The 270,521-nt window shown below is 36.7% G+C and overlaps 3 protein-coding genes, 1 long non-coding RNA gene and 1 pseudogene across 6 annotated transcripts; 3 read left to right on the top strand and 2 right to left on the bottom strand.

Moving 5' to 3' along the window:
- The first annotated feature begins 130,813 nt into the window (after positions 1-130,813).
- LOC141496827 (ribosyldihydronicotinamide dehydrogenase [quinone]-like) lies at positions 130,814-152,766 on the top strand. The gene is made up of 6 exons (XM_074199416.1): positions 130,814-130,975; positions 132,206-132,370; positions 133,265-133,395; positions 138,386-138,499; positions 139,993-140,094; positions 145,151-152,766. The coding sequence occupies exons 1-6, from the start codon at positions 130,969-130,971 to the stop codon at positions 145,322-145,324; spliced, it is 693 nt and encodes a 230-aa protein (XP_074055517.1). The 5' UTR covers positions 130,814-130,968; the 3' UTR covers positions 145,325-152,766.
- An 18,581-nt stretch (positions 152,767-171,347) lies between these two features.
- LOC141496823 (ribosyldihydronicotinamide dehydrogenase [quinone]-like) lies at positions 171,348-198,273 on the top strand. Its single transcript, XM_074199412.1, has 7 exons — positions 171,348-171,939; positions 177,675-177,837; positions 182,472-182,636; positions 186,374-186,504; positions 191,818-191,931; positions 196,481-196,582; positions 197,977-198,273. Exons 2-7 carry the CDS (start codon positions 177,774-177,776, stop codon positions 198,148-198,150), a joined length of 750 nt encoding a protein of 249 aa, XP_074055513.1. The 5' UTR covers positions 171,348-171,939; positions 177,675-177,773; the 3' UTR covers positions 198,151-198,273.
- Positions 195,203-205,345, bottom strand: LOC141496824 (uncharacterized). Of its 2 annotated transcripts, XR_012471177.1 has the most exons (5): positions 205,120-205,345; positions 199,381-199,439; positions 198,521-198,564; positions 197,918-198,101; positions 195,203-195,338 (listed from the first exon to the last, which is right to left on the bottom strand). It is a non-coding gene; the product is annotated as an uncharacterized LOC141496824 (long non-coding RNA). The 2 variants fall into 2 exon arrangements; XR_012471176.1 differs by lacking the exon at positions 195,203-195,338 and having other exon boundaries at positions 197,770-198,101.
- Positions 202,826-203,961, bottom strand: LOC141502479 (NAD-dependent protein deacylase sirtuin-6-like; annotated as a pseudogene).
- Positions 205,346-207,041: 1,696 nt separating the features above from the next.
- RIPK1 (receptor interacting serine/threonine kinase 1) lies at positions 207,042-270,004 on the top strand. 2 transcript variants are annotated; one of them, XM_074199411.1, is made up of 12 exons: positions 207,042-207,209; positions 226,950-227,167; positions 234,467-234,620; positions 238,352-238,489; positions 240,210-240,471; positions 246,543-246,692; positions 249,710-249,786; positions 255,116-255,206; positions 256,957-257,511; positions 259,773-259,844; positions 261,360-261,497; positions 264,881-270,004. In XM_074199411.1, exons 2-12 carry the CDS (start codon positions 226,959-226,961, stop codon positions 265,165-265,167), a joined length of 2,133 nt encoding a protein of 710 aa, XP_074055512.1. In that variant the 5' UTR covers positions 207,042-207,209; positions 226,950-226,958; the 3' UTR covers positions 265,168-270,004. The 2 variants fall into 2 exon arrangements, with proteins under 2 accessions (XP_074055512.1, XP_074055511.1); XM_074199410.1 differs by having other exon boundaries at positions 207,043-207,209; positions 261,357-261,497; positions 264,881-270,003.
- The last annotated feature ends 517 nt before the right edge of the window (positions 270,005-270,521 follow it).

Genomic DNA, 270,521 nt, shown 5'->3' with positions numbered 1-270,521 from the left:
ATCAAAGGCTGTGAATTGACAGTTTTCAAAAGAAGAAAGGCACACTGTCAACTATATGAGGTAATGTTCCAAATCACTAATAACAGAGAAATAGAATTAAAATAATTCCGAGTTTTTGTCTACCATCAGATTAATAGAAATGGCAAAAACTTTGGAAGGAACTTAGGAAATAGAGTAATGCATTTTTGGTGAAACTCAGTTCAACTATTCTGGAAAATTTGAAATTGTACTAAAAAGGGCACTTAACTTTTATTTCCTCTATATGTTCATTTATTCAGTAATATCACCACCAAGTCTAGGTCCCCAAAAGGTCAAGGATAGATCCCTGTAAAGGAATATTGGCAGCATTTTTTATGTAATTAAAAAACTGGGGCAAATATGTGCTGCAATGGATAGAGCACCAGCCCTAGAGTCAGGAATACCTGAGTTCAAATCCAGCCTCAGACACCTGATGATTACCTAGCTGTGTGGCTTTGAGCAAGCCACTTAACCCCATTTCCCTTGGAAAAAAAACCCCTAAAATAAGCTGGAAATAAAGTGTATGTCCATTGTTTGTTGAATAATCAAACAGTGTTATGTAACTGTAATCACAGGAAAGCTAGGTGGCTCAATAGAGAGTGGATTTAAGCTCAAATTTAATCTCAGATACTTACTAGGTATAAGGCCTGTTGGGCCTCAATTTACTCATTCCCCAAATGGGAACTGAGTTGGACATGACTAATCATGACTAAATGACTTTAAAAAAAAAAAGGAAGCTTGAGTGTGCTGATAAATGTTTAATAGCTAACTCTCTAATAGGGAAAAAAGTTGGCATAATGAACTTTTAAGTAAACTCTTCATTATTAACATTTACTTTACTTTAAGTCTAGAGTTATATCTAGAAAGATGCATAAATTAATAGGCATCTTCAAAGTCAAGGTATACTCTAGGCTAGAGTCCAGAAAATCAACAAAATAATAAAGCAGGTCTTGATTTTTAGCATTTGCCGATTTCTGAGATGAAAATACTCATAGTGAAAATTTAACAGTCATCTCTCAGTCGCTAGCATGAGTTGTCTCCAGTATATATCTGAAAGTAATGAAATACTTTGATATAAGAAACAACGCATATGGGAAATCTGGGAAGATTTTATGAACTGATGCTAAGCATACTAAACAGAACCAGAATAATTGGCACAAGGTCACCAAAAAAAAAGTAAGAAAGAAAACAAAGTAGTATTGAAAGACCTCAGAGTCTTGGTCAGTGCAGTGATGTCAGTCCTAACTTCAGATGACTGACACTGACACTTCTTGGGAAAAAAAATTATAACTAGAGGTCAAAATGAGGCATATACTGTCAGATATGGTGAATATCTTGATTATTTTAAGTACTTTAAGACAGGAAGAGGAAGTAAGAGTGATAGTTAAAAGAGGATCAGTGAACATGAATTTAAGTGAAAATGATTCTGTGGTGAATATAGACATTTTATTGTCGTTGCTGCCATTTTTTTTCATCCCTACTTCAGGTCCCTGTCAGAACCAATAAATAGAAACATATTCCATTTTCTTTTCTATGTAAGTCCTTCACTTATACAAACTTAATTATAATAATAATAATTAGTGACAAGGATGATAGCTAATATTTGTATCACTCATACTATGTGCCAGATAATGGTCTGTTATTTTTGTTATTGCTGTTTTGCCTTCATTCTCAAAGAGGACCATGACATCAGGGAGGTGATGCCATGACATGCAAGTGAATAGTATTTAAGTGACAGAAGGCTGTGCAGTCTCATTTTCTCCTCTGGAGCTGAGTCCAGTAGCCAGATATCAGAATGATTGGAGATGACCCTGAATGCAGTGAAAGACTTGACCTTTTAAAACTTAGATCTTAAACAAGTCCCAGTTTGACTGAAGCAATATCTATTCATGATTAAGGTTAGGTAAAAAAAAATGAGTCAAATAATGGCCTCTTTTACCTTGTCAAAAAAAAAAACCCTAAGATCTAGGGATCTAGGAGGGGAAGAGGTTTCTGGCCAAAACAGAAACAATTGCTATTTAAATTCATTCTGAGACAATAAAAGGCAAAACAATGACCAAACTATGACCAAGTGGGGCTTTACCTGAGACCTAGATTACCTCCTGAGAGGTGGATGATATTTTTATCCCTATTTTACAGATGTGGAAACTAAGGCAAATAAAATTCCTTAAATTCTCTTTAAAATGAAAAGATTAGACTCTACTGTCTCTTCTAACATTGTAATTCAATAATAATTTTTTAATATAAGATGAACTCTTTTATTGAAGAAGATTCAGAATTCTTTTTTTGGTCCTGATCTCAAGCTCTCAAAATCTATTTAAAATCTCCAGTTCCTTTTTTGCTGCTGAATACAGAAAGGAGTGTTAGTATGGAATGGAGTTTTGAATTTTTGATTTCATTTTCCCCCCCCTGTACTGCAGTCCAAAAGTTCCACCTAATAATCCTTATGGTGCAAATACCATTTCTGCATTTCTTTGCATTTTTTGAGAGTCCCATAATGAATATATGCCTTTAAATTTGGAAATAAAGTATAGGTCTAACAATTATGGAATAGTTGAATAAAATGAAGTATATGAATTACTGGAATAATGCTACATCATAAGAAACAAAATAGAAGGAACTCAGAATAAATAGGGAAATTTTGTATGAGGTGGTACAGAGCAAAGAAAGTAGAACCTGGAAAACAGTTCATAGAAGAGTTTAATAATATAAATGAAAATAGCAAAAAGAACAAAATTCAGATTCTATGTGATGTTAAATACTCCCCCTACCCCCTCCAAAAAATTGACAGTGAAGCACTCTCTCCACACACTTGGGTAGAGAGATGTGAATAATCAAACAGTGTTATATAACTGTAATCATAGGAAAGCTAGGTGGCTCAGGATTACAGGTACAAATTATTCTATCTGGCAGCTGATTGATTTAGCTTTTTTTTTTGGAAGGGAGGGTTCTATGGTATGAGGATATTTGGGAAGTGATAATAATATAAAACATAAAAAAGGTTTCAATAATATTTTTAAAAGAGTTCACCAAAGCCTCACACCTCTCAGACTAGCCAATATGACCTGAAAGGATAATGATCATTGTTGGAAGGGTTGTGGGAAATCTGGGACACTATTACATTGTTAGTGGAGCTATGAACTCATCCAACCTTTCTGGAGAGAAATTTGGAACTATCCCAAAAGAGCACAAAAATATGCATTCCTTTTGATCCAGCAATACCACTACTGGGTCTATACCCTGAAGAGATGATGAAAAAGGGTAAAAACATCACCTGTACAAAAATATTCATAGCAGCCCTGTTTGTGGTGGCAAAGAATTGGAAATTAAGTAAATGTCCTTCAATTGGGGAATGGCTTAGCAAACTGTGGTATATGTATGTCATGGAACACTATTGTTCTTTTAGAAACCAGGAGGGATGGGAATTCAGGGAAGCCTGGAGAGATTTGCAAGAACTGATGCTGAGTGAGATGAGCAGAACTAGCAGAACCACCCTAACAGCAACATGGGAGCAATGATAAACCTTAATGGACTAGCGCATTCCATCAGTGCAACAGTCAGGGACAACTTGGAGTTGTCTGCAACTGTCTGCATCTGTATCCAGAGAAAGAACTGTGGAGTTTGAACAAAGACCAAAGACTGATATCTTATTGTCTGATCTTGCTATCTCTTATACTTTATGTTTCTTCCTTAAGGATATGATTTCTCTCTCATCTCACTCAAATTTGGAACAATGTATACCATGGAAACAATGTAAAGACTGACAGATTGCTTTCCCTGGGGGGGGGGGGGGGGAGGGAAGTAAGATTAGGGGAAAAAATTGTAAAACTCAGAAATAAATAAAATCTTTAAAAAATAAAATAAAATCTCACTTTCTACAAAAAAAAGAGTTCACCAAAGAGAATCTTGAAAGAGAAAGGAGGAAGATGAAGAAGAAGAAGAAGAAGAAGAAGAAGAAGAAGAAGAAGAAGAAGAAGAAGAAGAAGGGGCGGAGAGAGAGAAAGAAGGAAAGAGAGTAGGGAGAAAGAAAAGATAGAAGGGAGGAAAATAGAAAGGCAGAAATAAAGAAAGAAGGGAAGGAGAGATGAAAGAAGGGAGATATAAACCTTAAAAATATAGGGTTAGGGGGCAGCTAGGTGGTGCAGCAGAGAGAGCACCAGCCCTGGAGTCAGGAATACCTGAGTTCAAATTGCCTCAGACACTTAATAATTACCTAGCTGTACCTAGCTGTGTGACCTTGGGCAAGCCACTTAACCCCATTGCCTTGCAAAAACCTTAAAAAAAATACATATATACATATATATATACATATATACATATATATATATAGTTAGCATAAAATGGCAGAAAATATAGGTTAGACATGAAGTTTTATTCTCCAGGATTTACTTTAATAGGTGGAGGCTATTTGTCCAAGATGACTCCAAAACTTAAAGGCTGAAGCCATTTATGAAAATGACAAACAGAAGCAGAGAGAGTAAGATATTCAGACAATAGCAAGAGGGGGTAGAAGACTAGGATATATACAAGGGTAGACAAAACATTAAACCTCCCTGGAGGCTATTCTGTCCTTTAAACAATGCTAGCTTGTCTCAGAGAGATACATTCTTTTTTAGGTTAAAACTCCAAGAGGTCAGGATTAGTATTTCTTTCAAAATCTAAAGGAGAACACTTTCCATTCCTCACAATGGCTAATAAAAATCAACCTTTGACCAGGAATATAGTTTTGACAAAATTATAATTTTACAGAGAAAAGAAAAAAGGGGGAAGAAAGAGGAAAGAAGTTCCTGACACTGTCAAGTGGATTAAATCAGAAATGGATAATGACTTTATCAATTGAAATGACCTTTTTATCATCTGCTTTGATTGGATAGTGTAAAGCCTGGAGTTAGGAAGAACTTTGTTTAAATCCAGCCTCTGATCCTTACTAGTTAGGTTTAAGCAGGGCACAAGGAAATGGCCAAATTGGGCTTAATGGGAACAGGAAAGACTAATGGACAGAATATCATCCTAGCTCAAGGACTACCCCTAGGGCATATCTTCCTTTCTTTCTTATCACCATTTACCTGGAAGCCAGGTGCTAAACCCTTTCCAAAGCACCTCCCTTATCCAACCCACTATGGAAATGAATTTAAATAAGGTCTTCAGGAGTTGAGCTTTCTCTTTTCCTCTCCTCTTTGTAAAATGGTCGATTTCTTTCTCTAAACTAGAACTGTGGCCTCTGCTCACTAGAGTTTGGGCCCCATCAGCTCTTACGGTTATTTTTCCCCCCTTTCCCTCAGGGAAAGACCTTTGTTATTCAAACTGTCCTGAAGCAGCTTATTGTCTCTTTGGGGAAAAGTTTTAACCTGTGAATTTTGTAGGCTTATAAAATATCTATCTCCAGGGCTAGTCGTGAGTTTTTCACTTTAAAGAATACTCTTCTTTATGAAAGCACCACCAAATTCCCAGGTATCAATGTGATCTTGGGCAAGTCATTTAAGCTCTGTTTTACCTGGTTTTTGTTTTTAGGTTTTTGCAAGGCAAATGGAGTTAAGTGGCTTGCCCAAGGCCACACAGCTAGATAATTATTAAGTGTCAGAGAACAGATTTGAACCCAGGTACTCCTGACTTCCAGGGCCCATGCTTTATACACTGCACTGGGACACCTAGCCACCCCTTTACCTGTTTTCTTATCTGAATAATAACAATAGCACCTATAGGGTAATTTTGAGGATCAAATGAGATTCTGTTTGTAAAGTACTAAGCCCTAACCCCACTCAGGGCTATGCACTATTTAAATATTAGCTATTAGAACTATTAGCTTAATCACTTCAGCCTCTCTGTGCCTCAGTTTCATTATCCATAAAAGGAGTGAGTTAAAAAAAATGCATCTTTCAAACTCCAACTCATCACTGCCATTCCTATGTACAAGTTATATTTTTCATAATCACTTTCTTCTCCAGAGGCATCTGGGTCTAGTGGCCAGATATGAATCAGGACAACTGGAGATAGCCCTGGACACAAGGCAATCAGGGTTAAGTGACTTGATGAGGGTCACACAGCTCCTAAGTGTCAAGTATCTGAGGCCAAATTCGAACTCTTCACTCCAATACCAGTACTGTGCCACCCAGCTATTTAGAGCCAGAAGGCCAGTGATCATTTAGTCCCATTCTCTTAATGTGCATATAAGGAAAACAACCCAGAGAGAGTGTTGCTTATCTGATGTCAAGTTGTTTACTAGTGACAGACCCCAGAATTCAAACTAAGGTTTACTAATTCCCAATTCCACTACAACATGCAACCTCTGTGGAAGAGTATAGGAAAAGAATAATTTTCAAACAGCCCTTGCTACACTGAGTTTGAGTTTTTAAAAAAGCCCTCTTTGGGCTTAGCATTCTAGTTCACTATTTGCAGAGCCCAGGACTGGTCACTACTGTGCTGTCTTTGTTTTCCTAGAGCTTTCTTCCAAAAGCAAAGCCTTATTTTGAAAGGAAAAATCTTCACTGGGGCTTTTTACCTTATTAACAGAGTAAAACTCAGCACAAAGATAATTAAAAGAAGTTTATTCTAAATTTGGCAAGGTTGCAACACATTGACATACTGATCATTAATGATCAGCAATGGCTTCCAGGTGGAGTCAGCTCTTATAGATAACTTTAAGATAATACATATAGGTGTACATCAGTAGAAGAGGTTGAATACTTGCATCTCAATTCCTCCCTAAGGTAGAAAGAATTTGGTAGAAAGATAGGAGTACATGATAAAGAGCTGGTAATACAAAAAGCTACAGATGTGGAGTCTCCTTCCCCACCAGAACCTCACCCCAATAGTAATTGATAAAGAGGACTGGGAACAAGGTCTATATAACTTTTAATACACAACTAGCAATTTTGGCACCTGGGGCAAGTAGTAAAAAATTACTTCAAAATAACATTCTGTGAAAAATTCAGTTCGGGGTTAAAGTGGAACTTTAGCCTCTGCTAGGAGAGTTCTGGGATATTATTCCCTGTTAGGGAAGACCCTGATTTCCTCTTGTAAGGCAGCAGATGAGTAGGCCACTAAAACAAGATTGACCACTACTGAGTGGGAAGCACGGTATTTGGTAAACTAGACTCAGTTGTTTTTGTGATGCTAAAGAAATATTAGTGTTACAGGGGAGTCCTGGGGACAGAAGATTATTGTGATCTTTTTTGTTTCAGGAACTAATCATATGACTTTTTCCTGTACTGTTAAAGTACTGTCCTGTGCTATTCTGTATTGGCTTTTGTGGTAGGTAGCCACATGTCTGAACTTGGTTTCGCCCTTAGGCCAGTGACATGTACAATACCAAGAAAGGCCAAGCGGGCTCAATAGGCAACAGCCATTCTGCATGTGCACTGTTTGATACTTTATGTCTGGCATTGGCCAATCTTTGGGGACTGCCTCTTTGTGAAGTGGAAAACTATACCTATACCAGGTGTTGGGCCACTCCCTAAGCAGTTACCCTTGCTCCACCTATCATAGAAGGTGGACTTAAGGAGTCATCACTTGCTCATTGAATTCTCTTTGCTATGTAACTTCTGGCTAAGCTACTCCTCTTCCCTTTCCTCTCCCTTTCTCTAAGCTGGATCCATGTTCCAGATCTATAATGCTGGATCCATGAGGTCTCCCATAGTGATCCCTTGTATCTCTTTCTTAACTGTCTTTGCTACTATCCCCAACTCTCCTTGTTTAATTTGACTATCTCTTTAGAAGCTCATCCTTTTTAACTTGACTATCCTCTTTGCTGTTCTCCCCTGGTCCTCTTACCTCATTTAAGTGCCTAAACTTGATTCCCATAATTACTCTCCCTTACAGGGAGCAATGGTTTCCTAGCTTCACTTTAGTCCCTCAATTTCTGGTAATCAGACTGTCCTTTAAGTCAATACTTAAACTTACTATCCTGCTGCTTCTCCAAAAAACCTAACATGTTTGTAGAACCTAACATTTTGTAGAAGCTTGTAAACTTTTCTGCAACCGATGAATTAAAGTCTAAGCTTTTATTACCTCCCTGAGTCAGTTACTGATTTCATCACCCAAATAAACCACAGCTGTCCCTCTGTCCAGCAACATTAAAACTTCTAGCATACTCCAAATTCCAGTGTCACAGGCAAATTCCCAGTTGCCCCTTCCTAGTTTGTCCAAAAGTATCAACCCATGCCTTATTGCCTTTCATGAATTAGATTGCCCCTTTTCTATTTCAGTACTACTTTAGTATCATTTGAATTATAAATCTTATTTGAATAGACCTGTAATCATATTAAATCCCTCCCTCCTGGGGATGATTACCTAAGATAGCCAGCAAGGCCTCTGAGAATTCGGGATACCTATAATTCCTTCAGCTGACAAAAACTGGAAAAAAAATGGAGAGCTTCTATATTACATAACAACATCTTCATGTAGTAGAACCAACACATATATCTTGATATCTGACATAATAAGCTTTTGTAAGCAGTTGTTGCCTTTCACACACACCCCCCCCCATGGTGTGGGAAGCTGCCCTTTGCTTTCTCTCCCCAACCTAATTGGAGAGCTAAAGCTGACCTTTCAACTTCTCCAGTCCAGTGAGATTACATCATGTATTAACACACCTGTACCTCTGCACATCTGACCACTTAGAAGCCCACTTCTCCTTCTCTTTGTTGAGGGGGCCAGGGGTGCCCAGTGGAGCAGAAGTATTTGAGTGAGGGACATACATGAGGTAGGAAGGGAAAACCCCAAATCTTGAAGTGAAAACTGGCCCAACAAAGAATTCTTCCCCTGACACGTGCAGTATCTCTTCATAGTATTAAGTCAATATGTAATAAATTGAGAACCTTGCCTAATGAGATTATTTTTCTTCTAATCTTTTCATGTGAAACAAGATGAATGCTCTAAGATTAGCTTGAGTGAGGAGGAGGAAGGGAGGGATTAGGTTGGGGTGAGGGGGAAGTAGGGTGGTTTCCTTAGGCTCTAAGGTTAAGAGTTTGGAATGTCCCAGGAGAAATTTCATGAAATAATGCAAAGGGAAGTCCACTTCTTTTCCTGAGGCACTGTTATTTAATAACTCATATCAGTTTTATTTGTTAATTGTTATTTTCATCATTCTTCATTTAAACTCTATGCATTAATTTGGAAATCTCACTTTAATATTCAAAAACTTATGTAGCTAATGTAATTTCTTTGGACTGGTCCATTTAAAGAACATAGATTTAGAGCTGAGGGACTTTCCAGCTTATCTAGCTATAAGTGTCAAACATGCTTACCATATTAGAAAACATTGGTATAGATGAATGCCCTACCCTTTGAAAGGGGCCAAGGGTCAGTTGAGAGAAGAGAGCCCTTCAGTTTTCATCAAGTCAATTGGCTCTCTGAAATCATTTCTGGTGCTTCTAACTTCCAGCTTTGAGAAGAAAGATAGGTGATGCCAAGCCCATTTCAGATTGCTGAAGGAAAAGACTCGGGGAAGAAGTTAACATGAGAGGAGCTATTTGTCTCATCATGTCTCCATCATGTCCCTAGTCCCAATTTACTCGGGGTTTAGGGTACTTCCCCTTGAATGAGATCTCAGGTGAGCTGAGATATCTCACTCACAATGGGAGTGACAGTGCTGCCTTTGGTGTGGGAAGCTTCCCTTTGCTTTCTCTCCCTAACCTAATTGTAGAGCTAAATGTTGACCTTTCAACCTCTCTAGTTCCATGAGATTACATCATGTATTAACACATCTGCACCTTTGCACATCTGGCCCTAGAAGCCCTCTTCTCTGTGTTGATTGAGGGGGCCAGTTATCTTCTTTTTTTTTCAGTTATATTCTTTCAACTATATTCTCTTAATTGTACCTCCTCTATTATCTGTTTTGCTATTAATTTGGATAAATGGGTTTTCTTTTGCTAATCACTATGTGTGTTCATTGCAGACTGGTATCTGGTGAGAAAGAGGTCAAGCCTTAAGTATAAAACTTGGGGTATGTCTTCCCCTAATAATGAAATAACAAACAGAAGTTAGATCAAATCTGATCACATCCCCTAGACTGATAATTTTTTTCATATCCTTATTTTTATTTTTTGTACAAATGATGTTTTTTAATACATTGCTAAAATATTCTTGTTTAAGAGTAAATATAATACCCCTCCCCCAAAATATAGACCCTCATGAGAGAAAAAAATTTTAAATTAAAATTATTAATAATAATAATAATAATAATAATAATAATGGCAGCCAGGTGATGCAGTGGATGGAGCACCAGCCCTGGGGCCAGGAGCACCTGAGCCCAAATCCAGCCCCAGACACCCAACAATCACCCAGCTGTGTGACCCTAGGCAAGCCACCGCAACCCCATTGCCCTGCAAAATAAATGAAATAAAATAAAATAATAGTAGCAGTAGCAGTAGCAGTAGCAGTAGCAGTAGTAGTAGTAGTAGTAGTAGTAGTAGTAGTAGTAGTAGTAGTAGTAGTAGTAGTAGTAGAGTAGTAGTGGCAGCCAGGTGGTGCAGCAGACAGAGCACCAGTCCTGGAGCCAGGAGCCCCCAGGGCCAAATCTGGCCTCAGACACCCAATAATCACCCAGCTGTGTGGCCCTGGGCAAGCCTCCCAACCCCATCTGCCCTGCAACCCCTCCCCCCAAAAAATAATAGTAAATGTACTCCAGTCTGTGTTCCAGCACCACCAGCTCTGTTGCAGGTGGATCACATTCTTAAGGATAACTCCATCACAAAAGCTACTTCCATATTTTTCCACTGAGGTCCGGGACAGGCCATCCAATCCCAGCCCCTTGCAAGAAGTTAAAAAGAAAGTGTATGTTATATCTGACTACTCTCCCCCATGATCCACCCTCTCCTCCATCACTCACATTCCCTCCCCTTCCCCCTGTCCTCCTTCTCTCCTTCTTACTCTAGATTAGACTGATAATTTTTAAAGAAGCAGGTAGCTCTATTTCTGGTATTCCTCTTCTCTATGGGGAACAAAGTGATGGCCTCTGGTTCCAACTTCTGACTTCTTCTCCTGGTAGGAATTAATGTCTCCTTTGGGAAAAGAGAACGGGAAGAGTTGACTAGATCTCTAGTCTCTATCTGCCTCTCTTTAAACTTATTCTACAATGATGACAAACCTCATGCTACATATGGGGAACAAACCTGCTATATACATAGCCCCATTGTCCATATATGCCTATTGTCTTAAAACTTAAAATCAATATGCAGTCACAGGGATTCTCATCCTTATTTATATTTTTATTTCAGTTGTACACCACTAATCTAGTCCAACCTCCACATTTACATATGAGGAAACTGAGGCACAGAAATTTTAGGCACTTCCCTAAAGCCATCCAAGTTGCAAATAAAAGCTGACATTTGAAACAAAATCTAGGGTACTTTCGGCTAAGTGAAACTGCCTCACAGGTCTTTTTCTAAGGGAAAAGACAAATAAAGAAAAAAGAAGGAAAAGCAGAGAACATAAAATATTTATCTGATCCGTTTTGATCTGTGCATTTAAAAATATTTAAAGATTCATCTTTTTTAATTAAAAAAATTACAACCTCTTGTTTTAAGGACCTTGAAATCAATCACCCAGGTGAAAGTACCTGAAGGCTTCCTAAAATGTGACCATTTTAGTGAAGTCCTATGTTCACGTTTGTAGGAAGGAGACAGTGTTTGGATAGCAGGACATTCAGTGGGTTTTTGAGGTCAGCTTATGTGATCATTCCAATATCTAAGATGACCACAAAGGACTATGAGAGTAACTGGAAGTACACACTGTGACCAGGCTGATGACAAAGCAAATTTTATCAAATAGAGGCTCCAAATTCTTCCACTGCATTGTTCTGTAGTTCTCCAGAGAGAAGTGATTATTATTTTTAATTATTATTCAGAATTTCTTATTTCCAGAGTGTTTTGTGACCACTTGAAAAACTTGTATTTTCTCAATGTTTTAACTTTTGGTTACATAAATATATATCATATGCATATAATATATATTTATGTGAGTGTGTGTATATACATATATATACACATATATAATATAAATACATATTCTCATATGCAAATGATTTATGAATAAGAGTTGTGTTTCATATTTTCTCCACCCACCACTGGGATTACAAATCTAATGCTTGAATGATGGTCAAGAAGTACTTACAACTAACTACTGATGGAGACCAAAAGGATGTTTTGTTAACACCAAGCACATACAGATTTCCAGCAAAAATATGAAGGTTTATTGACCTTTCCATCCTCATGATGGAAGTATTTATTCAAGAAAAACCAGAACCATATTATCTTCATAGAAGGATACATTTTGTTATCTACCAGAACATGTCAGTAGGAATATAATTATATCTCATTTGAATATTTTCACCAGAAGGCATCTGAAAATTGCAAGGACTTGTCTAAGAGCTTTTTCTTGTAGCAAAAAGTTTAAAAAAAATAAGGAAACTAGATTTCTAGAAAAAGGAAGTGTTCACTTTATTAGATAGTTCTCTTTCCCCACCCCCACCCCTTAGAGTTAGCAACTGCTTGGGAGAGTAAGGAAGGTGCCCTGGGGAGCTTTCCAACTGAAGGGAATTCAGAGGGAGCTGAAGGGTGGGACCAGCTGCTCAAGTCCAGAAATAAAAATAGGCATGTTCCTACAGAACATGTTAATAGAAAAAAAAATGAGAGAGCTCTTTGTCAAGTGTCATGATTTGTTTCTTCCTTAGTTCAATATTAAAGTACTCTAGTCCAATATGTTTCCCTACACCCCCCCCCCCCCCCAAGTATCCACTCTCTTCAGCCTTCCCCCTACCCACCCACCCACTAGTCTCCTTGGATTGGGTTGTAATTCCTGCTTTTGGCCATGCTTACTGTTTTGGTCAAAACGGATTTTCTGTTGCTTCAGCTCCTCTGCCTGTTATACCTGATTTCTGAGATCAGTTTATCCCCTCATTGTCTCTGACTCTCTTCATATACAAGTTCCCTCCCTTTCCCAGCCCCCAAACTTGCCATGGAAACCACTGCTCATGAAATGAACTAGGCTAGCCCAGGACAGTATAGAGATAGGCATTCATTTTCCTAAATCTCATAAAATTCAAAATTCTCAAATGAACCTGTGATGCTTCTGATCAGAAGTTGTCCCCTAACAATTCCAAGTGCAAGTCTGCCCAAATGTGCCACTCTTGTCCATGTCTTCCTATGAGTTTTCCACAGGGAGTCCTCTGAACATGCAGGAAGTCTTCTTGGTTTCTGCTAACATGGCAAGATTATACTAGCGATCCACCTGCCATCTCTATGTCCATGAATTTGAAACGATTCTCAGGTTGCTCCTAAATCCCCTCATCTTTTGTCCTATTTGTCAGGTCCTATTCTTATCTGATTATCTCAGGTACAACTGAGAATAATTTTGATTTTCAATGTGAAAAGATTTCTACCCCATAGCATAGGGATGAAATAATCAGATATTTCCATTTTTGGCTTTTAAAAACCAGAACCCTACGAACATAGTCCTTTGTGTTATGTAAGAAGGTGACCTAAAGGTCAAACTGCATCTTAAGCCATGTTTTGGAATTCTTTGTTACATTGGGCAATATTTTTAAAGTGAGCTGAAACAGAAAGGATGCACACACCAGCTACTTTCTATAAATAAGAAAAGGCTGGCCAAGCCAACATACTGAAATATACTCTTGTTTCTAAGCTAAAGTTGTATATGATGATATTTCTTCCTTTTTCCCTTTTTTCCTTTTCCAAAGCAAGACATTTACAAGGTTCTTCCAAAGAAAACTTCAGAATTTCTTTTTTTTTAGTTTAAAGGACAATTTTTTTTACTTTTTTATTGATTTTATTTAATTTTCCAATTACATGATGAAAGTTTTTCAACATTCATCCACATGCATTTATATGTTACACAATTTTCTTCCACACTCTCTTCCCATCCCCCCTCCTATCAACTGTGAACAGTTCAATGAATACTGTACATGTCCATATTTGTTTAACACGTTTATATAGTTTTCATTTTCTCTATGAAGAATTAAAACTAAGAGAAAAAAATAGAAAAACCACAGGATAGGAAGGAAAAATAAAAGAGAAATTCTTTTTTAAAAAATGAACAGAGTGTTCATTCAGATTCTGTAAGTTATTTTGTTTTGTTTTCTTCCTCTTTCTGTAGATGGCATTGTTTACAAAAGGTCTCCCAGCTCCCTGGACTGCAGAGAGGAGCTGTATCCATCAGTTGATCAACTCACAATGCTGTTGTTATATTTTCTTGGTTCTTCTATCTTCCTTCAGCATCAGTTCCTGTAATTCTTTCCATACTTTTCTAGAATCCAACAAGTCATGGTTTCTTATAGAACAATAGTATTCCATAACACTCATATACCATAATTTGTTTAGTCATTCTCCAATTGATGGCATCCCCTCAATTTCCAGTTCTTTGCCACTACAAAAAGAACTTCTATGAATATTTTGGAACATGTGGGACTTTTACCTTTTTTTATGATTTCTTCTGAATATAGGTCTAGAATTGGTATTACTGGGTCAATGCTTATGAACAGTTTTATTGCTCTTTGGGCATAGTTCCATATTGCTCTTCAGAAGAGTTGTATCAGTTCACAACTCGACCAACACTGCATTAGTATCCCAACCTTCCCACAACTTCTCCAACATTGATTCTTTTCCCTTTTTGTCATCTTAGTCAATCTGATAGGTGCTAGGTGGTACCTCATAGTTGTTTTAATTTTTATTTCTCCAATCAGTAATGATTTGGAGCATTTTTTTTTTAGGTTTTTACAAGAACCCTCAGTTGTGAAAATCCCCCCCCCCCCCCCCCGTTTTCTTTCTCCTTCTAATCTTGGCAGAATTGATTTTATTAGTGCAAAAACTTTTTAATCTAATATAGTCAAAATCATCCATTTTGCAATTATTAATGTACTCTACTTTTTGTTTAGTTATAAATTTTTCCCCTTTCCATACAATTGACAGAGAGAATTTTTTTTTAGATTTTTGCAAGGCATATGGGGTTAAGTGGCTTGCCTAAGGCCACACAGCTAGGTAATTATTAAGTGTCTGAGGTCGAATTTGAACTTAGGTCCTCCTGACTCCAGGGCCAGTGCTCTATCCACTGCACTACCTAGCTACCCCTAGAGAGAGTATTTCTTGATCTGTTATTATTCCATGCTATTGCCCTTTATGTAAAAATCCTGTACTCATTTTGACCTTATTTTGGTATAGGGTATGAGATGTGGTTTTATACCTTTTTTTTCCATACTATTTTCAAGTTTTTTCAACAGTTTTTGTTAAATAGTGAGTTCTTACCTCAGAAGCTAATGTCTTTGGGTTTGTCAAGCAATAAATTACTATAATCATTTGTACCTATCCTAATCCTCTGCTCCATTACTTCATTTCTTAACCACAACCAGACAGTTTTGATGATTTTATAACATACTTTTAGAACTGCCAGCACTAGGCCTCCTTTACATTTTTTTTTATCAGTTCCCTTGACATTCTTGACCTTTTGTTACTCCAGATGAATTTTGTAACTATTTTTCCTATCCTGGTTGTTTAAGTAGTTTGATTGGTATGACACTAAATAAGTAATTTGGGTAGAACTGTCATTTTTATTATATTAGCTCAACCTAACCATGAACAATCGACATTTTTTCAGTTTTTTGATCTGATTATTTATGTGAAAAGTGGTTTATAATTGTGTTCATACAATTTCTGGGTCTGTTTTGAAGGTAGATTCCAAGTATGTTTTGTTGTCTGCAGTTATTTTATTTTATTTTTTTCAGTTTTTGCAAGGCAATGGGGTTAAGTGGCTTGACCAAGGCCATACAGCTAGGTAATTATTAAGTGTCTGAGGTCACATTTGAACTCAGGTACTCCAGACTCCAGGGCTGGTGGCTCTATCCACTGTGCCACCTAGCCTCTCCTGTCTGCAGTTATTTCAAAATAGAATTTCCCTTTCTACCTTTTATCCTTGGACTTTGTTGTTCATATCTACAAATGCTGATGATTTATGTGGGTTTATTTTATATCCTGCTACTTTGCTGAATTTGATAATTGTTTCAAGGAGTTTTTTAGATGATTTTCTAGAGTTATCTAAGCATACCATCATATCATCTGCAAAGAGTGAAGGATTTGCTTCCTCACTGCCAATTCTAATTCCTTCAATTTCTTTTTCTTCTCTTATTGCTAAAGCTAACAACATTTCTATACTATATTGACTAGTAATGTCAATAATGGGAATCCTTTCTTCACCCCTGATCTTATTGGAAATGCTCCTAGTTTGTTTCCATTACATTTAATATTTGTTGATGGTTTAGGATAGATACTGCTTATTATTTTAAGGATCACACCATTTATTCCTATATTCTCTAAATATAGAGACCTTTAACCTTTCAAAAGAAACCTGCAGGATTGGTGAGATTACAAGGAGCTAAAAAAGCCCGATTTCTTCTAGGCAGTTATGGGAATTGCTTGGCCTTATTTCCACAGCCTCCATAACTGAAAATGATACTCTTGGGACTTTAAAAGAACAATTTTCTACTTGATATATCCCAGGAAAAGCTTTGCTGTTCAATAGTATCAGACTCTTTGCGATCCCATTTGAATTTTTCTTGGCAAAGATATTTGAGTGGTGCAAACCACACAGCTAGAAAGTGTCTAAAGTTGGATTTGAACTTACAAAGATAATGTTATTCTTCATCTTTCATTCTGGAAGAAGACCAATGACATCAGCAGGATTCTGTCTTGACTTGCAAGTGATTTGGATTTAAGTGAGGCAGAGATGTGCAATCATCAGCCTCACTCTCTTCCAGAATCATCAAAGTCCACTGGCAAAAGATAGGCAGTGACCCTTAGATGCAATGGAAAAGTTTGGCCTTTTTATGCTAAAGCTTTAAGGCTAAGGTCTTTCCCAGGTCTCACATTTGGAATAAGATATTTGCTAACTATGTGACCCTGTCAAGACACTTTACCCTGTTTAACTCAGTATCCTCATTTGTAAAAATGAGTTAGAAAAGGAAAAGGCAAACTATTCCTGTATTTTAGCCAAGAAAATTCCATATGGATGCAGGAAGAGTTACATGTTACTAAAGAATGATTGAATTGTGAATTGAGTCACCATAGGAAGTTAGATGAATCTCTTCTATGCTCACTTAGGTCTCCACTTACCTGCTCCAGGAAAAACTTGCCTACATTCAATTCAATTAAATATTTATTATAGGTCACACAGTGGAGAGAATGATGGGCCTGGAGGAACTGCAATCAAATAACAGGCAACTCTGGGTAAGTCACTTAACTCTGTCTCATTTTTCTTATTTGTAATTGATCTGGAAAAGGAAATGGCAAACCATTCAGCATTTTTGCCAAACAAAACAAAACCCATGGGGTCACTAAGAGTCAGACATGACTAAAAATGACTAAACAGCACAACAACATGTTGTATGGGACTGGAAAATGAAACAATTTCTGGCCTCACTGAACTCATGTTCTGCTGAGGCATATAACATATAATCAGGTCAGGAAATGTAATACAATTTGAGGGACATACATTGGTTCAGATAATTGTTCTAGTACCTAATAAATCAACCACAGAAAATATTGTTTGAGGAAACTAGAATGTTAAAGCTGGAGAAGACCTTAAAGATGATCTTTCCACCCTCATTTTGGAAGAGAAAAACCTGTTCAAGGTGACACTTGATCATTAGTGGTAGTTAGGACTAGGAGGCAGGCCTCCCATAACAATGTTTGCTTTGGTTTTTCTTTTTGATAAAATACAGCAAATTCACAGGAAGACCAGAAAACTGACTCTGAAAACTCCATGTGAAGAATGGCCAAAATAAAAAGGAAGATGTTTAGTTTAAAGAAGAAAAAGATTTAAAGGGAAACATGATAGCAATCTTCAAATGAAGAAATGCCATGTAGAAGATGATGGAGATTTATTCAATGTGGCTTCTAAAGGGAAGCAAAAAATTAAGACTAAGATACAGTAGCTATGGAAGTTACAGGAAGACAGATTTCCAATAAATATAAGGGAGAATAATTATGACATAATTATTAAATAATTTATAATACTTGTGATTTAAAATAATTAAAACATTTATCTTTAGAATGGTCTTCCTAACCTGGTGGTTAATTCATCTAAGTATTCAATCAAAAGTTTGGATGACCATCAAAGAAACTCATAGAATTTATGTTTACATTGGGAAGCTAGCTAGACTAGATGACTTCTGAGAACCCTTCCAATTTTTCAATTCTCTTTTTCTGTACAAATTGATAGAATCTCCAGTTGTCTTAGGAAGCTTCTGAAGACACTTGGCAGCATAAAATACGAGACACTGAGGTTCTTTCTCGAATTAAACTGCCAAGCATTCAAATTCTGTTGTAGAGAGCACAAATCCAATGAATTGGTCACATTATTTGAATGTTAAATATAGACTTGCCAAAAAGATTATTTTATTTTATGGAAAATTCATACAAGGGAAGCAGTCACATGGAGATCAGAAGGATACTTTCAAGGTCTCATGGGAGACACCAGCATAGGATCATTCAACATGTTATACCTTTATCAGAGAAGGTACTGTGCTCTATGAACAAAATAAAATTGAAGTAGCCTAAAAGAAATTCAAGATGTATAAATTTAGAGAATCCTCCCCAAATGTTCACATGGACTATTTATGCTTGACTTGTGGTAGAGCATTCTGAACTCATAATGGTCTGATCAACCATAGTGGGACACATTGTAACATGACTCTAACATAGTGAGGGCATTTTGGTCCTCTTCTAGATTGAAGGACAACAACCAACCAATTATGATGGTATCTCATATTCTATACCTTTTATTTTACTTATATAAAATAATAAGTGAATTGGAGAGAGAGTAAGGCTGGATCTATTGTTTTGATTCTCTTACCCAGTAGGTAACGCAAGGATATGGACGTTATAGATAAATTATTATTTGGTTCAGACTGGAAGTGCCCCATATAGAGATTAAATTGAGAAAATTTATTTTCCTGTCAAATTTTCCATTAAATTGAACATTGCTGGGGGTGGCTAGGTGGCCTAGTGGATAGAGCACCATACCTGGAGCCAGGAGGACCTGAGTTCAAATCCAGCTTCAGAACACTTAATAAGTGCCTAGCTATGTGACCTTGGACAAGTCACTTAACCCTATTGTCTTAAATAAATAAAATTTTAAAAAATTTGAACATTGCTTCTTGGCCTTCCAACTAAGATAAAACAGCATCATCATTTCAATATCTAGTCTCTTTTACTTTGACAGTGGAATAGAATCTGGGTTTTAATAATTTTGTCTATTTTAATAAGCATCAAAATGTGAGTTTTCACAGAAGATTATGGACATTAAATAAATTATCATTCATATGTATTTGTGTCTTCACTTTGTTAGTCTTGTCTTTAAATGATCATTCAACTCTTGAAGGAGTACTCATAAAGTATTTATTTGTTGTAATTTATTTTAATTTTCATTAATTTAATTTAACTAACAGTCACAAAATATTATACTGAGGGGCTGTAAATAAGAGAGTACATAGGCAAAAGATTAGACCAAAACTAAGACAGGAAAGATCAAATAGTAAATTAATAATTTATTTGTGCTTTCATTATCAATAATGATTATTTGTTGAAATTAGAATCTTTTGTGCTGCTAATCTTCATTAATGCTAGCCAATGCTTTTAAATCTCTACACAAACAATAAAAAGATGCAGAGGTGGCACCAGTAGCAAAAATATCTGTCCTAACACAAGAAGAAACTTTGTGATAGATGGTGACTCCAAGAAGAGTAGGAAAGGCTCCAGAAAAGGTTGAGGGCCAACCTGATACAAACAACTGGACAATACAATCCACATTGATGCTTCATATTTTTGTTTTTGTCTTTCATGCTCAAAGAAGATCATGACATCAGGGAGATGACAAGCACATGAATTGGATTTGAGTAAGGGAGGTACTGCCCTATGCCACCAACCTCACTTTCTCCTCCAGAGTCATCTGGGTCCAGTAGCCAAATATGAATCGGGATAACTGGAGATGACCCTGGATGCCAGACAATCAGGGTTAAGTGACTTGCCCAGAGTCACGCAGCTAGTAAGTGTCATATAACTGAGACTGGATTTAAACTCCTGTCTTCCTGATTCCAAGGCTACACCAATGTGAAAGAGAGTCTTAAGACGTTTATCACACCACTACTTTCTACTGGTGATATATGTGTGAATAAAACATGTGAGAATCAAAAAATTGTAGAGATTTTGAAGAAGAGGGCAGCACTGGGGGACACAGATGGCATTTTCCTAACTACTTCCAACTGAAGGCATGAACTTGTGAAGAGAAAGGATAATATAGGAAATGTCTAGCAACTAGGGATCCAGTCCCAGAGAAGAAGACTTGGATTTCTAGATCACAACATAAGATATAGGAATGTGTTTGTCTCAAGGTCTGACCTAGAGGATTTTAAACTAAAAATAGACTGGGAAAGGGAGGAAAGGGTGTGGAAAGGATTAAAAATGCCTATGTATCTGCCATAGAGGAAAAAAACAAACAAAAAGCAAAACAATCCAATATATCAAGAAAAATTTGAAACATTTATACTGTGTTTCAGGTCCCTAATACCCACCTCTGCAAAGAAATCAGTCTGGTACTTCCCCATATTTCTTCTTTGGGGCCATATTTGGTCATCACAATCTTCCCAAACTCACTTTTGCCCTTTTTTTCCACAGGATCATAATTTCATCTGGCTAAAGCTGAGAGAGACCTCAGATACCCATCTAGTCCAACTCCTTATTTTACAAATGAAGAAAATGAAACCCAGAGAGGTTAAGAGGGAGGCTAGATGGAACAGTGGATAGAGCACCAGTCCTGGAGTCAGGAGTACCTGAGTTCAAATCCAGTCTCAGACACTTAATAATTACCTAGCTGTGTGGCCTTGGGCAGGCCACTTAACCCCATTGCCTTGCAAAAAAAAAGAGAGAATTGTCCAAGGATGCCCATTTAATAAATATTAGAGATGAGTGGAACTCAGAGTCTCTAATGACAGACCCAGTGATCTTCCCAGAATATCACATTCCTCCCATTTAGGTTACTTCGGTAATTATTTATATTGTATAATACTTGAAAACAGTTATTTTGACACCTCCACCCCCAGGTCTTCTCTTTTGTAAGCTAAACAATCCTGATAAAGCATGGACTATGGTCTTTTTTTTAAATTTAAGGCAATGGGGTTAAGTGACTTGCCTAAGGTCACACAGCTAGGTAATTATTAAGTGTCTGAGGCTGGATTTGAACTCAGGTCCTCTTGACTCCAGGGCCGGTGTTCTATCCACGGCACCACCTAGCCGCCCCAGACGTATGGACTTTTACCCTTCTCTGTATTTTTCATTAAATGGTGGCTTCTTGATGGATCCTTAGCCCTTGCTGATTATCCTTCTCTGGATTTTTTTTTTAATAAAACTGAATAGTATTGGGGTGGCTAGGTGGCGTAGTCGATAAAGCACCGGCTTTGGAGTCAGGAGTACCTGGGTTCAAATCCAGTCTCAGACACTTAATAATTACCTAGCTGTGTGGCCTTGGGCAAGCCACTTTAACCCCATTTGCCTTGCAAAAAAAAAAAACCTAAAAAAAAACCTGAATAGTATTTTAAATGCTATATGGACAGATCTGAGAATAAAATAGAACTAATATCATCAGTATAAACTTCCTAACAAATGTTGTTGTTCAGTCATTTCAGTCATATGCTATTCTTTGTGACTCTATTTGAGATTTTCTTGGCAAAAATATTGGAGTGATTTGGCAAAATGGCACTTAACTGCCCACTCCTAACAATTAGAGTTTTTAGAAATGGAATGGATAGCTTGGATAGATAGTGAATCCCCTATTGCTGTAGGTCTTCAAATGAAGGCCAGATCTTCTCTTGTGAATATTGTACAGAGGATACGTATTTAGATAATGGCTAGAATAGATGATGCTGAAGTCTCTATATTCTGTTCTTCAAAAAAGGAAGAGTTTCCCATGAATAGGAATCACAGTTTAGTCAGTTTCATTTCATTGATTCAAGACATTAGATCTTAGGTAATCATATTCTTAAATAGAATGTCAATTAATACATTCTAATTAATTCTTCTTCACTAATGACATTAACTTTTTTATATTATCCACAGTCATTTTTTTACCTTAATGGTATTTTTTTCCCAATTACATGTAAAGATAGTTTTCAACACTGATTTGTAAAATTTTGAGTTCAAAAGTTTTCTTCCTTTCTCCCTTCCCTCTCCCCTCCCTAAAACAGCAAGCAATCTGATATAGGTCATCCATGCACAATAATGTTAAACACATTTTCATATTAGTCATGTTTACACTAATTTTTTTAACATACTTTGTGTTCCTTTAAGTCCATTTTTTTTATATTAATCCCCTTCCTAAAATTAAATTTGTGAAAATTACTGTGAGGAGACCTGGATTCCAGGCTGAATTCTGTCACTGAATAATCTTGGGCAAATCACTTAACCATCTGGGCTTCAGTATTTTCATTTGTAAAATGATGTGCTTGAGCTAAATGACTCCTCAATTCACTTGCAGCCCTAGCATTCTGTGGTTCTAAATGGAAAGATTTCCTTAGAAAAGAGAGGTTCTTCATTTTGCATAGTAGCAAACTACCACTTGTCTCAACTGCTTCCTCACTGAGCTGTCATTGTGCTCAGAGGGAAATGAGCCAGACTTCCAGTTCATGAAACATGAAAAGTTGACTTTTTTACTATTCCTTCCTCGTTGTTTGGATGCTTTATTTGAAAATACACACCCATCCCAAGAAAATCAGTCACCATCATGTTTATCTCAAAGCATTACCTAGTGGGTTATCTGTGGGGAGAGTTCTGCCCAATTTACTCTCTGACAGTGATTTATAATGTAAAACCTTGATTTGCTTCTCTCAGTTACTCCCCCACCCCTTTTTTATCAACATAAATGGAATGCATTTTTCTCTTGTTTCATCCCATAATGATTATAGGAATGCTTTCCCATCATAATATCTATCACACTTCTTGAGGACTACATATTTGATTTATAAAGGGTATTATTTCATTAGTAGCCATTTATAGAATCACAAAATTTTCCAGCTGGAAAATCCTATTATAATTCGCTTATTTTTTCTCTGAGGAAAAAGTCAAGAGAAGATGATTGACTTGCTCAAAGTTCCAAAAGTAGCAGCAGAAATGGAATTAGAATTGGAATTCTTGCAAATGGACCTTCTTTAACCCTCATAGTTCAAGCCATAAAAATTCCTCAGTGTTAGTGTTTGATTACTACATCTCCTAAAGAGAAAAGAATTTCTTAAATAGCTGAAGAAGAAAAAGAAACATCAACATGGTCCCTGCAGTTGGTGGTAGGAAAGGGACAGGGAAGAAGCAAGAGATCTAGATCTTGTTAACTCTCCATGATAATGCTGTCAGTTATTTAAACAGTGATGTGGATAGTGAGCAGGCAATTTCATTAAGCAGTCCCAAAATGTCTTTACTTTCCAGGGAGAAAGCTAATAGGAGATTTAAGTCCTTTATTTTCCCATATTTATTCATAGGATCCTGTGAATCCTTTTAATCTATTTTTTGTGTTGGGCAAAATAAAGGTTATTCCACACGTGGAATTCATATTATACATTGAGGGCTAAGGAAGAAACTGGGAATCCTAGTATTCACATTTGAGAAAATCATTCTGAAGCTTCATTTTAGTGTAAAACTTCAGGATCATGACTAAATCAGAGAGATTAATGACCTTGAGCAGAGTCCAGTTGCTAGAACTATACTGGTTTGTTTTTTTTTAAGGAGTCAGGGGGTGAGGGGGAGGATTATTTGCAGGAGAGACTGAAATCTCATGAAAGTCTTACAAAGGTTAGAGTACAAACATGGCAGCCTTTGTCAGCAAAATCCTTGCCCTATTTATCCTAAGAGCTTCTGATCAATGTATTCTGCTACATTGCCTTACCTCTCTGTTCGATCATCTTTCACAAGTCTCAAACGACTGAAATAATCCAATGGTTAATTGTCAAAACTAGGGAAGAGGAGGGAGGGAGGGAGGGAGGGAGGGGCTGGGGGCCTGGAGGTCTAGTCTAAGGCTTTCGGACCCTGGTCGCGCCTGCGCACATGGGGGCCCTGATGGTAGCGGCTGGACTAGTGGGAAGGTTGGGGGACACAGTATGGTACCCGAGCCCAACTCCGCTGACCGGGACAGATTCCTGCTGGGTGACTAGATTCACTTCGGGATTGTCAGTGACCAAGCCTCAGGATCCGCACCCAGGCTGTGTGACAGCGCCCTGCCGGTCATCATGCCGGCCCTGCTGGAACGCCCCAAGCTCTCCAATGCCATGGCTAGGGAACTCTAAAGAGAGACAGAAATAAAGAAAATTATCAAGGAATTTTATGATAGGAGGAGAAGATGGCCTGGTAACAAGAATAAGGAATGACAAGTAGGCAGAGTTCAATACTGGCACCCTATAGTTGTTGGGAGGTAGTGAAGAACGACCCTACTATGTCCTGGATGGTGGAAGAGGATGGGAGACAGGGGAAAAGGACTTCAGGATATCTACCTATGGTAAATTTAGGAGGGAACATGAATAAGAGTCACATGGGATGAGTAGATGTGGATAGATTGTGCATTGTTAAAGAGAACAGCAATATTGATGAGATTACAGAGATATCTAAGTATTAAGTGCCAAAACATCAACTAAGAAAGTTCTTAAAATGGATTTGCAAGTCAGGATACATTTCAAACTAACCATATGGTCACACATACAAACAAATTCAGCCTCCTAGCTGTACTTCCCCAGGTACCAAAGAGGGAAGTAGAAATTGCTGATATATAGAAGGACATCTGAAGGTCCTCCAAGACAAAGATGTTAAAACTTCTTAGTTTTGACTCAACAGGTAAGTTAGAATTTCTTGATATATGAATAACATGATGAATATGGTATGGGAAATATCAAAATCCTTTTAGATATTCTTATCTAAGCATTCCTGTGGGTGGGTAGAGAATGGTAACTAGATTCAGGTTTGAATATTTTAGCAGGCTTACTTCAACTTCACCTGTCAAAATCGAGATCTCAAAGAATAATTACGTTAGCAAAATAATTACCCAGCTAAATAGACATTTCAGGAAATTTCCAACTGAAGATTATGATTTAACCAGTTGTGATAGGTACTTTATTTGTCAATGTTGGGGAGAAAATGAAAGTCACCTTAATCTTTTAATATCTGAGAACAATGCATACTGATAGACAAAGACATATTTAGGAAGGGTGCCAGCCCTGAGTAATTTAATATCACTGATAATATCTGGAGTCAAATACTATAGAAATGAAGGTGGGCTTCCTGTGTGTGGCTTACAATATCAGGGTGACACACCAAAACCTGAAAGTTTCAGTTTTGAGATTGTAGGTACTGGGTCTTTTTCAGGGTACCCCCACCCCCCCATTCCCTCCACGTTTTCTAAATTGTCAGGCAGGTGGATTTCTCAACCTTTCTGAAACAAAGTTCAAGAAGAAAGCAAAGCTAAGAAGCAAAACAAAAGCTGAGTGATAGTGATTAAGAAAGTCAGAAATTAGGGTGGTTTTGAATCAACAAAATTCTTAGGTGAACCCTTATCAAAGAATTAGTTGACTATGTGATATTTGCTAGAAAGGGGTCACAAGTTCTAAAATTCACATCTAGAGCCATGATTCTGCTAGAATGTTAACAAATGCATTAGAAGAGTAATGGAGAGGAGATTTACTTAGAAAGAGTGATCCAAAGAGACCTTTTCATGGTCAAAAAAAATAAAGGAATCTTAGAATTGGGAAGGTCATTTGAGATGACTTACTCCAATATACCCTTTTTAAAATGAGAAAACCAACATCCAGAGGTCCAGATAAGTGACTTAATTTGCCAAAGACCACAGAACTAATTTGTGACAGAGGTTCTTTTTTAACGTTGCAGTGGTGAAGGAAATAATCATGAGGCTGGCAGGGACTTCATCTTGTCCAACTCTTCATTTTACAACTAGCTGAATTTGCTAAAAAAATTATACCTTATTCTTTAAGAACTCTATTTTAACAGATGAAGTTAACATAAGTAAACCTCCTAAAATGTTCAAGTCAGTACTCCTTTTGGATGCCTTTTCTTCATATAGCATCTCCAAACTCAGTTTTGTCCAATTTGAATATGACTTTGTTAATGGATCTTCTAATCTCTCAATTTCTGGGATCTGCTTGCTATATGACTTTCATCATCAACAAACAAAAAACCCTAATTAAAAAGGAGAAAGAAGGAAGGAAGAAAAAGAAAGAAAGAGAGAGGGAGGGATGGAGGGAAGGAGAGAGAGAGAGAGGGAGGTAGGGAGAAAGGAAGGAAGAAAGGAAGAAAGAAAGGAAGAAAGAAAGAAGAGAAACTTGAGATTGACTTTCAGAGGAGAAAATGCATTTCCCTGTTTCAGAGCAGTTGAAATGAGGAAGGAAATGTAAAAGTCTGTGTTCTCAGTTCTGTTGAAATTTGAATCATCATACCTTGTTAATAGCTAACCACTAAAGGAGTTTTGGGATCTCTTCAAATGCAAGATTTTACTTACCCTTCTTACATGACCAAAGTTAAGTGGCATAGAATGGCACTGGGCCTTTTTCTCCCCCATAATATGATTGCGTGAAAGGCAGAGGAAGAAGATATTTGACAGAGGAAACCTTTTAATTGGACACCATGTCTTGTCTCTTTCCATTCTAGTTGATTCTCCATCCTTATGAAGAAGTGATTTTTTCTGTAGTGTAGAGCTGACTGTGTCACACCTTTCCTTTGCCACCCACAAATTGATCCAAGAGCCTCCAGGATCAAATATAAATTTCTGTTTCACATTTAAAGCTCTTTATGACCCTGCTCTTTACTCTCACAACATTATTTCTTCACTTTACTCTCCTCCATGCATTTTACAAACAACTCCATGGATTTTTGGCTGTTTTCCAAATTCAGCTCTATGCCTTTAGGATGGCTGCTTCCAATGCCTAGAATGCTCTGTTCCCTGACCTCCATCTTTTTAGCTTTCCATCTTTTGGTTTCCCTAATTTCTTCAAGACAACTCAAATGTAACTTTCTACAAGAGACTCCTCATTTCTCAGCTGCTAGGGTCTTCCTCTCTCAGTTTACCTTTCATATATTCTATATTTCATATGTATCTAGTTCCTTGCATGTTGTCTCATCCATTAAAATATAAACTCCTGGAGGATAGAAACTGTACCTATTCCCTTCTTTTCAACCTCAGCATTTAGTATCACATTTCAAGTATTTAATAAATATTGCAAGTATTTAATAAATATTTAACCTATTGATTTGTCAGAAGGAGTATTAGAGTGATTTTAGATATGGGAAACAGAAATCAGAGGACAACAAAACCAGAGAACAACTGAATGTGAAATATAAGTACGAAAGCCAATAAATTATTGTACTTCTGTTTTCTTACCTAGAAGATGAATCTATGTAACAAAGAAAATGGAATAATTGCTGACAATTATATAACACTTTATAGTTTACAAAGTAATTTATGTCTGTTACTTCATTTGATCCTTACAAAGACTCTAGTAGGTAGGTAGTACAGGTAAACTTATATACATTTTAATGATGAGGAAACTGAATTTCCAAGATGTTAAAAATGACTTGCCTAGGTTCTGTTCCATAACTAATCAAGTTGTTCTCACATGTTAAGGAAGTTTTTGAGAGATTCCCTATCTTCACACAAAAGCTAGCTCATCTTTTTTGTTAAGTCATGTAGATTTCTTTGTGCAAAGAAGGTAATGATGGCAATTCAGGACCAATCATTGTCACCAGAAATTACAGAACAGTTATTTTAATGGGCTTAGACTTAGTGATCAATTTAGGCTAAATAAAGAAATGGTGGAAATTCAGCAACATATCTCTGCAGGCTGTAAAAAATGAGAACTACTGACAAACTTGGTGGGTAGAACTATAAAGAAGAAATTTCTTTCATGGAATCACATGAAAATCAAATATAACTCCTCCCTATTGCCTCATACCAATATCCTGGAAACTTTATCCAATAAACTTTCCCTGAACTAGGTCATTTTCTCTGATGAAATTATTGTTCACAAATAATCTTTCCATAATATTGAATAATAAGAACTTAATTTTTTTTTCTGTCTTTGAAATGATAGCATTCTTTATCATAAGTTCATCAGAGAAATTTAAAAGATAACTCATCTTGAAGAAGAATTTAAAGGTCATTAAAGATTCTATTCAGGGTAGAATTTCACTAAAGTACCTAGAAATATGTCCATGCTGGATGGTTTATTCAAATTGCAAACATAGAATTAAGTTAAATTCAACAATTGTTTATCAAATGCCTTTGGATATGCCAGGCAAAGACCTAAGCAAAACAGTCCCTGACCCCAAGAACTTAAATTATCTTTCCGAAGAAAGAGGGTATGTATTGTACTCATATGTCTAGAACCCTGGTCAGCCATCTTGAAAATTCATGTCTTTAGTCAAAAGGGGAAGCTGGTAAAAAAGTGTGGATAACTCAGTACAACTCATTACAACTATCAGACACTTCAAATAACATGTTTTATTAATAGTGAAAAAGAATTATCATCTTTCTATGCCAATGACTATAAATTGTTGAAGTGCATAGATTTCTTGTGTAAATCTCCCCCATGCAAATATACACATGAGAGAGATACATATATGCATGCACATATATATGTGTATATACTACATTGTATATATATATATATGTATATATATATATATATATACATATACATATATATAAATACCTTCAAGTGAGTGAGTTTAGTAAAAATAAAGTTAACTGGAACACAACTAATTATAATCTTCAATTAGATTTTTTGTCTAAAATCCACTTTTAGCAAAAGGAGGTAAATCATAAGAAAACATGCCCACTATGGGGATTCCCCCCCCAAAAAAAATTTCCAAGAAAAGATTTAAGACAAATAAAACTACCAAATTAAATGGGCTTTCAGTGGGAGTTGGGAGAGATTCAAATACATGTTCAATCCAAGTGCATACACTTTCTACAATTATAATACAAATGAATGTTCAAAATGATCATCCTAAATCAGTAAACAAAAATTGAATTTAGTTCAGTACATTCCATTTACTGAGATAGAAGAATGAGCTGAATTGTTTTAGAAAGAATTTCAAGGGGTAGAACAAAAAAGTATTTTATATTTAATCCTAAATTATCATGGAAATTTCCCAAAAGCAGTTTAAAAATATATATGTGTTCATATAATATATATATATATATAACTATATATATAAAGCTTTATATCTCTATATAGATATACTTCATATAAATATACATGAATAGTTCTATTATCTCATAAATATAATCCTATGACAGAGATCACAACCTGTCCATCTTTCCTTGTCCTGTATAATGATTGTCTCCACAAAATTCTCCACAAAATAGTTCCCTAATATACTAAAAGTCTTCTTTAAGATATGTTACTATTTCTTAGGTAACTAGCACATCTCCTTTTCTAAAAACCTATTTCCCATCATGGTATGATGAAGAACTGGGTTCAACTCCTGACTCAAATTTATGACTGTGGAAAATTACATTATGTTCTTCATCTGTAAAATAAGGAGTTTGGATTAGATGGTCTCTAAGGTCCTTTGCAGTTATAAATCTACAATTTTGTGATCATATACTCAATTCTGCTCATACAAATCACCATTGATCATATGCTACGAACTACTTAAACCTAGTCTGTTTCTTTTCATTATTCCATGGGTACTTGTAATTTTATTCTTTGGAGTATTCATAGTCACTTGGCATCACTGGGAGAATACTGGTATTTAAAATTTCACTTTTTGTGTCAGAAAGTATCTTGGAATTGTTGAAAGATATGCACAACTTCACATTTGTAAACCAATCTATTCTTTTTCTCCCTTTAAATTCAGGACCCAGCTCATTATCTACCTGCTTGTAAACCAATCCAAGTTATATATAGTGATAGGTCAACTCTATGGGCTAACTATTTGTCTACATGCTATGGTTTAATAATAAACATTTGATCTTGTTCACTTGGGTTTTCTTTTACTTGCTAGATTGTTCTCTTTGCAAGGCAATCAGTGGTCATAAAATAAATCTTGTTATATGGATTAAACTAGAAATAGAATAACAAATGAAAAATGGAAGAGATTTGCCAGTTTTTCTATAGTTACAAGTTACCAGCAGTGTTCATAACTCATTTTTCTGAAACACTTTGGTACTCAGTGTATTGGAATTTCGAATTCTAAAGAGCACTTAAGAAGATGAAGTTGGCAAAAATGACTATATCATATCAAATGCACAGAAAAAACATAATAAAATTCATATCATTTGTAAAGCATTCAAGAATAGTATGTTTACACATTGCTGATGCTAATGTTCAGTTGTTTCAGTTGTATCTGACTCTTCATGACCCTATTTGGAGTTTTCTTGGCAAAGATATAGGAATTGTTTGTCATTTCCTTCTCCAGCTCATTTTTTAATAGATGAGGAAACTGAGGTAAAACATGGTTTGTCACTTGCCCAGGGATACACAGTTAGTAAGGTCAGATTTAAACTAAGCTTATTTCCAGGCTCAGTGATCCATCCACTGTACTACCTAGCTTCCCTCAAATATATACATATAGATATACACATGTGTGGTATATGTGTTTTGTGTATGTATATGGTTTGTGTATGTATATATATATATATATACATATATATATATATGTACACACACAATGTGGATAGAATATACTTATAAAGTACAGTTATAAAGTACTTTCACATTTATTATTTCAAGTGGACTTCATAATAACCTAGTATATTAGCATTGTCATTTTAAAGGGCCTTGCTGTGTCTGCTGCCAGCTGACCTTATCTTTCTACCTGGCTGCCAAATGACCATAAATGCAGCTTCCTCTATTTTTCAACCCTTTGTTGCATTTACTCTTTTCTGATCTTAGGTGAGCAAGCATTGGAGATAGACTGAACAGAATACAAATATGTGATCTTTGAAAGGTCAGAGGGACCAACCAAGGTCCCATCAGTAACCGGAGCTGGTAGCAGAAACAAGTAGCCAATTCTAATGAGGAGCCAACAGAGAAAAGCACCTGCTTGACCCAGCCTAGACATGAATAGTCCCCATAGCTGAGACACTGTGTCCTGCAAGCCTAGTAAAGGAATGACTCATCCCTTATCGATACCTCACCCAGAAGTGAACTTGATGGAAGGAGTGTTTTGTAGCAACCACTTCAAATTGGAGCCCATTTTCCCCAGGGATGGAGGATAGTATGCTTCAGGTTCAGAAAGTTGTTCTACCATGATTTTTACTGTACCTTTTCAGTAAATATTTCAGTAAATAGAAACTTATTGATGTTAATTGGTTAAGTGGTATTGAGGAAATATTATTAATTGATGTTTATTATTAAGGGAACACATTGGATGGGGGCTCATGAATGAAATTATTAGAAAGATACCCCCCAAGTTCTCAGAACTACCCCAATGTTCAAGGGGAGTAGTAGCCCCTTTCTCAGGGAACTCAACTTGGTAGTCTAAGCACAGGTTTAGCAAAGTGAACCTGGAACCTGTTTTCTACCATAACCAAAGCAGTTGATCTGCAAAGGGGCAGAAAGACAGACAGTATTGCTCATAGTCTGAAGATGCATATCATTTTTTTCCCTCTCAGAGACTGGATAGCAGCATATAAAAGCAAAGATGTATGAGGCATTTCTGTCTGGGTTCCTTACCTAGTTTATATACTGTGGTATTTGTGTGCTATGTATATTGGCTTGTATACTGTGGTTTGATTTTGCTGGAAGAATGGAGAATAAGAGAGCCTTGCAGCTCTGAGGAATTGTTACTCGAGATTTATTTAAGTGTGCTTGCTTATGCTGTGTATGTCCCTAGAGAATGTCTTAAATGCTGTAAGTTGCTAGGGCTCTCAAGCACACACACAAACAAACAACAATAAACTTTAGGGTATGATTCTGTGTCTCAAAGTTCATGATGACATAACCTTAATAATACCTCCTAGGCTTCTCCTTCTGAATTTTCTTGGAAGTACCATTAGTGCTTGTATATACACATATATATGTATCTTAATAAATATACATATATGTATATATCTTAATACACACAGATAGATACAGATAAATTGTTATGAATATATTCCATACATATGAAAGAATGAAAAATCATTACTGATCACTTACTGTGTTAAGAGATAAGGATACAACTACAAAAAAACAAAATAATTTCTTCAACAGGCTTATATTCCGACAAGAAAAAACAGTACATATGGAATAGTGGGCAAGGAGAACTATTTTAGTCAGAGAAATCAAAAGGAACAAATAGCTGTTATGTCCTTTCTCAGAACAATCATGTTGATTTGATTGTTATTTTCACGATTCTTGATGATGTTTGTTCTTTGTTCTCAAAGAAGGCCATGACATTAGGAGGTGATACCATGACAAGCACACGAACTGGATTTGAGTTGGGGGGGGGAGATGCTATGCTAAGTTACACAGTCTCATTTTCTCCTCCAGACTCATCTAGATCCAGTGACCAGATATGAATCAGGATGACTGGAGATGGTCCTAGATGGGAGGCAATCAGGGTTAAGTGACTTGCCTAGGATCTCACATCTAGTAAGTATCAAGTGTCTGAGGTTGGATTCAAAACTCCTGTCCTCCTGGCTCCAAAGTCAGTGCTCTATCTACTGTGCTATCCCTAGCTGACTGACTGCTTTCCAAGGTAAGAGATGGAAAGAAGACCATGATGATGGCTAGGGAATAGCAGTGTGATAGTTCTGGGTAGAACTAGAAATGGTGTTGGTCCCCAGGGCCCAGGGTTGGAGGCAGAATGCCTGTCTGCATATATTTATACACACAGATAAAAGAACCTACTGACTATAAAATACAAGACAATTTTAAATTAATGATCAGATGGTTGGGTGAACAGGCTTCTCTTAAATCAGGCAACATCCATCTCAATCTCATTCTGGGGGAAATTTGCTAACTGCTATTAGTTTAATGATGCACCTGTTTCCTGTGCCTAATATTTTAAATCTTTAAGGAGGTCTATGAATTGAAGGGTTAACTTTGATCTGGTACAAGTTAGAGATTTGAGGCTAGGAGAGAATGGTCTTATAATTAAGAAGCCTTTAGATTTAAAAAAAAGTCAATCTTAGTGTCTTTCAACTTAAGTTTATTTTCTAGGATTTCTGTAGGACTTTGGAAGACTTGAAGACATCAGTTTGCAGGGCAGGGTTTCAAGTTGAGCAATCTGCTCCTGGGCTGAGGCATTTATTCTGTGCTCAGTATAAGGTCTTGGTACTGTCTTTCCTCCATGCCCCTCCTTCCTTTCCACCTACCCTTCTCCCACAAGCCCCAACCAATTTTATTCCCTGAGCTATATAGTTCTCAGAACTTGTTCCAGACACAGGAGAAGTCAAGTCTGTCTCTAACTTCACCAATGAGACATGTTTTTTATCTTAGTCTCTAGAAACACTTCTCTATGTATTTAGGAATCCCCAGAATTCTAAGAAAAAGGAAAGAAAAAAAACTCCTAGCCAGATAAGTATGTCATAGAGAAGCACGAGAAGCAAGAATGTGGGAACTGGGTTAAAAGACCAAGAGAACAACTCTTAGAAATAACAAGTAATGGTTTAAAGGAGCCATTTGGAGCCTTACCAAAAAAAAATTAGTACTGTGGGATAAGAAAGAACCAAGAATAAAAGTTATGGAAATTTTAGCAGATTTATCAGAGGCAGATATAGTCAATACTCCTACGACCTCTAATTTGTATGCCAAAGATGTTCAGATGAATTGGTTCTGGTTGATGAATCACATCCAGTTCCTATTTTGGGGCAACACTTGGTCAAGAATCTTAAGAGCTTAGTTAATGTAGAAAAGAGAGCAAGTCTGTCCTTAAGGGTGGTTGTATGGCTATTCTGAATGTGTTGTCCAAAAGAGGAAAAACATTAGAAAAGCAACGATACAGTAAATAATTTAATTAAATATTCACTTCTTTCTCAATGGCCAATTCACATCCACATGCCTTAATAAGATCAGGTATGTGTTAGTAAAATCAAGTAATTTGCTTGACAACTGCTGCTTGACAACTCTAGGAAAAAAGGCAGCAACAGAACAGAGGACAGTATACAATATTTGTAAATCTGACCAACGTCTTTGATACCATCAGTCATGAAGATTTATGGAAAATTACATCAAAATTTGGTTGCCTGGAGAAGTTCATCAGTATTGTACATCAAGTTCCTGATATCATCCTTGCCCAGGTTCTGGATAATGGACAATGTTCTCGAGATTTCCCAGTCACCAAGGGAGTGAAACAAGAATGTGTCTTTGCTCCCATGCTTTTTAGCATGATGTTTTCTTTTTTCTTTTATTTTTTTAGTGTTAACTGTTTATTTTTTATTAAAGATTTTATTTATTTTGAGTTTTACAATTTTTCCTCTAATCTTACTTCCCTCCCCCTGTCCCCCACAGAAAGCAATTTGTCAGTCTTTATATTGTTTCCATGTTGTACATTGATCCAAATTGAGTGTGATGAGGGAGAAATCATATTCCCCAAGGAAGAAACATAAAGTATAAGAGATAACAAGATCAGACAATAAGATATCAGTTTTTTCCCCCTAAACTAAAGGAACTAGTCCTTGGACTCTGTTCAAACTCCACAGTTCTTTCTCAGGATACAGATGGTATTCTCCATTTCAGACAGTCCCAAATTGTGCCTGATCATTGCACTGATGGAATGAGCAAGTCCATCAAGGTTGATCATTGCCCCCATAGCATGATGTTTTCAATCGGTAAACTGCTCCTGCAACCACAGTACCCACAGTTATGAAGAGAAAGAAAGAAAGAAAGAGAGAGAGAGAGAGAGAGAGAGAGAGAGAGAGAGAGAGAGAGAGAGAGAGAAAGGAAGGAAGGAAGGAAGGAAGGAAGGAAGGAAGGAAGGAAGGAAGGAAGAGAGAAAGATAGAGAAAGGAGGAAAGAAGGAAGGGAGGAAGAAAGCTGTTGAGTTTTTTTTAGATCAAATGAGTTCAATTTAGTGAGCTCCCGGTGATTAAATTTCCTCCATCAACAGATAAGCATGTCCTGCAATTTACAGTCATAAGAGTCTCTAGGACTTCTGAGAAGCTTAATGACTTATGTAGGATCACAAAGTCAACATTTGTCAGAGGTGGGACTTGAACTTAGGTCATCCTCACTCAGACTGACTCTCTAGCCATTAGATCTCACTACTACCTGTGTTGAAAGTGCTATTTTGTTGAAATACTAAGTATAGTCTAATTACTCTACATGGAGTTACTTAAACGAACCTGAACTTTGTATAAAAGGCCATTTTATTTCAGACACCCAATGATAAGACCAGACTTTAACCCGGGGTAGGAAGATGAGGATTAGGATTCTTGCCTTAATTGATAGAAAACAGAAGTTTTCTATCCATTACATGATAATTCCATTTGACCCAGAGACTGGAGAAGACCTTCCCCATTAGTTGAAATGATGGAGAAGTATTAGGGGGAAGGAATTAGCCTCCTTATCTATGGTGGAAAGTACCATGGGATTTCTAAAGAAATAATGCCACTGATATGTTTCACCTAAACGCTAGTTGTGTAGTAGCCCAGCCCCCTCTAATGTCAAGCCAAGTTACTGGTTACGAACTGACTCAGGAAGGAAATAACCTTCAGCATGGCAAGAGACAATCTAAGGTCCCCTAGTTTAGTATCTGACCAGCTAACAGTTAAAGGAACTTGATGATAATAAACTGAATTTTCATAACACATTTCAGTCATCCTGTCAAATGTCTGATATTTATCCTTACAATGTTACTTTGTAATCAGTAGAGCAGGTATTCATTTTTTTTTTATTTGATAGCTGAGGAAACTAAAGCACAAGTGATTTTTCTGAACTACAAACCAATGTACTTATGGGGAACAGAATAAAGTGACTCCTCTGAGCTTTCATTTACTTATCTGGAAAAGGAACTATATAATCTCTTTGGTCTCTTTTAGCTTTTTGACTTAGAATTCTGCCATGAAGAACAAGATGTCAGTCTATACAATAGAAAAAGGATGGACTATCTAATAATATCAGAACTATTAAAGGGACTGACAACATGTAGGATTTTCCATTTTCTTCTATATGTCTTCTCTTAATAAATATAGCAGCATCTAATAATGCATATAATGTCTATCCCTAATTGAGAGACTATAAGGAGGAGAGTACAAAAGGATAGGTTTGAAAGGATTTTCCCCCCCCAACAGCTCATGGGATAGATAGATATAGAGATGATAGAAAGAGATAAATAGATAGATGGGTAGAAAGAAAGATAGATAGATAGATAGACAGATAGATAGATAGATAGATGATGGATGGATGAATAGATATAGAATGTTGTATACTTTAGTGAAATTTTAAAAAACTCAACTGCTTAGGGTTAAGTGACTAGTCTAGGGTCACACAACCAGGATGATCTTCTTGACTCTATAGCTCATTCTCTATCACTTAAGTCAAGATAATTCTCATTCTTGAATTATACATATAAATACATATAAATTTATATATACATATAAATATTAGTTCCTTGGTTTAACTTTAATGATGTTAAAATATGCTTCATAGCTTTTATATTACTTCATTCCTTCACACCCCACAAATCAATAACAATGATAACTTTGTTGAGTGAATGGATGAAAAAAGCACTTCCTATGTGCTAATCCCTGGGAATACAAATAGAAAAGCCAAACAGTCCCTGGTCTCAAGGAGCTCACATTCTAATAGAAAGAATAACACAAATGGAATGTTTCAGCTGCGAGTCAGATGGAAAGATCCCATGATCCTTAGGGTGTAGTAAAGGAGATGTAATGCCTCTTTTTGAATATCATGTCCTCTGATAAAATCCATTTCTGGTATGAATAATCTGATGTTGTCAAGGACTTTGGTAAAGGAATTTTACTTTATCTTCATAATTGTGGTACTGTACCTGCAGGAGTAGTTGCCAGGGTTCTATCTGGGTAGCACTTGGTAACATGACTGAAAACATCATCCTAAAAAGCATGGGGGCAAAGCCACATCCTTGCATCACTCCCTTGGTGACACATCCTTGTTTTACTCCCTTGGTGACAGGGAAATCTTTATTTTTTTACTTTTTTAAAAAATTTAATTAAAGATTTTATTTATTTTGAGTTTTACAATTTTCCCCCCAATCTTACTTCCCTCCCCTCACCCCCCCCACAGAAAGCAATTTGTCAGTCTTTACATTGTTTCCATGTAGTACATTGATCCAAATTGAGTGTGATGAGAGAGAAATCATATCCTTAAAGAAGAAACACAAAATATAAGAGATAACAAGATCAGACAATAAGATAGCAGGGGTTTTTTTAAATTAACTTTGTTCACACTCCACGGTTCTTTATCTGGATACAGATGGTATTCTCCATTGCAGACAGCCCCAAATTGTCCCTGATTGTTGCACTGATGAAATAAGCAGGTCGATCAAAGTTAATCATTGCCCCATGTTGCTGTTAGGGTGTACAGTTTTTCTAGTTCTTCTCATCTCACTCAGCATCAGTTCTTGCAAATCCCTCCAGGCTTCCCTGAATTCCTGTTAATAGAACAATAGTGTTCCATGACATACATATACCACAGTTTGCTAAGCCATTCCCCAATTGAAGGACATTTACTTGATTTCCAATTCTTTGCCACCACAAACAGGGCTTCAATGAATATTTTTGTACAAGTGATGTTTTTATCCTTTTTTATCATTTCTTCAGAGTATAGACCCAGTAGTGGTATTGCTGGATCAAAGGGTATGCACATTTTTGTTGCCCTTTGGGAGTAGTTCCAAATTTCTCTCCAGAAAGGTTGGATGAGTTCACAGCTCCACCAACAAATGTAATAGTGCCCCAGATTTCCCATAACCCTTCCAATAATGATTGTTATACTTTCTGGTCATATTGGCCAGTCTGAGAGGTGTGAGGTGGTACCTCATAGAAGCTTTAATTTGTATTTCTCTAATAAGTAATGATTTAGAGCAATTTTTCATATGACTATGGATTGCTTTGATCTCATCTGTAAATTGCCTTAGCATATCCTTTGACCATTTGTCAGCTGGGGAATGGCTTTTTTTAAAAAAATATGACTTAGTTCTCTGTATATTTTAGAAATGAGTCCTTTGTCAGAAACATTAGTTATAAAGATTGGTTCCCAGTTTACTACATTTCTTTTGATCTTGGTTACAGTGGTTTTATCTTTACAAAAGCCTTTTAATTTAATGTAATCAAAATCATCTAGTTTGTTTTTAGTGATGTTCTCCATCTCTTCCTTAGTCATAAACTGCTCCTCTTTCCATAGGTCTGACAGGTAAACTAGTCCTTGATCTTCTAATTTGCTTATAGTATTGTTTTTTATGTCTAAATCCTGTAACCATTTGGATCTTATCTTGGTAAAGGGTGTGAGGTATTGGTCTAATGTAAGTTAAGAAACATACTAACTTCCAATTTTCCCAGCAGTTTTTATCAAAGAGAGAGTTTTTATCCCAGTAGCTGGACCTTTTGGGTTTATCAAACAGCAGATTACTATAATCATTTCCTGCTATTGGCACCTAGTCTATTCCACTGGTCCACCATTCTATTTCTTAGCCAATACCAGACAACTTTGATGACTGATGCTTTATAATATAATTTCAGATCAGGTAGGGCTAAGCCTCCTTCTTTTGTACTTTTTTTTTCATTAAATCCATGTAAATTCTTGACTCTTTATTTCTCCATATGAATTTACTTAAAACTTTTTCTAATTCATTAAAGTAATTTTTTTGGAATTTTGATTGGTAGGGTACTAAACAGGTAGTTTAGTTTTGGTAGAATTGTCATTTTTATTATATTAGCTCTACTTATCCATGAGCAGTTGATGTTTTCCCAGTTAATTAAATCTGATTTAATTTGTATGAGAAGTGTTTTATAATTGTTTTCCAAAAGGTTCTGAGTCTGCCTTGGCAAACAGACTCTCAGGTATTTTATATTGTCTGAGGTTACTTTGAATGGGATTTCTCTTTCTAGCTCTTCCTCCTGTATCTTGTTAGTCATATATAGAAAAGTTGAGGATTTATGAGGGTTTATTTTATATACTGCAACTTTGCTAAAATTGCTATTTTTTTCCAGTAGTTTTTTGGGATAATTTCTTGGGATTCTCTAGGTATATTATCATGTCATATGCAAAGAGTGAGAGTTTTGTGACTGGGAAATCTTGAAAGCATTGTCCACTATCCAGATCCCAGGCAAGCATGATATCATGAAATTGATGTACAATACTGATAAACTTCTCCAGGCAACCAAATTTTGGTATAATTTTCCATTAGCGTGACTGATGGTAACAAAGACTTTAGTCAGATCTAAAAATGTTGTATACAGTCTTCTGTTCTGTTCCTGGCTTTTTTCCTGAAGTCGTTCAGCAGGAAACACCTGACTGTTCCTCGACCCTTTCTGAAGCCACACTGGTTCTCAGGGAGATGATCATCTTCCAGATGAAGGATCAATTTATTGAGAAAGACTCTGGCAAGAATCTTACCATAAATGACTAAAAGAGAAATATCCTTGTGATTGTCACAGGATAATCTGTTCCCTTTACTTTTAAAGAGATGGATGATTGAGACATCCTTGAATTCTGAGGATGAACATGGCCTCAAGGTCAGTTACTGCACTGATGGCAAATTCTTCAACTTGAAAAGGTTACAAGCCAAGACTAAAGTGAAGGGAGTGTGGTGTATGATCCTTTGTTTTCAAATGATTGTGTACTCAATGCAGCCTCTGAGACTGAGGTGCAGTAAAGTATGGCTCAATTCTCTGCTGCTTATGCTAATTTTTGTATAATGATGAACACCAAGAAAACCCAGGTGCTCCATCAGACAGCACCACACCATCCATATGTGGAACCATCAATTACAGCAAATGGAGAAGTTTTAGTACTGTGGACAAGTTCATTGGCAGTGTCCTTTCCAGGGAGGTACACATTGACAGTGAGGTTGACACCCACAATCCCAGAATTATCTCAGTATTTGTAAGGCTCTGAAAGAAAATACTATAGAAAAGAGGTATTAGATTGACTACCAAACTGAAGGTCTACAGAGCCATCTCATTGCTGTATGTCTGTGAAACCTGAACAGTCTACCAGAGCCATGTCAGGAAACTGAGTTACTTGCATTTAAATTATCTTAGGAAGATTCTGAGAATCACTTGGCAAGAGAAGATACCAGACACTGAGGTCCATTCTCAAGCTAAACTGGCCAAGATTTCCAACATTACTACGGAGAGTGCAACTACAATGGGCTGGTTCATGTTGTTAGAATAACAGACATATATTTGCTAGAAAGATTATTCTATGGAGAACTCACCCAGGGCAAGTGCTCACAAGAGGGTCAAAAGAAGTGATACTGGGACACCCTAAAGGTCTCACTGAAGAACTTTAGAATTGACTGTACAGCTTGGGAGATACTGGCACAGGACCACCTAGCATGACATGCCCTCCTCAGTGAGGGTGCTGCACTCTAGGATAAGAACAGAATTGAAGCTCTTAGGAAATGTGGCATATGTAAGTTTAGAATACCCACCCCAGGTGTTCACATGTACTATTTGTGCCTGACCTGTGACAGAGCATTCTGATCGGTCACAGTTGGACATAACTATAATTTGTCTCAAATATAATGATGTCATTTTGGTCTTCTTCAATTATGAAGGATAAGAAACAACCAACCTGGGCAGTGTGAGCCAGGCAAAACAAACTGCTACTGCCACCTAGACCACCTTTTATCCTCAGATCCCAATAGAGACAATCCAGGATCTTGAATTCAAGAGACTTGGAAATATAAGTATCTTCCAAACCACCAACCTTGCCTCCATCCTGTCCCACAACCACTACTGAGGGGTTGATTCCCAGGCTGCAGAGCTGGAATTTTGGTATTTCTACTCCCAAAATTCTTGGGTCCAGAGTCCTGGTTTGTCTCCATCAAAGTCTGTCCAAGCTCATATTATTACTTCCATTACACTATTTATCTACCTTATCATTTGCCTTCCCTTTCTTCTTTTGCCTTCAGTCTTTTCCAAGCTTAGGGTCTTTCAATGAGTCTTCTCTTCTCATTTTGTGGCTAAAGTATTTAAGCTTTAGCTTCAGTATTTGTCCTTCCAATGAGCAGTTGAATTTTTCTTTTAATTATGAACTAATTTGAGCTCTGTGGTATCCAAGGGACTTTCACATCTTCTCCAGTCCCATAATTGGAAAGCATCAATTCTGCAATGCTCAGCTTTCCTTAAGGTCTAATTCTCCAAGCCATACATTAATACTAAAATATATATATATATATATATATATATATATATATATATATATATATATATATATATTTTGACCACACAGACCTTTGTAAGTTAACTGATGCCTCTGTTTTTCAGCATGCTGTCCAAATTTTCCATAGCTTTCCTTTCAAGAAACAAGCATCTTTTAAAATCATGGCTGCAGTTACCATCTATGAGCCCAAGAATATAAACTCTGACACTGCTTCCTTTTCCTTTCCTTCTATTTGCCAGAAAATGATGGAACCTGTTGCCAAGATCTTAGTCTTCTTGTTTGGGTTTTTTAAGCTTCAAGTCAACTTTAACCCTTTCCTCTTTTACACACACATCAAAAGACTTTTTAATTCTTCAATTTCTGCCATCATAGTTGAATGGTCTACACATCTATGATTGTTGATATTTCTCCTGGCATCCTTAATTCAGTTTTTATTTTGTCCAGTATGACATTTTGCATGATGTACTCTGCATATGAGTTAAATAAACAAGATAACATTATATATTGCCTTATCATACTCCTTTCCTGATCATCAACCTATCAATTGTTCCATGTTCAATTCTTACTGTTGCTTCTTGGCCCATATGTCAGGAGACAAGAAAGATGGTCTGGTACTTCCATTTGGAGGACTTGTCACATTTTGTTTGTGATCCATACAATCAAAGATTTTAATGGAGTCAATGAATCAGAAGTAGATTTTTCTTTCTGGAATTCCTTTGTTTTCTCCATAACTTAGTGAATGTTGGTAATTTGGTCTCTCATTCCTCTTCTACTTCAAAAATCAGCCCTCACTTCTGATAATTCTCAGTGTACATATTGCTGAAGCCCAGTTTGAGAATCTTACTGGTCTATGCAATGAGTGCAGTTGTTTAGTAATTTGAACATTCCTTCACATTGGGCTTTTTTAAGGACTGGGATTAAACCAGCATATAATAAGGGCTTAATAATTGCTTACTAAGTGACTTACATATCTTAGGGAGCTTATTTAGAGAGCTCAACTTCACTATTAGATTCTATATCATGGGATAGACCCTTTTTTCCCCCTTTTTATTGAAAGAGCAATTAAAAATGAACCAGCCCCATGAATTTATTGGGTCATGGTTCAATCTTGGAAGAAAGTATTTTAACTGCCTTTGGACTCCTTTTTTGTGTATGTGTCTTTTCTCATGAGAATGTAAGCTACTTGTCAAAAATTGTCTTTCTCTTTGTTTATTTTGCATCCCCTTAATTTAGCATAGTGCCTGACCCATAGAAAGGACTTAGAAAGAATCAGACCCCCAAAGTCATCAGGATAACTCCAATGACTGTTATGATGGGCCATGTCATGAGGCACTGCAAAGATTTCACTGAAATTTGGGGTAAGGAGAGAAAAACAACAACAACAAGATTATTTAAGCATTTCTGGAAAAAATCTAGCACAAAGAGCACCAATCCTAAAGAATCAAATCTGGAAGTAACCTAGTCCAACACTCACTTGGTTGAGACTTCTTTATGATTTCCCCAGAAGGTGAGCTAACCGCCACTTGAATGTGTCAAACTAGGCAAAACCTGTCGCCTCTCTAGGCAGCTTATTCTAGTGGTGCAGTAGATAGAGAGCTGGGCCTGGAGTCCAAATCTGGTCTCAGATATTTACTGAGTGACTCTGGGCAAGTCACTTAACCCTGTTTATTTCAGTTTCCTTATCAATAAAGTTAGTCAGAGAATGGGAAACTACTGGAGTATCTTTGTCAAGAAAACCCCAAATGCGGTCACAAAGAGTCAGACATGACTAAATAACAACAATTGTTATGAAGTTCATAATGAAAAAATTTATAAATATATAAAGAAGCTGTAAATATATGATGATATACTACATAAAGGTATGTATAGATATACATATATTCAATATGTACATGAGTATGTGTATAAACAATATATGAAAAGCCTAAAGAAAACTTTTTAGAAAATGGCCCTTTTTGACATGTGATTTGAGGATCAATAGCTCTTTTCCTTTTTTTGGTCTTAATATCAGGAGACTGTCAAGTATGCTCATACTGTAGGCTAGGTCTTAAGGATCCTTATTTTCCACCCCACACCCAACACACACAAAAAACAATTCCCTCCAGTACTGTAAGTTCATTCAGGATAGGTTCAGTCCCCAGAGATTTTTCCAAACCATTAGTATTCTTGCTTTGATTCTTTTCTTCCTCCCCTGACTCTTTCCCAATTTTTCTCTTAGGATAATTTCCTGGAACAAAAAAGTTTAGCTAAAAATCAAGTCTAAGTTTCTCAAAAATTTACTATCTCAAGGCATTTTTTACTCCAAACAAACAGGGAGCAACTCAGAGATCTCTAATTCAGATAATAGCACAAAAATTAAATCTAATTAATAGCCTCTCATTCATTTCTTCTTACTGTTAAAATCCCTGTTTGAGAGGACACTAAATTCTAAGTCTACTTCTCACCCATACCCCAAGTCATACACATATATTTCTCAGAATAAGGGACAAATGCATATATAGGTCAAGTAATCTGTACTTGCTTCAAAAAACTCACTTACTTCATCATTTTCTCTGATATAATTTCATTGAAATGTCTCTTCACTGATTCATTCAATTTTCTCATGGTCTCACAATTAAAACTTTCTTAATTGCATACTTACCAAATCTCTTCATCACTTACCACTCCAATTTTTTTGAGTCACTTCTTTTCTTTTTTATTTTTTCCAATTATATGCAAAGATAGTTTTCAACATTCATCTTTTGCAAGTTTTTGAGTTCCACATTTTTATATTACATTTCCTTCCCTCCCCCCTACCCATGGCAGCATGCAATAAGATATAGTTTGTACATGTACAATAGTGTTTAACTGCATTTTCATATTAGTCATGTCCACTCCAGATTTTAAGGGCACTCTACTTAAAAATGCCAGCTCTCCATCCACATTCCTTCATTATCATAAGTCAGTTTCTTTTTTCCTTTCCTTTCCTTTCCCTTTTCCTTTTTTCGCTTTCCTGTTCCTTTCCTTTTTTCCTTTCCTTTCCTTTTCCTTTTTTCCTTTCCTTTTCCTTTCCTTTTTCCTTTCCTTTCCTTTCCTTTTTCCTTTCCTTTCCTTTTCCTTTTTCCTTTCCTTTCCTTTCCTTTTTTTCCTTTCCTTTCCTTTCCTTTCCCTTTCCCCTTTCCTTTCCTTTCCTTTCCTTTCCTTTCCTTTCCCTTTCCTTTCCTTTCCTTTCCCCTTTCCTTTCCTTTCCTTTCCTTTCCTTTCCTTTCCTTTCCTTTCCTTTCCTTTCCTTTCCTTTCCTTTCCTTTCTCTCCTCTCCCCACCCCAATGACCAAATTGAAGAAAAATAAAATCTAAAGCAAATACATTGTCATATCATATAACAAAAGAAATTCCCAAAATGCTCATATCTAAAAATATGTTTCTTACTACTACTTAAATTCATCACCTCTCCCTCAAGAGGTGAGGAGTATGTATTAATTTTATTCTTTTGGATTTCTGGTTTATCATTGTATTGATCAGAATCAAAATTTTTTCAAAGATATTTGTAATCTATAATGATGTCATAGTATAAGATTATTCTAGTTCAGGTCACTTTACATTAATTCATGGATGTCTACCTAGCTTTCTCCAAATTTGTCTATTTCTTCATTCGTTACAGCACAATAATATTCCCTAATAGTCACATACTACAATTTATTTAGCTATTTCCCAATAAAAGGCCTCCTCTTTTCTTTCCACTTTTTGACTCTCATAAAAAAGAGTTGCTGTATATATTTTTGTACATATTAATTTAGCTGAAGCATAAGCCAGGTCAATCTTTAGTCATTCCATGACCAATTATAACCATGTCTAGATGCTGTTAAATAAATCTATGTTCCTTATAATCAAATGCAGAAAGGCAGAAATAGTAAATGCATACTTCTCAGACCATGATGCAATAAAAATTACATGTAATAAAGGATCACAGGAAAATAAACCAAAAACTAATTAAAAATTAAATAACTTAATTTTTAAATAATGAGTGGATCAAACAGTAGATCACAGAAATAATCAATAATTATATCCAAGAAAATGATAATATGAAACATCATACCAAAAAAGTTTTTCTAAATTTATTTTTATTAAAGATATTATCTGAGTTTTACAGTCCCCCCCCCAATCTTGCTTCCCTCCCCCCACCCCCCATGGAAAGCACTCTGTCAGTCTTTACTTTGTTTCCATGTTGTACATTGATCCAAATTGGGTGTGATGAGAGAGAAATCATATCCTTAAAGAAGAGAAGTCTAAGAGGTAACAAGATCAGATAATAAGATATCTGTTTTTTCCCTAAATTAAAGGGAATAGTCCTTGCACTTTCTTCAAACTCCACAGCTCCTTATCTGGATACAGATGGCACTCTCTGCAGACAGCCCAAAATTGTTCCCAATTGTTGCACTGATGGAATGAGCAAGTCCTTCAGGGTTGAACATCACTCCCATGTTGCTGTTAGGGTGTACAGTGTTTTTCTGGTTCTGCTCATCTCACTCAGCATCAGTTCACGCAAATCTCTCTAGGCTTCCTTGAAATCCTGTCCCTCCTGGTTTCTAATAGAACAATAGCGTTCCATGACATACAAATACCACAGTTTGCTAAGCCATTCCCCAATTGAAGGACATTTACTTGATTTCCAATTCTTTGCCACCACAAACAAGGCTGCTATAAATATTTTTGTACAAGTAATGTTTTTACCCTTTTTCTTCATCTCTTCAGGGTATAGACCCAGTAATGGTATTGCTGGGTGAAAGGGTATGCACATTACCAAAAAAAGTTTTGAGGGGAAACTTTATTTCTCTAATGCCTATATGAATAAAATAGAGAAAGAGGAGATCAATGAATTGGGTATGCAACTAAAAAAAACTAGAAAAAAAAAAACAAATTAAAGATCCCCAACTAAACACCAAATTAGAAATTAGAAATTCTGAGAGATTAATAAAATTCAAACCAAGAAAACCATTGATCTAATAAATAAAACTGAGTGAGTTTTACAAAAAAGTCAATAAAATAGATAAACCTTTAGTTAATCTGATTTAAAAAAGAAAGAAGACAACCCAATTATCAGTATCAAAAATGAAAAGAGCGAACTAACCACCAATGAGAAGGAAATTAAAGATAAATCAGAGCTACTTTGCTGAACTGTATGCCAATAAATTTGATAACCTGAATGAAAAGGATGAATATTTACAAAAATGTAAACTGCCCAGATTAACAGAAGAGTGAAAAAAGTGCTTAAATAACTCCATTTCAGAAAAAGAAATTGAAGAAACCATCAACTAACTCCCTTTGAAAAAATTTCCAGGTCCAGATAGATTTATAAGTGAATTTTACCAAACATTTAAGGAACAATTAATTCCCATTCTATATAAACTATTTTTTAAAAATAGAAGTTCTGCCAAACTCATTTTTATGACACCACATGGTGCTAATGGCTAAACCAAGAAGAACCAAAACAGACAAAAAAAAAATGATTATCTCAAAGGATGCTGAAAAAGCCTTTGATAAAATACAACATCCATTCCTATTAAAAACACTAGAAAATTTAGGAATAAATGGAGTTTTCCTTAAAATAATAAGTAGTATCTATCTAAAACCATCAACAAATATATGTAATGGGTACAAAATTGGAACATTTCCAGTAAGATCAGGGGTGAAACAAGAATGTCCATTATCACCATTACTAGTCAATATAGTTTAGAAATGTTAGATTTAGCAATAAGAGAAGAAGAAGAAATTAAAGGAATCAGAATCGGCAACGAGGAAGCAAATCTTTCACTCTTTGCAGATGATATGATGGTATACTTAGAAAATTCTAGAAAATCATCTAAAAAACTCCTTGAAACAATTATCAAATTCAGCAAAGTAGCAGGATATAAAACAAATCCACATAAATCATCAGCATTTCTATATATGAACAAAAAAGCCCAAGAGCAAGAGATAGAAAGACAAATTCCATTTAAAGTAACTAGAGTCAACATTAAATATTACCTCCCAAGACAAATCCAGAAACTGTATGAACATAATTATAAAGCACTTCTTACCCAAATAAAGTCAGATCTAAATATTTGGAAAAATGTCAATTGTTCATGGTTATGTCAAGTTAATATAATAAAAATGACAATTTTACCTAAATTAGATTGCTTATTCAATTCTATACCAATCAAACTACCAAATAATTATTTTACCAAGGTAGAAAAAATAGTAGCAAAATTCATCTGGAGCAACAAAAGTTCAAGATTAATAAGGGAACTGATGGAAAAAAATATAAAGAAAGGTAACTTCTCTCTTCCTTATTTAAAACTATAGCTTTATGGTTTTATCTTTTCTCTTAATTCTAATTCTTCATACAGAAAATGAAAACTATGTAAACATATTAAACAAAAATGAACATGTACAATGTTCACTGAACTGTTCACAGCTGATGTCAGGGGGATGGGAAGGGAGAGTGGAAGAAAATTGTGTAACAAAAATAAATGCATGTGGATGAATGTTGAAAATTGAAATTGGAAAATGAAATAAAATATCAACAAAAAAGTAAAGAAATAATTGTCCTTTAAACTAAAAAAAAAGGAAGTCTAAAGGTTTATTTGGGAGAACTTCATAAATGTCTTGCTTTGGAAAAGGAGAAAAGGGAAAGAGGAAGAAATGCCATCATAAACAACTTTAGCTTAGAAACAAGAGTACATTTCAGAGTTTTGGCTTGGCTAGCTTTTTCTTATTTATAGAAAGTATCTGCTGTGTGCATCCTTTCTGTTTCAACTCACTTTAAAAATATTGCTCAATGTAGTGTATGGAACTATGCCCAAAGAACAATAAAACTGTTCATACCCTTTGACCTGCAATTCCAATTTTAGGTCTATATCCAGAAGAAATCATAAAAAATGGGAAAAGTCCCACATGTTCCAAAATATTCATAGCAGCTTTTTATACTGGCAAAGAATTGGAAATTGAGGGAATGCCCATCAATTGGGGAATGGTTAAACAAGTTATGGTACATGAATACTATGGGATATTATTGTTCTATAAGAAACCACAAATGGTCAGACTCTAGAGAAGTATAAAATGAATTACAGGATCTGATGCTGAGCAAAGGGAGCGGAACCAAGAGAACAATGTACACATTAACAGAAACATTGTGAAATGATCAACCCTGCTAGAAGCAGCTCCTCTCAGCAGTTCAGAGAGCTAGGACAGCTATATTAGACCAGCCATGGACAATGCTATCCTCATCTAGAGGAAGAAAAACAAAACAAAACAAAACCAAAAAATGACTTCAGAATCTGATGAACTCTACATTCATTTAAAAAAAACTCATATATTTTTCTCTTAATTCTAATTCCTTATACTGAAAATGACTAATCTGTAATCATGTTTAACAAAAATGTATATGTACAATATTAGCCTAACTGTTCACCACTGAGGGGAGGGGGTAAGAAAGGAGGGTAGAAGGAAATGTTGTAACTTAAAAATATACATATGAATGAAAAAAAGAAGACAAGTTTATAATTTTGGACAACTTTAATGTTAGAGTAGGCTCAGATTACCAGATGTGGCAGGGAATCCTGGAAACAACAACAGCAATGGTCACTTATTACTGAAGTCTTGTATTTGTATCCTTGGCACCTAGTATGATGCTATGATGGTATGTAGGCATTTAATTAATACTTGTTGATGAACTGATTGACTGAGTGACCAGTGATGTTCCTTATAGCAGGATTGTAAAGTATACTTCTGTCATTCTCGTTGCTATCCTTCATACTCAGAGAGGATCAAAATGACATCATGATGTCAGCATCAAGGTATAGTGTGTGCAACTGTGGTAGATCACACTTATAGGAGCTTAGGAGACTACTACAGGTTGAACACAAATATTCCATTTAACATTTAGGGTGAAGATGTCTCCAAATTTGCCCATCTCTCATTCCTTTTGAACAATTGCAATTCTGGTTTGCTCATATAGTACAGCCCCTTTGATGTGGGCATGCCCTGTTGGACAGTCCTGTTCCAGCTCTCATGTCTCACTATCAATACCAAAATTCTTCAGAGAGACCTTAAGAATATCCTTGTACCACTTTTTTGGTCCTCCATGTGTGATGTAAAAAATACATTGATATTATCTAGTCATCTCTAGAATCTCTAGTCATCTCTATATACTCAATCACTGAGTAGTGCAATCTAACATAATTAGATTGGCCTTAAAGAAATCTCATATAAGGTAAGAATTTAAACTAAAAATGGAAATATGCTTCTAGTATTTTGCTGGTCTTAACCTTTTTCTGGCTTATCTTTGTGTGGTAAACTGTTGTAACATACAAAAACTTAAAGGCTAATCCTAACCCCTATGATGACTGTCCTCCAGCTTTCATTTTCCTATCAGGAGTCTTAAGAGTAGAAGAAAGTGGATGGAAACTAAACTGTTATATGAAACTAACTGTTTTCCCATGGTAAGAAATCTTGCTCTAGGACCCTCACTTATGACATTATAAACCAGATCTTTGTCTTTGTGCCTACTCTCACTAATTCATAACACAAGAGATATAAAGATGGAGACCTGAGAATATAATCCTGTATATAAGAATCCTAGTAAAGTTTCTCATTCTGAGGATTTTAGATGCTGAGAAATTCAAGGTAGTGTTAAGAAGTTCTGAAGGCTAAATCTCCCTTTCTTGGTTTTGCAGCCTCATCCCCAAACTTTTCCTTCTTGATAATAGATGGATGAGGTAAGAAAATAACCTTACTAAGTGAAAAAGATTGATTACTGATGACTTCCCAAGGAATATAATATTTGGAAGCTGGGAAGGACTAGGCTAACAAGGGTGGGAGTAGAGAAAAATAAATGAATAAAAAGAAGCAAAGAAACCAGGTCCCTAGCTTTACAATCAATGGGAAACACACCCTCAGTTAAGAGGAAGTGAGAGTTAGATACTGGCCTTGACCTTTCTAAACCAACTCCCTACTTACTAGCACAAAGACTCTTTGGTCACCCTTACCCTCATTTCCATTTCACACCTGTTTTCTATCAAATAGAATTATGTGTTAATAAAGGAGTATGCTGATGGCCTATTGTGGTTATTAAACAAATACCTTAGTCCAACTTTCATAACCACCCAAAATGTCTTGAAAATTGATCTCCATTCCTGTAAACTGGACATACATTATAAGTAGTGTTCCCATTTGGTCTTGCCAAATAAAAAAATAAACATTTGTAGAGGTATGGAGTCTTGACTTTAAGTTAGAATCTAGGAAATGAAACCAAAGATGGCAATGCTTCAAAAACTAGCTAGAAGGATTTAGTTTTAGAAAATATTACCTGAAAAGCATGCTTTGAAAGGCTTCATTGGCCAAGCAGGCTGAAATGGGAGGCAGAATGACATAATGCACCTAGAAATGAGTCCCAGCTGTGTCCCTAAGAAGTCATCTCATCTTGGGTAACTCACCTCCCCTCACTGGTCCCCATTTGTCTAATCAATGACCTCTTATAGGTCTAAAATTCAGGGCTACTTTGAGTTCACACCTCCAAAAACATGGCAACTTTAAATAAGAACTTAAGAAGATGTTGATTTAGACATATCACACTGGATTTCTGGAAAAAGATGCACAGACTTAGTCAATATAAAATGAAAATGGAAGAGAAATATATCTACTGAAGTGTCTTCAAACTAGAGCATAAGTTTCCCATTTTTGTTAAAAAAATTTTTTTAAAACTGTAGCATCTTTTATAGACTAAAAACACTGTATCCCAAGGAATTTTTTTGAGGGATCAGCAATTTTCTAATTCATATGTATTTGTATGTACACACACACACACACACACACACACACACACACACACACACATATATATATATATATATATATATATATATATATACACACATATCCATCTATCTAGTCTTCTGGGCCATATTCTCTAATCTTTCTCTATCAAACTTCAAAACTGAATCAAGGATTTTGGTTCTCAGCCCCAACTAGCCAAATAACTCAAGTCTAATTCCCATTTAGAATATAATTAAATATGTCATATTTTTAAAGCATATGAATGTGTGGTCTATTGGATCTCATAGAGAAGGGGAGCCAGTTATATAATCATATAGTTCCTCCACAGCTCTCTTTTCTGCCCTGTGAAATCTTCAACCCTGAAACAAAAATAAGAGCTGGAAAGAAAACAAATCATATAATTAAATATGTCATATATTTTTAAAGTATTTGAATGTGTAGGAGAGTTACTCAACGTCATGGGGAAAGGGAGGTAGTTATATAACCATGTAGTTTCTCCATTCATCTCTGTTTTGCTCTGTGACATCTTCAGTCACCAAATGAAAATGAGAGCTGGAAAGAAAATGAGTCAGACAAAAGGAAAATAATCAAGTCACTAAAGAGAAGTTTTTCTAAAAGTTATTCCTGAAAGGCAGCATGGTATAATGAATAGATGGCCAGTTCTGGAGTCTGAAGACTTAGGTTTCAAGTTCTGCCTTGAGTCATAATGGCTATGTGACCATTCATAAATTACTTAACCTTTTAGTACTCAAGTTACTGATCTGCTTTGGTGGAGGGAGTGTCCACATTGGAGGTGTCCACAATTGTCAAATCAAGGAATCACAGATTTAGACTTAAAAAACTTTTCTTTTGATGGAGAGGGAAAACTGGATATTTGCCTTCACTTTTGAAAAGTTGACATTTTAGAAAAATGAAGTAAGATCAATATACCCTTTAACCTTATCTAAAGTCTCTGAAGACTAGGATGAATGAAATTTGTATTCAAATATATCAAACAAAACAATAGCATTGTCAATCAAAGCAATTCCTGATGAATTATTTGGGGCAATTCACTCAGTAAGATGTCAAAAGGGAGTTATAACTAAACCCACCATAAAGTAACAATCATGCATCAGAGGGTCACCTTCAGAGATGTAGGACCCAGAGAGGAGTCACAATGCAATCTTCTACTCTATGTCACCAAGACAAACTTGGATTAAAATGATCATTGGGCTATGAGTAGAGAGGAGGAGGAGGAGAGAAAGGGATATCACAAAGTGGCAATAAACAGCCTGGGAGATGTCTGGGAAAGAACAAAAAAATTATTACCAGATAGTCATTCAAAATTCATTGGTGGTGGTCAGGTTGAGGAGAGAACATGGGCTATTTGTATTTGTATTGGGCCTCCAAAAGATACAAAGATAATGACACAATATCTTTTCATTTTAGCCCATATAGGAAGGCACCACTTTCTTAATCTCTATGCTCACAGCCTCTCCAAGTCATCAATCATCCTCCTGGTCTCCACAGAGTAGAGACTTCCAAAGTACCATTAGAGTCCTAGGTAATCACCTTCATTTGTCATCTCTTAGGGCAGCCTTTATAAGGCCTTAGTAAATGACTGCTTCTGGAAACAAATACCTAAAAGGTAGAATTTCACCTCCCAAAAACATCACTGCAGAAGACATTTCCAAACAGCATAGGACAGACTGGTTAAATCCATTGATTCCTGAATAGCTATCCCAGTTCTTCCACTGTTCTACAGTTGAGGTCTTTTTCTTATTAAGTTGTTCCCTGGAGGCTTTAGATTCTTTAGTAATAAAAAAAATTATTAAAATCTCCTCCTAAGAAGGGTGTAAGAGTTTGTTTGGTTTTGTCAAACTGCATTTTTTTCTTATTTCTTTTTAGAGCTTTGTTTAAACTAATGACTTAATAGGTTGGGAAAAAGAAGTAATATATTCCAAAATGACTGTAATAGAATAACAAAAGGCATTATAAAAATTAAGAAAAGAAAATAATTTTCCCCATAGCCATAGTTGTGAAAGATACTCCCATCTCCTTTCCTCTAATTTATCATGTGATCTTTTAAATGTGATGAGTATCCATTTGAAACTTATTGTAGTTTCTAATCTAAGATGATCATTGAAACTCATGTTTTGCCAAAGCTCTTTCCATTTTCTTCTGATTTTTATATCAAATGGGAATTCTTCCCAAGTAATGTATGTTCTTTGGTCTTACAACACTGAATTATTAAGTTTAATTATTCAGTTATTTGCTCATCTAGTTTGATATTTTCCCAACATTAAATAGTTTTGATGATTATTATCTTATGGTGCAATTTGAGACCTGGAAGTGTTATTCTTTGATTCCTACCTTTTTTTTTATTTACCTTGATATTTTGGATCTTTTGTTATTATATCTACTCCCTACTCCTGTATAGTATTAAATATGTAAATTAATTTAGAATCATTATTATTGATATTATATTGACATGGCCAAAACATAAGCAATAAATATCATGTCATATAATTGTAATTTTTATTTTTTAAATGTTTTGTAATTATATTGAAAGAATGATTATCTGTGTTCCAGATATTTTATTCATTTCATAGTCATTTTAATATGCTTTATCTTACTATGATGTCTTTCCAGATTTTGTTATTGCTATATAAAAATAATGCAGATTTTTTTGTGTATTTATATTGCATCCTAAAGATGTTAATTATATCCACTTGTTTCTTTGCTGATTCTTTGAAGTATTTTAAGCAAATCATCATGTCATTTATAGATGTTGGCAATTTTCTCTATTCTCACTAAGTTTAGACCTTTAATTGCTTTCTCATTTTTTATTCCTATTGTCAGCATTTTTAGAACCATGTCAAAAAATAATGAGCAGGGATCCTAAATAATTGCTATATTTATTGGGAAAACTTCTAGTGGTTTTAGGTATATACCTTTTATCAGATTTAATGTCAATTTATTCTAAATTTATTGATATATATATTTAATCTGATTAATAATATGATTTTCTTAATACTGAAACTTTCTTTCATCTCTAGTATAATGCAGATGTATTGGAGAATAATCTGGGGGATATGTTGCCATGGTTCTTTTTGCTAGTATTTTATTTAAAATCTTTTAATCAATATGAATTAGTGACTTTGGCCCATTATTCTCTCTTTGATTTCTCTTTCCCTAATATGGGTATTAAAATTATGGTTGTCTCATAAAAAAAAGTTGATGGATTTTTTCTTTCTCAACTTTTGAGAATACTTTTTGTATGATAGGTATAAATTGTCTTTAAAACTAATTATAGGGGTGGCTAGGTTGCCCAGTGGGTAAAGCACCCGCCCTGAAGTCAGGAGTACCTGGGTTCAAATGAGGCCTCAGACACTTAATAATTACCTAGCTGTGTGGCCTTGGGCAAGCCCCTTAACCCCATTTGCCTTGCAAAAACCTAAAAAAAAACTAATTATAAATTCATTTGAATTAAGTACTATTTCTCCTTCCCTCCAAAATCAAAAGTTTGTTTTGTTATGTTTTGCTTTAATGGCCTTTTTAATTTCATTTTTTAACATCTCTAATTCAATTAATTTATTTTTTAATTAATTTATATATTTTGTTTATTTGTATATATGACCTACTTCTTTTAAATTCTCCATTTTTTTATTTAGTTTTTGAATGGGGTTAAGTGGCTTGCCCAAGGCCACACAGATAGGTAATTATTAAGTGTCTGAGGGTACATTTGAACTCAGGTACTGCTGAATCCAGGGCCAGTGATCTATCCACTGTGCCACCTAACCACCCCCAAATTCTCCATTTGTTAATGCAAGATTATGATCATCCTTTTTATTTCTATGTGATTCCTTTTTTTTTGTAATTTGATTTTGTTTCTTTTTTTTGTTTAGTTAGACTTATCAATATTATTCATCTTTTCAAAGAACCTCATCTTATTTTGGTTTATTTCTATAGGTTTTTTTTTTCTATTTCATCTGTTTCTCCTCTAATTTGGAAGTTTTTTCTTTTGACTTTATTTTGGGGTTATTTAGGTTTAAAATTGCATATTTGATTCATTAATCCTTTGTTTTCCTATATTGTCAGTGTATGTTTTCATTCATTAACAAGGTATTAACATCAAAGAGAAAAAAAAACAAAACAAAAATAAAAAAAACATCAAAGAGGCAGTGTGGTGGGTAGCTAAAACACATACTTTGGAGCAAGGAAGATATGGATTTAGATTCAAGCTCTGCCCTAGAATGACTTTGTGATTCTGGGCAAGTCATTAACTTCTTAGTGTTGTTGGCAATTCTCTAAGTGCCTATCCTTGAGTTTTCAAATATTTGGTTTTCTTTAAGGACTACTATCGCTGTATTCTAGAATTTTTTTCATTATTATCTCATTATTTTTCTCTTTCATTTAATTATTATTTCTAAGATTTTTTTTGATCCATTGGTGATCTATTTGTTCTGTATCTTTGGTTTCTGTTTCTTGAATTAATTATTCTTTTACTGCATTATGGATTTGGAAAGAATGTATTTAATATTTCTAATTTGTTATATTTCATTTTAATTTCTACATACCCTATCACATATTCTGTTTTTTGTAAAGGTATGGTGGACTGTTAAGAAATTTGATTGTAATTTAATATTTTCATTTGAAAGATGACATAAATCTTCCAGCTTTAACTTCTCTAATAATTTGATCAGTTTTATATTTTCTTCTGAGTTTATCTAACTATCTATCTATGCTATCTATTTAGATTTATCCAGTTCTGAGAAGACTTTTAACGTCTCCTAAAATGTACATTATTTTTTATGTAGTTTTGCAATTCAGTTAATTTTTCCCTTTGTAAATTTAGATGCCATACTATTTAGAATACATGTATGCAAACACATTTATTTAGCAATGACTTTGTTTTGTTACCTTTGGTATCTTTAGGCATAATATTTATATTATTTATATCTCTTATTTATATCTCTTTATATTATTTTGATACTTTTTCTTTGTTTAATATACATAATTACAACTCCTTTTGAGGAATTAATAGTAATTAATAAACTTTATCTACTGTCTCATTTTCAGTATGTACGTGTCCTTATTTTTAGCTGTTTCTCACAGACAGCAAATTGCTGGAATTTGTTTTCTTCCCATCCCACCACTTTCTTTAATTATACTGCTAAATCTATTCACTTTTAGGATATGATTATCAGGTTCATGTTTTTCTCCATTTATTTCTTTTGTACTAATCTTTATTCCTTTTCTCTGAACCTGAGATTAATTTTACTTACCCTACTTAGATGGCAGTATATTCCTTTAAACTCTCCCTTTCCCCTCCTATTTGTCTCACCTTTGCTAAGTTCTTTGAATTTATTTAAATTGTTAGAAATTTTGATTCTTTTTATTTTTTCTCTTCCTTTGTTACCCTTGTGTTTCCCTATTCAGTTAAGAATGTGATTCAAAAATCTCTATCCCAGAAACACTCCTTTTTCAAGTTTTATCTTCTTTCTGATTTCTCTCTCATTCTAGTCCTTCTTTAATTACTTTCTCTATGTTACAGACTATTTACCCTCTCACTTATTCCTTTTAATTCTCTCTGAGTCTTTGATGTGGGTAGTTTTCTGAAGTGTTAAATCTGGATCTCCTCTCTATCCTATTGTTATTACATTTGTGGATCTTACCCTTTCCTATGCTCTTTTTTTCCTTCGTATCTAAATTTTAGAAATAGCATTTCATGAAGGAAGTGATATAAAAATGGAAGCAATATTACGTGGTAGAAATTACTCTAAATCCTGAACCTATCCCCATCATGATCATTTACTTCTAAGACCAAATTATCCTAGCATTGTTTTTTGTCTGATTCTTAGTGCCTTTGGAACTCAAAATCCTCTTTCCTAGGATGTGATGTAGTCTTGAGGGATTTAGCCCCTTCTTGGAGAAGATATTTTCCTGATGTACTAATTCTCCCCAGAAAAATCCTGTCTTTTACCATGGATCTGCTTCTCCCTATAAAAGATGGGGGCTGGGGAGAGGAAAGAGACTTTTTTTTTTTAGATTTTTGCAAGACAGTGGAGTTAATTGACTTGCCCAAGGCCACACAGCTAGGTAATTATTAAGTGTCTGAGGCCGATTTGAACTCAGGTACTCCCAACTCCAGGGCCTGTGCTCTATCCACTGCTCCACCTAGCTACCCCCATGGAAAGAGACTTCTAACATTCTTTCTGGGTATTCTTTCCTTTCCCTTCCCTTCCAGAGCAAGATTTCCCTTTATTCTGTTTATCTGTCTTTTGTTTTAAATGCCTTTCTTTAATTGAAGGGTCATTTTTTTCATTCATGATTAGGCTCTGCTTTTTAGGTTGTGTTATTTTGGGTTATAGTTTAAACTCTTTTGCTCTTCAGAATATACTATCTATAAAACCAACAAGCATTTACTATTGTCTTCTGTGATTTTCTCACTTACAGAGTACTCCAGGATTACCTGAATTTCATTATTTTTTAATTACAGTTCTTTCTTCTAAGTTCTTCCAAATTTTGCTCTTAGTTGTTGAAATTGCAAAGTTTAATTATTTTATGCCTTGGAATTTAAAAATAGGGGAATTTTCCTTGGTGGTTCTCTATGATTTTGATTTATAAGTACCTTGTGTTCTATATTCAAAAGTTCTGGGCAGTTTACCTGTATTGTTTCCTTTCATATGGTATTCCAGTTTTTTGATGTATCATGTTCTTCTGAGAGACCTAAGAACCTTAAGTTATCTCTCTAGATCCTATTTTCAAGGTCTTTTATTTCGATTTTTGCAGCATGCACATGTTCTTTTAAAGTTGTATTTTTCTCTTCTAATTTTCTTCAGCTTCAATATTTCTGTATTCCACATGTATCATTCTCTCTCTCTCTCTCTCTCTCTCTCTCTTTCTCAGAACATCTACTTTTGAGGGAGATTGTCCATCATGTTTATTACTTTTTTCCTTCCCTGCTGTTGGTGTTTTTAAAATCTCCATTTAAAGTACTAATTTCTAATATAATTTCTTTCTTACTATCTTATTTTAAAAATATATTTTAAAATACATATTTCCCTGAAAATAAGATCAGGCCTTATTTTAATTTCTGTTCCAAAAGACACATAAGGGCTTATTTTCAGGGAATGATTTTAATTTTTTTCATGTACAATAATCTATATTTATTTTTTCATGCACAAAAATCTATATTGATTCAAATACAGCCAAGACATCTTCTGGAACATTGTTAAATCTCCAAATCCTGAATTCCAGTCTGAATTTCTCGCAATTTCATTTTCTGTAGAACCATTGGTCCTAATCTCTCATGTCCAGCAAATGAACTCTCTGTAAATGAGCATTTCTTGTCCATGCAGTCTGCTTGTAGTGCATTAGCAACAGCTGTCAAAGATTTTATCCCATGAATTCTTCACCCAAATCATGACTTCTTGTAGGCTAGGCTTTACAAAGTTTCCATGCTGATTTCTCTCAGTTCTATTTTCAATTTAGTCATTGATTTCCATGTGCAAATTGTCCTTGACTGACTTGTTTATTGTAATGTCCAGAGTTTGGAGATAGGCAGTCATTCCTGTGAGAATCATTATTTGATCTATTCTTCTCTCTGCAAGGAAGTGCTGTGAGAGCTTGGGAGTAGAACTCTTTGGTCACCTCAAAAAAATAAGTGGCAGCATTAAATCAACCCACTTCCTCATAACTGCTTGTAATAACCAGGCTTTTTTTGGTTTCAAGAACACAAATTCCTGAAACAAGTTCAACCTTATCCTTTTTGCCCTTAGTGTTGATTAGAGACTCCATCCAGTCTTATCAAGTGCATACATTATTCATATATTGTGTCTTTTCTCCAAGATTTACCTCTCATTCAAAGATATTTACCAATAATTATAATTTATATTATCATTTATTTTAAGTATTAATGTTAATATTTATATTAATTTCCATGTTATATTATTATTTTATAATTCAATACATCCTCCAAGTATTACAACAGATGTACTAAATATGTCCATCTGGCTGATGATCTTAATTGGGGTTTATTTCTGGGGTAGGGCTTATGTTACAAGTATCCTGAAAAAAAATCATGCTAGGGTTTGTTTTTAAGAAATGTACTAGTGATGAGGTCAATGAACTTCAATGGAGTACCTTGCCCCCTGACAAGGACTAGGCAAATCCCTGTCCCCAGGCAAAGACAAGCCCCTATCAACAAAACAATGATTCCTTCCCCAGTCTGAAGGGATTAAGTCTTTGAACTACTGGCCCCCATCTAACATATCACTCATTACCTTATCTTTGAGCTCCTAGTAACCTTACATCTAATTACTTCATCCTTCTATCCCCTTTAAAACTCATACATTACTCAGTTGAGTTGCTTCTCTTCCTCTGGACCCATTCTTGGGGAATTTCATCCCCCAAATAAATTTTCCTGGTTCCTATACCCTTCCTTATTGCTTATCCACTGATGGCAGTGGCTACTGCTGCTGCTGCTGCTGCTGCTAATCTCTTGATTAGTGGCTGCTAACCACAGCAATACCTAAATAAACCTTTTTTTGTTCCTAAATTCTTCTGGTTTAGAGTCAATCTTTTAGGGAATTCATTGGGATTTGCTTCAACCCCTGAAACCTTTAACAGATCACATTTTCTGGCAACACTAGCATGTCTTGTTATTGCTCAATTATCTCTGGGAAATTTACAGGATTCTCTTTTTTGCATCTGGAAGCTTTGTTCCTTATCTTTCATTATATATTCATGGTGACCTAGCCTCTTTCTGCATTTTCAATCATTTTTTCTCCTGTTTTTATGAACCTCTCTGTTGTTTTATTTGCTTGAAAACTAGCTTTTTACTTGGACTTTCTTCTTGACCTTATGGACTTTCAGTCTTTCTTTTATATTCCTAGTTACTTTTCTCTTGTTTCCCTCTATACTCTTTGGATTTTCATCTTCTACTTCTCTGATGTTTTTAGTGAGATTTTTATCTTATTTGATATTTTATTTCTTATATTTTGTATACAATTTACTCAACATCTGCTTTTAAAGTTGGAGTTTACTCATAACCACTCTACCATCTTGCTAATCATATGATCCCACTCCAAGGGGTAAGATTGTGTAATATACATGTATGTGCATATTTTAAAGATTTCACCCACCCATGTGTAGGTTATGTTGGTATCAAAATGAATATAATCAGCAATCTTCTCTAGTCATCCGACAATAGTCATCAGAGTGAGTGAGTGAATAAACAGCTGAGAGGTTATTTTCCAGAACACATGAGAAGCTGTTTCTCATTTGAAATCTGCTAGCAATCTCATTCAAAACTGACCCCACAAAGAGACAATAAGGTGGGAAGGAAAAAACACTTTTAACAACATTGTAAGAGTTTGCCTTGCCTTTGTGGCATATTTTAAAATTGTGTCATTGGGATGAAGTGAGTACTGAATTGGTGTCTTCAAGGTTGTTGCCATTAGGCTTCCTTCCTCTATATTGTAGATTCAAAGAATGTCCAAGCTGGAATTATTTTACAGATTCTCTAATCTGACTTCTTAACATTTCAGATGAGAAAATCAAGTCACAGAGAAATAAATGATTTACTCAAAGTCAAACAGCTATAAAAGATGGGATCAGGATTCAAAAATCAGAGGTTATGACTTCCATATTGAGAACTCTTTTCTACTATATTGTCATTTCTTAAAATAAGAATATATATATATTATAACTTATATATAATTGTCAGATGTTTGCTAATATGTCTCAAAAAATGTCTTTCTTAATGGCTAATAAGCCACACAAATAATCATTCTGTAATCATGATTTTCTATGTCATGCTCATTGTGGGTTTTTTCTTTAGACTTTTTCAGGTTATAAAGCCTTTATATTCAAAAATGAAAATTCACTTGTTCTTTTTTTCTGGTTCTTATCTGGATCAGGGTGAATCAATTGATTTATTTTTTCTACAAATGGCAACATTTGTGCTATTTGATTTCTGGATTAGTCTTGGGTTATACTTAGAAGAAAGTCATTAAAAGTAACAGGTGAAAGTATAATCTGGAAACAGAAAGGAGAGAAATCAAATTCAGAAACATAATAGTTTCACAAAGATACTCCAAATCTAGCTCTGCTTATGAAATCTGCTTTTAAAGAAAATATAGAGCAGTCTGGAAAACCTTAATTAAATAAACTTTCTTTTTTGGGATGCCCCTGAGGAAGGGTAACTAAGACAAAAGGTAGATATCAGAAATCCAAGTGATGAATTGCTAGATATTTTACATCCCTGTTTTCAATGTCTAAGGAAAAAGAGAGAGAGAGAGAGAGAGAGAGAGAGAGAGAGAGAGAGAGAGAGAGAGAGAGAGAGAGAGAGAATGTTGGAGGCTAAGATCTGGGATGTGCATTATAGACACTCTCATGCCACCTTACTAGAGGGTGGATCCAAATAAGTTTCAATGGTTTAGACAATGAAACTCACCTAAGTGTATGTGGTTTTGCTTTGTTCTTCAGGTTTAAATGTACTCCAAAGTCAAATTGAAACCCTGAGGATTGAAATTTTATAAGAGACCAACCCTTTAGCTATGTTTGCCCCAAATTCATGTGAACTGAAACCAGTGGGCTTCTCACAACCCCAAATGGACCTTATTTTTACATCTTCTATGAAAAATGGTCCCAATAGAGAATAAGACAGGTTGGTACAATAGGTTTTGGTCAATGCTGACACAGAAGAAAGGTGCCAAAGAAAAGACTAAATATTAATATTGCACTTTGTGATTTAGTCTCATTTGCTGGAAACAATTTTAATTAATTTAACATTAATCTATAACCAAGCAATTTTTCTCAGAGAGAGAAAGAGAGATCCAAACTTGCATAATCCTTTATTTCCTCTGACATGACTTGGCCCAAGATGATTTCAGGTAACATTTAAAGAAGATGCCATAGGGCATTCATTGCAATGTCCCCCTCAATAGATAGGCAGTATGGTAGGCATATGGAAAGGTCAGAAGATCTGTGTTTGCTGTCAACACCTAGGCTATCTTGGATAAGTTACTTATTCTCAGTTTCTTCATCAAGATAATAAGAGGTTTGAACTAAGATATCTTTCACTTCTAAATCCTATAACTCCATTGTGATTTCCATGTCTTCCATACTTATTGTCACTATCAGCTTAAAGCAGAATTTCCAGGGAAATGGATTAGCTAATCAGTCAATAAACATTTATTAAGTGCCTACTATGTATTCTAAGCAGTAGGAAGAGAGAAAACATGAAACAATATATCAATATATATATATATATATGCAATATAGAATAAGCAGAATTGAAGATAATTTATAGTAGGAAATAACTGTGGAAGAACTAACCACATATTGGGTAATTACGTCAAAGAAAAGATGTGAACTATGGGGGAGTGACCTGTTCAGCATGATGTCTTGGAACTGAGGATAGGAAGAGAACCTGGATGCCAGGGAAGGGTGGGGTGACTGTTTTCAATTCGCCAATGAAGCAATGATTCTTAGAAGGTGGGCAAGGCAGGTATGTCACATATGGCAAAAAGACAGGGGACTCAATATCCAAGTGTTTGGAATATGATTGTATAGCTAGAGCTAGAAAGGACCTCAGTCTATTCAGTCTAATTCCCATACTATGCATAAGGAAATAGGGCCAAGGGACATTGAGGGAATTACCCACACAGGTAATAAGCATCAGAGGTGAAATTTGAACCATGTCCTGTGACTTCAGATGCTATGCTCTTTTAGCTGTACTATGCAGCCCATTTTAGATTTGAGTTCTTATTTTTTTGTTTGAATCACAATCAAGAAACAGAAGACTATAGATCTAGAGCTGAATAGGACCTTGTAGTTCCTAGTAAGCAATTAAGAGTTAAGAAAATAGAACAAATTATTGTGTTGTAGCACAGTGGATAGAGTACTGGACTTGGAGTCAGGGAGATTGAGTTCAAATCTAGCCTCAGACCCTTACTAGTGATTTGATCTTAAGCCAATCCCTTAATCTTTATTTGCCTCAGTTTCCTCAACTGGATAAATGGATAATAAAAACACCTACTTCCCAGAGTTATTTTAAGGTTGAAATGAGTTATTATTTGTAAAACCCCTGACATGTAGCAGTGGGCACTATAATAAATGCTTATTCTCCAACACTCACCGACTTCCAATTGAATCTGGTCATTTCAGGTGTGCCCTACTCTTCATGACCCCTTTTGAGGTTTTTCTTGGCAAATATACTAGAATAGATTACCATTTCCTTCTCCATTTCACTTTATAGATGAGGAAACAGAGGTTAAAAAGGGTGAAGTGATTTCCCAGGGTTATACAACCACTAAGTGTCTGAGGCTAGATTTACACTCAGGTCTCCCTAACTCCAGATCTGACTCTTTATCCATGGTACCCCTACCTGCCCTTTCTATAAAATGATTTTGCTAAAGTAAAGAGGGAAAAGTGGGTTTTGTCATTACTCTTATATGACCTAGGTTTCAATAAATTCCTAGAGGCAGTCAATCAGGTGTTTTAGGTTAGTAATTATAATGGTTCCCAAGCAGGGTGAGATCCCAGTCAGATCTAATGGCAATAATTTTAAGTCACAAAGCCCCCAAAGAGCCATTGTGCCTTGAAGCAAATGTCCGTCTAGAACTATTAATAAATGTCTAGTACTGTTATAGTAGAAGTTCCTTGAGGTAAAGGGCAGAAATGAAGACACGGGATATTTTAGAATCACATTCTTCTCTGAACTAATCCCGTTTCTACTTATTCAACAAAACCATCCTGAAAGCTATTGGTGGAACCCACCCAGTAGCTGTTTGCCACTTTCTCGGACAAAGTGTCAATGAGGAAGTTGAACAGACACCTTAAGCTCCTTCCGTAGAAACTCAGATGGACCTTCTGCATTACTGATTCCATGGGTCTGTGTGACTCAAGCCAGAGAAATTAGTCAGTCCCCTCATCCTCAGCCTATTTTTGTGTAAAGCTCTACCAAGAAACTCAGATGGACTCAACAAAAAGCAGATGAGCTATTTCTAGAAAAGCATGCCTCCCCATGTACCATCCCTAACTAGGAACCATGATTTTTAAAGAAGCTCATGTCAAGGCTGGTAAGATCAACTAATCAGGTTTTTACACATGGTGAAGTCAAATGGTTTTTAGGAGGAGTAAGATCAATCAATCCAACAGTCTAGGAGAAATTTTTTTCTTTTAATCAATTATTAAAATATCATCATTACTAGAATGAAAGTTGGTTAAGCATGGGGAAGATTTTATTTTGTTTTGCTTTACTGTACCTGAAATTTCATCTGATGGAGGGAACTCCCCACAAGGAAACTCTCCACAATGAAGGTCAGCCCCTCCTCTGCAAGTTATAGTCTTAAATAGATGTCTAAGGCATTGAAAAGTTATGACATGTCCAGAGTCATAATGCCATTATGTATCAGATCAAGACTTAAATTTAGGTCTTCCTAACTCCAAGGTTATCTCTCTATTCATTATTCTACAGCTACCTTTTATGATTTAATCCAATGATTTCACTAAGTACAACCTATGCCTTCTGGAAAACTTTTCCAAGATAACTTTTCAGACCTATGAATACAAGTGTCAGACTCACTCATACTCATATTAAAATACCTGTGATTATCAAGTTACTCCTAAATATTTCATATTTGTTTTCCTATTAGTGTTTAAGCAAGGGAAAAGATGCCAATATTTTGTTTTGTTTTGTTTTTCCCCTTCATCTAGATCCCAAGGACTGGGGGAGTGCTCTATAAATTTGGTACTTGGTGATAGACTAGTTTGGAGCTCAAGGGCTTTGCTCTTTGTGTGTATGAGTACAGACTAGCTTCCTAGAGAAGCAGGGCTCTTCTAGTCTTTGTTTCTCTTTAGGTAGCCTTCTTCTTGGCAGTGGAATCCATCCCCATGATGCACAGTCACTATGCACCACTTATCTGGTGGCTCCATCAGGAGGGTTTCACAAACCTTAGCTTGTGGGGAGCTCCAACATAGAAAGAGACAGAAATAAATAGAAAGTGATTTACTCAAAGTCACACAGGAAGTGATTGGCTAACCCAAGGAAAGGATTAGGCCAAGACTCCCAGGTTCTTTCCTTATTGATAGAACAAAGAATCAGATTTGTAACCCCAAAGAAGACACCAATAACCCACTATACCTAAATAGATAATATACCTTTGTGGCAGAATATAAAAAGGACTAAAGACCAGAATTCTGATCCCAGCTCTGCTACTAATGACTTATATGACCTTGAGCAGCTCATTTCTCTCTAAACCTCAATTCTTTCTTTTAAAAACTGAAAGATTGGACTAGACGCCCTTTGTTTCCTTTTACTTATACTACTATGATTCCATTATCATAGTGTCAATCCATATTATCATAGTGTCAAGAGTTTCATAGGATTCCAGACTTAGAGATGAAAGTGCTTAGATAAGCACCCAAAATGAATGCTATAGGTAAATAGCATAGGAATTCAGAGTGAGGAATGACCAACATGAAAAGCTCTTTCTTTGTCCATTCATAAGAACTTATGACTTAGAGGTGGAAAAGAACCTAGAGGTTATCTAGCCCAAAGGTTCTTAGTCATTTTTATCATGGATCATTTAGCAATTTACCTATGCAGAAATAATGACATAGTTCAGACTAGAAAGTAACAAAGAAACAACTGTTTTCAACAGGACTCAAGAGTCTCACTCTAGAATCTGGTCTATTTTTGGTTCAGTAATGAGACTGTAGGTTTGGACTTGGGCTAAAATAAGAGTTTGTTCAGTTCTCAGGTCTGTTGATCTTACATTGCCTCCTTCTTGACATCTTTTTATTATCACCACCATCATTGTAATTGTTATGATACACAAGTTAATCAGAGCACAGCTCTGAAATCAAGAAGTAAAGACAGTGACTATAGAAGAAATTCTTGTTGTAAAGCTACAAAGATGTGATAGAAAGGGTATTAGTTTTATGTAAGTTGGACTGGTTTTTCTTTAAAAGGCTAAAAAACATCCAGGAGGCTATATAAGGGCTTGAACTATATATAGGGCTTGAACCACTGATATGTATTCCTTATCACTCGTGGGGAAGAAGCCTTTGTAGAATTCCAACTATCCTTCAGTAAATCCTTTTGCCTTGCTAAAACTTAGAACACTGTCAAAATACTCCACCGTATTTGGTCATTTCAAATCACCCAAATCTTTGTATATATAGATCTCAGTCTAAGACAGAGGTTCTGAAATTCTTTTGTGTCAGAGACACAATAACAGTCTGCCAAAGGCTATGGATACCTTCTCAGAATAATGTATTTAAATATACCAAATAAAATACATAGAATTGCAAAGGAAGTCCTACTGAAAACAGTTATCAAAATATTAAGCAAAAAAATTAAGAACTTAATCAAATTAAGAATTTAATTCAGATTAAGAACTCTTGTAGGGGCAGCTAGGTAGTACAGTGGATAGAGCACTGATCCTGGAGTCAGGAGGACCTGAGTTCAAATTTGACCTCAGGCACTTAATAATTGCCTATGTGACCTTGGGTAAATCACTTAACCCAAAAGCCTTAAAATACATAAAAAAAATTTTTAAAGTACTTTTGTAACATTCAGCATGCACCCAAGCTTCCCCTACAATACTTGGTTTTTCTAATAAATGAGGACTATTCTATCATCTGAAGTTAGGTTTTTTAATTTTAATAATTTTTTGTCAATATAGCTTGTTGTTTACATCATCAGAATTTCTCTAAGTATTCCTCTTCCCCAGAGAGACATTCCATATAACAAATAATATATTATATATATATATATATATATATATATATATATATATATATATGTATATATATATATATATATGATATTTTTTGCAAGGCAATGGGGTTCCCGAAGGTCACACAGCTAGGTGATTAAGTGTCTGAGGCTGGATTTGAACTCAGGTCCTCCTGACTCCAGGACCGGTGTTCTATCCATTGTGTCACCTAGTTGCCCTAACAAATAATATTTTTTAAAGAAAAAGATAAGATAGAAGAAAGAAAAAAAATCAATAAAACCAACCAAAGCTTGATAATATGTGCAATGTGCCAGCCCTATGGATCTCCTACTTTTGCAAAGTAGAAGAATAGCAATGTCTTTTCAGATTTCTTCTTTGGAGTCACTTTTACTCTTTGTAATTTTTCCAAATCACTTTTGATTGTTTTGTGGTTGTTCTTATGATTTACATTATCATCATCATTGTACATTGTTTTCCTCACTCTGCTGACTCCTATCTGCATCTAATCATGTAGTCTTCCCATGCTTCTCTTTATTCATCATATTCAACATTTCTTCCTGTCTAACTCTTTGTGACCCTATTTTGGAGTTTCCTTGGCAAAGATACTGCAGCAGTTTAACATTTCCTTCTTTAACTCATTTTACAGATGAGGAAACTGAGGGGCAAACAGGATTAAATGACTTGCCTAGGGTCACACAGCTAGTAAGTATCTGATTTGAACTTAGAAAGATGAGTCTTCCTGACTTCAGAACTGGCATTCTACCCACTATGTTGAGTCCAATAGGAGGGAACTCAGACAGACACCAATATGATGCATAAGCTGGTTCGTTTATTGATCACAGGATACATACATTTATACTCTTCATTTACGTAACCACTTACATAAGCGTTTTAGCAAGCACTTTTTTCACATGCATTTCCTTGTGTATGTCTTAAGTGAATGTTTTGAGAACCAAACAGTATTTTGAGAAACAAAGTGCAGAATGCTTTGAGAACTGTGCAGAAGGTATTTTCTCAGAATGTGCTTTCTTATCTGAGCCTGGGAATACATCTTGTTAGCTCAGACATGCAGCTGCTCCCTTATCTAAGCTCTGAAGTACATCTTGCTTGTTAAAGCACATAGCTATTTCTGTGTTAACCCTTCATAGCTCCTAGCCTGGAGCACATAGAATACCACACCACTATGCCACCTAGGTGTCTTCTCCATTTCTTACAACATAGTAATAATGATAATAATAATAATAATAATAATAATAATTAGAACATATAAAGTTTTAATCTTAAAGTGTTTTTTATTTCATTTGATCCACATCTATCAATGAAATATGAAACTATTACTTTCTCCATTTTACAGATGAGGAAACAAAAGCTCAGAGACATTGAGTCACTATCAAGGTGACTACTAAGTATCCGAGGAAGAATTTGAACCAAGATCTTTCTAACTTCAAATCTAGTGTTCCATTATATTCTTGTGCCAAAATTTTCTTAACCATCTCCAATATACTTTTATTTCAATTCTCTGCTACCATAAAAATACTATTATATATATATATACATATATATATGCATATATATGTATATATATGTGTATATATATATATATATATATATATATATATATATATATATATATGTACTTTTTAGATTTTTGCAAGGCAAACGAGGTTAAGTGGCTTGCCCAAGGCCACACAGCTAGGTAATTATTAAGTGTCTGAGACCGGATTTGAACCCAGGTACTCCTGACTCTAGGGCCGGTGCTTTATCCACTACACCACCTAGCTGCCCCCATTATAAATATTTTGATATACATATAAGAATGTTCTTATCAATGATCTTATTGAGGTATAAGTCTAGGACTGGAATCTCTGGGTCAAAGGTATAAATATTTTAGTAACTTTATTTATCTAATTGTAAAATACCTTGGTTATATTTATTCACAACTCCACTAACAATGCACTAGTGTGCCTGTCTTTGCTTCCAGCATTGACTATTCCCATCTTTTGTCATCTTTGACAATGTGTAGAGTGTTAAGTGAAACCTTGGACTTGTTTTTTTTTTCATTTCTTTTATTATATGATGTTTTTATCTTTCTTTTCTTTATTCTTAGATCTTCCAGGGTTGTCTATACTAGATTTCCAAAGTCCCCCAAGTCAGAGACTTAAGAAATATTCCTATGGATATTTGAGTGGTAGAAGCTTCCTTTGAAATTTTGAGGAACCTCACAACCAAAAGGTGACTATGGTCAGTTGAACTGCTTTTCCTTTCAGGGGGTAAGAAGACAATCCATGGGATTTAGTTTTCCGGGAAACTAGAACTGGAAACTTTGAGGTTACTTTCATATCCCTGAGACATAATCAGACCAGTCTGTAAAGAGTTGGTGTATGAGAGATTTAATGTATTGCCAGAAGGAGTGGAGTCAAGAGGGTGGCATGAAGGCAGGAATTCCTGGAAACTTGTTCCCTAAAATACTACAGAATCTGTGAAATTATGACTCTAGTCAAAATTTAGAGGGGCAGAACCCACAGAAAGATTGTGTGATATAATTTCCCCAGTCTAAGACAAAGTTCTGCAGGAAAGGTCTGTTTCATGGGGACCAGGGAAGGGAAAAAGTCGCTGTGAGTGAAACTGTACAACACAGCTGGCCATGTGCCTAGACCCCTGTGGGCACCTGGGTCCATGACAGAGGGGGCATTTTCCAACCTCCTGGCCCAGGGATCACCAAGAACAACTTGAAGGGTTGGTGAGAGAACTCTGCTGCACCAGAATGCCAGTCTCAGAGCAGCCCTGTGGTGAGAACTTGCAGCAGGAATCGGGGAAGTCAGTCTATACCTCCAGAGCACAGCCCACAGATGGTAAGGGGGTTGAGGAAGACTGCAGTGGTCTCTCTGCTCTCCTTTGGACAGGACTCAGCTGTTTGCCCACACTCAGATCCAGCTTACAATTTGGGTCTCCATACCACCATAGCCAAGCAGGGACCCTCCTCACAGCTCCAGGGCAGAGGGGAGGGCCTGTGGTCATCCATATTACAAAGCACAGGCAAGAATGCAGTCAGAGCCTTTAAGGTTCCAGAGGATTGTCCCAAAAACCCTTCCAAGCCTTGGAAGTGCTGTAAATCAGTCATAGGCTGTGGAAATGAACAAACAAAAGAAAAAAGAAGAATCTACCCATAGAAAATTACTTTGGTCCCATGGAAGATTCAGAAGATGATAAAATTGAAGCTTCTGTATCCAAAACTTCCAAGAGAAATAGAAAATGGGCTCAGGCTATGGATGAGCTCAAAAAAAGACTTTGAAAAGCAGTTAAGGGAGGTAGAGGAAACATTGGGAGGAGAAATGAGAGTGATGCAGATAAAACATGAAAAACAAATCAGCAGCTTGGTGAAAGAAATACAAAAAAAATTGAAAAAATGATATGTTAAAAACCAGTTTAGGCCAAATGAAGAAAAGCAGCACAAAAGGCAAATGAGAAGAATGCCTTAAAAAGCAGAACAGGCTAGCTGGAAAAGGAGATAAAAAACACTCTCTGAAGAAAATAACTCCTTCAAATGCAGAATGGAACTAAAGGAAGCCAATTATTTTGTGAGATATCAGGAAGAAATAAAATAATTCCAAAAAAACAAAAATTAGAAAAAAAAATGTGAAATATCTCATTGAAAAACAATCAATCTTGGAAACAGATCCAGAAGAGATAATTTAAAAATTATTAGGCTACCTGACAGTCATGACCAGGAAAAGAGCCTAGACTTAATTTTTTCAAGAAATAATACAGCAAAATTGCCCCAAGATCCTAGAAGCAGCGGGTTAAATAGAAATTGAAGGAATTCACCAATCACCTCCTGAAAGAGATCCCAAAAGAAAAACTTCCAGGAATATAGTCAAATTCCAAAACTCCCAAGTCAAAGAGAAAAATACTAAAAGCTGCCAGAAACAAACAATTCAACTACCATGGCTCTATAGTCAGGATTACACAGGATCTGGAAGCATCTACAATAAGGGCTCATAGGGCTTGGAATATGATATTCCAGAAGGCAAAAAGATCTTGGCTTACAACTGAGAATCAACTACTCAGCAAAACTGAACATCCTATTTCAGGGAAAAAGATGAATTTTCAATGAAACAAGACTTTCAAACTTTCCTATTGAAACAACCAGAGCTGAACAGAAAGTTTGATCTCCAAGTACAGGACTCAGATGAACTATAGATAGGGCGGATGAAAGGGACTAACTATGAGAAACATAATGATGTTGAACTGCTTGTATTCCTGCCTAGGAAGAAGATACTGATAACTCATATGAATTTTCTCATATATCAGAGCAGTTAGAAGGAACATAGGCACAGAAAAGAGCTGAATATAATGGTATGATATAGTAAAAAGATGGATTCAATGGGTGATAAAGAAAGTACTGTGAAGAAGAGAAAGGAGAGGAAGAATGGGCTAAGATATTTCACATAAGAGTCAAGAAAAAGCTTTTTCAGTGGAGTGGAACAGGGGAAGGCGAGGGGGAATGAGTGAGCTTTCATTCTCATCAGAAATGGCTTAGAGAGGAAATACCATGCACACTTAATAGGGTATAGAAATCTATCTTACCCTAGAGAAAAAGGAGAAGAAAGGGATGGGATAAGGGGGACTGGGGGGAGAAAAGGGGAGAATAGGTGATAGAAGAGAGGGAAGATCATGGGAGAAGATTCTCAAATACATCATACTTCTGAACAGGGATAGGGTGAAAGAAAAGAGAGAATAGAATAAATGAGAGTGGGAAGGAATAGAGTAGAGGGAAATACAGGTAGTAATAACAACTGTGGGAAAATATTGAAGCAACTTCTTTGGTGAACTTATGATAAAGAAGGCAACTCATCCCAGAGACTGAGCCATTGGAATCTGAACACAGACTGAAGTACATTTTTTTCTCTCTCTCACTATTCTTGAGGTTTCTCATCTTTTTGGGGTGGAAAGGGGTTTATGTTTACTCTCACAACAAGATTATTGTAATAATATAAAATAAATAAACAAAAAGCCTCAGTATTGCCAGTGTTCAATGGGATGACCTTCTGACGTAATCATACCATGGAGAATACAGAGATATAGGGGAATAATATCCACTTGAATAAGCCATAAACAGCTATCTTTTTTAGTTTCTATGTCCCCTTAGTGTCATTCTAAGTGAGTGTATTTTTTTTCTGTTTTTGCAAGGCAACAGAAGATTAAGTGACTTGCCCAAGGTCACACAGCTAGGTAATTATTAAATGTCTGAGGCTAGATTTGAACTCAAGTCCTTCTGATTCCAGGGCCAGTGCTCTATCCACTGCATTACCCAGCTTCCCCAATAAGTATATTTTTATTGAATCTTATGATACATGAATATTTCCTTATGTTCCATTAGTCTGAATCACTGTCTGACCTGAACTAGACCTGAACCTCAAGAGTAGGCATCAACCAGTAATCCTATAAACAGCAAGTGAAATTCATTGTAGACCCTGGACTCATACATCAGCACTCCAGACCCCAAATCTGTGATTATTGGTAACATGGCTAATCCGTTGAAAAGGAACAAGGAATGTTCAGATGGCAATAAGGACTACCAACTTAAGCAGTAAGTGTTCCAAGGCCACCCTACTGGGGGTGGGGGTAGGGAGAGTTCTTTATGCCTCTTAGGGGCTAGGCAGAAAAGTGTTAACAGTAGCCAGATTTTTTTTCACTTAGTGAATTGTTGTTTGTCCTTGTTGTTGTCTGAAAACCCATAACATCAGGGAGGTGATACTATGACATACAAATAAATTGGATTTAAGTAAAGGATAGCTATTCAAAGTGACCATCCTCACTTCCTCTTCCAGAGCCATCTGGATCTAGTGGCCAGATATGGATCAGGGTGACTAGAGATATCATTCTGGATGCAGTGAGAGTGAATGAAAAGGGAAGTATGAAAGATACTTGGTCCCTGTTTCCAACTGAAATCTTCCCTTGCAGGCCTTGCACAAAATGTCCATGTAAAGGAAATAGAGTAAGCTTAGAGAAGGAAAGTGTAGGGGAGGAGAAGCTGTTTATACCTTTTTCTGCTAGGAACATCAGGCGAGGGGGAAAAAAAGTTAATTCTGGGGAAAATGTAAATTTAAGCAGAAAGCAAGATGCAAGTCATGAATGCATGACTATCACAAAGATTGAGTCAATACAGAATTTTGGGCTTCTCAAATAATTCATGTCAAAAAAAAAAGAACTGCTGCTACCATATGGACATTTCTAAAACATTTTCACAGTTTATATAACATTTCCTATATACTACCTCACTTGATTTTTACAATAATCATGTGTAGTAACCACACAAATAGGGGCAATTGGGGTTAAGTGACTTACCCAGAATCACACAGTTTAGTGAAGTGTCTTGAAGCTGAGTTTGAACTACAGGGCCAGGGATCCATTCATTCAAGCCACCTAGCTGCTCCTAGAAGGATATTGCCATAAAATGGAAAGATCATTGGCTTTAGAATTAAGATTTGACTGTTACCTACTACCTGTTTGACTTTTAAGTGGGTCCATCCTCTGGACTTCAGTGTCCTTGTCTATAAAATGAGGGCATTAGACTAAATTACCTCTAATATCCCTTACAGAATTAAAGTTATAGTCCTATAAGGGTATAAGGAAGAAGAATTGTTATACCCATTTACGGATGATAAAATTGAGACTTAGAGAGGTGACCTAGGTGACTCACTCGAAAAAATTTTTTCATGGTTTTGGCAAGGCAATGGGGTTAAATGATTTGCCCAAGGTCACATAGCTTTGTAATTATTTAAGTGTCTGAGGTCAAATTTGAACTCAGGTCCTCCTGATTCCAGGGCCACTGTTCTATAGACTGTACCACCTAGCTGTCCCCCCCCAAACCTTCTGATTCCCACTGCTATGTTCTTTCCATTACACCAGAGTACCCCCTTAAATCAACCAATAAGCATTTATTAATCACCTACTGTGTGTCAGACATTTTGCTAGCACTCAGGAAACAAATACAAAAATGAGACAGTATATAAATTTCATTTTCCAGTCTCTCCATTTTTTGCTCCTGTCATGAATGATGGGGTGGCTCTTCTCCTTGCCAATGTCAACCCCTCCACTTGTGTCCTTGACCTTATAACCTCTTGTTTTCTCTAAGAGTTTGATTCTTTATTTATCCCCTCTCTTCAACCTCTCCTTATCCACAGACACCAAGATCTCCCCAATTTTTTAAAAAATCCTCTACTAGAACATCCCCTCTCCTCAAGAAAACATCTTATATCTTTTTTCCCTTTCTCAGTCAAATTTGTAAAAAATTTGTAGAATTTTAGAAATTTTATTTTTAATAACATTTTATATGTAAAATTTTAAATTTAAGTTTAATTATTTAATTTAAAGTTAAATTAAATTTCAAGTATTAAAATTTAAAATTATAGGATGTGGAAAAATCTACATTGTTTCAATTTTCTCTCCTTCTAATCAATTCTCAGCCCTTTGCAATTTAGCTTCTATACCTAATAAACAACTGAAGCTGCTCTAAGGTCTCCAATAATGTCTTTATTCTTATATTAAATGACCTTTTATCAGTGTTCATCTTCTTGATCCTATAAGCTTAGCCAATTTTCAGTTGCCCTAGAGAACTGAGAAGGGTTGAAGGGACCATGTAGTGTTGTAGGGTTTATTTTTTAAAAATATTTTTCAATGAACAAAATTGACTTTCTTTTCTTCTCTTCCATCCCAAGTCCATCACTTCTTGGTCAGGAGGTGAGTAACTTGCTTCTTCATTGTCCCTCAGGAATCATGGTTGGTCACTGAGTTGATAAGTCTTTCATAGTTATTTGTTTTTAGAGTATTGTTGATGTTGAAGTGTTCTCTTGGTTCTCGCTTCTTTCTGCATCAGGTCATAAAAGTCTTCCCAGGTTTCATGGAAACCACCATTTTTTATGGGACAACAGTATTCCATTACATTCATATATCATAATTCATTCAGTCATTTCCCAACTGAAGAACTCCCCTTTAGTTTCTAATTTTTTGCTACTAGAAAAAGAGCTTCTATAAATATTTTTGTACATATATTTTTGCTCTTTTCCTCTCTCTTTATTTGCTTTGAATTAGTGGTCTAGTTAGTAGAGGATCCTGTGATGTTACCATGAGCTGATTTTTGAATGGTAAATGGATCTATTTTTTCTATCACTAACTCCTTACCCTGTATTCCTCTGCAAAAAAAGAAAAGAATTTTAACCTGAATTTAGCCAGAATGCCTTATACCAACACTTTGCTGTGGTGCTGAGATTACCTCATTTTGAAAGCTGTTCCAGTGGAATATAAGTCTTGGAAGGTCCCTAGAAAGGCTTCAAGTACAGACCCATTGATGGAATCCAACCTAGTTCCATTCATAGAGACTCATCACTAAAAAAGTTAATCATTAGTTGAATTTTTTATTATTATTTTTCATAACATTAATTTATGAAATCATCTACTAAAACTTGAAAATGGTTATGATCTCTTTGCTCACACCAATAAAAATCACAGGTATTTTAATAGATTGCTTTGTAGATATTATCATACAAAATTTAATGAATGCATCAGCAAATTCCTGTTAAATTTATATATATATATATATATTGCCTCCTACTCTTCTATGGGCATATATGCTAAGGAGAGAGGATGGTGAATTAGTAGGAAAAATAAAACAAAAATGGAAATTTAGTTGTAATTTTACTAATACAATTTGTATGTAAAAATCATCCTACTTTTCTTATAGTCACACTATCAGGAATATGAAATCATAAATACAAAATCATAAACATACAAAGTGAGAAACTAAGACAATCAACTAGACAATAAGGGCAAAAAGCAATCCCAAGACTTTTATCTAAAAGATCATTGAGGCCAAATTGGGGCATGAATGCTTTTTTCTCTAAAATAATCTGGATGATTGGTTCATTCCACTACTTTATTAAAAATATGTATGCATGCAGAGAAAGAGAAATTGACAGAGAGAGAGAGAGAGAGATTTTTATTATACTATGTATAAATTCTACATGCTCAGCTTTGACATCATGACACAGTACAAAGGAGAGTGGACCTGGAAATAGAGAGCTCTGAATTCTAGCCTTGGCTTTGGTCTTTAGGAATGGCTGTGTGACCTTGGGCAAGTCATCTCTAAGTATCTCAGATGAGATCATAATCCTCATACTCCCTTACACAGGGATGTGAGGGGGACCTCCTAATATGAAAACTCCCTCCTCTGATGCAGATGGACAACTTTAATTTATTCTATTCCTGTTGTTGTTACTGTTCTTCTTGTTCTTATTCTTGTTCTCCTCTTCCTCCTCTTTCTTTCCCTCCTTCTTTTCCTTCCCTTCTTCCTTCCCTCTTTACTTTCCTTATTTTCTTCCTTCCTTCTTTTCTTCCTTCCTTCTTTCCTTCTTTTCTTTCTTCCTTCTTCAATCCTTCCTTCCCTCTCACCTTTCCTTCCTCCCTCCTTCCTTCCCTCTTGCACTCCTTCCTCCTTCCTTCCCTCCTTCCCTCCCTCCTTTACTCCTTCCATCCCTCTTTCCTTCCTTTTCTCCTTCCTTTCCTCCTTCCTTCCTTCCTTCCCTCCCTCCTTCACTCCCTTTTTTCCTTCCTTCCCTCCTCCTTGCTTCCTTCCCTCCCTCTTTTCATCCCTCTTTTTTCCCTCTCTCCTTCCTTCTTTCCTGCCCAGTAACTAAAGAGCTGGGGATGGAGTCAGAAAGTCACTGACTGTGTGGTCCAAGTTAAGTTGTTTAAACAGCTGCCTGTCTTGGTTTCTTCAACTGTAAAATGGAAGTGATATAATAGAACCCTCCTTCTAGGATTATTGTGAAGATCAAATGAGAACATATTTGTAAAGTGCCTAGCACAGTACCAGGTGCCAAGAAGGCACTCACTGTTTTTGTTTATCTTTCTCTCACCTCAGAACAATACAATTTCTGCAAGGGAAGATGGCTATGAAACATGTACATGAAATATCTTAGCCTATTCTACCTCTCCTTTCTTTTTCTCCCAGTACATTTCCATTTCACCCATAGATGCTGCTAAATCCTGTGTGATCCTGACTGTAGCTCCAAGATATTTGAATTGTGTCCTGGCTGATTGTAATATTTTTTCTTTGCCTTGGGAGTTCTAGAACTTGGCTATAATATTCCTGGGGGTTGTTTTTTGGGGGGGATCTCTTTCTGGGGGAGATCAGTGGATTCTCTCAATTTCTATTTTTCCCTCTACTTCTAGGATATCAGGGCAATTTTCCTGTAGAAATTCTTTAAAAATGAAGTCAAAGCTCGTTTCCTGAGCTTGACTTTCAGGTAGCCCAATAATTTTTAAATTACCTTTTTCTGGATCTGTTTTCCAGATCAGTTGTTTTTTTTCAATGAGATATTTCACATTTTCTTCTTTCATTTTTCATTCTTTTGGTGTGGAATTATTGTGTTTTGATTTCTCACAAAGTCATCAGCTACATCTGAAGGATTTGTTTTCCTCAGAGACCTTTTTATCTCCTTTTCCATCTGGCCAGTTCTGCTTTTTAAAGCATTCTTCTCCTCAATAACCTTTTGAACTGTTTCATCTATTTGATCTAAACTGGTTTTTAATATATTATTTTCTTCAGTATTTTTGGATCTCCTTGACTAAGCTGCTGACTTCATTTTCATGTTTTTCCTGCATCTCTCTCATCTCTTTTCCCAATTTTTCTTCTACTTCCTTTACTTGATTTTCAAAATCTTTTTTGAGCTCTGTCATAACCTGAGCCCAATTTCTATATTTCTTGGAGTCCTTTAGATGCAGAAGCTTGGACTTTCTCACCTTCAGATTGAGTATTTTGGTCCTCCCAGGGACCAAAGGAATTGTCTATGGTCAGGTTCATTTTTTTTTCCTGTTTACTCATTTCCCCACCTGTACCTAGTTTTGGGGTGCTTCCTGAGCTTTTGAGTATTATTGGGATACCTCCCCTCCCCCCCTGCAAGGAGTGCAGTGTGCGAGGCTCTGACGGCTCTCCTGGTCTGTGAATGACCACAAGCACACCCCTCTGCCCCAGGATGGTGAGGTGGGGGTGTCCCTGCTCTATGGGGGGCCCAGACTGCAACCAGGTTCTGCATATGGTTAAATCTTCAGAGTCCTGTCCCAGGGACAGAGGACAGACCTCAGCAGTCTCCCTCCACTCCCTTACATTCTGTGGGCTGAGTACTCAGGAAGCAGCTACCTGGAGGCTCTGCCAGGTGGTTCCACAGGCCTGCTTTAGTTTCCTGGGATCTGGCCTGCACTAAGGACTGTGCTGGCCTGGGCTTCATGATCACTCTGACAGAGGTTTCCCTGCTTATCTTCCAAGTTGTGCTTTGTTCTCCTTGGGGTACAGGTCAGGAAACTGCTTCTGCTGCCAGGAGCTGGAGCTCCCAGGTGCCCTGGGACTGTTCCCGGAAGGCTGAAGTTACTTTGCTTCCACACTGCCGCCCCCTCCAACCCCATGGAGCAGAGCCTTCCCACTATTTTCCAGGTTACCTTGGGCTGGAGAATTGCCTCACTGGATCTTTCTGTGGGTTTTGTCTCTCGAAAATTTAGTTAGAGTCATAATTTTAAGGTTTTTGAAATATTTTGGAGAGAGCACCAAGAGAGGTTTTCTCCTGTTGCCATCTTGGCTCCACCCCTGTCACTCCATTTCGAAAAAGTACATACATCCTGCTTCTATAGACTGATTTTATGATCCTAGGCAAGTCACTTAATTTCCCCTAGGATCCAGACTTTCTTGAAACTATAAGATGTCAGAAGAAGGGCAATCTGCCTCAGAAGAGAGAGAGGAAGCTCCTTGTTGATAGCTTGCAATGAAATCACAAGTACTGTCCCTATCTGTGAGAATATATTTATATGTGATTTCCATAGAGTATCTCTGTCTGTGAGGAGAGAGATGGGGAGAAAAAATTCACTGAGGTAATTAGCAATTTCTCCTTGAACTGAGAGGAAAACCAAATCTTTCAGCATCTTATTCTAGTGCAGGGCCATGATTTATTCTTACTTTTTCAGTAATTTTTTTAAAAAGTGTCTTGGTTTCCTTGTCTGAGAGTGACATCTTTAGTTTGTGTTTCATTTTATTAAAACATTCCTGCCTTGTGGCTATAAGAGCTCTAATGTGGGTGGGTGTATATATGTGTAGTAATAAATTTACAAAATTTTGCAATTTGATAATAAACATCTAATTTGGCTTTATGACAAAATTATATATATTATATATAATATATATGTAAATGGAGGGTAAGAGTAAGAGAGATAGAGAGAGGGAGCTGAGCCCTTTTCAAGGCTGCTCATCCACATTTTGTGTCAATCTATCTCCCAGCTCTCAGTTCTCACCTGTCACTCCAAGAAGTTGCAGTATGTACAGCAGCTACTCCCCAACAAACTGTCTTAGCAGACAGGCTAAACCAGATTGAGGGTATCTAATAGGCTTCAAACTCCTCAGTGAATTAGGGAGATATTTACCCTAAGCATCTAAAGACTTCTCCTAAAAAGAATGGACAGATGACAACAATTTGTTCCAACAGTTGCTATAAAGGCAACTGTGTTGTGCTTAAACTTGGTCAAACATTGAAGAAATCAAGGTCATCTACTGCATCTTGGGTCACTGAAAGTTATCTAGACTTATTTCCTGCCTTAGACTTTCATTGTTCTGGAAGAAAGAGTGAGGCTGATAACTTTGTACAATTCTGCCTCATTTAAATCCAATTCACCCCTGAGTCAAAACCCCAACCTGTGATGTCATTGGTGCTCTTGAAAATGAAGGACAAACAACCACAATATCAAATAATAAAAAAATTAAATATAATTATGTAAATTATATTAAATATAGTTATATCATATATTAATTTTATATGGTATAATATACATTTACATATTAAATAGATTTATAGATTAAATATATTAATTGTATGTTAGATTATATGTTAACTGTACATAGAGAATTTAATAAATGAAAAGGACAAAAAATATAAAGAATGATCTTTGAACCTTCTCTGAAATTCTGTTGTGGTCAGATGTCCCTATCAATGCCCTGTAGAATATTATGGAATGAACCCTGCTCTCTATGGGTATGTGATAGCAGAGAATAAGCTCTGGCAGGTCCACCTAGGTAAAGATCTAAGTCACCAGCAACCATGAGGAGGAGCTATCAAATGCTTGGATGGTAAAACTCAACGGAAATTTGATTCAATCAGTTGGAGGCATCTTCAATACCTATTTTCATTTCATAAATAAATCTCATTTTATTAACTGTTGAATGACCCATAAGTGTCTTATATTTTTCTGATATCTAATTTAAACTTCCAAGGGCCAGAAGGAGGATGGGCATGGGGCATAGTTTAGACACCTTGTATAAATGCAAGCAGTGCTACTGGTTCTCTCACTGTCAGAAGAAATGAGAAACACAGATGGGTCACCCTTGTCAATGCAGTCAATTGAGCTATAAGGACGGATTGGTTTTTAGAAAGAAGGGAATCCCTCATCTGACATCTAATTGCTAGAGCTAAGAGTTCTACTATAAACGACAACCACATCAGACCCAGAGTCTCTCTGCTAATGTTTAGTTTGTCCAGTATTGCTATGCCCCAGAGGGCTCAGAAAATGAACCATAGCAGCTGGAAATTTTGACACTTTGGGGTGATATGTCTGATGTGGAAAACTATTCAATCAATGAATCAACCCATAGTAATTATTAAGCATCTGCAATATGTAAGGCATTGCATAAGGAAAGGAGAAAACAAAATTAAAAAAAAATGAAACTGTCTCTGATCTCAAAGAGATCAGGTTTGTTTATTTTTCTTTTTTTCTAATAAAATTTCTTTTAGTCATGTCTCTGACTGGTCTGTTGAGGAATCAAACCCAAGTTGCAATAGTGAGCTGACTATAAGCTATACTTCCTCACACTACCCTTCCAAAAAAAATTTGGCAAGTATTAAAAATGAGGGTATAATTTAATCAGTATCTTTGTGTATCTATGTCTTTTTTTTCCTTTCTCAGAGATCTCATTTTAGTGTGATGGCCTGAATATTTGGCCTAATATGGTGTTTTCAAGGGAAGTCAGACTTCAATTCATTTTGAGCAACTACTTAGAAATCTGGGAAAATCTCTTTCCTCTGGATGTGCCCTACTCCAATGGAATTACAGATATGGTCCCAAAAATAATACAGTGGATACAGAGATGTCTAGAGACCTCAAAATCCTATGATCTTTTGGCTATGGAAACAAATAAGTACTTACAAATATATATTGTTAAATCACGTTCATTTTACTTTACAAATTGTATTAGTAGGATATATGAATTATAAAATGGTGGTGTAATTGATAGAGCTCCAGGCCTAAAGTCAGGAAAATCTGAGTTCAAATCCAAGCTCAGACACTTATTAGGTGTGTGACCTTGATCCTACTTGTCTCAGTTTTCTCATCTGATGAGATGAGATGAGCTGAAGAAGAAACTGACAAAACTCTATTTGCCTAGAAAAACCCAAATGGGGTAAAAAAATTTTTTGATACAACTGAAAAATTATTAACTAACAACATCATGAATCATAAAATACTCATTCTGTGAATCAGAGATAGAGGAAATCTTCAAGATTATCTAGTCCTGGGGTGGCTAGGTGGCAGAGTGGATAGAGCACCACCCCTGGAGTCAGGAGTACCTGAGTTCAAATCCAGCCTCAGACACTTATTAACTAGCTGTGTGGTCTTGGGCAAGCCACTTAACCCTATTGCCTTGCAAAAAAAAAAAAAAGATTATCTAGTCCCAGAATCATAATTTAAGTCTTGAAAGTACCCTAGAGATCATTAAATCTAACTCCCTAAAATTTATGGAACCTAGAAACATATATTGAGTTTTCTTTTCCTCCCCCCAACCTAATTTTTAAACATTTTTATTTTATTTAAATCCTATATCTCTTTTCCCTTCCATTTTTTGAAATGGTAAGCTATCAGATATAGGTTACACATGTACAGTTATGTAAAACATTTTCATATTAGTCATTTTATATAAGAAGATTTGAATAAAAGAAAAAAGAAAGAAAGTGAAATACTTCAGTCAATATTCAGTCAATATCAGTTCTTTCTCTGCAGGCAGATAGTATGCTTCACCATTAGTCCTTTGAGATGGTCTTGGATCATTATATTGCTGAGAATAGCTAATGCATTATTAGCAATTCTTCATCAAACAGAATTGCTTGTTATTATGTACAACATTCTTTTGGTTCTGTTCACTTCACTATGTATCAGTTCATGTAAGTCTAAGTTTTTCTGAAATCATTCTGTTTATAATTTCTTATAATATAATAATATTCCACTGCAATCATATGCCATAATTTGCTTACCTCCAATTGATGAACACCCCTTTGCTTTTCAATTCTTAGCCACCACACAAAGAGTTACTATAAATATTATTTTTGTACAAATAGGTCTTCCCCCCCTTTTTTTTTTGATATCTTTGATATATAGATCTAACAGAGGTATTATTGGATCAAAGAATATGCAAAGTTTAGGCATTGTTCCAAATTGCTCTCCAGAATGGTTGGATCAGTTCACAACTCTACCATTAAGGCATTCGTGTCACAGTTTTCCCATATTCCCTTCAATATCCAACATTTTCCTTTGCTGTCATATTAACCATTCTGATAGGTGAGAGGTGGTACCTTAAGTTGTCTTAATTCTAATTTCTCTGATCAATAGTGATTTATAGCATTTTTTCATTTGACTATAAATAGCTTTGATTTCTTTGTCTGAAAGCTGCTTGTTCATATTCCATGATCATTTATGACTTATATTTTTATAAATTTGACTCAGGTCTTGATATATTTAAAAAATGAGGTCTTTATCAGAAATATTTGTTGCAAAAATTTTTCCCCAGTTTTCTGCCTTATAATTTTGATTGCTTTGTTTTTGTTTGTACAAAAACTTTTAAATTTTATATAATAAAAATGATCTATTTTTACATTTTGTTATGATCTCTTTATCTTATTTAGTTTCAATTTCTTCTCTTATCCATAAATCTGACAAATAATCTATTCCTGGGTCTCTTAATTTGCTTTTGCTATCACCCTTTATGTGTAAATTATATACCCATTTTGACTTTGTACAGTATATAATGTGAGATGTTGGTCTATAAATAGTTTCTATATATTGATTTCCAGTTTTCCCAGAAGTGTTTTTTTTAGTTTTGTGTGTGTATGTGTGTGTGTGTGTGTGCGCGCGCAAGGCAAATGGGATTAAGTGGCTTGCCCAAGGCCACACGGCTAGGTAATTATTAAGTATCTGAGACCGGATTTGAACTCAGGTACTCCTGACTCCAGGGCTGGTGCTCTATCCACTGCACCACCTAGCCACTTAGTTCTTGTCAAAATGATGAGTTTTTATTCCTAAACCTTGGAATAATTCTTTGGAATTATTAGAGACTAAATTATTATAGTCATTTGCTATAATTTAATTTGTACCTAATCTATTCCACTGAGCCATTGTTCTTTCTAATCCAGTACCAGATTGTTTAGATAATTACTGCCCTGGTTTGGTTAGACCACCTTCTTTTGCTTCCTTGATACCTTTGAACTTTTGTTCTTCCAGAAGAATTTTGTTTCTATTTTTTCTAGCTCTATAAAATAAGTTTTTGATAGTTTGATTGGTATGACACTGAATAAATTAGTTTAGATAAGAATTATTTTTTAATATTGGTTTGTCCTACCCATGAACAATTAATATTTTTCTAATTGTTTGATCTAACTTTATTAGTACAAAAAGAGTTTTATAGTTGCATTCATATAGTTCCTGGGTTTGGCAGATAGACTCCCAAATATTTTATAATGTCTTCAGTTATTTTAAATGAAATTTCTCTATCTCTTGCTGTTGAACTTTGTTGGAAATATATAGAAATGCTGATGACTTATGGGGGCTTATTTTGCATCCTGCAATTTTGCTAAAAATGTTAATAATTTCAAATACTTTTAAAATCAATTCTCTAGAATTTTCTAAGTATAACATGCTATCATCTACAAAGAGTAAAGTTTTATTTCCTTATTTCATTTTCTAATTGCTTTAATTTCTTCTTATTGCTATGGCTAACATTTCTAGTATAATATTAAATAATAGAGGTGATAATAGGTATCCTTGTTTCAACTTTTATTTTATTGGGAAGGCTTCTAGCCCATCCTCATTACAGAAGGTTCTAGATAAATATTACCATTTTAAGGTTTAAAAAAATGCCAACTTCATTTTTACTAACCTTTAACTGAAATTTAGCATGACCTTCATTTTCACAGAGAAGCCCCAGAAAGGTGAGAATAAGGGTCACACAATAAATGTACGACTTGGACTCTGATATACCACAGGTCTTTATAGACTCATATCTATACTCATCTTTCTCTCTAGCCATGTATATAGTATCACTTGTACCCAAATCTGTTCTTGAGGATGCCATGCACTCCCCGCAACCTTTCACTGTTAACTCTTTATCCTAGCACTTTAAAGGCAGCTCAATGATAACCACAAAGTAAGTAACTGTCACAGACTCGGAGTTACCAGAAGATAAACCAGTGAAACCCACAGCTTCTCTAGGTCAAGGACTGGACTGAAAAATTGAAAGAAAAAATTCCTCCCAGTTTTGAGTATTTCTTCCCTTTTAAGTTCCTCAATTGATCAGTTTAAAGTTTTATTTTTTTCTTTTTATTTGTTTAAATACAATGACCTTGGCTACAGAGAGGTCACTGATTTTCAGGCCACACTCATTATTAAGTTAAGCTAATAAGTGTTTAATAAATATTATATTTTGTGCTGGGTATACAAAAATAGTAAAAAAAAAATTCCGGTTCTCAAAGAACTCAGAATCTAATATGTTGCCTATAGGCCCTTGGATCATGGGACACTTGGCTGCACCTCATTTCTAACCTCAATTCATGATAAGGAACTACAGCTATGATGATGATACCAGTTTTTTCCCCTGGACTTGGAAGAGGAGAAGAGAAGAGAAGATTCTTATCCTTTCCTGGCAAATCTCTAAGGAGTCAGTCAAGAGTACTTCCAATCTAAGACTCTTGCCCACTTACTTATTTCATAAATAAGTGATGGAAGGGGTCTTGAAGCCCACCTTCTCCTTTTGTAAATGAGAAAATAACCCTTTGAAAGAGAAGGAACTTACTAAAAGTTATTTATATATATATATATATATATATATATATATATATATATATATATATATATGTAAATGATAGAAGTAAATATCTATATGAAAATGACTGATCTGTTCCTGGAATCAATTGTTCATTCCACAGCAAGAGGGAAATCATTAGGATTATTTGTAGAGCAAATAATTAAAATGAAACATCGTATCATCACTGAAAGAATCCTAAAAACCTGGAGAGGGCAAAGATTTAAAATCCACCTCTGTCATTCACTGCATCTGTGACCTTGTCTAAGTCATTTTAACTTCTCACAGCCTCATTTTCCTCTTCTCTAAGGAGAGAAGTTTGGACTTGAATTCCACTTCAAAATCTATTTCTATTAAGCTAAGTTCTGGCTCTTAATAGCCTTGCAAACTTGGATGATTCACTCTGTAAGCTTTAGTGACTTTGTAAAAGGAGAATAAAGCAACTTGTGTTGTTTTTCTGACAGAGCTATTGTGAGGGAAGTGCTCTGGAAATTTTAAAATGCTATTGGCATCTTTGCTAAGCCCTTTTTTGGCCCCCATATCCCAGGGCAGTGATGCACCTACCAGACCTAGCTCAATGCCCATGTCTGAGTCTCAAAGGGCAATTTCCTCTTTAGAAAACTAGGAGAAAAGGACAAATGGAAGTCCCATTTCAGTCACTTTTGTAAAAGTTGTCCTACTTTCTGCAGCATTTCCCAAAGTCACAAGTGGCTTTTGTGCTTCTCTGCTGGCCTTGAAGTGGAAAGAATTCCTCTTTGAAGTGGAAGAAAAGTCTCCCAAAGTTCTCATCTGTCATCCATGTTCATAGAGTGGGGAGAAAAGGATAAAATTTCATCTTCAACTACATACATCATATACATACACACAAACATAATGCACATTATATATATATATACACACACACACAATCTTTCTTCTTGTCACTTAAGAAAAAGAGGGTTCCTGCCTGTTAATCATATACTCCCTCTGGTTAGTTGAAGTTAGTTGAAGGAGATTCAATTTGAAGCCAGAGAACCTTGGTTGCCATCTTAGCCCTACTCTTCTCTACCTGTAATCTCCTACCTAGGTATCACTTCACTTTTCTGAAATACCAACTAGGTGGCACACTGGAAAAGAGCACTGGCCTTGGAGTCAGTAGGATAGGAATTTGAATCTAGCCTCAGACACTTGACACGTGATGACTGTGTGACCTTGGGCAAGTCACTCAACCCTGATTGTCTCGCATCCAGGGCCACCTCCAGTCGTCCTGATTCATATCTAGCCACTGGACCCAGCTGGTTCTGCAGGAGAAAGTAAGGTTCTCCTCCCCATTCATGTGTTTGTCATGACATCATCTCCCTGTTGTCCTGGTCTTCTTCCAGGACAAAGGACAAACATCAGCATTATCATCAGCCTTTCTAAAACTGAAACCCTCTTCTATAATGAGATCAGGCTAAGTTAAATCAGAGGAACTCTAAATTCTCTACCAACTTTAAATCCTATGTTCCCCCTCAGAGGATGTTGAGAGAACTAATGAAGGATAGCAGAGGTTTTGTTCCTTCATTTGAGAATCCTGAACTCTTACAATATTATCTGATTATTAAATAAATTATTATCTATTATTTAAAATTGGTATCTCTATTATTATCTAATTATTACCTATTTCACTCTCGGAAATCCAAAACTGCACCCATAGATAACCTGGGAGACTTCAGAAACAAATCAGGATTAGAGATAGCAAGAAAGGAAACTTTCAAAGATGTAATATCCAGGGACACAGAGAAGAAAACTCTGTAATATATTTTTTTAAAGAACAAATTTATCAGGACTAAAACATTATCCTAGAGCCCATAGATATTTATTTTGTGATAAATCAAGTTGGATATGAAACACTGAAGTTTCAAATTTTCTCATGATGACAATTTGACATAAGGACATAATTTTCAAACTTTACACAGGTACCCCAGAATTCAAATTCTGGCTCCGTACAGTAGCAAGGGTTACATTCTCTGGAATTACACCTTCAATCAGTTCACTTGTTCTTTCTACATCTGGCCCCACTCCTACATCATGGCATTCCAGATTCTAAGAGGTCAGAGCCTACAGTTTATCTCACTTCTGAGTTTGGTCATTAGGGTGAATAGACCCAGGAAAGGGCTCTGCAAGCCAGGCTCCCCGTTGATGAAGAAACTAGTAGGCATATAAGGAGAGAGAAAGAGAGCACATGCATCTCTCTTTGGACAGTGCCACTCTTGTCCTACACTCCCAGTCTTTCAATCACTCATTGCCATCAACAAGTCAAAAAACAAACAATGAAAACCACATCTTTTTTTCCCCTGGCTCCTCAAAAAAATTGCAAGATTATTTGCCATTCTTTTTTTTTTTCTTTATTTAAGGCAGTGGGGTTAGGTGTCTTGCCCAAGACCACACAGCTAGGCAATCATTAAGTCTCTGAGATTAGATTTGAACTCAGGAACTACTGACTCCAGAGCTGATGTCCTAACCACTGCGCCACCTAGCTGCCCCAGTTGTAGCCATTCTTAACCATAGATTTCACTGTCACCTGTAAACTTCACATCCGTAGAGCCAACCCTAAGCAAAACTGTGTAGTAGGTTGTGTTTGTTTTTTGCTTCTCTCCATTTCCCTTCTGGTGATTTGTGCTCTCACAGAACTTCCCCAGACCCATCAACTTTCCTGGGACTAACCAATGAGGAACTTACTCCCTTTTCATGGTTTCCTTTACTTCAGTCTTCTCTATAGCCCTTTTCATTAATCTACATTAAAAAACTTAACTTTTCTGTCATTCTTCCCTCAAAACCCTACTAAAAGATTGGCTATTAGTTTGATAAAATAATTTAAGCTAATATATTGAAGACTAGAAAGTGTACTTTAAACCTAGGATAATAGGTTGATAGTCTTTAAAATTAATAGGTTTTTAGAGGCCATCTAGTCTAATCCTTTTATTTTACACATGAGAAAAGAGAGGCCCAGGAAGCTTAAGAGGTTTGCCCATGGTCATACTGGAAGTAGGGTGGTAGAACTAGAACCTCTACAAAAATAATACATTTCAGTCCACTCACTCAAGTGAATGAGTAAGTAAGAATTTTGGGCATTCTAACAATGCCTTGAGGGGGAGATATTTTAAGGTAAGAGGACTTTCAGCATCACACGAAATGGGCACCTGCCTACTCTACTTGCTCTTAAAGTTGACCTTTGCCCTAAGTTATGTGGGAACACATCTGTAGGGTGGGAGATACACCCTATAGATGTACTACAGGAAGAGGCACTGGTGAGTCAGAGGATCACATGTGCCCCCCACCCTTCCCTTGAGTCACTACAGAACCAATGTGCCAGCTTGTACTGGTACAAATAAAAGTCTTAAGATGTGACACTGAGCAAGCCCAGGAGGCCACAACCTTCTAGCAGAGATTTCTTTTTCTTTTCTTTTATTTAAGGCAATGGGGTTAAGTGGCTTGCCCAAGGACACACAGCTAGGTCATTATTAAGTGTCTGAGGCCAGATTTGGACTCAGGTCTTCCTGACTCCAGGGTCAGTGCTCTATCCACTATACCATCTAGCTGCCCTTAGCTGAGATTTCTTTGGAAAAACTGTAGCAATCCAGGAAAACTTGCATTTGGGGATCTTCAAAAATTTCCCCTTTTATTCCATTTAGTTAGGGGAATTGAGCATGGACTTTACTTCCCACTTTTTTTGGTGGAAGAGAGTGGTATTTGTCCTCTACAGAGTCCAGGGGCAATGTTTATGATCTTCTTGAGAAATGGAACAAATTCTGGAGAAACCCTTTAGAAGCTGACATCAACTCAACTAGCAGAAAAAGAAAGAAGTCAATCCAATGAGCCAGATTTCAGGGATTTATACCATACTGAATAACTCCTTAAATTGTTTATTATTGTTTTCATTTCATCAACCGGATGTATGACAGCCTTAGTTAGCTGTTCTAACATCTCCATGACCTCAGTTTGGTGTATAAAGTGACATCTCTTTGTATATATTATACTTATATACTGCTATACTTAGAAAGTTCAATGTAACCCTAACATAATGTGGGCTTTGTGCTAAAGATTGCTCATTATTATAACTAACTCCCTTTTGATACTCTTAAATATGACTTTCAATATTCAGCTAAAATGTAGAGGCACTGAGCATTTTGAAACTTTTTTTTTACAAAGCAGTTTTCATATAGAAAATTACAGTGGTTTCCTCATAGATTTATAGGAAATAAGAGTGGTAGTGATTTTTTTTTAGTCTTTTACTAAAATAGAGGAGTGTTGTATAAACTGGGTAGTCCAGTTGGTTAAAACAACACCAAAAACAACATACAAAGAATTATGGATTTGGTTTTTCTTTATTTGCAAAGTCACTCTAAAATTATGTTTATAAAGTCATCCAAGGCTCAATTCAACATGGTTATATAATACAGTCTTAAAAATATTAATTAAATGCAATCCACATTTTAGAGCCCTATAGAAGAAACAGTCTAAAGTTTTGTTACTAACAATTTGTCTGTCTTTTCTTCTGCATTCTAATCTCCAGAGCCTAGACAATATTTTCCCTTGCTAAAATGAAACATGACATATTATTATTATTATTATTATTATTATTATTATTATTATTAAAGAGAAGTCATGGTATTCCCTCCCTGATTTGTAAAGCCATGCCTAGAAATGGGAAATTTAGGCTTAGTATGAATACAGACTATTTCCAGAGACCTGACTGTTCTGTGTGCTGTTTCCCAAAAGACCTATTGGATGAGAAAAGGTGACCCTCATACAAGTCACTTCTCTCTACTTTTGTTTCCTATTTGTAATGAAAAACTTGATAACATCTAAGGAACTTTTCAGTTCTATACTCTATGAGATATATGTCCAGCTCCTCAGGATATATATATATATATATATTTTTTAGGTTCTTGCAAAGCAATGGGTTTAAATGACTTGCCCAAGGTCACACAGCTAGGTAATTATTAAGTGTCTGAGGTTGGAATTGAACTCAGGTCCTCCTGATTTCAGGGTTAGTGCTCTATTTACTGTGCCACCTAGCTACCCCCACCTCCTAAGGACATATTGACTCCATTTTTGCGATTAAAAGAACTCAGTGTGTATCCAATTCATTCACCCCAGATGATACTTTTATTTTATTTTTTTAGGTTTTTGCAAAGCAAATGGGGTTAAGTGGCTTGCCCAAGGCCACACAGCTAGGTAATTATTAAGTGTCCAAGACCAGATTTGAACCCAGGTACTCCTGACTCCAAGGCCGGTGCTTTATCCACTACACCACAGATGATACTTTTAGAATGGATGGTCTAGGCAAAAGATAATGAATTTCAGAACTAGGATAGTAGTTATGTGAATGGAAAGAAAAAAGTGAATGCCAGAGATATTTTGGAAGTAGAACAAATAAAGCTCACAACTAACTGGATAGGAGGGGTTAATGAAACAATGAATGATGATATTGCCAAAACTGAGGAACAGGGTGAATGGTGTCCTCAAAAGAAATGGGGAAGTGAGGAAAAGTTTACAAGGAAAGATAATGTTTGTTTTGTATGTATATCTGAGATGTCCATAGTGAAGATGTCAAATTGACAGTGTGTGTGATGTAGAACTAGAGATCAGGAAAGAGGATAGTGATGGATATATAGATATGACAGTCCCACATTGGGCTGATAGAAAAAAGAATGGGAACTGCTGAGAGAGAGAGAGAGAGAGAGAGAGAGAGAGAGAGAGAGAGAGAGAGAGAGAGAGACAGAGACAGAGACAGAGACAGAGAAACAGACAGACAGAGAGAGAGAGACAGAGAAACAGACAGAGAGAGAGAGAGACAGAAAAAGAAAGAGAGTAAGTGAGAGAGACTATGAGTGAGAGAGTAAAACAAAGAAAGGGAGAGAGAGAGAGACAGACAGGAAAAGAGACAGAGAGACAGAGAGAGACAGAAAGAGAAAGAGAGAAAGTGAGAGAGACTATGAGTGAGAGAGTGAAACAAAGAAAAAGGGGGAGAGAGAGGAGAGAGAGAGAGAGAGAGAGAGAGAGAGAGAGAGAGAGAGAGAGAGAGAGAGAGAGAGAGAGAGAGAATTTGTGTATATGTGTGCATAAGAGACAGAGAGTAAGTACAACATGGATATTGATCAGACAAAAGAGATGTAGAAGGAGCATCAAAGGAGGAGAATCAGTAGAGAACACTATCACAAAAACACAAAAACAGAGAGAAGAGAAAATCCAGTAGGAGAGTGTGCTGTAAAGAAGACAAAAAAGAATGTTTGGCAATTATAAAAGTGATAACTTCCATTAGAGTGATGAGGATTAGAATCAAATTGAAAGGAGTTGAGAAGTGAGGAAAAGGTGAGAAAACAAACATAATAACCTGCTTTTTCTAGGAGTTTGTATATAAGGAGGAAGGAACATCTGGGATAGGGTCATGTAAATTTTTTAAGATGGGAGTGGGGGGAATGTTTGATCTGGGCATGTCTGAAAGGTTGGCAAATGGTAGCCAAATGATAGGTCAATATTATTCTTACAAACCAGCAACAACAGTAGCAGCGAAACAACTACAAATGAAACTATGTTTTCATCCCTATAAAGAAGAGAGAATATTTTTATTCTAGTGCAAACTGTCATCTTATCCACAATTTATGCTTAGAAAATTGCCTGGGACATGGTAAGATTAAGTGACTTGCCCTGAGTTATAACTACGTAGGAAGAACTGCTCTCACACTGGAAGGAGTCTTTTTCTCCTTCTAAGAGACTCTCATAAACCAAATATGCCTAGAATTGTTGTCTTTGGGAAATTTATGTAAATAAGGCAAAACAGTTTCCCTCCACACAGGCCTCAACTCTTCTCTAAGACTTCTGACACATTTGAGCAATCTTCTCACCCTCTTCTGCTTTGGAAGCAACTGGTTGTGCAATGCCCAATAATAACTTCTTGCAAATAAAATAAGGGTGCAGGAAGAAAAATGTTCTGCTCGTGGACACATGGGACCCAATAGCAAGATATTTATTAATTATGTTCCCCCAAACACTCGAAAAACCTGTTCATTCAGTTAATTTTATAAAATTGATTATATTGATCATCAAAATAGTCAAATCCAATTCAATAAAACAGTCAAGGTGACTTTAGAAGGAGAGAGAATTTTGTCCATTTAGGGCCTAGGAGAATATGCTCCTAATATACATAGATATAGATGTTCTTACTCTACACCACCCCCCTTCCCACCACACACACACACACACACACACACACACACACACACCCTTCCAGGCCCCTTGGGAAGACAAAAATCAAACAAAATGACCAAGAACCCTAACTACTGCTTAACAGTCTGCTTATTCAGGCTTCCAACCCATAACAGTCATGAAAATGAGAAACCACTGGTTCCATACTTTACCAATCTATAGGGGAGGATATCATGTATTCTTACCACACTTTCTCCCACATGAGTTCTCTTATTCACTTTTTTACTAATTTGAAAGAAGCTCTTTTGTAACCAACAAACTGAATTGTGAAATCTAGATGTGAAAGGGGGAAAAAATAAGCAAAACAAGAACTTCTGAAATCACAATGAATTCTTTTCATGGTCCAATAAATAACATGTTTTGGGATGTTATAGATTTTACCATGGAACAATCTTGCAGACTTCACTGGAGATTCGTTGCTGCATGCTTTTTCCTTGTTGCTCTGTTTGTATTCTCCTAGAAAAAATGATCATTGTAGTAATTTGAAGATTTGTGAACTAGTCTCATAATGCATAAAATCCTATGGGCTCAATTTTGTAAGGGTATACCATTGGCTACACTTTAATTCAAACTGTTTTAAAGGCTATATCACAGAACGATGGATCAAGGAAGGAACTTAGATCATCAGTGGAAAAATCATTGATCTGGGAGTCAAAGAACCCAGATTCAAATATTAGGGCTGCTATGCACTCACTGGGTGTTCTCAGGCACACACTTGTCCATTCTGGGCCTCATTTATTTCATCAATAAAACAAGGAGGTGGAATGAGGAGACCTATCCATAAAGTCCCTTCCTGCTTTAAATCTATGAAATACATGAAAGTTGTAGTGGTAGTGATGAAAGTAGCAATAGTAACAATAGGATTAGGAGGGGCAGTAATAGTAGTGGTAGTAGTATCAGTAGTATCAGTAGTATCAGTAGTAGTAGTAGTAGTAGTAGTAGTAGTAGTAGTAGTAGTAGTAATGGTAATATCAGTAGGACTAAGAGGAGGAAGAGGAGCGTAGTAACAGTTGTAGTAGTAGTAATAGTAGTAGCTTCAGTAGCAGTAAGAGTAGGAGCTGCAGTGGTAATCGAAGTAGTAGTAGTATTTGACGACACTAAAACTAACCAAACAGAAATTCCATACGGAAACATAAATAATGATTAATAGTAGTAACAGCTAGCATTTATATTTATTCTTGAAGTTTTACAAAGCACTATACATTTGTCATCTCATTTGTTTCTCTTAATGCTCAATAACATTTCCTAGGATGGGATGAGCTGCCTTTTCTAGCAGAGAAACATTGGGGGTCAGATCCTGGGAGATTCCAAAAATCCCTTAGAATGCTTTATTCACCTCTGGACCTTTTCTTTCTTTTCTTTCTTTCTTTTTTAAGAGTTTTGCAAGGCAATGGGGTTAGGTGGCTTGCCCAAGGCCACACAGCTAGGTAATTATTAAGTGTCTGAGGCTGGATTTGAACTCAGGTACTCCTGACTCCAGGGCTGGTGCTCTATCCACTGTGCCACCTAGCTGCCCCCTGGACCTTTTCTTAGATGAATCTTCAGGGGTTTTAGATCCAAGAGGATCTATCAAGTAATTAGACACTGACACTTTAAACAGCAGTTCTGCCCTGAGCACAATCATGAAATAAAAGAAGTTTGTCTTTGATATCCTCATTGCCCTTTCTGTGCCCTTTCTCCTAGGCTGGGGAATTCCCTTAGCCTCCCCCTCAGGTGCCCATTAACTTTATGCTCTCTTGGTTATGCCCCTATCAAAACCTCCTCTCCAGAAAGGATCTGATAAACACATCTGCACTAAGGAATGAAAAAAGCAGTGAGGTGTCACAGAAAGGACATCAAAATAAGAGTCAGGAGATCTGTATTCTAATTCTGACTCTTCCACTTAATGGTTATATGACCTTGGGCAAATCACTTGATCTCTGGGTCTCAGTTTCCTCATCTGTAAAATAAAGGGGTTAGACTATATGAATGATGAGGTTCCTGTTGGCTATAGTTATGGGTTCATTTTTTCCCGTTCCATTCCTAGGCACATTCCCAAAATCTTTTTTTTTTGGCATGTCAAAAGATGACCAACTCATTTTTATTTTTGTTTTCCAATTATATACAATAGCAGTTTCTACCTATCATTTTTGTAAGGCTTTGAATTTTACAATTCCCCCCATCCTCCCTTCCCTCCACAGGAGGCAATCTGATAATTTTTACATTGTTTCCATAATATGCATTGTTCAAAATTGAATGTGTTGAGAAAAAACATATCCTTGAGGAAGATATAAAATATTAGAGATAGCAAAATTATGTAGTACATAAGACAACTTTTTTTAAAAATTGAGAATAATAATCTTGGTCTTTGTTCAAACTCCACAGTTCTTCCTTTGGATATAGATGGTATTCTCTGTCACACAGATACCCTAAAATTGTCCCTGTTTATTTCACTGATGGAATAAACAAGTCCATTAAGGTTGATCATCACCCCCATGTTGCTGTTAGGGTGTTCTTCTCATCTCAATTAGCATCAATTCATGTAATTTTTCCAAGCTTCTCTTAAATCCCATCCCTCATGGTTTCTAATAGAACAATAGTGTTCCATAACACACATATACCACAATGTGTTTAGCCATTCCCCAATTGATGGGCATTCACTTGATTTACAATTCTTTTCCACCACAGAGCTATGATGAATATTTTTGTACAAGTGATGTTTTTTACCCTTTTTAATGATCTCTTCAGGGTATAGAACCAGTATAGGTATTGTTGGATCAAAGGGTGTGCACATTTTTATTGCCATTTGGGCACAATTCCAAATTGCTCTCCAGAAAGGTTGGATCAGTTCACAATGCAGTCCACCAACAATGCATTAGAGTCCCAGATTTCCCATATCCCTTCCAACATTGATCATTGTCCTTTCTGGTCATATTGGCCAGTCTGAGAGGTGTGAGGTGGTACCTCAGAGATGCTTTAATTTACATTTCTCTAATCAGTAAAGATTTAGAGCAATTTTTCATATGACTATGGATCACTTTAATTTCCTCATCTGCAAATTGCCTTTGCATAGCTTTTGACCATTTGTCAATTTCCCAGTCCTCTTTCCCAGAAATGAATGAATGCTGAGCTCCAAAAAAATTATCCATTTCAAATTAACATCCAACCTATGACACTTTTCTCCACTACTTTTAGCGCAAGGAAGTTTCAAAGTAGCAGCCATAAGTACCACTTTTTGCTTTGGAGGGCATTGAAACATCTACCCATGGAAAAAAGAGAAAGTAGCCCCATTTACTTTGTAACTATCCTCAAAAATTCTAAAGTGGCTTCCAAAACTGGAAGAAAAGTAAATGATCATCATTTTGAAGTTTTCAAAGTCAGTTTTGGAGTTCAGCAGGTAGCTAACCATATCCCTGTGATCTTACTCCTCTTTCAAGATATTGACTGAGACAGTTATATTACTCACCTTAGAAGTGATTCATTGGACTATTCTCAATGAGCACACATAGCTGACACTATGGCAAGAAAATTATGAAAAATGATTGAACATAATATTCTCCCCCCTTGCTTTTGCAAGGCAATGAGGTTAAGTGGCACAACTAGGTAATTATTAAGTGTCTGAGGCTGGATTTGAACTCAGGTACTCCTGACTCCAGGGCCAGTGCTCTATCCATTGAGCCACCTAACCGTCCCCCCCTCCAATTCAGTCTTGCTAATAAAGCTCAGCCCCCTCTTTGATGAGGTTGAGTCATGCTGGGTGGTCCTGTGCCAGTGTCTTTCATACTGCATAGTCAATTCCAAAGTTCTTTAAGAGACACCTTCAGGGTGCCCCTGTATTTTTCTGACCTCCCTTTGAGCACTTGCCCTGTGTGAGTTCCCCATAAAATGGTCTTTTTGACAAGTGTACCTCTGGCATTCTAACATCCATCATAGTTGCATTCTCTGTAGTAATGTTGGAATGCTAGGTAGTTTAGCTCAAGAAAGGACCTCAGTGTCTGATATCTTCTCCTGCCAGGTGATCTTCAGAATCTTTCTAAGACAATTTAAATGGAAATGATTCAACTTCCTTTTGTGTCACAGGTAGGCTGCCAAGCTTACACAGACATACTCAATGAGATCAGTACAATTGCTAGATAGAACTTCAGTTTGGTAGTCAGTCTAATACCTCTTCTCTCCCACATTTTCAGAGCCTCCCAAACAATGAGTAAGCTCTGGCAATGCTTGTGTCAACCTCATTATCCCTGGAAAGTACATTGCCAAGATAGATAAACTTATCCATAGTAAGCAAAACCTCTCCATTTGCTGTAATCAATGGTTCCACATTGGATGATGTGGTGCTGTCTGATGGATCACCTGTATTTTCTTGATGTTAGTTGTTAGACTAAAAGAGAATCAATCTATACTTTATTGCATCTCAGCTTCAGAGGCTGCATTGAGGGCACAATCATCTGCAAACACAATATTATGCACTAGCAGTCTCTCTACTATGTCTAAAAACATGAGTTTAATTGTGTAGCATTTTCCTAGTATTAGTAAGAAACACCTGAACCAGAAAAGGCTAAATCTTGGTTATTGGTGATAAGAGAAACCATTATCAACTAATTCAAATTAATTTACCACTACCAAGGTTCACACATGCTACTTCATTAGTGTTTTCAGGTTTTCTATGATTAGGTCAGAGTCATTTGGGCAATTGTCATCAAAACTGGGAGCACTCACTGGGAAACAGATACCACCAGGAGCTTCTGAAGCAGCCACTTTCATTATTCAGAAGACTGATACATCTGGGCTACTTCCTTTCTCTTTTTCACAGAGATTTACTTCAGTTGTTACCATTTTAATGCATTACGGAGATTTTTTTCCCTTCAAGAAACACCCACTGTAGAACAGAGCAATAATGAAGAATGTAGGCTTTGCCAAGGACCAACTTCATTGACTTAGCTCACCAAGCCATCTCAGATGCCACCTGGTGCCCTTCCTATTAATCTAATATCCACATATACTCAAAGAACCAACTCCCTTTTGGTTATTCCACCCTATTACATACATACAACCAATTTAATTGGTTAGATTCAATTATTCATTATGGGTTCTTACCCTTAAATAAACACTAAAAAAACTCTTCTATGATTTTGCAAAATACCTTTCAGACATTATTCCATTTGACACTCACAAATCAATTTTGTGAAGTAGATATTATTTATCCCTATTTTGCAGATGAAGAATTTTAAAATCAGGTTTGCCCATGGTCGTATGGCAAGTATGAGAGGTAAGGTTCATTCCCTAGACTCCCCTCACTTCAAATTCAGCATGCTATTCACTAATCCTAGACTTCAAACATTCAGTTATGAATTTTCCTCCAGGTAATTCTAAAACCAAAAATTACAGATGGCATGATAATCTCTATCAGTGGAAGGAATAGTCACAGTAAGGGTTCCTCACCCAGTAGAATCACAGATCCAAACTCTGCCTTCCCCAACAAAATATATTATAATAATATCAGTACAAAAACTTAAAGTTAACTGATATTTAATATCAGCTCCATGTAGTAAAGATAAGAAGAGGAAGTGGGGGGGGATGGCAGTGGAGGAAGAGAGGAAGGAAGAGAAAGAGAAGGAAGGGTAGGAGAAGTAGAAGAAGAAAGAAGGAAGAAGAGGAGGAGGAGGAGGAAGGAGAAGAAGAACAAGGAAGAAAATAATCTTTGAGACATTTATAAAAGGTACAGAATAGAACTAAAGGAATTCCAGAAAGAAGCATAGAGAAGTAGGGAAGTTTTGAAAGTAATTCATGTATTTGTTGTTTTTCCTCTCATGGTTTTTCCTCCTTTTATTCTGATTCTTTTTTCTCATGACTAATATGAAAATATGTTTGATGTTGTTGTATATACCTGATTGCTCAATATCAAGGGGAGGGGGAAGGGATGGAGAAAAGTATGGAATTCAAAATCTTAAAAAAGGTGTATGATGAGGAGTATCTTTGCATGTAGTGGAAAAAATAAAGGAAATAAAGAAAAAATCACTAAAAAAGAAAGTAATCTCATTCTTTTACAAAGTTTAGAAGTCTGTATGACAAATTTATATATCTCCAGATTTTTAAAAATATTTTAAATATTTTAAAAATATTTTTCTCTCCTTACTTTTTCTTTAAAGAAAATTGTTATATGGGATGGCTCTATGGGAGGAGTAAGAGAGGAGAAATTTTGGTGATGTAACTATGACAATAAAAGTAATTTAAAAATAAAAAGAAAGTAATTGTGGAATTTATTATACTTTTAAACCAAATTTAAAAATAGAAATTCAGTTTCATATACAACTCTCTTTTTTGTGTTCTACTGTGTACATAAAAATGACTTTTTTAGATGGATTTGATGTTTTACTTTTTAATGTTTTTTTACCTTGATTGATTATTTTTATGTAGAATGAAGCTATTAAACATGTATTTGCATTTTAATGGAATAAAGAAGGAATCTGAGTCAAAATGTTTACATCTTTGCCTTCATCCAAAAATATGCTATGAAAGAAATAAGAAGTAACCATCAAAAATCAGATACACACTGTTTTGAAGAAGCCAAGTTAAATCTTTCTGTCTGAACAATTAAGAGGTAGTGTGAAAACAGCCTAAAAGAAGATATTAACACTTCAGTTTTGTCACAGAAAAGTTCAGTTGCAAAAAATCAATTGAAATTCTTAAGGATAAAACTTATAAGATTGTGATTTAATACAGCATTTGAGGTATTCATAATTTCCAGACCCACTAGCTATATGGATCATCAGGTGGGAAAAATTATTTTCAGATTTTCCAAGAATTATATAAGACACTAGGGAAGGCATTCAAAAGAACTGTGCTTAAGCCTCCTCAGTAAGATAACTGTCCCAAATTGGTATTATGGACAAATGTGCCTAGAATACTTCAGTTGATTTTCTGGACCAGTAAATGATTGACTAAGGAGGTGGCAAAGGGGAGATTGTACTGTGAAGAGGAGTAAATCAGTGTATCTCCCCCTATCCCCATCAACAGATTTCCCCAAGCCTAGCTGGTAAAATCACAGAAGAGAAGGGCAGATAAAAGAGGCAAAAAGGTGCTAAGATATCAAAGTACAAAAACCTGTCTAATAATAAAATCCATGTAGCACTTCTAACATTTCCAAAAGGTTTTCCACATGGTATCTCATTAGTACTACCTATGAGGCAGATGCTATCATTATCCCCATTTTATAGGTGAGGAAGATGAGGCGACCAGAAATTACTTGCCCATAATCACACAACTAGTAAGTACAAGAGACAAGTTTTAAACATAGTTCTTGACTTCCAATCTATTTCACTCTCTACTGTCTGAGCAAAAAGAGACAGATCCAGGTGCCTACACTTTGCTGGTCTTTTACAAGATGCTAAGGAGTTCTTTAGCTAACTTGATGGTGGTTCTTTATTTTTATTTCTGCAAGGCAATGGGATTAAGTGACTTGCCCAAGGCCATACAGCTAGGCAATTATTACATGTCTGAGGTCATATTTGAACTCAGGTCCTTCTGACTCCAGGGCTGGTTCTTTATCCACTGTGTCACCTAGCTATCCCAGATGGTGGCCCTTAAACAACAGAACAAAAAACCCAAGACATTCTCAAACAACTGAGTCAAGGCAGGTGGCATCTCTGAGGAGTGTGACCTCTAAGAGCAGAGAAGAGAAACAGAAATGACAAAAGAATACACATCTTGAGAGAGAATATTCTTGACTGTGGGGATTTCTTTCTGCTCTGCATTCCCCAAACTCTTTGGCAATGTCAGCTTTGCAGTGGAGCTACTCACCCAGTAGAAGACATTGCTCCATGGTATGAGGATATCCTGAGAAAAGAAAGGTTATCAGAGAGCCCTTGTAGCTTCAGGTACATGACTTACTTTGTCCACATGTGAGTGTCTGCCTTTCTACTAGTGTATTATGTGAGTGTACCCCTATTTCCCACTGATTCAGTGTGTAATTATGAATTTGTAGTAAATTAAAGAGGTGGTATTTCAAATCTAGGTCTTTCCTGACTCAAGGTCTAATGGTGAGGCCACTATATTGCACTGCCTCTCAGTACAAGCCAAATCATTCAAAGAGAGGGAGCTGCCCGCAACCTAGGTGAAAACAAAGATCAGAAGGATAAATAACCTGGATATAAATGTTAAATGCCCAAAAAATTCTTAGAGGAAAGAGTTTTACTTCTTCATTTAAACACTTTTAGTTCTTTGGAAGAGAATGGGAAGAGAAGTACAGAGTGCAAATGCCCTATTGATTGATAAATTTTGACACCATTAAGATGAGTCAGATCTTGGGACTTTCCTAGAAGATAGAATTTCTTTCCCCTTTACCCAAATGATGCTCCCTAGAGGCCCCTTGGCTTCTTGGAAGGATTACTGAAAATTCCAGATGCCTCTAGCAATAATTTCACACTAACAAATTATTTGGGATTACTTAGAGGACAATCAGAAGAGACTAATTCTGAGATTCCTCTTATTAACATTGTAGTTCAAGGATCCATGAGTTCATCATTTGCAAAAAGCATTCAGCACTTTTGAGAAACCTGTTGTAAGGTTGAGAAATAAATGAACTGTGAATTATAGGAGCTAAGTTCAGCTCTGCTACTTAGGACCTGTGTGGTCTTGAACATCTTCAAGGTCATTTTGCACTAGTCTGTAAAAAGAGACAGTTGGAATGGAGTCTTCTGAGGGCCCTCCTAGCTATGATTAGATGATTTATGAACTCTAGGGAGTTCTCATTGGACTTTTGCCCAAAGTGGAATATCTTACCAAACTTCTTCCATTCCCCAAGTCCATTCTGGTCTATCCCCTTATTTTGAAGGCCCCACCTAACCAAGCTCTCCCATTACATCATGGCCACCTGCTGCCATTGGTAAGCAGTAGAAGAGGGGCATGCTCTCAGTTCCTGTGCTCAGACACAACTGTTGATGCTTCTGTGACAGGTGGATAAGGGAAGGGAGTCTAAAAAAGTCTTTATATGCCAGCATTGCTAACCCTTGGAATTTCATGCCACAGCCAACAAATGGGGAGAGGGTTTAGAAAAAAAGAAGACATGGAGCCTTCCCTAGTTCCTAATATTCAACTCCATAAGCCACTCTCTCCATCAAGTCAACTAACACTTAGTAAGAGCCTTCTATGTGTAAGACATCACCAGAAGATTAATGTTATAGACCAGGAATGAGGTGATGAGGGTCTGTACTTATATTCTCTCCCACTCTCAGTCAGTGTCAGACACACACCAGTGGTTGCATATGGCACCTCATTGATCACAATTTGACAGGAAAGTGTTGCTGTAAATGTAACTATTACTCAGTACAGCAATCATCACCTCTTAACTTGAATTAGGAAAGGAGAATAGTAATCAAGAAATTAATGTCTTTTTGTATACTTTTTGATATACTGAGAAATTGCTATTCCAATCCCTTCTGTCTCTGTTTATGCCCACAGAATTCTAATGGCTTTTAGAAAGGTACCTGCTGCCAACAGAGACCAATGAATAGACCAGGTCTGACCATTAAATGGACTATTTCAGAATGGATTGACTTTGCCTTGCTATTGATTTATCTACTTACCATTTCCTCAACAATTTACCCAATGATGAGATAAACCTAAAAAGCATAACTTAGCTATATTCACTTTGTTTTTTTGTATAGTATTACTGATTTTTGGTTGTTATAGCTGTTTTCCTGTGGTATAGCTGAAAATTGTTTCTATTGCTGAATACAAAATTAAGAAACTTTGACAAATCCTATAATTGCACTAATACTGCTTTTCCCTCCTATCTATTCTTAGCTCTAAGGTCATCTCTTTTCTCAACCCAGAAAAGTGAATTTTACAGATAATTGAAATATATATCTGTAAACATCAAAAATTTAATATGTATATAGTTTATGAATAATCTTTACAGTAACAATATTTTAAAAATCTATGCATACTTCTGTACCTTCTTAAAGAAAATTTACTTATTTTGGTGTCTCAAATGATTATTTGAAGTTTCATACTAAATGGTCATAAAATGATGCCTACTTCTGGAGATGCACTGGTACCTGTGAACTCCAACTCTAAATAGTCCCAGGCTACCATTGTAATGTTTGCTTTTATACTGGTGGTTTTTTGATCAGCTCCTTTTCTATTCATTGTTACTTTTGGTTACTGTGAGTATGCCTCTCAATAGCAGTTCTTACCCTCACATCCTGCACCCCCTATCTTCTAATTTGTTGCTTCAAATTGCCTTGACTATTTCTTTTGAGAATTTTTTTAAGGGTCATCATCAAACTGAACTAAAAAAAATTATTAGCACCTTGTAAATGGATAGTAAGGCATAGGCACCTGGAGATTGAAGTGGAGTTGGAGCTTTTGTTATTAGCTAGCCTGTAAGAAGTGTGTGGAAAATAAAACTAAACATGGTCTGAGAGAGTAAATTTACTGTAGATTCTATAAACTTTAATGCCATTTTTAGCCCTCCAGAGATATTTTTGTCTCTTTTTAGGTAGGTAGGTTTATGTTCAAACACTATCCAGCCTATTGTATAATTTGATTTGTTAATAGTAACTGACATATCAATCACTTTTCTTCCAGGGGAACCTAGTTGCATTTCATAGATAAGTTATCTGCTCATCCTGTTCACCCTTTTACACACACACACACACACACACACACACACAGTTCATGTCTACAATTTACAGAATGCTTTACACATTGCCTCATTTTATCTTAATTCTGGAAATAACTGTTCCTCTATCTGAAATTGAAATTGGACAAGATACCCTGGAGAATCATGGAGAGCTACAGAGAAAGATATTTCTTTCCGGAGCCTATGAGAGTATCTCCATGGCCTCACAAATTTAAAAGGAAAAAACTGCCCCATCCTTCAAGATCATCTACATATTAAAATCCTTCGATCTGACTTTATGGCCTGGACTTTTTCCTCTCTGAGAAGGAGCATTTAGCTCTGCAGAACCCAAGGGCATGAGACAGACAACTTATACACATGGTAGCTGATTTTTACATGAGATAAGGATCTTACAGGATCGATTTTAAACTAGCCTTTGTTCATTAAGCTTTGTGTGGTTTGAGGTTTTCTAAAACAACAATGGTTTTCACATGCACAGAGACATCCCTTGGTGTCTCCATGTCTGAAGTCCTGTGCAGCCCCAGCTGTTGGTGGAGGACAATTGGCTCAGATGGTAGTGGCAGTTCTTCAGCTGGTGTCCTTGGCCAGCTTCCAAGACCCAGGGACAAGTGACACCATGATGTTCACTGTCCTGTGCTGATCGGTGCCAAGCCCTCTCTTTCCATCACCAGGCTTGCCTACCCTTTGAAGCTTTTCTAGGGCTCCTAGCCACCATAGAATGCTGACAGATCTCTCCTAAGGTTCTATTACCATCTTAAGACATTGGTCAAAGATTTTCCATAAGGAGCCCATCCTAGATGGACAGAGTAGACAGGGCAAATTTGATACCAGAGTGAATAAATGACAGCAAAAAAACCCCAAAGACATAAATTAATCAATAAATGCCCTCTTGAAAGCACTAGGGCCTCCAACCCCATTGCAGTTCATCATACAGACCACTTCCTGTGTTGCAGTAAGTCATGCAGAACAGACCCATGAAGATAGGACCCTCAAAAAGGTGAAGAAAAACTCCAGATCCAGAGTTAAAAAAAAAAAAGATCAGGAGGATGCTGAATCATGCCATAGTTAAAAAGGGGACTGGGGGAGGGGGAAAATTCTCAACTTTGTCAATGTGCTTTAAAAAGGTTTAAAAGTAAGTATTATAAAGGAAACTAGGGGAGGGAGAGGAAGGAGAGCCCTGCAGATGTACATTAAGGAAGTAACTTTAGAAACAAGCAAGGTGTTTCTCTCGGTGGTGGATCTGGGAGAATGGTCACATCGTTTCAGGGAAGTTGATGCTGTCAATGTGTAGGAGGGATCTATGAAATGGGGATACCCCAAGGTGCTATAATTTTTAAAAGTACAGAAAATAGAATTATAGATATGTTAACTCATGGGAAAGCCCTTGAAATCTATAGAATATTAACTCTTTGAAAGTTGATATTGTTTCATTCTAGCACATAATAGGTACTCATTTGTACTTGAGGTATCTAATTGATATAATTAATATATTATATGATATAATTACTAAGCAACATAATTAAATAATATAATTAATATAATGGAAAGAGGGTTAGATTTGGAGTCAAAGAACCTATACTCAAATCCTATTTACTGCCTGTATAAATTACCTTGGTCAAGTCACTAAAACATTGATGAATTGTATTTTCTCATCTGGAAAGTGAGGAAAATCATACCAGCCCAGTTCACAGGATTATTTGTAAGGGTTCAATAAAATATAATCTGTGAAAGGGCTCTCTGTAAATTGCAATGGCTACAACTGTAAGGTGCTCTAAGGATCTTTCCATATGGTCCTCATTGTTTTGTGTGTGTGCATTATTTCTGACCGGGGGGAATATTGTCCTACAGGACAAGGATGATGCCATATACTGATGCAAACTTCCTCCACCATCATGAGAATAGTGTTAAGCACAGTAGACCCAATTGAATTAAGCACATTGAATTAAAATTTTCCAAGAGAGATATCCATTTATTCATTCAACAAATGTTTATCTTATATCTACAAAGTATTTAATAAATTTTTGCCATACTGAATTATGAAATTTAATTAAATGACCCCACCTGGGCTAAGACATAATGAAGAATAACACTCCATCTCTGACTCAATGCCTTGATATATTCAATAAACTTTGTTCCTTATCATTTAACACCTAATGATGTCATAGTATAGAATGATGTCACTCCATTTCCAGCAAGTCCCTCACACTGTATTTTCAGCCCAATGATTGGCCTCCTCAACAAGAAGTATATGGATCCTAGATGCAAACTTCAGCATGAGAGAATTCAATCAGCCAAAAACTGGAACACCAATTTGACTAATAGATGTAAAAGATTACAATGAAGTCTCTTTTGATTAGTCACCAATGACAACTAGGCAGTATCAGTCACCCCTCAACATCCATGGTTTTGTGGTGTATGTGTGTGTGTGTATGTGTGTGTGTGTGTGTGTGTGTTTCTTAGAATGAATATTTCTTTGTAACTTGAGGTACAGTAAGCCTTTATTTTACTACAACATCAAGCTTAAATGATCACTTAATTATCTGCTCTAAACTTTAACTATGGCATTTGTCTTGGCAAGGTGGTCAGCTCAGACCCACTGCCCTCTACCTAACTTTTTCTGGGTTTTGTAGGTAGTCTTAATTCCAGTCTTACTTCTTTTCTCTTCCCTTTGACCCTAGTTTGATCTTGCAAAGAACAATAGGTGTCTAACCCTGGACAAGTATTTTAATTTCTGTGAAACTCCTCCTGCTTCCTTCTCTGAAAAATGGGGACAATGATAGCTACTTTGCATATGTTACAGGAGATCAGATAAGAGACTGGATGGAAAAGTACTTTGTAAACTAGAAAGTGGTTATACCAACATCAGAGAAATAAGTAGAATGAAATTGGCACGGGGGTCATGAAAGTTGTTGCTACAGTTATTGCTTTCTAAAACAGTTCAAAAAACAAAAAATAAAACAACCCAAGCTATGTGAATGCACCAATCCACACAACTCTACCATTAATGTAAGCTTACCCATGGACAGAGATCTCAAAACAGGACATGAACTTGAAAAAAATAAAAAATTTGGACCCTAAGCACTGATAAGATATATTTTCATTCCAATGGTTCTTTCAGAAGTAGCTTCTTAACAGTGTGGAACATGAGAAATATGAGGGAAATAATGCTGATTCATTGATTTCATGAACTTCAGGATAACTCTTAGAACTGTTCAGTCACTCAAATACACATAAACTCATTTCACAGAGAGGTCTTAGAGAGCTGCAAGTGATTTGAAGGTAGCAGGACCCAAAAGAATTTTAGTTTTTTTTTTTTAATTTCTGACAGGTAGAAGTTGTGGGCCCATGCAGTCTGAATATTACAGGTGCAAGAAATCTCAGGGACTCAACAATTCAAACTTTCTGGTTGTTAGTGTTTTTGCATTTTCTTTCAAGTTTATCCTTTATCCCAGTACTGAAATGACCAACCTAGGCACCTGAGGGAACACTTTCTCCTACTGTTGATTTTAGCCTGTCACCATCACTATTACTCAGCATTAGCAGCCTCATAATTGGATGGGTGGCTTAAATATCTTTGTAGAATCTCTTTCTCCCTTAGTCCTTCTTTAGCTCCTGGACAATATTCAGGGCATCTATAGTGAGCTCTGATGACTCTAGAGATAAAACTGTTTTAACTGAAGCAGAGTGAAGTGAACAGAACCAGGAGAACAATTTATACAGTAACAACACTTAACAAATAACAAGCAATTTTGAAAGATTTAAAAACAATGATCAATACAATGACCAAGAGTCTAGGGAGCTAATGCTGAAGAATTCTACCCACCTCCTGACAAAGATATGAATACAAGGTGCAGAATGAATACATGTGAGAATTTGTGCCTGAACATGCATATTTGTCTTAAGGGTTTTGTTTTTCTTTTTTTCATTGTTGATAATAGATGTGAGAGGGAGTAAGAGAGGGGCTGAAAAAATTTATTTAAAAAATAAAGCAGAGAAAAGGCAAGCAAAAAACTGGGGAAAAAATGTTAGGGCAAGTATCTCTGATAAAAGCCTCATTTCTCGAATATATCAAGAGCTGAGTTAAATTTATAAAAATACAAGTAATTTCTCAATTGATAAATGGTTAGGAGATAGGAACAGGCAGTTTTCAGTTAAAGAAATCAAAACTAGCTCTAATATAAAAAATACTCTCACTATTGATTGGAGAAAAGCAGATTAAAACACCTGTCAGATTGGCTAATATGACAAAGGTAGAAAATGGTAAGTGTTGAAAGATAATGCATTGTTGATGGAGTTGTAAACTGATCCAACCACTTTGGGGAGCACTTTGTAACTATGTCCAAAGGGCTATCAAATTGTGTATACTATTTAATGCAGCAATACCACTGGTAGGTTTGTATCTCAAAGAGATTTTTTTTAAAAGGAGAGGGGGAGAAGAAACCATTTGTGCAAAAATATTCACAGCAGCTCTTTTTATAGTAGTTAAGAATTGGAAATAGCCCAGGGGATAAATAAACTCAATGTGGCATATGATTGTAATTGAATATTATTGTGCTAAATGAAATGACAAACTGGGTGATTTAAAAAAAATCTGGAAACGTTTACATGAACTGATACAAAGTGAAGTGAGCAGAACTGGTAAAACATTGTATATAATAACAGCAATATTGTACAATGAAGACTTGTGAATGACATAAACATCCTCAGCAATGCAATGATCCAAGATAATCCCAAAAGATTCATGATATATAATGCTATCCACTTCAAGAAAAAGAATTGGTTTTCTGAATTGAAGCACACTATTTTTGCCTTTCTTCCTACCTTCTTTTCTTTCTACCTTCTTTCTTCCTTCCTTTCTTTCTTTTATTTCCTTCTTTTCCATCCCTTTCTTTATTCTTTTTGTTCAAGGCTTCTTGCACAAAATGACTAATATGAAATATTTTCTTAATTGTATAACCTATACCAGAATGCTTGCTCTCTTGAGGAGAAGGGAGGGGAGGGAAAAAGGGGATAGAATTTGGAACTCAAAACTTTTTTTCAAAAAAGCATTGGATGTTAAAAATTGTTTTTACATGTAATTGAGGAAAAATAAAACATTTTTAGATAAAATGTTATTTTAAAAAATAAAAATAAAGTGTTTCTTCTTAAGATAGGAAGTTTAGGAGTCACAGTAGGAAATGACCTAGTCTAATTAATGTTCATCCTGGGTCTATATATTCACATTGACAACCTTCCTAAATGCTTTATATACCTCAGTACAATAGTGGGAAATTCAGAGTTAAACCAGCTCTTTATCACTGCTCAGTTCCCTTTACTCCACCCTCAACAAGACACATGGACCTATTGGGGTTTCCCCTTTTAGAACCTTCTTTCCAGTGCCCTCTGCTCTAGTAGGAGGAAGTCGCCTCCTCTGTTGCTAAAGGTGTCCATGAGATAGACATATAAGTCTGAATATTCTTAAGGTGTGACAGATGTAAGATAGGAGGGAGGGCCTGTTTGAGAGACTAGAGAGTTTTGAGTTTGTCTTGAGTTTGGGGTGATGGTGAGACAATATGTTAAAAGTAGTTTTAAATGTTAACACATTGATCTTTCCCTTAAGAATCAAGCCCCTTTAGGGTGAGAGGAGTGTGATAATAGAAGGAAGACAGTTCTGGCAAAGGGAAGACTAGTATTTTCTCCTCCTGTTTCCTGCTTCTCCTCTTTCTATTCCTCTTCTACCTTTAAAATATTTAATAATAATTTATATTTATAGCACTTTAAATAACTAACAGAGCATGTTCCAAAAAAATATGTACTGGTAAATGCTTAACAAATAGCATTCCAGGAAAAAAAGACATAGACATGACATAATTTTAAATTTAATTTGCAGCATACATATTTTCTCCATCACTTTCTTAAGTCTAGAATTCAACAAAATAATAAATCAAACTCTTACTTGTAGCATTTTTCAATTTCCAAGGTTATAAATGCTCACACTGAAAATTTAATAATTGACTTTCATGAACTGGTTCAAGCTGTTTGATCTGGTTCCAGCACAGTCCTGTTCAAACCCCCTATAATATAGATAAGGGCATATAATACCATCACTTAGATTCAGGGAAATTAAACAATTTATCCAAGGTCATATAGCTAGTATGTTGCACAGCCAGTGCAAGTTTCTAAATCTCAGACTGGAGATCATCATGGTAGTAACATCATGAGGTTTTGAACAAGACACTAATTTTCTCATTTGTAAATTAAGATAATTGGACTAGATGATCTAAAGTCCCTTTACATCTCTAAATTTCTGTGATGCTTCTCATTTCTCTTGTGATTCTGTAATGGTAGAAATGAGAAGAATAGGGTCCCTCTTGGGGAGTAGGGGGAAGTTGAGCCAGAAGTATATTAATGGCCCCGCCTTATCTCTTCATTCAGGAGATAGGCTGTTGAGGGAATCCACTTTTTCTTCCTAGTTGACCAAGTAAGGAAGAGAACAGACTTGGCAGTCGGTCAGAGACATGAAGTCACCACTCCTGTCAAGCAGCAGGAAATCTTCCAATTTTTTTATCTTTGTCAGAAATCATTTAGAAAATAACTCTACCAGAGAATACCTGGCATGATATTTTGGCATTATCAAATAATATTTAATGAATACTCATTCATTGTTCAATATGGTAGGAAGTGGGGGTAGGGGAAGAGTGGAGGAATGATAAAGAAGCCTAAGCCCAGGTCTTTGCCCTCAAGGGAGATAATATTACAGATAAATTAAACTTATAATATATGAAATAATAAAGGAACAAATGTGTTAATTGTGTGGCACTGACTCTAAGTATTTTTGGACATCACAGAAAGCTGGAGTTATTAGAGAAGGCTTTGTAAAAGTGGTATAAAAATGAACTGATCTTTGAAACAAAGGAGGATTTAGATAGATAGGTATTCTGGGTGGAGTATGTAGTTTAGGGAAAGGTGAAAGAGCAAAGCAAAATTTAAAAAAACTATAGTGACTGAAACAAATAAAAAAACTAACCCTAAATTTTTCAGGAGTTGTGAGAAAAAGGTGGTGTATCATTAATTGCAATGACCAATTGTGGTCCTGGAGAGAAGGTGAAGAACCATACTTCCCTCCGCTTTCTGGAAAAGTTGGAGTTTCCATGGAGAAAGTTGTAAAGGTGTGGTCAATTTGTTGGTTGACTTTATTTAAGTGCTTTTCTTTGTTTCTAGAGAATGGTCATTGAAGACCTAGAAAACGATTGAAGGAAAAATTTAAAGGCATCAATAAAACTTTTAAGTGAAAAAAGTTTGGAGATTAATTTCACAAGCTGTTGAGCTTAATTTATGGGGTAAATTTCCATGGCAATAAGAATCTGTTTTCTCAGTTCATCTCAAGCAGCAAAGAACAAAATGTTCTTTCTCACTCTTCAAATTTCATAGAAAATTAACCAGACCCCACTCATTTAGGTCATAGTATCTATGGACCACGAAGGAATTTCAGTGACACATTTACATTATTACTCATAATCACAGCCCGAAATGGCTTAGGGGCCTCCATGGGAGGCTGGACCACTTAAGGTGTTTGTCATGGGTGAATTTGAAGTTCTGGGCTAGTGCACAAGGTTATCATCCACTGTCTCAAAGGACAATTAGTTCCCTTTCAAAGCATTTTCCATAAATTCCAGCAAGTAGGAGTCCAAGGAAGGGGACAAAACCTGAGATCCTAATGGATAATAAGGGGCAGTGTTAGCACCAAAGTCTTGTCTTTTATACTTCAAGAAACACCTGTTAGAATTTGTGACAGCCAGCCTGAGAAACAGCATTCCCATGAGGAGAGATTCTCAAAAGAGTAATTGGTAAAGGGGCCAAAAAATCCAGATTCTAGAACTGCTACTATCCAACTTTATGAAAAGGCATGGAGAGGTTAATATCAGGTAGCATTAACGGACTCAAAAACAATTGTCATATCAATCAAAAGTATGTTTAATAAGCTCTTGAGATTTAGGGGGAAAAGTAGCCTATAATGTCAGAATCACCAATGATTCATACATGATTTTATTACCAGGGGCAATAAGACATAAAATATACTCAAATTTCTCCATTCCTTGACTTTTCCCACCACTACACTTCACTGCCCCTGGTATGGATGAGGCTAAGATGCTATTAGCCTTTCTTTTCTATAATTCTCTAGCTCCCTCTGGTGTATCTTTTCACCATACTTTAAAAAAAAATCTATACTTTCCATCAAGGTAACATATCCTTCTCATCTTCTCATATACCTTTCTCAACTGGATGTACCTTTGAGACCTCAAAGTTAGAACTCATTATCTTTCACCAGAAACTCAGCCTTCTTCCTAATTTCAAGGGTACCTTATCTTTGTAATATTGTTGTTAAGGCTTGATTTTCTCTTCTCAAATCCTATCAGTTATTGTCTTATTTCTACATCCACAAGTGATCAGTGATCACTTTATTTCAAAATATGTCCAGTTACCATCTGGAGTGTGCAACAGAATATTGGTTTTATGATGTCATTTAAGAAGTTCCAAGAAACCTCTCTGACTAAAATCCGACCCTTAGTAAGTCATTCCTTCATGTTAAGTCCATGAAGACTTGATTTAAGGGAAAATACATGACAGGCTCTGGCAGGGGATTGCTGGTAAATATTTAATGACCAGCTCTCTGGGGAGAAAATATATATGACACATTTTTAAATTTAGTCTGCATTATTGATATTAACTCCTACACTTTCCTAAGAGTAGACAACCATCAAAACAATAGAGCAAACCCTGATTTGTAGAGTTTTTCAATCCGGTGTTCCAAAGTGTAAATGCTCACGTGGAGATTTTAACAGGCTGCTCTCACAAGCTGGTTTAAACTTTCTTCAGTACATTCCTGGATTCCAACTATTTAATATGAATGAACTGATTAAATCATCTTCCTTCTTGACTAGAAGAATTGAGACAGTTCTGAGAACTGAGCAACATTTTTTTTTGTTTCTATTGAGTTGTGTTTGAATGTCAGATTTTTTTATTTTGCTTTTGGGTTTTTCAATAGGAATGCTTGAAAGTTCTTATTTCATTAAATATCCACCCCACCCCCCAAGGATTATGCTTAGTTTTGTTAGAAAGGGTTTTTTTTTAATTGAATTCCTAGTTCCTTTGCTTTCTAGAAAATAATTTTCCTCCAATCCTTTATAGTAGTAGATGGTAGACCTCGTGTGATCTTTACTGTGACTCTACAATATTTGAATTATTTCTTTCTGGCTAATTGAAGTATTTTCTCCTTGACTTGGGAGCCCTCAGATTTGACTGTATTATTTGATAATTTCTTCAAATATGATACCTATACATTTTTTTATCATAGGTTTCAAGTTTCTCTTAAATTATCTTTCCTAATCTATTTTCCAAATCAGTTATTTTTTCCAATGAAATATCTCACATTTTCTTCCATTTTAAATTTTTTCCATTTTGACTGTTTTTACTGTTTCTTGATGTTATTAGCTCTACTTGACTAATTCTAATTTTAAGAAGTTATTGTATTCAATGAGGTTATCTACCACTTTTACCAAACTTAATTTTTTCCATAATTTTCTTGCATTATTCTCATTTCTCACTTTTTCATCTACTACTCTTATTTAATTTTTATCCTTTGTTTTTTTTTTATTTTTAAGGTTTTTGCAAGGCAATGGGGTTAAGTGGCTTGCCCAAGGCCACACAGCTAGGTAATTATTAAGTATCTGAGGCCAGATTTGAACTCAGGTACTCCTGACTTCAGGGATGGTGCTCTATCCACTGTGCCACCTAGCTGCCCCTCTTATTTAATTTTTAAACTCATGCTTTGAGGGCAGCTAGGTGGTGCAGTGGAGGAGTACCCAACTTCAAATCAGGCCTTAGACACTTAATAATTACCCAGCTGTGTGGCCTTGGGCAAGCCACTTAACCCTACTGCCTTGCAAAAAAAAAAAAAAAAAAACCTAAAATCATGCTTTGCTCTTTTAAAAATCTCTTTTTTTTTAGTTCTAAGAATTCTTGTTGGGCTTGTATCCAATAGTTGAGGCTTTTTTTTAATGAATGTTTTCAAATCATTGTCTTCTTTTGAGTTTGTCTTGAGCTTACCTACCTCCATAAGATTTTTATGATCATGTGAGGGTTTTTTCACCTCCTTTTCCCAACCTATTTCTTGACTTCAGACATTATGTAATAGTTGAGCTCTGCTGATATCTGGGAGGAGGTGGAAACAGGGAAGGGAATCTCTAGCCTGAATTTCTATGGCTAGATCTGGGGCCTATAGATTTCCAGTGTTTCCAAGGTGGGGTGATCCAAGAAGAGTTCTGGTCACCATCTTCCTTGTCTACACTCAGGTCCTTGCCCAGGCAGAACCTCTGCTCCCTCCTCCTCTTCACACTGTAACTATGATTGGGAACTGGGTAATGGGGGGAAGAAGTTGTCAGATGGTATACCATCCTGTGTCTGATACTACCACAAGTGTCTTCTGTAATATCTTTCTGATCTAAACACTTATTTACCCTCTTACCACCCTTAGGTGATGAGTGTTCTTGGTGCCTTCTCAGTCAGAGATGTGACTACTGCTACAGTAACCTCCTCCGGGCTGCTTCCTCCACACATGTTCCAAGCCAGCCCCCTTTCCATTGTCCACAGGCAGATTTCTCTTTCCATCCTTCTAAAAATCCTGGGCTAGAAACATGAGATACTGTGACTTTTGTGTTTGTTTTGTTATTCCACTCAGAATTTTATTTGAGGCCTTTCTTTTCAAAAAATTGTTTAGAAGCTTGGTCTAGGAGAGCTCAACATAAATGTTCAATTCTCTCTGCCATCTTGATTTTACTAAGGGGAAATTTCCCTATATGTCTAATCGAGCTAGCTGAGAATAATGACTTGATGTAGACTGCTAGCTTCTCTTATTTCTTCCCAGAGTTCTTTCCTCCAGGAACCTGAACTGGGGTTCAAATAGGAAACTGACTCAAGACTATTCATTTTTTTATCAGTGATATTTCATTTTATTTTTCCAATTATGTGTTATGAAAGTTTTTCAACATTCATCCACTTGCATCTTTATAAGTCACACAATTTTCTTCCAGACTCCCTTCCCACCCCACTTCTCTTAGTGGCAAACTGTCTAGTGAACATTGTACATATTTACATATTAGTCATTTTCTGTATGAGGACTTAGGACTAAGGTAAAAGAAATAAAACCACAGTATAGAAAGGAAAAACATAAGAGAACATTTTAGAACATTTTAAAACATGAACATCGTGTTCATTCAGATTCTGTAGTTTATTTTGTTTTTTTTTCTTCATCTGGTTGGTTCTTCAGCTGACATTGTCCATAACAGGTCTCCCAGGGTTGTCCTAGTTCTCTGAACTCCTGAGAGGAGCTGCATCCTTCATATCAACACTATTCTTGACGACTCAAATGGAGAATGCTGAAAGGGAAGGAAAGGGGACTCTAGGCCTCATAAGGGGACTAATGAAGACTAGAATTCTCTCACCAACTCTGCTAGACCTCTCACTAACTCTCCCCTTCTTTCCACTCATAATCACCATCCTAGTTCAGACCCTCCTCTATCATCTGGACTGTTAAAGCAGCATCTTCAGTGGTCTCCCTGACTCATCTCTTCTCTCTACCACCCATCCTCTACATTTGTCAAAGTGATACTAAATCACAGGCTTAACCATTTTACTCCTCTTTTCAAAAATCTTCAGTAGTTTCCTCCAAGATAAAATACAAAATCACTGATCTGATATTGAAAACCATTTACAATCTGGTACCAGTGTACCTTGAGACAATTGGTGGTCCCATAGATAGAGCTGAGCTTAAACATACGGCCTCAAATCTGACATCATAGACTTAATTGCTATATGACACTGGACAAGTCACTTAACTTCAGTTTATTCAACTATAAAATGGGCATTACAATAATAGCATCTTCCTTTCAGGGTTGATATAATATCTAATGATATAATGATATAAATAATAGAATATTTATAAAAGTACTTGGCATAGTGCCTAGAATAGGGTAGGTACTCTATACATGTTTTTCTCTTATTCTCTTCTCTTTCTCCATCTCTCAAGATTTATTAAACTAGAGGAAAATGCTCCAAGGTGGCACTTTAAAAAAAATTTGAGCTAGCTTTACTTTATATATATATATATACATACATTCTAGGACTAAAATAAGACATGTAACCAAGAATATGATCTTGTTCTCTGAACTTAGTTTACCTCTGCATCTCTTCTTCTCTCATTCAACTTGAAAAACCAGGAATCATAAACCTCAAAGTTGTTTGGTAGCTGGGCAAATTGCCATTGCTTGACATCTAGACTAGACTTCTGAGATTGGAAATTGAGAGGTTCATGGAATGAATGTTCATCATAAGATGGGGTGAAATCTCTGACAGGGTACAAAGCTCACAGACCACAGAGAGTTAAAACAATAAATAAATCAAAATACTAAGTTTAAGAACTTGGCACCTGGGATCTGCTTCTCAGGTAAGAACATACCTCCATAGTTAAACTGAGGGAATAAGGAGAGACTTGAAAAACTGTGGAAAGCCTGTGGTTTTTTTTTTTAATTGTTTTTGTTTTGTAATGCTGAAGAGCATGACATGCTTTCTTCCCTTTAAGAGATAGACACGGATTTCAGCTGAGCAAAAAGCTCCAGATTCCACATCACAACTGAGCAGCAACTGATGGAGTGAAGAATGCTATCAAACAAGGCCTGAGGGGGAAGGGGCCTGGCTGATGGTACATTATTAGAAGACATCAGTGACCCTGCAGTATCAGAGATGTATTACCCTACTACAAAATGCCCTGAAAACATGTATTCTTTATGCATGTACCCTTTCTACATTTGTTCCTTGGTTACATGCATTCCCTATGTGTGTCAATCTTCACATGGAAGCCTCTCATTTATAGGTAAAGTATTTTTGTTGTTACTTTTCTTACTATTACACTATTATACTTACTATTATAATATACTATTATACTTACTATTATACTACTATTAAATGCCATTGTTTTTCACCTAACTGTGGCATTGAGATGTTACCATTAAAGGTGAACACTTCACTTATAATCAATGACTATATGAAATATAGACAGTCTACCTTGAACCTGGGGTAGCTTTCTGCTAGAGGACCCATCTTGTTATCTGGGAGGGGTTTGGAGTGAGGGACTTGCACCTGGGTGCTACAATAGTTTATTCTTCTTAATGTACACTACATAGTGCACATTTCAATATCTTCACATAGGTTCTCCCATATCTGAAATGCACTTCCACCTCTTTTTTTTTGCCATAGCTCCTTTCAAAGCTCAACTCAAATTCCAGTTACTACATTCACCTTCAACTCAAATTCCAGTTACTACATTCATCTTCATAAAAATGTCAAATATCATGTGGTTTACTGAACTCCTCAAATAAGCAGAGATCCTTGGGACATTTCATTAAGATACCTTCTTCCAAGATGACATAGAACTATTAATGATTTCTCTTCAGGTAAGGCCATTCAATCAGTTTTGAAAATATTTTGTAATAAATGTAGAAAACATGTTGTAATAATTTTGTAATTTTTTTTCTTCTTTCCATTTTTTCAGGTTTTCAAATGTATGTTTAAAACATTCCCATGTTTTACTAGCCTAATTGTGTGAGGCTTTTTTTTGTTTGTTTTTATGGAGTAGTCTTATAATTCTTTGATACTGGGAATTCCGCATGAAACAACCTTTATTAGTGAATATCATTAATTTTTCTGTAACTTTATGGTCTTAGAGAACGGCTTAGGACAACAGTTGCCTGCCTCTTTTCCAAGATATACTCTTATCAGTAAAAAAAAAAAATTGAGCATGTGTCTCTATATATGTACACTTATTCTTTGTCAATTATATACATGAATTACTATATTAATAATTGTAGATATTTTAAAGTTTTAAGAAAAAATGGAAATATCAAAAAGAAGCAAATAGAATTTATTGAATAGGATCAGATCTACACTTTAGAAAGATACTTTGACAACTGTGTGGAAGATGAATTGGAGAGGTAAGAAACTTGAAACTAGAAGGCTATTACAATATTCCAGGAAAGAAGTAATCATTGATGAGTAGGGAGAGGCAGAATAGAGGGAGTGTTGAAGACATTGGGTAAAGGGGGTGGCAAGTTTGTGTAGAGACAAGCCCTGTGATTTATCCATCTTTCCATTCTCCAATTGTTTAATGATGAACTTTTTTGGATCATGCCAAAGGCTTTTGGGGATATGAGGACCCCACTGTGGTGGTCCCTGACTTAGGGTACTGAAAGATTAAGTGAAACTCATACAGTCAACATATATATCAGAGACAAAATCTTAATCTTCTTGATTCCAAGGTCAGCTATCTATATAGTATGATTTCCTACCTCTTACCAGTCTAATAATCCTGTCAAATCTTAATTTGAATTCTGAAAATCAAAGACAAGTTTAACAAAAGGGAAAGAAAAAATTATCAAATTAATAAAATTGGAATCTGTTCTTTTTTTAAAAAAAAACTAATGAAATAGGTAAACCATTAGTCAATTTTTAAAAAAGAAAAACCAAGTTACCTATATCAAAAAAGTGAAAAGAAAAGGAAAATGAAAAGCAAATGAAAAAGAAATAAAAGAATCTATTAGAAATAGTTTTGTCCAAATATATGTCAATAAAACAAATGAGTTAAATGAAATTGATGAATATTTATAAAAATACAAAATACTCAGGCTAATAGAAAAAAGGAATAGAGAGTTTAAATAATCTAATCAATTGAACAAGCCATAAACTCCTAGAGGGAAAAAAAGAGTCAGATGAATTTTTATGTGGATTCCAGCAAGCATTCAAAAACAATGTTACATAAACTGCTTACAAAAAAGATTCAACAAATTCCTAATGTTTGATACAAATATGATCCTGATATTTAGGCCAGGGAGAGACCATGAAGAAAAAGAAAACCATAGATCAATATCCCTAATAAATCTTGATGTAAATATTTTAAATAAAATATTAGTAAAAAGGTTATTAGTAACACAGTAAAAAGATTACATAATATGTCTAGTTGGATTAATAATAGAAATACAGGACTGGTTCAACATTGAAAAATATATAAATATAATAAACTATAGTGATAACAATAAAAATAATAGTCACGTGTTGATACCAATAAAAGTGGAAAAAGCTGTTAATAAAATACAGCCCTTATTTCTATAAAGAACAGAAATAAACTAAGTATTGATCTAAATTATGAACTAATATTATATGTAATATGAAAAAAGCTTGAAGCCTTTTCAACAAGATCAGGAGTAAAAGTATGAATGTACATTGTCACCACTATTGTTTGATAAAGTGCTAGAAAAGCCAGCAATTGATAAACAGAGAAAAAAAAGAGACATTTATTAATTTTATTAAATTTATTAAAATTATGAGTCAGGAACCGTCAGATATAAACAAGTGAGACAGTCCTTGCTTTCAAGGAGCTTACATGCTAATGAGAGAAGAAAAAATGGAAAAGGAAGATGGAAAAGGGATAGGGGAAGGGGATGGTTACACACATAGTGGAGTTCAGGTTTTCAGTGGTGAGGATGGGGATGATGGTCTGAGCGAAAGCAGCAGGATTTATATGTAGTAATAAAACAAGAAAAACAAAGTAAGAGAATAGGAAAAGATGGAGAATAAATAAATGATTGTTTTTTGTTGCCAAAATGAATTTCTTCAAGTGGATCTAATGCAACAGTGTCACTCCCTCATTTTGGTTCATTTTTTTTTCAGTCATGTCTACCTAGTTATACTATCTACTGCTCCACATTGCTGTCCAAAGAAGCTCCCCAGTGACTGTTTTCTCTTGATTAATCTATAAACTATTTGATTTTTAAAGTTCTTCACAACTTGACCCTATCCTATCCTTCTAGTCTCATTAAACTTTCATCTCTTTCCTTCATTCTGTGATCTACCCAAATGGGCTTTTTCTCTATTCCACACATACAGAACATCTCTGTGTCTTTACATTTACTGTTCTCCAGATCTGTAGTGTAGTCCCTATTCACTTCTGCCATCAAATCCCTCTTCCTTCAAAGGTTCACACACAATCTTCTATAGGAAGTCTTTTTAAATTCCTTTCCCTTCCTCCACCCCTCACTACTAGTAGTCCTCACTCTCCCTACTATTTCATATTTATTTTGTATTTATTCTATGGCACAGTGGATAGAGAATAGGGCCTGGAATCAGGAAGACTTAAGTTCAAATCTGGTCCTAGACATTTACTAGCTGGGTGAGTCATTTAACTCTGTTTGCCTCAGTTTCCACATCTGTAAAATGAGCTGGAGAATGAAATGACAAACCATTCCAGTATCTCTGCCAAGAAATTCAAAATGGGGTCATGAAGAATCAGATATGATAACTGAACAGCAACTATATAAATACATTTATATAGTTGCTGTTCAGTTTTTATATATATTGGTATGTATAAATTATATATATATGTAATATATACATATGTGACATACTCACATTACAATTAAATTCCAGTGTAAACTTCTTGGGTTTTTTTTGTAGGGGCAATGAGTTAAGTGGCTTGCCCAAGACCATACAGCTAGGCAATTATTAAGTGTCTGAGATCAGATTTGTACTGAAGTCCTCCTGATTACAGGGCCAGTGCTCTCTATCCACTGCACCACCTAGCCACTCCCATGGTTTTTTTGTTTTCTATTTTGTCTCTCTCTTTTTTAATTTATACCCTCAAGCATGTAGTATAGAGCCTGGATTATAATAGGCATTTAATAAATGTTTGTTGAGACCATAAAACATTCAAAACAAATGTTGGCAAGATTATAAATAACAAGTTTAACTCAGCTCCAAAGACAAGCAATAAGAAAGATATCTTTCCCTATTCCTATGCAGAGGTCCAGGTTCCATGACTGTGAAATATTGCATATAATGTTAGAATTTTTTCTCTTTTTCTTCTTTTTTCTTTCTTTTTTCTTCTTTTTTCTTCTTTTTCTTTCTTTTTTCTTTTTCTCTTTTATCTTTTCTCACTTATAATGTTAGAATTTTTAAAATCATTCTAGTGAACTTTTTTCCTTTTCTCCTTAAAAAAAGTTTCTCTGTTAGAAAAGCAATCTCTCAAGGAAGGGGAAGGAAAAAGGATACAGGAGGAAATCTAGCTGATATAAAAACCAAAGATATAAATTAAAATCTTTTTCAAAAAGTAAATTGTTTATTGATTTGGCAACCTTCTGATTATTAATTTTAAGAAAGAGATAAAGCATGAAGAAAAATATGCTCATTCTATGACTTCGCTTCAGTCATGGTGGATATCCAGCCAAGAATCCAAATATACTCCTTTCCTGAAACAAAAAGTCACCTTTAACAAAATTAGATAGAATTTCCAATGACGATATATAAATGAATGGATGGATTGATGAAAGAATGAATAAAGGAATGAATGAATGAATGAATGAGGAATTTATTAAATACTTGCTATGTGCAAAGCACTGCAGAAACAAAAACCAAAGTGTGACAGTCTGTTCTCAAGGAGCCTCCTTTCTAATGATGAAGATAACACTTATAGAAACTTTCAGCTGCAGTGCAGATGGCAAGGTCTTTAAGCTTAAGCTCTGTGGTATCAAAACATTTTAATGGCAATGCCTCTCCTTGAATGTCATTTCAGATCATATCAACTTCTGATGTTGAACTATCTGATGATGCCAAGGACTTTGGATTTTCAATAGCTGTGGCTTCAGCTTCAACACCTACAGGAGGAGTGCCCAGGTTGCATCACCACAGGGACTACTTCCTAAGAGAATGGTTAGGGATATTGGACTAGAAGCACTATTATTCCAAACATTCTTGGGTTTAGAATTCTGGGCTATTCCCAACAGAGTCTAAGGGCAGTAGATGGTGGTCAAGGTGGTGGAGGTTGTTTACCATACATGTGCTGTCTCCTGTGGTCTCTCAGGGTATCTTGCTGCTTCTATCCCATTGAGAAATAGGTCTCTGAAGAATAAGAGTTGTAAGTCACCAATAGGCAAGGGAGAGATGCATTATCGATAAAACAATATCCTCCAATACCTCTCCAATGAAAAATTGTTCAGTAGGAGAGATATAAATGATAGGAAAGAAAGGTAGGTGGCAGCATAGTCAGGAGATTGTTCAGTCACATCTGAATCTCTGTGATCCTATTTGAGATTTTCTTGGCAGAGACACTGGAGTGTTTTGCCATTTCCTTCTGCAGCTCATTTTACAGATAAGGAACTGAAGCAAACAGGGTTAAGTGAATTACCTACTAGTAAGAGTCTGAGGTCAGATTTGAACTCAGGAAAATGAATCTTTTTTTTTTGGCAAAACAATGGGGTTAAATGACTTGCCCATGATCACACAGCTGGGTAATTATTAAATGTCTGAGGCTGCATTTGAACTCAGATCCTCCTGATTCCAGGGCCACCTAGCTGACCCTGGAAGATGAACCTTCTTGACTCCAGATCCGGCACTTTATACACTGAGCCACCTAGCTGCTCAGAATCAGGAAGATCTGAGTTCACATCTAACCTCAGATATTTGTTAGTTTTGTGACCCTAGGCAAGTCACTTAAACTCTATTTGCCTCATTTTTTTCATCTTTATAATGAATTTATTGATAGCCCTACCTCTTAGGGTTGTCATGAAGTTCATAATAGACTCTATATAAATGTCAACTTTTATTATTATTAAGAGTTAGTATTAATGAGATTGATGTCTGATCAGACACCTAACAAAAGCCAAAGAAAATGAATGGTATAAAAAAAAAGCTTGTGTTCCATTAATATAGATGAAATGTTAGGAAACCTAGAGAAAATGCATTGGGTGGACCTCCCTCTTGAAATATTTCAGAAATGATATGAAGAATAATGAAACAGGATGAGAAGGTATGAATGGTATGCATTGTTACAGAGTGTGTCCAATCAGCTAGGAGATCAGGCAGTGTAATCCAATAGAAGGATCTAGAGATTTGGATTCAGATGACCTAGTTTCACTTCTGAGCTCGACCACTGTGTGATCATTGGACAAGTTACTTCATCCAACTAAACCTCAATTTCTTCCTTGGTTAAATGAAGTGGACAAAGTGATCTCAAAGTCTCTTTCTGGATTTGTGCTGAGAAAAACTCTGGGTTCATATCCCACTTTTATTACTTACTATTGCCTTGGGCAAGGCACTTCCATTTTTTGAGGGTCAGTTTCCTCAGCTGTTAATATGAGGAGCTAAACTACATCATTTCTGAGGTCCTTTATAGCTCTAGAGTTATGACAATAAGAGAGAGCTCCCTCTGACATCTTCCACCTAAGAGAGAGGGACTCCCTCATGGGTAACTCAGTCCTGTGGTGCCTCCTCTGATTGTTGGTTCTGCCCAAGACCCCTATTTCATGAAAATCCCAGGCCATCCATATTTGCTTCTCTTCTGGCTCCACACCTGAATGACTAGACTTTTTTATTTTGCATCCCCCTCCTCACAGACTCCCACCCACCCATACTCCACCCTTTGGATTTTTCCTCATAGCTCCTCTAGCTCCTTTTATGTGTTGTCTTATAATCTCCTTTAAGGCAGGGAATTGTCTTTTTGTTTGTTTTGTTTATTGTTTTTGCAAGGCAAAGGGTTTAAGTGATTTGTCCAAGTTCACACAGCTGGGTAGTTATTAATTGTTTGAGACTGGATCTGAACTCAGATCTTTCTGACTCCAAGCTCTATCCACTGAACCACCTAGCTGCCCGTCTTTTTTTTCTTAATTTATAATTGTATTCTCAAAACTTAGTTTATTGACTGGCACTTAATGGGCACTTAATGCTTTCTTTACCTATCTCTCCATCTATGATCTTATGGAGTACTGAAGCAATTTCATTTGTATTCACCAACACTGTTCCCCTCACCACCCCTCTTTTTTGGGGGGGGCAGATTCTTTTCACATATGAGACAAATAAAACTCCTAAGAGATATTTTCTGGGTAATTAATAATCAATTATTAATCAATAAGTTGATGGTCAGTAGCTTTTCTCAGTAACCAAGGATGCCATGGGAGACCCTGCAATGCCTTAAATTCCTTCTGAAAGGGAACTTTAGAGATGAGCTAAAAGTCTTCAGTTCGTCCTACTGAGACCTTGGCTGGATCTTGAGACTCAGAAGCCTCAAGGTATTTGGGCAGGGAGGAGCAATCTCCATCAGAACTCTCTAAACTGGTTTTCGCCTTCAAGAGCTGACTTGCCCTGAACTCTAATGGAGAGGACCAAGGACAGCATGTCCCTCCTCCAGGCAAAGGCTCTTCCAGACTGGATTCTGAAAGAAATTAGGTCTCCCAGTGGATGAAGTCCTATCCAACTAAGAACACATACCTTGAAACCTAGGAAAAAATCTTATCACTCAATCATGTCCTTCAGAGGCTGATTGATCTTTTTGGGATTTGGGTTTTAACAGAAATAAAAGGAAACAAGAATGGTTCACAAATTAATAATTGTTATTAATATAAAAGTATAATATTAATTTCCTGTATAACAAAACAAACTGGTCAAAATAGAGATGATCAAGCAGACTTTATCTCAGTTGATGTTAGTATTAATTAAACAGTAATAGTGATCCAACATTAAAGAACAGTCAAGCTTTGGAATAGGATACTCTCCTCATTTGGAGAGAGTAAAAAAGAAGACAAAAGGCAGGAGATATATAAAGTAAGGCCACCACCTTCTTGGCAACCTGACAGACACTATCTTTCTCATACTGTCCAGGAGAGCTTCCTCATAATTGAGGCATCTCCATTGTGATTATAGCAGGGACAGGGCAACATCAAACATTTTCTCAAATATCTCCTGTTCTTCCCTTGAATCAAAGGTTGCCCATGTGTAAGGTGAAAATTAACATGTCACTTCCAGGGATGGGAGAAAATTAATACAATCCCTTTAAGATCTAGTTCCTCCACCCAACCGGGGCAGCTGATGAGTGCAGGGAGTCAGAAGGACCCGAGTTCAAATTTGATCTCAGACATTTGAGAATCACCTTGCTGTGAGACCTTGGGCAAGTCACTTAACTGCCCAATGCCTTGCAAAAAAACAAAAAAAAAGGTCATCTTCTCCTCAAGGATCCCAGGACTGCATAAATTAAGACAATTTTAAATGGCAAAATCACTTAGTTCAAAGACACTGACAACTTCAATACTAACTTTATTTTTCTTTAATAATAAGCATCCCTTTATTTCTGACATTGGTACAAAATCAGATAGCATGAGAATCATTACTTTCTTTCTCTTAATAAGCTATAAACTATCAAAGTCATAGGATAGCATGTCACATTTATTGTTTATTGCTGTTTTGCTTAATTGTTTTAGGGGAATGAGTCAGTGTAGAGACTATAATTATGGAGAAAGTGGGATTTTGTATGATATGCTAAATTACAATTTATCAGTAGAAATTAGCAACATTATCAAGAAAGCTATACTACCAAATACATAAACCACTAGTTTAATTTTACGTTATCAAAATGTATAGTATGAATATTTTCCCTATTTGATTAAAATGTACATGATTTCCATTTGGAGATTTTTTTGAAGCTTTATTCAATGTTTGGTTCACCTGTTGGTTCCTTAACATTTATTATTAACATTCATTATTATAATTATATATATTGTTATTGCTATTCATTCATTTTAGTCATGTCTAACTGTTTGGGATCCCATTGGGGTTTGTCTCAACAAAGTTACTGAAGTGGTTTGCCAGAATAAAGATTATCCACTCCACACCGCACCTATGTCTTACTAAGAGAAGATCCAAGGATAATTTGCATGAGGTCAGAAAAGCAACTAAGGGAACAATGGGAGATAAAAGAAATGTATGCATTTATTCATCCCAAGTCCAACAGAGTTAGTGGAGTAGAAACCAAGGCAGAAGCAAAAGAGTTCAAAACAGATTTAACTTGGGCTTCAGTTTGAGCACTAAGCATAGTTGGAGGGTCTAACTCACAAAAGAACTGAAATTTTTACTGAGGTTATGAGTTAAAAAAAGAATGAAGATCCCCTTGGCTACACAGCAGCTAAATTTCAGGAGAGTGTCACCAGGCAGTGGCAGCATAATGGAAAAACCAGAAGGGAACAGTTCCGAGGGGTGAGGGGGCAGGACCAGAGAACTAGCTTATAAAGAGTAAAGCAAAAGGAAATAGACCAGCAGGAGACCCAGGAAACCTAAGATAGAAAATAACTCAGCATGTGGCTCCATTGAGGCTCTATGTCCTTGAGCATGAATTGCCTTGACTTTGCATCTACTATTCATGTAACTCTACTTCACATGTTCTCTGTTCCTTGTACATATGCCTTTTCTCCACAAACAATGTGGGCATTGATGAGACAAGGCATCCTCATATGGATGGAGGAATTTTCCTTATTTATCTTGCTATTTTATTTTAAATACTTTTTTTCTCTGAATAATGCATCCTCTGGATGGTCTGGAAAATGAGAAAAATCAGTGTGGACTTGTGATTTATAGTTTTGAACAGATGCCACCTCATCTAATCCATTTTTTTCAATTTCAAATACTTTATTTAATGAACTTAAACATTAAAAAAGTTGAGCAGACTGAAAATTTAAAATTAATGACTGTTTAATTCAAACAGAATATATTCAGAAAATGTAACTTTCCTTGTAATCTGAGACTTATAGTGTACCACAGCAGAGTGATTTAAAGCTAAATAAAGCTAAATTTAAAATTTAAAAGCTAAATAAGTTTATAAAGATACATAATATTCCTTCAACTACTTAGTGTTTATTTGTAGAAAACATATGGCTTGATGCTACATAAAGGTTAGATGCAACTTTCCAACATCATTTTAAAAAATTTTATAAGCTTAGGCTGTTGTTTTTTTGTATAGTATTTTTATTTATTTTGTTAAACATTTAATCTGGCTTAACCAGACAGTGGGTTGCAAGTTAAAACCTCTCTGATTTAAATCATCAGCTGTAAGGTTTGGGTTCTGGTAGAAAAGATGTTGCATGGAGACTTGAGAGGCGATGTAAACATTTGAAACATACCATATGGGAAATATTAATTTGTATTAATTTATAAAGTTTTTTATTTAAATACTAATATTTTCAGGAAAGTATGTACTCTTACTGAAATTCTATTGCTAAACACTACCTTCACATGACTTTGTAAAGTTTTTTTAATATGAATCTGCTGAAGTTGAATAGGTTCACTATTCTTTTTTTTAAGTTCATTATTCTTTTTTTTTTTTTTTTTGCAGGGCAATAGGGTTAAGTGGCTTGCCCCAGGCCACACAGCTAGGTAATTATTAAGTGTATGAGGCTGGATTTGAACTCAGGTACTCCTGACTCCAGGGCTGGTGCTCTATCCACTGGGACACCTAGTTGCCCCCAAGTTCATTACTCTTTAAGAAAGCTATAACAGAATCATTATATTAATGAGATTTTTCTCCAGTATAAATTGTGCTGTAGTACAAGAGCCCAGTTTTCTAGAAGGTATTACCAAATATATTTCATTCCTAAATTTTTTTCAAGTATGAATTATCTAATGTTCCATAATTTATATTTTCTCATTGAAGGTTTTCTCATGATTATCTATCTGTTTCTTTCCAGAATGAATTTTATGATTAAGATCAAGTTGTGAGTTTCAAAAGAAAGAATTCTTACATTTATTACATTGGTAAATGCCATTATTAACTCTCTGATGCTGAATGAGTTGTCTGTACAGATGGAAGACCTTTCCACTATCATTACATTGATTTAAAAAAATACAGTATGAAGCATCTCATGCTAACTTCTGTGCTTGACTGGAAGAATTTTCCACATTTAGAACAGTGACAAGGTTTTTCTGCTGCATGAATGATCATATATTGAATATGTTCTGTTGTCTGTGGAAGGCCTTCCCACATTCATTACAGTGATAAAACTATCTCCATGGGTGTAGGGTGTGTTCAAGGAAGGCTAATACCTTGGTTTTCCACCTCTGATGTCCATCTGAGCCACCTGACTCTCACTGTAGCATGCACAGTGGCCACACCCTGTTTCAGCAGGTGGGCTAAACCAGGTGAAGGGGAACCAAGGGAGTCTCAAACTCATCGGTGAGCAGTGGGGGCTGTGTACCAGAAGCATGTGAAGTCTCCCACTGGTGGATGAGAACACTTCATTCCAATGGCCCTGAACCAGCTGAAGCAGGTGCTGTGGAGTGCTTAGAGCTTGGTTAGACATCGAAGACACCAAGCTCATCCACTGCATATAGTGCCATCACCAGCTGTCTTGACTTTGTCTTACCACTGGGTCATGATGATTTTGTAGCAACTCTCCCTCACTTAAGTCCAATTTACCACTCATCAAAAGACTTCACTCATACCACTTTTCCATAAGAACTCACACAGGGCAAGCACACACAAGGGGATCAGAAGAAGCAATATTGGGATGCCCTGAAGGTCTCATTGAAGAACTTTAGAATTGATTGTACAGCTTGGGAGACAATGGCACAGGACCACACAGCATGGTGTGTCCTCAGCTGTGAGGTGCTGCACTCTATGAAGAAGGCAGAATTAAAGCAGCTCAAGGGAAACATGATATCCATAAGTTAGTCCAGGTGTTCACATGGACTATTTGTGCATGACCTGTGGTTGAATATTCTGAGCTCATATTGGTCTGATCAGCCACAGCTGGACACACTATAATTTGTCTCAAACATAGTGATGTCATTTTGGTCTTCTTTGATAATGAAGGACAAGAACCACCAACCAATCATAGCTATCTTCCATACAAACCCTTTGACATTTAGTAAATCCTATTTCTCTTGAAAGTCTCCTCACATTTATTAGATATAAGACTTCTCTCCATTATGAATTCTCTGATGAGCAGTAAGTCCTGTCATCGGATGGAAGGGGTTTTCCATTTTCATAATGTTTCTTTCAAGTATGAATTTTGAGCTTGAACCTGAGGAAGCTTTCAAGGGTCTCACACTTGAAGGAGACTTAGACTATATTGATAAATCATAGTAAATGATACTCCAAAGATTCTATGATCTCAATATATTCTAAGCTTTCCTAAACACCTGTCCACACAGTCTGCTGAAATGATTGTAAAAACATCAGGAAAGGAACCCATGTGAGAATCATTTAACTTTAGAGTGCCTTGGTTTCTCTGCCTAGAAAGGGAAAGGTAGTAGTATTTCTTTTTAAGAAAATTAGAAAGTTCTATAAAATATAACACCTTTGAAAAATAAGTACTATTATTATTATCCTCATTTTACAGTTGAGAAAACTTAAGACTATTCCCCAATGTCGTACAGCCAGTAAAAGTCCAAGTCTACATTTGAAATCAGCTCTTCCAGACTTCAGGCCTAGCACAATATTTTCTGTGCCATTTGGTTGCCTCTAAGAACTAAAAACTATATCAATATCTCCTCTAGTCAGCAATTGTATATTAAAGGGTTCCATGCTTTCTGCTTTTTTTCCCTATTCTAGAGGAGCAATGTAGATGAAGAGTTAGAAGATATGACTTTGAGTCCTTTTTCTGAGACTTACTAGCTATGTAATTCAGGACAAGTCACCCACCTCTCTGAACTTCAATTTCCTCATCTGTAAAATGGGAATAAAAATAATCTTTAAAGAGGCAACTCTAGCAAAGAGAGGCTAGAGATACCTGGTGCTGGTACTCATAGGGACTCAGATAATGTCCTCCTGGGGCTAGGTCCTCATGTGGCTATGGAGCATGATCATTGCTGGAGAACTCTGACATCTCAATCAGGGAGACAATTTTCCCAATTTTCCTCTATATTGGCTCATGAATCTACTCCAGAGATAATTCTGTTCCCAATTCTAAACCGAAGTGTCTCCAAATGAGTGGGATAAAAAATATTTAAAAATATACCCAATACCCAGATGAATCAGACACAGACTAGTTATTTTATTTCTATACAGAAAAAGGAATGTTATATGAAAATGAACCACAGTCTACATTAACAGAATGACTTCAACAGATTCCATATCTTAATTTATGAGACTAGGGACTGTCTTTTGCCTCTTTTTGTATTTCCCAGTGCTTAGCATCATGCTTGATATGCAATAGTCAATTAATGTTTATTGAGTTGAATTAAATTTGGGAGGCTAACATTTTAAGCTTTACCAGAACATTGAATAGTTGGACAAGACTGTTAACTGCTAACATCCTAATTTACTTCACCTTTGGGCATTGCTCAAATAGCCAAGTCTGATCATCTTTCTGGCAGTCTCTTTCCTACTTCTTTCCTTACATGACTTCAACTATAACAGAACCTTCTAGTTGACCAGGAAGCTTCTGCCTTGCCAGACTCTCAGGACTTTCTCATTTTTTAAAAATCCACAAGGTTTTCTGGATTCATCCATTTTGATATTGCTGCTCAATCACTTAGTTGAAGGAGACAAAAAAGAGGTGGTCCTGTCCCGGGTACAAGCAGGAAAAGTGTTTAAGGCTTGCAGCTGATTAGGAGCCAATTTCCCACCAACCCTCCTGTAGCTCAGAATTGATAACACTGAGTAGCCAGGAGGATATGAAAGACCTAAGTAGGATAACAAAGAGTTTTAGCTCAGCAGTCAACTATGGTCCTATCATGAGTCACACATAGCTGGAAGCTCTCTTCATCCTCAAATTTCTACATGGGTCTCAGGAATGATAACTGGGCATGCTACTAAAGGGAAGGATAACCCTACACAAAAGCAATAAAAAATAGGAATTATTCTTTTCCTTTCTGTCTTCCCAAACCCATAAATTATAAAAAGCTGTCCTGGTAAATATTAGTAAAGTGTTATGTAAATTCCATAGGTAATTTACTCTACCTTTGCTTACAGTTGCAATAATAATAAGTAGAATTTACATAAGTCCTTTCAGATTTACAAAGTGCTTTACAAATATTGTTTCATTTTATTCTTGAAACAACTGTAGGAAGTAAATACTCTGATTATTCCCATTTTGCAAATTAAGAAACAAAGGCAAACAGGTTAAGTGTCTTGACTAGGATCACACAACTAATAAGCAGTTGAGACTAGATTTGAACTCAGGTTTTCCTGACTCCAGATTCAGAGGCAAATTATTCATGGAGATAAAATGGGATTGAGGGGATGTGTAGCAATTAACTATGTTATGTAAAATTTCAAATACTCAAATTATTTTGGTTACACCATCCATTTGCAGTACTACCAACTGGAAACTGGAAAAAACTTTAAATGAATAGGCCCCTTTCCCTAATAAGACTGGAATAGTATCAACTTCTGACATATAAAACTGCAATCATGCTTATCTTGTTTATTAACTTATTTGTCCTTTTATTTTCTCCTTTAGATTTTGTTTTTATTTGGGAACCTGGAGTGATTTGAAGATTCAGTTTTCCCTCCTTTCCTCAATGTTTATACATTCTGAATGGTGTTTTCCTTCTGAACTTTATAATCATGGTTTAATGATACATCTTGGATGTGGGTAATATATTATATGATTATTTCTACTTACTGAAGATTGGGACTTTGCTCCCTCTCTAGTCTCCCATTCTCCAGAATATATTGCAGATTAATGTCAGTGGTCTCTCAGGAACATCTCTAATTCTTCACATACTCTGGAGTGTAATCTGAAGTGAACTCATTTAAAATAACCATTTAAAATTACCTCATCCATTTTAGGATTCCACTCTCTTTTTAAGAAAAAAAAAAGGCTTTGTTTTTTTATTTTAATTTTTTGCTTTTGCTTTTGACTATTGCTCTAGCTGTGCCTAGAATCTATGCAAGACTCTCCTCTGATTTTCCAGAAGTTTCTCCTGGGCTCCCCATATGCCTTTAAACAGCAGCAGAAGACTATAGCCATGTAGTTTGTCACTTCATAATCTCTAGCTCTCCCCACCCCCTATTGCTATTGGTGCCTCTTCTGTGAGCACGTGATTTTTCTCTTCCATAACGTAGAATATTCCCAAAATTGTGGCAAAGTGGAGACTGAGTGTTCTGCTCCTCCTGTGGCTGTATCTCCCTTCAAGGTCCATTGTGGTACTGACATCTTTTATACTGTCCACATAGATGAAATAACATTTTCTGAAAGGAAAAAAGGTTTCACTCTTCTGGGAAATGGCAGGTAAGAAAAACCAGCTTTTGCTTTTTTTTTTTTGGTTAAGGTTAAATATTAATCATTAGTACAATTCATCTGTCTCAACCTCTGCACTTAGTTGAGTGGCTTACAACTCTACCTTTTCAACTGTTTTTTTCTCTTAGTTTTGTACTCTGAACAGGAAACTCAAAACCATGAATGGAACAGCTTAACCTCAGTTGCCACAATTGCTGGACTATGGAGAAAACCTCACCCAATAGGCAAACCTTCTTATATCAAGCTTTTACAACAGATAGTTTAAAATTTGAAGGAACTTCAAAACAGCATGCAAGAGACAGGGTGGGAAAATGGAAGAGAAGCAGGCTCTGAGTCAGGAAACCTGGTTTTGTAGCATATTCTAGCTGTGCAACCCTGATGAGCAAGTCTCTTCACTTCTCATTGCTTTGGGCAACTCTCTAAAACTACAAAGTGATAACTGCATTGGTAGAGAGAATTTCCCCATCATGCTGGGAATTCCCTAAACCAATTAAATCAGCCAGTCAACAAGGATTTATTAAGTACTTATATGCTAGGCATGTGCTAAGAGCTTAGAATTACAAGAAAAGTAAAAAATGTGGTCTCTGTTCTCAAAGTACTCATATTTGAATAAGAGAGATGGGGGAAAAGAGTGAAAAAGAAAGAGAGAAAAAGTAGAAAGAGAGAGAAAAAGAAAAAGAAAGAAAGAAAAAGAAAGAAAGAAAGAAAGAAAGGCTTTGTCACTAGCTCTCTAGTTCTCTAGCTCTCCCCACCCCTTACTGCTAATGGTGCCTCTTCTGTGAGCACGTCATTTTCTCTTCCATAAAGTAGTATGTTCCAAAATTGTGGTAATCGAAGTGGAGACAGAGTGAGACAGATGGGAAAGGAAGGGGGAAGGGAAGGAGAAAGAGAAAGGAGGAGAGGAAGGAAGGAAGGAAGGAAGGAAGGAAGGAAGGAAGGAAGGAAGGAAGGAAGGAAGGAAGGAAGGAAGGAAGGAAGGAAGGAAGGAAGAGGAGAAAGGGAAGGTCAAGGTGAAGACTGACATCGCCCCAACCAATCGTTCAAAAAATATTTTATTCTCTTTACTTCACATGCCGGTGTATAAAAAATGTCATTACTCCATTACTCTCTCCATTAAATTGAGAGGGAGGGAGGGAGGGAGGGAGGGAGAGAGAGAGAGAGAGAGAAACTGTTGTACAAGGGATTTGGATTTTTATTTTGTTTTCCGACGCTCTGATCCAGGGAAACGCGTCCTCATCGTCTATGCGCATCAGGAGCCCAAGTCCATGAACGGATCCTTGAAGGATGCAGCGGTGGCTGAACTGAGCCGCCAGGGCTGCCAAGTCACCGTGTCTGACCTGTACGCGATGAACTTTGAGCCACGGGCCACCAGGAAAGATATTGAGGGTGAGTGGTGGGTTCAAGCCATAAACCTTTTACTATTTTGAAGATGCTTGTTTCCTTTCTCTCAAGAGATCCAACTATTTCAGTCTCAAATGACTGTAGAGTGAGAGCGGAAACAAGGGGCAACCGATTTTCTTTCTGGATATTTTAAATTCTTTTAAAAGTTCTAAGATTATCTTATACCACGAACAGCAGCTCCCCGAGGCTAAGGCTCTGCAAACCGTTTAATTACTGATATGGGGAAAGGATCAAGAAGGCTGACAGTCTAGTTCCTACAATCCTACCTTGTTCTCTAGAGGCAGCACCTCCATTCTACTGAATTTGGGAATGAGGGAGATATTCCCTAGGAAGGACCCAGGAGATTGCCCTTGGGAAATTACAATGCAAATTTCTCTTTATAAAAATATCAATAAATCAGGGCAGTTAGGTGGTACAGTGGATAGAGTACAGGCCCTGGAGTCAGGAGTATCTGAGTTCAAATCTGGCCTCAGACACTTAATAATGACCTAGCTGTGTGGTCTTGGGCAAGCCACTTCACACCATTTGCCTTGCAAAAACCTAAAAAAAAAAAAATCAAGAAATCAAGAAACACTTCTTAAGCACCTGATATATATATCAGGATTGTGCTAGGTGCTGGAAGTGCACAGACAAAAAAACCCTAAACTTGGAATGCCAGGTCTGGCACAAATAGTCCAGGTGTACATTTGGGGTGCATCCTCTGATCAGATAAATGGGCTTTGAATATAGGACTATCAATTTTGTGACCAGTCATATCTGACTCCTAGAGGAAAGTTATTAGTTCCCGATCTTTTAAAGCACATCTGTGACTTTCTTTAAGAGAATCATTAGAATCAGATTTATAATAAGAATAATTAAGCCTAGTGAATTTTTCCACAGGTCCTATAAGCAACTCAGAATTCTTCAATTACGCTATAGAAACACATGAGGCCTATAAGAAAGAATCTCTGTCCAGTGATATAGCTGCAGAGCAGAAGAAACTGCAAGAAGCTGATCTAGTAATATTTCAGGTAAGTTTTTCCTTTAACATGTTGAACTAGGGGAGGCTGGGTGACGTAGTGGATAAAGCGCGGCCTTGGAGTCAGGAGTGCCTGGGTTCAAATCCTGTCTCAGACACTTAGTAATTACCTAGCTGTGTGGCCTTGGGCAAGCCACTGAACCCCGGTTGCCTTGCAAAAACCTAAAAAAAAAAAATGTTGAACTGACTTCTCCCAGGAAGTAGTGTTTCTTAGAACTAGAAATCTCATTAACCCAGTCATCCCAGCTCATATCAAAGAATTGTTTAATGAGTTATGAGCTTTATTAGCTTAGCACAATACCCAGAACATAATAAATAATTAATAAATGCTTGTCAACTGACTGAGAAAGAGAATTGATGACTTCCTTATTATAAATTTGAATTTTGGTGTACCAAGCAAAATGCTAATAAAGTATTTTCTCTGCTTGGGGGCAGCTAGATGGCACAGTGGTCCTAGAGTCAGGAGGACCTGAGTTCAAATCTGTCCTCAGACACTAATTACCTAGCTATGTGATATTGAGCAAGTCACTTAACCCCATTGCCTTGTCAAAAAAAAAAAATAAAAGTTAAAAAAAATTTTTAAATGAAGTACTCTGTTCATTGATCCAAGAAATGGTCCATAGACCTTCCTTTCATCTTATAGGTCCCCTAGAAGGCAACAGCTATTAGTTACATTCAAGAAATTATCCAGACAGTTCAGGTTGAAAAAATGCTTTCACCTAAATTAGTCAGACTATGGAAGCAAAAGTCTTCCTTTGTTCCACATTTCTGATTAATTGACTCAACTCTTCCTTTCACTTCAACACGTGTCCTTTTGTAGCCTACCTGATCTGAGGGTCATATGTATGTGTCTATCTCAGTTTATTATACTTCACTTTAATGAGGCTTTGCAGATATCATACTTTTGTTTTTCTTTATAAATTGAAGGTTTATGACAGTTCTACCTTAAGCAATTCCCTAGGTGCCATTTTTCCGACAGCAGATGCCCACAATTGTGTCTCTTTATCACATTTTGGTAATTTTTGCAATATTTCAAACTTTTTCATTATTAATATATCTACTATGATTATTTGTGATCAATGATCTTTGATATTGCTATTATAATTGTAAGGCCCATATATGATAAACAATTGATAAAAGTACAAATTCCAATGCAGCACCAATGTGCTGTCCCTGTCTCTCTCCCTCTCCTTGGGTAAAACAACATTATTGAAATTAGGCAAATTAATAACTCTAGAATGACTCCCAATTGTTCAAGTGAAAGAAAGAGTCAGTTCATGTGACAAACTTCACTGATGTCTTATTTTAAGAAATTAGCACAGCCACCTCAACCTTCTGCAGCCACCTTCCTGAACAGTCAACAGCCATCAGTTTCAAGGCAAGAGCTCCACCAGCAGAAAGACGACAACTTGCTAAAGGCTCAAGATGGTGCTTAGCATTTTTTTAGCAACAAAAATAATTTTTTAGGGTTTTGCAAGGCAGTGGGGTTAAATGACTTGCCCAAGGTCACACAGCTAGGCAATTATTAAGTATCTGAGGTTGGATTTGAACTCAGGTCCTCCTGACTCCAGGGCTGGTGTTCTATCCATTACACCACCTAGCTGCCCCAACAAAGTAATTTTTAATCAAGTTATATCCATTTTTTTAGACAATACTATTACACACTTAAAAAACTAAGAATTTAGAGTAAATCTAACTTTTAAGTGGGCAGGAGAAAGAGCATTGGTTCTGGAGTCAGGAAGACTTGAATTTACATAAGATCTGAGACACTAGTTTTGTGACCTTAACTTGACAGTTTCCCCATCTGTCGAATGACCTAGAGAACTAGAGAAGGAAATGACAAACCACTCAGAATATTTGCCAAGAAAACTCCAAATGAGGAACAAAGAGTTGGACATGACTGAACAACAATAGCAACTTTTATTCATCCTGGGAAACCAAGAAATTAGTGTGATTTGCTTTATTGTCATATTCTCTTTACTGAAGTGGTCTGGAACCGAAGCCACAGTATCTCCAAGGTATGCCTGTGTATCAGCTTCCCAGAATTCTAAACCAAGAATTCAACCTGATTTTAACCTATTTGAAATCAAGAGATGCTGATGTGATTGTAACCTTGATGGAAAAAGTCAGAAGCACTTCAATACTTTGCATACCTTGGCTATGGTGGAATGGGGCTACAATGACTTGGATCTGAAAAAATGTGGATGTGTTGCCCTCTTGTGGACATTATAGAGCTCTGTATCATTAATATCTAGCGTAGCTTTTGTTAGCATATAAAGGATCAGCCAAGTAGCTAATTTTCCCCCATTCTATACCAAGTGGAAATTTGACATATATATATATATATATATATATATATATATATATTAAAAAATAGAGCAAAAGACTAGGTGTGAGAACATAGTGGTAAGTTTATACCATTGCCTTAGCTTATGATTTATTTTGCTGAACTGCCTTTTTTCTCTCTTTTTTACTTTTTGTTATCTGGGATATTGAGAGTGAGAGGTAATAAAGATGCTTGGAAATGAAGGTAATGGAAAAATAAATATATCAGTAAAATTTTCATTTATGTCAATGCAAAACACAAATCTCCTTCCTTGTTAATATAATCTAACCTATGTACTACGTGAAAATGAAGTTTAGCTGCAATTAGGGCTTATGAGGTAAACATGTATCTGTAAACATGGACATAAAAGAGTCCTAAAAATAGTAAGAGGGTCAGGTAGTTGTTGAAGAGAATAGAGGACTGAGCTTGGAGTAGGAAGACTCATTTTCCTGAATTGAAATCTGGTGCCAGACTCCTACTAGCTGTGTGACCTTCAGCAAGTCACTTAACCCTGTTTGCCTCAGTTTCCTGTAAAATGAACTAGAGAAGGAAATGGCAAACCACTCCAGGATCTTTGCCAAGAAAACCCCAAATGAGGTCTGTGCCACTTAGCTGTTCCCATTGTTGTCTAGTTTTATTAAAAGGAAGCTTTTCCTGAAATTAGACCTAAATCTGCCTCTTTGTCATTTTTACCTACTTCTCTTAGTTCTCTACTTTCTGGGATGACATCAAAAAAGTTAATTACTTTATATAAGACAGCTATAATATTTGGCCTTAAGTGTTCTCTTTTCTAATTTAAATATTTCCAACTCCTTCATTGGATGGAAAGTTGAATAAGATGATCTCAAAAAAAGTGTCTGTGTGTCTGTGTGTGTGTCTTTTAATTCAAGAATTCTAAAATTAAACCAATGTCATTCCATCTACAAAATTTTTAAACAATATCTTTTTAGACAAAGAATATATTTGTGGAATGAATAAATTAACAAAGTTATGTATATTATGAGTTTTGTTGAAGTATTTTTTGGGGTTTTTTTTTGCAAGGCAATGGGATTAAGTGGCTTGCCCAAGGCCACACAGCTAGGTAATTATTAAGTGTCTGAGACCGGATTTGAACCCAGGTACTCCTGACTCCAGGGTTGGTGCTCTATATACTGTTGAAGTATTTTTAAATGATTAATATTTAGTTTTCTACTTCTAAAGAATTAATTTGGAAACATTAAATAGAATATATTTTCACATAATAAAATTATTTAAGAGGTATTTTGAATTAAAAAAAACTAGCTGTGGATAATGGGAGTGATTTTAAAAAATTCATATATATATATATATATATATATATTGTTCAGTTGGACCCAACTCTTTATGACTCTGGGGTTTTCTTGGCAAAGATACTAAAGCAGTTTGCCCTTTCCTTCTCGAGTTCATTTTATAGATGAAGAAAATGAGACAAACAGGGTTAAAAGTGACATGCCCTCTGAGGTACCACCTCACACCTCTCAGACTGGCCAATATAACCGGAAAGGACAATGATCAATGTTGGAAGGGACATGGGAAATCTGGGACACTATGCATTGTTGTTGGAGCTGTGAACTCATCCAGCCTTTCTGGAGAGCAATTTGGAATTACACCCAAAGGGCAACAAATGTGCAATACCACTACTGGGTCTATACCCTGAAGAGATTATGAAAAAGGGTAAAAACATCACTTGTACAAAAATATTCATAGCAGTCCTGTTTGTGGTAGCAAAGAATTGGAAATTAAGTGAATGTCCTTCAATTGGGGAAATGGCTTAACAAACTGTGGTATATGTATGTCATGGAACACTATTGTTCTATTAGAAACCAGGAGGCATGGGAATGCAGGGAAGCCTGGAAGGATTTGCATGAACTGATGCTGAGCAATATGAACAGAACCAGAAAAACAATTGTACACCCTAAAATTGTACACCAGCAACATCAGTGCAACAATCAGGGACAATTTGGAGCTATCTGTGATGGAGAGAAAGAACTGTGGAGTTTGAACAAAGACCAAGGAGTATTACCTTCAATTTAGGGGGAAAAAAACTATTATCTTATGTAATTTTGCTATCTCTTATACTTTATTTTTTTTCCTTAAGGATATGATTTCTCTCTCATCACATTCAACATGGAAACAATGTAAAGACTAACAGACTGCCTTCTGTGGGGAGTGGGGGAAGGGAAGCAAGAATAGGGGAAAAATTGTAAAACTCAAAATAAATAAAATTTTTCTTTAAAAAAAAAAAGTGACATGCCCAGAGTCACACAGCTAATGAGTGTCTGCGGACTGATCTGAACTTAGGACTGAGTTTTTCTGACTCCAGGTCCAGCTTTCTAACTACTGTGCTTCCTAGTTGCCTGTCATTCTTTAGAGAGATTAAAGTGTGTGTGTGTGTGTATGTGGGTTTTTTTAGGATTTTGCAAGGCAAATGGGGTTAAGTGGTTTTCCCAAGACCACACAGCTAGGTCATTATTAAGTGTCTGAGCCCAGATTTGAACCCAGGTACTCCTGACTCCAGGGCCGGTGCTTTATCCACTGCACCACCTAGCTGCCCCTAAAGAATATATTTTTGTACCAAGGTGAGGTGTTTACCTCTGAGGGTATTGTGACTGAAGGTCTTTCTGTTTTCTTTCTATAGTTTCCTTTGTATTGGTACAGCATGCCCGCCATCATGAAGGGCTGGATAGACAGAGTGTTCTGTCACGGATTTGCCTTTGAAGTCCCACAATACTTTGACAAAGGTTTCTTCCAGGTATGTGCTGTGGAATATGTTGGATTTAGCCTTTGAGATAGGAAGGTTTAATATAGTATGGACTTCTAAAACATTTCCTAAAACCAGCTTAGAATTTGAAAGTCTGCAGACTTCTTCCATCCTATTTGATTGTTTTTTTTTTCATTTAGAGATGAGAAATAATTTTGCTTTTTCTGTCATGATATGAGATATACCTTGCATCAAGATAAACTTACACATATTGAAATATTTCTTAAAGAGCAAGGATATTGACATGTTCAGAGCAATTAAGGATCCTACCTTTTTCTTATCTCCCTAAATTAATTAATAATAATAAAAATAAGATAATAGCTCACATTCAGCAGAGTATTTTAGAATTTTCAAGAAAGTAACATATATATTATCTCATTTGTCCTGAAAATACTTCTGTGGGATATCATCATTATCTCTATTTTACTGATGAGGAAATTGAAGTTCAGAGAGAATAAATGATCCATCCAGGGATACACAACTTGTATGTCTGAGGAAGGATATAAATCTAGATGTTTACTGATTCCCAAGTATAGTGTTTTATCCAATATACTATGCTGCCTCTCTAAGACATTCCTTTCCTCCATGATATCTATGCCACGATTCATAGTCTTTTCTCCCCAACTTGGTTTTTTTGGGGTTTTGGAGATTTTTTGTTTTTGTTTTTTTAGTTTTTTTTTTTGCAAGGCAATGGGGTTAAGTGGCTTGCCCAAGGCCACACAGCTAGGTAATTATTAAGTATCTGAGGCTAGATTTGAACTCAGGTCCTCCTGACTCCAGGGCTGGTGCTCTATTCACTGTGCCACCTAACCACCGCTGTTTTGGGGTTTTTTAATTTTCATTTATAACACCTGCTTTTCTGGTTCCTCCTTGATTCCAGTGTCCTCCAATTCTACTCCCCACCAGTTCTGCTCCACATCTGGGCAATAGTGACTTAGGACTTAGCACTCCTAAGAACTGTTCAAGCCCAATATGTTGATTTCTGAAGTTTCTCTTTATGACATAGAGAGAGAGGGAGACAGAGACAGAGAGAGAGAGAGAGAGAGACAGAGACAGAGAGAGAGACAGAGACAGAGACAGAGACAGAGACAGAGACAGAGACAGAGACAGAGACAGAGACAGAGAAAGAGAGAAAGGGAGCTAAACATGAACTTGCCCTTTCCCTCCAGGGATATGCAGTGATAGAGTGGCAGGTGAAGCAGAGCTGAGCCTCACCTATCACCTCTTCATCTCACATCCCTGGACACATCCTGGGCAACACACTACAACCACATTAATTTGTGCTTTTTCCCAGTGAAAATATACTTTTCTTTAGAATTTCCACTTTGCCTTTTTTTAAGGTGGTTGGGGAAGGGTAGACAGAAGAATCCCAAACTAATTGAAAGCTCAGGAGTTCATACACTTCCAATTTTAAATTTATAGTATTGTTTCTAACCAAAATTTATTTTTTTAAAATTGTAAATCTTTGTTTTCCTTAATTACAGAATAAATTAGCCCTCCTTTCATTCACTACTGCTGGGTCTGCTGAGAAGTATTTTAAAAGCGATATTGGTGGAGATATCAGATACATCTTATGGCCTCTACAGGTAAAACACAAATACTTGGTTAGTACCACATGTCATTGTCCCCCTACCTCATTTCATCTTCTGCTTTAAAGATCTGCAACCCAAAGATCAACTAGTATTTGGTGACAGCTCATTCAACAGTCAGGTCTGAAACTCCATACTCCCTAGTTGCAGAACTAGAATTGTGTCTTACACCCACTAGGTCACAGAATCACAGATTTTGAATGTTGCAAGACCCTTAAGGGGCCTTCTCTATAATATCACTGACCAGTACAGTTGAGAGGAAAGACCACTGACCCTGAGGTCAGAGAACCTGGGTTCAAATCCTGCCTTTGACATTACCTGAATTATCTCAGATAGGTCATTTGAGCCCCTGTGCCTCAGTTTCCCCATCTGTAAAAATAAAGTAATTGAATTAAATCACCTGTGAGGTGGCTTCCAGGCCTAGTTCTATGATCCATATCTATGGTATTATTGAATATGAAAATTAAAGGCCTCAAATGAGGGAGAATAACCAATCTTGTAAGAGAGGCCTTTTCCTCATTTAGATAGTTCAAATTATTCCAAAATCTAAATCTCCCTCTCTATAGTTTTTACACCTTGCTTTGAATTGTGCTCTATGGAACCAAGTGGCACATTTTTTTCTATTCCTCTTGCCTATGACAGTCTTTCAAGTATTAAAACTATCAGGTCCTCCTGGCCCCATAAAGCTTCCTTTCTCCAAGTTAAACATCCTTACTTCCTCCAAGCCTTTAAATTGTTTCCTTCCTTTGATTTTCTGCTGAATTGCCACTATTTTTGTAAATCTCCAGGAGTCTCTTCATCCCCACATTAGCTTTTATTTACTTCATCTGTGTATATTCTGTTTATACCAGTAGAGTGTAAACTCTCTGAGGCCAGGACTTGATTCCCTTAAATAAACATGCAGGATTCATCTTCTTGAGTTCAAACCTCACTTACTGTGTAACCCTGGGAAAGTCACTTCAGCCCATTTGCCTCAGTTTCTTCATTTGTAAAATGGACTGAAGAACAAAGGACAAACCATTCCAGTATCTTTGCCAAGAAACACCCCAAATGGGCTCACAAAGAGTTAGATCCTATTGAAAACAACCCACCACCAAAACATTCTCTAGTATCTTTGTCTGACAAAAATTCATCAATCATATCTGCCAAGTCTTCGAACCACCAAATTGATATCCTCCAAGCATAGGCCTGAGTAGGTTACCTTTCTGCTCACTGGCTCCCAATTTCCTGTAGTGTTAAAAAAAAAAAACTCCATTTAAATCCTTTCACATATGATTTCTCTCTCATCACATTCAACTTAGATCAATGTATACCATGGAAACAATGTAAAGACTAACTGACTGCCTTCTGTGGGGGGTGGGGGGAGGGAAGCAAGAATAGGGGGGAAATTGTAAAACTCAAAATAAATAAAATCTTTCTTTAAAAGAAAATCCCTTCACAGTCTGGTTTCATCCTATCTTTCCAGACTAATTTCGCATTGCTCTATCATATACTACATACCAAACAAATTGGCCTAACTGCTGTTCCCTGTAGGCAACATTCAATCTTCCACCTGTGAGAATTCTTCCTCCACTTCCCCTCTGTCTCTTGGAATTCCTATTTTCATTCAAGATCAATTCAAACCACCTCTTACAAGACGCCTTTCCTGATCTGCCCCTCTTGTTGCTGTTATTAGCCTCATCATCATTCAGTCTCTTCTTTGCAAAAACTTTTGGAGATTCCCTATTGCCTCTAGAATAAACTGCAAATCCCATGGGCTGACATTTAAAGATCTCCATAGTTTGACTACAACTCACCTTTCCAGTCTTATTTCACATTATTCTTCATAAATCTTATGTTCTATTCAAATTGGACAACTCATTCATCCAAGGCCATCCACATGTCTTCCATACATGAAAAATGCTCCTTCTTCATCTCTGACTTTCATGATCCTATTATTCCTTCAAGATCTAACTCAGATGGTAACCTGGTTTGTTGCCTTCCCTAATCTCCAGATGAAAATGTTCTTTATTCTTCAGTTCTTCCCAGAATATTTTTCTCTAGGTCTCCTGTTTTTCCCCCCACGTCATTTCTTGCCTTATGTCATACTTTGGTTGTATAGAGTATAATTTATCTGGTAAAATATAAATTCCTTGAAGGAAGTAACTTTTTTTTAAATGTACCTTTAATACCTATGCACAGAATCTAATGCAAGGTAGATGCTGAATTGTTTTTAATTAATCTTTCTCTAATCACTTAGGTACTTAAATTGGAACTTCGGTGTTCTATCTTGGGACCCATGATGGGGGGAGGGGTTCATTTAATTCAAGCAGGCAAGAGACCTCATTATAACATAATTGTATGGTCTCCAAGGAGAATTTAGAAATGAAACTCTTGTAATGTGGGTCACTGTGGATTACTGTTGTTATTTGTTTTCTTGTAGCTTCATCCTTTCTTAGCTTTTTGATTACAGATTTTTTTAAAGGGAAGACAGAGACCAAGTCTTCTGTGTTTTAAATTTCATCATTTCTGTTTACTTAATTACTTAAAACAGAGACTTATACAAAATGGGAATTCAATAAAGATTGATTACCTGACTTGGCAAAAGCTAAGGAGGGTATGATGCTTTGTATACTAGATAGCAAACACATTTATCTAATCCAATCTAATTTGACTCAACATCCATATTAAGCAGCCACTTTGTTGCTTTGATTTTTTGTTTGTTTTATTTTGCAAGGCAAATTGGGTTAAGTGGCTTGCCCAAGGCCACACAGCTAGGTAATTATTAAGTGTCTGAGACCAGATTTGAACCCAGGTACTCCTGACTCCAGGACCTGTGCTTTATCCACTACGCCACCTAACCGCCCCAAGCAGCCACTTTGTACAAAGGCTCCTAATTAGTTATTCTAGATCATTTATGGTCTTAGTTCTTTGGTTGTATTGAAGAGTAATGGGATAGAAGAATAGAAAATAAGTCAGTGATAGAAAAGTATTTTATTGTTCTGGACAGTTGTGAATCATGACAATAGGGAAAGAAAGAGATCATTTCCTTGAGTGAATGATCTGGTTCACCAATCTACCATATTTACATATTGATAAAATTTCAAAGACTCTGACTCTAGGTCTCTCTTTTTTCTTTTTCATTCATTCAACAAATATTTATTAAGTATCTTGAAAGAGGTTGAAATACTGTAAAGTGAGTGACAAAACTGCCTACATATATTATATATATGTATATATATATATATATATATATATAGAGAGAGAGAGAGAGAGAGAAATATAGATACATAGATACATAGATGATAGATAGATAGATAGGAAGGCAGTTTAGTGTAGCCAAAAGACCATTGACTTTTGAGTCAGAACACCTGGTTTTGACAGGGTGCTAGTGAATGGAGTGCCAGGTCAGGAGACAGGAAGATTCTTTAGGAAGACTATTGTATAAAGGATGGATTGGAGAGGAGAGGGATTGAAGTTAGGGAGATCAGTAGATACAAAGGCCAGAACTAGGATGGTAGCAGTGTGCAAGGAGAAAAGGGAATAGAGACAGAAGACTTAAACAACAAATATTTACTTACCTTATCTGATCCAGGGACAGTGTTAAGTACTGAGAATACAAAGAAAGGCAACCCCTGATTGCACATGAAACTGCATGTCTATAATGGGCAACTTGCTATTCCTTTTAACTATATAATAAAATTATCATGTAAATTTCTTTTTTCCTCCCCTCCCCCATCCTAAAAATGGCTATCATTACACATAAATATGTGTATGTATATTTATATAGCATAAAAATTCACACTATATATAATGTTTTACATATATGTAAAATTATTCTCTACATCTGTTTATCAGTTTTTTCTCTGGATGTAAATAGATTCTTCACATATTCTTTATAGTTAATATGAGTATTTATAATATCAAAATGATTTATTCACTCAAAAATTGTTCTAAAGATATTGCTGTTACTCTATAAATGTTCTTGGTTCTGTTCAGTTTGTTCTTCATTATTTCTTCTTTTTTTTTTAGAAGGTAATTGGGGTGAAGTGACTTGTCCAGGGTCAAACAGCTAGTAAGTGTCAAGAGTCTGAGGCCGGATTTAAACTCAGGTCCTCCCGACTCCAGGGTTGGTGCTCTCATTGTACAATTTAGTTGTCCTGTCCTTTATTATTTCTTCTGGAAAATAGAAAAAAAGGACAGAGCCTTGGAGAACACCTATACTTGGAGTATGATAAGAGCCAAGTGGAGTTAATCAGGGAAAACTTGATTGAGGAGGAGGTGAAGTAACAGATAAGAATTGTTAGAAAAAGATCAGCAGGGGCGGCTAGGTGGCATAGTGGATAAAGCACCGGCCTTGGAGTCAGGAGTACCTGGGTTCAAATCCGGTCTCAGACACTTAATAATTACCTAGCTGTGTGGTCTTGGGCAAGCCCTTAACCCCGTTTGCCTTGCAAAAACCTAGAAAAAGATCAGCAAAGGCAAATGGTCAGTTCAAAACAAAAGATATTAAAGTCAGTTGTACCTTCTCAGGGAGGCTTTCTCTGAAAGATGAAGAGTAGACATGTGTTTTCTCCTCAATCTGTTCTCTAATCTGTATAACTGACCAAACTTTAATTTCATAGGACCATAAGTCTAGAGTTCAAAGGAACCTCAAAAGCCCTTACCTCTCATTTTGAAAATGAGGAAACTGAGGGAAATTAAGTCCCTGACCTAAGTTCACATACTGTGAACTCAGCAGAATTTGAACATGAATCCTCTGATTCTGTGCCCTGACTACTGAACTACAATGGTGTATTTGGGTGCAGATCATTTTGGTAGGAAAGGTTGTAGATATCTGAATTAAAGGAATAGAATTTGTCTCAGTCTTCCTCTGATTAACAGTGTCCAGTATTCTTATTTTAATGAAAAATACATTTGTTTTCAGTGAATTGCTAGTTTTTAAAGATTTTGGTTTTATTAATTATTTTCGAAGTTATGTTTCCACTTTATTATGTCCTTTTGACTTTTTAGCTGAATATTAATGCAATGGGTACAATTTCTCATTCATTTCTTTCTCCCTTTCTGAACCTAGCATGGTATGTTACATTTCTGTGGTTTCAAAGTTCTTGCCCCACAAATCAATTTTGCTCCTGAATATGTATCAGAAGACAAAAGAAAGGAGATGGTGGTATCTTGGGCAAAGAGACTGACAACCATTTGGGATGAAAAGCCAATACACTGCATTCCTTCCTGGTACTTTGAATAATAACACTTTGCATTGCCTACAAGATTTCCTCTAATCTTTGGAAGCTGTGAGCAACTTCTCAGAATACAGGAGTATTTGTATACAGGATTTAGTGTTAAGAACCCAATAAACCTTATAACAAAATCAATCAAATGTATGTAATAATTTATATAATGAACTGCTTAAATGGGCATGGACAACAGTTAATATAAATTGTCTTAATTAATATTTTCATGTGGAGGCTAAGAAGTTCTGGGGTCAGTTTTTGTAGGAGAGGATAGAAGAACTGAATCTATAATGTTAGGTCTCTTCCCTTCTCCCACAGGAAATAACTGTTGCCCCAAGTCCCAGGTAGGGAAAGTCAGGACTAAAACTTTAGCTCCAGGAGGATCAAGGAATTAAAGTCATAGTATGGGGGAAAAAAAGATCTACACTTTTCCCTTCATCAATACTATGAGTTATTCAGACAGTATAGGAAAAAGTTACACCTGTAGCAACTACAAGTTCATTTTCCTTCTAGGAGATTCTAGCTCTTCAATGTAGTATCACATTGACTAAATTCAGCTTTCCTGTCAGTTTGGAAAAAGACTGGCTCCAAGATTCTGGTTATGTCAATCTAAGAATTTGTTCTATGAGCCATAGATATAGCAGGACCACTGGCCTTGAGCTTTCCTGTCATAGTCACAAATTTAACTAAAAATTTATGTGTGTGTATCTTTTCATGCTTTTTCAATCTTCCCCTTCCATCAGACACCTAGGTTATCTACTACAACTGGGTCATCTTGACTTTTGTTTTGCCACTGGACTTCACTGGCTCTGGAAGAGAGAGTGGGACAGAACTTTGTCTGACTCTGCCTCACTTCAATCTAGTTCATTCAAGATCCACCCCATCGATGTCTTTGGTCTTCTTAGAAAACAAAGGACAGATAACAATAATTTTTTCATGTATAAGCAGCAGAGATCTACAATAGCTATGAATCATAGTTTCATATATGTACAAAATTATGGTCACAGGCACTTTTAATATGTACAACATTTTGAAACAAAGCTGCTATATACTATACTGTCCTGTCTTAAACTATGCTGTACTCTTACTATTTGCTCCTTTTTGACATTTTTCCAGCTTGTCATCTCCATATGTAAATACACAGATAAGGTAAAACATAACATTTCTGGACTTTTATGAAATGTATCACAACCTAGAGGAATATCAATTCTATTTTAGATATGGTGGTGAATTTCCTGTATTAATAAGTAATGTAGGTAATAGGATATATAGAATAGCTAAATAAAAAAATCTAAGATATCAATAATCATTTCTTAAGAAAGAAGTTTTTAAAGAGATCTTGAGAGAGACAAAATCCTAACAAGATTAAAGTTTTAGAGCTTTAAACACCGTTAGAAGTTACTTTAATCCAACCGCATTTAATTTTACAGATGAAGAAACTGAGCCCACAGAGAATGCCACTTTCTCATTTGCCCAAAGTCACAAGGGTTCAAAGTAACTACATCAGGATTTAAATCTAGTTGTTTTTTTTTTACTTAAAAGAGAATGAGCTTGTCATTGCCCCACATGGCCCTCTGAAAAAAGTTGGAGCCTCTTACATCAGTTATCATGTATTAGGTGGTCAGTGTGTATTGGACTTAAAACAAGATCATGGGGAAAAATGTGGGAGAAATAGGAAACCACCACCCATACTTTTAAAGAACAATGGGTAGGTGATGGAGGCTAGGGAAGGGACTAGGACATCTTGGCACTGTCTGACCATGTCATCCACACACACATTATCAACAAGATCAGGATGCTAGATATGGATGCTGTTAGTTGGGCAGAAATGCTCCAGCATCTTCTTTTCTGACTCAATCTCAAAGGAATTTTGTCTTGCTCTTGGGATTGGAGGAAAAATTCACTTTGACTTACAAGCTTGTCTCTCTCATCTTTGGACTTGGGGAAAAGAAGTCAAGGAGAGGCCCCAGGAACCAGAAAAACAGAAGGAGAGGAACTGCCACAGTGAGGTATGGAAGCAGAAACTCTGAAGCCAGACGAGTGTGGAAGAATCATTAAGAAAGCTTTCTGCTCATACTGTGCTTCTAAAAGTCATTTAAATTGGCAACTGAGACCAATGGTCATTTTTTTTTCCTTCTCTTTCCTTCCCTCTCCTAAGAGAACAAGTGCTCTCTTTGGTGTTTCCCTGATATCTTGAGAGAAATTATTCTTTTTTTTTTTGCAAGGCAGTGGAGTTAAGTGGCTTGCCCAAGGCCACACAGCTAGGTAATTATTAAGTATCTGAGGCTGCATTTGAACTCAGGCCCTCCTGACTCCAGGGCTGGTGCTCTATCCACTGCACCACCTAGTTGCCCCAATTATTCTTTTTCTAACAAGTTTGTTTACTCTTTTGTGGTCAAAAATTTTCTTTGCCTTCTTAGGCAAGTAAATCTGATAAAACTGTCAATGAACTGCTAAACAACATGTGCTATTTCTTTGAATGCATCATTGAGATAGGCAATTTGGGAATAGCAGGAAGAGAATCTAAAACTCCATTTTCCAGAGTGAGATTTCTGATTCAAGGCTCATAATTAATGAAAAGAGTTCTCAATTCATTGTCTTATTTCATCATCTTCCTAAAGCAGGAGGAACATATGAACCTCTCTGGAAATGAGTCAGCAACAATAGCTGGATAACAAGAAATTACTCCGCTTTTCTGTTAAAAGGAAAACACTTCCCAATAGAATAAAAGCCATTGAGATAAACAAAAAACAGTTATATCCTCTGAAGAGGGCAACTAGGTGATGTAGTGAATAGAATGCTGAGCCTGGAGTCAGGAAGATGAGTCTTCCTGAATTCAGATCTGGCCTCAGATATTTACTAGCTGTGTATTTCTGGACAAATCACTTAAACTTGTTTGCCTCAGTTTCCTCATCTGTAAAATGAGATGGAAAAGAAAATGACAAATCACTCCAGTATCTTTGCCAACAAAAAAAAAATAGGGCATGAAGAGATGGACATGACTTAAATGACTGAACAACAATAACAAAATTCTATGGGGAGAAGTAGCCTATCCCACAGAAAAAGAAAGGGACTACTAATGCAGTCACATACAGTAAGCCAGCACTGTTTTACACACACAGACACACACACATATTCTACTTCCCAGAGGAGAAGAAACAATCTTACGCAGTATTATAGGAGAAAGAACAATAGATTTGGAGTCAAAGGTTCTAGTTTTGAATCCCAATCCAACTGCTTACTTACATGACCTTTATCTCTTTGGCCTCAGTTTCCTCCTCTCTAAAATGAGAAGGTTGGGTTGAATGCTCTTTGAGTTCTTTTCCAAATCTAGTTTTATCATTCTATGAGGAGCAAAAGAAAACCAAGATAGTTATCCAGACTGGATAGAAATAGAAGCAAAAAAAAAAAAAATGAAATAATGTGAACAAATAGGAAGGAACGGAAATGTTCAATTGAAAGCACTTTGCCAGAGGGTCCACAAAGAGGAGACTGAATAATAAGAAAAAAAGAGATTTACTCAAAGAAATAAACTGGGTTTTAAAAAGCTGATTAGAGAATATTTAGACTTGGGAGTAGGTGGTGGAAAGATAGGTGGGAGACTCAATGGTACTTTCCCTAATTCACCTTTTTTTAGTAACTTATAATAACATCAAAAGCCTCTGCCTCTGGAGACCCACCTGGGTGGAAGAAACTGGTGAGTGCATATAAATTAACTTAGCTTAGCTAATTTTTTTTCCAGGCAGCTTTTAGTGGTTCCTCTTAGTACTTGGGTCTTGGAACAATTTTTCTCCCAATGCATTGCAGCTGTTGATGAGACTGATCTGAGATTAAACAAATGATAACCAGCACTTGTAAAGCATAATAAGAAGAGGAACAAAGACCAAAAACCCCCAAAACCTCTGTGTTTAGATTCTACAAGTTCATCCTTCTAAACATCCCCATGACTTTTTCTCCTGACAGCATTTTTAGAACTTATGTAAGAACAGAGCTCATAGGTAGCATCTCTTTCAATTTGAAATCTAGTTCTTGGATTTTAATCTATAAACATTTGTTAAGAATATACATTGCTCCAAGCACTCTGCTAAACCCCAGAGAAGCAAATAGAAGCAAAAAAAAGGCAGTCCCTGCCTTCAAAGGACTTCCATTCTAACAAGATAAGATAATTAAAGAGTGCTGAAAATATGAGGAAAACACAAAGAACTAGGAGAGAAATGGAAGGTTGGCCACTTCATGAAAACAGTTTTCTGGAAGGAATTCACCAATGAGAAAAGGTGTCACAGGGGCTGAAGGTTGTTCTAGGGAGGGGAGACAGCTGAAACAAGATGATGAATTGGGAGAGTCAAAAGCAGAGCTAGCAAAGGAGGAAAGGATGACTAGCTTATGGCCTTGGATTTTAGAACAGTCAGTTGAAGGACTACATTTCCCCTCTCATACTCACAACTTCTGATGATGCTAGTGTTGAGTGTTCATGCAAAGTCATTAGTCACACAGATGTGGGAAAATGGATAAGGAAATGAAATGAATATTGAAACCCTAAGCTTCCTAAATGAGGCAACATTTCCAATTATGTTTTAAAAATGCAGTCTTCTATGAATGGAGTCATAAATGCTTTTCAGTAACTAAGCTTAACAAATATTCAGCTATAAGCAGAATCAAAAAGATGAAAAATGAGCAGGGAAAAGAAACACAATTTGAATCAGGAGCAGGGATCACAGTATATCTTCTTATACCATCCTACACTACAAGCACCTGTTACTAAGGAATTTCCTATTCATGAAAGGTACAGACCTTTTAAAGAAAAAGGACTTCTATCTGAAGGGTAAAAGCATATCAAAAGCTCTCCTCCTCCCTCTCAACTTCTGACAGTTCTTCAGAACAGAATAAGAAAAGTCTGTAGGCATTATGTCTGCTGCTAAACAAGGACTGTTGCTCTTGTTTTTCAGTCATGCCCAACTATTCATGATCCTAATTGAATTTTTCTTTGGTAAAGAGTCTGGAATAGTTTGCCATTTCCTACTCTAACTCATTTTACAGATGAGTAAACTGAGGTAAACAGGGTTAAGTGAGTAGTCCAGGATCACAACTAGTGCCTGAAGACATATTTGAATTCAGGAAGATGAATCTCCTTATTCTAAGCCCAATGCTCTATCCACAGTGTCACTTAGCTACCAAAATCAGGTTATTAGTAAACTCTAGTTTGAATCTTGGTTCATTCTTTTACTACCTGGCTGACCTTGGAGAAGTAACTTAGTTTTCCTGGGCCTTAGTTTTCTCATCTGTAAAATGAGGGGAGTGGACTAGATCTTTCTGAGGTTTGTTCTGGTTCTAAATCTGTGATCTAAGACTTCACAAATTTATCCAAGATCTGGGAAAAGCTAAGTGGAAGAAGGAAAGGGAAAATACATTGTAGAAGTTGCTTACCATAATATCCTTAGGCTAAAAATGAAATAACAAAAAGATAATTATATCCATGAATTGTAAAATTCAAAACCTTACAAAAATGTTGAATAGAAATTACTATAGTATATCATTGGAAGACAAATAAAATATTTATGTAATAAAAAATTTGGGGGGTGGCTAGGTGGCACAGTGGATAAAAGTTCAGCCCTGAAGTCAGGAGTACCTGGGTTCAAATCCGGTCTCAGACACTTAATAATTACCTAGCTGTGTGGCCTTGGGCAAGCCACTTAACTCCATTTGCCTTGCAAAAATCTAAAAAAAAAATTTAAATAGCCAATCAGTAAACAAAACTGCCAGTCAAGCAGATCAGAACTTTAAAAAAAAGTTCGGAAAAGAAAAATAGAACCCTTTTCTCCTCCAAAAATAACACTATTTTCAGGAAAATCTATCCTGTGGCCCCAAATCATAGGTTTGTGGAAAAGAAAAAGAACTAATTTGAAAAGGGAGATTGAAGAGGAAAGTTGACCAATAAAAACACAGAGACAAAGAATCATAAAACTGAATTAAGTAACCAATGAGATTTCATATAATAGACATAGCTCTACATTATGATGCTCTCATATGTTATAATATTTACTTCGAATCCCTATTGATAAGAATCCCACTTAGGCTGGAGAGGGAATATTTACCATAGGATTATTCTCTTCTCATCCAAGATGTCTCTTGTCTTGTGATTTTGTTGACTCAGGTGAAGGAATTTACTGGTACTATTACAAAGCCAACCAAGTAGTATTGACACAGGCCAAGTCAACATTCAGATATAGGAGACAGGTCTTGACATGGCAGTTTGACATTTTTACACATAGAGGCAACATTCAGATTTTAACTATTAGTTGGAGGCAGAAAAACCAATTTTTTAATTAGAAATATAGAATAAGACAGACATTTCCTCATTTTGATCAAAGATACTCTCTAGTGTCATTTGTAGATCAATCAGATAACGATTTAAGGAAGTACTGGGTATATTGGAAGGAGAATGACATATCTTAGAGATCTAGGTTTTGTCAAAAGATATGAGCAGGCAAGGTGAGGTCCACACAGTACATAAAAGCGGGTGATACAGTTACAAAAGTCAAAAGACAAATTACAGAGATACAAATCGGGGGGGATGGTCCCCTTTGTTGATATAGACCATTAGAATAAGAAGCTTAAAACAACAGAGAAATTCAGGTCTATTTCTTCTGGTGTCATCTGATGCAGTTATATGGCTTTGGATGCTCTTTTGGAGATTTCTCTTAAAATGTGTTACTTGTAGAAATTTTCCTTTCTGATAAAAAAAATTCTTAACAGAACATTTTAAAATAAGTCAAAAATCTATTATTTCCATTACTACAAAATAAAATTCAAGAATCCCTTAGATTATGATGATTTCCAATTTGATTTGAGAATTGCCTTGTCGATATTCACAGAAAATTCAGTAACAAAGATTAGTTGGCATTATTATTGTTTTTATTATTCCCCCATTTGGAGGATGCTATTCCACTTAACAAAAAAATCTTCTATAACAATGAAGATTCCATATTAGAAACCAGGAGGCATGGGAATTCAAAGAAGCCTGGAAGGATTTACATGAACTGATGCTGAGCAAGATGAGCAGAACCAGAAGAACATTATACACCCTAACAGCAACATGGGGGTGATAATCAATCTTAATGGATTTGTTTATTCCATCAGTGCAACAATCAGGCACAATTTTGGGATATCTGCAATGGAGAATACCATCTGTATCCAGAGAAAGAATTGTGGCATTTAAAAAAAGACCAAAGACTATTATCTTTAATTAAAAAAAAAAAACAACACCATTATCTTATTATGTAAAAAAAAACCTGTTGTCTTATTATGTAATTTTGCTATCTCTTATACTTTATTTTTCTTCCTTAAGGATATGATTTCTCTCTCAACACATTCAACTGAGATCAATGTATACCATGGGAACAATGTAAAGACTAACAGAATGCCTTCTGTGGGGGGTGGGAGAGGGAAGCAAGAATGGGGGGAAATTGTAAAACTCAAAATAAATAAAATCTTTCTTAAAAAAATAAAATAATTAAATTAAATAATTTTTTAAAAAGAATATAATTTATTTCTCATCAATTTTTAGATCAATGTATACCATGGAAACAATGTAAAGACTAGCAGACTGTCTTCTGTGGGGGGTGGGGGGTGGGGGGAGGTAAGTGAGATTAGGGGAAAAACTGTAAAATTCAAAATAAATAAATGACTTTAAAAAAATGAGGATCCCACTACAAATATGATGCCAAAACCACACACACATACACACGCACACACACACACACACACACACACACACACTGGACTGGCTGACTATTAGAATATAGATAAATGTAGGTCAATTTCTAAATCTAATTTTAATATTGATCACCTGATATGATTACAATAATTTACCATAAAGAATAGGGAGATAAAAGGACATGTTCCCTTATGTATTTAGATGCCTATTCCAGGTAGAGATCATGTGGGTAGCCAAATGCCTTAAACCAGACTTTAAGTCTGCCAGATAAGATATTTTCCAAATGACATATTTTGGGAAACAGAGTCAGAAAGAGTCCAATCTCAGAACTTTTTGGAAATTGCTCTTTTGAATCTTATCCCAGTGAGACTTTGACTTCCAGTGAAACCCATCAGGTTTTCTGGCTTCTATAGACTATGACCCACCAGCATTTCTTTGATACCTGGATTTCAAACTCAAGATAGAAGGCCAATATTCAGTCCCATGAAATCTTAAATAGTACTTTCCTACAATCAGATGGAGCTTCAACTCTAAACTTTATAGTCTAAAAGATCAGAAAATGCCACATAATGGTTATAATTTTGAAGTGGTAACAATATAACAAAACATCATAGAAAAATCACAAAATTTTATCCATGTTGCACAGATGATTTTACAATAAAAGATTTGGGAAAAATATAAAATGTAGAAAAAAATTGTTATAAATTGTATAAAAATAAATTTCTCTGTTAATATGTTCAAATATTATCTATATTCAATTCTGCATTAAATAATATTATCTATTTTCAATTCTCTATTAATATGCTCACTTATTATCTATGTTCAATTGCTTCCAGAATCCTTTTAATAGCTGATGCTTATCCACTTGCATATATTTCTATGAATGTTACAATTGTAATATCTAAATATCACTGCAGAAAATGAGAGAAAAGAGAAAAAATGAGTAATAAAAAAATTTAAAGTACAGTAATCACATATATACATACATATATATATATATATGGTTGAGAACATCATCTATAATAATATACTTGATTGTCAAACCAAATCTTATACCATTTCCCCCTTTTTTGAGTCAAATGGGGCACATAAAGTCACTTGCAGACCAAAGAAAGAAAAAAGGTCTTTTCGAAATTTTCTATTTCTTCAGAGGGAGGAAATAATCTCTTTAAAATATCCTCATTTGACCAGGGGCACTCATTTCTACTATTTTGATGGGATATTGACTACAGATGTCATTATCTTATTCACCATGGTAATACAACATTTTTATTTCATAAGTTTATTAACTTCTACCCAAATATACTTATATCAGTCTTAAAAAGAAAATGAGATTTCTCAGGAACTTAATCTTATACAAGATAATTTCAAAACACTAGTATAATTCTTACTTATACCATAGAATGGCAACAAATTTAAATCAAAGTAGCAAAAACTTTTCTACTTGCAAACTTAATATGTTCAATATTAATCCAATCACTGTTTCACAAATAATAATCTTGAAAAAATAGATATCACATTATTACAATAAATTAGCTTACAGATTTGAAAATTTAGTAGACTTGATATGAATCACATAAAAAACTTTCATGAAGCAGTATTTTCCTGAGTTTTAAAAAAAACAGCAATAAGTATTCCTCATGTTAAAAAGAGCAATGTATTAATTATGAACTTGTAAAGTGATAGACATATCTCTCATTAAATCTTTTTTTTTTTAGGTTTTTGCAAGGCAAATGGGGTTAAGTGGCTTGCCCAAGGCCTCACAGCTAGGTAATTATTAAGTGTCTGAGACCAGATTTGAACCCAGGTACTCCTGACTCCAGGACCGGTGCTTTATCCACTAGGCCACCTAGCTGCCCCTCATTAAATCTTAAAGCAAAAATAAATCTTAAAATTGGAATTTACCAAATCTAAATTGTATAAAAATTTATATTAAGGCATCATAAAATAATTTCACAAAGTTTTTCACATGCAAAACATCCCAATTATCACAGAACTTCTAAGTATACCTTCCTTGAACTCTAGGGTATTTATAAAAGAAAGAGTCTCTTGGTTTAAGATAGGGAGAATATATCTAACTAAATTACTCTTATCACTAACTGACAAAATTACCAAGGAATTAAGATTAACTCAAATTCAGTTTTTCTTTGGTCATATAATAGATGGTTTATTTGAATAGCACTGAAAAATTTGTTATCTTCCCCCCTTAATTTATACAAAATATATTCCGAGATAGAATCTGTTTGACAATTTAAATTATACAATTACTCCCATTCTGTGCAAGGATTTTGTTAGGATTTTACATTACTGATACTTTTGCAAACAGGATTAGACTTTCAATTCTATTCCTCCTGAAGAACCCTCAAAGTGATCCCCAAGAACTCAATTCAGATATGAGAAAATTAAGGAACTAAAAATTGATTGACCTCATCTCAAGAACCTGAAAAATGGCATAGAGTTAGGGGTGTATATTGCCTTAAGCAATGTAAGCTACATAGTGCAGAGGGAACAATTTAAACAAATCTTCCTGTCCAAATCTCCTCTACTATATTATTCTCCAATAGCTCAAACTGACAAATTCACAATTTTTCATATGGATAAACAAGTCAAATTCCTTTCAAATATTGGCTTTAAAGAGTGATATCACATGATTAACCCATTCATTTTGTTAAATGCCCATCAGACTTCCTTACAGAAAATTCTTGATAAAGATTATGACCAGATGATTCTAAATATACTTCTTTAATGATTACAAGGTTTTATTTGTACTTAACAATCTTATGAAATGCATGTCATAATCACAAATATTTTTGTTTGCAATAAACAATAATAATACATAAGCAATTTAGTTTTTTCTTCATTCAATTTGTTTACAGCATAAATTTAAACTCCCAAATATTGACCAATATATCTTAATGGTAGACTATCATGAACACCACAATATCATAATCCAAATTATGCATTTTTAACTTAAAACCTTTCAAATTAATATAATATATATTTAGTAATGCACAGAAAATCATCCTATATATGTTTACCTAGTTAAAAAGGTGATTGTAAAATTATATACAATTAATGGCTTAATTTATATAGTTTGGTCACTTTTCCCTTCAGAACTAAATTTTGAATGAAATCAAACCAAATTTGGATTTATAAGTCCTTAACTCCTGATACATATATTCCTATTTTTTTTAACAAAACCAAACCAAAAAAATCTTTTCTATCTGCAGTTTCTAACTGAAAAATAGTTAATATCAGAATAAGACATTCAGATTCCATTCTTTATTCTTAAACCAAGACTAGAGCATTTAATTGAGTATTTAATAGAGAGAGAGAATTTTTAGTAGAACAAAGATTTTGCACTGGCATCTTGTGTAGCAATATTTTAGGGGATCTGTTAGCCCCAAAGAAAATCTCAGTGACTGCTTCTCAGTTCTCCCAGGCAGTGAAAACCAGAGAAGTGCTGCTGAGGGAAGCAACACAAGAGAGGCCTCTAATTATTATTATTATTATCACCATTATTATTATTATTATTAATTTTTTAAAGACATGCTAATTGAGAGGTTAGAAAATAATTTTACGGCCAGTTTTAATTTCTTTAGGCACCTCATATTAAAAATTTAAATATATCAAGGGATTTGATGAAAAAATGCAAAAGAAGGAGGCTTAACCTTACCAGATCTAAAATAATATCATAAAGCATCAGTCATCAAAACTGTCTGGTACTGGCTAAGAAATAAAGTGGTGGATCAAGTGGAATCGACTAGGTGCAAAAGAGACCCCAGGAAATGACTATAGTAATCTGCAGTTTGATAAAACCAAAGAGCCCAGCATCTTGGATAAGAGCTCATTCTTTGATAAAAACTGCAGGGGAAATTGGAAAATAGTATGGCAGAAGCTAGGATTAGATCAACATGTCACATCCTGTATCAAGATAAGATCAAAATGGGTGCAGGATTTACACATAAAAGACAATATTATAAGCAAAGTAGGAGAACAAGCTCTATGGAAAGGGGAGCAATTTATGACCAAGGAAGAGAGAGAACATCATAAAAAAACTGGATAATTTTGATTATATTAAATTAAAAGGCTTTTGCACAAAATAAAACCACTGCAACCAAGATCAAAAGAAATGCAGTAAATTGGGAAACAATTTTTACAAGTGTTTCTGACAAAGAACTCATTTCTAAAATATATAGAGAATTGAATCAAATAAAAGAAAAACAAGCCATTCCCCAACTGACAAATGGTCAAAGGATATGCAAAAGAAATTTGCATATGAGGAAATCAAAGCTATCCATAGTTATATGAAAAATTGCTCTAAATCATTACTGATTAGTGAAATGCAAATTAAAGCATCTCTGAGGTACCACCTCACACGTCTCAGATTGGTCTATAGGACCAGAAAGGATAATGATCAATGATGTTGGAAGGGATGTGGGAAATCTGGAACACTTAAGCATTTTTGGTGGAGCTGTGTACTCATCCAACCTTTCTGGAGAGTAATTTGAAATTACGCCCAAAATGCAATAAAAATGTGCATACCCTTTGATCCAGCAAAACCACTACTGGGTCTGTACCCTGAATAGATCATGAAAAAGGATAAAAACATCACTTGTACAAAAATATTCATAGCAGCCCTGTTTGTGGTGGTAAAGAATTGGAAATTGCGTGAATGTCCATCAATTGGGAAATGGCTTGATAAACTGTGGTATATGTATGTGATTGAACACTATTGTTCTATTAGAAACCAGGAGGGGTGGGAATTCAGAGAAGCTTGGAAAGACTTGAATGAACTGATGCTGAATGAGATGAGCAGAACCAGAAAAACATTGTATATCCTAACAACAATATGGGGGTGATGATCAACCTTGATGAACTTACTCCATCAGTGCAAAATCAGGGACAATTCTAGGGTATCTGTAACAGAGAATACCATCTGTATCCAGAGAAGGAACTGTGAAGTTTAAACAAAGACCAAAGATTAGTGGCTTTAATTTTTAAAAAGTTGTCTTATGTACTACATAATTTTGCTATCTCTAATATTTTATGTCTTCTTCAAGGATATGTTTTTTCTCTCAACACATTCAATTGTGATCAATGCATATCATGGAAACAATGTAAAGATGATCAGATTGCCTTCTATGGGAGGGAGGGGGGAAAGGAGGGGAGAAATTGTAAAATTCAAAACCTTACAAAAAAGATAGGTAGAAACTACTATTGTATACAATTGTAAAACAAATGAAATATTCATATAATAAGAATAATTTTAAATAGCCAATCAGTAAACAAAACCCTGCTGGTCAATCAGACCAGAACATTAAAAAAAGTTAGGAAAAGAAAAATAAAACCCTTTTCTCCTCCAAAAACAACACAATTTTCAGGAAAATCTATCCTATGGTATCAAATCATGAGTTTGTGGAAAAGAAAAGAACTTATTTGAAAAGGGAGATTGAAGAGCAAAGTTGGCCAATAAAAACACAGAGACAAAAAAATCATAAAACTGAGTTAGGTGACCAATGAGATTTCATATAGATGACACAATTCTACATTATGATCTTCTCATAAGTTATAATAATTGCTTCAGATTCCCATTGATAAGACTCCCACTTAGGTTGTAGAGGGAATATTTACAAGCAACCATAGGATTGTTCTCTCCTCATTCAAGATGTCTCTTATCTTGTGATTTTGTTGATACAGGTAAAGGAATTTATTGGTGTTATTACAAAGCTGACCAGGTAGGTTTTGTTTTTTGTTTTGGCAAGACAGTGGAGTTAAGTGACTTGCTCAGGGTCACACAGCTAAGTAATCATTATGGGTCTGAGGCTGGGTTTGAACTCAACTCCTCCTGACTCCAGGGGTGGTGCTCTATCTACTGTACCAACTAGCTGCCCCTGACCAGGTAGTATTAACACAGGCCAAGTCAACATTCAGATATAGGAGACAGGCCTTGACATGGCAGACAGACATTTTTACACAGAGACAACATTCAGATTTTAACTATTAGTTGAAGACTGAGAAACCAATTTTTTTTATTAGAAATATAGAATAAGGCTAAGACAAATAAGATAAAGTTTGCCTAGTATTGATTTCTGGAGAGGATAGGAATGGGAAAAGTATAGAAGAATTCCTAGCAGTAATGTGTTTCCAAAGGATCTAGGTAATAGGGGCCAGTCCCAGGCAAAAATGAAGGGATTGCTTTTGATTCCAAAAGTCAATCCTAGAGGACTTTTGATCTTCCTCACTAGGTCAACAATGGAAAGAAAATTCCCTATAGGGCATTGTTTCCCTACTGTATTTCTATTGCAGTTTTCATTTACAAATCTGCTAAAGTTTTTCATCCAAATGTCCTTGCTTCTTTTTTTAATTTAATTTTAATTTTAAACTTAAATACAAAATGTGAAAAGGAAAAAAAAAGAATATTCCCATATGTACATCAGGACATAAAGAGGAGATTCAGAACAAGAGGCAGCTGGGTGGTGCAGGGGATAGAGCACTGGCCCTGGAATCAGGAGGACCTGAGTCCAAATCCAGTTTCAGATATTTAATAATTACTGAGACCTTGGGCAAGTCACTTAACCCCATTGCCTTGTAAAAAAACAAAAAAAAATAGAACAAATGCTAAATATTATTTTCAAAGTTTCCCAGCTTGTTTGTATTTCCTTCTAAGTTTTCTATTGTTTGCTTAGCCCTTACTTCTTAAAACTTTTCAACTTTAATAAGTGATAACAGTTCTTCCTTTTCCTCTGTTTCTTCTTTTTGTTCCTCCCCACCCTTCTTCCCAGCTCTAGGGCTCTGAGCTTAAGAGGGTTGCTATACTTAACCTGTTGAAGGCAGAGTCTTAACTCTCGACTTCATAAAATTTAAACTCGTTTCTTTGGTTTTTGAAAATGAAATCCATTTGTACAGAATTTAGATTCTCCAACTATAAGAGGAAGAGGGCTTTAGTTGAGAACTTAGCCTAAAGCCAGAAAAACCTAGGTTCAAGTCTTGCCTCTGTTATATCTTGGTTGTGTGAGTCAATAAGAAATGGATAAAGCACTGGTCCTGGAGTCAAGAGGATCTGAATTCAAATCCAGCCTCAGAAATTTGACACTTCCTAGCTATGTGACCTTGGGCAAGTCATTTAACCCCAATTGCCTAACCACCCCTCAAAAAAAGGAAGGTTAGTGTCACTGGCTCCCTGTGAGAGAGGAAAAGGGTCTAAAAGAAAAGAAGTAGGGTAAAGGGAGAAGAAGGGAAGAAGGGTTCTGAGACCAACCATCATTTTATAATTTAACTTGGAGGTAATTGGTAAGCACTGGCATTTATTGGAGAGGGGATAGTGTGAAATTTCCAGACCTACATTACAGGACATCTAGGTGTCACAGTGGATAGAGCCCTGGGCTGGGAGTCAGGAAGATTTAAGTTCAAATTTAACCTCAAGTATTTAGGAGATGTGTGACCCTAAAGAACTTAATCCTGTTTGCCTCAGTTTCCCCATCTGTAAAGTGAGAAGGAGCTGACAAACTATTCCAGGGTCTTTGCCAAGAAAACCCCACCTGGGGTCATGAAGTCTGACAGGACAACCACTAACACCATTTTAAGAAGATTCTTTGGGCAGTTGAGTGGAGGCAGTGGGGAGAGACTTGTGGCAGATATAGCAATCAGCAAGCTATTGCAATCGTCACTCTATGAGGCTATGAGGGCTTCCATGAGGCTGGTGAAAGTGTCAGAATAGAAAAGAAGACCCATGAGAGAATTATTAGAAAAGTGAAATCAATAAATCTGGACAATAGATCGATTGGATGTGTGTGACTCTGGAGAAGATACTTAAGCTCTTAGGATTGTAGACAACTCTCTAAATCTAGATAAAGTGGTGACTAGAAATAGTAGGGGCATTTTCCTGTCCAGATTCCGAGACCTATACCTCTATACAAAAGACTGTCATAATTTCCAAATTAGAGTGGTGTATTTGCTATACTGTACATTGTAAGACTGTGCCGTCTAGTGGTGGACATGGGTGTGGCCTCAAACCTGAACTGGGAAGTTTATATCACGAAATCATAAAATGAACAACTCCAAAGAAATTTTGTCTCTGGAGTACAGTGGAAAAGAAATGTTTCTCCTGAGTCAGAAAGGAGATCTTTATTTAATAACAACAAAAAGGGAAGTTCTAGCCCCAAAACACAATTGGAGACTATCAAGAGCACCAAGGACCGCCCAACTCTGAAGGAAAATTGCTTAAATGAGTTGAAAAATAATTCATGACAAGACCTCCATCAAGGCCTTGAATTTGGTTTTACAGGTGCTAGATAGGTAAGGCTAGGAAACCCACTTCTGGATTAACTTCGGATAGTGGGATAGCTCCAGGTTACTGTCAATATACTGTCAATATAACTATACATCTTTTCTCAGGGAGATTTGCATTTCATTAAGAACTCTTCACAGTTGGCAAAGCTGAAGATCCAAAGAAATGAATCTCTACTAATAAGTATGGTGGTCAGCTGCATTTTTCCTATTTTTATTTACTTAAGAATCGGTTTTTTGGGGCAGCTAGGTGGTGCAGTGGATAGAGCACCGGCTCTGGAGTCAGGAGTACCTGAGTTCAAATCTGGCCTCTGACACTTAATAATTACCTAGCTGTGTGGCCTTGGGCAAGCCACTTAACCCCATTGCCTTGCAAAAAAAAAAAAAAAAAAGAATTGGTTTTTTAATTTCTTATTCCTCAGCCCATCCCTTCCTCCTCCTAATAGATTGAAAACTCTGTTAAGACTAACCAAAACATAGTGGGTAACTAATAAATATTTGTTCAAATTGATGTAAATGAATAATCCAGGGAAAAGTAGAAATTTCCTAATAAAAACAACCAGTAGATAGAAAAATATGAGAAGAATATATACAGGGAAGAGCCCTAAGGAAAATAAATGAGTCAATGGATTTGCCTTTAGGACTTTCTCATTTCCCTTTCTGGACCCACTTTCCCAAGGGTGCCAAAATCTAGGGCTGCCCTCTGACTGCCAAACCTCAACCCTGTGGTGCCCACCCACACTTTCCCTAGTCTACCCATGTGCCCCCAGGACCAACATCATCCATTCTTCCTTCTTCAGCGTAAGATGATTGAGACAAAACTAGAGAATACATGACATACAGGATACTTCTCCCCTAGTCTTGGCAAGATCAAGAAACAAATAATACACAATTTTGTATTGAGCATCATGTAGGTGCAATATAGTCATGGAATCACTAGGGGGCTACAGTACCTCTTGGTTTTGCTCTAAAGGCTAAGTTTTCTGAGCCTCATCACCCAACAAAAACTTGTCAAGTGTTACATATAAAATTTAATATTTATTTATGCATAGAATGTAACCCATACTGCCAAGGAGTATAATGATAAAATATAATGATGTAATAAAATAAAATAAAAATAAGTATAATGATAAAGCATTTACTTTTTAAACAAAAAATAAGGGGGCAGCTAGGTGGTGCAGTGGATAAAGCACCGGCCCTGGAGTCAGGAGTACCTGGGTTCAAATCCAACCTCAGACACTTAATAACTACTTAGCTGTGTGGCCTTGGGCAAGTCACTTAACCCCATTTGCCTTGCAAAAAAAGCCCTAAAAAATAATTTAAACAAAAATAAGAACATGCCATTTTTAATGTGAACACTGAGTCTGCTTTTTCAACAGCAGTGCATCTGTATATGGTTTGATTGATGTTGTAGCAATGTGAAGAATATTTTCAAGATGCTCTTCTGAAATTTTTGCTCTATTTTTATTTTTTGTGTGCGTCATATAGTAAAAAAATTGCTCATAAATATATATACTCCCCAAAAGAAGCATCAGGAATAGGGCATGTTGGTGAAATGCTGCATGTGCTTACTCATTCCTTCATTTTTCTGGTTATGCAATCCAGGTGATGAATGGGCTTTGAGGGCCACGTGAAGTGGGTAACAGGTTGGACACATCTGCTCTAAATTTGTGTGTGTGTGTGTGTGTGTGTGTGTGTAAATTTAATCATTAATAAACACATTTTCATATATAAAATAAGTTAATACAAATAACTGTAAACTTCTGTTATATTTGATTTTTTAAGGTGTGTTTGTGTGTGTGTGTGTGTGTGTGTGTGTGTGTGTGTAATTCTTAGAGTGGTTTACCTAGGGTCATTCAATCAAAATGAATTTAACAAATTTAACAAAACTAACTAAAAATAGAGCACAATGTTTATGAGAGTAAATTGAAAATTTGAGACATCCATACATATATTCATCTACATGTACATATATATTATACCTATACCACATATAGAGAATACATATTTATATGTTCTATGTCTATAATGTAATGGAGTAGCAAATAACTCTTCGGTTCATTTTTTATTGATCGTCTTGGTAAGGAGAGTGAGAACATATCTTTCACTACCTTCTTAACTTAGCATCCCTTATCCCACCAAATCAAAGTCTTCTCTTCTGATAAATCTATCTCTTTCTCTCTCTCTCTCTCTCCCCCCCTTCTCTGATTGTTTAATCTGTACTTATATGTATGTTATGTATGTGATCCTGGATTAATAACTTAACATAGATAGATATGCAGATGGATGGATAGATAGATAGATAAATAGGTAGATAGATAGAAGATAGATAAATAGATCAAAACAAGTCATCACATTGATCATTTCATTTTACACCTGGAGTCCCTTACTTCTCCCATCTGTTGGACATTGAAAAATTCCTTCCCCACACACCAGGAGTACAAGTTATCAATTCAAACTTAACTAAACTAACTTTTTGTGTCCCTGTCCCCCATTATTCCCCTTCTCTCACCCAGGATTCCAGACAAAAATGACCTGCTTGCTGTTATTCAGCTTACATTGCTGTCTCTTTGTTTCTATATAGATTTGTGAAGACCACTGTCCAGGACAGGAGTGCATTCTCTCATTACTGCTGTCTCTTCGAATTTCTGACCCCTTCAGTTCTGTCTCCTAAATGAGATTTCTAAATCATCCCAGCTTTTAGTGAACCCTATCCAATTTACTTTGTATTTATTTGGTATTTCTTTGTTACTTTATGCACATTTTGTTCCCCCCAAAGAGAATGGAAGCACCAAGAGGGCAATAACTGATTTTTTTCCCCATCCTTATATTTCCAACACCGAGCAAAATGCCTAGAGCATTCTTAAAGTGCATCAACCTTAGCTTGTTCTAGGATTTAGCATGCCTGCCCTTTTTCTTATTGACTATGGCACTCATTGCTCTTCATCTCTAGTTGCCTACATCACATACCTAGATGCTACTCTATAAAAATTATAGATTGACTTATTACTTGATCTTACCAAATTTTTTTGGTGGGAGGAAACAAAGGGACCTGTGATTATATGAATTTAACAAAATGCCATCACTAATGTAGGTGAACACTCTGTACCATAGCCTTAGAAAGTTATCTAAGGCACTAAAATATTAAGTGATTAACCTAAGGTTAAGTGATCACCCAAGAGTAAGCATTCTTCTTGTTTCTAATAGTTTAAAAAATGCCTTTTTTATCACCCAGATAATTGATCGCCAATATAATTTGTTCCAGGTTTTATCATTCCTGACATTATTTTGATAGGATGCTGGCATTTATTGTAATTTATCCTTACTTGCCTGTGTTTGGACACTATTCAATAAATACTTCAGTGAATAATTTTATTGATGTGGGCACTCCCTCCAGCATCACAGATCATAACCCGTTCGTTATTTTTTTTTATTTTTTTGCAAGGCAAAAGGGGTTAAGTGGCTTGCCCAAGGCCACACGGCTAGGTAATTATTAAGTGTCTGAGACTGGATTTGAACCCAGGTACTCCTGACTCCAGGGCTGGTGCTTTATCCACTACACCACCTAGCTGCCCCTATAACCCGTTCATTCTTGTGCCATTCTTGCCTATATTTGACCATAAATCCTTCATAGAAGATCAACCTAACACATAGGAAGATTTTATTTTGGGTCTTTTAGTCTATTGTGGTGTGGTGTGAGAAATATTTTAACCCCTCATCCCTGTGAAGGTTGGGCAAGGTTTGGCTTTGTTCTTTTCTCCTTTCAAAAGTAGTGAGTCAATCCTTGAAACTTAATTGGCTCCCCTTTTGGGTTGAATAAGTTAAAACAGTCACAAGGAATTCTAGTTACCCTTTGTTGGTTGACTGGGGAGCTGAATCAATTTGCAATACCTTTGGTGCATGTTTTTATTGGATATTCTTCTCTGGTTATGAGTAAATACTTTTTTTTAACAGTTGAATGACCTGCAAGTTTCAAATAAATTTCACCTTCTATGGGAAGGTTTTCCCTACTCCTTAATACTATTGCCTTGCTTCTGTTAATTATTTCTTATTTATTCTTCGAATAGCTAGCTTTGTGTATATTTGTTTGATTGTTATCTCCCTTATAAATGTAAATTCCTCAAGGGCAAGGCCTGACTCTTGTTTCTTTTTGTATCTTAACACAGTGTCTGGTACATAGTAGGCACTTAATAAATTTTTATTGATTAATTGCAAGTATCTCATGTAGTTTTGGTATTGCACCTAAACTATGACGAAGACTGTTCTGAATTAGACCTAGTCCCAAACACCTGGATAGCACAGGAATACCTGGGTTTTCCATCTTATTTCTCACCAAAGAGTGAGAAGTGTTAGATTATATGACTGATTCGTTTCCTTTTGAGAGCAATGTGCCCTTGACTATATTTCTTGTACTACTTTTTGCATGCCAATTTTCATTGGTAATATGCTACAGCCTATTATTACATCCAATCTAAACTTCTCCATTTCCCTCTAAGTCACCCAATAAATTTGATTGCAAAATTACAGGGCCACAGGATCAATCTACACCTGAAAACGAGCCCCAACTACAATATTCCTGATAGGAGGTTGTCAACTCTCTTATCTAATTTATTCTTAGATAATTCTTATCCAATGAGAATGAATCCACTACTTTTTTTTTTAAGCAGCCCATTCCATCTTGGGTAGCGCTAACTGCTAGATGGAACAATGGATGGAGTGCTGAGCCTGGAGTCAGGAAGACCCAAGTTCAAACACAACCTCAGATACTTAAAAGCTGTGTGATCCTGGGCAAGTCACTATAACCCTGTTTGCCTCAATTTCCTCATTTGTAAATTGAATTGGCCTTTGCCAAGAAAGCCCCAGATGGAATCATAAAGAGTTGGACATAACTGAACAATAACAATTGCTTGGAAGTTTTTCATTACATCAAGTCTTAAATTAATCTCTTTAGCAACTACTTCCAATTGCTCTGGCTCTTCCCTCCAAGGTGAAAGTGGGTAAATCTAACCCTTTTCCACATGAGTTCGCCCCCCCCCTTTTTTGGTAAGGCAATGGGGTTAAGATGACTTGCCCAGGATCACACATTTAGTATCAAAAATCTGAGGTCAAATTTGAACTCAGGTCCTCCTGACTCCGGGGTCCATGTTCTATCCACTATGCCACCTAGCTGCTCCTGACATTTTTAAATGCCTAACAATAACTTTCATAGCTCTTCCCTTACTCCAAATCATTGCTTATTTTGCCTAAATATAGTTCATTTCTTCATTATATATATAAATGTATATATATATATATATATAACTGAATGTCTTTCATCATTAAGACTATGATAATTACACAAATCACAATCATATAGCATCGCTGGGAGAATTTGTTGTTATTATTCAAGTGTGTCTGACTCTTCATGACCCCTTTTGGAGTTTTTTTTGGCAAAGATATTGGAGTGATTTACTATTTTCTTTTCTAGCTCATTTTACAGATAAGGAAACTGAGGCAAACAGAGTTGAATGACTTATTTGGGATCACACAGCTAGTAAGCATCTGAAGACAAATTTAAACTTTGTTCTTCTAGAATCAAGGCCAGGAGCTTTCTCTACCTAGCTGTCCTTGTTGGGAGAATACTGATGTTTAAACATAGGCCCTGTTGACAAATGTAGCTTAGGATTTTTGAAACATAGCTTAATTTTCCAATGTAATTTTCTCTTGTCTTCTCTTACATTCCAGATGTAGTTCATTATTCATCCACTATCTGTTGAAAATAAATGTAATGGTGGACTTACTCAATGACTTTCCCAATCAATGTCATCTAATAATCTAATCATAAAATTCAATCTTACAATTGTTTTCTTACATAAATTCCTAGGCTAATCAGTTCTTGAATAGTCTTGGATCTCATTGCAAAGGCTCTAAAGTGCCTTGATTCATTCAATACAACACATTTCCCCAACTTGGAGTATCTGGCAGAACATCTCTGTATAAAGCAAAATTCCTCTGTCATTTGAATTCTGCAAAAGATATTCTTCATGACATAGGAGAATCTTTAGTAAGCATGTACCTCCTTGTTTATACCTCACAAGATATGAGCAAAGGATCATCTCTATGGGAGTATCTAGCAAGGAGATAAGGAGTCTTTTGCATTAGAGGTGTTGTTGGGGAAAAGCCTTTAAGACTATGTTTTACTTTAGTTAAATACTTTTAAAAGGTTAATTAGTGAACAATAAACACACCTTTACACCTTTAAGTGTAAGAAGATATAGCCTGCCACAAGTAATTATCTGTGAACCTATACCTGTTCCCTTCTTATATTTTTCATAAGGTGAAAATTCACCTGATTTATGTATAGATTCTTATAAAAAATAGAAAAAAGTTAAGGATTATTGCTGATGTTGCCTTTTTTAGGATAACATTTAGGATAATAATAATAACATAGAAAGTGTTTGTGATCTTTTTTTTTTGTTTCCTGGAATTTTTTTTCTCTGTGAGATTATCTTGAAAATTTATCCCTAGGTGCCTTGGAAATTTAATTGCTTCAAGATCAGATTTCCTCTGTTTTCCTTTCTTCTGGTCCAAACAATCTTCCTGATTTCATTTGTGTGGTTGCCATGTCCACTTTTCATGCACATTAGTTACTGAGGTGTTAAAGATCAAACCTGATGGGGTTCACCATCACTGATAATGAGAAGAGATTTCCTAAAGATCATGTCTCTCCTTCCCATTTCATCAGTAAATCTTCTTGTGTGCCTGTTTTCCTGCAAGTATCAACTTACTTTTTTGTCATACAGTATTTGTTAATCTTATGGGTATGAGACAGAATCTCTGAGTTGCTTCAATATGCATTTCTCCAAATATTAGTAATTTAGAATTTTAAAAATATCATTGTTGCTAGCTTTTACTTCTTTCTTTGAGAAATTCATGTTCACATCCTTTGTTTATCTTTAAAGGACTGAATTGTTCTTATTTATCTGAATTGGATACTTATATATCTTGAATATCAGACCTGTATCAGAGAATCTTGCCATAAAGACTTCCCCAGTTAATTGTTTTTCCTTCTGATTTTAGCTGTAATGATCTTGTATATAGAACAATGTCTTAATTCTTTGCAACCAAAATCGTCCATTGTATCTTCTGTGAAACCCTCTAACCTTTGTTTGGTCATGAATACTTACATGTGAAAGCATTTCCTTCCTTTTTTCTCTAATTAGTTTATAATATAAATTCTTACATCAAAGATCAGTTTCCATTTGTACCTTATCTTTATTTATAGTATAATATGTTAATCTAAATCTAGTTTCTGCCAGACATCTTTCTAGTTTTCCCCCCACTGTTTTTTGTTGAATTGTCCTTACTGCAGCAGTTGGGGTCTTTGGGTTTACTGAACACTGTGATACTTTATGTATCATGCACTTAATTTTTCCTATTGAACATCTTACCATTCTAGGGCATGTGTGTTGCCCATGTAAGTTATGTGTATGTCCACATAGATTTATCTAGATATTTTGAATAGATGTCTCTGGAATCTCCTCTGTCCATCCCTCTTCAAGGGAGACTTTGCTCCCTGCCACTAGGAAAACATGAGATTGAATTCACAAGGCTGACCACTATGCTCTCCTTAGAGAGAGGGGACATTAGTCTATGATTATATCTAGTTTCCCCCCACCCCCAAATCTTAGGCTAATTTTAGGGTTCAAACTGAGCTCCTAATCACTATCCCTTAATGGGGAAGAAATGTCCCAAACCATAAATCCAAAGTCTTGATACCTTTACCACCAAATGCCAACAACACAAAGATACACAGTAAATAGTAAATAAACCCATTCATCAAAAAGCACACAAATAGCCAAGAAGTTATTCAGTTTAGAATATACACATCTGGTGGTGGCTAGGTGGTGCAGTGGATAGAGCACTGACCCTGGAGTCAGGAGTACCTGAGTTCAAATCCAGCCTCAGACACTTAATAATTACCTAGCTGTGTGGCCTTGGGCAAGCCACTTAACCTCATTGCCTTGCAAAAAAAAAAAAAAGAATATACATACCTGGACCCTGGACTCAAAGAGACTGGTGACTTTGCACAGCAGCCCCTCACTCAAATCTAACTCACTTGCATGTCATGGCATCACCTCCCTGATGTCATTATCTTCTTAGAGGATAAAGAGCAACTAACATCAACCTGCCAATATACACAGTGAATGTTTTCCCACTCAGACCAACTATAAGAGAAACCATAAAAGAAAGAATAATTCCCAGATCTCTCCAAGGAGAAATTCTCTAAAATTTCTAGCATAGTAAACTGGGGATAGGAACAAGAGTGCTACCGCCTCTGTGACAGTTTTTCCCTAAAATCTTTCTCTCACTTCCAGAAACTTTCCTTGAAGAAAATCCGGATCTATTGCTCCTCCTGTCTAAAAGCTGGAAGAGAAAAGACAAGTCTATCTTTTCTCCAAGTTCTCATCCCTCACAAGGACACGAAGCATCAGCGTATCAAGTAATCAATCTCCATCAAAGATTTATATTTTGTTTTTTTAGGTTTTTGCAAGGAAAATGGAGTTAAGTGGCTTGCCCAAGGCCACACGGCTAGGTAATTATTAAGTGTCTGAGACCGGATTTGAACCCAGGTACTACCTGACTCCAAGGCCGGTGCTTTATCCACTATACCACCTAGCCACCCCCCTCCCCCATCAAAGATTTATACAAAATGTGTTTGAGGCCCAGCATGCAGTATTATCTAACAAGTAGCAAATAGTTTTGTGATTGCTACTTTGTAACATATTTTGAAATCTAGAACCATTCAGGCTGTTTTCACTTTTTTTTTTCATTTTGAGTCTTCATTTTAAAATGAAGCTCAAGCAACATTTTCTGTTTATTCTGATCCCTCCAATTTCTAGTGCCCTCCCTCCAAGCTACCTTGTACCCAACTGCTTTGTATATATTTGTATTTATTCATTATATATATATATATATAAAGTTAGCTCCTAAATCTAGCACATAGAAATCCTTAATAAATATTTGTTGAACAAATGATTATTTTCCTTGAGATTACTGACCTTTTGTTCTTCCAGATAAACTTATTATTTTTTCTAGCTGTATAAAGTAAATCTTTTGGTAATAGGAGTGACACGACACTGAATGAATAATTTACTGTGGATAGTATTGTCATTTTTATTATCTAACCACGAGTAACTAACATTTATCCGATAGTTTAGGTCTTTATCTTTGTAAAGAATGTTTCATTATTTTAAGGATTTTTTTTCCCCTGGGGGTAGTTAAGTGGTACAGTGGATAGAGCATCGGAGCTGAGGTCAAGAGGACCTGAATTAAAATGCGGTCTCAGACATTTAATAATCACCTTGCTGTGTGACCCTGGGCAAGTCACTTAACCCCATTGCTGTGCAAAAATGTAAAAAATTGTATTTCCTGGAACAACTCCAAAGAAACTCTGAGTTAAAGAGAAAAGGTGAACTTCTAAGAGCAGATTCCTATGATTGAAATTAATTTATGAAAACCCAGTCTTCTGGGATCTTGGTTATAGGTTACTTTTACTAAGTAACTCCATTGAAACCTTTTCTTTGAACAAAGAACCTTTGGCTGACAAAGAAAAATAATGGGGAGAGGGGGCTCAAGTAGTGGGGATAAGTTGTTAGTTTGAGTGGATGGAGGCAGAGTATCTATCTACCTCACATTTTAGGGAGGAAACCCTTACTGGATCAGGGAGAGGTCAACTGCTACAAGCAGAATTTGGTGTGATTTGCTGTTTGTTTTCCAAATATTCATTGCCATCCTGACCTGGAGAGTGTGAAGAGCAAACAAGCAAGTATTTGTATCTGTATGGATCGATCAGTCAGTCAATCAGCCAAGTTTAAAGCACTAGACTAATTAGGCTACTCCCTCTCCAGATTTCAGATAATCTGGCTTCCTTACACTCAACTCAGACGGATAGATTGTTCTTCTCCCACTGAATAACCAGCCCTGCCACAACTTGCCCCATTTTAGATGCCAGGGATCCGCCCTGGTTAGGAATTCTTAAAGGATGACCTCTATTGATCCTTAGGGCATAGAGTAAACAGTCATATCGACTTTAAAAACGTCTTTAGATTTCTTCACTCATCTCATTCTCACTTTCTTATTTCCACTAAAATATAATGGCCCAACAGCCAGCAAATGCGGCGCAGCCGCGGCTCGGCGGCCGCGGCTCCCGGCTCCTTCCCACCGTGCTCAGCAGCACCCCCGACGAGGGATCCCAAGGGAGACCCGGCAAGGTGATGGCCTGAGCGAGCGATCCCCGATCCATCTCCCTGGCGCTGAGAAACCAAGGAACCAGTCGAGTCTGAGGACCCGCATCAGTTTTCAGGCAGAACTAGTTGCAACAGACGGAAGCCTCCGCCGCCCTTCTCAGCCAGTCAGTTCAAGCGAGCCCGGGGGTGCCTTGGGGGTAGAGGGCCCTGGAGGCACGCTGCCCCGCTGCCCCGCTGCCCCGCTGCCCCGCTGCCCCGCTGCCCCGCTGCCCCGCTGCGTCAGAAACCCGCCCCCGATGGGCAGTATCGCTGGGAGGATCCCAGGATTTGTGAGCGGGGAAGGCCGAGCAGTAGGAGCAGATTTTCCCTTTGCGATTTTTGCGTTGCTTGTGGGCTGGTAAGTCTGGTGCCTCGTGAATGCCTGTCTGATGCTCCTTCTCCCCGCCCGACACAGACACAGACTCAGACTCAGACACAGGCACAGACACAGACACAGACTCAGACACAGACTCAGACTCAGACACAGACACAGACACAGACACAGGCTCAGGCTCAGGCTCAGGCTCAGGCTCAGGCACAGGCACAGGCACATACTCAGACACAGACACAGACACAGACACAGACACAGACACAGACACAGACACAGACACAAACATATACTCAGACACACACTAAGACACACACACACACACAGACAGACACACACAGAGACACACACTCCACAGACACAGACACACACTCAGACACAAAGACACACACTCAGACACAGACACAGGAACAGGAACAGGCACAGACACAGACACATACTCAGACACAAAGACACAGACACAGACACACAGATAGACACACACTCAGACACAAAGACACAGACACACACAGACACAGACACAAACATACACTCTCTGGAGATATTCTCCAGTTTGTCTTATATGAATATTTTGTTTGTATGTTATCACTTTTGTTATGAGGTCCTTGAGGACAGAAACTGTTTTTTATCTTTTTTTCTCTCTTCAGTGCTAGCAGAATGCCTGCCATATAATGAATACTTGATAAATGTTAATTTGACTTGATGATAATGAACAATACTACCTATAAGACATTCTATCAAGGGCTAAGGATACAAAGACAAAAAAAAAATGAAATGTGCTCTCCACCATTGAGGAGTTTATACTATATTGAGCCCCAAGGAGACTTTAACAAATATTTGCAAGGACTGATTGCCCATTTTTCTCCTGCTGCTGTCACTGAACTAAAGAAGATGGCACTTAATCTGTTTGCCTGTTTCCTCATCTGTAAAATGAGGATAATAATAGCATTATGAAGGATGTCAATTATATTAAAAATAAAAAATGTAATTTTTTTCCCCATGTAAGGTCATAGACCCCTTTAAATATATCCATGGACCCCTTGGAGTTCTATAAACCTAGAGTTAAGAACCCTTGTCCTAAATAGTCTTTAGTTTATTTCAAATCCTTGATCTTAGGATCCTACAGGCCTTTGTGTGTCTCATTTCTTCCATCTGCCCAACATGTTTTAAGGTGGCTACAGCTGTCCCCTCCCATCAGAATCCAGGGATCTAGTTTACATTGGTCATGCTTAAATCAATTGATCAATCAACATTTATTAAGTGCCAGCATTGTGCTAAGCTCTGGGTCACAGGGAGGCTAATCCCTCAGATATATTTCAGTTTTCCTAAATTTTTGACCCTTCTCAATGCTCATAAGGATTTGGGAGTCCTAGCCCAAACCTATCAAGCACCTATACAACTGGAAGATCCTGGATTCTTGTGAGTGTGATGCTCTCATTAGATATCAGGTACTTCTGATGCTTTTCTTGATTTCATATTGTAAGAATACCTGTCTGGGTTCTTGGAGTTGTGTTTGTTTATTTTTTTTAATGTAAAATGGATGATTGATTATCAAAATGTTAACTTTTTTGTTCTAATTTTTATTGGTATATTTTGTTTTTGTATCACCTTCTCCATCCTTCTTCCAAAAAGGATGAGTTAGATATTGAATTTCATAAATGAAGATGATTCAGACATAGTCTAAGGAGGCATGAACCTTGAGTTTATTACAGGGAGGGAAGGATTGGTTTCTGCATGGTAATCATGAAACTTATTAATTAAAAGCTTCAAGAGACATGATAGACCATTCAGTCTAATCTCTCACATTTTATAAATTAAGCCAGAAAAATTCAGTGATTTATACAAGTTCACAGAGGCAGAAGCATGGCTGGGTTTTGAACACAGTTCCTTTGATTTCAAATCTAATATTCTTTCCACTGCTCCATAGAAATTATACTGAATGACCATTTTCTATACCAGGCTATTTTAAAAATCAGTTATTTGATTATTTTTCTTTTTATTTTGTAATTAACATAAACTTATTCTATTTTTCTCCTACTCCCAATTTAAAAGAGAGGGGGAAATCCTTATAATAAATATACACAGTCAAACAAAACAAATTCCTATTTTATTCATGTTCCAAAATGCAAGTTTCATTCTGTCTCCTGAATCCATTGCTTCTCTGTTAGGAGATGGGCAGTATTGTTCATTATCATCAAGTCAAATTAACATTTATCAAGTATTCATTATATGGCAGGCATTCTGCTAGCACTGAAGAGAGAAAAAAAGATAAAAAACAGTTTCTGTCCTCAAGGACCTCATAACAAAAGTGATAACATACAAACAAAATATTCATATAAGACAAACTGGAGAATATCTCAGAATTACCCTACAGAAATGAGGGGAACCTCGGTCCTTTGAGGGTCATTGCATTGGCATAGTTTTTATGTCTATCAAATGTGATTGTCTTTATTATTATATAAATTATTCTTCTGGCTCTGCCCCCCTTCATTTTGCATCAAGTCATACAAGTCCTCCCAGTTCTCTGAAACTGACCCTTTGCCCATTTCTTAGAGTGCAATAGTATTCTATTTACATTCATACATCATAATTCGTCCAACCATTCATGACCAGTAATTTTTTGAAAGCTTATGAAGGAAAGAAAAGGACCAGAAGAAAGTTAACCACATGGGATTCAAGAACTTGTAAAATATTAAAGTGAAAAGGGACTCTAAATGATAAAGAAGTCAATCTTTTCATTTTACAGATGAGGAAGTAGAAGTCCATAGAAATGAAATTACTTTGAACTCATGGTCATTGCCCCTTTAACACTGAACTGGTTAACCATAGAACCAGTGTGTATGCATATGGTTATAATGTATTTATATATATTTGTATCTACTCTACAATGCATGTATACATGTGTGTATACATATATACAATGCATGAAAATACATGTATGCTCATATACAAAGTAATGCACCTATGCATTTATGTGTATACACCTATATAATACCTGCATATATAGCTATGTTTATACAATACATATATGTGTATGTTTGTATACTCATATACAATGCATGTATGTAAGTATATATGTATACACACATACACCTTTATAATGGCCATCCTACTGTTTCTTGACCATTTACTCTCCATTTCTATTCTCCTTCCTTGGCACTGGCTCTCCTTCAGACCTTCAATGCCTTTTTTTCACCTTCATAGGGTGGCTTATCCAACCTTCTTTAAACCTCAGTTCAAACCACACCTTTTACCTTTCCACACCTTTTTTACCTTTCCCATGGTGCCATCCTCTCTATGACTCCCTATGCAGTTTTACTGGCAAAGATACTGAGTGGTTTACTATTTCTTTCTCAGCTCATCTAACAGGTGAGAAACTGAGGTAAACATGTCACACAGCTAGTAAGTATCTTAGGCCAAATTTGCACTCAGGTCTTCTTGATTCCAGGTCCAGTGTTCTGTGTACCATGCCACCACCTAGCAGCCCTAGATTCCCTTACTAGGATCTCATACATACCTAGTTATTTTCATATTTCTTTCACCCATTAGAATGGAAGCTCCTTGATGTCGGGGGCTGTTTGTGTTTTTTCAACACAACAAAATACCTGATATACATAAATATATATATATATATATACATATATATATATGTAAATACTTAGTAAAAAATTTGCTCACTGGCTGACTCTATTTTGCCTGGGCCTTCTTAAGTTTCAATTTGTAGTCTTTCATCTTGTGGCTTTTCCCATCCTTTATTATGATTCAACAAGTCTGTCTCTATCTATCTATCCATCATCTGTCTATCTATCTTCACTATTTATCATCATTATATCTGAATTCAATCACTCTATCTCTGCCTATTTAATCTGTCATGCCATTCTATTTACCTACCTATCTTATCTATCCATCTATTCATCCATCCATCCATCCATCCATCCATCCATCCATCCATCCATCCATCATCTGTCTGATTATCCATCCATCATTCTATAATTCTATCTATCCTTATATCTCTTCTATCATTCTCTCTACTTATCTATCATTCCATTTATCCATTTTTCTATTCTATCATTTTATCTCTATCCTTCATTCTATTCTATTGTTCTATCTACCCATCTACCTACCTTCTATCTCTATCATTCTATCTCCTATATTCTATCATTTTATCTATTCACCTATCTCTATCATTCTACTCTATATCAATTCTATCATTCTACCTATCTTTATCTATCTATAAACTATTCTATCACTCTGTTACCTATCATTCTATTCTATCTAAATCTATTCTATTATCCTATTTATCATTCTATGTATCTATCTATCTATTCTATCTATATCTATTCAATCATTCTGTCTATATATCTGCCTTTCTATCTATCTGTCTGTCTATATTCTGTCTATAAATCTGTCTGTCTATATGTAGCAATCTGGTTTTTTGTTTATTTTTAGTTTTTACAAAGAAATAATTACTTCAAAATGTATAATTATAAATACACAAATTACTTCCCCCACACTTGGGGGATATAATCCCTCTCCCTCCTTGAATATGACTACCTCAGTCTCCAAAGAGAGGAAGGGGATTAGATTCACAATTTAGCTCATTTCTATAGAGCACAGTCATAAATTCCAAGTCCCAAGTTCCCCTTGGGCTTAAGTCTCAGGCCCCTGGTTTCTCCCAGCTTCCAAGCTTCTTGACTTCAAGATCATCATACAATATACTAGCTACTTTTTTCCTTTTTAATTTTTATCTCATTATTCAGTGAGGGCCTATGTTTTCTTTTTCTTTTCTTTTTTTTGCAAAACAATGTAGTTAAATAACTTGCTTAAGGTCGCACAGCTAGGCAATTATTAAATGCCTGAGGCCATATTTGAACTCAAGTCCTCCCTATTCCAGGGTTGGTGCTCTACCCACCATGCCACCTAGATGCCCCAAGGGCCTTCATTTTCTTTTTAAAAAAATTTTATTTTTATTTAAGGCAATGGGGTTGGGTTTGAGTGACTTGCCCAAGGTCACACAACTAGGAAATTATTAAATGTCTGAGGCGATATTTGAACTCAGGTCTTCCTTATTCCAGGGTTGGTGCTCTATCCATAGGGCCTACATTTTTTTTAGTTTTTTTTTTGCAAGGCAATAGGCTTAAGTGACTTGCCCAAGGCCACACAGCTAGGTAATTATTAAGTGTCTGAGACCAGATTTGAACCCAGGTACTCCTGACTCCAAGGCTAGTGCTCCATCCACTACGCCACCTAGCTGCCCTGGTCTACATTTTCAATGGAAAGATCACTAGATTGGAATCAAGGAATCTGGGTTCAAATCCCACTTCATTTTCTACCTGTGATGTCATATATGCCACTTTCCTGTTCTGGACCTTGATTTTCTCATCTATAAAAATGGAAAAATCAGACGGTCTCTAAAATCTCCTTGATCAAAATTTGTGATCCCAGTGAACCCATAGAGGAATCACCCACCATTAATCTTCATTCTGTCACCCTATGCACAGTCAAGGAGTCTTTGCAAAACCACTCAGTTGCTCCATTTGGAATCTGCTCTGTGTTTTTGTGTTTGTGTATATATGTGTATGTCCCTTCCCCCATACCTTCTAAAAGCTCTCCCAGGACCCACCTCTTCCTGTCATCAGCCACCAGCCACTCACTAGCCACATTGTATCAGTTGAGGAACATTTCCTCATCCCCACTCTCCACTGCTATTGGTTCCTTCTCCATGAGCACATGCTTTTTTCCCCTTTTTTTCCCCTTCTTTCTAGACCATTAACTTCCCCAAAACTGTGCAGAGTGAAAGTGTGGGCAAGGTGTCCTCAGCCTGACCTGAAGCGCAGCATTTGCACAGAGTTCTTATCTCTGCCATGAGTGGGACAGTGAGTGGGACATCGGTGGGGTTGGAGGCAGCTCAGCCCTGGGGAACAGCAGGTAAGAAGAGGTGCCTTTTTTCAGTCAGGTTGAAAAATATTAGGAATTAGAGTAACTCCTACTTTTCAGAAACTTCCTTTCCCCCATAAATATACAACAGCTCTGTAGTCTGAAAGAATTTAATTGTGTGTGTGTGTGTGTGTGTGTGTGTGTGTGTGTGTGTGTGTGTGTTCTTATCAGAGCTCAGCCAGAACCCAGAAAAAATCAGTAATTTAATATTTTAGCCTCAGATACCCCTGGCTCTAACTTAAGTATATATATATATATATATATATATTCTTTATTAATCACCTCCTAAACTACAGTCTTCTTAGATGTGGCAGAGAATCTCATGTCATCCAAATGCTTTATCCTTTTGTAGGTAAGGATAATTGAATTTCTAAGAAGAGCCAATACCAACTTTCCCCCCAAGGATTTCCAAAGAATATTCTAAATTGTAATCCTGCAGAGCCTGGCTGGATTCCCCAATCCCTGGACCTTTTGCAGCTTGGTATACTGCAATGAGCAGTGAACTTGGGATGGGGAAGAAAGATCTGGGTTAAAATCCCACCAAACACTTATTAACAGTATGGACCCAGAAAATTCTCTTAACCTTGCTTTCTAGAAATTTTTCTTAAACACACTTTCTAGAAAATTTTCTTAATCTCACTTTCTAGAAAATTCTCTTTACTTTCTAAGAAAATTCCCTTGCCCTTACTTTCTAGGGCAGTTCCCTAGAAATTCCCTTAGATTTACTTTCTGGAAGGTTCCCATAGCCTTGCTTTCTAGAAAATTCACTTAACCTCCCTGCCCACATGGCTGATAATAAGAGTGCCTGCCTTAAGAGGATTGCTTTGAGAATTAAATGAGATCATATCCCTAAAGTGTTTTGCAGACATCAAAGCCTATATAAATGTTAACTAGCAAGAGTAATGATAATTATAACCTCTCTGAACCCTCAACTTTTTTGTGAAATGGAAAAAAATAATTCCCCATATTTGGCAGGGCCATGGTGAAGATCAATGAGATAATTTCTCTAAGCTTTAAAGTAGCATAGAATGGGATTATTATTTTATTGGTTATGATACAGATAAAATGCAGCAAATGTTTATTAAGTGTGTACTCTGTGTGAAACATTGTGATAATTGCTGGGGTTGCAAATACTAGCAAGCAAAATGATCCTTTCCCTCAAAGAGATTTTAACATTTATCTAAGGGGGTGGGGGGGGGAGACAACAGGTAAAGGGGAAGGGGGAAGGCACCCTAGAGGCATGGCCAGACCTGGATAATCTTAGAAATCAGAGCCCAGTGCAATACTAGGGTCAGAATCCAAGGATGTGGTGAAAAAGAGGTAGAGATGGAGAAGGACTTTGCCCAGATGGGCAGGGGCCACTAGCAGGCAGTAAGTCTGGAATCCGTAAGACCTGAGTTCCTATGCCCCTCAGACATTTAACCCTACAAATCACTCATATAGATGGGGACCATCATGACACCTGCCTCCTGGCTTTCTTGTAATGACTGAATGAAATAGAAGTGCCTTATATTTAATTCTCACAGCAACCCTATTTTACAGATGGGTAAACTGAGGCAGAAGCCCTTTACCTTTACTTCTCCCAACAGTCTAGGCAGTAGGTCTGGGGGAAAAGGAGAGAAGAACTGATTTGCCTAGTCCAGCCTAAATTGTTAGTTTCTCCCAAGAGTCCTAGCCAATCCCATCATCTTGGTTACCGAAATCCAATCAGGAGGCTTCTTACCAAGATGCAAATGAGCATAACTGGACTACCTGGGGGCAGGAGGTGGATTATCAAGTGCTCCAGACATACCTTACTATGGCCCTGTGATGATGATGATGTTTGTCCTTCATTCATGAAGATTTAGGTACACTTAGAGGCCAGTATAGAAAGGGGATGGCCAGAAAGTAAAGCAGAGACCTAGATAATCTCACTAATCAGAAGTGACTGGAAAGGGATGCTGTGCTAAATCAACAGCCTCACTTTCTCCTCCAGAATCATCTAGATCCAGGGGTCAGATATGAATCAAGATGACTGGAGATGGCCCTAGATGTGAGGCAGTCAAGGTTAAGTGATTTACCCAAGGTGATACAGCTAATAAGTGTCTGAGGCTGGATTTGAACTCAGGTCCCCCTGATTCTAGGACTGGTGCTCTATCCACTTGCACCACCTAGTAGTTTCTTTTTTAAAACATTTGTTGAAAGAGTGATCCAATAGATCCCTAGATGCTTTTTATTTTATTTTTAGGTTTTTGCAAGGCAAAGGGGGTTAAGTGGCTTGCCCAAGGCCACACAACTAGGTAATTAATTATTAAGTGTCTGAGGCCGGATTTGAATTCAAGTACACCTGACTCCAGGGCCTGTGTTCTATCCACTTCACCACCTAGCCACCCTCAGATCCCTAGATTCTTGAATTCATCAAAGGACCTCTTTTGGTCCACCCCCTTATGCTAGCTTCCATTTTCTGAGTATAATCCATTCCTATGTCTCTACAATGAGTGAAAACTTCGGACAAGGAGACTGGATCAAAATAGTTCAGTCTCCGAGAGGAGATGACACAGCAGAAGGAACCAGGGCTATCTTTGGCTTCTGTAAAAGAAACCAAACTTCTAGGAATAAAGAGCCTGATAGTCTGCCTCTGTATTTTCCCCAAGTGAGACCATTTCTGTTGGATAGGGATCAATTCTGAGAGCCACAGTTGAAAAGGGACTGAAGTGTGTCCAGAGGAGGATGACTGGCAGGGTGATGAAGGATCTGGAGTTGTGCAAGGATTGATTAGTTGAAGAAACTGGGGATGTTTAACCCAGAGAAGAGATAAGGTATAAGGGCAAAAGGCAACTAGTTGGAAAGACTTGGGTTCGAATTTAGCCTCTGTGACATCTGTTTGCCTCAGTTTAACAGTATTAAAAGGGGCATAATAATAGTCCCTGCCTTCCAGGGTTGTTGTGAGAAAGAAATAAGATAATATTTGTATAGTGCTTAGCATTTTATGTGCTATATATAGTAGTCACATAGTATATAGTAGGTGCTAAATAAATTCTCCCCCTTTCTGTTCCTTTGAAGGTCTGTCAAATTTGGGCTCACTAAGCAGAACTATAAACACTTGTTAAAAGGGCAAAAAGGAAAGTTTAGATTTGTTAGGAAAGTGTGTTTATACACAAATAGATAATTTTTATATCTTGTTAGGAAAGGTATATGTATATATGCATGGAGAGATATAGGTGCATATCTATCCATGCTATCTGTCTATCTAAAATATGTATATGTGTATACATATATATTTATATACATATATTCATATGATTATGTACCACTACAATCTTATACACATACATGCTATATGTATACTTTATATAATAAATACATGCATAATATATAAGTACATAAATATGAATATTTATACTGATATATTACATTCCATATTTATATAAATGTACACATGCAAATATATGTGTATATGTGTGTGAATATATGAAATGTATATGTATTTCATTTACATGTTTATATATATATATATGTATATCTATATGAAATGTGCACATACACACCATAATTAGAGCTCTCCAAAAGTAGAATGGAGATCAAAAGTATTGGGTTCCCCCTCCTTGGAAGTCTTCAAAAAAAGTCTCTATGACTTAATTTCTGTTTGCCTCAGTGCCCCCATCTGTAAAAGGGGAGTAATAATAGTAAAAATAGTAATACTATTTGCCAGGGTTGTTAGAAGACTAAAATGAGATGATTATAAAGCACTTAGAACAGGATCTATATAAATGTTAGATATTGTTACTATTATTTCTGCTACTCCTGACTCTCAATATCACATACTGGAGAGTGATTATAGAAAAGCCCAGCTTCTTTTTTCTGATGTTAGAAAATAGGAATTCATAAAATCAACTTATAACCTAAACCTATATCAAATTTTTATAGTATATAATTATATTTTGAGACAACATTTTTGTCTTCTCAACCCTAGTACCTAGCAGAGCACCTTTAATACATAGGCATATAATCAAAGCTTGGGTCAATTTATTTGTATAAAATTCAGGTCAAGGGCTAATGGGACCACCTTAGAAATTATCTAGTTCCCATTTATCAGATGAGAAAAATGAACCTGAGATAGGTTTTGACCCACTGTATTTTTCATTCTTTATGTTAATCATCCATGTAATGGTAGGGATCTAATGAACTTTTGTGCTTTGAGTGTGACTGGAAAAAAATTGCCAAGGATAGGCCATTGGTTAATAATAGCCAGCATTTATCTAACACTTCAAGGTTCGCAGAGTTATTATCACAACAATCCTGTGGGTTATCACCATTTTATAGATGAAGAAACTGAGGCAGAGAGAAGTTAAGTGACTTGCCCAGAGTCACTCAACTATTATGTTTCATAATTAGGATCTAACTTAGGTCTTCCTGACTCCAAAATTCAGTACTCTAGTCACTGCATCACTGATTAGTTTTGGATGTTTTGCTTCAGATCTTGAAGCTTCCCTTGGTGAATAAAGATATGCTGTAATAAAAGTCTGCTTGCTTTATATATTACTTATCTCTCTGATGATTTTGTGAATGCTCCCTCTATGTCCTGTAGCTGTTGTTAAGAACCAGGACCATTCCTCAAAGAAAATTCCCCCCCCCCTCTGATCCAGGGAAAAGAGTCCTCATTGTCTATGCGCATCAGGAGCCCAAGTCTATGAACGGATCCTTGAAGGATGCAGCGGTGGCTGAACTGAGCCACCAGGGCTGCCAAGTCACCGTGTCTGACCTGTACGCGATGAACTTTGAGCCACGGGCCACAAAGAAAGATTTTGAAGGTGAGTCATCAGATCAATCAATACATAATCACCAATCAAAACCTTTTTATGAGGGTAGTTTTGTCTTTCTTTATATCCAGAGGTAGCCAGGCAGATTGATGTACCTGGTGAATGAATGCCAGACATGGGAAGGACATGGAGAATAAGGTGTCCCCAGTGCCCTCTCTGTTAGAGTGGTAGGATTTAATTGTAAGGATATAACCAAGTTCCTGGAGCAACAATCCATCAAAATTAGGTATAAGTAAAGTTAATGTTTAAGGGAAGGAGTGAGGAATCTTTTTTTTTTTTGGCCAAGGACCATTTGGATGTTTATAACATCATTAGAGGGTATACAAAATTATCAGTTTAAAAATCCTAACCCTGAAAAGTTTATTATTGAATTTCAAGTTCCACCTGTGGTTACCTTAGCAGTGCTGACCAGACCAAATGAAGACCCTCAAGCTAGGTAAGGGTCAGCTGTGTAGTTGATATAACCCAACACATACTCCCCAGAGGAGGCAATAGTCTTCATCTCCTTGACTGTTGCTTTTGCTCAGGTATGTCTGACTGAAATGACCCTGATTTCAGGTCCCAGTGCTCTAGTCACTGTACCACCTAGCTGTCCTCATACCTACTTGGTTAAGGAATAGAGGTTACTTTTCTGGGCAGAAAGCAAGTAAAGCAGTGGTCTAAGGCCAGGGTCATTTGGTGGTCTCACCTCCAGAAGTACAAGGAAATGGATAGAGGCTGATGCTTAAGAAAGAGGAAGAAGATGACAAATTAGAGAATGTTGGTGGCTTGAAAGAGGAAAAAGAAGGGATTAGACAGAGTTACTCTGAGGTTCAGCCTAGGGATACTGATGTCAGGAATTCTTAATCTCAGGTTCATGAACCTCGAATGATAATAGAAAGAGATAGATAGATAGATAGATGTTCAGTCATTTCAGTTGTATCCAACACTTTGTGACCATATTTGGAGTTTTCTTGGCAAAAATAAAAATACTGGAGTAGGTTGCCATTTCCTTCTCCAGTTCATTTTACAGATGAAGATACTGAAGCAAATAAAGGTTAAGGGACTTAACTAGTATTGGGGTATTTTTTAGGGTTTTGCAATGTAAATGGGGTTAAGTGGCTTGCCCAAGGCACACAGCTAGGTAATTATTAAGTGTCTGAGGCCGGATTTGAACCCAGGTACTCCTGACTCCAAGGCTGGTGCTTTATCCATTACACCACCTAGCTGCCCCTTTAGCTAGTATTGTTATATTACTAGTATATCTGGGCCAGATTTAAATTCAGGTCTTTCTGACTTCAGGTCTGGTGAACCACTGTGCTACCTAGCTGCCAAAAGATATAGAGATATATAGATGATATATTATTAATATAAATTTATTTAAAATTGTATACATTCATTATATTGTATTAATATGCAGTTCTAAATATTACATAAGTATCATATTATTTATTATACATTGCATATAAACAAATAATTATATATTATTTGCTACAGATATCTATTTGCTAATTTATTTATGATAATTGTATAAGTATATCTAATTGCATATCTACATAATTATTTTCTTTATACTTTATTTAATGAATTTTAAAATCTTATTTAGAGAAGGGATTCAAAGACTTCATCAAACCATGTTTCTAAATCCTTTCCCTAGTCTGAGGAAGCACCAACCTTTAGTAATTATTTTCAGAGGTTTCTCTATGAGGTCATGTTAGTCATTTGATCTGTCATGTTTCATTATCTGGAATTGAATCAGTAGTATAATAGTTTATATCTAAATAGGAATTGCACTTTACTTAAAGTATTTCTGTGATTTAGATCAGAGATGTCAAATTCAAATAGAAATAGATTCTTGCCTGATAGTTATTGACTTAACAAACTACAAATTATCCATGTTGTATTATAATTTTATTTATTCTGTTGAACATTTTCTGTTCTGTTGAACATTTTTTCTAACATTTTAATTTAGTTCTGCCAAGCTTAATGCTTGATAAGCTATTAGTTATAGGTGTATACTTAACTAGAATTTTGTTGTTCAGTGGTATCCAACCCTTCATGACTTCATTTTGAGCTTTCTTGGTAGAGATACTGGAATGGTTTTCCATTTCCTTCTCCAGCTCATTTTACAGATGAGGAAACTGAAGGAAACAGGGTCAAGTGACTTCTCAGGGTCATTCAACTAACATGAGTTTTTCTGACTTTAGACTTGGTACTCTATCCGCTAAGCCACCTAGGTGCCCCATGAGTTAGATACCTCTGACTTAGATAGAAGTTCTATCATTAACCTCCTATTGCCAGTGGAGAAATTATTATTCAGCCAGTCAACAAGTATTTATTAAACACTTTCAGAATGCTAGACTCTATGCTAAGCCCTGGAATTCAAAGAACAGCAAAACTACCATCCTTTCCCTCAAGGCTGACATGCTCTTAATAGGGAGACAATGTAAAACTTAACATACATACATACATATATATATATATATATATATATATATATATATATATATATGAAATATTTGCAGCATAAATGAGAGGTATAATTACCGAAGGGAGACATTAGCAGCTCATTAGCAGAAAAGGCTTCCTGAAGAAGGTAGGCTTTGAGCTCAGTCTTGAAGGAAGTCAGTGGAGCCAGGGGGTGTAAATGAGCATTCTGAAACTGGGGGACAGCCAGTGAAAATCTCCTTCACCAAGAGAAGCCAGAAGAGCAAAGAGGTCACAGTTCCTGGGTCCTAGCATATAAAGTGTAAGTCAATTGGAAAGGTAAGAAGGGATCAGTTATAAAGGGTTTTAAAAGCCAAAAAAATTTTATATTTGATCCTGGAGATAGTAGGGAGCCATTGAAGTTTACAGATCAGACTTGGCAACACATCTGGATTTATGGGATGCCTCTGAGTGAGAACTTGAAGGTGACACCAAGGTTGTAAATGCAGGTGAGTGGGAAAATGGCAATGCCTTTAACAATGATAAGGAAGTTTGCAAGAGGGTAGGTTTAATTGTGGAAAGATGATAATTTGTTTTTGGATACCTAGAGTTTGTGGAAAACTACAGTACATCCAGTTTGAAATGTTCATCAGAAGAGAGATTAGTATTGGACAAATTGACCAGAAAATCATTTTGACTGAAGGGAATTGATTTGTCTAGTATCATAAGACCAGTAAATGGCAGAATTCAATGCAAACACTCCATAATGCAAGCTTTTCACAAGATGCCTTTTGAAAAATTTTATTCCTCATCTATAACCTATATTAAATTGCTTACCATCTTAGGGAGGGGAGAGAAAAGGGAGGGAGAACATTTGAAATTCAAAGTTGTATATTAAAAAATGAATGCCAAAAAATTAAAAACAAATAAACAGTAAAAAAGGAAGAAAATTTACATTCCTTCATTCAAGTAAAAGGAAGTAAAAGAGGGTCATAAATCACACTAACTTTCATATTATGACTGATAACCAATTTTTAGTTAGACCCTACTACTAAAGGCAATCCATTGCTATGAACTCTTAATTCTCAAGGATTAACACTAAATTAGAAGGTTTAGCTACAATAAATGGTGTTTGGATTCACTTTAATGCTGTTTATTTTGCATCCCATCAAGACTTCTCTCTAAGAAGAGACATATTAGATTCTAGCCTATTATGGAGGACCTGTGACTTACTGGGGGGGGGGGGTGGAGGGGCAGGTGGGAGGGGTCAGTGGAACGAGGTTTTTTTTTTGAATAACTAAATTTGGCATATTCCTCTGCAGGTCCTTTGAATAACTCAGACTTCTTCAATTATGGGTTAGAAGCACATGTGGCATATAAGAAAGGATTACTGTCCAGTGATGTGATTGAAGAGCAAAAGAAAGTTCAGGAAGCTGATTTAATCATATTTCAGGTAAGTGTTTCCTTTGATAAAATATGTTGAATTGGATCCTCCCAGTGAATACATTCTTCTGGTAATATTTCTTGGTATTAGAAATCACACCAAGGCATGGGCTTATGCCATCACTCAGGACACCACTTAGTAAGTCATTGTCTCAAGGCCTGTGTCTTGAAGGTAAATTGAATGGGGGCAGTAAATATCACAAGCTTAAATTCAGAGACCAATGCAAAATGTTAGTAAAAGTTTTCCCCCATGACCTCCATCTGAGGAATGTACTGTCCATATACTTGGCGTGTATCCTTTTAAGAGACTGTGGGATGGCATTTTGTGTATAGTTCAACCCATCTGGGGAAGCATGATGGTGGCAGGGATAGAGTACCAGGCCTAGAATCAGACCTGAGTTCAAATTTTGCCTTTGATACTTACTAGCTATGTGATCTTGGGCAAGTCACTTAACCCTCTTTACCTCAGTTTCCTCATATGTAAAATGAGTTAGAGAAGGAAATGATAAACCACTCCAGTATTTCTACCAAGAAAACCTCAAATAGGGCCACAAAGAGTTGGATGTGACTGAAAAACATCTGAACAACAACAAACAAAGTTTATCTGGAAAATTGAGTTTGAAAAATGTTTTCACCCAAAATAGCCAGAAATTGTAGCAAGTCTTTCTTTATCTGAATCTTAGCAGTAGAGACAGAAAAGGCTCTTCTAGGCCAATGCCATAATTTTCAAGTTGAATAAACAGTATTATACAGCATATTGGATAGGGCACTGATCTTATTTCAAATCCACCTTAGACTAGCTGGGTGACTTTGGGTGAGTCATCTGTATGCCTCAGTTTCCTCCTTCCTCTCCTTGTTTGAATCTCCTTTTGTGTGTTATCTTCTGCCCTTTGACTGTAGCTCCTTGAGGGCAGTCTGTCTTTGTTTTTTTTTATTTGGATCCCTAGCACTTAACAAGGCCTGTCAGTAGTAAACACATAAGGGGCAGCTAGGTGACAAAGTGGATAGAGCACCAGCCCTGGGGTCAGGAGGACCTGAGTTCAAATTCAGCTTCAGACACTTAAAAATTACCTAGCTGAGTGACCATCGGCAAGTCACTTAACCCTACTGCCTTGCAAAAACAATAAAACAAAAGAAGACACTTAATAAATGCTTATGAACTATTGACTAATGAAGGGGCTGTTTTCAAGGATTCTTTCCAGTTCTAAATTCCATGATCCTATGGCCCAGAGATTATTCTGGTACAAGGGATAGAGTTAGAGCTTAAATTACAATGCTCTTTCCACACTGGACCACAGCCCATCCCTAATATTAATTGTCTCTGTCTTCCATAACACTTTGCACAGATTTCCTAAGGGATTGAGAACTGTTTCTCAGAATACTAAGTCAATACTTTTCCTTTTTTCTTTAAATTTTATTTTTTTAAAACAAATATGGGGCAGCTAGGTGGTGTAGTGGATAGAGCACCGGCCCTGGAGTCAGGAATACCTGAGTTCAAATCTGGCCTCAGACACTTAATAATTACCTAGCTGTGTGGCCTTGGGCAAGCCACTTAACCCCATTGCCTTGCAAAAAAAAATCTTATCTTTCTTCCACCACTTGTTGAAAAAGAAGAAAAACACATCCCTTGTCACAAATATGCATAAGTCAAGTAAAATAAATTCTTGCATTGACTGTTCAAAAAATATGTTTCTGTCTGCACTCTGGGTCTGTTCCTTTTCTGTGAGGAGGTGGCTAGCCTGCTTCCATCATCCTTCCTCTGGAATCCTGGTTAGTTGTGGCATTCATCAGAGTTCTTATGTCTTTTAAATGTATATTTAGAGTGTTGTTATCAACATTGTTCTCCTGCACTATTACATTATTGATGGAGCTGTGAACTCATCCAACCTTTCTGGAGAACAATTTAAAATTATGCCCAAAGGGCAACAAAAATGTGCATACCCTTTGACCCAGTAATACCACTACTAGGTCTACACCCTGAAGAGATGATAAAAAAAAGGATAAAAACATCACTTGTACAAAGATATTCATATCATCCCGGTTTGTGGTGGCAAAGAATTGGAAATCAAGTAAATGTCCTTCAATTGAGTAATGGCTTCGCAAACTGTGGTATATGTATGTCATGAACACTATTGTCCTATTAGAAACCAGGAGGGATGGGAATTCGGGGGAGCCTGGAGGGATTTGCATGAACTGATGCTGAGTGAGATGAGCAGAACCAGAAAAACACAGTACACCCTAACAGCAACATGGGGGCGATGATCAGCCCTGATGGACTCACTCATTTCATCAGTGCAACAATCAGGGACAATTTGGGACTGTCTGCTATGGAGAATGCCATCTATATCCAGAGAAAGAGCTGTGGAGTTTGAACAAAGACCAAGGACTATTACCTTTAATTTAGAAAAAAAGAACTGGTATCTTGTTGTCTGATCTTGCTATCTCTTATACTTTGTTTCTTCCTTAAGGATATGATTTCTCTCTCATCACATTCAATTTGGATAAATTTATACCATGGAAACAATGTAAGACTGGCAAATTGCCTTCTTGGGGGGGGTGAGGGGAGGGAAGTAAGATTAGCGGAAAATTTGTAAAACTCAAAATAAATAAAATCTTTAAGTACAAAACAAAATTGTTCTCCTGGTTGTATTTGGCTCACTCTGCATCAGTTCAGACAAGTTTTCTCTTAACTAATCCTTGTCATTTCTTAAAGCATAAAAGCATTCCTTCACCTTCATAAACTATAATTTGTTCAGGAATGTCCCAGTTGTTGGATACCCCTCTAGTTTCCAATTCTTTGCCATCACAAAAAATCTGCCATCAATCTACTTGTATATATGGATCCTGTTCCTCTTTATTTGATGTCTCTGGGGTGTGGACATTGTACATCTAACTGGATCACTTTGGAGACATAACCCCCAAATTGTTTCCCAGAATGTTTGGACCAATCCATAGTTCTACCAAGAGTGCCTTTATAATGAGCCCTTCTTTCTTATAGCCTGTCTAGCTTTTTTTTCATTTTCCTTTTTAGTCTATTTTGCTGATCTGAGGGGTATGAAGCAGGACTTTCTCTAATAGTGTTTTGGATCATTTTTTTCCCCCCAAGCTATTTTTGATAGCTTGGATATTTTCCTTAGAATACTGTCAAACAGGCAGTTTTCAGAGGGCAAAATCTAATTTATCTATAATCATATGAAAAATGTTCTAAATCACTGTTGATTGGAGAAATGCAAATGAAAACAATTCTGAGGTACCACCTCACACCCATCAGACTGGCTAATGTGATAGAAAAGAAAAATGATAGATGTTGGAGGGAATGTAGAAAAATTGGGACATTAATGTATTGTTAGTGGAGCTATGATGTGATTCAACTATTCTGGAGAGTAATTTGGAACTACACCCAAAGGGCTATGAAACATATATCCTTTTTTTTAAATGTATATCCTTTAACCTGAAATATTAGTATTATTATCATGGTCTTCTTTGAAAATGAAGGACTAACATCACTACTACTAAGTCTGTTTCCCAAGAGTTCATCAGAAAAGGGAAAAGGACTCATATGCTTAAAAATATTTATAGCAATTCTTTTATGGTGGCAAAGAACTGGAAATGGAGGATATAGGGCAGGAGGATCTGAGTTCAAATCCAGCCTTGGACATTTAATAATTGCCTAACTGTAACCTTGGGCAAGTCACTTAACCCCAGTGCCTTAAAAAATGGAGAGGATGTCCATCAATTGGGGGCTAATAAACAAGGGTTTCTGTAATGGAATACTATTATTCTATAAGAAATGATGATCAGACATTTCTGAAAAACCTGGAAAGATTTATAAGAACTGAGGCTGAATGAAGTAAGCAGAACCATGAGATCAATGTACACAGTAACAGCAACATTATGAGATTGTGAGAACTAAAATGAACTAAGCTCTTGTCAATACAATGATCAAAGACAATTCCGAAAGACTCATGCTGGAAAATGCCACCCAAATCCAGAGAAAGAACTATGGAGTCTGAATGTAGAAGAAAGTATTCTTTTAAAAAAACTTTTCTTGGAAATGCTTATCATGATTCATGTGTATGATCTCTATCACTTGGAAAGGGGAGGAGAGGGAGGAAGAAAATATGGAACTCAAAATTTAAAAAAATCAATTGTTAGAAATTTTTGCAGATTGTTGGAGAAGATAATAGAAAATTGCCTGTTCATATCCCTTGAATATTCATTTATCAATCAATCCACATTCTTTAACCCATTTAAAAAAATTCCAGACTGAGGTCAGGAGATGTAGATTCACAAAACCATGACTAAAAAAACCAGGGATAGACTCATCAACCCGTTGTTAGTCACAAGTGAATCAGATTTGAACACCAAAATTCCCATGCATGCCTTTTTTTTTTTTAATGTGTTGAGAGCAAGGGACAGGCCTGAGCCTGGAAAGGAATGTAGAAGTATTTCCCTCTTGTGGAGACAGTAGTGTTTAAGCATGCTTCCCCAAAATCATGTGTTAAATTATGTTTTGCTCTAGTCCCTTTCTTGGTAGTATAGTTAGCACATTTTACCAGGAAATAAGATTGCAAAGGGGAACCTGAAATCACTTGCAAACTGTCCCAAATATCAAAGGAACATAATTTATGGATTGTTTCATATATTATCTAAAATTCAGATCTTGGTAATGGTGCCAAATGAAGGGAAAGCATCTAGGGACTTTCTTGTCAAAATTCTAATTCTCTGATATGTAAATTCCAGACAAAATCCAGATATTGACAGTTCCAGATCAAAAAAATATTGATAATTTTAAGGGGATGACTTCGAAGTTTTGCCAGTAACTTTGAGAGGATTTGGATACGTTAAAAAAAAGGTTATACAGATAAGAGTTTGTCTATTTTCGAAAGAAACCCCATAAAAATGAATTCTCAAATTCCTGCCTAGCCCACCACTCCCATTCTCCCAGCCCCTCTTCCCTTCCCATATTAACTACTACAAGTTGAGGCATATTTTTTCTTTACTTTGCTTAATTTATATTATATGTAAATGTGGTTTCTTTTACAACTTGGCTAATATAGAAATATGTTTTGCATGACTTCACATATTATAATTGATATCATATTCCTTGTCTTAAGAGGTAGGGGAGGAGCAGAAGAGAGAATTTAGAATTCAAAATTTCTGAAATGAATGATAAAAAGTGTTTCAATGTAATTGGGAAGTAGTTAATGAAATAATAAACAATATGTTTAAAAATTAAACAATGAACACTAGAAGTTTCCCACCAAGTTGAATTATTTATTTCTGTCTTGTGACTGAAGATCTTCCTGTTCCCTTTCCCTAGTTTCCCTTGTATTGGTTCAGTGTGCCTGCCATCATGAAAGGCTGGATGGACAGAGTCCTTTGCCAGGGATTCGCTTTTGATTTTCCAGAATGCTTTGATAGAGGCTTCCTCCAGGTATGTTCAATGGAATATGTTATTATACAATCTCTTGGAACAAGACCTAAAACTAAAGGGTTCTAAGGATTTTTTTTCAAAGTCCTGTAATTTTCATCACTGGACCCTCTCTGTTCCTTGGTATTTTTTATTTTTACTTCACTCTTCTAAAGGGTCTGACCCATTACTTCATTGAAAAAATTAAGAGCATATAACACAAGCTCGCTGAATTAATTTTTCTATATATCAAAATTATTTCTCAAGTTTCATTAACCTCTTCTTCCTTACTGTTTCAGAAGGTGAAGACCTCTCTCTCCACACCTACCTTGAACTTATATCTCTTCTCCCTTTTAATACTGAGTTTCTTGAAGATGTACACACTGTCTCTTTTTTCCTCTTAAAAATATTATTTTTAATTTATGGAATAAAATAGGTATTTCAATATAGATATAGCAAAAAGGTAATTATATGTGAAATTGCAACTCTATTATGTACAGCTTGCTATTCTTTTTAAATATATAATAAAGTTATAACATAAATTTTTTCCTTCCCTTTTTCTGCCCTAGAGATGACTAGCTTTATGCAAAAGTAAGCATATATATATTTATATGCAAAATTATCTGCACATATGTCTGTTTATCAGTTTTTTCTCTAGAAGCAAATAGTATCTCTCTTCATATGTCCTATATTTTTAAATTTATATATTTGTAGTAGTAAAAATGATTTATTCACTTAAAGTCATTCTTTTTTAAAAATATATCTCTGTCATAGTTTTTTTATTTATTTAAGGCAATGGGGTTAAGAGACTTGCCCAAGGTCACACAGCTAGGCAATTATTAAGTGTCTGAGGTCAGATTTGAACTCAGGCATTCCTGACTCCAGGGCCGGTGCTCTATCCATTGCACCACCTAACTACCCCTAAAGTCATTCTTCAAACAAAATTATTGTTACTACATATGTTTTCTTACAATTTTTTCTTCTAATGAATTGCCATTGTCCTTCAATTGCCCTTTATCTCCTAGGCACTCTTCCCAAAGTAGACTAGACGGAGCTCAGAAAGTTTTAAGAGACAAAAATGTGGCAACCTCTCCTCATTCCTCTTAGGAGGAAAGTGAGGACACCATCTTAATCCCCTCCTCACCACATTGGTAGAACTCCCCCAAACCCTTCTACAGTTGCTATAGAATTCACCTACTTTGACAATCTTGGCCACTCTTTCCTGGACACACTAACTGGATCTTCTCTTTGTTCCCTACACATTCTTTCTGATCTCCAAAGACCACACTTATTTTCATAAGTGTCCTGAACTGGAAATAAATGCCAACTCACTAACCATTCATGTCCCTTCCCTCACTACACCCAAACTGGCTTCCCCAACCTCCAGAATGGAACATCACCAACCCTGAGACCACTTTCTCACTGCAGCCTGTCCTCATAGGTCCTCCAATGGTAGACAGGATCAGTTGGGTCAATGGGGTTGACCTACCCTCAAAAGATCCAGTTTTAAGTTCAGAAGCTACCCCATTTAATAAAATATAGTGATCCCTAAATATCTCCCCACTCTTGCTCTTGAGGAACAGTTGTACCCACTTTACCACCACCCCCTCATAAGGGAGAATTTTGATGGCTTAAATTATGACTTTAAAATGTATTACTGGAACATACCACCAAAAATGAAAGTAAAGTGAAAACAGCATATATAACTTGTTGAAAGGTCTGATATGATGGACCAAGTTTCCCCTCAGTGATCTGACTCATAATCATAATAGTATATTTAGTATTTATGTAGTATTCTAAAGTTTGCAAAACACATTATATATGTCATCTTATTTGAGCCTTACTAAATTCTGTGAGGTGGATGCTATTTTGTAAGTCCTTATTTACAAAAGAGGAAACAGATTGGGAAAAGTTAAGTGATCTGGCTAGGGTCATACAGCTAGTAATTGAATGAGGAAGGGTTCAATCTAAAATACACTGATATAATTAGAACAGAATACTAGATAAATGGGTGTACGGTAACTATAAATTCCAAATCAATTAATCACTAAACATTTATTATAAATTGCCTACTATGTGTTCTTTCTAAGGTACAAGAAGAGGCAAAAGATAGACCCTGATGTCAAAGAACTTATAATAACTTTTTTTTTTTAATAAGAAGTAGAAAGAAGCGAGTCTAGAGCTCACATCTTTGACAGTGGTGGCTGCAGAGCCAGCTTCCTGTGACCGGGGTCTCAGCTCCAGGGCTGGTCTCGGTGGATAGGTGAGCCTCCCACAGGAGTGAAATTTCAGATTGAGATGAGGAAGACAGAATGCCTATAAAATCTTTGACAGGGAGGGCACCTACCTTCTAGGAACTCCTGCTCTGCCTGCAGGTGACTGAGAGGGGTGGGGGGGATACCAACTGTGAGTCACCTCTGAGGCGTTGGGAATGTTGCAGATGGGTCCAAAGGCCATAGTTGCTGATGGGCCATCCGGCAGTCACAGAGGGTGACGTTCTTTATCTAATTTACATGACTAGTATAGGCAGAAGGATACACACATAACATGTACACACACGCCACATATATACACTTCCATACACATTCACACACACAAACACTGCACAAGCACAAACCAGATATCATGCACACAAAGACAAAAGACACACAAGCTCATACTATATACACACACTCATCACACATGCAGACATATACCAGACATCATACAGGCACATACACATACGTGCATACACACTTTTCATACATACACGTCCACACAAACATGCACCTGCTATACACACTCACGCCCCACACACATTATTTACATATACAGATAAGCACCATATTGTTGTCTCAGTCAGACTGAGACTTGTCCTTAGCCTAAAAAGGCCAGGCCTCCCACTACAGTCAAAGACATCTCCAGTCATCCTGATCCATATCAGGCCACTTGACCCGGATGGCTCTGGAGGAGAACGTGAGGCTGGTGGCAGAGCACGGCATGCCCTCACTCAAATCTAATCCATGTGCTTGTTATTGTATCACCTCCCTGATGTTGTGATCTTCTTCAAGATAGGACAAACAACAACAATATACACAATGCGCGCACACACACACACACACACCCATAAACACAAACTTATAATATACATACAGCATAGACATATCTACACCACACAGTGGTGACACACACATTACTTAACCCATACCAGAAAGTTCTGAAATACTAAAAGGATTGGGGGGGATACTCTGAATATTTAACAAAGTTTTGCCATCAGAATAAATCTATTTGCTTCAGCTAGTTGAATTGTGTTTTATGATTTAAAAAAAAAACCCTTGCAATTTCTATAGAGATGGTCTTCTTCATTGCATCCTCTGGTCAGTGTTCCTGCTGGATGTCTGGACACAGCACAGAATTTCCTTACATTCTATCATTGCTTTGTGTTGATATATCTAGTAAGAGAAAATATATTTATGTGTACCTGTAGCAGAGGTGGAGTCAACAACTCACACTGGCTTGAGAGAGCTGATTGTTAAATTTTAATATGATCATTTACATCATGGAAATAAGCCAACAGTACAAATCAGGGTGTGATTTATTATTGTGTTGATTGTCTAGACTCAAGAAATTGCTGAAAAAATGTTAATAATGCAAATTAAATTTAAAAGTATGTTGTTGTTGGTTATGGAACACTATTGTTCTATTAGAAACCAGGAGGGATGGGAATTCAGAGAAACTTGGAAGGATTTGAATGAACTGATGCTGAGCGAGATAAGCAGAACCAGAAGAACATTGTACACCCTAACAACATGGGGGTGATGATCAATCTTAATGGACTTGCTCACTCCATCAGTGCAATAATCAGGGACAATTTTAGGGTATCTGTGATAGGGAATACCATCTGTATCCAGAGAAAGAATTGTGGAGTTTAAGCAAAGACCAAAGACTATTACCTTTAATTTCTTTTAAAAAGGTATCTTATTATGTAATTTTGCTATCTCTTATATTTTATTTTTTCCTTAATGATATGATTTCTCTCTCAACACATTCAATTTTGATCAGTGTATAGCATGGAAACAATATAAAGACTATCAGACTGCCTTCTGTGGGGGGTGAGGGTAGGGAAGAGAGATTAGGGGAAAATTGTAAAAATAAAAAACAATTTAAAAAAAGAAATGGAAAAAAAGTATGTTATTGGGTATAATTTATCCCAAAAAGATGGTTGTTAAACATTTACTAGCACACTTCTGCCTATATGTATAATGGAGTTTTGAATGTCACATTTATATTTTTATTAAAGTGATCTAAGTATGAATTTATCCTTTCTATATTATTACATACACTTTGTATGGGCTGTCATCACTGTGTCTACCAAAGTTTCTCCATCGTGAAAACATCTTGACTGTAGAATTTTCATTTTATCAACTCTTTTTCTCACAGAAACCAAGGGATGAGAAAAGATCTCAAACTAACTAAAATTTAGAAAGCCAATATGAAATACTTCTTAGTTTGAATTGCTGCTAATATTTCTCATTAATATTTCTGTTTTTAAACAGTCAGTTTTTCTAATTTATTTTCTTGTTTTCAATTCCAGAACAAATTAGCCCTCATTTCATTCACCACTGGGGGTGATGCTGAGATGTTCTCCAAAGTAGGGCTCAGTGGAGATATTAAATACGTCTTGTGGCCTCTACAGGTATATCACTGTATATCACTGCTTCATTTTCTCTCTTCACTCCTGCTACTCCTCTGAGTAAAGAAAGAGGATCAGAAAATTCTGAATATATCAATCAGGCCAGAATTCACTGATACACTGTGTAGCAGATCTGGAATTGAGCCCTGTGCAAAGTAAATTAGATACCTATATTTTATGAATATTTTAATATATTATGAATAATTTAATGAATCTAAAAATAATGATAGAGAATAAGAAATGAAAGGTAAGAAGAAAGGAACTTATTTATGTAAGACAGGGTCAAATGCTCTTTTGTAATCAACAAACAATAAATTAAGTAGGATTTCATAATCTAGGCAACTTTCAGCATGCTTTATATCCATAAAGATAAAAAAAATCAATGTTTTTCCTTTCTTTAAAAAAAAGGTCTATTATAGAAGATCCTTAATGAAAGTCTGCCTTTGTCCAAATCATTGGTTAAAAATGTCAATAGGGAACCCATCAAGAGACAGATTAGGATGTACCTGGGAGTAGCATTTTGTCACCAGATAATACAAGCTGGTGCTTTATATGGGATGAATCAAAACCATTCTGAAGTCAAGAGATTCCTGCAGCAGCCAGATCATCTCCAATAGTCCTGTTTCCTATAAGTCAGGTCATAGGATGGAACAATTCTGGTAAAGTCAAGTGAGAAGGATGCCTTGCACAACATACCCTTCCTTATAATAAAAACAATTGTGCAACTCAGGCTTCTAATCATTTTGGACTACCAGAAAGATAAGGATGGATCCCTGGGGCATTACACAGCCATACATTAATGGCTATCCTTTGGAGCCAGGCAATTTTTCAAATCTACACACATAGGCCATATGAGGTCCACAACACTCTTGGATGCTGCCTCAAACAAATTAAACTTTAACTGAAAAATATTTAACAAAAATAAATAAAAGTTCAATAAAACAGAGAATGTTAATATGCCATTTACTTGAGTTCATTAGTCACCCATAGGGATCCTTATATAGAGTTTAGTGGCTTCTGTTCAGTGTGAGTTTGATCCCACTGATCTCTCCTTCCACACTTCCCCTCTTGTTCTCACAAATACCAGGAGAGAGTCTCTTAAGCTACTTCCCCCCAAAATGTATTTGATATATATTTGAATTAGAAAAATAAAACTTGTAAATATTAATTATTAATAAGACATCCTCTGACTTACCATGCCCTGTATACCATGGGCTAAAAGTAGTCATTTGTTTTCTGTGAATTTATAGTTTTAAAGAAGCTTTTCTTGTTGGTGTTACCTCTTTTGCTGTTTCAGAGCTTGAGGTCTCCCTCACGTTGCCTCTGAAATTTTTTTACCTGGGTTGAAATGGACAGGGTTGTATTTCTGATTAATTCCTTTCTCCCTCGGAGTCTAGCACGGAGTTTTACATTTCTGTGGTTTCAAAGTCCTTGCGCCTCAGGTCAGCTTTGCTCCAGAATACTCATCAGAAGATAAGAGAAAGGAAATGGTGGTGTCTTGGGCAAGGAGACTGGAGACCATCTGGAAAGAGAAGCCAATAGACTGCACTCCCTCCTGGTACTTTGAATAATAACCTCTTATATTGTGTACACTCCTTTCCCCCTTTTTTTTTTTGAAGTTGTGAGAGGCTCATGCCCTAGAGACAATCTGTTATAATCAATAAAGCTTCAAAGTTTACTTATGAAGTGAATCTGAGACCTTTCACATTTTATTTTTTCATCATTGATATATTTTAATATTACTTAATAAATATTTTAGTAAATATAGTTTACTGTGTTAAAATATTTTAGTTAGGTTCAGATAGAATGCTGGACATGGAGTCAGGAAAACCTGAGTTCAAATATGGCTGTGTGACCCTGGTAAGTCACTTCACCCTGTTTGCCTCAGTTTCCACATCTGTAAGATGACCTGGAGCAGAAAATAGCAAACTATTCCAGTACCTTTGCCAAGAAAAACTTCAATTGGGATCACAGAGAGTCAGACTCTATTGAAAAACAACACAAAAAAGAACACATGGTTAATGTAAGAGTCTGCAACTGATATTCCTTAGAAGTTCTAGGAACAATGGTTGGAGGGTGAGAGGAGAAATGAGCAGAGTCCTTTTCAAGAAAGGAAGTCCTCGGGGGGCAGCTGGGTGACATAGTAGTAGAGTTCCTGCCTTGGAATCAGGAGGACCTAAGTTCAAGTTTGGCCTCAGACACTTGACTCTTACTAGTTGTGTGACCTTGACCAAGTCACTTAATCCCAGTTGCTTTGGGAAGAAGAAAGAAAGGCCTCTCACAGAGCAGCCAGGGTCCAACCTCTGCAACCAGGGTGGAGAGCCTGGATGAACTGGGTACAGCATGCCACATAACTCTTTCCTTCTGCAGCTACCTCCTTAAACTATTAAAGGGGAGGGGTCTATAAGACATGCCTCCCAGGCAAGCCTGTGTGGGATGGGGCTACCTCTTGATGGAAGCCTGATGCTGCCTCTCTCTGAAGCTTTTGGATGCAATTTCAGCTCAGCAGCCAATAAAAAGTCACCTTCAGCAGTGTCACAGTGTGAACTGGGGCTGGGTCCTTCCATTCCACATCATATACCAGCTTCTGGAAGCAGCTCACCAATAGTCCCCATCATCATCACCACTGGGGGGGGGCAGTGCTGGCAGCAAGTGCAGCAGGCTACTCATACCCTGAGGATGGGGCTCCCATTAACCAGCCTTACTGAGATAACCAGGGGAATTGTAGTTCAGTTGCAAATTGAACAGAAGCAGTGAAGGAAGAGGTGTAGACAAAGATAGAGCTGGATAGAGTCCCTTACTTTTTGTGTGTGTCCCCCTGGGCAAGTCACTTCACCTCTGTTTGCCCCAGTTTCCTCACCTGTAAAGGGTTGTAAGGATCAAATGATATTTTTATAAAGTATTTAACACAGTTCTGTACCTAGTAAGTACTAGATAAACATTAGCTATTATTATTATTTTTTTTTATTATTATTATTTAGGTAGCTTGTAGCCTGGGCACTTGGGCAGTATGAGAACATAAGCAAAGACACAGGAAGGGACAAAGAACTCCCCAACTGCCACCATTGTCTATTCTAGTTCCAGAAGAGATACTCTATGTCCTCCCCATTTAGTTGAAAAATGGACTTGTGCACTCTGTCCCTTAGGCACAGCGGTTTGATCTCAGTTGAGAAACTTTCAATTCCTTTTTCTCTCTGGCTCTTGTAAGTTGGAGGGATAGTGAGATGTGCTATGAGACCTGGACTTATTTTGCAGAGCAGACATAAAATAATCAGTGAAAACCAAGTAGATCTTAAAGGAAGCAGGTCTTTACAACTAAGCCCTATGGTGGAAGCTACCCATATTTTAATTCTAACCTCTCTTCCTCCATACACATACCCACAAAACCCTCTCCCAAATATAAATTCAAGCTCAGGAGAAGAAGACAAAGCTATCTAGACAGAACAAAGGTCTTGGAGGTCAAGTGGAGCATAACTGTTATGAACAGATTACATTTGTTTGTTTTTCCTTTTTTAACAAATTGAAAGTTTGTGGCCATCCTGCATCATACAAGTCTATTGACACCATTTTTCACATTTCAGTAATCTTGCAACATTTTAAACTTTTTCATTATTATTATATCAGTTTTGGTGATCAGTCATCTTTGATTTTACTATTGTACTTGTTTGGGTGTGCCACAAATTACAGCCAGATAAGACAGTGGAAATTAATAAATGTTATATATGTTCTGTTTTAGATACCCACCATTCCCCTATCTTCTATTTCCCTTTTCCTTGAAATACAACAACAGAGAAGTGGCATTCTCCTAGCAGTGTTAAAATAGGAAGTCTGAATCATCCAGTATCCTTGCACAATGTCAACAATGAGTTCTTCATTGATGATGATGATGATGTTTGTCCTTGTTGAAGAGGACCCCAACCTCAGGGAGGCAATGCCATGACAAGCACCTGAACTGGATTTGAGTGAGGGGGGCTATGCTAAGTCAACAGCCTCACTTTCTCTTCCAGAGACATCTGGGTCCAGTGGCCATATATGAATCAGGCTGACTAGATGTGAGGCAATCAGGGTTGCCCAAGATCTCACAGCTAGTAAGTATAAAGTTTCTGAGGTCTAGCTGCCATAACACTGGTCACTAATATAACTCTAGACTGAGAGACAGCTAAGTCACTCAGTAGACAGAGCATCAAACCTGGAGTCAGAAAGACTTAAGTTCAAATGCTTAGATACTTTAATAGTTGGGAAACCCTGGGCAAATCACTTAATCTCTATCACCTCAGTTTCTCTATCTGTCATTGGGGATAATAATAATAAACTGACCTCCCAGGGTTGTTATGAAGATAAAATGAGATGATATTTGCAAAGTGTAGATCTTTACACACCACAATAAAGCTAGCCATTGTTCTTGTAGATAGAAGTTTGGGCTTAGCAAGATAGTTTATATTCAGTCACAGCACTTATCCTCTGTTTCAATTCACTGGAAAAAGAAATGACAAACCTCTCTAGTACCTTTGCCAAAAATACTACATGAACAGTATTGGCTTGCTATAGTCCAGGGGGGGAATCACAAAGAGTTGGACACTACTGAACCATATTATTATTTGATGTTGTAGAATGCAAATATCTATCTATCCATACACACACACACACACACACACACACACACACACACACACACACATATATATACTTTTTTTTTTAGATTTTTGCAAGGCAATGGGGTTAAGTGGCTTGCCCAAGGCCACACAGCTAGGTAATTATTGTCTGAGGCTGGATTTGAACCAGGTCCTCCTGACTTCAGGGCCAGTACTCTATCCACTGTGCCACCTTGCCACTCCTATATACACACATTTAATGATGATGTTTATCCTTTGGTCTTGAAGAAGAACATGACATCAGGGAGAAAATGCTATGACAAACACATGAATTAGATTTGAGTGAGGGTCTGTGCTAAGTCACTAGCCTCACATTCTTCTCCAGAGCCATCTGGGTCCAGGTATGAATCAGGACAACTGGAGAGGACCCTGGATGCAGCAGGAAAATGAAATCCCAATAAGGATTTTAAAACAAGCACTGTGGTTTGTTTGTTTTTTTATCAGTTATTACCCCCTAAATTGAAAACCTAGAACCTGTTGTTCTTTATCTACTTTCTTTTGAAAAATCATACCTATTTGTCAAAAATGTCCTTATCACTTCACTGAGCATCTACTTCATAAATGAGCCATGCAATATTCTTGTTGTTGGGAAAAACCAGATCCCTGAAGCTGATCTGTCCATCCTTGATATTGGGAAAAATTTCTTAAGGTCCTACTTCTGTTTTCCAACACTAACTTCATAAATGAGTCATACGATATTCTTGTGGTTGGGAAAAACTACATCCCAGAAATTGTGCTGTACAATCTGGACACTAGGAAAAGTTGTTTCTACTTCTGTTTTTCTGATGATGGTGTTTGTCCTTCATTCTGGAAGAAGACCACAACATCAGGGAGTAGATGTCAAGACAAGTACATGAATTGGATTGGAGTGAGGGGTCACTTTGCTACATCATCAGTCTCACTTTCTCCTCCAAAGCCATGTAGGTCCAATGGTCAGATATTGATCTGGACAACTGGAGATGGTCCTGGATGCGAGGCAATCAAAATTAAGTGACTTGCCCAAGGTCATGCAGCTAGTAAGTGTCTGAGGCTAGATTTGAACTTAGTTACTCTTGACTTTAGGATCAACACTATCTGATGTGACATCAAACTGCCTTGCTTTTCTCCTCCAATTTCATAAATAAGCCATATTATATTCTTGTAGTTGGAAAACTACATCCCAGAAGCTGTCAGAAAATTTATTTTGAATGGAAAGAAATTTTTATTATATTTAAAAAAAACTCTTGTATGAAAAAGGAAATCAAATTTATTTAAAGTAACCTCCCCCCAACTTACCCATTCCCATCATAGGATCATAGTTTATGGGAACTGGAAAGATCCCTCAAGATCTGCTAGTTCAACTTCATTTTACAGCTAATGAAACTATCCGACCCAGAGGAGTGAAGCAACTTTTCCAAAGTCATACCAGATGGGATTTGAACCCAAGTCCTCTGACTGTGAGTATAGTGGTCCTTCCACTAGATCACACTGTCGCCAGGCCCAAGGGCTGGACAAACTTGTAGATAACACTTGAGTGCACACCCACTTTGTACAGTAAGGAAGACTGGAGCACAGGAGTGCGCTGGCCTGAGTCCACACGCTGTCTCAAGCCAATTCAGCTGGGCATAGGCTCCAACTTCACCCTCTTGGGCAGCTGAGGAGGGGGGAGGCTGTTCTCGTTTGCCAGTTTCTTGCCCTGGGGGCTCAGCCTTGGGTGCTTTGGGCAGGGCTGGTGGGGTGGGGGACTCAGCCTTCAACTGTATTGGGAAGGGTAGCAGGGGTGAGGCCCGTTCCACCACAAGGGGCCCCTGCCACTCAGGGATCTCCAAGCACAGGTGCTTCATGAGCTTGACCATGACATCAACATGGCCATGAATTTGAAGGTCAGCCTGGCGATCATGCTTGGTGGCTTGCAGGTTGACTATGACTAAGAGGCGTTTAGTGAGCAGAGGCAGATTGCCACTGAGTCACATATGCAGTGAGATACCCAGAGTGATGGATGATCTGCATTCCTGCAGGCTTCATCAGCAAGGTTGAGGTCATGGTCAGGCAGAGAATCTTCATAGTCCAGGATAGTGGTCCCTCAGTTTCCCCCTGCAAGCCCAAAGGCCTCGGACCTTTGCTACTGTACACAAGCATCTTGTTGCCTTGAGGCCCATGCTGCCCACCATCACGTACATACTTCTTCTTACACTTGGCACATTCTTCAACAAACATGTTCCCATGAAGTTCAGCCAGTTTGTCCCTGGGGAAGCTGGAGCACATGTGCAATCCATCTACATTCTGGCTCACCAGGAATTTCAGGATACCCACTAGATCCAGCTGTAGCAAGGCCATATGGGTCTTAGAAGGCCAGGCACTCTCAAATGTTATGTCAAACTTAGGTGCCAGGCCCTGCCCCTCCATGGTCCACGCACCCCGGGGGCCCCTGAAGTCTGGGATGTCTGAGGAAGTGCTGATACCTGCACCTGTGTGAAATATCACATTGGAAGACCCCTGAATCATCTGTGCCAGCTCTCATACTTTCCTGTCTAGCTCTTCGGGGGGGGGGGGGAATCAAAGATCTTAGGAGGATCAGATGAAGGAAGTGGGATGGCTAACCAGGAGAAGACCTAGGGAAGGAGGCCCTATCTTCAAATATCTGGAGTACATATTGAAGAGGGCTTAAATTTGTTCTGCTTAAAACTCTGGGAGCCCACACTTGCCCTTATCTGCATAAGGCAAGAGCCAGGCTACGTAGTTCACCAACATTGTCCCCCAGGCCCAGCCCAAAGACACCCCTTCACATCAGCCCCTACAGGTTCAATCAGAAAAATTTCTTAAGGTCCTACTTCTCTTCAGGATACAGACAGTTTCACAGTATTGAAAAGCATTTTAATCTACACCACAAGTTTTTTTGTTCTTATCAGAGGCTGCCTTACTATATAATTGGAGGAATGAACTATAAAGTTCATGCAGTAATTCTCTGTAACAATAGAAGCACAGATCTAGTCCCTGTCCCTACCTGATGTTAATGAAAAGACATAAATCTATCCACATACTCAAAACTGATTCAAAGTGTTAACAAGGCAGGATTAAGTCCATATCACTGTCCCATAACACTGTCTCTAATGGGAATGAAATAACATGCAATATGGAGAGAATTGCTTTTAAATACCCAAACACTGTCACAGAAAGCAGATATATGCCTTAAGAACTTGACCCTAGGTCAGGGATAGACAGCTCAGCTTTAGGGATGGAGTTTTTACCAAGTACAAGGAGACACATGGCTCATTTATGAATGAAATAATATGGACATCTATGGCAAATGGATAGGTCTTTGACTGTTTTTATAGTTAAGGGAACAATAGGACCCAGGTTTTCAGCTTAGTGAGGAGAGAGGAAAGCACATTAGTGCTTCTTTTTAAAATCTGAATTATGATTTAATTTTACTTGAGAGGGTAGTGAAACAATGATAATAGAGTAAAAATATGAAAATTTCAATAAAAATGAAAAAGAAGCCCTGTAATTTTTTTCTCACTCCACTGTTTTTTATTGGATCTACCAGATATTAGAGTCTAACTGGATTCTCCTTCCATCATGCAAAAACAAATCTTCTTAGTGGCAAACACACACACACACAGACACACACACACATCTTAGTCACTACAAGTGGACCATGACCTAGACCCAGAACTGAATAAGAAGAGTAGGCTAGATTGCTATTGGGAAATTGCAGCTATTTTAATCACCACAAACTTCCCCTTGAAACAGAAATCAGTTTTTAATTCTAATATTCTCACCATTATGTTAAACTGTAACATACTTTATCATAACAATATTAGTGAAATTAATATTTCTGTAATATTTTACTTCAACTTCTGATGATTTCAGGAAAAAAAACCAATACAACAATTGAATTCTGCTTACCTAGTAGCAGATCCAATTCATTTCCCATTGATATGGAGCATTTGGGAAAAAGAGAAACTAGGGCAAAGGTTGTGCTTCAAAGAGAGGTGGTGCTTCTGATCTCACAAAGCAAGGGTCAGGTGAGAAGAAGACATACATGGTCCAACTTAGTTACCAAATCCTTAGTTGTTGTTGTTGTTGCTGAAACAGCCCCACTGCTGGTAAATTGGACTTCGTGACTCTTTTCTTTCTTTCCTTTTCCCCTCTCCCCTCCTCCCCCTTTCTTTCTTGTAGGTGCTCTGTCCAATAGCCTAATAAGAGTTCTTGGAGTTTACAGGCCCCGGTCATTCTTGCTCTTACTGACTAGCCAATAATGAATCTGTTTTAGGCTAACCCGACTTGGACATTATTTGAGTCCTAACTGGTTCATAGTGTATTCAAATGGCAATGGTTCCTGTTTTGACCAGAAACCCTGAGTATCTCCCATCCCAGAATGATCATTTTTTTGACTATGTAAAAGAGGTTCCTTGCTTCTTTTCTTTCTTACCTGCCTTAATTACTAAGATATGCAGAGGGTCTTACTCTCCCACTCCCAAGTTTTTTCTTCTTTTTTGGAAGTGGTCATTGTTGGACTCTTTGCCTCATGGCTCTTTTACTTAAATGACTGAGTGGGTTTATCCTCAGTCGAATTGTGAGCTGGGAAAGACCTAGCTTAAAAGGTCAAGGTCTCAGGGTGGCTAGGTGGTGCGGTGAATAGAGTACCAGACCTGGAGTCAAGAGGACCCGAGTTCAAATCTAACCTCAGACACAATAATTAGTTGTTATGACCTTGGGCAAGTCACTTAACCCCATTGTCTTGCAAAAAAAAGGTCAAGGTCTCTCCACTGCATCCAAGCTCATCTCTAGTCATCCTGATCCAAATCTGGTTACTAGTCCAAAATGACCCTGGAGGAGAAAGTGAGGTTGGTGCCTTTGCACAGCACCCCTTCACTTAAATCTAAATCACTTGTATGTCATGGTATCACCTCCCTGATGTCATGGTCTTCTTCTACACCAAAGGACAAACAATAGCCAGTAAAATTAGTTAAAATGTTTGTGCCAGAATTTAGTTTGTAAAGTTAAGTTTGTAAAGAGATCACCTGCATCATAAATCTAACCTTTAAACCAAAGATTTTTCATGGACATTTAAGGGATCCATGGTTAATTTTGTGAGTGTCCAAACACTTGATAGGGGAGAAATACATCTCGATTTTTCCTAACTTTTACAATTTTTCCTTTTAATTGAGATTTAGCATTTCCTTCTATTGTTTAAGAACGTTATTCTGAGAAAAGGTCCATATTCCTCATTGAATTGTAAAAGAATACATGACAAAAGTTTTGAATATTTAATCTGGACAAAAATCAATTGGATGTTCTGGTATAAATGACATATTTCCTTTTTCTCTTGCATGTTAGGCGGATTTTACTTTGCAATAGGAAACCACTGTTTGAACCTCTGCGTTCTCTCAGCCTCATGGTCTTTATTTTTAACCACTTATCTGTGTGGTATGTAGTGTTGGTTTTATTTATTCAATATTTTGTTTGTTTTTGGCCTTACATTTTTCTCCCTCTCTACTCTTCCCTCCCCGCTGAAGGCGGTCCAACCTAGGCCATGACGCTGACGATGCTTGGCTCGGTTCTTTTTTCCTGCAAGGCAGCGGGGCTGGGGGTGGCCCGGGGCCACGCAGCCGGGGCGCACTGCGCGTCCCCTCCAGGCTCCGCCGCGGTCCCGGGCGCCCTCCCCGCCCCGGGGGTGCCCTCCTCCCGGCTGGGCCCGCAGGGCTGCCCTCGCGGGGGGCGTCACCGGGGGCCTGTGACGCGGGCCGCGCCCGGCCGAGCCCATATAAAGGGCGGAGCCGGCGGCCCGCGGGGCGTCGCTGCGCCTCCTCCCTGCGCTCCGCGCCCGGCTCCCAGCGCAGCCCCTGCCGAGCGCGGGCTCCCCGAGCGCGGGCTCCCCGAGCGCGGGCTCTCCGGGCGGAGGGCGCCCTGCCGGCCCGGCCCGACCCTCGCCCGCCGCAGACCCCCGCGGTTCGGCCGCGGCCTCCGAGTCGCGGGACCCTCGGGCGCGCCAGGTGAGCCGGCCTCTCGGGCCTCTCGGGCCTCGGCCCTCGGCCCCTTCCTCTGTCCCGCGGGGCGGCCCGCCCCCCGCCCCCCGCCCCCCCGCCCCCTGCCCCCTGCCCCCTGGCCGCGGCGGCCCCGGGTGTGGCCCGGGGGGCTTCCCGCGGCGCTTCCTTCTCGCCGGCCTGGGCTTTCGCCCCGAAAAAGAAACTAACTTTCCCTTGGGCTGCGGCTGCGCGGTGTGGTCCTGGGGAGCTTCTCCGCGGCCCGCGCGGGGGGGGGGGGGCCCGGAGGGAGGGAGGGGGCCCGGAGGGAGGCCCGGCACCCCGAGTTGCGGCCCGGGGCGGGGGCGAAGGGCCGAGTCTGGCCCCGGGTCCTGCCCGAGAGTCCGCGCGCACACGCCCACCACCCTGCACAGAGGGCACACGCGGGCACACACAGACACACACACACACACATAGACAGATACAGACAGACACACACACAGATACACACACAGTCACAGACACACTTAGACAGACACAGACACACATAGACAGACACAGACACACACACATAGACACACACACAGACACACACGCACACAGACACACACAGACACAGACAGACACACAGACAGGCACAGACAGACAAACGCACACAGACACAGACAGACACACAGACACACAGACACAGACAGACGCAGACACACGCACACAGACACAGACAGACACAGACACACACACAGACAGACACACACACAGACACAGACAGACACACACAGACACACACAGACAGACGCAGACAGACACACACAGACACACACACAGACAGACACACAGACAGACACACAGACACACAGACAGACACAGACACATGCACACAGACAGACACACAGACACACGCACACAGACACAGACAGACACACACAGACATAGATAGACACACAGAGACAGACACATACACAGACACACAGACACACACAGACACACACAGACAGACAGACACACACACAGACAGACACAGACATAGACACACAGACACACACACACACACGCACACAGACAGATACACATACACACAGACACACAGACAGACACAGTCACACGCACACAGACAGACAGACAGGCACAGACAGACACACACAGACACAGACACAGACACACACACAGACACACAGACACACACACACACACACACACACACACACACACACAGAGACAGACACAGTCACACGCACACAGACAGACACAGACACACACACAGACACAGACAGACACACACAGACACACAGACACAGTCACACACACAGACACAGACGCACATAGACAGACACAGACACACATAGACAGACAGACACACACATATAGACAGACACAGACAGACACACACAGACACAGAAAGACACACACACAGACACACACACACAGACACACAGACACAGACACACACGCACACAGACACACAGACACACAGACACACGCACACAGACACAGACACACACGCACACAGACAGACACACACGCACACAGGCACAGACACACACACAGACACACACACAGACACACACAGAGACACCACACACGCACACAGACACAGACAGACACAGACACACACACACAGACAGACACACACATACAGACACCACACAGACACGCAGGACTCGCGGCTCCGCTGCCTCGCCTCAGTTTCTCCTTGTGCACCCACGGAACTGCGCCGGTGAGCGTGGCGGAAGAGCCGGGCCCCCGAGGTGGGTTTCGCGCCGTGACCACCGGCCCCGTGGCAGTGCCCTGGCTCCGGGGCACCGCGCGGGTGGGCAGGAGCGCAGGTTCTGGGGGAGAGGGGGCTCCGCGCCGGCCGGCCGGGCTGGACCGAGCTGGTTCTGAAGTGCTTTGGGGCAGAAGCCCGCAGGCGCCCGGAGAAGGATCTCCGCTGACCTTCCCCGAGCCCAGGCCCCGTCCAGACCTCCCGCCTGGGCCCGGGCCCGGCCGCCCGCCTCGGCCCCGTCTCACCGCCTTTGCTGACTGTTTAGAATTCGCGGCGGAAGCGCTTGGCTTGCAGCGTTTTGCGCGTTGTCTGGAGGCGGATCAGAGCCTTTGACTCTGTCGGTCTCCGTGGTCAGCGGGCTCGCCCCCCCCAAGGCCCAGAGCTGTCAGAGGAACGTGGCAGTGCCTGTGACTGTGGGCAAGGCCACCTCGGCTTCCGCATCTCAAAGTGGAGATGCTGAGGAAAAATAGGAGTCCTCTGGGAAGGCGCTTGTTAAACGATTAAGTGCCGTATGGATACGAGCTATTATTTCTATTCCCCCCCACTGGCAGAATGGATAAACACTTGGCCTTGAAGCCAATGAGTTGAAGTCTCTGGTCTGACACTAGTATCCGTGTGAGCTTGTGCAAGTCACCCCAAGCTTGTGAGTAGGAGAGGAGGGGCCGACCTGCAGCAGTAGATGCAACTTTCTTACCCTAGAACTTCCTAAACCAATGAAATAACAGATCAGAGCCTTATGAAGCCAGCTTCAAGCATTCAGTGCACACAATATGTCAGATATTGGAGAAATAAATACAATGAACGAAATAATCCCTTGAAGCTTGTATTTTAAAACAAAAATATGATATATATGTATATATACATATATATATATATACACACACACACACACACACACACACAAAAGTGATCAATGAAAAACTTTAAGGAGTAGTAGCCTCGAAGGTGTGAACATGTACTCCTGATATAGAAAGTATTGAGACAGGTAGTTTGCCATTATAATAATGATAATGAATGATGATGATGATGATGTCAGTGGTATAGCACCTACTATGTGTCAGACATTGTGCTAAGTACTTTACTAGTGTGATCTCAGTAGAACCTCACAACCACCCTGAGAGATAAAGAGCTAGAATTGACCCCATTTTACAGATGAGTAAACTGAGGCAAATACTGATTAAATGGTTTACCCAGGGTGGATAAACTCATAAGTGTCTGAAGCTACATTTGAAGCACCATCAAGTGGAAAGAGAAAAGTACTGAGTCAGAAGAACTATCCTCTTGGGCCAAGTTCTACTACTACTATGTGACCTTGGGCAGTCTGCTTAATTTCTCTGATCTTTATTTCCTTATCTATAAAACAGGGATCAAACCACTCCATAGAACTACTTTCTGATTATATTATATTAAATAATTTGGGGCATCTGGGCGGTGGGGGTGCTGCTCAACAGATAGAGAGCCTGGTCTGGAGTCAGGAAGACTCCTTTCCCTGAATTCAAATCTAACCTCAGACACTACCTATGTGACCCTAAGTGAGTTATTTAACCCTATTTGCCTCAGTTTCCTCATCTGTAAAAGTAATCAAGAGAAGGAAATGGCAAGCCACTTCAGTATTTTTGCCAAGAAAACCCCTATATGGGGTCACAAAGAGTCAGACGTGACAGAAAAATGACTGAACCATAAAAATTAAATAATTAACAAGAACACAGAATCCAAATTGTAAGAAAACTCTGGTGTCATCTGGTCCAACCCATGTCTTCTGACACTAACTAGCCTCCCTGGGCCTCTGTTTTATCATGTATAACATAAATAAATTAGGCTAGATGTCCTCTGGGGTCCTAGATTCTTGTCCTTGATCCTATGATAACCCTCATAGTACAAGGAATGATCTTTTTTTTTTGTAACATTCCTAACCAGTTGTCACTTGAAGTCTCTACTAAAAGTTTACTGCACTTTTGGCCAAACCAGCCCATTTCACTGTGGGATAATTCTAATGTTTCAGAAGTTGTGTTTTTTTTTTCCTTTCTTCCATTCTAAATCTTTCTCTTTAGAACTTTTATCCATTGCTCCTAGTTTTACCTTCTGGCATCCAACAGACCAAGTTTAATCCCTATTCTCTCTGACTGCCTTTCAAATTTGAAGTTGAAAGTTGAAAACAACTATCATGCCCTCCTCTACTACCACCCCCCCACCATCCCCTCTAAGTTTTCTTTTCCCCAAGTTAAATATCCCCATCTTCTTTAATTAATATGTTATCTTCTCTTAGCTGTCCTAAATGACTTTTTTCTAGCTTGTCAATCTCTTTTAAAATAGGTTTCTCTACAATTCAACTTAATATTCCAGGCATGATCTGATTAAACAAAGTAGACTTCCTTTTGTCTATCAAAGCTTTGTATTTCTGGAGTGGTCTATCTCCCTGAAAAGCTTTCTGTGATCATTTTTAAACTCATTTTGCCTGTATAAAAATGCTGATTAATCTTAGCCTCCCTTGAAATCTTCTCTAGGGATGGCCCTGCTCAATATGATCGCAGTCAATACAAAATATAATTGAATTTGCATGTGTAGTTCACTTTTACTATTCCCTCGCTGATGGAAAAAATGAAAGCAATGAAAGCAGGGTGGTAAAATTAAGTGGAAATGTTTTGTAAAATTATGGTGTCACATAATAACAACTTTACCATGTGATTCTAAACACTAAAATAATAAAGAAAAAAGATTGGCAAAAAAACTTAACAGAAGACAATTATTAGGCAAGAATAAATATATGTCTAGCAGTCCTTATAGAGTTAGTAGTCTGACAAAGAGAAACCCTTGAAGAAAACAAGATGAGAATTTTTCTTATACCATGAAGAAAAGCTTGTTTTCAAAGTTTTGTTTGTGGCTTAAAATTTAAACACCAGTCTTGGAGACATGTCAATAAAAACTTTGTTCCAAGTTTTACCAGCTTGACACTGACTAGATATTTTAGGCAAGAGCAATTTTCAGGGTGTGTTGAGGAGGAAGTGTTGCCTGTTATAAGATTGATATTGAAAGTATAAGGAAATGAAGAATTCTAAAAGATTGAACATAAAAAGTTTTTCAGTGATTTTTTTTCTATCCTGTGTGATATATGATTCTTTCTTCCTATTCCTCTCCTTCTTCCCTCCCTTCCCCACTTTATAACTGTCTGTCTCTCCCTCTCTCTTGATTCTAACCTCTGAAATAAAATATTTCCAGAATGAAGAGATGACTTGACTGATCTTCTGTGAGTAAAGCATGTACTTTTCTTTCTGTTTTTAAATAGATCTTATTGCTATTTTTTGTTTTTATTGCTTTTTGTTTTTATGCCTATGTTCCTTTAGTATCCATATTTTACCCTTCTTAGAAAGGCATCCCTTATTAGAAATAATTTTTAAAAGAGAAAAAAAGGAATTGTTTTAGCAAATTAACCAATCATCAGATTAATCAGAAAAAAAATTCTGGCAGTGTTCCACAACCATGATCCCTTTACCTACCTCTTCAAAGAAGTGGGGCATAGAATAGATATTTTCTTGTATATTTTCTCTCTGGTTCCAAGATTGGTTATTATAATTTCATATCATTCCAGTTTGGTTGTTTTGTGGTGTTTTTTATTTCCATTTTTGCATTCTTTGTGTATATCATTTTCCTAGATCTATAAAGCATATATTTTAATCATATTTCAGGCAAAAGGAGTGAAGGACATTTATAGGAGAGGATACATATTGTTATGGGCAGCTTCTTTTTGTGACCAATGTCAAGTATATATAAAATGATTTGCTAGAGTAATCTTTGGCTACCAGATAGCATGAATCTAACATACAGCAGAAACTATCTTTACTCATCATTGTATCTTCCATAATGCTTGAGAATTATGAAATGTTGAAAAATTTTTTAAAAGTCCTGCTCTCAGGAAACTTTTGGGGAATGGATAAATGAACCTATATCTTCTAATGGTCAGCTAACTCTTAAGGAAAACCATTTCCAAACTGGTAAGTAAATATTTGGTGTTGTCCTTCAGAAGGTGAATACTGTGTATCCCAAGTGAACATTTTTAACAGGTCATAACAGTACACAAGATACAGTATTTTTGGTAGAATATTGTGTTTAGACTAAAGTGATAAGTTAAAATATTAAGCTATAGAACCATTGCCTTCTACATCCTAATCTTTTCTACAGGCTTATATGGAATTGTCAGTTTCCTGCCAAAAATATATATAGAATTCACGTCATGTTAGTATTCAGTCCTGAAGGAATGGCTTTGAATTCATTTCATTGGCATCCAGAGGTTCGGTCCAGCATCTCCAATCTGTTTTAAGGTCATATGAATTTCAGGTACAAGGGTTTCTCGACTCTTGTGCCTCTTGAACCTCCATCTTTTCCTTCCATCATCAACTAAGAAAAAAATTGATATTTAAGAAAGGCCTTGGGGCAGCTAGGTGGTGCACAGTGGATAAAGCACCGGCCCTGGAGTCAGGAGTACCTGGATTCAAATCCGGTCTCAGACACTTAATAATTACCTAGCTGTGTGGCCTTGGGCAAGCCACTTAACCCTATTTGCCTTGCAAAAACCTAAAAAAAAACCCAAAACAAAACAAAAGAAAGGCCTTTTGGAATAGTGGACAGAAGTCTGACCACGGAGCCAGGAAGGCCCAGGTTCAAGCCCCTCTTCTGACACATGTACATATATACATACATATATACATATGTCTGTGTGACTGGTCAAATCACAGACTTCCAATGTTATAGGCAATTCTCAGAGATTATAACCAGGAGAAAAGGGTACTTTTTGTATTGATAGGAGATCCCTCATCCTGAAACTTCCTAGTCCAGTAAAAGCACATTTCCAATTTCTATCTTATTTTTATTGATAGTAATGATGTCAAAGTCTGTCTTCCTGTTTTTTTCCTAATTAGATTCTCAAGGGTAGAAGCAAAGCTTCTATTTTGGGGCGACTAGGTGGCGCAGTAGATAGAGTGCTGGCCCCAGAGTCAGGAGTACCAGAGTTCAAATTTGGCCTCAGACACTTAATAACTACCCATCTATGTGGCCTTGGGCAAGTCACTTAACCCCATTGCCTTGCAAAAACCTAAAAAGAAAAGAAAAGAAAAGCTTCTATTTGTATATGTCATGTGACTTGAAAATCTCTGAGCACATTTTTCCTATTTTTGACATGGTGGCTTCTAAATTTCAATGGAGCATTTTATTCATGGGAGCAGAAATTTTATATGCCCCACTGCATAAATTTCCAGGTCTAAGATCTTTGACTAGCAGGAGAATAGCTATTTTAAGAGAGATATGTGCTACTGAACTTTGGAGTTTGGAGTTATTATATAGGAGAGTAGTCTAATCTAATTCCTAAGTTGAGAACAGTAATCAATTCAACAATATCCTGGAAAGGGTATGTTTATTGCTCCATTTGCCATCCTTATGACTTTCTAGACCAAAATACCCTTTCTAGTTACTACTCCTCTATATGTGCTGTCTTTTCCCATTAGAATGTAAGCACATAAGGGCAGAGGTCTACTTTCCTTGTTTCTATTTTAGACAGGTACTGGCATATAGTAAATGTTTATAGATGTCCTTCCCTCCCTCCCTCCTTCCTTCTCCCTCCCTTTTTCCTTTACTCCTTTCTTCCCTTCTCCCTCCCTCCCACCCTCTTTCTCCTTCCCATCTTCCTTTCTTTCATTCATTTATTCCTTCTAAGGAGGATGGGAGCAGTTTTTCAATTTTTAGCTTTTTGTTATTCTAAGACTCATATTCATATATGTAACATTTACTTATTTTATCTCAAGATCTTTATAACAATCCTAGGAGAGAGGTAATACAAATATTATTAGCCTCATTTTATATGATGAAACCAAAACAATCTGGTTAGGTGACTGGCCCAAAGTCAGTTAGTTAAGTGGTAAAGGCTTCAGAAGAATCCTGATCATGTCACTCCATTACCCTGTGCTCTTTGTTATACCATACTACCTCATTAATTTAAATCATAAAGTTAGTGTATCAGACGGTCCTTATTTAGTAATCTGGGGGACAATTCACCATTTCCTAGAATTCTGTAGAACTCTTCCAAGCTCATTGTTTCCATGCTGTACATTGATCAAAATTGAATGTGTTGAGAGAGAAAGGAAAAGATAAAGTATAAGAGATAGCAAAATTACAAAATAAGATAACTTTTTTTTTTAATTAAAGGTTATAGTCTTTGGTCTTTGTTCAAATTCCACAATTTCTTCTCTGGATACAGATGGTACTCTTCATCACAGATACCCCAAGATTTTGTCTGATGGTTGCACTGATGGAATGAGCAAGTCCATTAAGGTTGATTATCACCTCCATGTTACTGTTAAGTTGTACAATGTTCTTCTGGTTCTGCTCATTTTTCTCAGCATCAGTTCATGCAAATCTTTCTAGACATCCCTGAATTCCCATCCCTCCTGGTTTCTAATAGAACAATAGTGTTCCATGGCATATGCATATATATATATATATATATATATATATATATATATATATATATATATCACAGTTTGTTAAGCTATTCCCCAATTGAAGGACATTCACTTAATTTCCAATTCTTTGCCACCATGAACAGGGCTGCTATGAATATTTTTGTACAAGTGATATTTTTACCCTTTTAATGATCTCTTCAGGTTATAGACCCAGTAGTGGTATTGATGGATCAAAGGGTATGCACATTTTTGTTGCCTTTTGGGTATAATTCCAAATTGCTCTCCACAAAGGTTAGATGAGTTCACACTGTCCCCAACAATGTATTAGTGTCCCAGATTTTCCACATCCTTTCCAACATTGATCATTGTCCTTTCTGGTCATATTGGCCAGTCTGAGAGATGTGAGGTAGTACCACAGAGACAGCAATACACTTTTAATGACATTGTGAATTGATCCAATCATTCTGGAAGTTGGTCCAACAGGCTATTGTTATTTTTTTTTAAGGTTTTTGCAAGGCAGTGGGATTAAGTGGCTTGCCCAAGGCAGCACAGCTAGGTAATTAAGTGTCTGAGACTGAATTTGAACTCAGGTCCTCCTGACTCCAGGGCCAGTGCTCTGTCCACTGCCACCTAGTCACCCCAGGCTATTGTTATTGTTCAGTCCTGTCCAACTCTCTGTAACCCCAATATACCATACTATCAGTGGGGTTTTCTTGGCATAGTACTAGTTTGCCATTTTCTTCTCCCATGGATATAGGCAGAGATTAAAAGACTTGCCCAGGATTATACCATTTAGTAAGTATTTGAACTCCGGTCTTCCTGATTCCAAGTCAAGCACCCTATCCACTGAGCTATCTAACTATACTCCCCCAAAGCAATACTACTAATAGATCTGTGTCCCAAAGCACATGGTGGGAAAAAAAGGGAAAAGAATTTATATACTCAAAAATATATATGTGTGTATATATATATATATATATATATATATATATATATACATATATATATATATATACTCCTTTTGTGGTGTCAAAGAATTGGAAATTGAGGGGATACCCATGAATTGAGGAATGGCTCAATAAGTTATGGGTTAGATTGGGATGGGATACTATCAGGTTACAAGAAATAAAGAGAAGGATCCACTCAGAAAAATATGGCGAAACTTATATGAACTAATATCAAACAAAGTGAGCAGAACTAGAAGAACAGTCTAGACACTGTTATATCTTACTATAATCAACTTTAAATGACTTAAGCTGTTTTAAGCAATACAATGATCCAAGGTAATTTCAAAGAATTTATTGTAGAAAAAACACTAACCACCTCCAGAGAAAGAACTGGAAAGATGGAGTCAGAATGAAGATTGAAGTATAACTCTTACTTTTTAAATTTTTTCTTGTTTCTTTTTATCTGTTTTCTTTTGAAGCATAACTAATTTAGAAATGTTTAACATGACTGTATATGTATAGTCTATATCAGATTGCTTGCTTTCTCTATGAGTGGATAGAGGAGGGAGGGAGAGAATTTGGAACTCAAAGTTTTTAAAATTTAGTTTCAGACAATTTTTTTTTGTTGTGGAGAAGTAAGTCACTTTGTCCACTTTAGTTTCCCTATCCATTAAATGGGTATAATAAAAGCATCTACCTCACAGGGGTGTTGGGAGTAAGTCACTTTGTCTCCCTTTGTCTCCTTTAGTTTCCCTATCCATTAAATGGAGTATAATAAAAGCATCTACCTCCCAGGAATGTTGGAAGTATTAAATGAGATAATGTTTATGAAGTGATTAGCACAGTGCCTGAAATAATGCTTAATCATTCTTTTGCTTACTTCCTTATTATTATGTGTCATTCCACATATGCTCATTTTAAAAATATTTTGTCAATTATATGTAAGTATTTGAACTCAGGTTTTAGTAAGTATTTTTTTTGTTTTTGTGAGGCAAAAGTGACTTGCTCCAGGTCACACAGCTAGGCAATTATTAAGGGTCAAATTTGAACTCAGGTACTCCTGACTCCAGGGCTGGTGCTCTGTCCACTGCGCCACTTAAGTGCCTGCCCCTGTAAAAACAATTTTTTTAAGTTTTTTTTTTTTGCAAGGCAAATGGGGTTAAGTGGCTTGCCCAAGGCCACACAGCTAGGTAATTATTAAGTGTCTGAGACCGGATTTGAACCCAGGTACTCCTGACTCCAGGGCCAGTGCTTTATCCACTGCACCAGCTAGCCGCCCCGTAAAAACAATTTTTAACATTTGTTTTGTAAAATTTTGAGTTCCAGATTCTTTCTCCCACATTCCTCTTCCCCCCTCATTGAGAAGACAAGCAGTTTGATATAGATTATACATGCACAGTCATACAAAACATATTTACATATTAGTCATGTTGCAAAATAAAAAAAACCCAAGAATAATAAAGTTTAAAAAAAGTATGTATCAATCTGCTTTGATTCTATCAGTTATTTCTGTGAGGAAGATAGCTTATTTCATCATAAATCCTTTGGAACTGACTTTGATCATTGTATTCCTCAGAATACAATGTCATTCACAGTTGATCATAGTACAGTATTGCTGTTATTGTGGAAAGTTTTCCTGGTTCTGCTCACTTTACTTTGTGACTCATATGTGCCTTTCACAGTTTTTCTGAGAGCATCCTATTCTTCATTTCTTATGGCACAATGGTATTCTACATCAAGCATATACCACAACTTGTTCAGCTATTCTTCATGGAAATCCTTTCAGTTTCCAATTCTTTGTCTGGGTTCTACTCTTAAAGAATATGTAAGTTTCACAATTCCTGTTAAAACTCATCATTTCCTATAGATGATAATGCATAGTCCTTTCCAAGTTGAAGGAATCATTCAAATTTTCATTGACAGGTATAGCTGAATGAAAACTCAATGTAGTAATTATGCAAGAACTCTCTACTCTCTTATCTGACTGAAGTACTGCTAAACAGTAACCTACAGAAGCATTAGAGCCAGGAAGCTATTTAGGGATGAATAGAAAATACACATCTATTTTCTTCTTAGTTCAAATCTCATTTATATTTATTTTTTAAAAAATTAATAGTTTTTTGTCTTTTCCAATTACATGTAAAAGCAAATTTCAATATTTATTTTTTGAAAGATTTTGAGTTCCAAATTTTTCTCCCTCCCCTCCCCAAGATGGTAAGCAGTTTGGTATAGGTTATATATGTACAATCATAGATAGATTTTTAAAAATTTTCAGATTCATATTTTCAAATAAATATTTTAATCCCTTATTGCTGTTTAAAAGAAGAATTAGTAGCAGACAGGAAAGGCTTCTTGAAGAAGGTGGGATTTGAGCTGAGTCTTTAAAGAAGTCTTAGAGGTGAATATGGGACAGTTTCCTAGGGATGAGGGTTAGCTAATGCAAAATAAATGATGGAAGGGCATCTAGGTGGCACAGTGGATAGAGCCCTGGCTCTAGAGCCAAGAGGACCTGAGTTCAAATCTGTCCTCAGACACATAATGATGGAGGTGTTGTGTGTGTGTGTTGTGTGTGATGTTTAAGCTACACACAGAGTATGTGAAAAGGAAGGGACCAATTGTGGACTTTGTATTTGATCCTTTAGGTAATAGGGAGCCACAGAATTGTGTTGAGTAGGGGAATGATACAGTCAAAAATGTGCTTTAGAAATATTACTTTGCCAGCTTTATGGAGCACAGATAGATGTGGGGGTAAGCTTGAGACTTAGACAAGATATGAGGAGGGTTTGTACTAGGGTTTTGGCTTTGTAAGTGAAGAGAGAAAATATAAGAGATATTATAGAGAGATGTGGGATAAGTGAGAATGAAGAGTCAAGGATGATACCATCATTGTGAACCTTGGTAACTGGGAGGATGGTGGTGCCCTCATCAATAATAGAAAAGTTGAAAAAGGGGAGAGTTTGGAGGGAAAAGAATGAATTCTATTTGGGATATGTTAGACAATATTCCCTTGTTTTTTGGATAAGACGAGATCATGAAAGAATGAATGAATGAATGAGCAAGTGAGTGAATGAATAAGTGAATGTAGCATTTATTAAATGCTTACTCTTTGCAGAGCACTATATTAAGTCCTGGGGATACAAATAGAAAAGTAAGGCAATCCCTGGTCTCAAGGAACTCTCATTTTAAAGGGGGAAAGAGACAGGTAGGTTTCAGCTGCAAGTCATAGGGAAATGTTTCATACCCTTTACAGTTAAGAGGCAAAGCAAATGGTGATACCTCTTCTATAATTTACACTGATAAGATTAGGTAATTTCCTGATGTAATTTTGCCAAGGACTTTTTGTGGCAAAAAACTGGGTCTTCAATAATTGTGGCGGCCATACCTGCAGTAGCCATGACTAGCCTTCATCTACATAGACATTATTTTCCAAAATGATGGCTGGGACAGGTTGTCTAGAAGCACTACTGATGTTCTAAAGGCTCAAAATGATTTCATCAGAGCCTTTGGGAGATAGTGGTCATGGTGGCAGTGGTTTGGCCTGCCTACTACATTCAGGCATCCTTGTGGCTTCAGCAAGGCTGACTTACCTTCTAGGTGCCAATTGGTAGGGGTGACTGATATATTCCTTGAAGCAATTGTTTTCCTATATATTTAGCATATGTGATAGTTATGGTGAGAACAGTATCCTAACTAACATCTTCCCCCCACCCCTGCCCACCTTAGGTTCAGGCTTTTGATATTATTGCTTGCCCTAATAGAAAACAACTCTAGAAGCTGCAAGTGTTCTGATGCTTGGCTGTTTGAGCATGATTGTCAACTTAGAGGTAGAGAGCTTTATTTAGCTGAATCAGCAAGCCTCAAGACTCTGCCTACTCTAGGCCATGTCCACATAGTTGTCAAAAATGATACTCCTAAAGAAGAGAGCTGACTCCTGATCAAAAAGTTGTGATTCTCTTACTACCTCGAGGACAAATACACACTCCAGCCCCTTTTCAAGGTTTGCTATATATTAGTCTCTTTCAGCTAGAAGACACAGTGCATAGAGCAATAAACCTGGAATCAGGAAGATCTGAGCTCAAATTCAGCCTCAGACGCTTAACTAGTTTTGTAACCCTATGAGACCCTGTCTGTAAAAATAATAGGACCTACCTTCTATGGTTGTTTTGAAGATCAAATGAGACAATATCTGTAAAGCATTTAGCACAGTGCCTAGCAAATTGTAGGCACTACATAAATGCTCATTTCTTTTCTTCCCTCCTTCTCTTCCTCTTCTAGCTTTCCCTCCCTCTTCCTTCTTTTCATTAAGGAACCAGTTTGTATTTTGATTAATACTTAATTAAACATATACATTGATTTATATATTGTTGTTTTTATTATATTAACCTGACCTATCTAAGAACATTGAATGTCCTTCCACTTATTTGTCTGCCTTTATTTTTTGATCCTGAATGAATCATTTTACATTCAAGGCTCTAGTAACTCTCTGGAACTATAAATTACAGATACACTGCTTCAGTAGAGGGAATTTCCTCATCTGGAAATTCCATGATCAGTGAAATCACAGGTTTTGACCTCTATGCCCATTCTAATGATATTCTTTGATCTTAGGTGTAATTTCACATTTTTCCTAATTGTTCTTTTATTTTTTCTTGTGTATTTTTATTTATTTTTAATTTTTATTAAAGATATTATTTGAGTTTTACAGTTTTCCCCCAATCTTGCTTCCCTCCCCCCACCCCCACCCCACAGATAGCACTCCGTCAGTCTTTACTTTGTTTCCATGTTGTACCTCGATCCAAATTGGGTGTGATGAAAGAGAAATCATATCCTTAAAGAGAACAGAATTCTCAGAGGCAACCAGATCAAACCATAAGACATCTGGGTTTTTTTTTTTCCGAATTAAAGGGAATAGTCCTTGTACTTTGTTCATACTCCACAGCTCCTTATCTGTATACAGATGGTACTCTCCTTTGCAGACAGCCAAAAATTGTTCCCAATTGTTGCGCTGATGGAATGAGCAAGTCCTTCAAGGTTGAACATCACTCCCATGTTGCTGTTAGGGTGTACAGTGTTTTTCTGGTTCTGCTCATCTCACTCAGCATCAGTTCATGCAAATCCCTCCAGGCTTCCCTGAAATCCCGTCCCTGCTGGTTTCTAATAGAACAGTAGTGTTCCATGACATACATATACCACAGTTTGCTAAACCATTCCCCAATTGAAGGATATTTACTTGATTTCCAATTCTTTGCCACCACAAACAGGGCTGCTATAAATATTTTTGTACAAGTAATGTTTTTACCCTTTTTCCTCATCTCTTCAGGGTATAGACCCAGTAGTGGTATTGCTGGGTCAAAGGGTATGCACATTTTTGTTGCCCTTTGGGCATAGTTCCAAATAGCTCTCCAGAAGGGTTGGATGAGTTCACAGCTCCACCAACAGTGTAATAGTGTCCAAGATTTCCCACATCCCCTCCAACAATGATCATTATCCTTCCTGGTCATACTGGCCAATCTGAGAGGTGTGAGGTGGTGTGTATTTTTAATTAGTTGAAAGTCTTTTAATTTCTTCCTGTACTAATATTCAATTTAATTTATCATATAGAACTTCTTTAACTTTTTTTTTAGGTTTTTGCAAGGCAAATAGGGTTAAGTGACTTGCCCAAGGCCACACAGCTAGGTAAAGTGTCTGAGACCAGATTTGAACCCAGGTACTCCTGACTCCAGGGCTGGTGCTTTATCCACTGGGCTACCTAGCCGTCCCCTCCTTTAACTTCTTTAATAGAAATTAACTGTTTTAATTTATATTTCTGGAAAAAATTTATCCCTTAGGGCTTTAATGATGGAGAATTTCTTTATTATATTACAAAATTTTAAAAATTTGTTATTCTTTTTTTGTACAAGGATAACAAGCTGGACTAATCTCATTGTAAGTTGAGGTACAGGAATGGTGTACTAGATTGAGGATCTGGGATAGAAATATGAAGTCCTCCCATTCCATTATAGATAGAACTGAGGCTTTTTTAAGGGGCTGAAATTAAAAGAAAGGCCTTTTGTCACTACCTTTTCCCAATGTGGATGGAGCCAAAGAATGATGAAAGCTTCTGTGCCTTGTTTGTGTAGATGGGGCTGAAGGAGAGAGAGATTTTGTCACTCTGAGCAGGTAGATCCCTAGGGACTCATGGGAGTAAAGTGACTAAGAGCCTTCCTGCTACAATAAGCAGAACAGAATTGAAAGATGGAAAGGATGGTTCTGGCCAGTTATAAATGGTTAGAGCTGAGGAGAAAAAAAGCCATTTGCTCCTACCTAGCCAGCTGAGGTGGGGCAGAAGTGGGGCAGGAACTTTCAGACCCTGACCAAATAAAGAGTAAGGGGAGGAATTAATAGAGTTATGCTTTTACCTCTGATCAAGCTTGTAGGTGGCCAAGAAATAAAACAAACTGCTAATAGGCTAAGATGGTGATGAGCTCTTTAGCCTCTGGGTGGCACAGTTGGGACCAAGGTGGGTTTGGGGCCCAAGGAAGGAAAAGACCTTCCATCTCTTACATGCTGACGTGGGAGAGAGTCCTTCAGTCCCTGGCCAGCATAGATAGAGTTGGGAGAATGGAGGTTGATGATGCCTCCTGTGCACATGGTCACCTGGAAGGAAATTGGTTAGGGAGGGAAGACAGAGAAAGGCCTAGGGAGGGAGCCTTCTCTTCCTATCCTGGCTCAGATAGGACTGAAGGCCATTGGAATTTGGCCAAGTACTAAGAAGAAGACAGAATGGAGAAGCTGCCTTCTTCTCCAGGGATGGGGGTGGGGAGAGCACAAAGGGAGAAAACTAATGGGAAACCCTTAGGCTTAGATGAGTACAGAGTGGTTTTAGAAGTTTTGAAAGTCAAGAGAGTTCAATTCATAGCTAGGTATTATTCTGGGAGTAGAGCCTCTGAATTGTTCTCCTAGCTGAACTCTTCTAACAGCTGGCTGTAAGCTGGGGGAAAGGGGAAGGAAGAGGGACAAGGCTGAGTAGCAGGCTTTGATGCCTAATCTAAGAATCACGATGGTTTAAGGCAGCCTGGGGAATTCCTGGTTTCCTAGGGTAAATTTATTTCCCTCGGATCACGCTACTGGGATAGGAGCCAGATTCCTGGGCTTAAAGAGAGGTATCCCTGTCTGACTAAGCCTCTTGTAAAGGGTAAGGTTTCAAGGCAGGTTGGTTTAGGCTGGTATGTAGAATTGGTAAGAGAAGGCCTGAATAACTCTGACCTCACCCACCTTGGCAGAGATGGGGAGGTAGGAGACAAGCTCCTGGGAGTGCTCATAACTCTAATGATAGAAGAGTCAGGGGAGGATTCTAGGGCAACAGGGAAGTTATAAAATCAGTGAGGCTTTTTACTCTATAGATAAACTATATTTTCTCCAAATAATTTTTGAAAACATGTTTCTGACTTCTTCCTCTATTTTCCCCCTTTCTATTTTGTGGATAGAAAGAAGTAGGATAGCATTTCCAAATCTGAAACTTTTAGCAAATTTCTTTTTTCCTAATTACCATCTTATATCTTCTTCTATGGTCTTCTCCAGAAAGAAATATTATTCAAAAGAGGGAAAGGACTTCAATGAAGGTATGACTCAGCCACTTCTTTTTTACAGAGGTGATCTATTTGACTCAGTTTGATCCAATAAGCATTTATTAAGCTCTTACTAATCACTAGATATTGTAACAAGAGCTAGGAATACAGACATTAAAAGAAATAGTCCCTGTCCTCAAAGAAAAGAGCTTAACATACATGTTAATGTGTAAATGATTTATTATTTAATTATTTAATGAATCTGGATTCTGAAGGATTTCAAATTTCCAAGGCTTTCAGGGTAAATTAAGCAAAATTACAAAGAAATGAGCAGAACCAAGAAAGCATTATAAAAGTAAAAAAAGCAATATAAGAACAACTTTGAATATCTAAGTCATTTTGACTGTTATAAACGTCCAAATTAACTACAAAGGACATGCAAAGGAAGATGAAATCTGCATCCAAAAAAAGAAATGATAAACAGAAGTGTGTATAGAATGAATTTATACACACACACACACACACACACACACACACACATAATTGTGTCTAATGATAGCCATCTGGGGTAGGGGAAAGAAAAAATTTACCCGACAACTCTATTATATATTTAAAAGGAATAATAAGTTGTACATAAGAGATTTGAAGTTTCAAGTTTTACTTATTCTACTGTTCTAGAAATCTTGCTTCATTTATAAATTAAAAATAAAATTTTTTAAGTTGGTAAAAGTATATAGAAATGATCCCGATACCATTTATATTGTTATTCATAGGTCTGGAGGCACAAAAAGAAAACTTCAGCTGGTCCATACAATTGAGAGTTTAGAATGTAAATAATATCAGATAATTTGATTTTATGATGATGTGATGATGTTTTGTACTTCATTCTTAAAGACTATGACATCAGGGAGGTGATGCCATGACAAGCACATGAATTGGATTTGAGAGAGGGGTGCTGTGCTAACTCACTAGTCTTACTCTCTCCTCTGCAGCCATCTGGGTCCATTGCCAGATATGAATCAGGATGACTAGAGATGACTCTGTTTGCTAATCTACCATTACGTTTAAGATAGAGTTTGGATATTTATTTTCAGATCGGGGGGAGGGGCTTGCCTCATTTTAGAGAGAAGATTAATAAGTGGAGGGTGTACAAAGAAAGACAGCCAGTATGGTGCAGGACATTGACATTATGACTTGAGCATCTCTTGAAAGAAATGGGAATGTTTAACCTGGAAAAGAGAAGAATTAAGAGGGCCATGATAACAGTCCTTAGGAACTGGAAGACCTATCATATGGAAGAGGACTTGCTCTTGGTTCCAGAAGGCAGAACTAGGATCCAGGGACCGAAGTTTCAGAGAGAAAGATTTCAGAATAATTTAAGGAAAAACTTCTAACTTTTAAATCTACCTCCAAAATAGATGGGGCTGCCTTGAGAAGTAGTAAGTTTTCCCTCTTTGAAGGCAAAAATTGAAAGACCACTTGTTTGAGATATTGTCTGTCTCTGGTAGAAGAGATTCTTATTAATGCATGGGTTAGATAAAATGACCTCTGAGGTAGAGGTAGGGAATACATTTATTTAGCTCCTACTGTGTGCCATTCATTGTGCTAAATGGATATTTGTAAAACTCTTAGCAACCTAATCAATTTTTGGATATAGGAACCATGGAAAGGGAGTGTAAATCTAAATGATCACACATACACACACACACACACACATACATCTCTGAAAGTTGTTAGAACTGATTATTTGGACTAGAGAGTGTTTTTTAAATGTATCAGTGGTTATTATAAAGATAATTACCAATTCTTTATCACCTGTACTGGGAACAGAATAGACTAAGAAGAAGTTGACTTATACCACAGGATGGAACAATTTAAGTTGGACATAAGAATTTTCTTATCACAAAAATTGGGAAACATCTTTTTTCTTCAGAAATATTCCTCGTTTCATTTTACCAGTGTGGCTTTTCCTGGTTTTTCTTCCTAATAGCAAGACAGGAAGACCTTGTTTGTTTAACTCCTGCCTTAATTTGTTTCTGATGCTCAGTAAATCACTTAATATTTCTTTTTTTTTAGGTTTTTGTTTTTTTGCAAGGCAATGGGGTTAAGTAGCTTGCCCAAGGCCACACAGCTAGGTAATTATTAAGTGTCTGAGGTTGGATTTGAACTCAGGTACTCCTGACTCCAGGGCCAGTGCTCTATCCACTGTGCCACCTAGCCACCCCAATCACTTAATATTTCTGAGATTCAGTTTTCTCATCTGTAAAATGGGAATAAAAGTATCACCCACCTCACTGGCTTGTGAGAAACAAATGAGATAGCAAAGGGTTTTTACAAACTTAAAATCTTAAGTAAATGCCAGCTATATTTGTTGTTATTATTTTTATCATTGGCAAATGAAAATAAGGTTAAATTCATATGAGCATAAGCAAAAGTTTGGCATTGTGCCTAAAAGCACTTAGTCATCTTTTATTTCCTCTTTCTTTATCCTTACAAGAATCTCTCTGCAAAGAACAAACTCAGAATGTTTTTCATGAAAATATTTGTGTTTCCTAAACCTAGCTTGATGAGAAGCAAGGAAGAAAAATAATAGCATTTATAGTGCTTTTTAAGTAAATAGGGCCCATCCAATGAATATCCTTTGATCTGAGAATAGAACTTAATCACTTTAAAGACAAGCTTGTAAACTACTTACAACTTGGACCAGATAACCTCTTCAGTTTCCTGTCAGCTTATGATTATTCTGGGAAACCTTCCTTTGACTTCCCCCTTATGACAGATGTAAGAGAGAGACTTGAACAAATCAGAACACTGTTAGAATTTTCTTTTGAGTTCCTCATCTAGGAGGATTTGATCTTCCTTAACCTGAAGCACTTGATGAACAATTTCCTATGGCCATCCCTATTCATAAAGAAAATAAGTTAAATTTTAAAAAAAGAATAAAACTGGAGTCTCTCATAGCTCAAAACAGAATGGAAAGTATGAAGCACAAAACATACACCTTTGAAAATGCTTATTAAATATGATTGCTGTAAGTATAATGGTTCTCTCTGCTTTCTTTTCAGGTCAGAATTATGCTAGAGAAAGAACTACATTTTCCAAAGGACTGTACATCTAAAAGAGAAGCAAATATGTCTTTGGATGACATGGAGATGAAAACTGATGACCTGTTAGAGAAAGAGCAGATAGACAGCGGAGGATTTGGGATGGTATCCTTGTGTTTTCATAGAAGCCATGGGCTTGTGATTCTGAAAAATGTATATACTGGTCCCAAACGCACTGAGTAAGTTGGCACAATGAAATTCAGTGGAAAGAGAGAAAGTATGTTGGTCAAATCAGTTGGGTTTTTTTTTTAGGTTTTTTGCAAGGCAATGGGGTTAAGTGGCTTGCCCAAGGTCATACAGCTAGGTGTCTGAGGTTGGATTTGAACTCAGGTATTCCTGACTCCAGAGCCAGTGCTCTATCCACTGCACCACCCAGCTGCCCCAAATTAGAGTTTTAAGAAACAAAGATAATTCATTCAGTTTATCTAATTTTAGAGTTTACTGAAAGATGTATAAGCAACACATAGAAACTTACTCATGCCACATGGACATAAGACATTCTGTTCCACTTTGATTCCCACATTAATCTGGCCAATGAAAATGAAACCATATATTTAACTACTCCCAAGAATTCTTACCTATCTAGACAATAATCCAACCACTAGATGGTCCATAGATGTTAAAGGCTGTACAGTTTTATATTGGTGGGGGAAGCAGGAGGAGAGAGGGAATGGTGGAGGTGGGCAGTTCTGAGGGAGGGGAGGGAAAGAGTAGAGGGAGAGAGTAGAGACAGAAAGGAGGGAGAGAGACAGAGATTGAGAATATACTAAGTGCTTCCTATGTTTTGGTACCAGAGAATTGGATGAATTATTTAGGGTAAGGACACCCAGCTACATTATAATGTACAGTAATCAGGTGTTGGTAGAATTCTTTAGAATACAGGAATACACCCATGAATATTCAATAATTACTCTTAGCTCTCTTTTTCTTTATATCCCCCTTCTTCTTTGGGTGAAGGGTCTTTTCATAGGAAAAAAAAACAAAAATCAATCAGTGATTACAATGATTGTCAAGGTACCTATGATTTCTTTCTATATCTGTAACACTTTAAAGTTTTCAGAGTGTTTTTCCATATATTATCTCATCTGACCCTCACAACAATTCTATGAAGTAGAAAATCGAAGATGATTGTTCCCATTTTATGATTGAGGAACTAGAGGCCCAGGGAAGTTCAGTTATACACCTAACATCACATAGCTATTAAGTAGAAGATGTACAACTAGACCACCCAGGTATTTTGGTTCTTGGTACATGCCATTTTTTTATATCACTGTATTTCTCACAGATAATATCTAAGCAAACATCTTTGAAGGATGGCTGGCATTAAAAAAATCCAATGGCATATATAGTAAACTGATTTCTTCAGAAAAAAATTGAGAATGGAGGAGTTTTTCTAATATTTCCATGTGCTATGTTTATTTGCTTTACTGCATCTATTACATTCAGCTGTGAGCAACCTGAGGAATCTAATCAGATGTTAGGAGTAGGACTGTAAGTCAAACATAAAATGCCAGTGCCTAGCCAGTGCCAGTATATAATTGGGCCAATCTTGCTATACATGAAAGATATATGTAGAAATTACTTGTGTTGTTGCTTAGTTGTTGTCCCCGTTTGGGGTTTTCTTGGCAAGGTTTGCCATTTCCTTCTCCATCTCATTTTATAGATGATGCTCTGAAGCTAACAGGGTTAAGTGGTCACACAGCTAGTAAGTGTCTTAGGCCAGATTTGAATTCAGAAAGATGAGTCTTCCTGACTCCAAGCCTAGTACTTTTTCCACTGTGTCAACTAACAGCCCCTGTGTCACCTATGTTGCCTCTAGGTAAAGTCATTAATAATATTTCTGGTATCAACAGAGCTATTTTCTTTGAAGATATTTCTTTGCCTTTTCTTTTTTTGTTGTTTTCATCTTCTTCCCCCCAGTAAGGCATACCTGATAGTCATATAGTTTTTTAAATTTTTTAAAAAACTTTTGCAAACATTTGAATCTTACAACTCTATAAAGTAAGTAGTTCATGTATAATGATTCTCCCCCCCCAAGTTACTGATGAGTAACCTAAGACTATTTGACTCTTCCAAAGTCACCCATTTTAGAAAGTGACAGAACCAGACCTCAAATTCAAATCTCTTGACTCCAAACCCTTACTCTTCCCAAATTTGGGTTCCTCCTTAATATCTGCACAGTCTCAAAAGGCTGGTTCTTTTGAGCAAAAGTTTTTCCATTAGAATTCCAAATGAAAGGAATTAATAATGAATTTAATCATGCCCTGACAATCCAGACTTGAGATGTCTTTAACATCTACACCTTAAATGAAGAACTTTTAGTAGTCTGTGGGGGGATCTTCCCTCCAATTCAATAATCCTAAGCCAATCAAGATGCATTTAATAAACATTATAGGTCATTGCTTTAAGTTCTGGGGATACAAAGAAAAATAATTCCTGACTTCAAGGAACTTACAAGAGGAAGAAAGCATGTTAATATAAACATATATATGCATGTAAACATATGCAAAATATATGTGTATGTTATATTGTATGATTGTATATATAAATATATTAAAATTTATACATTTGTTAAATACAAGATAACCTTAGAGAGAAAGGCACCGGCTAACTGTTGAGTTTGAGAAAGATCTCTTAAAGAATATGGTGTTTAGCCTGAATCTTGAAGGAGGCCAGGGATTCTAAGAATAAAAGATGTAGAGGAAGAACATTCCAGACATTAACTAAGCCAGAAGAGGGAATTTGCAATAAAATTATGAAGAATTTTAAAAAGTTTATATTTTCTTGAAGAAGCAACATAGGGCCATTGGATGTTCTCGAACAGTGGATTTGCTTAAGATTATTTTGTCAGCTGTGTCAAGGATACATAGGAGAGATGACAGAAGTCTGTAATCCACTAAAAAGTTATTGTGTGGTCCACTCTATAGACTTAAATTAGGTGGCCATGTGAATGGATGGCACAGATGGTAAAAATTTGGAGAAAGAATTGACAAGTCTTGGTTAGTTGGTTGGTTTGGTTTGGTTCTTGTTCTTCATTATCAAAGAAGACCAAAATGACATGACTATGTTTGAGACAAATTTGAGACAAATTATATACAACTGTGGTTGATCAGACCAGTATGAGTTCAGAATGCTCTGTCACATGTCAGGCACAAATAGTCCATGTGAACACCTGGGATCCTTACTCTAAACTTATGTATCTCACATTTCCTTTGAGCTGCTTCAATTCTGCCCTTCTCATAGAGCACAGCCCCCTCACTGATGACAGAAGGCCTTGCTGGGTGGTCCTGTGCCAGAGTCTCCCATGCTATACCAATCAATTCTAGAGTTCTTAAGAGTGACCTTTAGGGTATGCTGGTATTTCTTCTGGCCCCCTTGTGAGCATTTCTCCTGTCGTGAGTTCTCCATAAAAGTCTTTTTGGCAAACATATAGTTGGCATTCTAGCAAGATGACTTGCCCATCATCATTGCACTCTCTGTAGTGATGTTTGAATACCTGGCAGTTTAGCTCAAGAAAGGATCTCAGTATCTTGTATCTTCTGCCAGGTGATTTTCAGAATCTATGACAAGACTTAGCAACTAATTATAAATGGAGAATGAGTAAAAGTCAATACCAAAGGTTTTAAATGTGAATGACTAGAACTATAGTGGTGCCTTTAACGTGAATAGAGAAGTTTGGAGACAAGTAGATTTAAGCAGAAAGGTAATGAATTTTGGTAGGGTTATGTTGAATTTGATTTGTCTGTATGACAGTTATGGAGAATGAGGGAGGGAATCAATTAGGAAGGAGTTAAAAGATTGCCTTGTTAACAATGATCTCTAATTGAAGTTAGATAAAATAAATTTGTAGATGTACACAATTTTCAAGACTCTAGCTCTGTTCAGCAGCACATTTTTGGAGTGGAGGCAATGGGTTGTAGAAGTTTGGGATTTGGTCATGCATGAGTTGTGAGTGATGGGACAAGGGAGCAAGGTATTTAAGAATATAGGAGAGTGAAGAGTTGAACTAGTTCACTAAGGGGTCACTATTGGGAAGGAAAGAGAATCCAGTTAGAGCGGGGTTGATTGAGAGTGGTGAGATTGCAGGTTATAATGAAAATGAAGAATAGGGAAATGAAGTTTAGGAACAAATGAACTATTAGATAGAAAGGAGGAAGATTTCAGCTCAATATAAGAACTTTCTAAAGAGTGGAATTTTCAGAAAATATAATAGAATAAGATAAATAATCATAAGAAGTGATCAGAGTAAGAAATCATCTGTCATAGATATCATAGATTGAAGCCTTGCTTTGGGTGGAAGAATCTTCAAGTTTATCCTATTAGATTCTTCCACCTTTAAGATACTGTAACTCAAACATTTTGATCAAATATTTACATGCATTTTGACATAGGCATCGTTCCTTTGATCATTCACCTTCTGTTCAGACTGCGAGATTATCTGTAGTTTAACTGTGATTTTATTTCCTATATAGTACAAGGTAGAATGGAAAGTCTGTGAAGTACACAGGTAGAAGGTTTCAAAATTCTCTCTAAGGAATTGAATTTGAATATGTCTTCCTTTAACCATGGTTCTCTTTCAAGTAATCTTTGTTTATCGGGGGAAAATCTATTAAAAGTCCTTAACTCACAGAAACTGCTAAAAAACTAATATAAAGGAGAAAAACGATAGCTTGGAAAGTAGGTTTTTCTGTCCTAAGCATCCCTATTCTGAAACAGAAACCAAAAAGCAAATAGCTGTCTGCTGATTGCTGAGTTCTTATCATTGCTTATTCCATACTGGTATTGAGCATTTATAGAATAAAGATTGTAAAGTGTTTTACATATATTCTCTCCTGTGACAGCAACCCTGGTGAAGTGGTGTTTTCTAGATGAAGAACCTGAGGCTGAGAAAGGTTAAGAGACTAGCTCTATGGGTGTGACACAAGTAGTTAGTATATGGGGCAGGATTTGAACTCTTTTCTCCTAGACTCAGTGCAGCACTCTATCCACTACACTACCTATATCATAGTGTTGTTTAGTCAGTTATAGCTGATTCTTTGCGATCTCAATTGGAATTTTCTTGGCAAAGATACTGAAGTGGTTTGCTATTTCCTTCTCCAGTTCATTTTTTAGATGAAGAAATTTAAGACTGCCCAAGGTCCCACAACTAGTAAGTGTCTGAGGTCAGATTTAAACTCAGATCCTCCTGACTCCAGGCCTTGCACTCTATCTACTGTGCCACACAGCTGACTACCTGTATCATAGGATCTCAGATTTCAAGCTAAGTGGGACCTTAGAGACCATCTAATCTAATCCCCTTATTTTACAGATAAGGAAATGGGCACTGAGAGGTTAAGGGGTCCTGTCCACCATGACACAAATCCTACTGTGCATAGAGCATAGTTTGGTTCACATCAGTCCCCTCCAACCTCTTTGCCACATTCAACCTTTCATGCTCAACTCTCAATATGCTCCTTGGCTGGACTTCACCCTCAACCTCCACATTCTTTCCATGTTCTTAACTCTCTCCAGTTACTCTGGATTAGCTTTTATCAGGCTACACCCCAAATAGACCATTAAAGCTAGGCTTGCAACTTCCATATTGTCTGGTTGATCCTGCTACCTGACTATATCTGCTAACTACTCAATGAGCATCCAGCCATTTCACAACCAAATTCTCTGACAATCACAAAATTTCCCCACCTTCCTAAAATCTGTAATAACTTACTAATTTGTCCACCAGTTTCAGAAATAGTGATAGATGGGGAGAAAGTCTCCTCATATAAATGATATTACTTGATTCTACCTGTTCTTCTTAGTCCCACAGCATCCCAAAGTCCTGACAGAGAGCTTTCTGGAACTACAATCTAATTTTTAGATTTTGGCCAGGTAGCACCTATCTTCCAGCTTGTGATGAAGATCAATTGGAATTATATTTGTAAACAGCTTATTAATACAGTGCAATTTTGTTTTCTTTAGACTAAGGAACAGACTTTTAAATTTGACCACTATATCATGTCTAGCTATCTAGTATCTGTATTTTTCTCAATTATATATTTATCATGTTTGTGAATTAGAGGCTCAGCAAAATTACCTTTTATATAAACTGAAAGCCATTATTGAACAATGGTTTAAAAATGATGAAAGCTGGAATTTATATGACACTTAAAGACTTTCAAAGTATTTTATTTCACTTGATCCTCACTTGATCTGTCATGTGATTTTGATGAGGAAAGTCCTATTATTAACCCCATTTTTATAGAAGAGGAAACTGAGACTCAGAGATTAAATCACTTATCCCAGAAGAATAAAGCCTATAAGTGACAGAAATGGAATTTTTACCAGGTTTTCCTGATTCCACATCTCTGTCCCTTATGTTACACTGCCAATTATCACACAGGTCTAGGTGGAGTTTATTTTTCTATTTGAAGTAGGAGTTGTGTTTCTGATGGGGATTCAGAAAGGTTATATTGGACCACAATAGGGTCTCCCAAGTGACTTCATGCATAGCCTCTATCTTTCTGTAACTCATATCTCATTCATACATGAAGTTTTGTTGGAAGACAGCAGATGAACATGAATCTTCATAGAACAGACACATATATGCAGGGTCAGCCTTTCCTATAACCACAGCAGACAGTTTCCTACATGGAATGATTTGAAGACACTTAGAAAATCTTTTTCTTCAAAGGTATCTCCTTACTAGCTGGTTAAATTGCCTGAAATTTCACCATTAAAGATTCTTTTATTTGAGTTAAATAATTCTTCTCTTCTGAGTCACTTGTAAAAAATGCACACAGTGTTTGGGAAGATGAAGAATAACATCTTAGTATGTACTCACTGACAGGAGAATTTACTGTCTAAATAGGCAGGCCTGTGGAAGCACTGGGGCAAAGGACATGTAAAACAAGAAAGGAAAGGGGGAAAGAGGAAGTGGTGTCATTAAATAAAAACCACTTACTTTTCATAATTCTGCAAAGGACCAGCCTTGAACTTGAGGATCAGTGAAATATATTCAAGGTGCAAGAGAATTAACTTTTTCTTAAAGTATGAAAGAATCTCTGGAGGAATAATACCTTCATTTGAATTCATTGACAAGAGGTTTAACAATCTAACATAGGTTCTGAATCATTTTTGTGTCATTTACTCTTTTGACATTCTAGTTAAGTGTGAAAGGCCCTTTTTTAGAATTTTTTTTAAATTGTAATTGAAAAGTTTTAGTGAGAAATTAGTGAAAATGAAATGTGTTTTTCCCCATCCAGGTTCACAAATCTCTTGAAATCTATGCCCTGACCCCTTATCTCTCCTTTATATTCCTCATTTCATTCGTAAGAGCCATAGGAAAAGAATTGTTTAACCCAAGAAATAACAACTTTCATGGTTATGGAAGGTGTTTTCTCTGTCACTTTGTTTAGAAGAATATTGAATTGATGACAGGGTTGCTCTTCTGGGGCCTTTAATTAGCACTTAACTCTCACTGGTATGTTCCCCTCCAACAGGTATAATGCTGCCCTCCTTGAAGAAGGAAAGATCATGCACAAGCTGCAGCATAATCGGGTAGTGAAGTTCCTAGGCTTTATTTTAGAAGATGGGAATTATTCTCTAGTAATGGAGTATATGGAAAAGGGGAATCTAATGAAGGTGCTGAAGACAGTAAGTAAAGAGCTTTTTTGCACACATAATTTTGTAGACATTGTAGCTGATTTTCTATATGGTCATTTTGATGTTTTTTTGCATATACAGGTTGACTTAGAAATTTCTTTTTTTTTTTAAGTTGGGTTTTTTTGGCAAGGCAATGGGGTTAAGTGGCTTGCCCAAGGTCACACAGCAAAGTAATTATTAAGTGTCTGAGGCCAGATTTGAACTCAGATACTCCTGACTCCAGGACCCGTTCTCTATGTACTGCGCCACCTAGCTGCCCCAACTTAGAAATGTTTTTTTTCCCCCTTAATAAAATTTCACCTATAGGATTTTAGAACTATAAATGCCTTTTAAAAAGTACAAATATTTTGGATTCACTTTTTTTAGTTTTTTAGTTAATTTTAAGTTAAATTTATTTATTTTTCCAACTACCTGTGAAGATAGTTTTTTTTTTACTTTTTAAAATTTTTTTCCTTTTATTGAAGATTTTGAGCTTTACAATTTTTCCCCCAATCTTACTTCCTACCCCCACCCCCCCACAGAAAACAATTTGTCAGTCTTTACTTTGTTTCCATATTGTACATTGATTGGATTAACTTATTATTATTATTATTATTATTATTATTATTATTATTATTATTATTATTTTAAGTTTTTGCCAGGCAATGGGGTTACATGGCTTGCCCAAGGCCACATAGCTAGGTAGTTATTAAGTGTCTGAGGCCGGATTTGAACTCAAGTACTCCTGACTCCAGGGCTGGTACTCTATTCACTGTGCCACCTAGCCACCCAATTGGATTCACTTATTAAAAAAACCTCTCTGAAACCTTTTTTGACAATCCTTGCTCACAGTGATCTTTCTGTCTTCAAAACTTCCATTATCATGTTTTACCATATTGTTCATTTGGTACTAAATTGTGTTGTTTGTTATTTTTTTATGGGCATGCACCTACCTGCTTAACCAATCTGTGAGCTCCTTGAAAGTAGGTACTACATCCCACTACCTAGAACAGGACTTTGCCAAAAAAGGCTCAGTATATATTTGTTAATAATAATGATATAAACCTATACTCTGATTCCTTGAATTTCAATTCTTGGTGTGGATTTTCTATTAATAGAGTAAATAATTCCAACTTAATGACTTATAGGACATCATGGTTAAAAATCTCATTACTTGTTGGCTAACCTTATGGTGATGAGCTGTAGATAAATTAGGTAAAATACATAATAGCATGACAAATGTCATGCCATAAACCAAGTAAAGGACTACTTCTTTTATGCCAAATATGTAACCTTGATTTTTTCTGGCAACCTAATTGAATAAGATCATTTTAAGAAAAGATAGTTGACAAACCCAAATCAATATTACCACTCTCAGATTTATATTTTAAAAGGAATTTTTTTTATGGTTTTGTCTCTATTAGTTGCCTGATTTATATATTCCTTAAAGTTGAATGAGACTATCACATCTAATTCTCTGATAACTGGTGCTTAGTATATGGTGTAGGATATGTAAACAAAAAAACTAGATTGATATTTAACAAACATTTCAATTCAAGCAACATTTGGTAAACACAGACTGTGTACCAGGTGTTCACGTGGACTATTTGTGTCCCATCTGTGGTAGAGCATTCCGAGCTTGTATTGGACTGATCAGCCATAGTCAGACAACACTGTATTTTGTTTCAAACTTGGTGTTGTCATTTTGGTCTTCTTCAGTAATGAAGGACAAGAACTAATGAACCAAATAACAGGTAGGAATTCAGTTGAGAAGGGGGTAAAGATGAGACATTAGGAAATAGGGTAATCATAGTAATACATTTTGCTTTGGGTGACAGAATGCTGTGCAGGTAGGCTCCAGCATATAGTGTGTGAAGGGAAGTAGTATGAGGGAAATATGAAGGGGTTGGTGCCAAATTGTGGAGGACTTTAAATACCAGCCATAGGAGCTAAAATTTAATTCCAAAAGAAACTACTGGGGATTTTTTTTTTGACCAAAGAGAAACAAGATGAGCTCTTTTATTTTGAAAACTGTGAGAAGGAAAGTTGTGTGGCAAAAGGAGAAGGGAGAAGAAAGTGAAGACAGGATGTTTTATTGGGATGTTACTGAAAATAGTACCTGGAAATCATTATATGCACCTAGTTAGTGGCAGTGAGAAGACAGAAGGGCAGATGCACCCAAGAGATTGCGCAGAGGGGGAATTGCCAAGATTTGGTAACTGATGAGTTTTGCCTTCCAAAGTCATCATCTAGGAAGGAGAAAGATTCTACACTGACTTGTTGCATTGATGTTGCCCCTTCCAACTCTGCATTGGAACTCTGCTTTCAGAATTCCTTAAAAACCAGTTTACATGCCATATCAAGGCAGCCCCATTGCACACCTTTGATAAAAAACAACCTCAAACAAAGAAGCTAGGTATCACTCATCTCATTCATTAAAATTAACTCTGAAGAACCTTTAGCTCTTCCCCAGAAAACCAAATCCATTGTCAAATGACCAGAATTTTATACCCAAAGGTAGAAAAAGAATATGCTACTTACTCTCCTCCCAAAATAGAAGTTCCAGTGTTTGGAGTAGTTCAAGCATATGTGCATAGCCACCCAAAAAAACAACTTTAAAAGAAACAACAGTGATTTGAATGAAAATTTTCGAGGAAAATAGAAATGTTTTATTACTCTGGTTATAAGAATGTACTAAGAGGAATTAAATTTTCTGGCATGTTTGTTAATTTGGTAATTCCTTTTATAGATCAGACCTGCATTTTGTACTCACCTTTCCTACATGTAGTATAGTGTTGTAGACAGAATACTGAACTTCAAATTCTGTCTGATAACTTAACTGAGTGATCATGAGAAGGTAATATATAACCTCTTTGAGTCTCATGTCCTCATTTATAAAATGGGATAACAGAAACACCTACGACACAGGTTTATTGGAAAGTTTACATAAAGACTGTATGAAATATAATAATGTCATATTAATATATAATAGTATAGCATCAATGATTATTATGTTATTAATATCATACTTATTTTAAATGTTTAAATCTTTCTCTTGTCTGCTGCTGAACCCATGAAACAACATAGACATAATATCAATTTCTGACATTATATTGATGTGATACAGTATTTATGCTATGAAATTCTATACAGAGAGGAAATACATTTTTAAATTTTACTTATTTAAGGCATGGCATTAAGTGATTTGCCCAACATCACACAGCTAGGCAATTATTAAGTATCGGAGGATATATTTGAACTCAGGTCCTCCTGACTCCAGGGCTGGTGCCTTCATAAAGAAACTTTAAAAATTTTGGTCTTTCTCACCCTCAATAAACATAAAAATTTCAGCATATAAAGAACAAGAAGATTGTATGCAAAATTATAAAAAATGTTGAAGCATCAAAATGTATTAAATTATATGTCAAACAAGTAGTTTGGTTTGTTTTTTTAAGCATATAATCATTTTAAAGTAGTAGTTACAAAATTTCCCTGTTTGTTGACCTTCTAAACTTTAAGAGAAAATTTTCAAAGAAAGTGGAAATGTTTTATTATTACCATGGTTATAAGAATGTAGCACAAAAACATTTAAATTTTCAGGATGTTGCTAAAGGGATATATTCTCAGTGATTAAATTGCATCATTTTTAGTATTCTCTCTAAAGAGTTGATTCATTAGATAATTATTGCCATCTTGTCCTTTTGTTCCTTTATTCACTAGAACTCTTGTCATTTTTGTTTTAGACGAGTATCCCCTTGTCTGTGAAAGGGAGAATCATCCTAGAGATCATTGAAGGAATGTGTTATTTGCACAAAGAAGGTGTCATTCACAAAGACCTAAAGCCTGAAAACATCCTTGTGGACAATGACTTTCATGTTAAGGTGATGCTGGAGCTCCCAGGGTGAACTCACTGTATTCTATCCACTCTAATATATGTGTGTCCTCAGTGCACCATAGAGCAGTGTCAGCATATTGGACATTAGATCATAACCCACTCAGCCCTTTACTGGTGCTGGTTATGGCTTAAAAAAAAGATTCATACAGTGGAGTTGGGGGCTGAAATGTTCATTCTTGTTTCCTATACTGATCCCAGGGTCATAGTTTTATTCTGTACCCACAGAATTATATGGATGCCCCCAAAGAGAGGTAAAATTGTACCCTTTGACTTAGCCTCATTTGTATATATTTGTCTTTCCTATTTTCCTGTCTGTGTGTGTGTGTGTGTGTGTGTGTGTGTGTTTTCTTTCTGATCTCTGCATTTTCTTTACTGCCTTCTTTCCCTTAGGTTCTGGCCAGGGATTCCACCACAAGTAGTGTCTTGGTCCTTCCCTCAGGGTGTCTCTTACTGAATGAACTTCTGGGTATGTGGAGCTGCTTGCAAAATTACCAGCCTCACTCTCTTCCTGAGTCATTGAAGTCTAGTGGCAGGACAAAAGTTAGGATGACCTAGAATGCAATGGATGAACTTGGCATTTTGATGCCCAGCCAAGCCCCAAGTGCCCCACAACATCTGCTTCAGCTGCCTTCATGGCTATTGGAAAACATTGTTTCTCATCCATCCATTTCTTTGAGGAAAGTTTTCATATAGTTAGGGTAGCCATCCCCAATCTACTGAAAGGTTTGAGGCTGTCATTTATCTTTAACCTTGTTTAATCCTTCTGATGGTTTGCTGGGCTGGGGTGGGGGGATGTTGAGGGGAAGTGCTTCTTGGAACTTCTATAGGCAAGACTTGGGGAAGGTGAACACCAAAGGTGGATAGCTAGTCCTGAACAGGCTCAGCAAGCTCTCACACCAGAAGTACTAGTGCCCCTGTACATCCCATACACTGCAGTAGCTAGGTAGTGAAGTAGATAGAACACCCAGCCAGGAATCAGAAAAATTCCTTGTCTGAGTTTAAATCTGGCCTCAGACATTTACTAGCTATGTGACCCTGGGCGAGTCACTTAACCCTGTTTGCCTCAGTACCTCATCTGTAAATGAACTGCAAAAGAAGGCAAACCACTCTAGTATCTTTTTTTTTTTAGCTTTTTTGTAAGGCAATGGGGTTAAATGGTTTGCCCAAGGCCACACAGCTAGGTAATTATTAAGTGTCTGAGGTCGGATTTGAACTCAGGTACCCCGACTCCAGGGCCAGTGCTCTATCCACTGTGCCACCTAGCCACCCCCACTCTAGTATCTTTACCAAGAAAACCCTCAATGTGTTCACAAAAGTCAGACATGACAATTTTCTGACTAAATATTTGATACTCTTTCCTCTATATCAAATATGTATAGTTGCCTAAAAATTCAGGTATGTTTGTAATGACTTGGATAACACCAGAGTTTTCTGCAAGATTTCATAGTGCCTTCCATTTTCAGTCAATTCAGTAAACATTAAGCACCTGCATTATATTAGGCAGTAAAGATGCAGAGATGAAAAATGACCCAATCTCTGCTCTTGAGGAACTTATAGTCCAAAGGGGGGAATATAATTTGTACTTATATTAGGAAGAATGTAGTAGGAACAAAGGAGGTAACAGAACAAAGTTTTATTTAAAAAAATGAAGAGAGAGTGATTACTTAGATACATACTCTGATTTCTGATTTTGACCTCTTTTGCAGATAGCAGATCTTGGTGTTGCCTCCTTTAAGACCTGGAGCAAACTGACTAATGAGGAAAATAACAGGCAGAGGAAAATAAATACCGCTGCTAAGGTGAATGCTGGCTGCCCGAGCACTGTGGCTAAGGCAAATGCTGGCACCCTATTTTACATGGCCCCAGAACACTTGAATGATGTCAACGCAAAACCCACTGACAAGTCAGACGTGTACAGTTTTGCCATAGTGCTCTGGGCAATTTTTGCGAACAAGGAACCATATGAAAGTAAGACATGTGTGGGAGAACATCATATGATTAATCCAAATTGTTCCATGAATTTAAGACTCATGTGTCTAAAAAAATCAGTTATAATTTAAAGGAAACTAGGGCTAAAAACAAAAAAAAATTATAGTATTGATAATAAGTCCTAATACTTCATCCAAACTCTGGATGGGTACTTTAAAGTCTTCAATGAAAGGGGGTTTGGATATTTATTTAACACAACTTGAATAGACCGCTGTGCTAGTCTCTGAAGGACAAAAATGTTGTGTAAAACCATTCTTGAAAGGTGGAGTTTGAACAAAGTTCAAGGACTATTCCCTTTAATTTAGAAAAAAACAGATATTTTATTGTCTGATCTTGTTACCTTTTAGACTTCTTGTCTCTTCTTTAAGGATATGATTTCTCTCTCATCACACCCAACTTGGATTAAGGTACAACATGGAAACAAAGTAAAGACTGACATCGCTTTCTGGGGGGGGGGGGGTTAGGGAAGTAAGATTGGGGGGAAAATTGTAAAACTTAAATAATATCTTTAATAAAAACAATTCCCGCCCTCAAAGAACTTACAATCTAGAAGGGAAGGTAGAAGGGAAAACAGGTATACCACAAAAGTCTCCCATTGTATGTTCTTACTATTGCAGGAAATAACTAGTAGAAACTGATAATTTAGTCATTAAAAACTAATTTTTTAGGAATCCCAGGTAGTAGGGGGTTGATTTGGTTTTTGGATTGAACTGGTCTGGTTATAATGGTGAGAGTGATTAGAAAATATGCTGTGAAGAGTACGTTCAGTGTAGTGGTGTTTGAGTGTGTATCTTGTATCAACAGATATATGTATTCTGGCTTTAGTTCATACTGTTTCATACAGTACACATAATGTATACCAGAACAATGAAATTGTTAAATTCAGCCTATCTTATTTGGATTGTACTGGCTGAGTTTGATCTCAATATCCTATCCCTAGTGAAAAATGTTCATTTATCAGGCATATTTAACACAGCGAGTAGCAATTTCCCCATTGCTGGAAGACTTGAGTAGAGGCACAATGACCATTTCACAGAATCTCACTTATTGTTTTTCAATTGAATTTATAATATTGGGAATGGAATGGGAACTGTTCTATGATTTGAGAAACTTACAGTATAATTGGGAGGTTAAGATACACACATGTATACACATATACATACATACATATATATGTGTGTGTATATATATACAAACACACATAGCTTGGTAGAAAAATTAAGAAGTCTCTTGATGTGGATTAAAGAGGAATGTAAAAACTGGCTTGAAGTTTAACATCAAAAAACTAAAATTTTGGCAACTAGTCTCATCACCCCTTGGCGAATAGAGGAAAAGAAGTGGAAGTGCAGTGACAACTTTTATAATCCTGAACTTAAAGATCACTGTAAATGGTGACAGAAGCTATGAATTTAAAAGATGCTTGCTCCTTGGAAAAAGCTATGGCATATCTGAACAGAAAAAGCAGAGATCACTTTGCCAACAAAGGTCCATTTAGACAAAGTAGTTTTTCTGTGGCAACTGGATGGCCCAGTGGAGAGAGTTCCTGGCTTAGAGTCAGGAAGAAATGAATCCAAATTGCATCTCAGAAACTTTACTAGCTATGTGACCCGGGGCAAGTAATTTAACTCTATTTGCCCCAGGTCCCTCATCTGTAAAATGAGCTGGAGAAGGATATGGCAAACCCTTCAGTATCTTTGCCAAGAAAACCCAGAAAATAGAGTCACAAAGGGTCAGACATGGTTGAAACAACTGAATAATAGCAGTTTTCCCATGAATAATATATGACTGTAAGAGTTGGACTATAAGGGAAACATATGTGCTACAGAATCAATGCTTTCAATTTGTGGTGCTAAAAGCACATTTAAGAGTCCCTTGTACAGCAAGGAGATCAAATCAGTCAATACTTAAAGAAATTAATTCAGGCTATTTACTGGAAGGTCAAATATCGAAACTGAAACTTAAATACTTTGGACATATGATAGAAAACATCCCAATGTTGAGAAAGACTGAAGAAAAAGGAAAAGGTGACAGCAGATGAAATGGATAGATAGTGTTGTAGAGGTAATGACCATAAATTGAACAGATTGAGATGGAGATCAGAAGAGCCTTGAGTGCTACAATCCATGGGGTCACAAAGAAGCTTAGGACATGCTTTTTGTTTGTTTGTTTACAAAAATTTACTTCCTATGTACAAGATCATTCAAAAAGATTTGGAGGTTTTAATGAATTTAGTAAAAAAGGAAAAAAGCTAACATTATCTTTTGCTGCATTTTCAGCATAGTATCCAGGAATAAAGAAATTATAGTTCCATTCTATTCTGGTCAGCCTACAACTAGAGTATTCTCTTCATTTCTAGGAACTATACTTTAGGAAAAACATTGATTTGCTAGACATCCAGAGGAGAGTAAAAGATGGTGGAAGGGAAGAAGCTCATGCCATATGAGGATAGTTTGGAGAATAAGAGATCTTCACCCCAGGCGGGGAGAGGAGAGAAAATGCAGAAGCACATTATTGCCATCTTTTGATATTTAAAACTTTGTCATGAAAAAAAAGGATCAAGTTTGTGTTCCTTGGCCTCAAAGAACAAAACTAGGTACAATGGATAAATGTTAAATGGTCTTCAGTAAGGAAAACCTTTCTAACAATTATTCAGGAGCAGAATATACTACTTTAGAAGATTGTGAATTCCTCTTCATTGGAATGGATGACTCTTTGTTGAGACATAGATGGAATTCTTTTTCAGATATGGATTGAACTGCATGGCCACTGAAGTCCCTTTAGTTTTTGAAATTCTGTGATTCTGAAATGTCAATTGAAAGTGTCTTGAGAAATTTGAGGAGTGAAAGATCACTTTCATTGGGGCAATGTAATAAACTGTAGTAGCACCTAAGATAGGCTTCCCAGGAAGAGAAAGAATTTCCACAAGCAGTGATATGGAAGGAGGTGGGTAGTGGCTAACAGTCAAGTCTAGATTAACATATTTTCATGTGAAAATGAATTAAACAAAAATATGACTAAAAGATATGTTGTAGAGGGTCTTAAATGCCAAGTGAGGAAATTTGTATTTTATCGTAAAGAATAGTAAGCCACAGGTGAATGACAAAGTCAGCCCTCTATATTAGGAAGATTATTTTGGTAGCTCTCTGAAGGATGGCTTCCATTAAAGGCCTGCCCTGGGACTTTTTCATGGTGTGGAGATGACCTTAAGGTGTTTGAAGTTTGTGTTAATGTATCACAAGTTCTAATTTGTCCTACTAAGATAGAAATTCCATAATAATGGCACATTTATGTCCAAGGATCAGTGTAGCTTAATGTAGAGATCCATTACCAATTTAACTATGGGTTAATATTTTGTCTACAAAATCTCACTAAGGTTACATGCTAAGATAGAGGATTGGAGAGAAGACACTGGATACAGGGAACCTAATTAGGAGAATATTATAAAAGTGTTGGTGAGAAACAATGAAGGTCTGAACTAGTATAGTAGAAAGGAATGAATGCAAGGTGTTGCTAATGTGGAATCAAGAGGTTTGAGCAACTGGTTATAGGAAATGATGTTGAAGAAGGAATTAATGGGGCAACTAGGTGGTGCATTGGATAAAGCACCAGCCATGGAGTCAGGAGTACCTGGGTTCAAATCCAGTCTCAGACACTTAATAATTACCTAGCTGTGTGGCCTTGGGCAAGCCACTTAACCCCATTTGCCTTGCAAAAACCTTTAAAAAAAAGAAGAGAAAAAAAGAAGGAATTAATGGAAGCTATGGGTTTTGAGCTTGGGTAACTAAACAGATGGCTCTTCCAACAAAAGAAATAGAAGAGCTGGAGAATGGGTTGATAACTGAAACCTTGCAAGTGAATAAGATTGTGGAATATAGGAAGGGATGAAAATAGTTTTGGATACCATACTTAAGAAGTTGAAGGAGGAAGATGAATTAGTGAAGGGGTTTGAGGAGTAACTAGAGCAAGGAATGGATGAGTATTATGAAAGAGGGAATGATCCAGCAAAGACTGGAGGAATGAGAGAGCAAAGAACAAAAAAAATCCCAAATAGACAATAACAAAAAACCCTCAGGTTTGAAAATTAAGAATTCAATAGTATCTTTGAGACAGCAATTTCAGTAGTGTTAGGGATAAAAGCCATATTACATCAATGAATGAGAGTTGAGGAAGAAGAGTGAGTACTCTTTCTAGAGTTTGACTGGGAAGGAGAGAAGAAAACTAAAATGATGACTTGAGATAGTAGTCGTAGGTGATTAAGGGAAGATTCTTTTAGAAGAGAAAATATTTAGATATGTAGACAAAAGGGAACGAATAGTAAAGAAGGAGTCCTAGAGAGAGGGAAGAATTGACAGAACAAAGACCTTGAGGGGATAGTATCAAGAATAAATGGGAAGAGATTACTAGTCTTGACTAGAGGAGAGCCCCATCCTAAGACTAAAGAAAGAAAGGCAGAAGGGGTAGAGACAAGGGTATGAAAGAATAGACAGGAGGGAACTCTTTATGAATTGCTTTTGTGTTCTCAAAAAAGTCGTGTGAGGTAAAGTGTAAGTTGGATGTTTGAGGAGATAGGAGAAGGTCTAAAGTAAATGTGATTACTTGCAGTCCTTCACTTTCAAAGAGAACCAATGACATTACTGTGTGATGTTTTGACATGTCTGAGAACTGGAGATAAGGGAATCAATCCCAGCTGAATAGAAAGACTGCCATGAAATGGTAAGAACCAAGTGAACCTAGTGACTCTGGTTTTGTTCCTGATACCAATAGAGCTCAGGAAGCTTGTCACTGAGAACAGAAAAGGCATATAAGAGTTAAGCATTAGCAAAAGAGCACAGGACAAGGTGCCACTATAACCAGAAAAGTAGGGAAAATGAACTGTGAAAACAAGAAGATTGTAGCTGCTGCCAAAAGCCATTTTTAAAAAAGCATCATTTTCTCTCTCAGTCTGAGGCTACCTATGGATACCATATTAAAATTGGGTCAGCCCAGGTCACTGGACTGACATAACCATTATACTATGATGATAGAGCAGAGTGTTAATAGGAAGAAAGGTCAAAGAACTAGGTGGAACTTCAAAGTGGCAGAGCAGTGCAGGTCTATAGGACTTGATTACTTGGGTAGTTTTCCCATTTTATCTGTACTTGTTTCCTTGTCTTATATATGTCACTAGGGGAGTGACAGCCTTGAGCTGTTCAGAAAGTTGCTTCAGGCAGTAAGCACAGTGTACATATCAGAAGCCTGCATCTCAACACACCTTCTGAGACTGTCTATTGTTTTTAAAAAGTGAACCAGAATACTGATATAAGGTCTTAGGAGTAAAAGGAAATGCATTACTGGCTGAGAGGATTGAATAATAGGAATAAAAACTGTGAAGGTAAGAGAAGGAAAGTTAAGACAGAACATGGACAACTGTCTGGATGTGCCTAAGAGGGATTAAGGGAACTGGGTAATGAAGAAAGTAAAAATTGGTCTTAGCAGTGTATTGAAAAGATTGTTGCCTTTAGAGAAGGGAATCTCAGTGTTCAAGGTCTTGGAGACGGTAGTTTCAAGTGATGCTGATGTTTAAAGTTATGATTCCTCCATTAGGTGAATAAAGTAGAGTGGAGATGGAGGTCATAAGAAACTAAGGAATCACAGGAAGAAATATTGAAGTAACTAAAAGAGGATAATGTAGGTTAAGGAGCAAATTGGCAAGCTAGATGAAAAATGTGAAAGATCCCTTGAAAGTTGAGGAATATTGGAATATGGAATAAAATGTCTTATAGAGATTTCATAAATCATTGTTCTCAGTTAAATTCTGAGATCTTAGAAGGAAAGACAAGTGATAATAGTGTAGCTAGGGGCTAGAAACCTTCAGAGACAACATCCCCCAACTAGATGACTTTGAAGTCTCTTCCAACTAAAAGACACTGTTATGATTCTCTTCTGTCAACAGTTATAACCATTGTAGACACTAAAAGCAATTCCTAGTACAGATCTTCCTTTTATTGTAGAACACTTATGAAATTGGAGAAAGAAAAAGGGCAGTGATGAAGCTTATTTTTGCCTTTCAGATGCCATTTGTGAACAGCAAATAATAACATGTGTTGGAAATGGAAACAGACCAAATGTAGAAGAAATTAAGGAAAACTGTCCAAAGGAGATTATTAACATCATGGTATGCTGCTGGAACGGGAAGCCAGAAGAGCGACCAAGCTTTAGTGGTAAGATATTTATGAACCTGAATTATACCCCATATAAAGATTTTCGGAGATGCTTCTGATTGGAGCTCAGAAATCAAAATAATAGTTCTAAATAGTTTCAAATTGATTTTTCAGGTCTTCTCAAAGATCTTTTTTTTAAAAGCACCCACAACAACAAAGCCAAATATCTTGTTTCTATCTTTTGTCTCTCATCTCTCCCCAAGTTTGTTTAATGTTTGACAAGTGACTGGCCAATAAATATGTGTGTATTTTATACACCAGTGTGTTCAGCTGAGTCAGTTGCCCAGTAAAGGGGCTGGAATTCCTCTTCTGGAGAGTCAAAATGATGTCTAATGAAATACCTTGGAAATCCTGTGGACATACATAAACATTCTGTGTCAGATTCTGATCTGGCTACCATGTGGTGAACAGGAACTTATTTGACTGCAATGGAACAGGGGTTATTCTCAAAAAGCTTTAGATGACCTCAGCCTCTTGCTCTCCCTGTTGGAGTTCTGCTCTTGGTTTGACTCGCTGACTGGTAACATTAGGTGAGAGACAATGCTCTAAGAGGAGAGGCCTTAGGCTGGCTCTCTCTCTCTCTCTCTCTCTCTCACTCTCTCTCCAGTGTCCTAGGAATACAGGTTCAAGTTGTTTGCCTGCTGCTGTGCTATTATTCTTTTTCATTTTAGGTGAAGAAAGTTAGGCTAGAACCTTTGTGAGTTTCAGAAGGTCAGGAGAACAAAGCATCTGAGGTCTGAGAGTTCAGGAGGCTTTCCTGACTTTTTGATACACCAAAGATAGTAGCCTCCAAATTCCTGCTTCTTAAGGCATCAGATGGTCTGACTCAAAGCTTGGCATTGGACTAGGATGCAGGACTTCCAGACGAAGGCCCCTCTCAGCATTGTCTCTTGCCCAACATTATCATCAAAGAAGCCAGTTCAGAGTAGAGACCCTACTGAGAAAGCAGGAGGCTTTAAGGCCAATTAAAGTTTTTTGAAGGTGTTCTAAACAAGTTGATGTACTCCATGCAGGCTTTATAGGACCAGACGTATTGGCAAATCCCATTATATTTTCATGGTGTGTGTATGTGTGTTTGATTTAGTCTAGAACAAGTATATGCATAAGAGAGAGCAGTAAGGAAGGAACTGGAATGGTTGTTCTTTCACTTAGGATACAAAATGCCATAGTACCAGAACTCATGGAAATAGGACCTAGAGAGAGGGGGGAGAGACATATATACACAAATACTGTGAAGGAAGGAATGAGATTTCCAGAGTTCTGAGATTAATTTGAAAAGAGAGTTCACTTTCACTTGATGGGGGATAGAGGAATGTGGCTAAAGAATCTGAGGAGGTTTCATTGAGAAAGTTAGGACATGGAGGAAAGGGGGAGACAGGAAGAAAAAGGCAAGTAATGAGAATGACTAAAGCCAGGGAGACAGGAGAGAGCAGGATGAGAACTAAAGGCAGTGAGTAGTTTGACAGCAATGTGGACCTAGACTATAGAGAATATGTAATATTAATAACAACAATAATAATAACTAACATTTAGATGGCAGTTAATATGTGACAGGTACTCTACAAATGGTATCTCATTTAATCCTCATAACATACCTGGAAGGTAGGAACTATTATTATCACCATTTTATAGATGAGAAGACTGAGGCAAAGAATAAGTGACTTGCCCAGGGTCAAACATCAAGTAAATGTCTGAAACTAAAGGCTAAAAAATATTGGATTGTAGCAATTCAAGATCCTTTGCTTCCTAGATTCTAAGGAATACTTTATAATACTTCCCGTGTAGCTTGCTATCAACTTTCTTATTCTCTTTGTCAGAGAAGTATTTCCTTTTTTATTTTTTTTCCTAATAACCCTTTAGGAGCATTTTACTTTGTAAATATGACAATTCAATCTTTTGTAAAACATTGATGAATATTTTATAGTGATGAATGGCAGGATGAGGAATATTGGTTTTATTTAGTAGACAATGAGAAGTCAATGAAGGTTTTGAACAGAGGACCAATAGGAGCAGAGCACTATAATAAAGAGAATTTTATTTGGCAGCTAGAGGAAGATGAGTTCAAGAAGGGAGAGTTTAAGGCATGAAGAATGCTAAAAAAGGGAAAATTGTTTCAAGGAAAATAAAAAAAGAGATAATGGGGCAGCTAGGTGGCAAAGTGAATAAAGCACTGGCCCTGGAGTCAGGAATACCTGAGTTCAAATCCAGCCTCAGACATTTAATAATTTCCTAGCTGGGTGACCTTGGGCAAGTCACTTAACCCCATTGCCTTAAATAAAAAAAAGTTTTAAATTTTTTAATGGATCCATTGAAGGGAGAAGGGTGGATTCACAAGACTTAGCACAGCTAATTAGTGAAGACGAAGGAAGAATGAAAGATACCTTGAGCTGAGGGACTCCCCTTCTCACTTGTCCATGATGGACTCTTAATCCTCACTCTCTTTGTCTTTGTATATTGTCTTTGTACATTGTACTTTGTCTTTGTACATTGTCATCTTGTGCATTCCAGACTCAAATTTATGCCACTAGGGTACTTTGCCATCAAGGATCCACAGTTCCCAAACCATTTCAAGTGGTAAATCAAAATAAAAAGTACTAGAGGGGGGTGGCTAGGTGGCGCAGTGGATAGAGCACTGGCCTTCGAGTCAGGAGTACCTGAGACACTTAATAATTACCTAGCTGTGTGGCCTTGGGCAAGCCACTTAACCCCATTGCCTTGCAAAAACCTAAAAAAAAAAAAAGTACTAGTGCTTTGATCTGTGAAAGGGAAGTTGGAAATGATAATAGCAACCCCAAATCCTTTGCTTTCTAGAACCTCCTAGCATGTTGTACTTCCTGCCTAACCTATTAGCTACTTTAAAATTTTTCTTTATTAAGAGATTGTTTCCTTTTTTTCTTTACTATTTCTAATCAACTCTTTATTCACTTCAGGGTCATTTGATTTTGTAAAGAAGACAAATCAATGTTTTTACTTTCTGCTAAAAAAATGTTAAAACTTAAATTTTTTTTTCCCCACAGACATTGAACAGGAATTCAGACCTTTCTACCTTGAACAATTTGAAGAAAAGGTTGAAGAAGATGTGAAGAATTTAAAAGTTAGTAGTAGTAGTAGTATGGTGAATGCTCAGAAATGAACTTTTATGTCATATATTTATATACTTAAACATAAATAGCAAGGAGGTGCAGCATTACTGTTTCTGTGACCTTGCCAAAAACTCCATCATGGTGACCATAAAATATGAAAATTAGCTGCTGAGTTTTTCTGCTGAGTTTTGTTGAGTTTATTTTTTTATGGAAATATTAATTTTTTATGCTAAAAAAGCAAAAGACTTTTTTTTGCTAAATGGGGAAAAGAACCAAAGAAGGATTGAGGACTTTTCAGCTCTAGAGTAGATTAAACAAGTAAAATAGAACGGAAAAGCTAAGAGTAGGAAGAATTATAAAACTTTTACTCTTTTTTTGCTTTCTGTCTGTCATAGAGAATGATCTTTAGACTAGAGCATAGAACAAAAATGGTAATAGGGAGTTGAAACTCAAGATAAGCAGAGAGATAATAAGAAAACATCTATAATATAGAAATGTTTAACGTGATTGAGCATGTATAATTTACATCAGATTGCTTGCTTGTCTTGGGGAGGGGAATAAAAAGGAAAGGAGGAAGAAAAATCTGGAACTAAAAATTTTACAAAAATGAATCTTGAGGCAGAGCCAAAATGGTGACAGGAGAACAGCCTTTCTTAGGAGCTTTCTCCAAAATTATTTCAAAAACCTTAAAATTATGACTCTTATTAAATTTTCAAGAAACAGAAACCACAGAAATATCCAGTGAGACAATTCTTCAGCCCAAGTTAACCTGGAAAATAGTGGGAAGGCTCTGTTTCATGGGGTTGGAGGGGGCAGCAGCATGCCGTAGTGAAGGAGCTTCAGCCTTTTGGGAACTGCCCCAGGGTACCTGGGTCTCTGGGATCTCTGGCTCCTGGCAGCAGAAGCAGTTTCCTGACCTTCCACCCCAGGGAGCACGAAGCACAACTTGGAAGATCAGCAGGGAGACCTCTGCTAGAATGAGCACAAAGCCCAGGCCAGCATGGTGATCCTCAGTGCAGCCACAGCTCTTAGTGCAGCCCAGATCCCAGGAAACAGATGCCCATATCCCAGGAAACAGATGCATGCCTGTGGAGCCGCCTTGAGGGAGCCACCCAGCACCTGCTCCCAAAGCCTTCAGGCCTTGGAAATGTAAGGGAGTGGAGGGAGACTGTCAAGGTCTGTCCTCTGTCCCTGGGACAGGACGCTGGGGCTTTGACCATATTCAGACCCTGGTCACAGTCTAGGCCCCCATAGAGCAGGGACCTTCCTCACAGCCCCAGGGTAGAGGGGTGAGCTTGTGGTCATTCACAGACCAGGAGAGAACCCATAAGACCTTGAAGGAACTGAGGTCCTTGCAGGGGTGTCCCAATAATACTCAAAAGTTCAGGAAGCACCCCAAAACCAGGCAAGGCTGGGAAAATGAGTAAAAAGAAAAAAAAGGAACGTGACCATAGACAATTACACAATCTGAAGATGAAAAAGTCCAAGCTTCTGTATCTAGACACTCCAAGAAATATAGAAGTTGGGCTCAGGCTATGATAGAGCTCAAAAAAGATTTTGAAAATCAAGTAAGGGAGATAGAAGAAAAATTGGGAAAAGAAATGAGAGATACAGGAAAAACATGAAAATGAAGTCAGCAGCTTAGTCAAGGAGATCCAAAAAAATGATGAAGAAAATAACATGTTAAAAACCAGCTTAGGTCAAATGGATAAAACTGAAGAGAAGAATGCTTTAAAAAGCAGAACTGGCAAGATGGAAAAGGAAATAAGAAAGCTCTCTGAGAAAAACAAATCCTTCAGATACAGAATGGAGTTAAAGGAAGCTGATGACTTTGAAAGAAATCAAGACACTATAATTCAACACCAAAAGAATGAAAAACTAGTAGAAAATGTGAAATATCTTATGGGGAAAAAAAACAACTAATCTGGAAAACAGATCCAGGAGATATAATTTAAAAATTATTGGACTACCCAAAAGTCATGATCAGGAAAAGAGCCTTGAACTCATTTTTAAAGAATTTCTACAGGAAAATTGCCCTTGTATCCTAGAAGCAAAGGGTAAAATAAAAATTGAGAGAATTCACTAATTTCCTACTGAAAGAGATCCAAAAAAACAACCCCCAGGAATACTATTGTCAAGCTCCAGAACTCCCAAGGCAAAAAAAAAAAAATTATAAGCAGCCAGAAGGACGCAATTCAAATATCGTGCAACTGCAGTCAGGATCACACAGGACTTAGCAGCATCTATATTAAGGGCTCATAGGGCTTGGAATATAATATTCCAGAAGACAAAAGAGCTTGGAATGCAACCAAGAATCAACTACCCAGCAAAACTGAACATCCCCTTCCAAGGAAAAAGATGGCCTTTCAATGAAACGGGGGGAATTTCAAATGTTCCTGTCAAAACAGACAGAACTGAACAGAAAGTTTGATCTTCAAGTATAGGACTCAGGTGAAACAGAGAGGGTGGATGAGAAGGGTTAATTATGAGGGACTTAATGACAATGAACTGCAGGTATTCCTGCATGGAAAGATAATATTGATGATACTCATATGAGCCTTCTCATTCAATAGAGCAGGTAGGAGGAGCTTTTATAGATGAGGCACAGGAGAGCCGAATTTGAAGGTATAACATATTGTAAAAATGGAGTCATGGATGAAAGGGAAATGTACTGGGAAAAAGAGAAAGGAGAGGTAGAATAGGCTAAAGTATTTCATATAAAAGAGTCAAGGGGCAGCTAGGTGGTGCAGTGGATAGAGCACTGGCCCTGGAGTCAGAAGTACCTGAGTACAAATCCAGCCTCAGACACTTAATAATTACCTAGCCGTGTGGCCTTGGGCAAGCCACTTAACCCCACTGCCTTGCCAAAAAAAAAAAAAGTCAAGAAATAGCTTTTGCAGGGAGCTTTCATTGTCATCGGAAATGGCTCAGAGAGGAAACAGCACACACACTCAATAGCGTATAGAAGTCTAGAAGAAAAAGGAGAGAAGGGGGATGGGGGAGGGGACAGATCATAGGAGAGGATAGTTAGATATAACACACTTTCTTTTTAATGTTTTGCAAGGTGGTGGGATTGGATGGTTTGTCCAGGACTACAGAGCCAGAGTTGCTGGGTCTCTGGGTTGGGATGTAGGGTCGGGGCCTCTTGGCCCCAGGGCCAGTGCTCTCTCTGTTGTGCCACTTGGCTACCCCACAGCACATTTTAGAAGAGGGACAGAGTGAAAGGTGAGAGAAACTATAATAGATGGTAGTGTGGAGGAATGGATGGAGGGAATTACAATCAGCAATAATAACTGTAGAAAAATGTGAAAGTAACTTCTTTGATGGACTTAGGATAAAGAATGTCATCCACCCAAGACAGGGCTGATGGTATCAGAACACAGACTGAAACACATTTTTTTCCCTTTTTCTTTCACTTTATTTCTCATGAGGTTTTATATTTTTGTGGGGGTAGGGGTGTTATTTTTACTCTTACAACAAGAATATTTTAGTAATGTGTAAATAAATTAAAGAAAATTTTAAAAATAAATAAAAAAATTATGAAAAGTACATAATTGTCTATAATAATGAAATATAAAAATCTCATGATTAAATAAAAAATGAATGTTGATATTTTTATATATAATTGGAAAAAAGTAAAATACTATTATGGTATATATAAAAAAAAAGAGATCATCTAACTGCCCTTAATGAATTCATCATCAGACCATGGTAATCTAGATCCTTGGATACTGAAAGAACTGGTAGCAGTAATGGCTGAGCCATTGTCAATGATCTCTGAAAGATGGTAGAGAACAGAAGAGATGCTTGGGCCCAAAGAAGGACAAATGCTATACCAATTCTCAAAAAGGAGGAAAAGAGTTGAGTCTGCAAATTATAAACCAAAGAGCTTGACTTCAATCCCTGACAAAATTCTAGAACCTTTTATAGATCATGACTATCTAGAAACAGAAGTGGTGATCATAGATAGTTATCAATATACCAGATCATTCTTTGTTTTTTGACAAGATTTCTAATGTTAGAAGAGCACTATAGATGCCAGCAGTTTTTACAAAATTTCTCATGCTATCTTTATGGAAAATATGGAAAGAAGTGGACTGGATGATAACATAATAACATACTGAATTGCCAAAAAGTACTGTAAGAAGAGTTTGTAAATTGTAGTAGAGAGAGGCCTGAACTCAAGAGTTGGTTACTAGCTAGTAAACGGGTCAGTCACTTTCTGTGAAGGCATAGAAGATCCACTTCTCATGTCTGTAGATAATACAGAAATGGAAGGCATAGCTAATGCCATATTGAATGACTACATCAAGAACCAAAAACATCTTGACAGTTCAAAACAAAGGATTAAATCTAAGGTGAAATTTAATAGGGATAAAGATAAAGTCTTAGCCTGGGATTAAAAAAAAATCAATTTTACAAGTACTATGTACTGAGGAAAAAATTAGGGCTGGGGCTTAATAAAAATGAGTAGTGACTAAATTGATTCTGGTAGTAACCAAAAATCAATTAAAGTCTTAGACTATGTGAAAAGATCAATAGTTCAGAATGAGGCAGATAACAACCCTGCTCTCTTCTGCCCTGGTGATATGAAACCCTGGAATATTGAGTTCATTTCTGGGTGTCACTTTTTGAGAAAGATATTGACAAATATGTGGCCATTCAGAGGATGATGACGATCATAGAACTCATATTTTTATAAGAAAAGGTCAAAAGAAATAGGAATGCTTAGCTTTGGAGAGAAGATTTAGGGGTGACATTAGCTATATTTAAGATTTCTTAATTGGAAGTCAGAGGATCTGGGTTCAAATTTTGACTCTGACACTTAATATCTGTGTAACTTTGGTCAAGTCACAAAATCTCTAGGTCTCAGTTTCTTCATTTGTAAAATTGAGAGAGTTGAACTAGAAGACTTCTCAAGTCCTTTCCAATTCTAAGTCTATTATCCTATGATCTTGTGTGTTTGAAGAACTGTTATGGGGGAAAAGAGATTAGAGTTGTCCTACTTGGTTATGAAGTACTGAGCTTGGAGCAATGGGTGGAAGTTTCTGAATGGAATAATATAAGGGAAAGCCTCCTGACTTTCCGTGAGTATAACAGGCTGTCTTGGGAAGTTATGAGCTATCCCCAAAAGTCTTTAAGCAAAGATTGGATAATAATTTGTTGGAGATTGTTGTAAAGGTCATTCTTACTCAGAAATGGATTAACTATATGATGGCAAAGGTCTCTCTCATTTCAGATCACAAAGGTAATAATTCATATTTTTTGTGGTTTTTCCATAACTGAATTGTATTTGCTGCTTGCAAAAGAATTACTTCATGTGGTTGGCTTTTTCTACAGAAAGCATATCCTGCTCCAAATGAAGTAGTGAAAAGGATGCTGTCTCTCCAACTTGATTCAGTACCAGTGTCCCCAAGTAGAACAAATTCAGGTAACTTTCAGGAGACCTGCAATTCACTTCCTTTTTATTTTCATTCATTCATCTGTTGAGGGTTTATGCTTTGTAAAAAACTTCTTGGGACAAAACAGGTTACAAAGAAATATAATAGTTTTCTCTGCCATTAAAGACTATAATCTTCTTGGGAGTCAAAATATTGAAGTATTAAAAAAGCTAAGTTATCAGAAGCAGAATGTGATTGAATGCCAAATAAATGGCATAGATGATGTGTTTCTACTACTTGTCTATCTCCTTATCATTATTGCTGCTGCTTTGGTATTAGGGACTGAGATCAGCTTCAATTTGTCAGTCTTCCCAACTTCTGACAGCCAGGGTAATGGAACCAGTGGAATAAATTCACTTTCATAGTAGGGGACTGGCTCCAAGAGAGTGTTCCCATAGCATAGCTTCCACAGACTCAGGCTACATGTTTTCATCACAACCCCTCTTTCTATATGTTTAACAGCTGGGTGACAGAAAACATGGAATTCCTACTCCTCAGGAACACAGACATGATATTTCCCCTGACACTGATCCTGAAAGACTGGAACAAGAATTGACCACTGGGAAGGATTGCTGCCCATAGATGCGTCCCTCTTCCTATTCTCATACCAGAACTCTGCAATTACCAAAAATTGCTTCCAATTCACCAAGAATATAATAGCAGTTCTCCTTTTGACTACTTCCCTAAAAATATTGACAAGAATCTCAGCCAAAAGGGAGAAGGCAAAGAGAATCTTCCTAAGTTCTTCTTACAGGGCTGCTACTGGGCTTCTTTTAACCTCTACACCCTCCCACACCTTTTTGCTGTACTCCCTGTTATCATCCAGCTGACCCTCACTCAGCTAGCAGAAAATACTGAGATTGTAAAGATATTTTCAAGTTTACTTTCTTTTTTTGTTTAAACTACTCTATAGTTAAATTCTAATATAGTTGAAAGGATTACTTGTTTTTTTTGTTGTTGTTTTTGTTTTTGTTTTTTGCAAGGCAAATGGGGTTAAGTGGCTTGCCCAAGGCCACACAGCTAGGTAATTATTAGGTGTCTGAGACTGAATTTGAACTCAAGTACTCCTGACTCCAGGGCCGGTGCTCTATCCATTGCGCCACCTAGCCACCCCTGGATACTTGTTATATATAGGATGTAGTTTACTTCTGGTCATAGAAATGCCAGGTGCAATAATGCAATATTTATTTAGAACAATGGTTGAAAAGATGTTTTTTTCATTACCAGTTATCTAGTAGCCTAAAGCAATCTAAATCATTGAGTTTTATCATAAGAAGTTTCAACTTTACCATGGCCATATAAAGTTTAGCACAACTTTTTTCCTCTTTCTCCTTTCAGTACTTCCTTTTCTATAATTGAAGTAAGCTTCCTCCTTTCTCCTGTCACCACTGACAGAAATAATTCCTAGTCATTCCTCCTTTAACCAGGGTATCTCTTTTTCTGGATCTCTCTTTATATAGTATCTGTCCTCCTATATATGAATTATCATTTATTAACTCCTAAGGGAAAAGAGAGGCTCAGATTTCTTGTAATTGTTTTCAAGTTTTTTCCATGGTATTCTGGTGAGGTTCACTGACATAATAAGGTAAAATTCATCTGAGATAATGTATATAAAACACTTTACAAACAAACTTTAAAGTTTTATGTAAATATCAGTTATTAATTTTGCTGTTAATAAATTCCATATTTTAAAAATTATGATGCTTTTATTTAATACTCCTACTTCTTTCCATGCTACAGAACAGCCCAATTCACTGCATAGCTCCCAGGAACTCGGGACTGGATGTGTTGATGACTCCATGTTTGCTCCCTACCCTGACAACCAGCCAGTGGAGAGTGAGTCCCCTCCTGAAGCCACAAGCCTACAAAACAAGTTACAAGAAGAGGCAAATTACCATCTCTATGGAAGCCGAATGGATAAGCAGACAAATAATCAGTCTAGATCTGTTGCAGCTAAAAGAGAAGAAGAAAGGAGACGAAGAGTCTCCCATGACCCTTTTGCAGTAGGACCTACTCAGCCTCAGAAATATGGGTTTTATCAGAATAATTTCATGGCTGGGAGGGACTCTTGTCCTCCCAATCATAACAATCTATTACAGCAACCAACAGAATCATCTACCCCTCTATCAGTACCACAATTGAATAACCATCAATTTTTTGGATTAAGGTCAATAGATCTAAGAACAAACAATATCTATGGAGCAAACCTAAGTAGTGTAAATACCAACTATAAAATACCTGTGCCTGAGTCCAACATAAGATCAAACATACAAACTCTCCCATTTACTACAACAGGTAATCCAGATTTTTGATTTTTTCTCTTTTATCTGCTTCTTTCCTATATCTAGTAGTTTCCTGAAAGTAAAGTTAACACTGTCTCTATTGTGACTCTTATGCATATGGGGAAGCAGTTGTCTATTTAACATTTGGAAAATGCCAAGTGCATGGAATCATAAACTAGCTATTTAAGGTAAGGAAAATTGGATTTTGGTCCCAGAAACATTTGTTAGACAGGGGTTCTTAACCTAGGATCCATTAACTTGTTTGTTTTTCAACATATATTTTGAGAGCTATATTTCAATATAGGGCAACTAAGTGGCACAGCAGATAGAGTACCAGGTCTGAAGTCAGGAAGAATCATCTTTCTGGGTTCAAATTTGGTTTCAGACACTTACTAGCTCTGTGACCCTGGGCAAGCCACTTATCCCTGTTTGCCTGAGTTCTTCATCCATAAAATGACCTGGAGAAGGAAATAGCAAACCACTCCAGTATCTTTGCCAAGAAAACTTCTAGTGGAGTCAGAAAGAATCAGATAGGCCTAAAAATAACCGAATAATAGCAACAATTTCAATATAATTGGTTTCCTTTATAAATTCCATGTATTTTATTTTGGGCATTTAATAGAATTATTCTGTTAAGAAGTCCATAGGTTCACTGGACTGCTAAAGGGGTCCATAATACACAAAAAAGGGTAAGAACCCCAACATTAACCTTTTTTTTACTTTTTTTTTACTTTTTTCAATTTTTTAAACATTTCTGTTTAAGGTTTTGAGTTTCATATTCTAACCCTTCCTCTACTTCCCCTTTCCTGAGATGGAAAGCAATCAGATACAGATTATAGTTGTGAAATTATATATTAGTCATTTTATACAAGCAGACTCAAATTTAAAAAAAGAAATGAAAAAAAAAAGCATGTTCCAATATCAATTTTTTTTTCTAGAGGCAGATAGTCTTCATTATGCATCAGTTCATGTAAATATTTCCAGGTCTTTCTGAAATCAACCTGCTTGTCATTTCTTATAGCACAATAATATTTCATTACAGTCATATTCCACAGCTTGTTAAGCCATTCCCAATTTATGGGCATCCTTTTAATTTCCAATTCTCAGCCACTACAAAAAAGAGCTGCTATAAATATTTTTATACAAAGAGTTCCTTTTCCCTTTTTTGGATGTCTTTGGGATAGAGACCTAGTAGTAGTATTGCTGGATGGGTATGTCCAGTTCCATAGCCTTTTGGACCTAGTTCCAAATTGCTCTCCAGAAAGGTTGGATCAGAAGAGCTCCTACTTTAAAAAACTCAGATTTTTTTTACTTCATATCTTGAGGACAAATATAAGTGATGGTTTCCAAGAGTTCTAAGTTCTAAATCCATTTTTTTAAAGTGGAAAAAGCTTATAAATGACAATTGTTAAAAAAAAAAAAAGGATATACTAAAGCAAGCACTAGGGCAAAAGACCCTAGTAGTCATTACCTACTTCACCAGTTCCCATATGCAGCCTCCCTTTCAAAATATCATGTAAAATTTTTACCAGAGTAAAAGTAATTATTAAATTTAATTAGTTTTTTAAAGTTCTCTTCTATTTGGTACCTTCAAAACTACAATGGAAAAAAATTTTTTTAGAGAAAACACATCTTTGTATGTGTTTTGTATGTGATGTACTTTGTCTTTCTACTTTGCAAGAAGAATCACTATTGAATAAGTGTATTATATTTTGAAAGACTGCTCATCTTCCAAAAACCAGTTCTGTAAGTCATATATGAAAACAGGAAAGCCTAAATATGTCCATTTTTCCTCATTTGATCTCTTTGGAATATTTCTTCCTATTCTAGATGGGCTCATTAGCCAAATTAGCTCAAGAGCTATGAGTATTTTTCCCATTGATATTCTATGGTACTTTAACAAATCTTAAAAGTAATTCAAGTTGTTGAAAATTGTCCCCTACTTAAAGGATAGTAGATATCTACTTGCTAAATATGGCTTTTATTTCTCCCGACTAGACTTTTCTTTAACCTGTAGGAAGTTTTGACTTATAAATGCTTTGATCTGAATTCTTATTGTGTATTTAGCTTTGGAAGGAATCTTGATAGCCATCTAGTTCTTGCTAACTGGCTTTATTTTTCTTTCTTTTTATATAACTCTAACTATGCATTAGTATTTTAAAATATCACTATAACAAATAAGAAAGGATTTGCTATACTTTCCTGTTATATTTTTGTTTGCCGAAAGTGAGAAGTATGACTTAGATTTTGTCATTTTTTTTTTTGGTCATACAGGTCAAGTAAGAAGCATACCATCAATGAATAATTCTTTTGTTCCTCCATTTTCTGTATCTACAACAGGCCGAGGTAACAATCATAGAGTTGACAACAGATCCTGGTTGTCTTCAGAGGAAATGATTTGATTTTAATTTAATATATATATATATATGTATATATACATATATATATATTGCATATCAAATATTTGCCAGTATTTACTTAGAAATTTGATGGTTTCCATTAAGTGGCACCCATTTGCACCTCTTATATTCTGCCTCCTGTGGTCTTTGAAAATAAAAATATGAACATTAATTTGTCCAGCTCAGAACCATTGAAGATTTCCTCAGAGCCACAATTCAGTATTTGTATTTTTAAGTGGTAGCAATAAGGAGGTTTAAAAGAGGGTCATATAAACATTGGTGATTGCAAACAACTCTTTGAGATAAAATGTTTTAATCAAATCTCTATCTCAACTGACTTCAACAGCTAATTTGCTTATGTACAAATTGTGCATTTGCTGAGTGTTTTTTCCTGCAAAACATTGCCTAAAAGAGTTTTATTTGCCAGAATTCTCTGAATTCTTCCAATTTGCATAGATTTCAAAGCTGTATCTATTTTATAGATATAACTTGGCCTATTGGAAACAATTTTACATTTTGTTTCCAAACTCAAACATCTCTTTTTCTTTGTCTTTACTCTATGCCATTCTTAAAAAATGGTTTCCAATATAACAGTTTTAAAAGCACTATAAAGATATTTTGCCTTCTAAGAAGGTTGTAAAAATTTTAAAGGATGACTTCCCTCTTTGTAAATGAGAAGAGTGGAAGACTTCCTATATTTCATCTTTTTTCAAAATACTTTGTCAGTATCACCAGACGTTTTCATTGCTATTGCAAGACAGTAAAACATAATGTACTGTTAAGAATAATCAGAGTGAGGAGTACCTGGGTTCAAATCCGGTCTCAGACACTTAATAATTACCAAGCTGTGTGGCCTTGGGCAAGCCACTTAACCCCATTTGCCTTGCAAAAACCTAAAAAAAAAAATAATAATCTTATTGAACTGACCTTAGTACTTTCAGTTGGGACACTGAGGGATAATTAACTGGATATTCAAATTCACAGGGTAACCATGCAAAATATTCTCTAATGCTAAAATTACAGTAACCTTTTAAAACTTTGGTCTTCCCTTCTCTTCTTCACCTTTTTAAAGAATAATATGATTAGGGGCAACTAGGAAGTACAGTGGATAGAGAACTGGTCCTGGAGTCAGGAAGACTGAGTTCAAATCCAGCCTCAGACACTTAATAATTGCCTAGCTGTGTGACCTTGGGCAAGTCACTTAACCCCATTGCCTTAAATAAATAAAAAAAATTTTAAAAAAAGAACAATATTATTAGTAAGGTGATGATGATAAAGGAAATCTAATTACTGAGAAACTGGGCTAGCAAACTTAGCTACAGAATACTGACTATAGGAATTTGTATTTTGGGAGAGTTAAACAGAATAAGAAACTGACTTGATTAGACTTACTAAATTATACTAATTAACTATGATTATTTTCTTCTTCTTTATCTCTCCACCTTTGGTACTGCTTTAGAAGATTCAATAAAGATCAGCAAAAGTACTGGCATTCAAGTTGGAAGTAACAATTTCATGGTGGTTGATGACAATTTTCCTATAGAAAACACAACTGCAAATATTCAACAAGAGCCAGAATCCAAATTTCTACAAATATTTGGTAATATCTTTTTTGAAGAAACCTTTCCCCAGTTACTTATGGTTTTTTTCCTCTTTTAAGTGGGATGGAATTCTAATACTCATTTTAATTTCCTCTCCTCTCTTCTCCTTACTGAGCAGCACACTGAGGTGTTATTATGTCCAAGATATTGAAAAATTCAATCTTCATCAAGTAGTATCCAAACCATAGGATAAATGTCTAACTAACCTGATTTTCTGGGTGTTTTTTTGAACTCAAGTTGTTTTGCAGAGGACTTCTTCAAACATCTGTTTGAGCAGCTTCTAGGAGTATAGAAATATGGTCCTGGTTGACCTATAGCATTCAATGCTTTGATATTCAAAGTACTACTTCTTGGCTTATCACAGATTCTATGAAGTTGACAAAAGTTTGTCAGTTATTAAGTATTTAATATGTATGTACTAGGCACCATGCTAAGGTCTGAGAATACAAATGCAAGTAGAAAAATTATCCCTGCTCTCAAGGAATTTACATTCTAATAGGGAAAGATGACACATAAAAAGGGAAACTGAAAAGGGAGACAGAGAGGTAGACCAAGGAACTGGAGAGGTAGACCAAGGTACTAGATAGAGAGTCAGATAAATGTACCTGGGTACATGGTAAAGAAAATAGTAAACCATAAAGTAAATCTAGTGTGCAGCCTGAGAGGAATGAGCCCAGACTGGCTGCTTAAATAGAGGTTCATGGAGGAACTATTCAGTCAGAGGAAGAGGCTTTAGGGGATAGAGGGTGTGATCAGTGTATGAATTCCTGGGCCAGAAAGAGCTTCTGGATGAAGAGCTGAGGCATAGTAGTCATAATGCTTTCTAGAAAGGAATGAGATATGACTGGCCTAGGTATCCTCTTTAAATGGAGATTCTAAAAAGGAAACAGAAAAAGTTCTAGGTCTGTATTCATTACCACCACCACCACCCCCCTAAAAAAGACTTATCTAAAGAGATCCTAAGGGACTTAATTTAGGAACTTTATAGTATTCAAAGCCTTGAGAAAGTCCAATTTCTGACTTAGTGAGAATTAAGGGGGGGGGGAGTAGTGGCAGAGACTAATTGCTTTATGAGAGAAAATGCCAGAACAGACATTTCAAAATAAAACTGTGAGTCTTGGGGACATGAGAATCATAGGGAAAAAAAAGAATAAAGAAATAGATAAACTGCATGGCTAGGAAAAAAGAAGAGTTGTGGTGATAGAGAAAAAGTAAACTCAGAGGGAAAAAATTAGAAGGATACATTTGTGAACATAGACCTCTTAGTACATATTGTGCTTTATAGAATATTTAGCAGTCTATTAGTTTACAGAGAACTTAACTTTTTTTTACAAATGGATTTTCTAATTAGTCCTCAAACATCTTTTAGGAGAACATTATCATCATCTCTTATCTTTCATCTCCTAAAGAAACCAGATCCCTAGAGCTTAAAGACTTGGAACTGGATTCTTTTTGCCATATGGTGATGGTAGGCTGGTAGTAAATATAATATACAACATATTGTTTTAAAATAAAAAATTGCTGCTCATTGCCCTGAATGCATCATCAAAATGAGAATGGTCTCAGTAAATGTATCCATGAGGGCATTCTTGTGCCATGATAATTGACTCCAGAGTTGGAACTAGGGAAAGGTGAAGGAGACCGACATTTAGAGCACAATATTACAGGGGGCAAGAAGAAGGAAGAATAAAGGATACTTTTTTCATATTCCTTTTTCTAAACACTTGGAGCCAATGTCAAAGAATTCTCCTTCCTTGAGCACATATTATTTTGTGGATTCAAGTTGGGTATGTTAGAATGAAGGTTCAAAGCCTGTAGAGTGTCATCATATACAGGCATACCTTAAAGATATTGTGTGTTCTGTGTTCAATTCTAAACCACTGCAATAAAGTATCTCAATAAAGCAGATCAAGAATTTTTGATTTCTCTGTTCATATGAAGGTTATGTTTACATTATACTGTAGTCTATTAAGTGTACAATAATATTATGTCTAACAATGTCTAAAAAATACTAACCATCATCTGAGCCTTTTTGTTGGTGGAGCAACTTGCCTCAATGTTGTTGACTTTTTTTTAAAGGTTTTTTCCAAGGCAATGGGGTTAAGTGGCTTGCCCAAGGCCACACAGCTAGGTAATTATCAAGTGTCTGAGGTCGGATTTGAACCCAGGTACTCCTGACTCCAGGGCCGGTGCTTTATCACTACACCACCTAGCCGCCCCAGTGTTGTTGCCTTCTAAATGATCAGAGTTAGACTACTGAAGGTTGGGGTGACCGTGACAATTTTTAAAAATAAGATAACACTGATTTTTGCTGCATCCATTGACTCTTCCTTTCACATTTTAAATTTATTAGTTAGCCTAATTTCAGTATTGTTTTATCTCATAGAATAGGGAGACCTGAAGAGAGTGAGACAGGATTGGCCTTGTCAGTGGAACAGTTATAATATATTCAGCATTTATCAATTAAGTTCATGGTTCATGGTTCTCCAAAAACTAATACAATAGTAACATCAAAGATCACAGATCACCATAATACACATAATAATAATAATAATGATGATGATGATGATGATGAAATTATTTGAAATATTGTGAGAATTATCAAAGTATGACAAAGATAATATGTGAATACATGTTATAAAAATGACACCAATAGATTTGCTTGACTCAGGGTTGCCACAAACCTTCAATTTGTAAAATTCACAGTATATGCAAAAATAATAAAAATGAGATATGCCTGTGCAGGAAAAATGATTTTCCACTTTGCCTCGGGCACACAGATGTCTTTTCCTAGCTTTGCTTGACTCCATTATGAATCTTTTGAATAAGATAGTTGTCAAGGTGGGAATAAAGAAGTGTAAAGAATAGATGACAATAATAGTCAAGGCTTCTCTCTAGCAGTAAAGAAAAAGTCAGAAAGGAAGTCAGGTCAACTAGAATTTATAAAGCACTTAACTCTGTGCTAGATGCTGTGCCAAACTGTGAAGAGATGATGTTGATAAGACAAAAAAAAACACCTCTCAGGGAGCTCCCAGGCTGGCGAAGACAACAAGCAAACAAGCATGTACAAAAAAGATGAGTAGAAGATAACTTTGAGTTTCTTACCCTCTATATTCTGGAGAGCGTACATTTCAAGTATCTTTCTGGGTTCAGAAAGGGAGAATTTAGAAATAAAATGCAATACCTTTCTTCCTCCCAACTTAAAATTCAACACCATTAGCATACTTAGCATCAAAGAGTGCTAAATTTAAACTGTAAGGGTCTTCAGAGATTAAGTAGTCCAGCCCCTTCCCTTGACCTGAATATGATTATCAGTTTTAGGAGACATGTGAATTTGTTTTCTGAATATTATATCTAGATGCTTCTCTTTTTCCTTTGACAGGAGATACTACTAGCCTGCTGGACAAACATCTGGACCCAGTAAGAGACAATCTTGGAAAGAATTGGAAAAATTGTGCCCGGAGGTTAGGCTTCACTCAATCTCAGATTGATGAAATTGACCATGACTATGATCGAGATGGACTGAAAGAAAAGGTTTACCAAATGATCCAGAAGTGGCTGATGAGGGAGGGCAATAAGGGTGCCACTGTTGGAAAGCTAGCCAGAGCCCTCTATGAGTGCCAGAGAATAGATCTTCTCAATATTTTGAAATATGTAAGCCGAGACTAGCCTGATGGGGGCAAAGTGAAAAAAAAAATGGATGTAATTGCCCTCTTTAATTATGCAACTCATTATAAAGTATGCTGTTTGAACAACATCTGAGATATCCTTTACCTGCCCAACTAACATTCAGGTTATGCCAAGACAGTCATTACTGCTGAGACCCCATATTGCTGACTCCATCTTTCCACCTTTTCTGTTCTTTGGGGTAAATGCTGGCCAGGAAGGGGAAACCCAAATGTGCAATAATCCTAATTTCTAAGCATTAATTTCATCCCCTTATGATGTTGTAATAGTAGAGGAACTGAGTTGGCACTTGAAATATACACCAATCAAGATTGTCTTTCTCTAATGTGGAAATATTTTACTCCTGTCTATAAACATTCTGGGCAGTTTGAATTCAACACAGTCGTCCATCCAGTGCTGCTTCCTGTTCTGCTACAATAAACTTCTTTTGTCTTATTTCCTAAGTTTGCCTTATCAATCATGGAATGACCCAAAGGAAATAAAATTTTTTTAAATTTTTCCTTATTAAACTTTCTTTTAATAATTGCTTCAAGCCATTTGACATATGTAGAGTTGAAAAAGGGAGTCTGCCTTCTGGAAAGAACATGCATAAATTCCTTAGAATTAACCAACAAAAAAAAAGGCTGAAGTTAAAAAAAAAAGTTTAGAGTTCTTAGAAGTGAGGAATAACTAAAGTTTATTAGGGGAAAAAGAGAATTTGGAGAAGAATAAAAAGCTTTACAATTCTTCACAAAACATATAGGCTCAAATATGCCTTTTACCTAAAAGCCTGGTGTTTTGCTCAAGTAAATATATCAGGCTGAAATAAAACTTTTAGTTTTGTTCTCTCATCTCCATGCTTTGTCACAAGTAGAGTGTAGTTAAAAAAGAAAAGAGAGATCTAAGATTTGTTACTATACAATCTGACCTGATTCAAATATTCTACACCTAGTAAATATCAGCATGATATTTTATTGCTACTATACAATCTGACCTGATTCAGATATTTTACACCCAATAAATATAAGCATGAAGGGGAGGTAAGGTAGCTCCACAAGAGACAGCAAATTTCAAGGTTCCCATTCTGCTTTTACCTAGGGAGATTGGGAAGAGAGTGGAATTTCAGGGACTACAGGTTTATTGATTTCATTGATGTAGGGCTCTCCCTCTCTGAATGCAGATTAATCTATCATGTGAAAGAGTTAACTGAGGAACTGAAGAAAATGACTTGTGCAGGATTATGTATGATGTATAAGAGGTATGTATGAGGATGTATGAGAGGCAGGAATTGAATTCAAGAGTCTTAAGGTTGTCCTCTAACCACTATGCAATAACCCATGTCATGATATTATTATTGAAATGTTTCTGGAAAAATTCTGTAATAAATATCTCATGCTGTTATGCCAGAATTACTAATGATTATAAACATTTTATAATAATCAAGTTTTGTATAATTTTATTATTTTTAAACTTTTTTCCTATTTGATTAAAAAATGGTTTTTTCCTACATATTGATTTGCTGAGCAAAATTATTCCAAAATTAGAGTTTTCAAATAGAGATTAAATACCACAACATGGCCTTCCATCATGCTGTATCATGCTATATATAATAAAAGATTAAGATTTTTTTTAAAAGATGGAGATAAGCTTTCTTCAAAGGCCTGGGAATTCACCTGACTTAAAATCCCACTCGTGCTAAATATGGAATTTTAAAAAATTATTATTTCTAATTGGGAAGTGAAGATTTTTGTTTTAATTGTTCAATTAAGAAAACAAGAGGGAGAGATAATTTTTAAAACCAAAACTAAAGCACTATAAGAATGTATACTGTTTTATTTAAGGGAAGGCTTTTATTTTATTTTTCTCTTGAAGAAGGAAGGCTTAGAATGGAGAATGCCTTAGGGGAATAATGAGAAGACTAAAACAGAATAAAGAGAGAAGGTTCAAGTCAGAGTGCTGTAGCAACCTACAGCAAAGTCTTATCTTTTTGGTTTTTTTAAAGCGCAATGGGGTTAAGTGACTTGCCCAAGGTCACACGGCTGGGTAATTATTAAGTGTCTGAGGCCACTTGTGAACTCAGGTACTCCTGACTCCAGGGCCAGTGTTTTATCCACTATGCCACCTAGCTGACATAGGCTTATCTTTTTAACATATTTCCAGTGATACTGTATGTAAAAAATCATATACAACATTCATGAAATAATTAAAATTGGGGGTGACCCATTTGGAAGTGAAAGTCCATAATAACCATGATTAGGTTTACATCACATTGTCAAGAAAACAACCACACAATGAACTGATGCTGAGCGAGATGAGCAGAACTAGAAAAACATTGTACACCCTAACAGCAACACGGGGGTGATGATTAACCTTGATGGACTTACTCATTCCATCAGTGCAACAGTGAGGGACAATTTGGGGCTATCTGTGATGGGCAATACCATCTGTATCCAGAGAAAGAACTGTGAAGTTTGAACAAAGACCAAGGACTATTACCTTTAATTTAGAAAAAAAAATGATACCTTATTGTCTGATCTTGCTATCTCTTTTACTTTATGTTTCTTCCTTAAGGATATGATTTCTCTCTCATTATATTCAATTTGAAAATGTATACCATGGAAATAATGTAAAGACTGGCAAACTGCCTTCTGTGAGGGGGAGGGAAGTAAGATTAAGGGAAAAATTGTAAAACTCAAAATAAATAAGAGATATTTAAAAAGTCATCACATGAGGGGTGGCTAGGTTGCACAGTGGACACAGCACTGGCCCTGGAGTCAGGAGTACCTGAGTTCAAATCTGGCCTCAGGCACTTAGTAATTACCTAGCCCTGTGGCCTTGGGCAAGCCACTTAACCCCATTGCCTTGCAAAAAAAAAAAGTCATCACATTGTTGAATCACCAGAAAAAAAAAGTTGGACCAGTCATGTAGCAAGAGTGAGGGGTAATATAAAGTTAACAAAAAAGATGTCTTAGCAATAAGCCTGGAGTATTCCATCCTCTTAAGAGGTAACCAGAAGTTAAATGAGTTACAAAAGAATAGATAGCAAAACTATATTAGTGGGTGACTTCAACTGTCCCCTCAGAATTCAATAAAGTCAACCAAAAAATAAACAGGAAAGAAGTTAAGGAGGTAAATGGAGTATTTAAAAAGTTAGATAAAACATCTTTTTTTTTTGGAAAAAAGCTGATTGGAACTCTGATAAAGGCCTCATTTCTCAAATATATTGAGAACTGGGTCAAATTTATGAGAATACAAATCATTTCTTGATAAAACATCTAAATATGAACAGGGAATTTTCAGATGAAATCAAAACTATCTATAGGCATATGAAGAAGTGCTCCAAATTCCTTTTTGACTAGAGAAATGCAAGTTAAGAGTCTTGAGATACCACCTCACAACCATCAGATCAACTAATATGGAAAAAGAAAATGATAAATGTTGAAGAGGGATGTAGGAAAATTGAGATACTAATGCATTGTTGGTGGAGTTGTGAATTGAGTCAACTATTCTGGAAAGAAATTTGAAATTATGCCCAAAGGGCAATAAAACTGTATAACCTTAAATCCAGCAATACCACTGTTAGGTCTCTATCCCAAAGAGATCACAAAAAAGGGTAAAAAAAAAACCCATATGTACAAAAATATTCATAGCTGCTTTCTCTATGGTGGCAAAGAATTGGAATTGGAGGGAATGTTCATCAACTGGGGAATGGCTGAACAAATGAATGTAATGGAACACTATTGTTCTATAAGAAATTATGAGGGAGGAGACTTCAGAAAAGCCCAGAAAGACTTATATGAATTGATACTGAGTGAAATGAGCAGAACCAGAGCAACATTATACCTGTCTTTTCCCTATATAAGACGCACCCTTTTTTGAAAAATTTGGGATCTAAAAACTTGGATTTCTCAAAAGCTTATAAAAATGTTTCAATTTTCTTGATATGTAATTGGGGGGAAAATAAAATATTTTAAAAAAAGAACCTCATCTTCAGGGGAGAAAAGATACAGTGGTTGTAGATTTTTTACTAGTATTTCCAGCTTGTTGTCTTTGTGTTCATTGTTTTGTATCTGTTACCAGTATATTAGGTTATGTTTTGCCACATTCTGCCCAGAAATGGCTCAGAAGATTTTTGACAGTTCTGAATTCAAGTTAAAAAGTGATCCAATTTGCAAAAGTGAATGGAAATGGTGCTGCTGAATGTCAATTTGGTCCTCCAACTGAGAAAACAATCAGACTGGCTATGGGAAGAACAATCTACTGAAAATGCCCCGGAAGAAAAAGACCATGAGAGGCAAGTCAGCCAAATGGCTTGATTTAGAGAGGGAATGGAAGATATGGATTGAAAAGCAAAGGGCAACTGGAATTCCTGTGTCCACAAAGATGACTCAGCATGAGCCAGAAGATTTTCTGATGAAAAAGTGACTGATTTAAAAGGACACAATTGGTTCACGAAACTGAATGGACCATGCATGTGTCCATACACCTGATTTGCCCAAAAGATGTCTGAAAACTATGACAAAGGTCCTTGAATTTCATGATGAATAAAACTTGAGTTCAATAACTTTATATAATTCTTTTTCAGGCCCCCAAATTAAGATACATCTTATACACGGGAAAATATGAACCTACAGCAACACTGGGTGATGATCAACAATGATGCACTTGTTCATTTCATCAGTCCAATAATCAAAGACAAATCTAAAAGACTTGTGATGGAAAATACATATCCAGAGAGGGAACTGTGGAGTTTAAAGGCAGACCAAAGTTTAATATCCAATTATTAAATGTCTTAATTTGGATCAATGTGCAACATGGAAACAAAGTAAAGACTGACAGATTTCTTTCCGTGGCGGGGGGGGGGGGGAGTAAGATTGGGGGAAAAACTGTAAAACTCAAATAAAATATTTAATAAAAATTTTAAAAAATTACTTTGTCATTTTTTCTATTTTTTTCTTGTTTGGATTTGATTCTTCCTTCACAATATGATTTTATGTATCTATGTTTAGCATAATTATACATGGAAAGCCTATATATTAGATTGCTTTCTCTCAGGGTTAGGGGAGAAGGAAGGGAGGGAGAAAAATGTAAAAATTCAAAACCTTCCAAAAAAAGATTGGTGGGGGTGGCTAGATGGCACAGTGGATAAAGCACTGGCCCTGGAGTCAGGAGTACCTGGATTCAAATATGATCTCAGACACTTAATAATTACCTAGCTATGTGGTCTTGGGCAAGCCATTTAACCCCATTTGCCTTGCAAAAACTTAAAAAAAAATATTGGTTAAAACTGTTGTTGCATTTTGTTGGAAAAATATTTTTAAAAAGAGATCATACAAAAGGATGTGCAACAAAAATAT

This window comes from Macrotis lagotis, chromosome X (genome assembly GCF_037893015.1).
Source record: "Macrotis lagotis isolate mMagLag1 chromosome X, bilby.v1.9.chrom.fasta, whole genome shotgun sequence".
Taxonomy (NCBI): Eukaryota; Metazoa; Chordata; class Mammalia; order Peramelemorphia; family Peramelidae; genus Macrotis; species Macrotis lagotis.
Note: the sequence above shows the minus strand (reverse complement) of the source record. Positions and strands in the feature narration are given on the sequence as shown.

Bases quoted from the DNA above. Each gene is read 5' to 3' on its own strand.
- LOC141496823 (XM_074199412.1), top strand. From the start codon at position 177,774: ATGAGTGGGACAGTGAGTGGGACATCGGTGGGGTTGGAGGCAGCTCAG. The intron at 177,838-182,471 runs GTAAGAAGAGGT...CCTCTGATCCAG, and splicing joins TCAGCCCTGGGGAACAGCAG to GGAAAAGAGTCCTCATTGTC. The intron at 182,637-186,373 runs GTGAGTCATCAG...ATTCCTCTGCAG, and splicing joins CACAAAGAAAGATTTTGAAG to GTCCTTTGAATAACTCAGAC.
- LOC141496827 (XM_074199416.1), top strand. The intron at 138,500-139,992 runs GTATGTGCTGTG...CCTTAATTACAG, and splicing joins TTGACAAAGGTTTCTTCCAG to AATAAATTAGCCCTCCTTTC. The intron at 140,095-145,150 runs GTAAAACACAAA...TTCTGAACCTAG, and splicing joins ACATCTTATGGCCTCTACAG to CATGGTATGTTACATTTCTG.
- RIPK1 (XM_074199410.1), top strand. From the start codon at position 226,959: ATGCTAGAGAAAGAACTACATTTTCCAAAGGACTGTACATCTAAAAGA. The intron at 246,693-249,709 runs GTAAGATATTTA...TTTTCCCCACAG, and splicing joins AGAGCGACCAAGCTTTAGTG to ACATTGAACAGGAATTCAGA. The intron at 249,787-255,115 runs GTTAGTAGTAGT...CTTTTTCTACAG, and splicing joins AAGATGTGAAGAATTTAAAA to AAAGCATATCCTGCTCCAAA.